Raw genomic sequence first — 288358 nt, 5'->3', positions numbered from 1 at the left:
GAGAGCAATTGGCATGCTGACTGCAGGAATGTCCACCAGAGCTGTTGCCAGAGAATTGAATGTTAATTTCTCTACCATCTGCCGCCTCCAATGTCATTTTAGATTATTTGGCAGTACATCCAACAGGGCTCACAACCGTAGACCACGTGTAACCACACTAGCCCAGGACCTCCACATCTGGCTTCTTCACCTGCAGGATTGTCAGAGACCAGCCAACCGGACAGCTGATGAAACTGTGGGTTTGCACAACCGAAGAATTTTTGCACAAACTGTCAGAAACCTTCTCAGGGAAGCTCATCTGCATGCTCGTCGTCCTCAACAGGGTCTTGACCTGAATGCAGGTCGGTGTCGTAACCGACTTCAGTTGGCAAATGCTCACCTTCGATGGCCACTGGCACGCTGGAGAAGTGTGCTCTTCACAGATGAAACCCGGTTTCAACTGTAGTGGGCAGATCACCAGGATGGAAGCTGAAAATGTCCCAGTTCTTCTATGGCCTGCATACTCACCAGACACGTCACCCATTGAACATGTTTGGGATGCTCTGGATCGAAGTGTACGACACTGTTTTCTAGTTCCTGCCAATATCCAGCAACTTCGCACAGCCATTGAAGAGGAGTGGAGCAACATTCTACAGGCCACAATCAACAGCCTGATCAACTCTACGCGAAGCAGATGTGTCGCGCTGCATGAGGCAAATTGTGGTCACGCCAGATACTGACTGGTTCTGATCGACGCCCCTACCGTTTTTTTGTTTTTAAAGGTATCTGTGACCAACAGATGGATATTTGTATTCCCAGGCACGTGAAATCCATAGATGTGGGTCTAATACATGATTATTATTATTATTTATTTATTATTATTATATTACATATTAAATGCATTTCAATTGACTGACGTTCTTATATTAACTGTAACTCAGTAAAAAAGATTTTCCAAATGCAAAATATACACTCAATGTGCACTGTTTTAACACAGTTGCAGCCAACAGTATATTTCAGTTACAACAGAGCTATATAGCTAATTAGAACAGCGGTGCGCCTCTCTCTTCCAAGCCATAGTCATGTTACCTTTTGTTTTTAGAAAATGATTTCTCAATGATATGAAAGTAAAGTTCCAAAGGTTTTCTAAACTGTAATGCAAGCTATGATTATTGTGCAGACAGAGCGTTGGGACTGTTGTAGGCTACACATTGGCTGTGCCCTCAGCAATGCTTCAATTGAGAACCCAATAATAGGCTTTTTGGGGTGGAGAGCTGCTGCTGCCCGGGAACGACGACTTGATTTATGCAATTAAATCGCAATCATTTGGAATGCTCGATTGCTGACACAGACATGGCCATTTACCACTTAATGCCCAATTATCAGTGTGGTTACAGCAGCATCAACGTAAAAACGGATTTGGGGTCTTTCAAGTTTAACTCCATTGTTTTTTGAGACGCAAATGATCTAAAAGGCCTCAGTTTATGTCAACATGTATTTAATGCAACCACCCTTATCTTATCTAGGAAGCCAATGCCCACTACCAATTATTAAAGTTACACTGTATCCTATGTGCACAACTAGATACGTTTAAATACAATAGCCTAGATAAGAAAATATATAGTTAATGCGCATGAATAATGTAGGGAAGGATAGTACTTTAATATTCATATAGCATGGATGTTAATATAGAATATTAGGTTTGTAAACAGGTTATCTACGATAGAAGATCAACATTTATCTGGTTTGAATATACTGTAGGTAATGGATCGAATGTCACCAGAATTTTCCAAAGAGGAATGATGGTAGATTACAAGAATATGACTACACATTTCCCAACTAACTCGGAAATACATTGAGCTGGAACTACTCATGACTTATCCAAAAACAAGAAGGAATTCTATTTCAGAATGCAATCACAGATCATTCAACCTGCGTCCCAATTCCCGTCGCAAATGAAGAGAGAGATATTAGACTGGAAGGAACGAAAAAGTAGACTACCCTAGACCTAGGAGACAAAATCTAGTTACCTTGCATGAGGTCGGCGATAGTGATGGAATCTCCGAGAGTCATCGGTCTGGCTTGAGTTCAGTCACAGATGAACCAACGGATTGCACTTTTACACCAGCAGCTGACTACAAGAGCCTAAAACGGTCGTCCTTTCTCTCTCACTGAAATACACTCGGAGCATCAGCCACTCTCATCACTAATTAATTCGAAGGAAGACATTAGCGAAACTGAGCCCCGGTTTTTTCAGAGCTTGTTTTGACTCCATCCCTCGAAACAGACATGCACACCCCACTCTATCCGAACGTGGTGAGATTTGTGCGGAGCGCTGCCTTGCGTAGCACTGTGGGAGGAGTCGTGTAAGGTGACCAGGTAAATTGCTGCGGTACTAATTCAAAGGTGCTATTTTTTTTATATTTCATAAATGAACCATTTAGTTTACTATTAGGAGCGCTTAATGTGAACTCATATATTATTGTAGACTACTTAATTATGGGCATCTACAGATTTTAGCTACGTTTCGCACTTCCAATTCAAGTGAATATGTATATTCCAAATTGTATACACTGCAGGTTAGTATGCCGGGAGCATCATTGATCGAATTGCATCTCTGATAAACAAAATGTGATTCTGAGAACAATTTTGAATGACTCGTCAAGCATACATTAAGTGCTGAGATGTTGAGGAAATGATTAATCCCTTCTCAGTTGATAGTGAACATGTCTCCTTTGAAAACATCTGTAAACTCTTTCAATAGAGGAGATCAAACAAGCCTCGAGGCTATCGCCTGCTATTATGCAAGCCTTTCCTCCAGTGCAGCGACTTCCAATTTGACAGCACGTTCACCATAGACACGGAAGGTGTATGCCACATTCATCTCCGTTCACTATAGGAACTTGAACCTACAAAAAAAACATGTGTCATAATAGTTGGCTAGCCCTGCTGCCTCCTCTGAGACAAATAGAGGGCAAACAGGGGACACATCTATATTTCAGCAGTCCTATATATGAGAGAGAGAGAGAGAGAGAGAGAGAGAGAGAGAGAGAGAGAGAGAGAGAGAGAGAGAGAGAGAGAGAGAGAGAGAGAAGAAAAAAAATCCACATGAGTATTTGATTTGTTAAAAATGCATGCTGTTTGTAAGGCTAAAGACAGGAGCTCCAGACAGACCTCTGAGCTCTGACACTGCAAAGGGAAACGACTGGTTGAAACCACTGGATAGTAGTGAGAGCAGTAAGCTATGTGCAGACTTTGATAAAGACATCAGGTGATATGTTCTTTTGAGCAGTGGTGATTTGCACAGACACCTCTCTGGGTCCATGGGATTCAGCTAAAAGGTGGCTTCCCGAGCTGTGATTTACAGAGGTGACACTTCTAAAGTATTTATTGCTCACTCCCATGGTGACATATTTCAAAGTGACCATCAAAAGAAAATTAGACTGATTTCAAAGATAATAATTGAAAAATAATTATCTTTGAAATCAGTCTAATTTCCTTCACGTAAGCTTTGAGTGTTAATCATTGTGTTATCGGATCGCATGAGTTTTTGTGTGTGTGTCTTTGTCGTGTGGTGGTGCTACTGTAATCACCTTCCGTAGCAGAGCAGGGCGACAGCAGGAGCGTTGGCCTGTCCTGGACTCCAGTTGATACATTTTTAATTGAGCAAAATAGTCAGGCAGTTTCAGAACACTCTTAGGAATACATACACTTATATTAATACTGTTCCATCGAAATACGGTATGAGAAGAAGGTAAAGATGCCCTGGTGGCTGAAAGAACCTCTTCAGGTCAGTGTTTAGGCTTTTAGGTGGACTATGATTTCCTGAACAGTTATTTTGGTTGTGACATGGCTGCATAACGCTACTGACTCCATGACAAACGTGACATTGTTGCACACCCGTTAATGTCAACAAGTGGGTAGGTACATGGTGACGAGGGTAATCAGTTTCATAGCGATGGCTGTGAACTCATCTGGTTCCATTGACAGTCTGCAGACGCACTTCAGCAGCCTGACCACTGACCCCCTTGGTTGCTGTTTAATCCTTGAGCTCAGTCATATTTTCTAAATGTATGTTTTTTTTAGTTTGTGAGTTGCCTTTAAGCCTCTGAAATCAAATTTGAGGTTAATAAAAAAAATGTACAGAGAACATTCTCATAGTATACTCTCACCACCATGTCTTGTCAAATAATGAGGGAAGTGTGCTTCATGTTTGTAGAACAGCAGATCCCATTTGGTCATCAGAGCTGATACTGTTAGTCAGAGTTGAGTTAGTTTGAATGTCTCCCAGGTTTTAAGAAATCGAAAATCCCAAATCACAAGAGAGGGACCCTCTTGGATTTGAGGGTTATCAGTTGAAAGTGAAAAGTAAAGATGGTTTATTTATTCCATATCTCCACACCATACTTACAGGGGAACTCAAGACTCCTTACTTGCTCTTTACCCCTTTTGCACAAATTGCAAGCAGGCTTACGTTTGAATTTCTTATCAGCCCAAACATGATTTAATGAGTGCTTAAACTTAAATTGGAGTCCTGGCTAAATATTAATTAATGTTTTAGAGATTAAACACATGTGGGAGGTGTTGTCCAAAATAAATCCTTATTGTGCTAACATTCGGATGTAGGATGTCTCATTCCTATCCAATGCAGGCACCTAATAAAATAGTATTTGCAGTTGCAGCTTCATCATAAAGTCTCATTATTGAGAATAGTCCTGGCCCTGAATCAGTCTTATCTACATTACATGTTTGTTGGAGACCATCCCAATGTTAAGACTGTTAAATAAGGGTTAAATAGGGTAAGCCTCCTCTCAACAAACATAGGACTAGTTCAGGGCTAGGGCAGGGCTATTCTCAAGAGTTTCAAGTGTCATTAGTCGTACGGGATATGCTTGGTATACATCATCCAACGAAATGCTTACTCAGAGGTTCCTTGTCGACAATGCAACAACAATAAGCATAGTAAAAAACAAGAATATGTACATAAAGTAAATGGCTCAGTAGAATAGAATAAGCATGTGACTTTATGATGAGACTTTGCAACTGCTAATACTAGTGCATTAGCTGTCTGCATTGAATAGAAATAGTCATCCCACTTCCCAATGTTAGTGTGATAAGAATTTTCTGGGTAAAAACAAAACAAGAATATCAATCAATCAATCAAATGCATTTTATAACGCCCCTTTACATCAGCAGTTGTCACAAGTGCTTTACAAATCAACTCAAAACAAGGGATTTTGACTTCATTATCTTAACCCTTTACATTTGTGGGAATGGGCTAAATTAAAATGTTTCTTACAGAAGAAATATGAAAATCATTAGCTTAAGCATCGTAGCAATTGAAAGGGAACAGTTTGGAGATTATGGGAAAAGGATTAGATCAACGTTGAGGACACAACAGTCCACCTGACACAAGACTGAATCCAAACATTACACTGTTGATTTTATGTGCATTTTACATTTACTGTACTTTTCGCCGCATTTGTTGCTAACGAAATCTGAAAATATTCTGGATACGTTCAGTAACATGTAATTATATTCCTGGAAATTGTGGGGTAGGTGCAACATAAGACAACAATATTACAAGGATTTGAGTGAGAGGACTAACTGGTGTCTCCAAGTCTCCACACACTTATCCAAGTGTGCACAGTTCCTAAGTCATTTCAATGCACTTTTATGACTCAAAAAAGAGTCTTCAACTATAAGGTTATTTCTTGAGCTCCCCTAGCTGTGCTGTTGCGGAACTAGAGCAAGTACACTTTTGGGGGGGGAATTACAACCCTGCACCCCCGCCATCACACAATCACTGTTGTTTACGCAATCAGAAAATAGCTCATTGTACTGTAAATTGAGATCTGGATTAGGTGGGCATCATTTGAAAGCGTGTTCTATTGCCAATATGACTAGCTAAGTTATAAAATATGATTTTACAGTGTTAGGCTTTCACAGGGCAGTTCAGAGAAAGAGATTGTAATTTTGGTGCTCATAGAAAGAAGTCATGCGTGCATTCAGATGTGTGTTCCGCGGCAAATTTTCTTCAGAATAGACAAACGTAGGGTAATTCTGTTCAGAACAACCCAGGGCACAATGCCACGTCATCTTGTAATTGTACATCAAACATAGTGATCATAAACTTTGACACTGTATAAATTATGAGATGAAGTGCATATTTGGACTTGCATGTACGACATCAAAGTGGTATTTATTATACTCCTCGACGTCTCATCTTTCAAAATACACAGAGTCCTCTTAATTTACAGGATTTCCCTCACTTAAGACAACAAAACAATTGCAAAAGTTGCGCAATTAGCGGGAGGGATGAGGGCAATTTATTGTTGCGTGCGGTGCTCAAATTCAGAAAGGCTGACAGTCAAAATCTATACAGCGCTGTGAAGCGCAGAGCCTAGACTCTGATGTCATTTAGAGCATGTTATTGTACAGACAGTGCGATTGTCAGTGCCCAAATCTGCCATTTTCAACTTGTATACGGTTTTGAGTGTAAAGGGTTATTACAAGATAAGCAATCTAGGTAAAAGTAGATTTTTTTTGTAGTGTGGCATTCTTTGCTGTGATTGGTAAGTGCCCAAAGGTCCTTTGCTGTGATTGGTTGCTGAGAGATGAAGAGAGAAGCGCTACCAGGGGGGCTGGTACATTATAATGACTCAATCGCCATGGTGACAAAGAGGCCATCTCATCAACCCCTCACATAGCGATGGAATACTTTTCCTTCCTAAAAGATGGGCTCAAGAGCTGTGACCCCTTGTTCCTCGCTCCCACTCCCTCTCCCAATTCTGCCTCTCTCGCCCCCAACACACAGTGAGGACTCATAATGGAAAGCTCTCTCCTGCTATCCTGTTAACAAAGCGCAATCACTCCATAATGTCAAAAGGTGACCTTTGAATGTTTGAGGCTTGCACTCCCTTCCAGTGTACTATCCTGGAGGGGCCGCAGAAGCTTCAAAAAAGTTTAGAGTGGTATCAGTCCAAATATTCTGCCTGTAGAGGAAAATCATCAGCCTTGGGTTGTACATAAGCACCCTGCTCAGTAATGTGTTTTGTAGGAGGCGGTGAATCACAGCAATATACTTCACCTTTCCAATGTTGGACGTTCATTTAGTGTTTGTATGATACTGATGGCAATCCACCATTTACAGTGACTTGAGAAAGTATTCACCCCCCTTGGCATTTTCCCTATTTTTTTTTGCCTTACAACCTGGAATTAAAATAGCTTTTTGGGGGGTTTGTATCATTTGATTTACACAACATACCTATCACTTTGAAGATGCAAAATATTTTTTATTGTGAAACAAACAAGAATAAGACAAAAAAACAGAACTTGAGCGGGCATAACTATTCACCCCCCAAAGTCAATACTTTGTAGAGCCACCTTTTGCAGCAATTACAGCTGCAAGTCTCTTGGGGTATGTCTCTATAAGCTTGGCATATCTAGCCACTGGGATTTTTGCCCGTTCTTCAAGGCAAAACTGCTCCAGCTCCTTCAAGTTGGATGGGTTCCGCTCGTGTACAGCAATATTTAAGTCATACCACAGATTCTCAAGTGGATTGAGGTCTAGGCCATTCCAAGACATTCAAATGTTTCCCCTTAAACCACTCGAGGTTTGCTTTAGCAGTATGCTTAGGGTCATTGTCCTGCTGGAAGGTGAACCTCTGCCCCAGTCTCAAATCTCTGGAAGACTGAAACGGGTATCCCTCAAGAATTTCCCTGTATTTAGCGCCATAGAGGTGAAATAATTACAATTTAGCATTAACACTGGAGTGATAGATGTGCAAGTAGAGATACTGGGGTGCAAAAGAGCAAGAAGATAAATAACAATATGCGGATGAGGTAGTTGGGTGTGCTATTTACAGATTGTGTCACGATCGTTATGAGATGAATGAGTGGACCAAGGCGCAGCGTGAAAGAAAGACATCTTCTTTTAATGAAGACAAACAAACACTTAATAAATGAACAAAACAACAAACGATCGTGAAGCTAAAACGAACTACGTGCACACATGCAACATAGACATAGACAATTACCCACGAAAGCCTACTGTCTATGGCTGCCTTAAATATGGCTCCCAATCAGAGACAATGAATGACAGCTGTCTCTGATTGAGAACCATTCCGGCAACCATAGACTTGCCTAGACAACTATACTAAACCCAACCCCATACACTCAACAAAACCCCCTATACAATACAACCACCCAAGACGAGACAAAACATACAAAACATCCCCCCTGTCACACCCTGACCTAACCAAAATATTACAGAAACAAAGAATACTAAGGCCAGGGTGTGACAGATTGGCTGTGTACATGTACAGTGATCGGTAAGCTGCTCTGACAGCTGATGCTTAAAGAGAGGGAGATATAAGTTTCCAGCTTAAGTGATTTTGCAAATCATTCCAGTCATTGGCAGCAGAGAACTGGTAGGCGGCCAAAGGAAGTGTTGGCTTTGGGGATGACCAGTGAAATATACCTGCTGGAGCGCGTGCTACGGGTGGGTGTTGCTATGGTGACCAGTGAGCTGAGATAAGTTTGGGGCTTTACCTAGCAAAGACTTGTAGATGACCTGGAGCCAGTGGGTTTGGCGGCGAATATGTAGCGAGGGCCAGCCAACGAGAGCATACAGGTGGGTAGTATATGGGGCTTTGGTAACAAAATGGATGGCACTGTGATAGACTACATCCAGTTTGCTGAGTAGAGTGTTGGAGACTATTTTTTAAATGACATCGCCGAAGTCAAGGATTGGTAGGATAGTCAGTTTTACAATGGTATGTTTGTCAGCATGAGTGAATGAGGCTTTATTGCGAAATAGGAAGCCGATTCTAAATTTAATTTTGGATTGGAGATGCTTAATGTGAGTCTGGAAGGAGAGTTTACAGTCTAACCAGACACCTAGGTATTTGTAGTTGTCCACATATTCTAAGTCAGAACCGTCCAGAGTAGTGATGCTAGTCGGGGGGGCCGGTACAGACAGCAATCGGTTGAAGAGCAAGCATTTCGTTTTACTAGCATTTAAAAGCAGTTGGAGGCCACGGAAGGAGTGTTGTATGGCATTGAAGCTCATTTGGGTGCTGATTCAGTAGTCGCTACTATGTTAGGCGAGCTGGAGACACAGCGATTCAGACAGCTAGCGGGCCGGGGCTAGCAGATGGGCCTTCGGAAACGTCACAACGTTAGAGCCTGTTGAAACCACCTCAGACAATTACGTCGGCAGACCAGTCGTGATGGATCGGCGGGGCTCCAAGTTGGCAGTAAAGGGTCAAGGCCAATTGGCAAAAGAGGTATTGTAGCCCAATAATTAGCTGGTGGACCTCTTCGGCTAGCCGGGAGATGGGCCTAGCTCGAGGCTCGCTCAATGCTAACTGGTGCTTGCTTTGGGACAGAGACGTTAGTCAGGAGTAGCTAGCTAGCTGCGATGATCAGGTGTAAAGGTTCAGAGCTTGCAGTAGGAATCCGGAAATGTGGTAGAGAAAAAGCAGTCCGATATGCTCTGGGTTAATATCGCGCTGTGAAGACTGGCAGGTATTGACCAAGCTGAGGCTGGTGAAGACTGCCAGCAGTGGCTAACTGACTACTAGCTTGTAGCTAGTTAGCTGGCTAGCTTCTGATGGGGGTTCCAGTTCTAAAGTATGTTGAAATCAGTCTGACATCAGCCCGGTACAGTTGAAACCGGGATTCATCCATCTACTTCTATAGCATGCCAGTGGCCATCGAAGGTGTGCATTTGCCTACCAAAGTCGGTTATGATGCCGAACGGCAGTCAGGTAAAGACCCTGGTGAGGACAATGATCTTCCCATAAAACGGTTTCTGACAGTTTGTACAGATATTCTTCGGTTGTGCAAACCCACAGTTTCATCAGCTGTCGGGGTGTCTGGTCTCAGACGATCCTGCAGGTGAAGAAGCCAGATGTGGCATTGTGTTGTGTGACAAAACTGCACATTTTAGAGTGGCCTTTTATTGTCCTAAGCATAAGGTGCACCTGTGTAATGATCATGCTGTTTAATCAGTTTCTTGATATGCCACACCTGTCAGGTGGATGGATTATCTAGGCAAAGGAGAAATGCTCACTAACAAGGATGTAAATACATTTTTGCACAAAAAGTGTAACCGGTGTGAAATGGCTATCTAAACTCAGCAAAAAAAGAAACGTCCTCTCACTGTCAACTGCATTTATTTAAAGCAAACTTAACATTGGTACATATTTGTATGAATATAACAAGATTCAACAACTGAGACATAAACTGAACAAGTTCCACAGACATGTGACTAACAGAAATTGAATTATGTGTCCCTGAACAAAGGGTGGGTGAAAATCAAAAGTAACAGTCAGTATCTGGTCTGGCCACCAGCTGCATTAAGTACTGCAGTGCATCTCCTCCTCATGGAATGCACCAGATTTGCCAGTTCTTGCTGTGAGATGTTACCCCACTCTTCCACTAAGGCACCTGCAAGTTCCCAGACATTTCTGGGGGGAATGGCCCTAGCCCTCACCCTCCGATCCAACAGGTCCCAGACGTGCTGAATGGGATTGAGATCCGGGCTCTTCGCTGGCCATGGCAGAACACTGACATTCCCGTCTTGCAGGAAATCACACACAGAACGAACAGTATGGCTGGTGGCATTGTCATGCTGGAGGGTCAGGTCAGGATGAGCCTGCAGGAAGGGTACCACATGAGGGAGGAGGATGTCTTCCCTGTAACACACAGCGTTGAGATTGCCTGCAATGACAACAAGCTCAGTCCGATGATGCTGTGACACACTGCCCCAGACCTTGACGGACCCTCCACCTCCAAATCGATCCCGCTCCAGAGTACAGGCCTCGGTGTAATGCTCATTCCTTGGACGATAAACGTGAATCCGACCTTCACCCCTGGTGAGACAAAACCATGACACGTCAGTGTAGAGCACTTCTTACGGAGTCCTGTCTGGTCCAGCGACGGTGGGTTTGTGCCCAAAGGCGACGTTGTTGCGGTGATGTCTGGTGAGGACTTGCCTTTCAACAGGTCTTCAAGCCCCCTAATTTTACGAATTATTTTTGAAAGACAGAATTCTGAAAAAGGGACGTTTCTTTTTTTGCTGAGTTTAGTTAGCGGTGCTCTATATTTGCTTTTCAATCTGTGACATCGCTCTGAGACCTTAAAGTAGTTGTTTTGTGGAGCAATATGTAACGATGCTTCGTGGGAGGCAGTTGTTTATGTGTTTAGATGGTCACTGGTTCAAGCCCAGGATGGAAGCGAAACTGTTACAGTTGATGTCGGAAGTTTACATACACTTAGGTTGGAGTTATTAAAACTCGTTTTTCAACCACTCCACAAATTTCTTGTTTACAAACTATAGTTTTGGCAAGTCGGTTAAGACATCTACTTTGTTCATGACACTTTGTCCAAGAATTGTTTACAGACAGATTATTTCACTTATAATTCACTGTATCACAATTCCAGTGGGTCAGAAGTTTACATACACTAAGTTGACTGTGCCTTTAAACAGCTTGGAAAATTACAGAAAATGTCACGGCTTCTGATAGGCTAATTGACATCATTTTTGTCAATTGGAGGTGTACATGTGGATGTATTTCAAGGCCTACCATCAAACTCAGTGCCTCATTTTGCTTGACATCATGAGAAAATCAAAAGAAATCAGACAAGACCTCAGAAAAAAAAATTATACCTCCACAAGTCTGGTTCATCCTTGGGAGCAATTTCCAAGCGCCTGAAGGTACCACATTCATCTGTACAAACAATAGTATGCAAGTATAAACACCATGGGACCACGCAGCTGTCATACCGCTCAGGAAGGAGATGTGTTCTGTCTCCTAGAGATGAACGTACTTTGGTCTGAAAAGTGCAAATCAATCCCAGAACAAAAGCATAGGACCTTGTAAAGATGCTGGAGGAAACACATACAAAAGTATCTATATCCACAGTAAAACAAGTCCTATATCGACATAACCTGAAAGGCCGCTCAGCAAGGAAGAAGCCACTGCTCCAAAACCGCCATAAAAAAAGCCAGACTACGGTTTGCAACTGCACATGGGGACAAAGATTTTACTTTTTGGAGAAATGTCCTCTGGTCTGATGAAACTAAAATAGAATTGTTTGGCCATGATGACCATCGTTATGCTTGGAGGAAAAAGGGGTATGCTTGCAAGCCCGAAGAACACCATCCCAACCGTGAAGCATGGGGTGGCAGCATCATGTTGTGGGGGTGCTTTTCTGCAGGAGGGACTGGTGCACTTCACAAAATAGATGGCATCATGAGGGAGGAAAAGTATGTGGATATATTGAAGCAACATCTCAAGACATCAGTCAGAAAGTTAAAGCTTGTTCGCAAATGGGTCTTCCAAATGGACAACGACCTCAAGCATACTTCCAAAGTTGTGGAAAAATGGCTTAGGGGCAACAAAGTCAAGGTATTGTAGTGGCCATCACAAAGTCCTGACCTCAATCCTGTCGAACATTTGTGGGAAGAACTGAAAAAGCCTGTGTGAGCAAGGAGGCCTACAAACTTGACTCAGTTACACCAGCTCTGTCAGGAGGAATGGGCCAAAATTCACCCAACTTATTGTGGGAAGCTTGTGGAAGACTCCCTGAAACGTTTGACCCAAGTTAATCAATTTAAATGAAATGCCACCAAATCCTAATTGAGTGTATGTAAACTTCTGACGAACTGGGAATGTGATGAATGAAATAAAAGCTGAAATAAATAATTCTCTCTACTACTATTCTGACATTTCACATTCTTAAAATAAAGTAGTGATCCTAACTAAAACAAGTTTTTTCTAGGATTAAATGTCAGGAATTGTGAAAAACTGAGTTGAAATGTGTTTGGCTAAGGTGTTTGTAAACTTCCGACTTCAACTGTACATGTGCATGTGCGTGCAAACGTGTGTTTACATTGGTATACTGTCGTCACCATCATAACATTTTTATGCAAGGCACGTTTAAATATTTAATGAGATGTAAGTGGTTTTGATATGCTACGTAAGCATATTTTCAGCTTTTTGTTGGTGAAACAAAACACAACGTTGATGGGACACTATAGATATATAAAATGTCATTATGCAATGGTACAAAGAATGTAAATGGTCTCATAACCTTATTGCTTATTGTAGTTGGTCCATGAGTCAGAATTTACATATCTCCAATGCTCTTGGCAAATTACACATATTTTGGGAGACTACTTGCTTGATATAGATTTGTTACAGGCCCTGTTGTACAGCAATGTCTCCCTAACACACAAAGCTATAGCACCATATTGATAATGCATTGCATATTACTGCTGGTATGCAAAATGATTCTCGCTGACAATTTGTTATCTTGTCAGTGCTGGGGGCTGTCCAGACTATAGCTTTAATCACCTCTGCAGTCATAATCACTGAGGCAACGCCACCAGATATCCTCCCAAAGATGGCCCCAACCTCCCATTTTCGGGTTCTGCCCTCAAACCATTTCCCACCTCTTTTTTGTCGCCTTTTTCCAGAGACCTTTGATGTTATTTGTGTCCTGAGGCGAACCAAAAGTACAGAGCAAGATGGCTTTTTATTCACTGTTAGATTTTGTTTTGTCTCGTTTCTCCTCCAAGTTTTTCAGCAACACAGCACATTTATGGCTGAGGGGATTGAGGCAGAGCCTCAGGGAGGTATCGCTATTGAAGTGTCTCTCTGCGCAAACCACTTGAAAGGCTCAGGTTTTAGTGGTGTGGATCAAATGCCATCTCCTCAAAAGTTGTTGAAATGGAATAAGACCGTTGCCAAAAAAATATTGTTTTTGCTTCAACGTTGCATTTCAACCAAAGGGATGAGTCACTTGTACGTTCTCGAAAACTATCTCTGCTCCGCTTTGAGTGAGCCATGCTTTGAGTGAGCCATGTCTGTAAGGGCCCTGATGTATGGCAGTAAGCCTGCGTCAACACAATCAATTTGACCTCTGTCTTCAAAAGTGTCTGTCTGTTGTTGAACGGTACAAAGGCAACTCTGCTGTTATATAGCTCTGCACTACGGCATCTACACTGTAATGGATTCACCAAGGCCACATCTTTGTTAGTGTTCCAATGCAATTCCAAGAAATTAGCTGAACCAGATAGACTATTGACAGGAACTGGGTTAATACCCAGTGCACAATATGCAACAAGACAAAGAGGGAGCTCGTGTGATGACACATGGATTCCTTCTGCTGTTTTAGAAGGTCATTTAACGTGATCAACCATGGTAAGCAACAATCTCTGCAATTCTCTCCATCCCCCACATGGTTCATAGAAACTGTAATAACCCACTGGGCACACACACTTGTTGAATCAACATGGTTTCCAAATCCTTTCAATGAAATTACATTGAACCAACGTGGAATAGATGTTGAATTGACGTCTGTGCTCATTGGAAAAGTACAACAGCAAACCACACGTATGCAAATGTGCCCAGTTGCACCCACACAAATAAACACAATGCAAATTATCACTTATACAAACACGTCAGAGGCTTACAGAAGTGTGTGCACACTGAGTTTTTCACAAGCAACACCCACACACCGGTATTCAAATGAACAGGTGCCAATTGCTTCTCTAGCCAGCCATGGGGGTTGGGTGTCCACTTGCGCAGAACGCTTGTTTTATGAACTCTCCATGACACCAATGTGTGAATGTGCTCGGCGGCATACAGCCTCAGTAATTTATGGCCTGGCAGCTGATTTAGGATAAATGCTCTTATAGCCCTTCAGTAGGGTGGCCCTGAGGGCAGATACAAGCTTCACCCGACACAACACAACGCAAAACGTTTTGTCACAAAATGGGCAGCTCCTTGTAGTATGCACTGACTCCGCCCAAGCCCACGTGCATGTGTACAACTATGCATGTTAAGTTTGTATCGGCCCTAATGTGCAAAGTAGCTTTCAAAGCTGCATCCTGATAAGCTCAAAGGAAATATTGTGAATTTTTCACCACATCTGGGCTTCACGATTAAACCGAAACAGGGTCACAAAGTGGCAGTTATACATGTACATGTGTTTAAAAGTTTTATAAGAGCCCAATTCAGTTTTTTTTTGTATCATGTCTTAAAGTAATGATGGATTGTCGTTTCTCTTTGCTTATTTGAGCTATACTTCCCATATTATGGACTTGGTATTTTACCAAATAGGGCTATCTTCTGTATACCTACCTTGTCACAACACAACTGATTGGCTCAAACGCATTAAGAAAATAAATTCCACAAATTAACTTTTATCAAGGCACACCTGTTAATTGAAATGCATTCCAGGTGACTACCTCATTAAGCTGGTTGAGAGAATGCCAAGAGTGTGCAAAGCTGTCACCAAGGCAAAGGGTGGCTATATTGAAGAATCTAAAATCTAAAATCTATTTTGATTTGTTTAACACTTTTTTGGTTACTTCATGATTCCATGTGTTATTTCATAGTTTTGATGTCTCCACTATTATTCTAGAATGTAGAATATAGTAAAAAAATCAAGAAAAACCCTTGAATGAGTAGGTGTGTCCAAACTTTTGACTGGTACTGTATATAAACCAAATGCATGCTTTTCAACCGTTCGCTGCCTGCACCCGCCCGCCCGACTAGCATCACCACCCTGGACGGTTCCGACCTAGAATATGTGGACATCTATAAATACCTAGGTGTCTGGCTAGACTGTAAACTCTCCTTCCAGACTCATATTAAACATATCCAATCCAAAATCAAATCAAGAATCGGCTTTCTATTTCGCAACAAAGCCTCCTTCACTCACGCCGCCAAACTTACCCTAGTAAAACTGACTATCCTACCGATCCTCGACTTCGGCGATGTCATCTACAAAATAGCTTCCAATACTCTACTCAGCAAACTAGATGCAGTTTATCATAGTGCCATCCGTTTTGTTACTAAAACACCTTATACCACCCACCACTGCGACCTGTATGCTCTAGTCGGCTGGCCCTCGCTACATATTCGTCGCCAGACCCACTGGCTCCAGGTCATCTATAAGTCCATGCTAGGTAAAGCTCCGCCTTATCTCAGTTCACTGGTCTCGATAACAACACCCACCCGTAGCACGCGCTCCAGCAGGTATATCTCACTGATCATCCCAAAAGCCAACACCTCATTTGGCCGCCTTTCCTTCCAGTTCTCTGCTGCCTGTGACTGGAACGAATTGCAAAAATCGCTGAAGTTGGAGACTTCTATTTCCCTCACCAACTTTAAACATCTGCTATCTGAGCAGCTAACCGATCGCTGCAGCTGTACATAGTCCATCTGTAAACAGCCCACCCAATTTACCTACCTCATCCCCTTACTGTTTTTATTTATTTACTTTTCTGCTCTTTTGCACACCAGTATCTCTACTTGCACATGATCATCTGATGATTTATCACTCCAGTGTTAATCTGCTAAATTGTAATTATTCGCTCCTATGGCCTATTTATTGCCTACCTCCTCATGCCTTTTGCACACAATGTACAGTATATAGACTCATTTTTTCCCCTACTGTGTTATTGACTTGTTTATTGTTTACTCCATGTGTAACTCTGTATTGTTGTCTGTTCACACTGCTATGCTTTATCTTGGCCAGGTCGCAGTTGTAAATGAGAACTTGTTCTCAACTAGCCTACCTGGTTAAATAAAGGTGAAATAAAAAAATATACATGGGGTCCTAAAATTCTAAATAAAATAGCTAAATGATCCTTGGTATGACCATCATAAAACATTTCCAAAGGTGAGGTTTTCGTGCATACTTTAAACCGAACTGAATGTAAATATTTTTTAATAATAATCAACAACAGAACAATTCTTAAAGTCACATTTGTTGATAGTACCCCATGTTACTGTCCCCACTACAACAAATAAATACTTAAATACATGGAATTTTGTCCTGGAAACATTTAACTGAAATACTGTAGAATTCCATTAATTCCAATGAAAAATCTTTATTTTCTCTGTCACATTATTATGGTGGAGTTGGCTGTCTCATGATGAGGTATAATTTTCCCACTCTGTACGCACCAGACTATAATCACAGACTCTTATCTCTCCCCACAATATATCACTAAGATGTAAAGCTCTCCGCTGATATGCTTTGTGATTTGTAACTCATTCATCTGTGGGAGTTCCTATTGCGGTAAGCGATGGGCCATGGATGACAGAGTAGGAACAATGGGGATATCAATTAGAGCAGAAGGACTCGCCCACCTGTCTCCCTCTATACTCCAAACTCTCCATACACTCCAACACATGGGCGGGTTAACAGTTGAGTGCTGCTCTGCCACCTCCATCCCAACGAGAGATCTTCAAATGATCCAAATCGAAAAGAGGAAAGACTGGCTTCACACCCCATTTATCCCAATGCAAACATAAATCATTGGAATTAACTCACATTGCCAGCCAGGAAGCTCCAGACTGTGGTTCTACAACTCTCTGCATCCTCCCACTTTCCTTCCCTGTAAGTGCTTTTATTCAGGGAATTATTATCTTTCTTCATAATTGCTAGTGTTCTCATTTTTAGAAACACATTTTCTCGGTTGGTCTGTACATTTTTGCTCTAAAAACGTTGTGATTACTACATGTGGCTGCCAATCATTGGTGGAACAATGGGGGTCAAACATGGTGGAGATGTTTGTGTAAAATTTTAACCCATAAGAGTCTAATCCCTGTCTAAGCCGGGGGGTTCCACTAAGCTAGATGGAATTGTTTTAAGAAGGTCATACAAAGGATCATTTAGCTATTTGTTTGAAAATTAAGGAAGTGGAAGGGTTTGTCCTATATCTGAGAGATATAAGAAAGATCAGGAAACACACATATATACACTGCTCAAAAAAATAAAGGGAACACTTAAACAACACAATGTAACTCCAAGTCAATCACACTTCTGTGAAATCAAACTGTCCACTTAGGAAGCAACACTGATTGACAATAAATTTCACATGCTGTTGTGCAAATGGAATAGACAAAAGGTGGAAATTATAGGCAATTAGCAAGACACCCCCAATAAAGGAGTGGTTCTGCAGGTGGTGACCACAGACCACTTCTCAGTTCCTATGCTTCCTGGCTGATTCCTGGCTGGTGCTTTCACTCTAGTGGTAGCATGAGACGGAGTCTACAACCCACACAAGTGGCTCAGGTAGTGCAGCTCATCCAGGATGGCACATCAATGCGAGCTGTGGCAAGAAGGTTTGCTGTGTCTGTCAGCGTAGTGTCCAGAGCATGGAGGCGCTACCAGGAGACAGGCCAGTACATCAGGAGACGTGGAGGAGGCCGTAGGAGGGCAACAACCCAGCAGCAGGACCGCTACCTCCGCCTTTGTGCAAGGAGGATTAGGAGGAGCACTGCCAGAGCCCTGCAAAATGACCTCCAGCAGGCCACAAATGTGCATGTGTCTGCTCAAACGGTCAGAAACAGACTCCATGAGGGTGGTATGAGGGCCCGACGTCCACAGGTGGGGGTTGTGCTTACAGCCCAACACCGTGCAGGACGTTTGGCATATGCCAGAGAACACCAAGATTGGCAAATTCTCCACTGGTGCCCTGTGCTCTTCAGAGATGAAAGCAGGTTCACACTGAGCACATGAGCACATGTGACAGACGTGACAGACGTGACAGAGTCTGGAGACGCCGTGGAGAACGTTCTGCTGCCTGCAACATCCTCCAGCATGACCGGTTTGGCGGTGGGTCAGTCATGGTGTGGGGTGGCATTTCTTTGTGGGGCCGCACAGCCCTCCATGTGCTCGCCAGAGGTAGCCTGACTGCCATTAGGTACCGAGATGAGATCCTCAGACCCCTTGTGAGACCATATGCTGACACATGCACATTTGTGGCCTGCTGGAGGTCATTTTGCAGGGCTCTGGCAGTGCTCCTCCTTGCACAAAGGCGGAGGTAGCGGTCCTGCTGCTGGGTTGTTGCCCTCCTACGGCCTCCTCCACGTCTCCTGATGTACTGGCCTGTCTCCTGGTAGCGCCTCCATGCTCTGGACACTACACTGACAGACACAGCAAACCTTCTTGCCACAGCTCGCATTGATGTGCCATCCTGGATGAGCTGCACTACCTGAGCCACTTGTGTGGGTTGTAGACTCCGTCTCATGCTACCACTAGAGTGAAAGCACCAGCCAGGAATCAGCCAGGAAGCATAGGAACTGAGAAGTGGTCTGTGGTCACCACCTGCAGAACCACTCCTTTATTGGGGGTGTCTTGCTAATTGCCTATAATTTCCACCTTTTGTCTATTCCATTTGCACAACAGCATGTGAAATTTATTGTCAATCAGTGTTGCTTCCTAAGTGGACAGTTTGATTTCACAGAAGTGTGATTGACTTGGAGTTACATTGTGTTGTTTAAGTGTTCCCTTTATTTTTTTGAGCAGGGTATATATATATATATATATATATATACACACATATATATTTTTTTACATGTATTTATCTTCTTATTTTTGGCACTAAACATTCTCCATATATACTTAGAATCATTTTTCAACTGGTACAGGGGGACCATCAGACAAGTCTTATGAGGCCTGTGTGTTGAGGCCTGTGCATAATAGTTTCTAGGCCAAACCATTCAGACAGACGTTTTTGTGAGAAGACCGATTTTTCGGGTTGTCTCATGGTCTGATAAACACCGCTCTAGCTCTGTCACCTTTCACCGCAGATGCAGAAGTGGAACATTGAGAAATATCTTTAATTTTTAATGGGGATTTTTTTATTATGCTAATTCAATTTCTGAGAGGCGCAGACAGGAGGTTAATCACTGCCCTTAATACTGGAGGTTAATAGGAGGTTAATCACTGCCCTTAGTACTGTCCTGACTTTCTCTCTGCAAAGTACTGGGAAATTACATTTATGGGCCTTTTTTATCTTGCCTAAGCGTTTACCCCACGTTTAGCGGAAAAATACATCAAAATATAGGGAGAATTACCTGACTCAAGCGATCAGCGTTGACCTAATCTTGGAAATCCCAGATCTAGGGCAACAGCACTAGGTCTGGGAAACATGAGAGATTTTCTCTGCAACTTCGAAAGGGGAGAAGAAAAAAATCGGGGTGGCTGTTCTGCAGACAGATAACTCTCCCAACAAATTACGAGTTTGGGTAGGTGAGTTTTAAATACGAGCGAGAATTGTGCTCTTGAGAAATAATCCCTTCGGAAACATGACAGAGGTGGACACAATGCGGACAATGATAGCTAGGCTAATTATAGCCACAGCGAGTCAGTGGATGTAAACTCATTACGCTAACGTTAGCTGTCGCGGAGCATGCAAACTACTGACTTTCGAAATACATTAATTGAAAATATCTTCCACGAGCTCCATATAAGCTAGCTACCAATTTTGTGTCCAGTGGGGATGTTAATGCCAGGACACAAACTGATAAGGCTCTGGATTTCCAGCACGTTCATTTCCGCCTAGACCAACCGACGCTAGTACCCGTGCAGACGTATAAAGCCATCCCCCGCCCCTACTTCGGCCAATCAGATCACGTCTCTCTGTTCCTACTCCCCACCTACAAGCAGCAACTCTAGAGGGAGTCACCAACATAGAGAATAGTGAGGCACTGGACAGAGGAGGCAGACTCAGTACTGCAGGATTGTTTTAAGAATACTGATTGGAATATATTCAAAGATTCATCCACCCAGGACTCATCCATCCAAATTGGGGAATATACATGGACAGTCACAGGCTTCATTAGGAAATGTGTTGATGATGTTGTACACACAATAACAATCCGGACATACCCCAACCAAAAACCCTGGATGAACGAAGATATCCATATAATTCTGAGAGCCCTTACAGCATCATTCAATGTCAGCAGAATGAACCCCGATGACTCGGTTGTGCGCAACGCGTACAAGGCAAGCAGATCCATTAGGCACGCAAAAAGACAATACAGACTCAAACTTTATATGATGTTTGACAACTTAGACTTGTGTCGCATGTGGCAAGGACTACAAACTATCCCAGACTACAAAGGCAAATCCAGCTGTGCAGTGCCCACCGAAGCCTCTCTCCCAGACGAGCTTAACACATTTAGCTTCGAGGCAGACAATACCAAGCCATTCAGGAAGACTCTTGCTGCTCCGGACGACCAGGTGACATGAGGAAAACTCTCCAAAGAGTGAATATTCACAAAGCCGCCGGCCCAGATGGCATCCCTGGCGCGTCCTCAGAGTGTGTACTGACCAGCGGGCGGGCGTCTTCTCTGACGTCTTCAACCTGTCCCTGTCCCAGGCTGTAGTCCCCATCTGCTTTAAGCAGACCACCATCGCCCTGTCATGCTCCACTCGGTCATCATGAAGTGCTTTGAGAGGCTGGTCATGGCCCAAATAAAGGTCAGTGTGCCAGGCACACTGGACACACTCCAATTTGCCTATCACTCTAACAGATCCACGGATGATGCCATTTCCTTCGCTACTCACACGGCTGCAACACATCTGGACAAAAGGAACACCTATGTGAGAATGCTGTTCATTGACTATAGTTCAGCATTCAACACTATTGTTCCCTCCAAGCTTGACAACAAGCTCAGAGTCTGGGTCTGGAACTGGATCCTGGTCTGCAACTGGATCCTGGAATTCCTGACGGGCAGACTACAGGCTGTGATGTGAGGATTGGCAACAACACCTCCTCCACACTCACTCTTAACACAGGGCCCTCCCCCTGTGTAAAGAAATTTGGCATGAAAATCGGCATGCCGCCCAGGTCCTCTCCAAATACTACCACTGCACCATTGAGAGCTGGTACGGGAATGGCTCCGTCCATTACCGCAATGCCCTCCATTGGGTAGTGAAGACCGTGCTCCCACCCATCAAGGACATCTACGCTAATACCAACAGGCTCAGAGACAGTTTCTATCTATAAGCCATCATTTTGCTGAACACTTGAACTGGACTGACCACCTGCTCCTATTCTCTGAACTTTAGCACAAATGCACAAACCTATACAAACATACACACACACATACAGTGCATTGGAAAGTATTCAGACCCCTTCCCTTTTCCCACATTTTGTTACATTACAGCCTTATTCTAAAATGTATTTAAAAAATATCTACACACAATACCCCATAATGACAAAGTGAAAACAGGTTTTTAGAAATGTTTGCAAATGTATCAAAAAACAAAAACACCTTATTTACATAAGTATTCAGACCCTTTGCTATGAGACTCAAAATTGAGCTCAGGTATATCCTGTTTCCATTGATCATCATGTTTCTACAACTTGATTGGAGTCCACCTGTAGTAAATTCAATTGATTGGACATGATTTGGAAAGGCACAGTTGACAGTGCGTCAGAGCAAAAACCAAGCCATGAGATTGAAGGAATTGTCCGTAGAGCTCCGAGACAGAATTGTGTTGATGCACAGATCTGAGGAAGGGTACTAAAACATTTCTGCAGCATTGAAGGTTCGCAAGAATAAAGTGGCCTCCATCATTCTTATATGGAAGAAGTTCGGAACCACCAAGACTCTTCTTAGAGCTGGTTGCCTGGCTAAACTGAGCAATCGGGGGAGAAGGGCCTTGGGCAGGGAGGTGACCAATAACCTGGTGGTGACTCTGACAGAGCTCCAGAGTTTCTCTGTGGAGATGGGAGAACCATCCAGAAGGACAACCATCTCTGCAGCACTCCACCAATCAGGCCTTTATGGTAGAGTGGCCAGACGGAAGCCACTCCTCAGTAAAAGGCACATGACAGCCTGCTTGGAGTTTGCCAAAAGGCACCTAAAGGACACAGACCATGAGAAACAAGATTCCCTGGTCTGATGAAACCAAGATTGAACTCTTTGGCCTGAATGCCAAGCATCACATCTGGATGAAACCTGGCACCATCCCTACGGTGAAGCGTGGCGGCAGCATCATGCTGTGGGGATGTTTTTCAGTGGCAGGGACTGGGAGACTAGTCAGGATCGAGGGAAAGATGAACAGAGCAAAGTAGAGAGTTCCTTGATGAAAATCTGTTCCAGAGCGCTCAGGACCTCAGACTGGGGCAAAGGTTCACCTTCCAACAGGACAACGACCCTAAGCACACAGGCAAGACAACACAGAAGTGGCTTGGGGACAAGTCTTTGAATGTCCTTGAGTGGCACCGCCAGAGACTGGACTTGAACCTGATTGAACATCTCTGGAGGGAGAGACCTGAAAATAGCTGTGCATCCATCCTGGCAGAGCTTGAGAGGATCTGCAGAGAAGAGAAACTCCCCAAATACCAAGCTTGTAGCTTTTTTATACATTTGAAAAAAAAACACATGAACTGTTTTTGCTTTGTCATTGTGGGGTATTTTTTTGTAGATTGATGAGGGAACGTTTTTTTCCTACATTTTAGAATAAGGCTGTAACGTAACACAATGTGGAAAAGGTCAAGGGGTCTGAATACTTTCTGCCACACACGCATCACAACTACTGCTAACAGATTCTTATTATTCTGCTCAATTTGTACACTTTCCCCCATCCCCCCTTCCCCAATACATGTGTAAATGTTGGGCTACGAATTGTGCCGTCCTGTCTTATACTTATGCTAAAATGTGTTATTCTAATCTTCTGCCATTTACTTTATGTTCGTATCTTATATTATGTCTTATTGTAGTAGTGTTGTCGAGAAGGAACCTGCAAGTAAGCATTTGGTTGGATGACGTGCAGTATAGCATGCGTATCCCGTACGGACGACTACTACAACTTTTCCTGACCAGGAAATAGGACAAAAGACCTCACTTGATTGTCAGAAATGCAGGCAAAGCTGGGGGGGGGGGGGGGGGGGGAAGCAACAATACACCCATGCTATGATGGCTTATGATGTCATTGTCACGTCTGCTCCCGCTCTTCCCTCCCCCTGGCGCTTGAGGGCGCCAGAATGCCTTGCATCGCTCACTCCTGCCATCCATCACGTACACCTGCCTTTCCTCGTCACGCGCATCAGCGTTATTGGACTCACCTGGACTCTCTTATTACGTGTTCATTTTCTCCCCTATATGTGTCAGTTCCCCAGCTCTGTTCCCCGCTTCTGCATTGATTGTTTTTTGTTTGCTAACGCTGTTTATGTCTCGTTCCATGTCCGTTATTTATTAAATGTTACTCCCCGTACCTGCTTCGTCTCTCCAGCGTCATCCTTGTGATAGATCGTGACAGAATGCAGAAGCCATCACACGAAGCATCGGGGAGTACTGGCGTTCTGGTTGGTATAGTGGCATCGGCTCTGGGTCACCACCGATGGAACCGGGGGTGCCTAGCCTGCTCGTCGGGCTTCCACGCCCTAGCAGGCTCGAGAGGTTTCCTTGCCCCGGTTGGCTCGGATGGCGCCCATCCCACGTCGGGCCTCAGCTGGATCGTCAGTTCTTGTCTGCCCAGCCGGTCCAGGAGTTTTTTGTTTGTTTGTTTTTTGTTTTGTCGGTGACGTCGGGGGTGGATTCTGCCGCCGATGGAACCGGGGGTGCCTAAGCCAGCCCGTCGAGCTTTCATGCCCTGGCTGGCTCGAGAGGTTTCATTGCCTCGGTTGGCTCGGTGGCTTCCCATCCCACGTCACACTCCACCGGATCATCGGGTTTCCTCAGCGGGATCGACAGGCGTCTTGACTCAGCCGGATCGTCAGGCTCCCATGCCTCAGCCGGCTCGCCAGGCTCTCACGCTCCTGCCGGTTCGTCGGGCTTCCACGCCTCAACCGGCTTGCCCAGCGCCCATGTCTCGGCCGGTTCGCCCAGGTGGGACGCCGGGTGGCGCCCCTAGAGGGGGGGTACTGTCACGTCTGCTCCCGCTCTTCCCTCCCCCTGGCGCTTGAGGGCGCCAGAATGCCTTGCATCGCTCACTCCTGCCATCCATCACGTACACCTGCCTTTCCTCGTCACGCGCATCAGCGTTATTGGACTCACCTGGACTCTCTTATCACCTGTTCATTTTCTCCCCTATATGTGTCAGTTCCCCAGCTCTGTTCCCCGCTTCTGCATTGATTGTTTTTTGTTTGCTAACGCTGTTTATGTCTCGTTCCATGTCCGTTATTTATTAAATGTTACTCCCCGTACCTGCTTCGTCTCTCCAGCGTCATCCTTGTGATAGATCGTGACAGTCATACTTCGTGACGGCTGGTGTTAATTGGAGCTTCATTCAATCAAGCTCCATTAAACAAATATCCTAACTCAGTCCAGAGAGAGAGAGAATTTTTATTCGATTTATTTAAGAACGACTGCCCCTAAAAAGCAACTTCTCATTTTGAAAACGGCGAGATGAGTCAGAAACATTTATTCTAGTTTCAAGCGTCAATACAAAGTGTAAATATGATAATTTTGGTAAAAAAAGATGATAGGAATAAATATGTAAAGGAACGAGGGGTACAGTAACAGTTTTCCTTGGTAGCACCCAAGTCATGCCCGGTTCAGTTTTTGTTTTATGTCCCTATATAAAAATAGCAAAAAAGTTAAGATGATTGAGTGACAGGTTGGTGCTCTATCTCCGCTGTGTCAGCATAATGGACAGTGCACACCGCGGTGTGTGTAGGGAGGCAAGGGGTGCTATGGAAAGCCACTAGGCAGTTACGTATGACTCCTTTGGGTTTCCCTAAAAAGCAGGGGAAAAACGCTTCTCATCTTTCATTTTTTGTGGTAGGCTAAGTGGATAACGTGATACGCCTCCACCTGTAATATTTGACTTTGTCGGTGTCAAGTTTACTGTTGAAGCTGTTTTACTCTTAGCTAGCTAGCTGTAAAAAGCATTAATGTTATTAGCCTTAGCCTATTTAGCTAGCTCGAACCAGCTAATCGGCCACGATGGAGATCAGAAATTGGCTTTGCCAAAGTACCCAAACTAAGGAGAAAGAGAGCGATGAGCAGCAGCAGCAGCATCAAACCACTGAGGCCGTGATGGTGTTGCCGAGCTCCAGCTAGCTCTGTGTGCATATCCTACACATTCTTCCACAAGAGCCACCAGGATAATTCTGGCTTCACAGTCGCCTCCACCTCCGACTGTTGCTGATGATATTGGAACAGAGAAGCCAGCCCTGGGTAGTATAGAATCATATCTTAACCGGTTTTCTGTCCAAAAATGCTTTTCTGTCCAAAAACATTTCTGTCCAATGGTTTTTTGTACAAAAACGATAATTTAATAGCAATTGGTTCGTAGGAAGAGAGTGGCTGGAATACTCAGTTACTCCAGATGCAGCATTTTGTTTCCCATAATAAAAGTTATGTGTTTTGTCCAATGCTAACGCAGACAAGGCCTTAACCCAAGCTGGGTATTCTAACTTGAAGAATGGTATTGATAGTACCAAATGATTTCCGAGGCCAGCACACCTCCCCATGGTGGAGCGTTGCAGACAGAGACAGCTGGGGCTCTGTCTCTATTGTGGTCAAGGAGGGCACCATATCCAGCAGTGTCCGATACGTCCCAACTCGGGATCCACGAGAGCCGAGGGATGGTCACGTGATCTTCCACCTCCTGGGGGGCAGGTGTGACTATCCCCTCTTCATCACTTTCTGACATACCCTTTTTGATGTCGATCACACGAGTTGACTGTCCCTAATGTACTGTTTCTACAGCGTTAGTGGATTCTAGTGCAGGGAACTTTATTGACCAGACCCTTGCTTCCTATCTTATCACTTCATACCCGCTCCCCTCTCCTTTCCCAGTTCAAGCCCTCGATAATTGACCATTAGGATCTGGGACCATCACACACATAACCAAACCACTCATCCTCACTGTGGAGTCTGTACATCAGGAGAACATTCTCTTCTTCATCACCAGTGCACCAGCTCACAAGATCATCCTCGGCCTCCCCTGGCTTCAACGCCATAACCCCACCATCTCATGGTCGAGGAGGAAAATCACAGACTGGGCACCCGAATATCAGAAGAACTGCTTTCCTGTTCCCTTTGGTTCCACATCGGTTGAGAGTCCTGTGGTTGCCCTTCAGCCCAACGCCAGGTGGTCTTGTGTATCAACGACATCCTGGTCCACTCGGCTACCTTGGAGGATCACATCGCTCATGTCCGAGTAGTCCTGGAACGCCTCCTGGCTAACCAACAGTTTTTTTAAGGCTGAGAAGTTTCATCAGGAGTCTGTCTCCTTCCTAGCTACCAAATCAGCCCGCAAGGAGTGAAGATGGAAATCAAGAAGGTTGATGCGGTCAAGTCATGGCCAGTCCCAACCACCATAAAGGGGTTACAATGGTTTTTGGGGTTTGCCAACTTCTACTGCTGTTGCATCAGGAACGTTAGCTCTATCAGCGCTCCTCTCACCTCTCCTCAAGGGTGGTCCCCATTGGTTGGTGTGGAGTCCAGCAGCTGACGAGGCCATACCCCACAATGCCACATCGATACAACTTCTCAAAAGGTAAGAAACAATCTAGCTGGTTGGTTTATCAAAATCTTGGTGATAGATACAGTGGTGTCATGTCATGGTATGGAATGGCAATATGACTTCCTTACCCAGCTGAAGTTTTCAACGGCCCTGCTTAGTGTGTAGGGCGCTGTCCATGGCGCTGATAGACCACAGCAGAGATTTTGCGCCAACCTGTCACTTCTTGGTCAAAAGCACTCAATGGTCTCAGCATTGAAACTTTAATGTTTATTGTGGTAGTGTGATATAAGCATAATTCAATATAATTCCAATGCATTACACAAATGAAGCCCCTGGGTATAGCTACATGTTGGTATAATTCATCATAGAAATAGATATTCTATTATGGTTTTCTTGGTAGCCTGTTGGTTTTCGTGGTTGTAAATGGAACTGTTTGTATTGGAACCGTGTTTATGGTAGGCTGGCATTGCTGAATTGGTTGCGTGGGTTGAAGTTATATACACAGAAGTGCACTTTGTCATTTCAGAAGATTTAGCTGAACTCATGAGCGGCATGATTTTCCATGTTTAAAGCAGGCCTATAGGCCTATTTACTTGACAAGACAGCAGTGCGTTGCTGCAGCTGTCACGGTCGTCAAAAGAAGTGGACCAAAGTGCAGCGTGGTGAACGTACATTTTCCTTTTATTTTACAAAACAACAAACGAAAAAACAACCGTGAAGCTTACAGGGCTATAGTGCCACTAACAAAGATAACTACCCACACTGAAAGGAGGGAAAAGGGGCTACCTAAGTATGATTCCCAATCAGAGACAATGATAGACAGCTGTCCCTGATTGAGAACCATACCCAGCCAAAACATAGAAATAAAGAAACATAGAAAACAAAGCATAGAATGCCCACCCCAAATCACACCCTGACCAAACCAAATAGAGACATAAAAAGGCTCTCTAAGGTCAGGGCGTGACAGCGTCTCAATGTTATTCACCTTTTGTTTACTGCATTTTGTTTACTGTTAATTTAACTAGCTGTAACAAGTGCGCTGAGAGTCGGGTAGCAAGTTCAGAGAGTGAGTGATTTAATAAATAAATGATACAAGAAACACAAATGCACCGCCATGAAAACAGAGTCAATAACACCTGAGGAAAGAACCAAGGGGAGTGACAGATATAGGGAAGATAATCAAGGTGATGGGAGTCCAGGTGAGTGTCATGAGGCGCTGGTGCGTGTGCCGATGGTGACAGGTGTGCGGGATAATCAGCAGCCTGATGACCTAGAGGCCGGAGATTGAGTATATGTGACACGAGCCTAAATAAAGATTGTGTCAAGGCTTTATCGATCTGATATTTTGTTTATAGACATATAGTATGCCTACCGCTGTTTTGTTCTGTTCACATTCATTCGTTCGCATTTCTATGCCAAACTGCTGTTCAGCATTTTTGTTTGCATGTATGAATAACCAAGCAAAAATATAATTTAGCTCTCATTTAGCTATTTGTGCCTTACGGATTGTGGTTGTTGTGGATGGCTGTTCACAAATCTAAATATATATTTGAACCCAATAATGGTTGAATTTAAGCTGCCTGTCAATCATTGTTTTTGAAACCAGAGGACAGCCAGTGAAAAATGCGCTCTGGCAAAAGATGCATAGTGCGGATCCCAGCCTATGAATTAAAAGTAGGGCTTTTATTACGCAATCTAAATCATGCTGATGAAAAACAAAAACACATCCACAGGCCTAATGGACACATGCTCAAACTCACACACTTTTTTGATAGACTTAAAGGGGTAATCTGTAGTTGCTACATCCATTTTTGGACTTATAAATATATAAATGTAAAGAATTTAATTGTATTAATATATGTAATAGAATATAAGGGCACAAGGCGAGACCCAAATGCAGACACAGGAGGCAGATGGTAGAGCTCCGATATTTATTATAACAAAGAGAGTAGGCAAAGGCAGGTCGGGGACAGGCGAGAGTTCATCAACCAGGTCAGAGTACAAACAGTACCAGACGATAGGCAGACTCGAGGTCAGGCCAGGCGGGTCAGAAACCAGATCCAAGTCCAAAACAGTACAAGGGGATAGGCAGGCTGGTAGTCAGAGCAGGCATAGTGGTCAGGCAGGTGGGTTCGGAGTCAGGACAGGCAAGGGATGAAACCAGGAGGACTAGAAACAAACAGAGACTGGGAAAAATAGAAGCAAGGAAAAACGATAGTTGACTTGGCAAACAAGACGAATTGGCACAGAGAGACAGGAAACACAGATATATATATATATATACACCGGGGATAATAAGTGACACCTGGAGGGGGGGGAGACAATCACAAGGACAGGTGAACCAGATCAGGGTGTCACAGTAGAAAGCAATGGTTTAGAAGAAGCCTATATAACCACCCCATAAAGTATAATTTTACATCTACAGTTGAAGTCGGAAGTTTACAGACACCTTAGCCAAATACATTTAAACTCAGTTTCACAATTCCTGACATTTAATCCTTTTAAAAAGTCCCTGTCTTAGGTCAGTTAGGATCACCACTTTATTTTAAGAATGTGAAATGTCAGAATAGTAGTAGATAGAATGATTTATTTCAGCTTTTATTTCATTCATCACATTCCCAGTGGGTCAGAAGTTTACATACACTCAATTAGTATTTGGTAGCATTGCCTTCAAATTGTTTAACTTGGGTCAAACGTTTCAGGTAGCCTTCCACAAGCTTCCCACAATAAGTTGGGTTAATTTTGGCCCATTCCTCCCGACAGAGCTGGTGTAACTGAGTCAGGTTTGTAGCCCTCCTTGCTCACACAGGCTTTTTCAGTTCTTCCCACAAATGTTCAACAGGATTGAGGTCAGGACTTTGTGATGGCCACTACAATACCTTGACTTTGTTGTCCCGAAGCCATTTTTCCACAACTTTGGAAGTATGCTTGGGGTCATTGTCCATTTGGAAGACCCATTTGCAACCAAGCTTTAGCTTCCTGACTGATGTCTTGAGATGATGCTTCAGTACATCCACATAATTTCCGTCTCATGATGCCATCTATTTTGTGAAGTGCACCAGCCCCTCCTGCAGCAAAGCACCCCCACAACATGATGCTGCCACCCCCATGCTTCACGGTTGGGATGGTGTTCTTCGGCTTGCAAGCCTCCCCCGTTTTCCTCCAAACATAACGATGGTCATTATAGCCAAACAGTTCTATTTTTGATTCATCAGACCAGAGGACATTTATCCAAAAAGTATGATCTTAGTCCCCATGTGCATTTGCAAACCGCAGTCTGGCTTTTTATGGCGGTTTTGGAGCAGTGGCTTCTTCCTTGCCGAGCGGCCTTTCAGGTTTTGTCGATATAGGACTCATTTTACTGTGGATATAGATACTTTTGTACCCATTTCCTCCAGCATGTTCACAAGGTCCTTTGCTGTTGTTCTGGGATTGATTTGCACTTTTCACACCAAAGTACATTCATCTCCAGGAGACAGAACGTGTCTCCCTACTGAGCGGTAAGACAGATGCATGGTCCCATGGTGTTTATACTTGCGTACTATTGTTTGTGCAGATGAACATGGTACATTCAGGCGTTTGGAAATTGCTTCCAAGGATAAACCAGACTTGTGGAGGTCTAAAATGTTTGATTTTCCCATGATGTCAAGCAAAAAGGCACTGAGTTTGAACATAGGCCTTGAAATACATCCACAGGTACACCTCCAATAGGCTCAAATGATGTCAATTAGTATACAGAAGATAGCCCTATTTGGTAAAAGACCAAGTCCATATTAAAAGGCAAGAACAGTTCAAATAAGCAAAGGGAAATGAGTCCATCAATATTAAAACATTTCAATAGCTCCAAATTTCAATGACAACCTCAAACCAAGTATAAATTGTAGAAATTCATATACAAATATTGAAAGCATTTAAGGTTGGGGGCAGTATTTTCACATCCGGATGAAAAGCATGCCCGGAGTAAACGGCCTGCTACAAAGCCATAAAAGCTAGAATATGCATATTATTAGTAGATTTGGATAGAAAACACTTTGAAGTTTCTAAAACTGTTTGAATGATGTCTGTGAGTATAACAGAACTGATATGGCAGGCAAAAACCTGAGAAAAAATCCAACCAGGAAGTGGGAAATCTGAGGTTGGTCGATTTTCAGCTCAGCTCCTATTGAAGATACAGTGGTATATTGGTAATGTTGCACTTCCTAAGGCTTCCACTAGATGTCAACAGTCTTTAGAACCTTGTCTGATGCTGTTACTGTAAAGTGGGGGCAAAGGAGAGGGGAATGAGTCAGAGGTCTGCCAGCAGCCACGAGCTGACCATGCGCTGACTACGCGCGTTCACATGAGAGGGAGCTCTGTTCCATCGCACTTCTGAAGACAATGGAATTCTCCAGTTGGAACATTATTGAAGAATTATGTTAAAAACATCCGAAAGATTGATTCAATACTTCGTTTGTCATGTTTTTACAGACTGTAATATCACTTTTTAAACTTTTCATCCGTACTTTCCGCTGGACTTGAACACGCGTCGTGAGTTTGGAAAGTGTACTGAACGCTAGAACAACAAGGAGGAATTTGGACATAAATGATGGACATTACCGAACAAAATGAACATTTCTTGTGGAAGTGGGAGTCCTGGGAGTGCATTCTGACGAAGATCAGCAAAGTGAAGATTTATAATGATATTCATGACTTTTGTTGACTGCATAATATGGCGGATATATTTGTGTCTTGATTGGGCTCTGAGCGCCGACTCAGATTATTGCATGGTTTGCTTTTTCCGTAAAACTATTTTGAAATCTGACACAGCAGTTGCATTAAGGAGAAGTGCTTCTAAAATTCCATGTGTAACACTTGTATCTTTTAGCAATGTTTATTATGCGTATTCCTGTAAATTGATGTGGCTCTCTGCAAAATCAAAGGATGTTTTGGAACTTCTGAACGTAAGGCGCCAATGTATACTCAGATTTTTGGATATAAATATGAACTTTACCAAACAAAAACATACATGTATTGTGTAACATGAAGTCCTATGAGTGTCATCTGTAGAAGATCAAAGGTTAGTGATTAATTTTATCAAAATTTCAGCTTTTTGTGACTCCTCTCTTTGGCTGGAAAAATGGCTGTGTTTTTCTGTGACTTGGCTCTGACCTAACATAATCGTTTGGTTTGCTTTCGTTGTAAAGCCTTTTTGAAATTGGACACTGTGGCTGTATTTACAACAAGTATATCTTTAAAATGGTGTAAAATACATGTATGTTTGAGGAATTCTAATTATGGGATTTCTGTTGTTTTGAATTTGGCGCCCTGCAGTTTCACTGGCTGTTGACGAGGTGAGACGCTACCGTCCCACATACCCTAGAGAGGTTAAGAACAGATAATTTTTTACAATGACGGCCTAGGAACAGTGGGTTAACTGCCTTGTTCAGGGGCAGAATGACAGATTTTTACCTAGTCAGCTGGGGATTCAATCTAGCAACCTTTCGGTTACTGGCCAAACGCTCTAACCACTAGGCTACCTAATGTGACAGATTATTGTCGTCATTACATGAAAGGACACTAAATAATATGAACACATTATTATTAAGACACGCATCCAGTGATACAGAAAGGTGCATGTTGGTAATGATTAGGGTGATGTATGAATCCCATGGTGTCCATTCTATATAGAGACAGGAAATGATCCTCAAATGCAGCTGTCTACACAAACAGACCTATTTATTTCGCATCATGGCCGTGCATTGTTATTGTAATTTCACTCGGTTCCCCCCCACACACACACATGCTCGGACATGCACACACTCCCACTCACAATCTAAATTACTACGTCAAGTTTTTGTCTCTGCAAATGCGTTGGATGCATTTGCAGTTTGTTTTTGTTATGTTTTGGGTTATTTTTTGAATGGTGAATGATGACTGTAGTAATTTTATTTCAAAGTGTTTCTGAACACTACTAAATTAATCCTGATAATGCCATGATTTATTCATGATTTTTCTTAATTAATCATGGGTATGATCTTTGTGCCTCTGTTGTTTTCGCATTCATCGTCATTCATGATTTGCAAGCGTATAACGATAGGACGCAATTGGAGACAGTCGCTCCGTTTTGTACCGTCAAAACTGTGATTATATGTAGAAGCCAGACAACATAGTTTAAATTGAGCCTTTAAGATAATCCTCAGAAACCGGGAGAGAGTAAGCGGTAAAGTGAGCGATCAGTTATACACAACCACGAACCAATCTGTGAGTAAAGCTACACTGAGACTCGAACCCAACAAGGCATAGCAGCTTCCCTTAGAGGAAAAGACAAAGTACAACTTGGAGATGCAAATGAGAGCAACAAAGAGCTAAAGGATATCCAGGTAAACCAAGCTAAAAATGCTGTCAATGCTCACCAAAACAAATGAACTGTTACAATCTGTTGTTAAAAAAGTAGATTTGCTCAAAAGGAAAGTAGAGTCGTGTCACATGCATATACAGGGTGGGTGCGTGGACAAACTAGACAACAAAATTGGCCTTTTGGAAGCAAAGGCGCAAACATTTAGAAGATTAACTGGATCAGTTAGAAAACAGATCGAGAAAAAATAACATGAGAATATTGTCCCTACCGATTACCGGAGGATCTGGAGGATGCCATCAGATCGATGTGAAGCAGAAGAATGCTAAATACCTTCGCAAGGGAATCTTTAAGCTGTGGAACTATCAGACCAAAGTCAACATTCTGAGGGCACAGGGAAAGGAGATCAAGATCCACGGCCAATCCATTCGATTCGTCCAGAACCTGTCTGCTAGACTGAGGAAAAAAACACAAGCAATTAGTTCTGATCAGACAGTCACTGGAGGAAAAAGGGGAAAAAAGGAAGTCTCAAGTCCGATTCCTGGTAGTGCTGTAGGTATGGAAGGGAACACAGAGAATGGAGTTCACAAGCGTCGATGAAGCCCTGAACGGGCTGCAAGAAACCTTTCCAGTTGAAAGAGAACGCAGTGCTCTGGGGAGAGGTAGAAGTGAGAAAAAATACTGATAGGCACACTAGGCTACATACAGTGATGCCCAAGACCAGCTTATTGTAAATTGAGAAAATGTTACTTCCCCCTCCCCCCAATAAAATCTAGACTCTATTATCCCCAAGTAATTGTTCTTCTCTAGGAAGTAACAATATAATTAACCGATGCCAATGAGATACAGTACATGGACACTGAAAATACAATATAAAAGAGGAAATATAGCATGTAAGTCGATAATTGTCAATTGTTCTATGGGTGGGTGTGTGTGTGGGTGTATGTGTCTGTGAATATGAATATGAGGGCGGGAGAGAGTGTGTGTGTGTGAATGAAGGAGAATGGATGAGTAAGTAGATGTATAGAGGGGTGTAAATGTGTTTGAGAAGAAGAGGGGGGGGAGACAGAGGTTGAGATAAACGTGGCCTGGGTGGTTAAGGAAGGGCAAGGAGGGGAGGTGGTGGTAAGCTTGGCTTGGGGGGGAAAGTGTGGGTAAGGATGGGAGAGTGGGACAAGCTTGGTTTGAGGGGGGGGGGCAAGGAAGAGTAAAGATGGGAAGTGGGGATAAGCTTGGCTTGGGTGGGGTAAAGGGGGGGGGTGTCAAGGCTGTGGGTAACTGGTGAAAGGAGTCAGGCGCAGGAGAGCTGAGATGCGTGGACAAGGTATTTAATTCAAGAAAACACCAGTATAAACACAATACTATGGTGCTGGAAAAATACCGGTACCACAAAATAAACGGGGGTAATAACAAAACCCGGTAACAATATATCAGCTGTCAGATACAGCCTTACAATAAAACAAACACACAAACATGGGGGAAACCAGAGGGTTAAATAATGAACATGTAATGGGGGAATTGAAACCAGGTGTGTAAAAAACAAAGACAAAACAAATGGAAAATGAAAAGTGGATCGGTGATGGCTAGAAGGCCGGTGACGTCGACCTGCGAACACCGCTCAAACAAGGAGAGGGACCGACTCCGGCGGAAGTTGTGACCGGGTGGAGGAAAGGGGTGGATTTGGTGGTTTGGGAGAGAGAGAGAGAGAGAGAGAGAGAGAGAGAGAAGGAAGGAAGGAAGGACTTAATTATACTACAATTTCAAATATATTGTTTTATGACTTAAACCAGTAGCAAAATTATTACGAGTTACGAGTTGACAGATTAGGAAAGGATGTCGAATCATAACTATTCCTTGTTTGTCATTACAAATAAGATTTAATGGCGGTTATTGGTGAGAATGGAGAGGTGCTATATCCGGGGGATTGGGATGGGGTGAATGGGAGGGCATCAGACACTTCTCTGAGGTGTGCGTGGGGCCTCCACTCATCCCATTTCAGTCTCTTGGAGGAAAATACAGCATGGTAGCAACACATGACAACATGGTAGCAACACAACCTGGCAGCAACACAACATGGTAGCAGCACAAAACATGGTACAAACATTATTGGGCACAGACAACAGCACAAAGGGCAAGAAGGTAGAGACAACAATACATCATGTAATTTATAAAGTAATACAAACCAACTACAGTACGACCTTTTATTGCAGTGGGCCAAATCAGGGTCACACAGTGTTTCTTGGTAGTCTTCAACAAATCTACTTTGAAACAAAAGTCTACACCTCACAGACATAGATATGGGCAAAAAAAAGAAGACACCTGTACCATTTCAGATATAGAGTTGAAATGTATTACATTTTGAGTTTGCATTCCAATATTCCACTTTACAGTGCATTCGGAAAGTATGCAGACGCCTTGACTTTTTCCCAAAATGTTTACGTTACAGCCAATTTCTAAAATTGATTAAATTAAATTGTTTTCCTCAATCTACACACAGTACCTCATAAATGTTTAAACATGTATAAAAAACATAAATACCTAATTTACATATGTATTCAGACCCTTTGCTATGAGACTCAAAATTGAGCTAGGTGCATCCTGTTTCCATTGATCATCCTTGAGATGTTTCTACAACTTACATTTAGCAGACGCTCTTATCCAGAGCGACTTACATTTTTAACCTTTATTTAACTAGGCAAGTCAGTTAAGAACAAACTCTTATTTTCAATGACGGCCTAGGAACAGTGGGTTAACTGCCTTGTTCAGGGGCAGAACGACAGATTTGTACCTTGTCAGCTCGGGGATTTGAACTTGCAACCTTTCGGTTACTAGCCCAACGCTCTAACCACTAGGCTACCCTGCCGCCCCAACTTGACTGGAGTCCACCTGTGATAAATTCAATTGATTGGACATGATTTGGAAAAGCACACATCTGTCTATATAAGGTCCCACTGTTGACAGAGCATTTCAGAGCAAAAACCAAACCAGGAGATCGAAGGAATTGTCCGTAGAGCTCAGAGACAGGATTGTGTTGAGGCACAGATCTGGGGAAGGGTGCGCAAAAAATGTCTGCAGCATTGAAGGTCACTAAGAACACAGTGGCCGCCATCATTCTTAGATGGAAGAAGTTGGGAACCACCAAGACTCTGAGTTGGCTGGCTGCCTGGCCAAACTGAGCAATCTGTGGAGAAGGGCCTTGGGTCAGGGAGGTGACCAAGAACCTGATAGTCACTCTGAGACAGCTCCAGAGCTCCTTTTTAGAGATGGAAGAACCTTCCAGAAGGACAACCATCTCTGCAGCACTCCACCAATCAGGCCTTTATGGAAGCCACTCCTCAGTAAAAGGCACATGACAGCCCTTTGTGAAGCATGGTGGGGGCAGCATCATGTTGTGGTGATGTTTTTCAGTGGCAAGGACTGGGAGACTAGTCAGGATCGAGGGGAAGATGAACGGAGCAAAGTACAGAGAGATCCTTGATAAAAACCTTCTCCAGAGTGCTCAGGACCTCAGACTGGGGCGAAGGTTCACATTCCAAAAGGACAACGACCCTAAGCACACAGCCAAGACAATGCAGGAGTGGCTTCGGAACAAGTCTCTGAATGTCCTTGAGTGGCCCAGCCAAAGCCTGGACTTAAACCTGATCGAACATCTCTGAAGAGACCTGAAAAAGTCAAGGAGTCTGAAGACTCTCCGTGTTTCGAAGGACGCGTGGCTCTCGACTTTCACCTCTCCCGAGTCCGTAGAGTTCCAGCAATGGGACAAGACTGTAACTACCGATTGGATGTCAGGAAGTTGGGGAGAAAAAGGGGTAAAAGTACAAAAAAATAAAAACACTAGTTGAGAACACAATATGGAACGAAACGTATTCTACAAGGACCACTTCCTAAATACATAACCTTATGGAACAACCCTTGGATAGCTTTTCAGAATTCACATAACTAATGACATGACCGTAAATTAAAATGAATGCTTTATCCAGTATAAACAAACGTATTATACAAGAGACAAAATTCAGAAACTCTACAGCACAATGGCGGAGTCATTTTATTTTTTTGTACTTTTACCCCTTTTTCTCCCCAATTTCCTGACATCCAATCGGTAGTTACAGTCTTGTCCCATTGCTGGAACTCTCCTACGGACTCGGGAGAGGTGAAAGTCGAGAGCCACGCGTCCTTCGAAACACGACCCTGCTAAGCCGCACTGCTTCTTGACAATGCTCGCTTAACCCGGAAGCCAGCCGCACCAATGTGTCGGAAGAAACACAGTCCAACTGGCAACCGAGGTCAACTTGCAGGCGCCCTGGCCACCACAAGGAGTCGTTAGAGCGCGATGGGACAAGAAAATCCTAGCCGGCCAAACCCTCCTGTAACCTGGACGACGCTGGGCCAATTGTGCACCACCTCATAGGTCTCCCGGCCACGGCAGGCTGAGACAGACTGGGATCGAACCCGGAGCTGTAGTGACGCCTCAAGAATGCAGTGCCTTAGACTGCTGTGCCACTCGGGATGCAATAGTGTTCTTAACTATGAAGTTGTGAATGTTCTTAGCTTAATACTTTTGAAAATAGACATGTAAAAACATTGTGAATGAGCATGCGCTTCTTCAGTATGTACCCATTGTTGTAAAACAAATAATTTCTGTATAATCCATGCTTTCTCGGAATTCTATGAAGTCCAGAAGTTGTGGGTTTTAGCGAGAAATTTGAAAGTATTACAATGTAAACTTACTTTTAACCTGTTTGGGGTGCAGCCCGACACCGGTACACTTATGACAACATCCAGCTCAAGTGCAGGGCGCGAAATTCAAAAGATATTTTTTTTAAATATTTAACTTTCACACATTAACAAGTCCAAGACACCAGATGAAAGGTACACATCTTGTGAATCAAGCCAACATGTCCGATTTTTAAAATGTTTTACAGGGAAGACACAATATGTAAATCTATTAGCTAACCACGTTAGCAAAAGACACCACTATTCTTACTCCATCAGTTTTTTACTCCATCAGTAGCTATCACAAATTCGACCAAATAAAGATATAAATAGCCACTAACCAAGAAACAACTTCATCAGATGACAGTCTGATAACATATTTATTGTATAGCATATGTTTTGTTCGAAAAAGTTGCATATTTCAGGTATAAATCATAGTTTACATTCAGCTACAATCAGAAATTGCACCGAAAGCAGCCATAATATTTACAGACACCAACGTCAAATACCTAATTACTCATCATAAAACATTTCTGAAAAATACATAGTGTACAGCAATTGAAAGACAGGCATCTTGTGATTCCAGACAATATTTCCGAATTATTAAATGTTTTACAGCGAAAACAAAATGTAGCGTTATATTAGCATAGCCACAATAGCCAGAAACACTTGGGCGCCGACGACCAGTTCACATGCACGACAGATATTAGAAATAGCATCATAAAATGTTTCTTACTTTTGGTGATCTTCCGTCAGAATGTTGGACAAGGTGTCCTTTGTCCAGAACAGTCGTTGTTTGGATCTGGAACGGCAAATTTCCCTCTTCATTTAGCATGGGCACTTGCCAAGTGCTACAGATCTCTCCAACGTCAACAAAGTCAGAGAACGGAACACGGCAAAACTCCCGAAAAAACAAACTATATTGAAAAAACATACGTTACGATGATATGGTCACATGTATCAAATAAAATCTAAGACGGAGATGTTAGTCGTCCATAACGAAGTCAAAACAGAAGGCAAATCCATGTCCTCTTTCGCGCGCTCCAGAAACAGGAAATGGACGGTCACGTCATACAAAGACCTTTAATTCCACCTCAGACCAAGATAAACACAATTTTTTTTCTCTCACCGCCTCTTGACAACCAGGGGAAGGTGTATGAAGTGTACGTAGACTCTTACGTATCAAGCCCATGTATAGGCAGGCAGTTGAACAGAGCATCGATTTCTGACATTCCACTTCCTGGTCAGGAAATGTGCTGCAGAATGAGTTCTGTTTCACTCAGAGAAATAATTCAAACGGTTTTAGAAACTAGAGAGTGTTTTCTATCCAATAGTAATAATAATATGCATATTGTACGAGCAAGAATTGAGTACGAGGCCGTTTGAAATGGGCACGATTTAACTGGCTACTCAATACTGCCCCTTGCAGCCATAACAGGTTAAATCTGTCTGTCTGTATATTTCAAGACATGGCATATGGGAGTGCAGTGAGATACCCGACAATTCTCTTCTCATCCCTCAACTTGAAAAAAACGTATACTAAAAACTTGGTAATCAATCCGCCATCATTAACACAATGGAAAAATCTAAATATTTATTGTTGAAATATTGCAAGTGCGTATGCTACGGAGAAAAACAAAATGGTTCAGTTTCAGGGCATGTGGCAGAAAGTGATGTGGGCACTGGAGAGGGGTGAAGGGGGGGTAATGGGTCTGGGCAGGTGTGATCTAGCTCATGTTTATGATGTTTTTGTTTGTATGTTTTGTATTGTTTATAAAAGACACATTAAAATCTTAAACCCCAAAAATCATGATTCATTCATGATTATCCATAATCATCGTAGCATTCACATGAATGTAGAAGGGTTCAGAAATATATTTTATTCTTAAAGTGACAAGACATGATTAAGTATTCAGTTCCTATTCGGCAAAACAAACTGAAAATACACCCAACAAGTTTGTAGACTCACAAGTTGTCATTGCATACAAGGAATATGGGACCAAATACTAAACATATGACTACTTTAATACACTACACTCTTAGGAAAGAAAGTGCTATCTAGAACCTTAAAGGGTTCTTTGGCTGTCCCCGTAGGAGAACCCTTTTGGTTGCAGGTAGAACCATTTTGGGTTCCATGTAGAACCCTTTTTACAAAGTTCTACATGGAACCTAAAATGGTTCTACCTGGAACCAAAAAGGGTTCTCCTATGTGGACAGCCGAAGAACCCTTTTGGAACCCTTATTTCTAAGAGTGTATATACTGTGGCAAAGAAGGGGGTCGAGTGATAAATGGCAGATATGTGAGAGCAGAACTAATAAACGGGCTCTGCCCGATCACTAAAATGGCCACCCCGATCAGAACTACAGATCACAAAATGGCCGACTGCCAAAACTACAAGTCCCAGAAGCAAGGGGGACCCTCAGAAGGTGGAGCCGACACACAGATAAAGGGTCAAGAAAAACCAGGAAGAGAGAGAGAGGGGTGGAAGGATCTATGAACTGTAGAGAAAGAGACAATAGATATTGGCTGGATTTACCGTGTATGAGCTGGACTGTTTTGGACTTACCTGTTGGCGTTTGGACCTGGACATACCGAGAACCCGATTCGTGTACCGAACCCTGCTATCCTTGACCTTGCCTACAACCTGGGTGGACCATGACGGAGAAACAAACACACAGGTACTGTCCTGTTCGAAAGAACTCTCATTCTGGGGTAATTTGGTGACAGTTTCCCACTTAATTTGTGACAAACGCTCATAACCTTGAAGAGGTTTGCCACACGTGGTGGAGAATGTGGGCATATGGACTAACCATTCCGCTGGTTAGGTAAAAAGAAAAAAAAAAAAAGTTCAGTTAGCACTCCAAAGGGGAGTCAGGTTTTTTTTTTTTTTTGTGGCTTTGTTTGGTTAGGACAGTTTCTCAGGAAAATGAGTATGGAGGGAGCCATACAAGCCCTGTTACAAGCGGCGGCCACCCAACAAGAGGCAACTAGAGCTCAACAAATAGCTCATCAGGATGCAATGCGAATGTACCAGGACACGTTACAGGTCCAGCACCACACCAACCAGCTGCTCAGAGAAGAGCATGGAGAGAGAGAGAAACACTAATGGTCACATACCCTACACACACTCAGGGGGCAGCCGAAGTAAATATTTCACCTACTCTGTCCCCAGCACAAGTACAGGAAGTAAAGACCCTGATCCAGAAAAACAGAGATGTGTTTTCAGAGGTACCCGGCCGAACTGAGGTTACGGCTCACGATATCGTTTCCCTACCAGGGAGAAAAGTGAATATGAGGCCATATCGGGTACCCGAGGCTCGACAGGCCGCGATTAGAGCAGAGACAGAGAAAATGTTGACAGCTGGAGTGATCGAGGAGTCACATAGTGAGTGGTCTAGCCCAATTGTGATGGTCTCCAAGCCCGATGGGTCTTTGCGGTTCTGTAACGACTTTCGGAAGGTAAATGAAATCTCCAAGTTTGATGCCTACCCCATGCCCCGAGTAGACGAACTACTGGAGAAAGTTGGTAAAGCTCGGTACATTACGACCCTGGACCTGACAAAAGGGTACTGGCAAATTCCTCTGACCCCCAGGGCCAAAGAAAAGACAGCCTTTGCAACCCCTGACGGTTTGTTTCAATACACCGTCATGCCATTCTGCTTACACGGGGCCCCAGCCACCTTTCAACGGCTCATGAACAAGGTCCTAAAACCGCACCAGGCATACGCCGCAGCTTATTTAGATGACGTGGGAATCTACAGCCCTGATTGGGAATCCCACTTACCCCGGGTACAGGCGGTGTTAGACGCCCTTAGAAAGGCAGGGCTCACGGCGAACCCTGCCAAGTGTTATGTGGGGTTAGGGGAAACAGAGTATCTGGGATACACCGTGGGAAGAGGGTTAATCAAACCCCAGCGTAAGAAGGTGGAGGCAATTAGAGAATGGCCGAAACCAGTAAATAAGAAGCAAGTTCGAGCGTTCCTAGGGCTGACCGGTTACTACCGGAAGTTCATCCCAAGTTATGCCACAGTGGCCGCCCCACTCACCGACATGACAAGAGCCAGAGGGCCAAACATGGTCAAATGGGATGAAAGGGCCACCAAAGCATTTAGGACATTACAGGAGGCTCTCTGCTGTAATCCAGTGCTGGTGGTACCAGACTTTGAGAAAGAGTTTGTGGTTCAGACGGATGCCTCAGAGGTCGGCTTGGGAGCAGTGCTATCCCAAGAGGTAGAAGGGGTGGAACACCCCATCCTGTTTTTAAGCAGGAAGCTGGAACCACGGGAAACCAACTACGCGGTCGTTGAGAAAGAGGCGCTGGCAGTAAAGTGGGCTCTAGAAAGCCTGAAATACTACCTGCTGGGGCGCCACTTCACCCTCATCAGTGACCATGCCCCACTCACCTGGATGCATAGGGCTAAAGAGAAGAACGCTCGGGTGATGCGGTGGTTTTTGAGTCTCCAACCGTTTCACTTTGACTTGAAACACAAAGCAGGGAAGGAAATGGGAAATGTGGATGGGTTATCCCGCATGCACGCATATTTTGCTGCGGTAGCCCGACCTAGGGGGTCGGATCTAGGGGGGGAGATGTGTGGCAAAGGGGGTCGAGTGATAAATGGCAGATGTGAGAGCAGAACTAATAAACGGGCTCTGCCCGATCACTAAAATGGCCACCCCGATCAGAACTACAGATCACAAAATGGCCGACTGCCAAAACTACAAGTCCCAGAAGCAAGGGGGACCCTCAGAAGGTGGAGCCGACACACAGATAAAGGGTCAAGAAAAACCAGGAAGAGAGAGAGAGGGGTGGAAGGATCTATGAACTGTAGAGAAAGAGACAATAGATATTGGCTGGATTTACCGTGTATGAGCTGGACTGTTTTGGACTTACCTGTTGGCGTTTGGACCTGGACATACCGAGAACCCGATTCGTGTACCGAACCCTGCTATCCTTGACCTTGCCTACAACCTGGGTGGACCATGACGGAGAAACAAACACACAGGTACTGTCCTGTTCGAAAGAACTCTCATTCTGGGGTAATTTGGTGACAGTTTCCCACTTAATTTGTGACAAACGCTCATAACCTTGAAGAGGTTTGCCACAATACACTACATGACCAAACACATGTGGACACATCTCATTCCAAAATCAAGGGCATCAATATGGAGTTAGTCCCCCCTTTGCTGCTATAACAGTCTCCAATCTTCTGGGAAGGCTTTCCACTAGATGTTGGAACATTGCTGCGGGGACTTGCTTCCATTCAGCCAGAAGTGCATTAGTGAGGTCGGGTCTGATGTTAGCCGATTAGGCCTGGCTAGCAGTCGGCGTTCCAATTCATCTCAAGCCTGTTTGATGGGGTTTAGGTCAGGGCTCTGTGCAGGCCAGTCAAGATATTCCACACCGATCTCAACAAACCATTTCTGTATGGACCTCGCTTTGTGCAGGGGAGCATTGTCAGGCCTTCCCCAAACTGTTGCCACAAAGTTGGAAGCACAGAATCATCTAGCATGTCATTGTATACTGTAGCGCTAAGATTTCCCTTCACTGGAACTAAAGGGCCCGAACCATGAAAAACAGCCCCAGACCATTATTCCTCCTCCACCAAACTTTACAGGTGGCACTATGCATTAGGGCAGGTAGCGTACTCCTGGCATCAGCCAAACCTAGATTCATCTGTCGGACAGCCAGATGGTGAAGTACAGTGGGGCAAAAAAAGTATTTAGTCAGCCACCAATTGTGCAAGTTCTCCCACTTAAAAAGATGAGAGAGGCCTGTAATTTTCATCATAGGTACACTTCAACTATGACAGACAAAATGAGAAAAAAAAATCCAGAAAATCACATTGTAGGATTTTTAATGAATTTATTTGCAAATTATGGTGGAAAATAAGTATTTGGTCACCTACAAACAAGCAAGATTTCTGGCTCTCACAGACCTGTAATTTCTTCTTTAAGAGGCTCCTCTGTCCTCCACTCGTTACCTGTATTAATGGCACCTGTTTGAACTTGTTATCAGTATAAAAGACACCTGTCCAAACCTCAAACAGTCACACTCCAAACTCCACTATGGCCAAGACCAAAGAGCTGTCAAAGGACACCAGAAACAAAATTGTAGACCTGCACCAGGCTGGGAAGACTGAATCTGCAATAGGTAAGCAGCTTGGTTTGAAGAAATCAACGGTGGGAGCAATTATTAGGAAATGGAAGACATACAAGACCACTGATAATCTCCCTCGATCTGGGGCTCCACGCAAGATCTCGCCCCGTGGGGTCAAAATGATCACAAGAACGGTGAGCAAAAATCCCAGAACCACACGGGGGGACCTAGTGAATGACCTGCAGAGAGCTGGGACCAAAGTAACAAAGCCTACCATCAGTAACACACTACGCCGCCAGGGACTCAAATCCTGCAGTGCCAGACGTGTCCCCCTGCTTAAGCCAGTACATGTCCAGGCCCGTCTGAAGTTTGCTAGAGAGCATTTGGATGATCCAGAAGAAGATTGGGAGAATGTCATATGGTCAGATGAAACCAAAATAGAACTTTTTGGTAAAAACTCAACTCGTCGTGTTTGGAGGACAAAGAATGCTGAGTTGCATCCAAAGAACACCATACCTACTGTGAAGCATGGGGGTGGAAACATCATGCTTTGAGGCTGTTTTTCTGCAAAGGGACCAGGACGACTGATCCGTGTAAAGGAAAGAATGAATGGGGCCATGTATTGTGAGATTTTGAGTGAAAACCTCCTTCCATCAGCAAGGGCATTGAAGATGAAACGTGGCTGGGTCTTTCAGCATGACAATGATCCCAAACACACCGCCCGGGCAACGAAGGAGTGGCTTCGTAAGAAGCATTGCAAGGTCCTGGAGTGGCCTAGCCAGTCTCCAGATCTCAACCCCATAGAAAATCTTTGGAGGGAGTTGAAAGTCCGTGTTGCCCAGCAACAGCCCCAAAACATCACTGCTCTAGCGGAGATCTGCATGGAGGAATGGGCCAAAATACCAGCAACAGTGTGTGAAAACCTTGTGAAGACTTACAGAAAACGTTTGACCTCTGTCATTGCCAACAAAGGGTATATAACAAAGTATTGAGATCAACTTTTGTTATTGACCAAATACTTATTTTCCACCATAATTTGCAAATAAATTCATTAAAAATCCTACAATGTGATTTTCTGGATTTTTTTTCTTCTCATTTTGTCTGTCATAGTTGAAGTGTACCTATGATGAAAATTACAGGCCTCTCTCATCTTTTTAAGTGGGAGAACTTGCACAATTGGTGGCTGACTAAATACTTTTTTGCCCCACTGTATGATTCATCACTCCAGAGAATGCGTTTCCACTGCTCCAGAGTCCAATGGTGGCGAGCTTTACACCACTCCAGCCGACACTTGGCATTGAGCATGGTGATCTTAGGCTTGTGTGCAGCTGCTCAGCCATGGAAACCCAATTCTTGTGCTGACATTGCTTCCGGAGGCATTTTCAAACTCGGTATTGAGTGTTGCAACCGAGAACAGACAATTTTTATGCACTACGCGCTTCAGCACTCAACGGTCACATTCTGTGAGCTTGTATGACATTTCCACTCCATAATAACAGCACTGACAGTTGACCGGGGCAGCTCTAGCAGGGCCGACATTTTACGAACTGACTTGTTGGAAAGGTGGCATCCTATGATGGTGCCACGTTGAAAGTCACTGAGCTTTTTAGAAAGGCCATTCTCGATTTTATAACTGTCAGCAGCAGGTTTGGCTGAAATAGCCGAATCCACTAATTTGAAGGGGGTCCACATCATTTTGTATACAGTGCCTTCAGAAAGTTTTCAGACCCCTTGACTTTTTCCTCGTCTTATTCTAAAATGGATGAAATCATTTTATTCCCCTCAATCTACACACAATACTCCATAAAGACAAAGCAAAACAGGATTAGACATTTTTGCAAATGTACAAAAACAAAAAAACTGAAATGTCGCATTAACATAAGTATTCAGACCCTTTACTCAGTACATTGTTGAAGCACCTTTGGCAGGGATTACAGCCTCAAGTCTTCTTGGGTATGACGCTACAAGCTTGGCACACCTGTATTTGGGGAGTTTCTCCCATTCTTCTCTGCAGATCCTCTCGAGCTCTGTCAGGTTGGATGGGTAGCGTTGCTGCACAGCTATTTTCAGGTCTCTTCAGAGATGTTCGATCAGGTTCAAGTCCGTGCTCTGGCTGGGCCACTCACAGACATTCAGAGACTTGTTCCGAAGCAACTCCTGTGTTGTCTTGGCTGTGTGCTTAGGGTTGTTGTCCTGTTGGAAGGAGAACCTTCGCCCCAGTCTGAGATCCTGAGCACTCTGGAGCAGGTTTTCATCAAGTATCTCTCTGTACATTGTTCTGTTCGTCTTTCCCTCAATCCTGACTAGTCTCCCAGTCCCTGCCACTGAAAACATCCCCGCAGCATGATCTATCACCACCGTGCTTCACCGTAGGGATGGTGCTAGGTTTCCTCCAGATGTGACGCTTGTCATTCAGGACAAAGGTCAATCTTGGTTTCATCAGACCAGAGAATATTGTCGTTGGGTGCCTTTTGGAAAATTCAAAGTGGGCTGTCGTGCCTTTTACTGGGGAGTGGCTTCCGTCTGGCCATTCTACCATTAAGGCCTGATTGGTGGAGTGCTGCAGAGATGGTTGTCTTTCTGGAAGATTCTCTCATCTCCACAGAGGAACTCTGGAGCTCTGTCAGAGTGATCGGGTACTTGGTCACCACCCTGACCAAGGCCCTTCTCCCCCGATTGCTCAGTTTTGCCGGGTGGCCAGCTCTAGGGTGGCCAGCTCTAGGAAGAGCCTTGGTGGTTCCCAACTTCTTCCATTTAAGAATGATGGATGCCAGTGTGTTCTTGGGGACCTTTAAAGCTGCATACATTTTTTGGTACCCTTCCCCAGATCTGTGCCTCGACACAATCCTGTCTCGGAACTCTACGGACAATTCCTTCAACCTCATGACTTGGTTTTTGCTCTGACGTGCACTGTTAACTGTGGGACCTTATATAGACAGGTGTGTGCCTTTCCAAATCATGTCCAATCAATTGAATTTATCTCAGGATGCACCTGAGCTCAATTTAGCAAAGGGTCTAAATACTTATGTAAACAAGGCATTTCTATTTAAAATTTGTTATAAATGTGCAAAAAAATCTAAACCTGTTTCGCTTTGTCATTATCACTAGATATATATCTTAGCAGTCACATTTGTGACCGATAGTTCAATGCAGTGGCTCTTATTGTACAGTGTATATATTTAATCATAGCAGGTTATACATTTTTTTCACTAGATTGAATTTGAGTTGGGTTATGGATATACTTCATCAGGCTGATCCTACAGATAATTTTACCATTATTCATATGCTTAAATCAATTATTCAGACTGTAAAACTTTTAAAACTAGTTTTTTCAGTGAATTTGCGATGTAAAGACACTTGAACTCAATTAGTACAATAACATAACAAATATTTAGTCAATAGTTTTGTTCAGTGTCTTTCCATCTATGGGAAAAATACTATGATTAATTCTCTAGTAATATCGCAGCATTCATATACTATATATTCATGGCACTACTAACTCCAGAATAACTTTTTAAAAGTAATTTGAGCAAAAAATTATCAAATTCATTTGGAATGGCAAACCAGATAAAGGGCTAAAATTGTTGAGTATTAAGGCAGTAAACCTCTCTTAACCCATTTCCAAATGTTTCCCAGACATGCCACTATGCAAATCGTATGCCATTAGTAACCATTACATGTAATCCATGTTGGTTTTTTAAATATAATCCTGAAAAGTATGTAAAAAAAGTGTTTAATTTTCACAATTGTGACCGATGGGAACATACACTGCTCTGTCTATAATAAAATTAACAGACATTTACCCCTATTCCTCAGCCCCAATATCAATATATCTCAGTCCACTTACCCACACACCTTAACCCAATTCACCACACACCCCAGCCCTGTTACCCCAATTCCCTAATCCTAACACCCACATGCCAATACCGTAATATTGTACATTCAAGATATACAGCCATATCCTCGCCCATATTAGCCCTATTTCTTACCCAGACTCCAGTTCCTTTGCCAAAACACCTCATCCCTGTTACTTGCCTATCTCAGCTCTGTTACACACTTTGCCAAGGCCTGTATTCCCCCAAGTCACCAAGATTGACCTATATCCAGCTATTCACTGTACCATGCCTTCACTACATGCATCTTCTTTGTATTTGTCAAGGTAGGCTATAGCCAGTGTTGTTGGAGTTACAGTACTATTGAAAAAAATTGAATACAAGCTGCTATAGCTAATGTTAGCCTAAATGTTTCACTGACTATTTCACCAGCGATGGTATTTTTCATCTCTGTATCACACAAAATAAGTTAGCTAGCTAACAAGTTAATGTTAATTCATAGTGAGGGAGAGAGACAAAGATAAGAGACATTCAAAGGTTTGAAGAGGAAGAGAGCCCCTCCTTTGTGTGTGTGTTTAAAAAAAATATTTGGGTCTTCATGACCATTTACTTTATTGTGGACCCAAATAAATCGCACTTGGTAAAGCACAGAAAAATGCTTTTTTCCCTCAGGGTAAGATCGTGAAGAGAAAGGGAATGGGCTCATGGATCTGGTGGCCAGCGTTGGATCCAAGGTGGTTGTCACCATGGAGCACTCAGCTAAGGTAAAAATGATGACCTAGTTTGTGTTTGTGTGTGTTTGAGATTTAAAAATTGTATGGTGGAGAGGAATGAGGCTAATTCATTCATTGAATCACTGATATTGCCAACTACTTTTAGTGATTCTTTTTCATTGGCAAGATTAGCAAATTTAGGCATGATATGCCAGCAATAAAGGCATCCAAGTATAACTGACCAAATTTTGAAAGACAAGTATTTTAAAAAAAATATTCCATAAAGTGAGTGTGGAAGAGGTGAAAGACAACAATATTTTTTATCAACAATGACAAGCCGCCTGGGTCTGATAACTTGGATGAAAAATTACTGAGGATAATAGCGGACGATATTGCCACTCTTACTTGCTTACTATACTTACTATATCTTCAATCTAAGCCTACAACAAAGTGTGTGTCCTCAGGCCTGGAGGGAAGCAAGTCATTCCACTACCCAAGAATAGTAAAGAATAGTATTTGAGCCCTTTACTGGCTCAAATAGCCGACCAATCAGCCTGTTACCAACCCTTAATAAACTTTTGGAAAAAATGGTGTTTGACCAGATACTATTTTACTGTAAACAAATTGACAACAGACTTTCAGCAAGCTTATAAGGAAGGCATTCAACATGCACAGCACTTAGCCAAATGACTGATGATTGGCTGAGAGAAATTAATGATAAAAAGATTGTGGGAGCTGTTTTGTTAGACTTCAGTGCAGCTTTTGACATGATCAATCATAGTCTGCTGCTGGAAAAATGTATATGTTATGCCTTTACATCCCATGCTATATTGTGAATAAAGAGTTACCTGTCTAACAGAACACAGAGGGTGTTTTTTAACTCTCCAACATAATCCAGGTAGAATCAGGCATTCCCCAGGGAAGCTGTCTAGACCTCTTCAATCTTTACTAATGACCTGCCACTGGCTTTGAGTAAAGTGTGTCTATGTATGTGGATGAATCAACACTATACATGTCAGTTAGTACAGCGAGTAAAATCACTGCAACGCTTAACAAAGAGCTGCAGTCAGTTTCAGAAGTAAGTAAGTTAGTCCTAAATATTTCAAAAACTAAAAGCATTGTATTCGGGACAAATCATTCACTAAACATCAACTAATTCTTGTAATGACATTTTTTGAAATTGAGCAAGTTGAAGTGACTAAACTGCTTGGGGTAACCCTGGATTGTAAACTGTCATAGCCAAAACATGTTGATGCAACAGTAGCTAAGCTGGGGAGAAGTCAGCTCTGCCTTCTTAACAACACTATCAACCAGGCAGGTTCTACAGGCCCTAAGTTTGTCGCACCTGGACTACTGTCCAGTCGTGTGGTCAGGTGCCACAAAGAGGGACTTAGAAAAATTGCAATTGGCTCAGAACAGGGCAGCACGGCTGGCCATTAAATGTACACGGAGAGCTAACATTAATAATACGCATGTCAAACTCATGGCTCAAAGTGTTTTTGTAAGAAGTATTGACATGTTGAATGCACCGAGCTGTCTGTTTAAACTACTAGCACACACACCTCAGACACCCATGCATACCTCACAAGACATGCCACCAGAGTTCTCTTCACAGTCCCCAAGTTCAGAACAGACCATGGGAGGAACACAGTACTACATAGAGCCATGGCCACATGGAGCTTTATTTCACATCAGGTGACTGATGCAAGCAATGGAATCAGATTTTTTAAAAACAGATAAAAATACACATGGAACAGCAGGGACTGTGAAGAGACACACACATGCACAGACACACGCACACACACACTCTACACACACACACACGTACGCATGGATTTTATATTGTACACTCACGTAATGTGTTGTGAAAAGTGTTATGAAATGCAATGTCATGTCATATTTTTTAATTGTATATAACTGCCTTAATGTTGCTGGACCCAGGAAGAGTAGCTGCCGACTTGGCAGCAGCTAATGGGGTTCATTAATACATACAAATACAAATCTCTATGTGTTTGTTTGTCAGAGAGAGAGAGAGTCAAATTAATTCATACCAATATGAATTAAATCCTTCTTGCCCACTACCATCTGGGCCTTCAACAACACCAGGTCGCATTCAACACATATTGTCACACTACACACTACCTATATTTGCTTTTGCACACTAGTACTGTACTGTTTTACTTGCTTTTCTATAGTTATATTTATGTTTCGTGTGATTGTCTTGTAGTGTTGTGAGCATTTGTATTGTTTTCAATTTACCTGTATGACAAACTAATTTCATCTTATATCTTGGCAGAAGAGATTGTTCCTCTTGGCAATGGCGACTTCGGTAACTTGGTCCCATTCCTGCAAGCTGAATTTAAATAATTATAATTACTTTTGCCATCTTTCATGCCATCCAGTGTTGTGTATATCAAATCAAATAGATCTTACTTTAATAAAGTCCCCTGTTTTGGGGAACTGCGTGGTTCTGGTACCGGTTCCGACCGACATTTTCACTTCCAGTGTATAAATCGATCTGTGGACACTTGAGATCAAAATGGCTTGCATTGAGTGGGGAGCCCTGTGTCTCACGGACACAGGAGTATATGTTTTTTGCCTGTGTGATGTAGGATGTGAAATCAGACATCACTTGAGCTGGGATCTCTCTCCTACCATTTCCTTCGCTCTTCCGACTGTCCATCAACTCCTGGCTGAACCCTATGTCACAGCCACTGACAAAGCACATGCCTGCAATGCTTACATGGTGGCGCAGCAGGAAAGAGTGGTTTTGTCACCCTAGCACAGTGATGGTAAACTCCAGTCCTTGGGGCCTGATTGGAGTCACACTTTTTCCCCTGCCCCAGCTAACACACCTTAATCCAATAAACTAATCATGATCTTCCGTTTAGAATGTAATTCGTTTAATCAGCTGTGTCTGCTAGCCCCCGAGGACTGGAGTTTACCGCCCCTGCCCTAGCACATTCAGAAATCAATTTATAGCCAACTTTATCAAATGAATCTAAAATAATTAATAGATTTTAAACAAACACTTTCTGTTTTTCAGACAAGATTAATATGAAATGAAAGGTGAGTTCCTACTGAGTTCAGGAAGCCAAGCTATCGCTCTATGTGATGTTCACAGCGGTGGGGGCAGATGTTTTGATCAAGAGAGACCTTTAGAAAATATGCGCATTTTCTCTCACACTAAACATACAAATATGTATTTTAGAGTTATAAGGAAGGTGAAATCTTATCAGTTGTTATTTTATAATTTGATTGTACTATATTTAGAAAGGTGATTTATGTGATTTCAAGCCTTATTCATACAGTTTTGTTGAACATCATATTCAATATTTTATATTCTTATCATATTTGTACTGTGTTCTTGAGCTTGTGTCCTCAAACGTGACAACAGCTCAGCAATTTAACAATTTTACCAGAAAGGTGAGAATTGAACCTCTTGGAGTATGCAGCATTACTACATAAGAATATACAGTATGTATAATTAGTTAAGAACATGTACCGTACATGTGAGCAAAAATTGCTGTAAGTACTGTAGCAGTAGAAGTATTGTTGTCCGTAAGTTTACTCCAATCAGGGGAGGTGTAGTAGGGTTGGGGGAAAAAAATAACAAAATAATTTGCGAAATGAATGGCTCTTTTTGAATGGCTGTTTTTGGTGAACATCGGGAACCGAATCGCATCGTGAAAGAGACAATAACTTGCTTCCCTGATTTGCATACTGCTACTACTGCTTTTTGAGCTCAAAACAACGATTATCTACAGAGAAGATAGAAAAACATTCTCTGAAGATGCTGAATCCTCACTGCTGAAACAATAAATAGCTGGGAGAGCGCATCATCCCGGTCCATGCCCATCTTTGTAGTGCGTTCAAAAAATAATGTATATTTTTTGCCGGCGAGCTAATAATTTGCCCATGTACATTTTGTTTTATACGCACATTTCCTGATCCAACATAATGTTTAACCACTTTTTTTGGCTTTACAGATGAGCATTTGTCTCATGGTTCTAAGTCAATTTTGAAACATAACTGAACAGAGCCTTTTGGAAACCAAATGAACTGACTCACAGAAAAATTCAAAATTGATATCTTCAAAATGTCTCTGTTTAAAAGTCATTCACCTACCAATAATGATGGCTTTTGTTTCTGGACAGTTAAACAATTATGTAAATGTGTATGTGAGGACTGTGTGTTTTTAAGAATGAATGTGACTTGGTCCTAGTTGTGGAATGTATAGGATGATCAGATATACCTATAAACCATTTCCAATAAAGTTGTACATGCATTCTGCCCCACATTAAATACATGCTCCTGAACTCTGAAGTCTTTTTAAACCTTCCACCTTTGGGCTGGATGTGTTAATGTGTAGTTCATACATGAATGAAAACATTAACGCAACATGTAAAGTGTTGGTCCCATGTTTCATGAGCTGAATTAAAAGATCACAGAAATCACATCCATATTAGTGAGCATTTCTTCTTTGCCAAGATAATTAATCTACCCGACAAGTGTGGCATATCAACAAGCTGATTAAACAGCATGATCATTACACAGGTGCACCTTGTGCTGGGGACAATAAGGCCACTCTAAAATGTGCAGATTTGTCACAACACAATGCCACCGATGTCAAGTTGAAGGAGCGTACAATTGGCATGCTGACTGCAGGAATGTACATCAGCGCTGTTACCAGAGACATTAACGTTCATTTCTTTACCATAAAGCATTTACCATAAAACGTTTTAGAGAATTTAGCAGTACGTCCAACCGGCCACACAACCCACATGTGTAGCGTCGTGTGGGCGAGCTGTTTGCTGATGTCAACGTTGTGAACAGAGTGCCCCATGGTGGCGGTGGGGTTATGGTATGGGCAGGCATAAGCTACAGACAACAAACAATTGCATTTTATTTATGGTAATTTGGATGCACAGAGATACCGTGACGAGATCCTGAGGATCTGTACACAATTCCTGCAAGCTGGTAATGTCCCTGTTCTTCCATGGTCTGCATACTCACCAGACATGTCACTCATTGAGCATGTTTGGGATGTTCTGGATTGACGTGTATGACAGTGTGTTCCAGTTACCACCAATATCCAGCAACTTCGCATAGCCATTGAAGAGGATTGGGACAACATTACACAGGCCACAATCAACAGTCTGACCAACTCCCTACTTTTCTTTAAAGCTATCTGTGATCAACAGATGCATACCTGTATTCCCAGTCATGTGAAATCCATAGATTAGGGGCTAATGAATTGTAACTCAGTAAAATCTTTGAAATTGTTGCATGCTGCATTTGTATTTTGACTCAGTATATGAGCAGATTTACTGTCTTACCTCTATTAGCCACAGAATCCCTAGTTTGAAATCGACTGTTTTTCTGAAAGTTGTGCTGCGCCATTTTCCATCATGTGGTGTCACATTCGTCGTAAAGGACGGACGCAGGAGACGCAGCATGAGTTGAGTTCCACATACTTTATTATAGAGTGACACTACCAAAACAATAAACAAACATAATGTGACCGCCGTAGTGCTAAACACACTAACACAAACAATATCCCACAATGCAGGTGGGAACGGGGATACCTTAAGTATGATCCCCAATTAGAGACAACGATAATCAGCTGCCTCTAATTGGGAACCATACTCAAACCCAAACATAGAAATATAATCGACTAGAACACCCCCTAGTCGCCTACAACACCATAGAGAACCCCGAGGGCTCTCTATGGTCACAGCGTGACATGTGGGCCAGCCCCCTAGCAATTCAAGTTTTAGCCAATGAGCTTCAGCCCCTTGCCATTTGAGTGACAGCTAGCAAGATGCACACTTTTATTATTTATTTTAATTTATTTCACCTTTATTTAACCAGGAAGGTCAGTTGAGAACAAGTTCGCACTTACAATTGCGACCTGGCCAAGATAAAGCAAAGCAGCGTGACAAAAACAGCAACACAGAGTTACACATAAACAAACGTACAGTCAATAACACAACACAGAGCAGATGCAGAGAGAAAGCAATGACGTGGTGCACATATCTGCACATACAGTATGTGATGTAGTATGCGATTTTCCGGGTCCACTTTTAGCTTGTGAGTTCTACTTTCAGAACTACTGGCTAAAAAGTATACAAAATTACTGGAGAATTACTTCAGGGCTTTTTAACAACTCCAGACAGAAATTTGATTAAGATTAATTCAAGCCAAGCAAACAATTGTGAGGAGGTTAGAAGCCATTTCTTGACTTATAAAGTCAGTTGTGAATATAACTACTGTTTCCCGAAGGGAACGAGGTATAACATACTATGGGGAGTCAATGACCATTCATATTCACCTGAACTGAAATCATGCCCAACGTGCCAATGGATGCCGAGCCCACCCTCGGAGGCCCCGCCTTCCTGGCAAAAATACCGGGGCTCGCAGCATTTTTTCACACCTGCCTAAAACTTTTTCACTGTACTGTGTGGGTGTGTGTGTGTGGGTGTGTGTGTGTATTCAGCCTTATTAAAAAAATGAATTAATCTACACACAATACCCCATAATGATAACCATCATCTCTGCCCATATTTTTTTTATTTTTTTTACAAATGTGTATATATATAAAAACGAACTGATTCCATTTACATAAGTATTCAGACCCTTTACTCAGTACTTTGTTGAAGCATCTTTGGCAGTGACTACAGCCTCGAGTGTTCTTGGGTATGACGCTACAAGCTTGGCACACCTGCATTTGGGGAGTTTCTCCCATTTGTCTCCGCATATTCTCTTAAGCTCTGTCAGATTGGATGTGGAGCGTCGCTGCACAGCTATTTTCAGGTCTCTCCAGAGATGTTTGATCGGGTTCAAGTCCGTGCTCTGGCTGGGCCACTCAAGAACATTCAAGACTTGTCCTGAAGCCACTCATACGTTGTCTTGGCTCTGTGCTTAGGGTGATTGTACTGTTGGAAGGTGAACCTTCACCCCAGTCTGAGGTCCTGAGCGCTATGGGGCAGGTTTTCATCAAGGATCTATGTACTTTGCTTCGTTCATCTTTCCCTCGATCCTGACTAGCATCCCTGTCCCTGCCGCTGAAAAACATCCCCACAGCATGAGGCTGCCACCACCATGCTTCACCGCAGGGATGGTATATGCCAGGTGATGAGCGCTGCCTGGTTTCCTCCAGACGTGAAGCTTGGCATTCAGGCAAAGAGTTCTATCTTGGTTTTAAAAGACCAGAGAATCTTGTTTCTTATGGTCTGGGAGTCTTTAGATGCCTTTTGGCAAACTCCAAGCGGGCTGTCATGTGCCTTTTTATCATAAAGGCCTGATTGGTGGAATACAGCACAGATGATTGTCCACAGAGGAACTCTAGAGCTCTGTCAGAATGACCATCGTGTTCTTGGTCACCTCCCTGAACGAGGCCCTTCTCCCCCGATTGCTCAGTTTTGCTGGGTGGCCAGCTCTAGGAAGAGTCTTGGTGGTTCCAAACTTCTTCCATTTAAGAATGATGGATGCCACTGTGTTCTTGGGGACCTTCATTGCTGCAGACATTTTTTGGTACCCTTCCCCAGATCTGTGCCTTGACACAATCCTGTCTCAGAGCTCTATAGACAATTCCTTCAACCGCATGACTTGGTTTTTGCTCTGACATGCACTGTCAATTGTGGGACCTTATATAAACAGGTGTGTGCCTTTCCAAATCATGTCCAATTAATTTAATTTACCACAGGTGGACTCCAATCAAGTTGTAGGAACGTCTCAAGGATGATCAATGGAAACAGGATGCACCTGAGCTCAATTTCGAGTCTCATAGCAGAGGGTCTGAATACTTATGTAAATAAGGTATTTCTGTTTTTTTTTTATTATAAATTTGCAAAAATGTATAAAAACCTGTTTTTGCTTTGTCTATGGGGTGTTGTGTGTAGATTGCTGAGACATTTTTTATTCAATCAATTTTAGAATAAAGCTATAACGTAACATGTTTTAATACTTTCTAAAGGCACTGTAATGTTATATTTGCTGCAAGAATTTTGTATAATTTAAATAGAAAAATTCAAATTTTTGAATCCAGCGACATTTTGCGTGTCAGTTAATTTGGTTTCAACAGGAGAGGTTAGAAAAAGTATGTAGAGCCTCTATAAGGCTGTGGATGGATCCAAATCATGTATTTAAAAGAAAACATGAATCATCAGCGTACACAGCGTATACACCTTTGTTTTTAAGCCCTGGATTTCTAACACCTTGCTTTTATTGTTGGATCTGATGTTAATAACTTACATTTTGATGGTCATAATAAATAGATATACCGATAGTGGACAACCTTGTTTTACTCCTATTGACAGTTTTATACTTTCTGAGAAGTAATTCAAATTCAATATTTTAGGCTTAGACCTTTTTAAACACTGCTCAGAGGAATCTGACTTATGTGCTCCATGATGATTTCATCTGCCTTCCTATAAATGCAGAGACACAGTCCTGAAAAGATGATCATCATCTCTGCCCGTACACACATTCCCAACTGCTGCATCTGATTTTGGAAAGGTCATCTCTCTGTAAAACGTATATGTCCTCTCGTAGAAATAGAATCACGATGTTTCATCCCGTGCCTTCAGATGGAATGATTTGATAGTGCTTGTTCTGAGCTCAAGACAAGCAGTAATAAGTTATGTTATCCGTATGCCAAATTGGCATATGAAGTATGTTATCCATGACGGTGCACTCATCTCTCAGAAAGCCCTGTTGTCTCCAATCATGTCCCATGACTATAAAAGATACTCTGAAGGTCCTGCCGCCTATTTCATGTATCTTTAGAGTGGATCAGAGACCTTCCTTGTGTCATGGACAGGACTGTCAGAGTTATATCGTCACTTAGGGTGACCTTGTCATGGCCCGCACAGTAATACTGAATCTCATATTTTTTCAATAGAGTGGGATCTTCTAGAACTTATCATGGTGGACCTATGACAAGGAAAAAAACTTAAAGGCTACATCCATTTGGTTGAGGAGTCAGGTTTGGCATGAGTACATGAGTGGGGAATACAGCTGATGTTAGAACTCCATTACCTTCCTGATTTCCTCCCCTTTATCTGTCACTCCCTCTGGTTCCTTCCTCGGTCGGTATTGTTCCCGCGTTCTTGCATTATCGCCGCTGTTATGTTGTCTCGTTTCATGTTTGTTGTTTTATTAAACGTTTCACCCGCACCTGCTTCTCGACTTACAGCGTCTCCGTTTACAACCACCCACACATTAGAAAATGTATGCACGCGTGACTGTAAATCGCTTTGGATAAAAGCGTCTGCTAAATGGCATATTTTAAGAATCAAATTATTGCCAGTGAATTTACAGCTAAGCATAGGAGAAATAGTTAGTCTGCTAGAGCATTAGCGCTAAATAATGAACTGCATGGTATTAGGTTTTGTCGACAGTCATATGAGTTGGCTGTTTGTCCACAGCATTGAACAAGCAGAGGTATTGCTGGTAAATATTTGTCTCGTCTGTGCAGCCACTATATAATCTGTCTTAAAAAGGAGGGGAAAACAAGCCATGTGAGTGGTCTAGTACCTCCCGGCTATCTTTATCGCTCTGTGTGTGCGTGCGTGTGTGTTTGTGTTTGCATGCGTGCATGCATAATGTACGTGTGTGTGTGCATGTGTTAATGGAAGACACAGGAAACCTTGGATTAACTCAACAGTAGCAGACATTCACAATTCATTACCACACGTTGCAACAATATTAATTGGATACAAGTCACCCCATGGAAATAATAATGTACAGTAATTGGTATGGTTTAATTTGATTTTCACTGGTGATAACAAGTCTTAACAATTACTTTTTAACCTCATAAGTCCTGGTTCGATTCACAGTCAGTCTGGGAGGCAATTCTTTCTGTTACTATTTTGGGTTGCAGTATCATGTGACAAATGATCATCATTATTGTCATCATTATCCGAGTATCCATGACGCTCAGTGTGGGATCATCTCAAAGCAAACCATACTGATAGAGTGTTACTGTACATCATGATTCAGGTATCAGTCAACACAGGTCTAATACATTATACGGTTGTATATTAATTACTACTTATGAGGATGAACAGATCACATTGAGATACATTTTTAATTTCTGTAATTTAATTACTAATTAAATCCATTACATCGAACACCACTAATATCTGGACGTAACAGTTTAGGAGTAATTGGATAAGCGTATATTTCATAGGGACAAACTAATGGATTGAGAAGCAAAGGAACAGAACAACTGAGTAAGGAAAAGGGAGTATTTTTCTCTGCTGGATACAGTAATAAGAAAATAAAATGTTTAATTCCATGCAGGTATGGGCTGTGTAGGCCTGTCTTCACATGACGATCAATAGCTCTGTATAAAGTCTGTTCCCATGCTCGTCTTAATAATGAGACCTGAACACAGCCAAATTCTCTCATTTTGTTTGGCTTTGAAGAATAACAAGGTTGTTAGTTGTAAAGGTTACATTGATTAATATCTCTTTTCTCCCAGCCGTAGATGAGTAATTCTCAGTAATGGAACTTGCTTTGCGGGAAGAATCGATTGGGATTCATGAGAATGATGAAAATCTATCTGAGTGGGATATGGGAGAAATTAACCAGGAGACCAACAGAGGAGGAGACCCAGGCAGAAAATACCTCTGCCCCTTTCTAACACTTTGCATGCTATATTGAGGAACATGCTGGGAGAAGGTGGTTTATTGTCTCACATTAACAGTATATAAAAACCGATTTATGGTCATGGGCATTGGCCGTACAGTATTTACTAAGATGCGGCCTCTGCAGGAGTCTAGGCATTCATATGTCTTGCGCTTCACGGAGCAAAGCAAAGCTGTTGTGAAAGAAGCTGTCAAGGATGTGAGTTTGTGTTTATATAGGATGTACCGCCCCCACTTACCGTCAACCAATCATGTCAATGCAGAGCTATACGGAACCCTCTGCATTGTTACAAAATTTGGGAGGAGCACCGGGATGTGGTACGGAGTTTGATTTGGCCTCCGAGGTTCCACAATTGCGTCACGGTGCCTCCGTACCGCAAATTCTCTGGATCAAGCAGAAATCTGCTTTAAGCCTAGGTGAGACACATTATGCTTGTTTTCCAAATAAAGTATATATTCAGAGCTATACAATAACTATTGTAAGCACACTAATAGAATCAGAGTAACAGTCGAACCATATGGTTAAGCTTATGAAGATGGTATTTGTAAAGATGAGGTCATGTTGAGTGTGTTTATAAGGATAAACCACGTTAACCCAAAAGACACATTTTGCTTGTGGGTTTCAGTGATGCAGCCAGTTTTCAATGAGAACAAAACCCTTGCTGCAGATTTATTTTGGCTCATACACGGCACTCCTCTTGAGTTAGAGGAGCAGAATCAGCATACCGTCTTGAGTGATGCCATCCATCGATCCACCCCCTTCGCTGCGTCTGAAGCGCCAGACACCGGTGGAGAGCCAGATGGTGTGTGTTACACTTGTTTTCTTGTCGTCGCGGTAACTGTTATTTATACGCTACCACAGCAATGACTGGGCCCTCCAGACTAGAGCTTTTGTTCTCCTCCGAGCTGGAGAGGAGTGGAGGAAAGGAAAGGAAGAGAGGAGCGAGAAACAAGTGGGAGACAAAAACAAATGTCCCTATTAGATTATCACCTCCTCAGCCCCCTGTGGAACAACTCATTTCTGGCTTTCTGTAACTCTGGCTGTGTGGGCGTGGGCCCTGCCAGGAAAGTAGAAAAAAAATCCTGATAACTCAATATCACTTCTATTAGCTGGGGGGTACAAGGCCATGGATCATTATCATGTCACCATGTACAGGAAGCTTAGGGTTGGAGATCAATGATAGATTTTACACCAAGATCTAGCACCCCAACCTTTACATTCGCTAACCCCCTTCTGTAAGCTCTGGGAAAAAGCAATATCACTCTTGAAGGCAGCGAAATATGATGAATTATTTTGCTTACACATAATCATCAGCAGTGAGCGAAATAAGGCAAAGTGAATTACCCGGCGCTGCCATAAGCTTTCTCCAGGGCTCTGGAACACAGTGTCAGGGGCCCGCTGTTCTAAATATCTATAATGTTCATAATAGTGATAGGGGATGGGAGGTGGAAGGAAACTTGTTTTGCTTTCCCAAGTAACATTCTAGCAATTGGTCATCCGTCTCAGCATGACAGGTCATACTGTTGTCATCATCTCTTCAGGAGGTTTACCCCACTCCGGCCATAAGGCTGTCTTCCAGTCTACATCCTGATATTAGAGCAAGGGACAAAATTTGTGAGAGGGCTTTAACACTTCTACTGTTATTGTTGGCAATGGCATGATTCTTTGCATGAGTTTGTCTGCGACACAAACAGGGACTACTAGGGATGAAAGTTTGGTATTTTGTTAACTCTGGCATATTTAAATTGATGTGGAAACGGAAATGTTGATTCATGCCATTCATGATTTGATTTGATGTGCACTGTCCCTGTCACATAAATGACAAAATAAGTAAATGTGCTGATTGTGGTTCAGAATGTCTGATGCAATGCCTTTGCTACTCAGCTCACTTAATTCTCGTCTCATGCAAGTGTCTGTGCCTCACACCTCCTGTGATTAGTCCGTGAGAACAGTGTTTTTGCGTGTTGATAAGAGAGAAATGGAAGGTCACAAGCTTAGTCAATTCAAAGATGCCATTTACTCAGTTAATCCCACACATTATTACATCTCCTGTTATTGTCAGAGAGCACTGTATGGCGGGGTGGGGTGGTGAGAAAGTTATACACACTGTCATTTTAAAAGCTTTAACCTTACTTATTGAAATGTCATGGGTTTTTGCAGTCCAACTGCAAACTAACACTATGGCTCAGAAGGAGGTTTGAGCTTCATGCCATTTATTTAGTTAATCCCACATATTCTGTTTTTTTTTTGCAGAGAGCACTGTATGGAGGGGTGGGGTGGTGAGAAAATCATACACACTGTCATTTCTAAAGCTTTACCCTTACTTATTGAAATGTCATGGGTTTTTGCAGTCCAACTGCAAAATAACACTGTGGCTCGGAAGGAAGCGTGAGCTTTCGCAAGCCCTACACAGTTGAGCAAATGAGAGATGCAAGGGAAGGTGATATGAGAGAGAGAGAGAGAGAGAGAGAGAGAGAGAGAGAGAGAGAGAGAGAGAGAGAGAGAGAGAGAGAGAGAGAGAGAGAGAGAGAGAGAGAGAGAGAGAGAGAGAGAGAGAGAGAGAGAGAGAGAGAGAGAGAGAGAGAGAGAGAGAGAGAGAGAGAGAGAGAGAGAGAGAGAGAGAGAGAGAGAGAGAGAGAGAGAGAGAGAGAGAGAGAGAGAGAGAGAGAGAGAGAGAGAGAGAGAGAGAGAGAGAGAGAGAGAGATATGCATGCATGCATGCATAGGCCTGTTTGTTTGTTTCTCTGCTTGCTTTGATCCTGGCTTTGGACAGTACATCTGAGCTTTGCTTTTTCAAAGTCCTTGACTAATGATGGGCACAATAACAGTACAGTCCTCCACACTAAAATTAGTCAAATCAAGAGGCAGCGTGAGTGCTAAGAATAGCGTGGGCACGAACCTATATAATGCCCATTCTCTTGATGAGCTCTCATGTGAATGAATGAGAAGTGTGTTGAAAAATGAAGCTATATGAATTAGGACAGGGACAGGCACAGCACTAGATTGACAATGAAGTTCCCTAGAGATCACATTTAGTGATTCAAGTCTTGGATATAATGGTGTTAATCAGGTGCCATCATTTCACATTAAAATGACAAGAATGACAGAATGAGTGCCTTAGATAATTTATTTTTACTTTGTGTGTGCAGGCTTTCCCTGATGCTGGTAACTGTCTTCTCTTGCCTAATTATCACCATCACCTTAAAAGTTAAAACCAAACTGACTTTGGGAGTATAGATGTCCTAACAAAATGGCTATTTTTTGTCACTTAGTGTTACAATCTTTACAATTGTTGCTAGCTTGTTTTATTTGAGTGTGTCTTGGCACAAGTGTCTCTGCTTAGGGGGTCAATCTGGTTGAGTTGTCAGGTCAATGGAACACAGGCAGAACAGAGGGAAATGGTCAATAGAGAATCTCCATAGAGAATCTCAGCCACTCACACGTTGGAATGAATTACCTGTGGAAAGAGGTTGACCCTAATGCAGGAGTTACTACTCATTGAACACATCACGGACATTGTTCGGCTGACAGAAACCTCCCAAAACTACCAGAGTATTTCTGATTCAGATATCCACCTTCTCTGATAGATAATATTGTCACGCCCTGACCTTAGAGAGCCTTTTTATTTCTCTATTTGGTTAGGTCGGGGTGTGATTTGGGTGGGCATTCTAGTTTTTCTATTTCTTTGTTGGCCGGGTATGGTTCCCAATCAGAGGCAGCTGTCTATCGTTGTCTCTGGTTGGGGATCATACTTAGGCAGCCTTTTTTCCACCTTTAGTTTGTGGGATCTTGTCTATGTCTAGTTGCTTTCTGCACTGCATGTAGCTTCACGTTCGGTTGTAGTTTATTGTTTTTTTTCGTGTTCATCAAAATAAATGATGTACGCTTACCACGCTGCACCTTGGTCTGATTCTTCCATCAACGAACGTGACAAATATGCACTTACTCACACAGACGCAGTCATGTAGCCTAAATGCACATTCGTAAATGTCCTCTTGTTCCAACATGCTAATGGCTCGATTGTCAAATGAATCTGAGGACTTCATTTTTCCAAAATCCACCCCGTCGAATTGTGGTCTTGCCCCTGACGTTCCTGATGAAGGTGTTTACCGTGGCGTGAAATGTGGCGATGTCTAAAAATACAACAGGTCAACAGGGGGGTTTGGGAGGGGTTAAACGATTGGCCCTCTATTCAAAGAGTGTCAAAATGACTATCTCGAGAAGGCGGTAGGCCTATCAGGTTATTTACATTTACATTTTAGTCATTTAGCAGACGCTCTTATCCAGAGCGACTTACAGTAGAGTGCATACATTTTATTACATTTTACATACTGAGACAAGGATATCCCTACCGGCCAAACTCTCCCTAACCCGGACGACGCTATGCCAATTGTGCGTCGCCCCACGGACCTCCCGGTTGCGGCCGGCTGCGACAGAGCCTGGGCGCGAACCCAGCCCAGCCTGGGCGCGAACCCAGAGACTCTGGTGGCGCAGCTAGCACTGCGATGCAGTGCCCTAGACCACTGCGCCACCCACCTGCGCCACCCATTATTCTTGGGGCGCGGCTGCCGGACCAGACAGTAGGCTGAGAGAGGGGTAGAGAAGTGTGGTCGAAGACAGCTTGAGGATGGGCAAGAAGGTCACCACAGCCCCTCTTTCAGACACAGCAGAAGGTAGAGGGCAGCGAGGTGACGCGCTGTGGAGCAGATGGCATAGCTCCTCTTTTCTTCCTCCATTTCCTCTTTCCATTCTGTCCTCTTCCACCTGTGGAGGCGGACACTTCCTGAGGCTCTGCCCAACCTCCCCAGGAATCCAGGATCCAGGTCATTTATCACTGAGATCTACACACACTGTGCAGTAGCTCCATGCAAGACTACTCCACAGCAAGCTCAGTATCATTGTCAGGTCAAGAGAGGAGTCCCTTTCTGAGCCCCGTTCACTTACCCTTTCATGAACAAGATAAGACTCCTAAAGAAACCATGAACCCTCTCCTTTGAGTCTATCATATATGTTTGTAATGAGACAATATGAATGGAGACAAATGGCATCTGTCCTAGAATGACAGTGTTGGCAATAGCCAACAACTTTGTTGGATTTCTTGAATGTCTGTTCAATAGTTGTAAATGGCAGAATGCAGATTTTTAAACCTATCTTCGTGAAAGAAAACTGGTGAACGGATCTGGGTGTTGTTTGGTGAGTATTTAGGGTATTTAGGGAATGTAGTTCTATGTGGATGTGCACAGTTTCATTCTGGAATACGGAGGATTGACAAAAAAAAGTCTTTTTAACACGCATTGCCCAATCAACACTATCGTCGCCATTATAATGATTGGTTAGAGTACAAATCAGATTGATTGACTGTTTTCCCCCAGTGAAAAACCATCCAACAGGCACCTGGAGACATTTACAGGGCTAAGAGTAGATCTCTCTCAAACGTCTGTTATTTTTTGTGTGGGTGACTCTAACCATGTGAGCTATGAAGCCAGGCACTCTTGAGTATTTCCCCCTTCTCTCCTCTCTTGTTCCACATAAACTGCAGCCATGTATCGGTTTCACTTCTCTCCGGGTGAGTTGACAGCCTGACAAGACTTGAGAGGCAAGGATACACAGTGTCCTTATTCTGTCACCCTCCTCCACTGGCTTTGACTGGCCCAGACACAATACATTCTAGCCTGTACAGCACATCTAATAAATCACTGTCCTCTGATACAATAACGAAGAGTTTACTCAAGGAGCTATGAAATTACCAGCCTTCAACCTGATCTATTTCTGTCTCCTCTCCTCTATTAGTTTAGGGGATGGCTGAGTTGAAAGAGAACTTTTGTCAGTACGTGAAAGCATGACAGTGATATTGTGACAGCGTTGCTGCATGCACAGTATTACGCCACATTGCAGTTGGAGTGGAAGCCCATACATTTATTGTTACAGCTATTCTCTAGGCTATAATACGATGCAAACCTATGTGATCTTGGGTAGTGTAGCGTAATACAAACATACACACATACCGTATGCCAATATTTTTTTTCAAGGATTTCAAACGTAGCACACAAAAGCATCCATGAATGTCAAGTTCATTTTCAGTGATAAAAGTGTAGTATCCCGTTTGCTGGTGCATGAGCTGAGGCTGATGCATGAGCCCCTGTGGATCCAGTGTCTTATTGAACGGGCCGGTCATCAATCTAACGGCCCCCACCTCAATCTCCCGCACCAGCTTTCAATGCAAACTGTCCTGATATCATCACCTCCCTCAATCACCCCCATAATCTGCATGCTGACACATTGATAGAGCTGTAGAATGACCTTACATCTTTTTATATGGAGGTTTATATTGGAATATTTCCGAGTGCAGAGGCTCTTTAAAAGGTCAGGGAAAAGGGTTGCAACTAAAATCACGCAGTGGGACCTGCCTACATGGTATACCCACCACCAATCTTCGATTTACATTTTCCCTTCCGTGCTGAGTAAATAGGATGGGTGCTAGTAGAATGTTGCTGAGAGTAAACTGCTGTTTAAAAAAAGATTGCATAGGGAGAAATGTAAGCTGTTTGGACTGCAAAACACATCCTTTTTTGCAGCAAATCAAGCTGGTTTTACTCACACACATCATTTAAGTCATGAATAAGCACACATGCACGTAATTGCCAAAATAAAGGAAACACCAACATGAGGGCGCTGGTCCACCCCGAGCTGCCAGAACAGCTTCAATGCGCCTTGGCATAGATTCTACAAGTGTCTGGAACTCTATTGGAGGGATGCGACCCCATTGTTCCATGAGAAATTCCATAATTTTGTTATTTGTTGATGGTGGTGGAAAACACTGTCTCAGGCACTGCTCCAGAATCTCCCATAAGTGTTCAATTGGTTTGAGATATGGTGACTGACACACACACACACACACACACACACACACACACACACACACACACACACACACACACACACACACACACGCACACAAACACTTTAAACCCCCTATGCTCCTTGTGAGACCCCTCTTTCAAAGTCACTGAGATCTCTTCTTCTAGCCATGGTAGCCAAAGTACTGGGCAACTGGATATTTTTATACATGACCCTGTGTGGAAGCACCTGCTTTCAAAATACTTTGTATCCCTCATTTACTCAACTGTTTCCTTTATTTTAGCAGTTACCTGTATGCTAATAACACAGAGGGGAAGTCTTTATTTTTATTTTTTTATGTTGAATTAAATTCATTATTTGAATTTTTTATTATCATATTAAATGATCTGAAACAGGTGCACAGAATGGTAGTATTGTCACGTTCTGACTGTTATTTTCCTTTGTTTTGTCTTTATTTAGTATGGTCAGGGCGTGAGTTGGGGTGGGCAGTCTATGTTATTTGTTTCTATGTTTAGGTTTGTTCATTTAGCCTAATATGGTTCTCAATCAGAGGCAGGTGTTTTGCATTGTCTCTGATTGGGAGCCATATTTAGGTTGCCTGTTTTCACTGTTGGTTTGTGGGTGTTTGTCTTCCGTGTCAGTGTTTGTCGCCACACGGTACTGTTTCAGTTCGTTCACATTTGTTATTTGTGTAGTGTTCAGTTTATATTATTAAAACATGGACACTTACCACTCTGCGTATTGGTCCTCCGATCCTTCTCGCCTCTCCTCGTCAGATGAGGAGGAAGAGATAGACAGCCGTTACAAGTATGTTGTATTGCTGCATTCACGTGCAAAGACCACCTGGTTGCTATTCTATTGTAATTATTTTAATCCAGATTTACTGAATCATTTTATTGAAGAGTTTATACTGCACTGTACCACTGTTTACTGACCACAACCTTACTTTGGTGAAGTCAACCAATGGGGACGCGTGTTCCATTCATTCTATTTCTATGGATTTCATTCTAAGCGATTGCCAAAATCTGATCAGATTACTTTTGAAGAACTGGGCCCTGGACAACATGCATTTTCAGGATTGGATAATTGGTTGATGCTCCCTTGTAATTTTGTTTATTGCGGTTCTGGACATAGTATAATAACAGTGAACTGTTTATTTCACTGGTGGTAGAATTGAGAGGCTGTTGATTGGTCTGTTGATTTATTGCAAGGCGGAGCAAACAAACACAACAATGTATGAATGAAATGTCCCGTTATACACTTCCATATAAAGTGGTGTCTGTCACACTTGTGTACTTTTAGTCAATTTATCACCTTGTATCACAGAATACACACTCTTAAATGTGTGTGCTATGTGGGAGCACTCCTCTTTAATTGTTAAGGCAGACAGGACCATTTCAGATCAGAATGAATGGGATTTAAATCCTAGAAAATTGCAAGATTGTGAAACTGTTAGGACTAATCCCATAGTAATTACTGAAGTCGTCACAGCTTAAAAGTATTTGTCCATGCAGTATTAGTTATGCTTCCTCAACTGGACAGTGAAAGGTTCATTGTTTTCATTGTTACATATCCCAATGACCCAGTCCCCCATAGAAAAACAGATAGTTCTTCACAGTGATGTTGAAACTGAGCTCAATCTCAGATCCAATGCATTTAGTGTGGCTCTCTGTTTGACCGACCAGCCTGGATAGGGGAGAGAGGGTAAAGGGAGTGAGAGCTAGGCCCTAGGGTCGACTCCTCAATGTGCCTGGGATGCTCTACTTAAAGATCTTTAAATAGGGTTCTCCACTAGGATGCGATATACTGTACGTCACTGGGGCTATCTGCACTTTCGGAGGTATCATGGGATGTGCTTTACCTGAGCATCATGGGAAACTGAGCTAGATTGTGGACAGCAGGCGATTACAGTATATCTCAAACAGATGAATCTGTATGTCCCAGCAAAGCTACCGTAGGAAGAATAATACCATGCTTCCGAACAAGAGGCCATTAAAACGGCTACGCTCACTAAGTTACTGTATATTGGGATAAATGTTTGCAAATGTCAACATCTATCTTAATAACCAACATTGCAATTTACAATGTGAACTGACTTGTCATATGAACCCTGGCCATTGCAGCTTGTCCAGTTCAGTTGATTGGCCTTAATCAGCACAATTCAGTCCTGTGGCCCGGGAAAGGGATTGATTGTGACAGTGGACTGAGCGGAGAAGGCTGTAGCTGTTGCGAGCGGTTGCTAAATGATCTCCAGTGGATGTGGAGGCTCAAACGGAGGCTAAACGGGGATGCTGAATGCTCCCCTATCTGCAGCTCATTACCCACCTCTCCATTCCCAGGAGGCTTGGCTCCGGTTCATGCTGAGCGCTCTCCTGCCAGGAGGAGGTTGATTACAACCATTTTTCTCGATGAGGCTTTCTCTCTCTCGCCCACGCTTATACCCCTCTCCTCTCTCCCTTTTTACCTCGCAGCCACCACAGGCAATTCATTTGTTGATTTAGCTTTGTATCAGTCACATAGATAAGAATGCTCAGAGAAAAGTGGGTTGTGAATGACAGAGCAGAATGTTTACTCGCTAAGAGGCTAACAGAAAGCAGCCAGGCATGATGAAAAGACTAAAATGATGAATCATACATCAGCATCTAGTCCAACAACAGAACACAAGTATAGAAATCAACCTAGATTAGGCTCTTTGAAATGAGATTGCAGTAGTGTGCAGCCGAGCGGGTAGACAGATGGGAGTGATGTACTGTATGTAGCCAAGGTGGCATTGTATGGGTGTCTGTGAGGGAAACATGCTTATGCGTTTCTCTGCCAGGGCTCCACATACTCCAAACCCAGATGGGCAAAGATATCCTCCTCTGAAGTTGCCGGTAGGAATAGTTTCTGGAGAAAGAACAAAGACAAAATTGATGGTTGGATTCAGAAACATTGTAGACATAAAATATAAACTACATGTCCAAAAGTATGTGGACACCCCTTCAAATTAGTGGATTTGGCTATTTCAGCAACACCCGTTTCACACCCGAGCACACAGCCATGCAATCTCCATAGACAAACATTGTCAGTGAAATGGCTCAGTGACTTTCAAAGTGGCAACGTCATAGGATGCCACCTTTCCAACAAGTCAGTTCATCAAATTTCTGCCCTGGTCAACTGTAAGTGCTGTTAATGTGAAGTAGAAACGTATAGGAGCAACAACGGCTCATCCGCAAAGTAGTAGGCCACACAAGCTCACAGAACGGGACCGCCGAGTGCAACACTCACTACCGAGTTCGAAACTGCATCTGAAAGCAACGTCAGCACAATAACTGTTCGTCGGGAGCTTCATGAAATGGGTTTCCATGGCCTAGCAGTTGGCTGGAGTGGCTCTCTGCCATTGGACTCTGGAGCAGTGGAAACGCGTTCTCTGGAGTTTTGAATCACGCTTCATCACCTTGCAGTCCTACGGACTAATCTGGGTTTGGCGGATGCCAGGAGAACGCTACCTGCCCTAATGCATAGTGCCAACTGTAATGTTTGGTGGAGGAAGAATAATGGTCTGGGGCTGTTTTTCATGGTTTGGGCTAGGCCCATTAGTTCCAGTGATGGGAAATCTTAACGCTACAGCATACAATGACATTCTAGATTATTCTGTGCTTCCAATTTTGTGGCAACAGTTTGGGGAAGGCCCTTTCCTGTTTCATCATGACAATGCCCCTGTGTACAAAGCGAGGTCCATACAGAAATGGTTTGTCGAGATCGGTGTGGAAAACTTGACTGGCCTGCACAGTGCCCTGACCTCAACCCCATCGAACACCTTTGGGATTATTTGGAACGCTGACTGCGAGCCAGGCCTAATCGCCCAACACCAGTGCCCGACCTCACTAATGCTCTTGTGGTTGAATGCTGCGGGGACTTGCTTCCAATCTTCCAACATTTAGTGGAAAGCCTTCCCAGAAAAGTGGAGACTTATAGCAGCAAAGGGGGGACCAACTTCATATTAATGCCCATGATTTTGGAATGAGATGTTCAACGAGCAGGTGTCTTCATGTACTGTAGTCTGCAACATCACACACACATAAATAGACTGTGAGAGTTGACATGGCTTGACGGCAAGAGGCCACGCACGCACTGAAAACATCTCAAGGGTCAAACCATAGAAGCACAAGTATGATTAGATCAGTAACTCAAGATGAGATCACTATATCAATGAGTCAACATGGTCAGTTACTAGACTTTTCTCTTCTGACTCACAACAGTACCCCTTGAACCAAAGAAAACACAGTTGCTAAGATTTGATGAAAATCTAACCTATCAAGATGTGCATTAACTCATATAAAGTAGAATGGAGGCCATCATTTGCTACTGAACAGTAAATGTGCCAACTCTGACCATAGCGTGAACACCCAGATTTATATCCGGCTACCTGCGTCCTCCTCAGAGTCATTAAAAAAAACTCTGACCTTGCTCTAAGTAACGCTATGTTTCAGTGGTGAGCCTGACTCACCTTGTGAGTGTGAGAGGCCCGGTGAAAAGCTTTAACCCTGACACATTCTGCCTTGAAGTGCTAAACGAGACCTGGCACACAGAAATGAGAAGAGATGAAAAAGTGTGGCCTTTCCTGCCAGCTAACGGCAGATGATAACCAAGCATAACTGGTAGGAGAGAGTGAAAAGCACTTCTAGGCATATATCCCGCCATGCCAACTCGTTATTTACAATGCAAATGACAAGGGGGATGTTAGAGGCCCTAAGTGCATGCTGGGTAAAAGCATTCAGGCCAGCCACGGTCCAGTCTGTTTAAACACTCTTTCAGTCTTCATTTGACTTCTATCGCTGTTGATAAAAATCTATCTTACAGACAGTCAAGGCTTGAATCTTGATCCTCTCAATTTGATTATGACCTGACTCTCAGCAAATGCAGCCATGCCCGCAAGGCACACACACACATGCGCACACACATACAAAACATATAGAAAACAAAGACTTTACTCAACAATACAACACAAAAAAATAGTAACACAAGAAGAATAAAATAAAATACACAAGAATGGAGCTACATACAGGGAGTACCAGTACCAGATCAACATGCAAAGGTACGAGGTATTTTAGGTGGGTATGTACATGAAGGCAGGTTAAAGTGACTAAGCATCAGGATAGATAGAGTAAAATCAAAAACAGAGTAGCAGCAGCAAATGATGAGTGTAAAAGTGTGTGTGAGTGTGCCTGCGTGCGTGTGTAATGTGTATGTATGTGTGTTTGTGTTGTATTGGTCTGCGTGTGTGGTGGTGTATGTGTGTGGGTTCTGTGTGGGAATGTCAATATGGGACTCACCAACTGGATTTTGTCTTATGTAGCAAAATTTGAAATTGTGTTTTTTACATTGGATAAAAGAAGAGACTCAGAGCTATAAAATTGCATTTCATACACTGCATTTTTGAGGAACAATGGGAAAGTAATTCTGCTTTGAAAGTTGATAAACTTGTAAACTCACTTTTGAGAAAATGGCTTTGAATGTTTTGGTATCTAGTGAAGAGCGCTTCTTTGTCTACACCCATTCAGCATCGTTCACACCCTCTTAAGCTTTAGCCCCACCCATTTCATTTCGCATGAAAACAGCCTAATCAGCACTGCTGTCAACAATTTCATTACGTTTGTTTTTTTGCCGATGTTTACTGACACCGGCCATATTCAAAGGGTGTTGTACACTTTAGCTTAAGACATGAAGCTAGCTAGCAAGGTAAACAACGTGTAAGGTCACACACGTCACATAACGTTAGCTAACGAGCCAGCCAGCTAAATAGCAAAGCAAATGGCTTTGGGATACGAATAATTACGTCATGCACGTTAGCTAGGGTGCCAGCCAGCTAACGTTAGCTAGTTAGCTAACATTACACTTTATCTTAAGACATGTAGCTAGCTAGCTAGGTAAACAATTAACCTAGCAAGGTAAACAATGAGTAAGATCACACACATCACGTAACGTTAGCTAACGAGTCAGCGAGCTATCATTACTACCCTGCATGAATCTGCTGGGAGCTAACCAACCAGGTTCAATGTTAGCTAGCTAACATTAGGCTCTAACTAGCAAAGCAAATGGTTCTGGGATACGAATAATAACATCATACACGTAGCGTTAGCTAGAGAGCCAGACAGCTAACATTAACTAGCTAGCTAGCTAACAGATTACCAACACAGACTGACCAGCTCAAATAGACAGAAGCCTTCTATATGGCAGACGAGGCCCGAACTCTCGGCATGTCCACCCCACTCAGTACCTCAGCCAATCATGGCTAGTGGGAAGGTTGCTGACTTTTTCTGTGGCTTAAAAAAAAGGCTAACAATTTTATTCGTATTTAAAGATGGCATACAAGTTTGTTATTAAGGCACAGGAAAGTTCACATGTTCCAGAAGGCATTTCAAGCCAAAAAAACACGTTTTGATAAAAAAAATCCCAAAAAATCAAAATGGCTCTCCTGTGAAGTCGTGACTTGCGACATACGCCTAGTTTCCTGAAATGGGTCACATATAGTGTGTGTGATTGAGTGTGTAAATGGTTTGTGTATACAGTTGAAGTTGTAAGTTTACATACACCTTAGCCAGATACATTTAAACTCAGTTTTTCACAAATCCTGACATTAGATCCAAGTAAAAATTCCCTGTCTTAGGTCAGTTAGGATCACCACTTTATTTTAAGAATGTGAAATGTCAGAATAATAATAGAGAGAATGATTTGTTTCAGATATTATTTTTTTCATCACATTCCCAGTGGGTCAGAAATTTACATACACTCAAATAGTATTTGGTAGCATTGCCCTTTGAATTGTTTAACCTGTTTGGCGTGCAAGCCCGACGTCGGTACACTTATGACAACAGCCAGCTCAAAGTGCAGGGCGCGAAATTCAAAATATATATTTTTTAAAATATTTAACTTTCACACATTAACAAGTCCAATACAGCATATGAAAGGTACACATCTTGTGAATCAAGCCAACATGTCCGATTTTTAAAATGTTTTACAGGGAAGACACAATATGTAAATCTATTAGCTAACCACGTTAGCAAAAGACACCACTTTTCTTACTCCATCAGTTTTTTACTCCATCAGTAGCTATCACAAATTCGACCAAATAAAGATATAAATAGCCACTAACCAAGAAACAACTTCATCAGATGACAGTCTGATAACATATTTATTGTATAGCATATGTTTTGTTAGAAAAATGTGCATATTTCAGGTATAAATCATAGTTTACATTGCAGCTACAGTCAGAAATTGCACCGAAAGCAGACAGAAAAATTACAGACACCAACGCCAAATAACTAAATACTCATCATAAAACATTTCTGAAAAATACATAGTGTACAGCAATTGAAAGACAGGCATCTTGTGATTCCAGACAATATTTCCGATTTATCAAGTGTTTTACAGCGAAAACACAATATAGCGTTATATTAGCTTAGCACAATAGCAAACATAACAACAGCATTGATTCAAGGCAAAAATAGCGATAACGTAGAAACCACCAAAATATATAAATTTTTTCACTAACCTTCTCAGAATTCTTCAGATGACAGTCCTGTAACATCATATTACACAATGCATATAGAGTTTGTTCGAAAATGTGCATATTTAGCGGCACAAATCGTGCTTATACAATGAAAATAGTGTCCAAATACTCAAGCAATCTGTCCGGCGCCATCTTGGAAAGGCCCCTATTCTTATCGAAAACTATTCATAAACTTGACTAAAAAAATACAGGTTGGACAGCAATTGAAAGACAAATTAGTTCTTAATGCAATCGCTGAATTACATTTTTAAAATTAACGTTACTGCGCAATGCAGGGTGCGATAAAGCAAGGCTACACTGCAAGTAATGGCGTCTTATGCATTTTACTTTTTCCAACAGAACAATGAATTATCAGCATAAATAGTTCTTACTTTTGGATGAACTCCCATCAGAATCTTGGGAAAGGTGTCCTTTGTCCAAAAGAATCGTTGCTAGGTTGGAGAACGTCGTCTTCAACGTTACAATTAGCAGTAAACAATAGCCATGTGGGCCAGAGATACCCAACTTCCTACAACGTCACGAAAATAAATACCCGAAAATCGCAATATACTGACATAAACTGATATAATTCGGTTTAAAATAACAACATTACGATGTCTTTAACACCTATCGAATAAAAACAGAGCCGGATATAACTAGGAGCTAAAACAAAAGCTTCTAACATGACATGCCAAGACCCTCCCTGCGTCAGAGCGAAGAGTGGAAAGATGGGACATTTCAGTTCCAAGCAATTTATAACCTTTGGGAACTACGTAGAAACTCCATTTCAAGTCTCCCTATTCGCTGACACCCAGGGGAAGGCGTATGCAGTGCATCTCAACCAATAGAGGACAGGCAAATTAATACACAGGTCTCAGAACAGCCAGCAAAATTCTGCATTCTGACATACACATAGGAAAATTGCTCTAAGTCGAGTTCTGTTTCACCCACAGATATAATTCAAACGGTTTTAGAAACTAGAGAGTGTTTTCTATCCAATAGTAATAATAATATGCATATTGTACGAGCAAGAATTGAGTACGAGGCCTTTTTGAAATGGGCACCTTTTATCTGGCTACTCAATACTGTCCCTTGAGCCCAAAGAGGTTAACTTGGGTCAAACGTTTAGTATAGCCTTCCACAAGCTTCCCATCATAAGTTGGGTGAATTTTGGCCCATTCCTCCTGACAGAGCTGGTGCAACTGAGTCAGGTATGTAGGACTCCTTGCTCGCCCACGCTTTTTCAGTTCTGCCCATAAATGTTCTATAGGATTGAGGTCAGGGCTTTGTGATGGCCACTCCAATACCTTGACTTTGTTGAAATTTTGCCACAACTTTGGAAGTATGCTTGGGGTCATTTGGAAGACCAATTTATGACCAAGATTTAACTTCCTGACTGATGTCTTGAGATGTTGCTTCAATATATCCACAATTTTCCTGCCTCATGATGCCATCTATTTTGTGAAGTGCACCAGTCCCTCCTGCAGCAAAGCACCCCCACAACATGATGCTGCCACCCCCGTGCTTCACAGTTGGGATGGTGATCTTCGGCTTGCAAGCCCCTTTTTCCTCCCAACATAACAATGGTCATTATGGCCAAAAAGTTTTATTTTAGTTTCATCAGACCAGAGGACATTTCTCCAAAAATGTCTATCTTTATCCCCATGTGCAGTTGCAAACCGTAGTCTGGCTTTTTATGGCGGTTTTGGAGAAGTGGCTTCTTCCTTGCTGAGCGTTATTTCAGGTTTTGTCGATATAGGACTCGTTTTACGGTGGATATAGATACTTTTTACCTGTTTCCTCCAGCATCTTCACAAGGTCCTTTGCTGTTGTTCTGGGATTGATTCGCACTTTTCGCACCAAAGTATGTTCATCTCTAGGAGACAGAATGCGTCTCCTTCCTGAGCTGTATGACGGCTGCGTGGTCCCATGGTGTTCATACTTGCTTACTATTGTTTGTACAGATGAACGTGGTTGTCACGATCCTCTTCCTGGAAATGACTGGACCAAAGTGCAGCGTTGTACGTGTTCATGATATTTTATTAAATCAGAAAACTAGAACAAAAATAACAAAGAGAAAAACGAACAGTTCTGTAAGGATACTAAACTATACAGAAAACAACTACCCACAAACCCAGGTGGGAAAAAGGCTGCCTAAGTATGATTCCCAATCAGAGACAACGATAGACAGCTGCCCTCTGATTGAGAACCACACCCGGCCAAACACAAAGAAATAAAAACATAGAAATAAAGAAACTAGAATGCCCACCCTAGTCACACCCTGGCCTAACCAACATAGAGAATAAAAGCCTCTCTATGGCCAGGGCGTGACAGTGGTACCTTCAGGCGTTTGGAAATTGCTCCCAAGGATGGACCAGACTTCTGGAGGTCTAAAATGTTTTTTCTGGCTGATGTCTTTTGATTTTCCCATGATGTCAAGCAAAGAGGCACTGAGTTTGTAGGTAGGCCTTGAAATACATCCACAGGTACACCTCCAATTGACTCAAATTATGTAAATTAGCCTATCAGAAGCTTCTAAAGCTATGACAATTTTCTGGAATTTTCCAAGCTGTTTAAAGGCAGTCAACTTAGTGTATGTAAACTTCTGACCCACTGGAATTGTGATACAGTGAATTATAAGTGAAATGATCTGTCTGTAAACAATTGTTGGAAAAATTACTTGTGTCATGCACAAAGTAGATGTCCTAATTGACTTGCCAAAACTATTGTTGGTTAACACGAAATTTGTGGAGTGGTTGAAAAACGAGTTTTAATGAAGTGTATGTAAACTTCCGACTTCAACTGTATATATTCTAACAAGCGTGCGTAGGGTCAGTGGAAGATAGAGTTACAGCATTAAAACCTTTCCACAGAGATGAGTGCTACTGGCTCTATTCTTCCCAACTCCATAGTTCCAGAGCAGACTGAGATTTCAGGAAGCAAATAAGTCAAAATACACACAGTGACGGGGAAACTGGTGGTTACATATAAGAGCTTTGGACAGTCAGTTCTAAAGTTGATTTAGCTCATAGTTCAGGCATCCGTAACAAGATGCATGCTAGCAGTTCAAAAGGCTCCACAGAAAGCTATGGTAAGGTCCAGCTAACAAAGGAAACAGTACAGACAAGGATCAGCTCCAACTACTGACCAATTTATCCATGGTCCTCGATCAAGTCGAAGCCTGGTCTGTGAAATGTGAGCTCTGTCCAATCCCCTCTGGGGATAACATTGCTTTACTTACTGGCCACCTGAAAGCTTTGACCAAGAACAAATTGTTGCTCTTCTGAGACTTGACGTAAACCCTTTTACTCCAATAAGGAGCATATGTCATCCACAAATGATCCTACCTTCCATGTACTACAATAAGTACTACTTTATTCTGCCATAACACAACTATAGTAAGCACTCCACTTCCAACAGAGTAAGTGTAGCAGTACCAGCTCAGGCCAGAGGGCAGAGGAGCTGGAGTTTGCGTTCCAGCATTCCAGTGTCCTTGCCTTCATTAATGAGCAGCTAATCAGCTGTGTATTTCTTCTGTCCACTGCGTAATTACAGATCTCATGGATGTGAACACAGACATCAGGCCCTCTAAACACCTGCCCCAGCTCTGCTCTATGTCACTGCCTCCCTGCCACGACACACAGCCTGATGGATGGGCCTGATGAAAATGGTTGGCTGCCACTCAAGAGGATGGGCCTGATGGAAATGGAAATGCTTGGCTGCCACCCAAAGAGCCATGCCCATCCACACACACACGCACACGGACACGGACACGGACACGCAAACACACACACACACACACACACACACACACACACACACACACACACACACACACACACACACACACACACACACACACACACACACACCTCTACACAATTGGGAAAAAACACACTACAAACACACCTGGTCAAACACTTTCAAACCCACCCCACAACCTCCCTCAGCATCACTGGTCTGGTGATGAAAGCCTCCTGGACCATAGCCCAGAGAAGAGCAGCTGCATCCGGGTGGATAGCCAAACTTAAACTTGTCTGGACTTCGCTTCAATGCTAAAGAATAATATACAGCCTTGACCTGTAGGAGTCAGTGGGGGCCCAATTAGGAGAGCCAGAGGGTCCACCAACACCAGGAGGAAGTTCAGAAAATAAAGTGTTTATTTGCCCTGTCTTGTTTTGTCTTTGGTTTTGCCCTTTGAATGTATTTCATTTTCTTATTTTCACCGCTTTAACATAGCACTTATTTGTGTAGCATAGAATCCCTCAATCCCTTTATCACTTGGTGTGATTTGTTTCTAAATGTATTGATCCAGTTGCATGATTTATTATGATAATACTTTTTTTCTACTTGATCACCCTCAGCACTTAATCAGCCCTCGTCTTCCTCTTATTGTCGTCTTCCTCTCGTTGAACTGTCGCAGGTGACCCCTCTGAGCTATCAACCTCCATTGATCCCTCAGGTAAAGAACCACCCCGTGTTCCCCCACCCTCTCCAGACCAGACTGACTTGCAATATGCGGACAGAGCAGGAAGTTGCAATAGGCACATGCAACCCAAGGTTTGATACCAGCACAAACAGAAACCCTCTTAAACTTAAACCTAACCCCTAAGCCTAAAATGTGCTCTTTTTTTTTTTTTTTTTTACTTTTGGGGACCGACGACACTTCTGGTACCCACAAGAATAGTAAAACCAAACACACACACACGCACACCGCACACACATACTGCAACAGACCTGCTGGCTTGTGGGTCCTTAGACACAGGGATATGCAAACGGTTGAATAATATGCAAATCCACTCACAAAAAGACAACTAATAGGAACATGTAAATTTACAAAGGCTACACAAATACGACAGACACACACAACAGGTGGCATGTCGGAGAGTAGGCTACTTTATGTTTTATTGTAATCTCAGTGTTGATATTCATCATCTAGAGTATAATACATTGGCAGAGATAAGTATGTCTGAAGGACATGGCAATTCAGGACTGTTGTGTTTGTTTTCCTCTGTTGGACAGCAAGCGATGCATTTTATGTATTGAAAGGAAAATAAGTATTTTGGAAAAAGTCACCTTTTCAAAATCAACCATTGACATTTGACACCTCTAAAAAGGTTTCCCCAGGACTGAAGAACATATTGTTTCAGTAAGGAAGACACACATTCACCTATAGCTTACTGTATCATATTTCTACTGTCCCCGTCATACTATTCCTGTGGGTCTCTCCATTAGAAATCTATAGATACTGTATCAAACCACATCAAGGCTATTACATAAGGCATACCAGCGTGGGCCACAGCCTTCCTCCCTCCCTTTGTTTAGATCGTTTTCTCCTTACTGTCACCACCTTGAACCAGGTTGTTATTGCCTAGAGATTGATGAATCGAAAATATTTGGATTGTCTCTAAATTAATCTATCTTTATTGCAGCTTACAGGAAAGGGCTGACAGTGGCGGAAAAGAGGGAGTCGATTTGGGCCTCTGCTGTCCTACTGAAAAGATCCGCCCACGATCAGAACACACACACACGCAAGCGCACACCCCCAGCCTTCTTCGGGCACCCTAGAGCAACAGAATAGCACCACAGAGAGAGGAGACAACTCAGACACCTAACTAATCAACCCAGCAATTAGTGTTAGCATCATAAACCACTCTGAACCATAAAAAGGCTATTGAGCTGAATGTGGTTTTCATTACCTAACTCTCTCAGCCTGCTAATCAGTCCAATGCACTGGGCAGTAAGGGAAAACAGTGCCAGATAATCAACCTTTTAATCATACACACAGAATGAGTTTATTTGGGCCACCATGGTTTCATACGTTTTGGTTTTCATTTGTGTTTATGTAGCCACATAAACATCCAGTAAATGACCATTGTTTGTTCATGAGTGTCCAAATGTAATGATCAGAGGAAGATAAAGGCATTACATCTCATTGCCTATTAAGTAATAATGCTCTATTTCTTTCCTCTGTAACACGTTCCTTCCGCACTCAGTCATAAGGCCGACATAACACATGACTGTCATATGACTGACGTAAGCCCAAATCACACGGAGGGACGTTCGTCAACGGCGTGAATTTGCGTGTGCAAGAGTATTGTTTTCAAACAGGCAGCCTATTTGTCAGATCAACCATAACCTATACAGACAAATGTTTTTTTTACCGTTCAACTTTAGCAAGGTAGGGGAAAATCATAAAAATTCCTCTAATTTCCTTTCTACAAATGACCCACTCAATCTCTAGACCAGATTGATTCATTTGAACCAAGGCACTCAATAACCATGCACTCTGTTTGAACTTTATTAATCAATCGTCTGTAATCAAAAACGGCGATACTGTCAAGAAATTCCATTGACAACGTGACATGTAGGGATTTGAACCAGGGCTCCCGAGTGGCGCAGCGGTCTAAGGCACTGCATCTCAGTGCTAGACGCATCACTACAGACACCCTGGTTTGAATCCAGGCTGTATCACATCCGGCAGTGATTGGGAGTCCCATAGGGCGGTGTAACGTCTGGGGTGTAGTGGGGAAGAAGTCAGGTGCAGGAAGCAGCGAGTTATGAGTAGCGTACTTTTATTTCCACCACAATAGTGAACAGACGCCACCCAAAACAAATGCCCCAAACACGGGGACTTAAACAGTCCAGCAAAAACCCAAGACACACACGGACAACCGTGACATACAGCCGTGTACAAACATGTACATCGAAAATAATCCCGCACAACCAGCAGACGGGCCCGCTGGTAAATAAAGCCCTACCAATCACCTAAACTACACACAGGTGCAACCAATAAACATAAAAGGGGAAAACAGGATCAGTGGCAACTAGTAGGCCGGTGACGACGACCGCCGAGCGCCACCCAAACAGGAAGGGGAACCACCTTCGGCAGGAGTCGTGACAGGCGGAGCACAATTGGCCCAGCATTTTGTGGATTTGGCCGGCGTAGGCCATCACTGTAAATAAGAATTTATTCTTAACTGACTTGCCAAGTTAAATAAAGGTTAAATAAAATAACATTTAAATAAATACATGTGTATATATATATATATATATATATATATATATATATATATATATATATATATGCAGTATATATTTCTGAAACACAACCCAGTTGAATGTTGTTGCATTCTAGTATTGATACACATTTTGTATTAAAGCACTATCCTATACATAATATTGGCTTGCAGTTAAACTTATCATCACTAAATAGACACTTCATAACAAAATAAAAGAATTCCAGAGGTAACAATGCACAAAAGTTATTTTTCTATGCATAAACATGAGCAAAATAAACTTGCTATCACGTTTCAGGTAAGACCCAAATGCAGACTGTGTTGAAGTAACAATGTTTATTACAGCAACAGGGGCAGGCAAACGACAGGTCAAGGCAGGCGGGAGTCGATAATCCAGAGTAGTGGCAAAGGCACAGGACGGCAGGCAGGCTCAGGGTCAGGGGCAGGCAGAGTGGTCAGGCAGGCCGGCTCAGAGTCAGGACGGGCAAAGGTCATAACCAGGAGAGCGAGAAAAAGAGAGACTGGGGAAAAGCAGGAGCTGAGACAAAACGCTGAATGACTTGACCAACAAGACGAACTGGCAACAGACAAACAGAGAACACAGGTATAAGTACCCGGGGGATAATGGGGGAGATGGGCGACACCTGGAGGAGGGTGGAGACAAGCACAAGGACAGGTGAAACAGACCGGGGCGTGACACTTGCTGCCTAATTGAACGCGCTATACGCTCAAGACGCCGTTGATGCTCGGGGCCCTTCCGTTTTCCCTGATTCACTCCCATGCATTCTATTTCCCATGTTAGCACGCTGGTTGACACGTGGATTTAAAAAAATCTACCTGTATGATTTGGGCTATAGACAACAGATGTCAGTATGAGATGAAAACGGCACCTCAAGTCTGTATCACACCCCTTGCATCGTGGATTATTTCCATAGAACGCCACAGCCGTTCCTTGATTATACCTGACTTATATGACACTGTCAAGTTGGAGAGTTTCAGAGTTCCCTCCTACAGTAAATCCATATTGTCAATTGGTATTGTTGATTAGGCTTTATTTTCCAATGTATTCCAATGCAGTAACAATAGAATGCTGAAGTTAGGAAATATCCATGAAGTTCTAGGAAGTATTCTAAACTGCTGCAGTGTTATGAAGTTCCCGGCTAACTAATGAGCCTTTTGCCCGGCTCTCTCTTGTACGGACCCAACCAGAACGCTCCTTTAATGATAACAATAAATTAAGTTTCTCTGCTCTACTGAAGCCTGTAAATAATTAATTGGTTTCTTCAAAAGGGGATGTTTTTTTGCATGACCAATTTACTTCTTCCTGCATTGTGATCTAATGCTGCTGTATCAGCACTAGGAGGATTCTGATGAATGAAAAAAGCATCTGCAAAATATGAGCTATTTTGAAGTTGTTGTTTTTTAACTGTGTTTTCATCTGATAACGAGATAAGATATGTAACTGATTTGAATGTGTATGGCTAATGTATTGGAACTGTTCATGTTGCAGTAACAAAATATTAAGCTAGTGGGCAGGCTACCTTTAACTCTCTCATACACACACATACGGTCATTGTTGCCTCTAGTTTTTTACTGTGGTCACAGTAAATGGTCATGCCATGGTTGCAGGAATAGCACACAATAGCAGGAAATAGGAGCTACGGATGGATGGTGCCTGTGTCACCGCAAGGGCCATGTCAATTCATGTTATATGACAGGCAGATAGATCCAACATCAGAGCCAGAGTGAAAACCTCTGCAATTCACTTTCATCAATAATGGAGCAAGATCCGTCTCTGGAGTTAGCCCGAGCGACGACACCGCACTCCTATCGTTACCCCCTTCCTTCCCCTGTCTCTTTCATCCTCCCCCTCCTATTCTCTTCTGAAATCTTCTGAGTTCGGAACTAATTTCTTTTCTTTATGATTCCATAAGAATAGATTGTAGGTTGTGGATTCAAGGATAATAGCTTGGCATTGAATTCCATTTTTGACAGAAAAACATTGACAGATCTATAAATACCACTCGTTTTCTCTCCCAGGAAAGACTGGTAATGGGCCTTGTGTGGGAGGAAGGGAGGATGGGAAGGGAGGGGGGAGGTGAGGAAATAAGGGACGATGGTGAGAGAAACTTTGGCATTATTCACATGGTATTATTCACCCTCGTGTGGGGACTGTTTTAATCAATGTTTTTTCCCCATATCTGTCTCTCCCTCTGTCTCGCTCTGTCTTATGTCTCTGTTCTCTCTTTTCTCTCACAAGGTTTCTTGACCTCTCCATCCATAGCTCAATCTCAGTTTCATTGCTTCCCTCAAAGGCATTGACCTTCAGAATAATTCATTTTGCCTAACATACACTGAGTGTACAAAACACTAGGAACACCTGCTCTTTCCCTGACAGACTGACCAAGTGAATCCAGGTGAAAGCTATGATCCCTTATTAATGTCACCTGTTAAATCCACTTCAATCAGTGTAGATGAAGGGCAGGAGACAGGTTATAGGATTGTTAAGCCTTGAGACAATAGAGACATGGATTGTGAATGTGTACCATTCAGAAGGTGAAGGGGCAAGACAAAATATTTAAGTGCCTTTTGAAAGGGGTATGGTAGATGGTGCCAGGCGTACCGGTTTGAGTGTGTCAAGAACTGCAACGCTGCTGGGTTTTACACGGTCAACAGTTTCCCTTGTGTATCAAGAATGGTCCATCACCCAAAGGACATCCAGCCAAGTTGACACAACTCTGGAAAGCATTGGAGTCAACATGGGCCAGCATCCCCGTGGAACGCTTTCGACACCTTGTAGAGTCCATGCCCTGGCGAATTGAGGTTGTTCTGAGGTTAAAAGGGGTTGCAACTCAATAATAGGAAGGTGTTCCTAATGCTTTGCACACTCAGTGTAAGGTCCCTCGATAGAATATGATCACACAACATACATTGCTTAGCGTGGCCTTACCAGGAACCATCTGTACAGATCTGGAAGTTAAATATCAACTCAATAAGTTAATGGTTTAATAAAGTTCCATGTATGACATTATCCATTTATTATTATTGTTATAACATATTTAACATGGACACTGTATACCTGTGGCTTCTGATCTTTCAGTAAAAGTGAAATCTCAACACAGGTAAAACATACAGTCATACACGCACGCACACATACCGCTTCCTGATAACTCAGTGCTGCCAGCATCATCACCCCCACCTGCCTTCAGCACTATGCCCACACGGAGACTCAGTAGTCTCCGTAATCTACCACCACAGGCCAACAGTTCAACACCCCGCTCCTGTCACTCTCTCATTGCACGCCATCAATTTCCCTGTAGCTCTCTCTCCCTGACTCTCCCCTATCACTCCTATTACACCGGCCTTAATTGTGTCCCTGACCTCCATGGAAAATGACCCAATCACATGGCAATTGTAGCCTGAAATGAGAGTCCATATTTGCATTGTTCCCCTGTCACTGGGGTTGGGATTTCTTTGGTGGATGGAGAGAAAAGGCTCCATGTTCAAGGAGAGGGAGATTGAGAGGCATTGTGAAGGGTTGGCTTTGAAGAGATCTCTGTGTAAAAAGCATGACAATCTCCTCACAATGGACATTGGCAGACTATATATAGTCATGGAAAATTTGAGTCCAAACGCTGGCTCGAGTTTTTATATTCTTTCATTGAGTTTGCTTACAGTAACTTTATTTAAATTTGAAATGCTTAAAGGACTTAAGTGAAGTATATTGCCACATTTGAAACTAAATCTACAGCAAATGTGAGCTTCATTATGTATATCAACCTAGTGTCATACCATCTCCACTAATACCTGACACTCTGCCCTCTCAAAGCCAGAGCTTTCAGACCTGTTCTTAACGTCAACACCCAGTGATAAACCAAAGAAAATGTCAAAAGAAAGTCCTTGAACTGCTCTTGACGGCCAGAATATTGTACATGTTTAAAGGTTTTAAGCTAAACTGCCTCTTGGTCTTTATTATCCAAAGCGGCCATTTTCTCCTGGTCAAGGAGAGTGAATGAGAGAGTTTTCATCTGGGTTGTATTCATTAGGGCACGCAGTAGAAAACATTTAAAAACGGAAATCAAAAATGAGCATTTATAGGCACAGTCCAGGCACATCAAGCTGGTCTCAGAGCACTTCATATTATTCTGTATGTAAATCCGAGATACTTCATTTAGTATGATATGTTACGTTTTGTATGGTATATATTCATTTGTGGATGTCCATCACCCATTTCGTATGATATGTCACGAATTACAATTCGTATTATATGTTACGAATTTGCAAAATGTACAATATGTTACGAACCTGCAAATGTATAATATGTCATTAATTCTAGCTAGGTGCCTAACGTTAGCTAGCTGGCTAACTTTAGCTAGGTTAGGGTTATGTTTAGGAGTTAGGTTAAACGGTTAAGGTTAGGGTTAGGGGAAGAGTTAGCTAAAAGGGTTTTAAGGTTAGGGTTAGGGGAAGGGTTAGCTAAAATGCTAAGTAGTTGCAAAGTTTCAAAAAAGTAGTAAGTAGTTGAATTTGCTAAAATGGTCCATAATGAAATTAAAACTCATAACCTTTGGGTTGCTAGATGTTTGTGTTAAACGCCCAACCAACCACCCTACTTCAGTGTTTGCCTTAGCCATCTGTCTTATGTAACCATACCAAACATAATACATCATACTAATTTGAGTGTCCTGGATTTACGTTTACTATGTTACATCTAATCTATGAGACCAGGCTGAATGAACATGACCCAGGCTGTAAGCAGAGAGACAGACCTGTTGCAGGGCTGCATCCAGATAAACTGACTGTGCCATAAAGGCTGGTCTGGTCCAAGCCAGAAGAGTAGGCCCTGATTACAGCAGCTGCACTCAGATTGAATTCAGGAGGCAGCAAAAAAGAATCAATCAGTGATGAAGACAAGGCGGCCTAAGTGGACTATAAGAGGACCCAACCAAGAAGAAGTTGTGTGTGTGTGTGTGTGTGTGTGTGTGTGTGTGTGTGTGTGTGTGTGTGTGTGTGTGTGTGTGTGTGTGTGTGTGTGTGTGTGTGTGTGTGTGTGTGTGTGTGTGTGTGTGTGTGTGTGTGTGTGTGTGTGTGTGTGTGTGTCAAAAAGATCCCAGGAATGGTTGAATACTGCTCTAGAGTGGCCAGCAATGAGTCCAGATCTGAATCCCATCAGAAACCTATGGTGAGATCTGAAAACAGCAGTTGTTGGAAGGCACCCCTCAAACTTTGAAGAATTGGAGTAGTGTGCAGCTGAAGTGTGGGACAAGTTGCCAGTGAAAGGTGCAGAAAGCTCCTGGGTGCCAAGAAGCTGACGGCTACAAAAAGCTTATTTTTGGAGTTATCTTCGCCAAAGGCTGTTTAACCCAAAGTTAGCTCCTAGGTGCCAATAATTGTGTCCATGCCATTCATTTGAATTTTCTTAATTAACATTGGAACGTAAGTCGTCCCCCCCCCCCCCACCCCCCCAAAAAAATGTGACAATCCAATAACAACGTGTGGAGACCATTTTTGTTTCATCTACATTTATGTTAAAAGAAATAGGGAAACATTTCAGAAAAGTGCATGGGTGTCAGTATATTGTATTTGTAATACAGAATGTGAAATCCACATTTTTACGAAGCTCACTCCTTACTCTCTATACTACGTAGTAGTTGTCCCTCGAGATTACAAGATCACAGAGGGCTTCGCACCTTTGGGGATGTATGGAGTTCATTCGGTGAGCTAAGGAAAAACTGGATCTAACACAGGTTTCAGTAACAATTTACTTTGACTACATATCCATAATTCATTCCTTACAAGCATTTCATGAATGTGTTATAACAGGTCCTAACCGCATTATTAAAAGTTAATGAAACTGTTTTATTAACACGCTTAAATGTCTTACTCACATCTCCCACAGAGAACGAGAACCCACAGTCCTTGGGAGCGGGCCGCGTCGGTGGCACTGTGTTATCCTCAAAGTGGGCTAAGAAGGTGTTTAGCTTGTCTGGGAGCAAGACGTCGGTGTCCGAGACGTGGCTGGTTTTCCCTTTGTAATACGTGACTTTCTGTAGACCTTGCCACATATGTCTCGTGTCTGAGCCGTTGAATTGCGACTCCACTTTGTCTCAGTACTGGCGTTTTGCCTATTTGATTGCCTTATGGAAGGAATACCTACACTATTTGTATTTGACCATATTCCCAGTCACCTTTCCATGGTTAAATGCGGTGGTTCAGCTTTCAGTTTTGCGCGAATGCTGCCATCTATCCTCGGTTTATGATTTGGGTAGGTTTTAATAGTCGCCGTTGGAACAACATCCCCTATACACTTCTTGAGGAACTCAGTCACCGTGCCAGTGTAAGCGTCAATTTTATTCTCAGAGGCTACCCGGAACGTATCCCAGTCTGCGTGATCAAAACAATCTTGAAGCATCCAATTGGTCAGACCAGCGTTGAATAGACCTTAGCACAGGTTCTTCCTGTTTGAGTTTCTGCCTATAGGAAGGGAAGAGCAAAATGGAGTCGTGATCTGATTTGCCGAAGGGAGGGTGGGGGAGGGCCTTGTTGGCATCTCGAAAAGGCAAGTAGCAGTGATCTAGTGTTTTCCCTAAATGAGTACTACAGTCAATGTTTTATAGAACTTCGGTAGCTTTTTCCTCAAATTTGCTTATTTAAAATCCACAGCTACAATAAATGCGGCCTCAGGATATGTAGTTTCCAGTTAAATAAAGTCCAGTGTAGTTCCTTGAGGGCCATCATGGTATCGGCTTGAGGGAAATATACACGTCTGTGACTCTAACCAAAGAGAATTCTCTTGGGAGGTAATACGGTCGGCAATTGATTGTGAGGTATTCTAGGTTGTGTGAACAAAATTACTTTCTGTATGTTATCACAATCACACCATGAGTAGCTAATCATGAAGCATACACCCCCGGCTTTCTTATTCCCGGAGAGTTCTTTATTCCTGTCTGCTCTGAGAACTCAGCTTGCTGTATGGATGGGGAAAGTATTTCCCAAGAGAGCCATGATTCCATGAAACAGAGTATGTTACAGTCCTTGATGTCTTTCTGGAAGGAGATCCTCGCAATTAGCTCATCTACTTTATTGTCCGACACTGAATATTAGTGAGTAATATACTCGGAAGTGGTGGATGGTGTGCCCATCTCCTGAGTCAGACTAGAAGTCCACCCTGAATACCTCTTCTCCGCCAGCGGCGACTTGGAGCAGCCTCTGGGATAAGTTCAATTGTCCTGTGGGGTATGAACAAAGGATCCAATTTGGGAAAGTCGTATTCCTGGTCGTAATGCTGGTGAGTTAACGCCACTCTGATATCCAAAAGTTATTTCCGGCTGTATGGAATAACACGAAAAACGTCCTGGGCTAATAATGTAAGAAATAATACTGCAAAAAAAAGGAAAACTGCAAAGTTGCTTAGGAGCTAGAGGTGCCATGTCTGTTGGCACGTCAGACTCATTAAATATATAAAAAATTTGTCCAATTCGAGGTGAGTAATCGCTATTCTAATATCCAGAGGCGCTTTTCGGTCATAAGAGACGGTAGTAGCAACATTATGTACAAAATAAAAAACACAAAATAGCACAAATGGCCCATCCCCTCTGGCGCCAATACTGTATGTATGAGTCTGAAAATGGGGAATTTCATTTAAAGCTTTGAACATGAATATTTGTGTAAATCTATTCAAGAAAAGTCAAACAGAAAAATGTCAATAGTAGGATTCTTTGGTGATGTCCTCAGCAATTGTTTTTTATGCTACATCTGGAAAATGTAGATAAAATGTTCCTATCTGTGTTGTGTCTGTATTAGTTTGATAAGTGAGGCATGTTTATATATGCTTTATGAATGCTGTTTGAGATCCCGGAATGCCCTGTCAGCAGCTGGGGAGAGGTGAGTGGAGACAGGGGGAAGCCAGTTTGCAGTAGCCCCGGATAAAGCGGCGATAAAAGTTAGCGAACCCCAGGAAATGTTGCAGCTGTACTCTGGACGTAGGCTGTGGCCAATATACCACCACTCTCACCATCTCAGGATCCATCTGTATACTCCCTGCAGCGATGATGTAACCCAGAAAGGGGATGGTGGAGCGATGTAATTCGCACTTCTCTGCTTTTACAAAAAGCTAGATCTCCAGGAGGCTTTGGAGAACCTGTCAGACGTGGATCACATGTTCTTGGGTGGAGTGGGAGAAGACAAGGATGTCATCAAGGTAGACGAAGACGAAACGGTTCAACATGTCATGGAGAACGTCATTAACCAGAGCCTGGAACACAGTAGGGGCGTTGGTAAGGCCAAATGGCATGACCAGATACTCGTAGCGACCACTGGACATGTTGAAGCCAGTCTTCCACTCGTCCCCTTCCCGAATCCGCTCCAGGTGGTAGGCGTTCCATAGGTCCAGCTTGGAGAACACGGTGGCCCCCTGAAGCGGCTCAAAGGCCAAGGAGATGAGAGGTAGCGGGTACCAGTTCTTCACCGTGATGTCGTTAAGACCCCGGTAGTCGTTGCACGGGCCCAGGGTTTTGTCCTTCTCCACTAAGAACCCTGCTCCGGTGGGGGAGGCAGAAGGACGGATGAACCCTGCAGCTAGGGAGTCCTCAATGTAGGTCTCCATAGCCTTGGTCTCCAGACCCGACAGAGAGTACAGTCATCCCCGGGGCGGAGTGGTGTCTGGGAAAAGGTCAATCCCGCAGTCATATGGTCGGTGCTGCGGCTGCGAAGTGGGCAGGGCCTTACTGAACACCTGCCGGAGGTCCTGGTACTCCTCGGGAATGGTGGAGAGGTCCTGGGCAACTTCCGAGCCCCCAGGAAGACGTCCCAGGGCAGGCTGCACTGACTTCAGGCAATGGGCGTGACAGAACGTGCTCCAGCCCATGATAGCACTGGCAGACCAGTCAATGAGGGGATTGTGTCATTGGAGCCATGAGAATCCCAATACCACGGGAACCTGAGGAGACATAATGAGCAGGAACTAGATCGTCTCACTGTGGTTCCCTGACAGATGTAGGTTGATGGGGGTGGTATTGTGGGTGACCCGGTCTATAGAACGCCCGTCCAGTGCTCTAACGTCCATGGGAATAGAGAGGGGCTGAGTGGGTATACCCAACTCGGAAGCGTCCATAAAGCTCGCATTGGCGCCAGAGTTGATAAGTACCCAGAGAGATTTTGACTGTTTCCCCCACAGCAATATGGCATGAAAAGGGATGCAAGTAAGGGGAGAAGAAAAGTTCACCATATGGCCCACCAGAGTACTCGCTCCTACCGGTGAGCCTGGTCTTTAGTGGACTGGTAGAGACGAAATGACCAGTAGTCCCGCAATACAGGCAGCTCTTAGCGTGAAGCCAGTATAGCCATTCAGCTGGAGACAGCTTAGCTCTGACTAGTTGCATGGGCTCGGGAAGAGGTGAATCGGCTGTCTTCAGAGGCTCTCAGGGGAACACGGGTAGCATCGGGTTCTCTCGGCAACGGAGCCGTCGGGAACTTCCGGGATACCTCGGAGGCGAGGTGGAATCCTTGGACGGGTGAGTGAAATCGAATCTCCTCTCCTTCCTTAGTTCCCCTAGTTGCCCATCGATCTGAATGGTCAAGGCGATGAGCGAGTTGAGATCCGTTGGTCGTTCCTGGGCTGCAAGCTCATCCTTTACTTTCTCCGATACTCTGTGTAGGAACATGTCGAACAGCGTTTCTGGGTTCCTCGCACTCTGAAATCCACCGTATAGTCTGCCACACTGCGGGAGTCTTGACGCAGCTGGAGCAGCTTGCGAGCAGCTTGCGAGCAGCCTCTCTCCCGGACAACAGAGAATCAAACACCTTCCGAACCACCTCCACAAAGTCCTCCAGACTGAGGCAGACGGCAGATTGTTGCTCCCACACCGCCGTAACCAAAGGTGAGTGCCCTCCCGGCCATCAGCGTTATGATGTACGCTATCCCCAAGCAGTCCGAGGGGAACGAAGAAGGCTGCAGCTCAAAAATGAGTGAGCATTGGGAGAGAAAAGCCCGACAGGTTCCGGAATCTCCAGCGTAGCACTCCGGAGGAGGTAAGCGGGGTTCTCGGGACACTAGGGTAGGCTGGGAGATTACGGGTGTGTCCCGCTGCCCAGTGGGGAATCTGAGGAATTGCTCCAGCAAGGTAACGAATGCCTGGTTATGGTGTTCTGTCACGGTATGGAGTCCCTCCATAAGACCTTGAAGTAACTCCTTTTGTTTTCCAAGGGTAGCTCCTTGCAGGGAGACAGCATTGTGGAGCTGGTTTGAGTCAGCTGGGTCAGATTATAGACATGCCTTCGGTGACAGGATTTTTTTCCCGGAAACAGGTAAACCAGAGGGCTTGCAAATATTTGGGTCTGGGGGAGACCAATGTGTCAGGTCTCCCTCGCGAAGAAGCTACTGTCCCAGAACACCATGTTATTGGCGGTATGCCCATTATTATATAATGGAGGAGCAAATGGGGATTTGCATCGAAAGTAGATCAACAAAATCGACACACTTCCAGTTTTATTTTATTTTTATCCAGGAGGCTTTTGCACCATGTTTGTTTAATTAATTTCAATGCTGTATGAGGAGGGGTCCGTCAAGTTTTTCCCAGCATTACATTGACTACTGCACACGCCAGAAAATCCCGCCAATTTAAGCACCGCCTTCACCCAAAGCTAATACATCCAAATAACCAGTGATGAAAAACCCAGGCACAAGAACTACTGGTGCTCGTTAGCGGTTGCATCCCATAGTCTCTTGACAGATCAAATCAAATCACATTTTATTTGTCACTTGCGCCGAATACAACAGGTGTAGACCTTACAGTGAAATGCTTACTTGCAAGCCCTCAACCAACAATGCTTTCAGAAGTTTTAAGGAAAAAAAGTGTTAAGTAAAAAATAGATAAGTAAATAAAAGTACCAAATCATTCAACAGCAACAGTAAAATAAACAGTAATGAGGCTATATACAGGGGGTACCGGTACAGAGTCAATGTGCGGGGACACAGGTTAGTCGAGGTAATTGAGGTAATATGTACATGTAGGTAGAGTTAGTGACAATGTGTATATAATAAACAGAGAGTGGCAGCAGCGTAAAAGAGGGGCCTGGGTATCCCTTTGATTAGCTGTTCAGGAGTCTTATGGCTTGAGGGTAGAAGCTGTTAAGAAGCCTTTTGGACCTAGACTTGGCGCTCCGGTACTCCGCCGCACAGAGAACAGTCTATGACTAGGGTGGCTGGAGTCTTTTACAATTTTTAGGACCTTCCTCTGATCAATGGTACCATTTATGTTTACGTAGTCTATCCACTAAATATTATGAAAATGTGAACGCTCAAAATCTCAAACTGCCTCTCCTGATGCGTAAAGACACTCTACCCTACTTTGTCTGTTCACCTGTCTGTATGTTTGTCTGTCACACCTCACAGGTGTCTGTGTGTCTCTCTGAGGGACGCAACATTAAACCCAGAGCATTTCCTCCCGATCCTCTCCTTTTTGAGAATGACCTCTTTCCAAGCAGTTTTTATCCTCTCTGCAAACAGTGCCTTTCAGCACCAGCTAGGGAGCATTCAAAAAACACCGCTCCCCAAAGCCCAGTGCAATTGCCCCGGTATTGTCCACACATCCACACATCCGCTGCTCTGAGAATGGAGGGAGAATGCAGGGAGGGGAGGAAGACGAGTTGTGAACACTCCACATGCTGCATCTGAAATATGACAGGCAGCTGTACACACAACTGACTGTAAACTAGAGTGTTTCCGGAGGATTTTTAAAAAACTGAATGTTACAAACTGCAACAGATGTGAACTTAACTGAGAGGGAATAAGATTGGATTGTGGTGTTGAGAATTTCCTCTAAATGTCTGACAACAGAGGTGGCATTGGGGAATTTTGTTCCCAAACACTTTCTTTTTACAGTGTGCAATGTCTATTAAATGGGTAAATTGTAAATTCAAATACTAGCTCTGCGTATTTGCAAGGCAAAATGTAGTGCTGAGTTTCAGACCCACCTCTAACCTTAAATGCAGTACACCAGGTTTTGAGCTCAGAAGCTGCCCTGCTCCACACTTGAAAACAGTGATTGTTTCATCGTGTTAAAATATTCTGATAAAGCCTAGTTCATCTTAGTTTTATCACTGTCCTTCCAACTCAATGACACTTCAAAAGCACAGTTTGGCTCCAGTTCCTGTTGTTTTCAGAGGAGAGGTGGATAGTGAGACTCCTAGGAGGTGATAGAATATACATGTCTCCTCTCATATCACCACACTGCTACAGCTAAAGCTAGGATATCAGACTCCAAAACGTCCTGACCACCACATCATTAATCACACTGTTACATTTGGCTTTGAGTAATTACCCTCTGTGAGATACTTCTTCACACACACGCACACGCACACACACTGCATGACAGCACAAACACACACACACACACACACACACACACACACACACACACACACACAAAGGGACTCACATACTGATATATAGTAATAATCACACATACATTACTTATGCAGCATACATTCATACTTACACACTAGCACATACAGTAGAGAAACACATTTGCATATGCATTTGTACCCGCAAATACTCATACTTTTCTTTACACTTACGCACTCTAGCTCACGCACACATAGTCTCACACGCAGGGAATTTCAAGGGTACACCGTGCAGTAGAGGGCTGTGTTTAGGAGGTGTTGGACAGGTCATGGAGCCCTCCTGCTCGGGGAAGGGGTCAGTAAGTCTGGGCCTGATGAAATCCTCCACCTGTCCTCATTCATCAAGCCCACAACACATATTAATTATCCCACACCTTCAGCCTAACAGCAGAGGACAGACGCTCACCCCAACTCCCCGCTCTCCGCTCCCATAGAGCACAGGCCCTCACTCACATACTGGGCTAATGTATGCTTTAAATAGAGCTGCAGTACCACTATATTGATCTGAGGCCTTGGGAGTATGTCTCTGTCCTAATATGGACACTGTTCAGAATGACTGTAATATGTATAATAATACGCCATTTAGAAGACACTTTTATTCAAAATGAATTACAGTCATGCGTGCATAATTTTTTTTGCATGGGTGGACCCAGCGGGAATCGAACCCACAATCCTTGGCGGTGCAAGCGCCATGCTCTACGAACTGAACCACACAGGACTGTAGTACTCTGTGATGTTTGTATAGTAAGTCAAACTGCAAGTTATTGCTACTGCCTTATGACAAGCTGTCTTGAAAGGCATTTACTCTCATTCTCCAGGTTATTCCCCTGAAACTCCTTCCTTAATTGGGAGTGGATCATTAGTGTGTTGAGACATATTTTTTTTAAACCATATTACATGTTACAGTGAGACAGAGAAAGTCGTGCATCCATGCAGCGAGGGCTCTTTGAAGCACATGACAAGATAAAAGTCCTCTAAATGACCGTGCTTGGGCTTCAATGGTTGGGCGGCGACAAGTAACCCCCCTCGCTCCGAAACCCCCCCTCCCTCCCAATCAGCCCATTCCCATATCTCCCATTTTGTCTTGCCACAAGTCAGATGCAGAGCACCGACTCACTGGGAAAAGATTGGTCAATTAGGACGGCCACAAAGATAAAAGTCCCATTATCTGAGCAGTGGCGGCCATACGTTGATCAAATTAATGAGGGCTTTTCAACAGTGACGAGGGCCGGACAGAGAGGGACCACTCCTCCCTGCCTGGCGCGAACAGAAGAACAGAAAGAATGATCAATTATCTATGGAGTTGGAGGCAGCACGGTGACTTAGACAGTTAATTGATCTTCATTACCTTAATTATGGCTGCAATGTGGAGCGGAGAGCTGAAAACCACTGTTGAATGATTCCGTCAGAACCTATACCCTTTTAAGTGATCTGCCGACCTTGAAACTAGCAGTGAAACTGCAGTCTGTGTCAAAGTGAGCCTAAATAAGTGAGGTGTGTGTGTGTGTGTGTGTGTGTGTGTGTGTGTGTGTGTGTGTGTGTGTGTGTGTGTGTGTGTGTGTGTGTGTGTGTGTGTGTGTGTGTATATATACTGTACATGCATACATACGTGCACACACATGTGCATGCACATAACAAAAACATCTCAATTTATCAAAATGTTCACAACGCTTTCCTCGTTAAACTCGAAAACTCAACCATACACTCCATCCCACCAGATCCCAGATCTCCTTGTGAGTGTAAATGTATGTGATCGGATCACTCATATCCTCCCAGCACACGGTTCACTGCACAGCCTGTGTGCTTCTCTCTGTCCTTGTGTTTGAATAAACAACATCTGAGATGGCAGCGTCTGTACAATATGTGTCATAAAGCTGCCACCCTGCTCTCTTTATGTCCTGACCCCTGTTCCCCAGGGAGGGGGTTATGGGAACGTTGTGGTGACAGGTCAGTGACATTCCTGGCACCCCTGTCCCGCTCCATTCACTCCTCAAGATGCCCCCCCCCCCCCCCCCCCCCCCCCCCCGGCCCTGTAAATGTACATGAGATGAGATGCATATCTTCAGGATACCATGCTTTTAGCAGGGCTAAGTGTATGCACAACCTGTCAGCTGAGACTGTGACACATTATCTTATGTTATATTTGTTCAGAGGGAATTTAGGGTAAGCTTTAGGATGACCCTTAAAGGGAAAGATATATTTTGAATACGTGTGTTTTATTGTTCAGCTACTTAAAGAGAAACTTCAAAATGTTTCAACTTCATATTCATCATCTCCAGCAGCACCCCAACATCAACATACGTGAAAATGGTTTCTAAGTTTTGTAGTAAAAAAATATGTTGAGAAAGATAAGTGTTTCCAATGACGTCAGTTGTGTGCATCATGTGGTTTTAACCAATCATGAGTAGGCATTGCCTACTAATTGCCTTCTAATTGTCTGCTCATTGGTTGACGATGTTGGGGTGGTGCCGGAGATGATGACTATGAATATGAAGTTGAAACATTTTGAAGTTTCCCTTTAAGTGGTTGAAAAATGAAGCACCCTGATTCAAAATGTATCTACCACAACTTCACACCGTAGTATGTAGCTTATAGTGCAGTAGTAACAGAGTAATAACAGTAACCCTCTGTGAGAAAAGGACTAATTACATCTTGAATCCAAACAAATGGGATATTGTCCTTAAACTGAGTGTAATAAGGTCTTGATGTGTGGGCAAGTGAGGGGTTAATGTGATTTGAAGTCTAGCGAGATGTAAACGGATATCAGATCAATCGGTTGGCTGAAACTGAGATGCAATTGAACACATTTGTAAATGTCTAAATGAACCTCGTGCTTCCCAGTGAAATTAACTTCACCTAACAAGCTTCTACCAGATATAATGAAACTGTTTAGATGGATTTTATTCACTTATAACGGCAAAGCGGATTATTTTAGATTGCTTCTTGTTTTAGTGTGTATTTTAGAATGGGTGTGTGTGTATTGCTGATGTGCGTGCGTGCATCTGTCTGCGTGTGCATTTGTACGCACGCGTGTTTGTGCATGTGTGTTTTTTTCTGTGTGCGTGCCTTCGTATGTACGTGTGCGTGCATGTGTGTGTGTGGCGCATCATGGCCCCTCACAGCAAGCAAAAGAAAATGTTTGTCCTCACGCCAATATTGAGTTTCTGCTCACTCAGAGGAGGCATCAAATAATTTAAGATAATGTGTCTGTGTATCCCCAGCCCACGTATTCTAACACCCAAGCCTAATCCCTCCAATAACCTTTGAGGACAAGGGATTTGCTGTAATTCACCACCTAAATTCATAAACACGCACTGTGTGCGGAGGCTAAACTTTTGTGCAAATCCCACCTGAAACTGCACTCTGCACAAAACCACAGATAGACGTTTTGACTCAGTACTATGCAGTGCAAGGACTGCTCTCTCTCTCTCTCACACTCTCTCTCTCTCTCTCTAAAGAATTTCTACCAGGATCAAGTGAGGGGAAATTTGAATGACTTCATGGAGTTGCTGCTCTCGTTCAGTTTACTCTCAGAATAAGCTCAAGCTTGGTTTCCACATGTTTTCAATATGTTTGCAAAAGCACACAGAAATACAGGCACAGCTGTTGTACTTGCACAACAGTAGGTGACTTAAAAAATAGGAAAGATATATTGAGCATCACCAAGGTTGGGACAGAACTGGTCTAAAACAAATGGCTGCACCTTGTATTCTAGTTGCAGTCTATCTGTCACGTTCCTGACCTATTTCTGTTAGTTTGTTGTATGTGTTAGTTGGTCAGGACGTGAGTTTGGGTGGGCATTCTATGTTTTCTGTTTCTATGTTGGTTTAAGGGTTGCCTGGTATGGCTCTTAATTAGAGGCAGGTGTTTTGCGTTCCTCTAATTGAGAGTCATATTTAGGTAGGTTGTTTCACAGTGTTCGTTGTGGGTGGTTGTCTCCTGTGTCAGTGTTTGTCGCACCATACGGGACTGTTCGGTTTGTTTGTAAGTTCGGTCTTTTGTGTAGTCATTTTCCTGTTCGTGAGTTCTGCGTTTTATGTATGTTCGCATGTCCAGGTTTGTCTACTCCGTTTTGTTGTTTTGTTAGTTTATAGTCAAGTTCGTATTTTCGTCTTTTCTGTAAATAAATATGTCATCACAACCCGCTGCGCCTTGGTTCAATCACTACTCCTCCTCTTCGGTTGAAGAGGAGGAGAACTACCATTACACTATCTGAGGGAACAAACAGTACCTTGGTTTTGTCATACAGGGCGTGGTTGTCAAGACACATCCCCCTCTCCTTCCTGGCAAACCTCCTCAGATCTCTCTCAAACTGCTGTGGAAGAATATAATCACAATTCATATCTCTTCTTATCCTTTTTCATTTAATTGATCTCCCTTTTCCGCCACCCTCGGTTTACTTTATTCCTCAACAGTAAGACGTCTGCCATATTAGATCAGTTCCTGGGATTTAGCTATGTATTCATTCATAGCTGCGGGAAGATGTTTGGGGGTGGGGGTGCTGCAATTTTTATAGCCGCTACAGACGGCTATATCAGTCCGCTCATGCAGGACTAGAAAAGGAACAGTACACAAATTTTGTGAATTTTTTATGCATTTTTATTATTACTTTTTTAAAACTAGATTTGTTTTTAATTCAGATTTTACAGGGGGTAATGCGGCACCCTCAGCACCCCTACTTCCCATTGCTATGTATGTATTTCTCATCATCAATGTTTTTTGGGGGGTTATTGACTACTCTGTCGAGCGCTACGTGAATTGGATCATTTTTTTCCCCAAATTGAATTTTTCCTTATTCAAACGTGTCCTGAGAGCAGCTCTGCCTCGAGAGCAGAAACTAATGTGAATCGTTGCCCTCAGAACAAGATTGAATAAGGAAATCTCCACCAAGCTTGTTTTTGTTATGGTTTTAGTCAATGGAGGAATGAATGTGGATGTCTTGGCATCCTCATGAATTTTACATGAATTTGATTCATGCCTACCCTGGAGCCGGTCCAGCCCAGGAGGGCAAAGGCATAGCGGTCAACAGGTGGGGCCACCAGGTCCACCCGTACGGCCCTCCAGCCCCTGCTCTCCCCTGGGTCCTTCTGCAGCCCTCCATCCCCCTCCATCTGTCCCTCCTCCAGTCTCAGGATCAGGAAGCACTTCTCGAAGTGGTCCATGGCCTCGAACCTGCGACTAGGCAGCTTGCTCATGTCAAAGGTGGAGCCCTGGTGCTCACAGTATAGCAGAATACCCTTGTGAGGAGATAATATTAATAACTGTGGACATAGAGGCACTGTTATATAATAAAATAAATATTGACATTATACATTTAATATAGGTATTGACATTGTACATTTTATGCTGCTACTGTACTTCAGTGCCTGATGTATTTTATTATGAATATTGAGTTGTGAATTTGCACATTTCTATATAGCCTCACGGTAGAAGCATATCATTATGCAAATATCAAAATAAAAATTGCCTGAAAATCAAGCAAGTTTAATCACAGGGCTGTTAGGTAAGCCAAGTAACATGAAACATCTGGAACCATTAGAAACAGATGTCTAGAACTGCCACCAGTTTATGGTCTGCAACTGAGTTAAATAAGCCAACTGTGAGATCCCAACTAAATAACAACCTTCAAAATCCCGAACAATAGGGGGCCAGTCTGACTCACTGGCACACGGTTCCACTTCATGGAAAATAAAATCACCCCCAAGTAAGACATTCCTTTTAAGCAGAAAGAAAGTAACGGAGACAAGAAGAGAGAGAGAGCGAGAGAGAACAAATTGGGTGAGAGATATTAGAAAAAGAGAGAGAGAGTGGGAGATATAAAAAGAAAGAGAAACATGGTTGAGGGATGACAACAGAGAAGAAAGAGATATATAGGGAGAGATACGGTTGGATAAGAGAAAAGGGAGAGCGGGAGCTGAGTAGATAAGATGAGATGGGGGACAGATAGTGGAGAGTAGGCAGTAGCAGGAAGAGGATTGATTTCCTCTGGGCTTTGGCCCGGGTGGTTATGTAGCTTCCCCAGTTCAGGAGCGCTAAGGAGATTAACATTACAAATTGTCAATTTAATTCCAGCACCCACAGTAATTGTGGGGATGCTGTGTTCCTCTTGCTGCCCATAAATCTGCCAGGCTCTTCTTAAAACGGCAATCAGCAGTAGAAATAATAACAAAGCAGCCTCCCCACCCCTTGTTTGGTAAAAATCTGAGGGATGAGGCTGGATAAATTGAACCACTCTCAAATTCATAGACAGAGCTATGAATTCAAGCATTGGCCATCCATGAAATCAAAATGATAGTTTTACCCATGTTTTGAGGCATATATCCTTGCTGTAGTGTTTGTTTACATTTTCTTTGATTACAAACATTAGAGTAATACAAGCTTATATTTTGGGTTCAGATGGGGAAGGACAGTTGAACTAAGCTCATGAGGCATTTATAAGCTATATTCTTTAAGATTCAATGGGTACATGTTATTGGATGTAGCAACTCCTGATTGCCCCTTTAAAGAGCAATAATGGCAGGAGAAAGTGCAGCTCTAACCACTCCTCCTGTCCAACCAAGACACTGAGGTCAATCAAGAGGCAAACACTACTGAGCCGGTACTTTCCGAACAGCATTTCCCAGAGGGCATTGGGAGAGGAGATGACGACTGAGTCATTAACTGATGACATTGGAGGGACATTAACATTTTGATCATTTAGCAGAGGCTCTTATCCAGAGAGACTTACAGTAGTGAGTGCATACATTTTTGTACTGGTCCACTGTGGGAATCGAACCCACAACCCTGGCATTGCAAGGGCCATGCTCTACCAACTGAGCAACACGGAGTAGAACCAAGAACCAACCATTCACTTCCCACTAGGATAGGAACAGATTAGAAATCCTCCAACTCTTTCACATACTGAATACATGATCGTTCACACTACCAACATCCTCACTACCTACATTCCACATAGATTATGAAGCAAAAGCAGCTGTAATATTGTCACGTTCCTGACCGGTTTTCTGTTATTTTGTATGTGTTTGACGGTCAGGGCGTGAGTTTGGGTGGGTAGTCTATGTTATGTGTTTCTATGTTGGTTAAAGGGTGACCTGATATGGCTCTCAATTAGAGGCAGGTGGTTTTAATTTCCTCTGATTGAGAGCCATATTAAGGTAGGTGTTTTCACATTGTTTGTTGTGGGTGGTTGTTTCCTGTGTCTGTGTTTGTTGCACCATACGGGACTGTATCGTTCGTTCGTTTTGTTTGTAGTCAGTACTTGTTCGTTCGTTCTTCGTTACGTGTAAGTTCGTAGTCCAGGTCTGTCTACTTCGTTTGTTGTTTTGTAAATTCTTCAAGTATATTTTCGTGTTTGTTTTCGTCCTTGTTTAATAAATATCATGTCTAATTACAACGCTGCATTTTGGTCATCTGATCCTTCTCTCCTCTCCTCATCTGAGGAGGAGGACGAAGTAGACGTTCGTTACAAATATGACTTAAATACGGATTAAAAACAATCTTGCATCAAAATGTATAGCCTAGGCAATTTCCTGTCACAAGTCGGTTGATGAAGAGAAACGTACATATTTTAAAACGCTTTAATGTAGGCCACTTATTCATACACCACGAGATATTTCTGTCCCTTTCTGGCTGTACATTTCCTTCCTTTTGAGCTTTGAATCAGTAAGGATGCCTTGAGCCAAAGGATTAATGAGTAGGCAACAGTTTTACAGACCATTAAGTGTCTGAACACGGGGGCCCTTCATTTAATGAAGCCTCCGGCCACACATGCACAAATCCACCGTTAAAAAAGGGGACGTCTTAAAAGTTTCCGTCTCGGCAGCGCTGAGGGCTGTTTAGCGCGACGCAGTGCTGTAATCATCTCCTACACAGCAGGTAATGTCAGCAAGCATCCCAAAGTAAGCTTATTTCACCATAACTGTTTACAGAGGGAATTACAGAGGCGGACGTGTTGCAGGGAGTTCATCTTTGAAGGAAGTTAAGCTGTGCCTTTCGGAGAGAAAAAACAACAACACAAACGCAATTGATGTAATTCTGTGGCTTGTCAAATGTGATCTAAAAGGTCAGCGTTTTTTCTTATTTATTTTGCTTTCGTACTTTTCAAGTGTGTGACAAACAGCTGACAAGCAGGCTGCCACCATGGCCACAGGACACGGGCTGCTGTGATCTAATGTCATATTGGCTCAGAGCGAGAGACTTCAAACCCTCCCTTCAAGCCCCAGATTAGCGTGTGTTAGTAGGCTGTGTTTGAACTGTGCTTTCCTTTGATTCAGAGCTTTACCGGAACGGTCCGGTCTGATTGCTGAAATTAAAGTGAATACTTTTTTTAAAGTCTGTATGTGTGTTTGTGGGGGTAGGGGGGATATAATGTGTGTGTGTGTGTGTGTGTGTGTGTGCGTGTGCGTGTGCGTGTGCGTGTGTGTGTGCGTGTGTGTTCATCCAATGTCAGTACAAGTAAAACAAACAGCTGCAGTTCTCTTTTTGGCAACACAACATCCATAGCAAATGGAGACATAAGGTTAGGTTTAAGGTTTGGGATAGGGTTAAAACAGAAAAACAAAAGTTACAAAATGATTAACTTTTGTACTGGGATTGAACCCTCAATGCTTGGAGCCCTAGCTTGCGGTTTAAGCCCATCCTCAACCTCATCCCCATTGCTCTAGCTTGTTGCGAGCCTACTAGATGGTAACAGGCACTCGTGGACATTTGGAAATCGTCATGGAAATAAAATGCCACGCCAAGCCATAACTTCACCATTCTAAATATAGCGGGACAGCGAATAAACGACTGCCGACTGGGCTGCATCGATTGTGATTTTATTCATCCCCAAAAAATGTCTCTGACTTTCCATTAACCCCAGTATCATGGTGATCGGTCATAGTCTCTCATTGAATGGGTTATTCAACCAGAAGGCAAATCTACCGTACATAAAGGTCCTAACCTCACAGCTTACAGTTTACGTGACTCAAATCCCACAACATAACTAATTCATGCAGCCCCTGGTCCAATATATCCAGAATCATATAATATCATTACATCAGTACTCAATTTAGCCAGTTAGCAACGAGCAAGCAGCAGGCAGGTGGCCTTCCGATACGATTCTGGTGTGCCGACAGCAGACTTGCTCACCGGCTTTACTGGTGGGGGGCCGCTTTTAGATGCAAATCAACCCACCAGAGATGCAAATCTCGTCATAAGCGGCAAACTTTGCTCACCCGCTGGTGGTAGGACATGATAGCCTTCTGTGTTAGGAAGGCAAAAAATAGCAAGCGTGTACTACCATGGCAATTCATCTACAACCACCACCCGGACAGTTAGAGCAGATGATTAGTGTATGGTGGATGAGGCATCGCTCTCTCACGTTCTCTGTTGCTACTACCAGGGCAAATAGCTGCATCTCATCCGTCTACTATAGAAAAGTCTGGCTGATCTTGCTCGTGCCCCCAAGTTATACTTTCATAACCAACAGAAAAAATGATGAAGCCCCCTTTTAACAAGGACATTTCCAGATAGATGTATTTTTGCCTCCCCCAGGCTAAAGTTGAAAAAATTGCCATGATATTCGGCCTCGGCAAAGACATGTGGCCCCCGGAGGACCAGATCACAGATGACAAGGTTACACGACTTAGAGTCGACCTCTGCTACCTCCACTTAATCACGGTCTCTGGTGTTCCCTTCCCCGTGGACTCGTCACATTCTTCCGCCGTGCCAAGGGACCCATTATGGGGAAGTTAGTTCCTTCCCACCCTCCACTCTCTTCTCCTCACCCAAGGGTGGGAAGAACCAGCAGTAACCATCAGCAAGTTTTGTAGACCTTAGACCTGTGTGTGTGTGTGTGTGTGTGTGTGTGTGTGTGTGTGTGTGTGTGTGTGTGTGTGTGTGTGTGTGTGTGTGTGTGTGTGTGTGTGTGTGTGTGTGTGTGTGTGTGTGTGTGTGTGTGTGTGTGTGTGTGTGTGTGTGGGCGGGCGGGCGTGCGTGCGTGCGTGCGTGCGTGCATAAGAGGGCACACATTAGTATAGGAGGTAATTATCAGCAGGATGGCCTTCTGAAGCAAATGAAGGCTGGGGGCGGATGGAAGGGGTGGAAGGAGGGAGGGAGATTTATTTTTAAACACAGGCAGCGATGACAAAGAGAGGCCTGCAGCAAGACCCGCAGCCCTGCTCTTCATCAAACACTCCTCTCTTTTTAGCCTCTCCAACGCGACATCCATTGAGGAGGGATGACTGTCTCAGCCCACCCCATCTCTTTCTCCCTCCCTCCCTCCCTCCCTCCCTCCCTCCCTCCCTCCCTCCCTCCCTCCCTCCCTCCCTCTCCCTCTCTCTCTCTCTCTCTCTCTCTCTCTCTCTCTCTCTCTCTCTCTCTCTCTCTCTCGCTGTCTCACTTCTCTCTCTCGCTGTCTCACTTCTCGCTGTCTCTCTCTCAAACTGTATAAACTAAGGCCAAATTGTAATAATTTTCCTTGAACAAGGCCCTCGATATTGGTGTGAATTTTATTTTATTGCCTCCTTACATGTCAACTCATATGCACTTGGCTCTGTAATCATCCTCTCCTCCAATCATTTTCTCCCTCTCCACACTGTAGGTCACTAACCCAATTCGCCTCGTCCCTCTCGTCTTCTCCTCTACTCTTATTACCTTCAACTCTACAAACAGGGGATAGACTTTCGTAATCTTTGTCTATTGTACTTGGTGATCATTATTTTCATAATTTTTCTGAAAATTCTGTGTCTGAATAGAATGATTTCACTTATGTTTAAGAGGGTTAGGCACATCATTCTCTGTCGCTGCGGTAGTTTGTGTGCACTAGGATGGTGGAGGGAGGAATCACAATTTCCATACCTTGTGGGAGACAAAACATTTGTTCTTTGTCAGCACTGAGTAAGCTGCTATCAAGGGTTTTACGCTCTTTTCAACTATTAGTTTGATGTCTTGACATTTCAAGGATGCAAGGAAGTAGAATTGACCTTTATAATAAAACAGACTCTAAGGTAGAGTCAACCTTTACCGTAACTCCACACTCCAACCTTTACTGAATTGAAACTCGAAACTCCACTCAATGTCTTAAAACCGTTGAGGATGCCATAATCCAAACATCACTGAGCTGCGCTTTTTTTTTTTACTATTGATCTTGGTAAAGAGTAAGTAACCAGTCTGTAACCTTCTATCTACCTTCTTCTTTCTGATATTTCTTTTTGTACTGTATATCGTGTATAATTGCAAAAAATGTTGGATTACATTGAGATTTTTATGTACGCCGTAGTACACAAACTTACCTGGTCTCTAAGTCTGTCGATCACACGAAGCAGTAGCCCCTCCTCTTTTCCCATCTCAGGCACGGTCAACAGGAAGTCCACATCGTGCCCGTACTCCTTCCCCCTGTGGGACAGAAAGTGACTTAAAGACGTCCTCCATCAATTTTAACCCTAACCCTAACCCCACAAACTAAAGGGTAAATAAAATATGTTTTGAGCAAATAGTGTTATTTAGGCACAACTGCAAGGGCATTCAAAGAGTTTTTCTATTTGGGATTGCGTGATGCCATCAGCCTCCCCTGTCCGTGATGTCATCAGCCCCCCCCTTCCTTGAGGAAAAATAGAGAACAAAAAGAGGAACGTTTTGTCTCCCAGTGTCTATTGGGAAGCAGACTGAACCAGTTTCCGCTAGGACTTTGCCTGTGCTTAACTATATTCTGTTTATTTTAATCATAAAGACACTCCGTTGTCCTTGACAATGACAAGCATACTCCTAACATGATGCAGCCACCACCATGCTTGAAAATATGAAGAGTGTCAGTGATGTGTTGTGTTGGATTTGCCCCAAATATAATGCTTTGTATTCAGGACATAAAGCAAATTTCTTCACCACATTTTTTTGCAGTTTTACTTTAGTGCCTTATTGCAAACAGGATGCATGTTTTGGAATATTTTATTTTTTGGTACAGTCTTCCTTCTTTTCATTGTAATTTATGTTAATATTGTGGAGTAACTACAATGTTGTTGATCCATCCTCTGCTATCACCTATCACAGTCGTTAAACTGTGTAACTGTTTACATTGGTCTCAGGCAACTGAGTTAAGAAGGACAACTGTATCTTTGTACTGCTGACTGGGGGTGAAAGGGATAGTCAATGTCTGCTTTTTTATTTTTTACTCATCTACCAACAGATACCCTTCTTTGTGAGGCACTGGAAAGCCTTCCTGGTCTTTGTGGTTGAATATGTGTCTGAAATTCAATGCTCGACTGAGACCTTACAGATAATTGTATGTGTGGGGTACAGACATGAAGTAGTCATTGCAGGCAATATCAACGCCGAACGTTACAGAGAAGACATCCTCCTCCCTCATGTGGTACCCTTCCTGCAGGCTCATCCTGACATGACCCTCCAGCATGACAATGCCACCAGCCGTACTGCTCAATCTGTGCGTGATTTCCTGCAAGACAGGAATGTCAGTGTTCTGATCTCAATCCAATTTGAGCACGTCTGGGACCTGTTGGATCGGAGGGTTCCCAGAAATGTCTGGGAACTTGCAGGTGCCTTGGTGGAAGAGTGGGGTAACATCTCACAGCAAGAACTGATAAATCTGGTGCAGTCCATGAGGAGGAGATGCACTGCAGTACTTAATGCAGCTGGTGGCCACAATTAGGTTATGACTGTTACTTATGATTTTGACCCCCCTCCCTTGTTCAGGGACACATTATTCCATTTATGTTTGTCACATGTCTGTGAAACTTGTTCATTTTATGTCTCAGTTGTTGAATGTTGTTATGTTCATACAAATATTTACACATGTTAAGTTTGCTGAAAATAAACGCAGTTGACAGCGAGAGGACGTTTCGTTTTTTGCTGAGTTTATGTACATGTAGGTAGAGTTATTAAAGTGACTATGCATAGATAATAACAGAGAGTAGCAGCAGTGTAAAGGGAGGGGGCAATTCAAATAGTCTGGGTAGCCATTTGATTAGATGTTCAGGAGTCGTATGGCTTGGGGGTAGGAGCTGTTTAAAAGCCTCTTGGTGTCACGGTTGTCGAAATAACATTCGGACCAAGGCGCAGCGTGATATGGGTTCCACATCTTTTTATTCGTGAAACGCAAAAAAACAATAAAGAGCAAATGACACGTGAAGCTATGGAGTGCTCACAGGCAACTACACATAAACAAGATCCTACAAAAAAACAGTGGGGAAAATGGCTGCCTAAGTATGATCCCCAATCAGAGACAACGCTAAACAGCTGCCTCTGATTGGGAACCATACCAGGCTAACAAAACAACCTAGATTACCCACCGTAGTCACACCCCAACCTAACCAAAATAGAGAATAAAAAGGCTCTCTATGGTCAGGGCGTGACACTTGGACCTAGACTTGGCGCTCCAGTACCACTTGCCGTGCGGTAGCAGAGAGAACGGTCTATGACTAGGGTGGCTGGAGTCTTTGACAATTTTTAGGGCCCTCCTCTGACACCGCCTGGAATAGAGGTCCTGGATGGCAGGATGCTTGGCCTTAGTGATGTACTGGGCCATACGCACTACCCTCTGTAGTGCCTTGCGGTCGGAGGCCGAGCAGTTGCCATACCAGGCAGTGATGGAACCAGTCAGGAGGCACTCGGTGGTGCAGCTGTAGAACCTTTTGAGGATCTGAGGACCCATGCCAAATCTCCTGAGTAGGTTTTGTTGTGCTCTCTTCATGACTGTCTTGGACCATGCTTGGACCATGTTAGTTTGTTGGTGATGTGGACACCAAGGAACTTGAAGCTCTCAACCTGCTCCACTACAGCCCATCGATGAGAATGGGGGCGTGCTCGGTCCTACTTTTCCTGTAGGTCACAATCATCTCCTTTGTCTTGATCATATTGAGGGAGAGATTGTTGTCCTTGCACCACACTGCCAGGTCTCTGACCTCCTCCCTATAGGCTGTCTCATTGTTGTCGGTGATCAGGCCTACCACTGTTGCGTCATCGGCAACCTTAATGATGGTGTTGGAGTCGTGCCTGGCCGTGCAGTCATGAGTAAAAAGGGAGTACAGAATGGGACTGAGCACGCACCCCTGAGGGGCCCCCATGTTGAGGATCAGCGTGGCAGATGTGTTGTTACCTACCCTTACCACCTGGGGGCGGCCCGTCAGGAAGTCAAGGATCCAATTGCAGAAGGAGGTGTTTAGTCCCAGGGTCCTTACCTTAGTGATGAGCTTTGAGGGCACTATGTTGTTGAACGCTGAGCTGTAGTCAATGAATAGCATTCTCACATAGGTGTTCCTTTTGTCCAGGTGGGAAAGGGCAGTGTGGAGTGCAATAAAGATTGCGTCATCTGTGGATCTGTTGGGGTGGTATGCAAATTAGGGTGGGTCTAGGGTTTCTTGGATAATGGTGTTGATGTGAGCCATGAACAGCCTTTCAAAGAACGTCATGGCTACAGACATGAGTGCTACGGGTCTGTAGTTATTTAGGCAGGTTACCTTAGTGGTCTTGGGCACAGGGACTATGGTGGTATGCTTGAAACATGTTGGTATTACAGACTCAGACATGGAGAGGTTGAAAATGTCAGTGAAGACACTTGCCAGTTGGTCAGCACATGCTCAGAGTACACGTCTTGGTAATCTGTCTGGCCCTGCGGTCTTGTGAATGTTGACCTGTTTAAAGGTATCTCGGCTGCGGAGTTCATGATCACACAGTCGTCCAGAACAACTGATCCTCTCATGCATGTTTCAGTGTTACTTGCCTCGAAGCGAGCATAGAAGTAATTTAGCTTGTCTGGTAGGCTCGTTACACTGGGCTGCTCTCGGCTGTGCTTCCCTTTGTAGTCTGTAATAGTTTGCAAGTCCTGCCACATCCGAGAAGCATCGGAGCCGGTGTAGTATGATTTGATCTTTGTCCTGAGTTGACGCTTTGCCTGTTTAATGGTTCATCAGAGGGAATAGCGGGATTTCTTATAAGCTTCCGGGTTAGAGTCACACTCCTTGAAAGCGGCAGCTCTACCCTTTAGCTCAGTGCGAATGTTGCCTGTAATCCATGGCTTATGGGTATGTACGTTCAGTCACTGTGGGGACGACATCATCGATGCGCTTATTGATTAAGCCAGTGACTGATGTGGTGTACTCCTCAATGTCATCGGAAGAATCCCAGAACATATTCCAGTCTGTACTTGCAAAACAGTCCTGTAGCTGCTTCATCTGACCACTTTTTTACTGACCGAGTCACTGGTGTTTCCTGCTTAAATGTTTGCTTGTACGCAGGAATCAGGAGGAAATAATTATGGTCAGATTTGCCAAATGGAGGGTGAGGGTGAGCATTGTATGCGTCTCTGTGTGTGGAGTAAAGGTGGTCTAGAGTTTTTTTCCTTGTGGTTGCACATTTAACATGCTGGTAGAAATGAGGTAGAATGGATTTCAGCCACTAGGAACACCGCCTCTTGATGAACATTTTCCTGTTTACTTATAGCCATATACAGCTCATTGAGTGTGGTCTTAGTGTCAGCATACGTTTGTGGTGGTAAATAGACAGCTATGAAGCATATGGATGAAAACTCTCTTGGTAGATAGTGTGGTCTACAGTTTATCATGAGATACTCTACCTCAGGCGAGTAAAACCTTGAGACTTCCTTCGATATCGTGCACCAGCTGTTGTTTACAAGTATACATGGACCATCACCCCTGGTCTTACCAGAGGCTGCTGTTCTATCCTGCCGGTACAGTGTATAACACGTCAGATGTATGCTATTGGTGTCGTCATTCAGCCACGGCTCTGTGAAACATAAGATATTAGTTTTCAATGTCCCGTGCTTTTAGGTTGTTCATTTTATTATCCAGCGATTGAACGTTGGCCAATAGTACCGATGGCAAAGGCAGATTAGCCACTCGTCGCCCGATCCTCACAAGGCACTCCAATCTCCTTCCGTGAAACCTCCGTCACTTTCTCCTGCGAATGACGGGGATGTGGGCCTGTTTGGGTGTCTGGAGTAAATCCCTCTCGTTCGACTCATTAAAGAAAAAATATTCATCCAATTCAAAGTGAGTAATCGCTGTTCTGATGTCCAGAAGCCATTTTCGGTCATAAGAGACGGTAGCAGCAACATTATGTACAAAATAAGTTACAAACAATATGAAAAAACAATCAAAATAACACGGTTGGTTAAGAGCCCATAAAATGTCAGCCATCCTCTCTGGCGCCATTATTACAAATCATATTAAACACTATTATTGCACACAGAGCGAGTCCATGCAACTTATTATGTACGGCCAAGACAAAGGAGTTGAATACTTACTGACTCAAAAGATTTCTGCTTTCATTTTTAATGAATAAACATTTCAAAAATCATGGTTCTACTTTGACATTATGGGGTATTGTGCATAGGCCAGTGACAAAACGTCTCAATTTAATCCATTCTAAATTCAGGCTGTAATACAACAACAAGTCAAGGGGTGTGAATACTTTCTGAAAGCACTATATGTCATGACATACCGGTAAATCAGTTGTTAAATGAGATGAAGAGGAGACTAGAGTGACACTTTAAGACTATTGTCACCAGTCAGCGAAAGCAGGAAATAATTAAAGGAGAAAATCTTTAGTAACACTGGATACCTGTTACATGGCAGCCATAGCATTAGGAGCAGGGAGCCTTTCAACAAGTTCTCACAGACTCACAGCAGAATTAGACGTTCATCCACGTTTCTCAAAATTTAGAATTTGCTCCAAACCTGAAATGTTGTAGTGTTTAAGGTTACATTTCGGCATTTACAAATTAAAATTAAGGTTAGGGTTAAGTTCAGGCATTAACTCTGAATTCCTATTGTTAGGAATTAACTTTGAATGATTATGGTAAGGGTTAAGGTTTGGGGTAGGCTTAAATCAAAAGCGTAAAAAACGACATTCTATCACTGGATTCAAACATGCAACCTCTCAAACCAGGGGCAGATGCTTTTGACCATCTGCCATTCCCATCCACAACCCCCTAGCTAAACCGAAACCTACTTGAAGGTAACAGCTCTCACTGTTGCCCTAGTGGTAGGTTTCTATGTCATCTTCCGACGTCCTCAGACATGGATGGATGTCGAATACTGACTTGTATCACTGGTGACCTGCCTTGCCTATTAATTGGCTTTGACTTTTTTTATTATTCAAACAAGCAATTTGTGCTGTGTAATGAAGTTCAAAAGCACTCTTTTTGTTGCCTCGGTTGTCAGCAAAGCCTTCACTTTTATGAGAATCATCATTTTCGACTTGTAATAAAGAGCACTCGTACTGAGCATGGCTGCCTCTCAACGTCAGCAGAAATGTGGGCAGTGAACAGATAGACAGACATAAGTGAATAGAAAAAATTTAATTGTAAGGCTATTTAATAGATTAATGGGTATACGTGTCGTGCTTATCTGACATGTACCGAAGCTTTGAGACGTATCTACCACAGATGTGCCCTTGAATGCCAGATGAGCTGAGTGAAATATGTCAATTCCTATCAGGGCAACCTCAGCAAACTGTTTCTGGACCACAAGGCCTGAAGACCTTATTCAACCAACCAATCAGAGAAGATATCTGGAGGCCTCTATTCTTCTGCTATGATTTGATTTTAATTGGAACCTTCTTCCCTGAGAGGATGATCTACGGAGCATATCCAAATCATGAAAATTTCCAAATCATGGGAACCCACCCGTTCGACTAGATTCTCAGGCTCAGATGACATCAACAGTGTGGCTTTTCCACTAGACATGAGAGGAGCAAAGAGTACACTGCGCTGTATCAGCACCATGGTCAGAGTGCACAACAGAGTGTGTGTTTGTGTGTAGAGGGGCTATGGAAAGCCACTGGGCGTTTAGGTATGACTCCTTTCCATAAAAAGCGGGGAGAAAACGCTGCTCATCTGTGGTTGGCTACGTGAGTAGCGTGCTAGGCTACGTGAAATACGAGATACACTTGCTAGGCTACATGAAATATGAGACACACTTCCGCATGTCATTTTTGATTTGTACGATTTATAAGTACGGGGTCAAGTTTACGGTTGAAGCTGCTTCACTCAACTCTGCTTGGCCCAACCACTAGTAGTTTACATAGCTTCTTAGCTAGCTGTAAAAGGCATTAGTGTTATTAGCCTATTTAGCTCTAACCAGTTAATCTGCCACTGCCACAATGGATATCACATGGATTTGCACATTTATTGAAAATGAAATATAGAAATATCTCATTTACATAAATATTCACACCCCTGAGTTACTACTTTGTATTAGCACCTTTGGCAGCGATTACAACTGTCTTCATGGGTAAATCTGTAAGAGCTTTTCACATCTGGATTGTGCAACATTTGCACATTATTCTTTTCAAAATGATATCTTGTGGCCTATATTCATTGCCAAATAGTCTTTGCTTTACTGTGTAGGGTGCTGTCCATTGTGCTGATACAGTGCAACGGAGATGGGTTACAGATTTCACGCCAGCGCCCAAGGTCTCAGAGTCTCTGCATTTGAACGTTATGTTTATTGTGGTATAGCGGGACATAAGCAGAATTCAATATAATTCCAATGCAGCACACGCCAAAATTGTGCCCCCCTCACCGATTTCAACTGCCCCTTTAGTCACTTTATTCTGGCGCCGGGTCTGGTTGGCCCTCAACGGTTATAGCAAAGTTATTCCTGATTGTGATCCCATAGGTATTGTACAGAGGAGCAGCCCCCTCAGAACCTAGGCTTAGGTGGCTATATAACCCTGCTGGTGTCAGCCCAGGGCACTGAAGCAAACCACAGGTTTCTTTCAGTTCCTGATTGCCCCGTTTTGATCAACAGGTGCCCAAAATCATGCAGTCATAAGTGCCCATCTCACAGTTAACAACGAGGCTGAACAAGAACAAAATGGCCCCTGTGTCTTAAGGCTCTGGTCGCGGCAAGGAACCTAGTTTGATCTTGTGCGCTGCCGCCACCTCCGCCGCCATCTGAATTTTCAGAGCGAAAAAGCAGCAGGGCAACAAAGGGAGAAAAAGGAGAGGAAAAACAGAGGGAGAAGTCTGCAGCAAAAGGTCATTGTTTCTAATTCAGTGGGCGAGGAATTAGACAACAGCCATTTAGAGCTCAACAGGGCATGCTAATGCTTCTCTAGCTCAGCTGTAGCACAGCGGGGAAGTATACCTTGCAGACACAATTTCTTGCTCACATGTTTAGTCTAACTGAAGAAAAAGTAGCAACGGTCATCGAAATTGTTAAAAGGTTTGAAAAACAATTGTAATTAATGCAAACTCTTATAATTTTTATAATCCATCAGATATTGACTGAATTACAGCACATAAAACATTTTCAGAGATATTGGTGGGAATTCAGGTGTTCAATGTATTGTCAAATTGCACTTTTATTTTCGTAGAATGCACTCATATACATGTTCTTATTGTATAAGGTATTTAATAAATATGTTTTGTGTTAAAATAAAGAAAAGTATGTGCCGAATTTGCATAAATACACAGGGTGTATTTGCATATACGAATATATTAATATTAAGGGATGGAACAGGTGCAACCACCAAACACTTGCTCGGTCTACCCTTCCAGGACTCACATGCGCTGTCTAGACTGCCTCATTAATTGTTGTCGCGTTCTCTTGCATAATTCAACAAGTGTATCATTAGCAGGGTACCCTTAAATAAAAAGTCTACATGCTTGGCTCTAGATTACATCTATCTAAACTTTATGTCTGCAAGATCAGACATAACGTCAACATAGAGAGTAATAGTAATGGCGTCTTTTTGTAGTCACTAACTCCGCCATGGATCGTTGGACAAAGCCTATGGAAAAATGAATGGAGTTCATCGGAGTTAAAAGCCAAAAATCAGGTCTGTGGTAAACACAGGCATAGATCTTTAGCGTTTTGTTCTATGAGGTCATCTTCATCAGCTAACATCACCTTTTGTGAATTTTAAAGCATTTATGTAATAAAAAAAGCACATAAAGCACATAATAGGCTTCATAATTCATAAAGGTCATGTTAACTGACTGATATTATCTCATAGAACAAAACAAGATCTCCTGTTTTAACCTCAGGCCTTATTTTCGGGGGTTATCCCAAAACTCTATTCTTTCGCCATTCGTTTTCCCCATAGGAATGGTTGAACCAACCACAGGTAAATTATTTCCGTTTTTTAGGACTACAAGAAGGCGAGTTGAATGATCTGAGTGTTCATTTTCGGGAAGTTGCTTTAATTTCAGTGCATCTAATTTGTAAACATTTGAACTGTGTTAAATTAATACTTTTTTCAATTCCACAAAACAATATCTCTTCTCTTTCTGTAAGTGTCGAGACGGTGCGTTAAGTCCCGACGAAGCTTTAGCTTATAAATGCAACGGAAAGCCAATGTATTCCTTTGAGCCCATTTCAGCTATTACCGGGGTGTGTTTGACAGGTCATTACAAAGATTTCCGTGGTCGTAACGTTAGCGTGGGAAAATGACAGGCAGAAGCAAGAGTATAAAAGAGTTGCAGGAGTAAAATGAAAGTAATCAATCCAGCAAGATTTAAGTGACGAGTGGATTTTGCACCCCTGAAAAACAGGAAATAGATTGCTGACAAAGACAGATCCTCAGGTGGGCGGGGCATTCACGTTGTTAGATAAAGTCACAGCTTTATTGTGAGAGATTGGTTCAGGGCGTGATGTGCTTTGAAATCGCTATGGCCACTTTGACACAGGCATACATAATCACTGCCAATCTCTTGCGCAAGCCGATTGAAAAACACTTCCCTCTAACGATTTACCAATATTATGACTTACAACTGAGTATACATATCATTATGTGCCAAATTGAAAAGTTAAAGTGAATTGCCATGGACTGAGGCCTATCTTTCTGAGTTCCACATTCTGATTCAATGAGAGACAGAAGCTGCAACGTGAGATAGATAGCTAGGATTCGTAGCCTTTTTGGAAACACACAGCACAGTACTATCTGCTGAATGGGCACTACTTTATTCAACGTCCTTAATTAGCAACGCAAAGATGCCACAACACAATTCTGCCTAATACTAAGGCAGTGTGGTTAAGTGAATCTCTGAGCTAGCCTCTGCTGTGCTAGCAAAATGTACTCGACTGCACCACGTAAGTGTGTGTCATGAATAGCAAAACTGGAGGGGGAAAATCATCAGCATAAATTCAGTTTACCTCCAATCAAGTCTCAAACACCAAGGGGTTTATCTAAGTGTGTGCTCCAGGAGCTAATTTAGGATGAGAGCTCCGATACCAAGGAGAAGCAGCTTTTACAGTCCAGTCAGCTCATCATGGCATCAGTTTAGAGGCTTTCTTTCGTCTACAGTAGGCAGATACTTCCTATGAATAAACCTCAGTCAGCAGAAAAAGAGATGACAGCATGTCAGAGTCTTTCTCTCCCGGCAAAGAGATTTTTTATGGTATGCCTTGACAACACTATATTCTTACTTAGTTTTAAGCATCCACTCCAACCCAACGGTACGGCTCTAAAAGTGCTCTTCTATGACTGCTTGGAAAGAAAGACGGATGGCCTTTTGAAAGGCTGTACTTAGAAACCCTGGCTGTGTTCCAGTTCTGCGACCTAAACAACAACAGTTGCTGATATAACTACATCTACTACAGTAAGCTGTATACCTGATGTGTAGTTACAGACAGTTTATAATGCTATTGAGTGAGGAAAAAGTGTAAAGAACATGTCAAATATACATGAATATTTACAAGTAGATGACAAGGGTGACCATATGAAAAAATTGAGTTGTCAGATGTGTTGCTGTGCTTATAATCGCATAAAAAAAAATGTTTAAGTTAGCTATAGTACGGCAGCTAGAAATACCTGTCAAGAGAACCAACCGCTGTGTTTTCCTGATTAATTTAATGTGGTGTCTTTAACAGCTCCTATCTCCTATTTTCCTGAGCATTTTGGGGAACAGTTGCTTTGTTGGCTAAGATGACACACCTGAACATACTGTAGTGGGCAAGTCCACATACTGTTACTATACTAAGTGATACGTGTAACTGCATCTAGCAATATGTTGTTTTCCAAAATTCCTAACAAAATTGTCTTTAAGTGATGGCTTATCATCAAAAACGTTCTTAACATGTCAGAGAGAACTCTATAAACACTATAAGTAATTCAAATACTCCCTATACGATTCCACAAATCAGAGACATTTTCAGATAAATGGAGCAAGTTGAGCTAATGCATTTTTTAAGTGCAAGTCAGACAAAAATGCAAAGTCATGGCTGTGATCTGTGATAACATCATTGCAAATAAAAACAGCACCTTATTGACACCTCAGTCTTTTCACACTGAAGTGGCAGAGACAGTTTTTCTCTTTATCTATTTATAATCCTCCCAACAAACCGCTCTGAGCCTTGTACCCGCCTTCCATAGCTGTCCTCTCAATAAGGCTAATGTCACAAGCATCAAATCACTAGCATCAACAAATCCTCAACACACATCTCCAACTGAAGTCTCATGACAGTTATAGGCTATAGAGTTCGCAGGAACACAAGGGCCTCAAGAAACGATTATATTATATATTACTGTATTGTCGACATAGCTCATTCTAATACTTCTACTACTGTACATTGCATTTTAGTTACACTCACTTCTGTCCTCATGAAGTGCTTTGAGAAGCTAGTTAACAATCATATCACCTCCACCTTACCTGACACCCTAGACCCAAATACATTTGCATACCCCAACAATAAATCGACAGATGATGCAATCGCCATCGCACTGCAAACTTCCCTATCCCATCTGGACAAGAGGAATACCTATGTAAGAATGCTGTTCATTGACTACAGCTCAGCATTCAACACCACAGTACCCTCCAAGCTCATCAATAAGCTTGGGGCCCTTGGTCTGAACTCCGCCCCGTGCAACTGGGTCCTGAACTTCCTGACGGGCCGCCCCCGGGTGGTGAAGGTAGTAAAAAAAAACTCCACTTCGCTGATCCTCAACACAGGGGCCCCACAAGGGTGCGTGCTCAGCCCCCTTGTGTAATCCCTGTTCACCCATGACTGCGTGGCATCCATCTCAAACATTAAGTTTGGAGACGACACAACAGTAGTAGGCCTGATTGCCAACAATGATGAGACAGCCTTCAGGGAGGAGGTGAGTGCCCTGGTGAAGTGGTGCCAGGAACAACGTCAACAAAACGAAGGAGCTGATCGTGAACTTCAGCGCAGAAGGTGAAAAGTGTCAAGTTCCTAGGTGTACACATCACTGACGATCTGAAATGATCTGAAACATCACCTCTTCAATCTCAGGAGGCTGAAGAAATTTGGCTTGACCCCTAAGACCCTCACAAACTTTTACAGACGCACAATTGAGAGCATCCTGTTGAGCTGTATCTCCGCCTGATACAGCAACTTCACCGCCCACAACCTCAGGGCTCTCCAGAGGGTGGTGTGGTCTGCCCAACGCATCATCGGGGGCACACTGCCTGCCCTCCAGGACACCTACAGTACCCGATGTCACAAGAAGGCCAAAAAGATAATCAAGGACATCAATCACCCGAGCCACGCCCTGTTCACCCCGCTGTCATCGAGAAGACGAGGTCAGTACAGGGGCATCAAAGCTGGGACCGAGAGACTGAAAACAGCTTCTATCTCAAAGCCATCAGACTGTTAAATAGCCATCACTAGCCGGCCTCCAGCCAGTAACCTGCCCTGAACTTAGTCACCACCACTAGCTGGCTACCACCCGGTTAATCAACCCTGCACCTTAGTGGCTGCTGCCCTATGTACATAGACATGGAATCACTGGTCACTTTAATAATGGAACACTGGTCACTTTAATAATGTTTACATACTGTTTTACTCATTTCATATGTATATATTGTATTCTACTGTATTCTAGTCAATGCTGCTCCAACATTGCATGTATTTTTTGTATGTATTGTTGTGAATTTTTAGATACTATTGCACTGTTGGAGCTAGGAACACAAGCATTTCGCTACACCCGCAATAACATCTGCTAAATATGTGTATGTGACAAAAAACATTTTATTTTATTTGACACTGATTATACACACCGCATATTTATTTTTATTTATTTATTTTTATTTATTTTTATTTTATTTTATTTCACCTTAATTTAACCAGGTAGGCCAGTTGAGAACAAGTTCTCATTTACAACTGCAACCTGGCAAAGATAAAGCAAAGCAATGCGACACAAACAACACAGAGTTACACATGGGATAAACAAACGTACAGTCAATAACACAATAGAAAAATATATATACAGTGTGTGCAAATGTAGTTAGATTAGGGAGGTAAGGCGATAAATAGGCCATAGTGGCGAAATAATTACAATAACATTTCTGTTGGAAAAAGCTAGCCTTTGCTTTCCTAACTGACTGTGTAGATTGGTTCCTAACTTCCCTGAAAAGTTGCATATCGCGGGGGCTATTCGATGCTAATGCAGTACACCACAGGATGTTTTTGTGCTGGTCAAGGGCAGTCAAGTCTGGAGTGAACCAAGGGCAATATCTGTTCTTAGTTCTACATTTTTTGAATGGAGCATGCTTATTTAAGATGGTGAGGAAAGCACTTTTAAATAATAGCTAGGCATCCTCTACTGACGGAATGAAGTCAATATCCTTCCAGGATACCCGGGCCAGGTCGATTAGAAAGGCCTGCTCGCTGAAATGTTTTAGGGAGCGTTTGACAGTGATGAGGGGTGGTCGTTTGACCGCAGACCCATTACAAACGTAGGCAATGAGGCAGTGATTGCTGAGATCCTGGTTGAAGACAGCAGAGGTGTATTTAGAGGGCAGGTTGGTCAGGATGATATCTATGAGGGTGCCTGTGTTTACGGATTTAGGGTTGTACCTGGTAGGTTCCTTGATAATTTGTGTGAGATTGAGGGCATCTAGCTTAGATTGTAGGACGGACGGGGTGTTAAGCATATCCCAGTTTAGGTCACCTAACAGTACAAACTCTGAAGATAAATGGGGGGAAATTAATTAACATATGGTGTCCAGGGCACAGCTGGGGGCTGAGGGGGGTCTATAACAAGCGGCAACATTGAGAGACTTATTTCTGGAAAGGTGGATTTTTAAAAGTAGAAGCTCGAACTGTTTGGGCACAGACCTGGATAGCATTCCAGAACTCTGCAGGCTATCTCTGCAGTAGATTGCAACTCCACCCCCTTTGGCAGTTCTATCTTGGCGGAAAATGTTGTTGTTGGGGATGGAAATTTCAGAATTTTTGGTGCCCTTCATAAGCCAGGATTCAGACACGGCTAGGACATCAGGGTTTGCGCAGTGTGCTGAAGAAGTGAATAAAACAAACTCAGGGAGGAGGCTTCTGATGTTAACATGCATGAAACCAAGGCTTTTACGGTTACAGAAGTCAAAAAATGATAGCACCTGGGGAATAAGAGTGGAACTGGGGGCTACAGGGCCTGGGTTAACTTTTACATCACCAGAGGAACCGAGGAGGAGTAGGATAAGGGTACGGCTAAAGGCTATAAGAACTGGTTGTCTAGTGCGTTGGGGACAGAGAATAAAAGGAGCAGATTTCTGGGTGTAGAATAGATTCAGAGCATAATGTACAGACAATGGTATGTTAGGATGTGAATACAGTGGAGGTAAACCTAGGCGTTGATTGACGATGAGAGAGGTTTCGTCTCTGGAGGCACCAGTTAAGCCAGGTGAGGTCTCCGCATGTGTGTGGGGTGGGACAAAAGAGCTATCTAAGGCATTTTGAGCGGGACTGAGGGTTCTACAGTGAAATACAACAGTAAGAACTAGCCAATACAGCAGTAGACATGGCATATTGACATTATAGAGAGGCATAAAGCAAACACAGGTGTTGATCAGTAGAGCTAAGACAACAATGGGTAAATGGCGACGAATGGGCAGAGCGGGTCAGGTAGGTACATACAGGACCTGAATTTTAGGCTGGGGCCGACAGGTAAACAAAATGATGTACCGTGTTATTGAAACAGTCCAGGGGGCATCAGCTGTGTAGCCGAGTGATCATAGGGTCAAAAGAGCAGCAATAGGTGAGTCAGGGTGCCATTCGGTAGTCACTACTACACTAGGGAAGCAGGGGACACAACATTCAGAAAAGCTAGTGGGCCGGGGCTAGTAGATGGTTCTTCGGCGACATCGTAACAGTATAGCCTGTTGAGACCACATCGGGCGATCACGTCGGCAGTCCAGTCGTGATGGATCAGCAGGGCTCCGTGTGGACAATAAAGGGTCCAGGCCAATTGGCAAACGAGGTATTGTAGCCCTAGAATTAGCTGGTATATGGGCCTAGCTCAAGGCTAGCTCAAGGCTAGCTGGTGCTTGCTTCGGAACAGAGGCGTTAGCTAACAGTAGCCACTCGTTTGCAGCTAGCTAGCTGCGATGATCTGGTGTAATGATCCAGAGCGGCAGGAATCCGGTGATGTGGTAGAGAGAAGCTGTCCCATATGCTCTGGGTTGATATCACGCTGTGCAGACAGGCAGGTGTTGTCCGAGCTAAGGCTGGCTGGCTGGTGACCGAGAAAAAGGTGAAGACCACTAGCCGTGGCTAACAAGACCAGTAGCTAGTTAGCTGGCTAGCTCCTGATGGAAGATCCAGTTATAAGGAAAAAAATAGTAGATCCGTACCACATTGGGTGAGGCGGGTTGCAGGAAAGTATATTTAGTTTGTAGCTAGATATATACGAAAAAGACCGGCTATTTACACGGGATAAGACACGGGATAAGACAAAGACAAACACACAGGTCCTACTGCTACGCCATCATGGATTCGATATACTGGATTGTTGACATAGCCCACTCTAATATATATTTTGCTGTACATACCATTCTTAAAATATTCTGTGTAAATTCATCTGGTGTAGATACGTATAGATTGCATTTGGGTTAATGTTACCATGCTATTATTTAACCCAATGAGTGTCACCGCGACGCTGCCGCGATTTAGGTTTCTAACCCCTTTTAACCCTTGTGTAGTCTAACATTCTGTATATTCCCCTTGTCCTAAGGGTAAAAAATGACCCGCCTCTACTAAACCCTCTACTAAATATATTTTGCATGAAGAAACAACCTGCCATTCATCACAAACTTTTTGAATATCTGTGTTTTCCCTCTTCACAATGCAGAAAGACTGCATTTAATCAGTGGACACCACTCGTTTTTATTACAACACACCTGTCATAATTGTTTTCTTTACTAAAGTAGAGGTTTATTATTATTATTATTATTATTATTGCTAAAGGTACTGCATAGGTGTAAACATTATTTTTTTAGCAAGAGATAGCAATTGTAAAGCCTAAAAAAGTAGCAGAAATGTGCAGAAAGTAGTTTTGAATGCATTTTATTAAAACAGTAACAGTCAAACCTTTTTGGCAAAATAGTGATATATTCGTATATACTGTACAATGAGGAATTCACCTACAAAATACTAGTCTTCGCCCATTTTTTAACCATTGCCCCCACCCACAAGGTGTATAAACCACAACAATAAATAAGAATAAAATAAGATAATAGATACAAAACAAAAACTTAAAGAACATAAATCAATCAACTCTAATTAGAACATATAGGACAGTATGCAAGTGTGTGTGCATGGACTTTGCAGATGTATTTCTCACATATGCAGCACATAGTATATGTTTTGCAGTCCTTCTTTGGGGGGCAGAATTGACATCTCCTCCTCTTGCCTGCCCCAGTGGCAGCTTCAGGTGGATCAGGACAAGATTCAGCCCCCTGAACAGCTTTCACAAGCACTGCAAAGGCTGCTGTGCGGGGCAGCGCTCCCTTCTTTGAATGTGTGGGGTTACAAGTGCATTTCCCAGCTGCTCCCGGAACACCCTACTCTTGCTCTGCTTATCAGGCATCCAGGTAGGATTGATCTTGTTCCATATCACAAAGGCATTGTATGACATCAATGATGTTATGGAAGATGACCAGGGTCCAGTGGGCTGTCATCCTCCTGCAGCTGTAAGTTCCAATCACCTTGTCCAGGTTGTCCACGCCTCCTTTGTTGTGGTTGTAGTCCAGGATGATGGCTGGCTTCCTGTCCTCACGATCACTGATCTCAGCTGTTTTATGCTGTGTGCTCAGGAGGACCACATTCTTGTTCCTCTTTGGGAGGTAAGAAACTAGAGTGGTGGTGGGAATGAAGGCAAACTTTGATGAGAAGGCCGCTCTCCCCCTTGTTGCGAGGAGTGCAGGGGGGAGCTCAGGCTTGTTCTTTCTAACTGTGCCAACCATGGTGATCTTTCTCTTCAGGAGCTGCTGGCTGAGTTCATAAGAAGTGAAGAAATTGTCACGTGACATTGTGCCCCCCCCAGTCCATCTGTCACATCAATCACAACCTGCATCCACAGGTTCTTATCCGGACCTTCACTGGTCGGCTTCCCTGTGTAGATTTGCATCTTCCAAGCGTAGCTGGATTGTGCGTCACAGGCCACCCATATATTGATGCCATACTTTGCTAGCATGCTGGGCCTATACTGCCGGAAAGGACAGCGACCTTTTGACAAAGAGATTACTATCAGTAATTAGTATCAGTGTCACAGAAAACAATCACATAAATCAATGATATTACAGCAATACATAATATAATTAACAGTGAAATTCACTTACATTACAGATATATATTTTTTTTTACCTCTGAAAGGAACCAGTTGCTCATCCAGTGTTACTTCAGGCCCAGGGTTGTAGAGGTATGGCAGACGCTCCACCCACTTCTCCCAGACCTCTCTCCAGTTTGTCTCTCACACGTCTTGCAGATCTTGACTCACGGTTATCAAATCGTAGCATTCTTGAGAAAGTGTGAAAGACTTTCAGTGGCATCGTGGCACGGAAAATCACCCTTCCACTCTCTGCATCCCAGAGACTACATGTAGCCTCGCCTCGGAACCTATACACACCCGCTAAGATTAGCAGCCCTATGTAGGCACGCAGGTCAATCTCATCCATCCTTTTCCAGTTGTCTCCATATTTACGGAAACCCTCCAAATTCGTCATCTCCAGGATGATGTTTTTTTGATGGCTGGTGTGATGAAGATGTGGAATGCTGAGGCGATGTCCTGGGCATGGGCATCTGTATGTCTTGTGGGCCCTGGGGTCATCCTTATGACATTTTGTGGTGCCATCCTGCCCTGGTTGTCATATGGTGACAAGGACCATGTTATTTTGCTGTTCTTTGACAAAAATGTCTCTTTCAGCCTGGGGTATTTCTTCTTCATCTGAAGATGATGCATCGTGCTCTGGGTTGTATTCTTCCCCATCTTCTCCTTCAGATACCTCCTCCTCTTTTAAATCATTGTTCTCTCGTTCCTCCTGGACATCTGAAAAAATCTGATCTACAACCTGTTGGGCACTGAAAAAGTGCACTCATGGCTTCAGTAAAGAGAACTGGGGGGGACTCATCTGCAGCACCTTTATAGCCTCTGACTGCATTCCCCATTAGTAAACCATGCTTTCAAGAAATGTTTATTTTGTTTGAGGGGAGATGCTGCACATGCACAAGAAAGTTTTAGTTCTATATCGTGGAGCTCCGCCCATAGGAGAGCTCTGCTTCTAGTGGTTTACCCTGCTGCCTAGGCAGCGAACAGCATGAGAGAGAATTATGCACACACCTGCAGCCAATAGGAGTACAGGTGTCCCTATATAAGGGGACGCGTCCCCTCAATCAGCCTCCCATTATCTTCAGCGACAGGTCTGGACTGAAGAAGCCGAGAAGAGAAGAGAAGAAATCGCAGGACGAACCCGCCGCCTTTGGTACCGACCATGCCCTCACTCGCTAAATATGTGGAGGGTGCATGGGAGACGCCTTTAACGGCCAGAGCGCCGGCGAAGGCGTATACCCCATTCACCAAAGTGGACAGAAAACGACTTCAGGAGATCCCTAGGCTCGAGGACGCACTAGCTGCGTACCTCGTCCCAGGTTCGAGCTCCTGGCCGTCGTCCAAGAAACCCACACTACCTACGACCAAGGACCGTCTCACAGCACAGATGCCGGAGAAGTCCTTCGCTCTAGGTGCACAAGATGTAGCAGCAGCTAATAATATTGCCCTCCTGGCAGCCTCTTTATCACGTCTCACCACGGGTAGGAATGAGCTGTCGAGAGAGGAGATAGAGGAAGCGTCAAGGATTTCCAGCGCCATCCTCCGTCTCACACAGGCGTCGGCTGCATTTGCGGGGTGGTCCACAGCCACTTCGGTGGTCGTGGAGCGACACCTCTGGCTGTCTTTGACGGCTATGACGGAAACCGACAAAGCCGCACTATTGAACTCCCCCATCTCTGACAACGGTCTCTTCAGAACCGCCGTCAAAGATGCGACGACACGTTTCGGGAACCTTGAGGAGGAGAGGAAGCAGCTGTCTAGACACCTGCCATTGGCAGGAGGGTCTAGAGCAGCTGCAAAGGAACCTCCTCACTCCACTGTCTCCAGTAGACCCGGGTCTATGGCCAGACGGAGAGCCCGTCAAGTAGCAGCACCTGGTGTACTAAGAGCGGGCCCTGCCCTTCCGGCAGCACCAGAGAAGACAGGGGCTCAACCGACAAGAAAGGTTTTCATTTTCTCGCCCTGGCAGCCGAGAGGCACTCAGAAGAGACACCGACCATGACGGGACGAGAGGCAGAGGACCGAAGAGAGCGCAGCACTTCTTGTGACAGCGCCCACTGTTCATCCCCCACCCTTGCAAAGGGATGGAGGAGTCATTCTGTCTTTGTTAATAAATAATGTGTTCCATCTGACTTCTTCACAAGATAACCTCTTTTCCATAAAAAACTTGGACCGCTCAGATTTCTTCTCTCTCTATCTCTCTCTCTTCCTCTAACCACTCTGCATGTAGCACAGCCCACTATGAGTGCGTAGCTGAGCACACACAGATGCACGTTGTGAGTGGGAATGACATAAGGAAAGCAAGACGGGCGCTATTAATGAGCCATATACCTCATAAAAACCCTACACTACACACTCGTAGGAGTGAAGAACAGTGCCTTGCAAAAGTATTCATGCACCTTGGCATTTTTCCTATTTTGTTGCATTATAACCTGTAATTTAAAACGATTTTTATTTGGATTTCATGTAATGGACATACACAAAATAGTCCAAATTGGTGAAGTGAAATGAAAAAAATGTCTTGTTTAAAAAAACATTTTTTTTAAATGAAAACTGAAAAATGGTTTGTGCATATGTATTTGCTATTGATATTAAGCCCCTAAATAATATCCTGTGCAACCAATTATCTTCAGAAGTCACATAATTAGTTAAATAAAGTCCACCTGTGTGCAATCTAAGTGTCACATGATCTGTCACATGATCTTAGTAAAAAAAGGCATGTGGGAGACTCCCCAAACATATGGAAGAAGGTACTCTGGTCAGATGAGACTCAAATTGAGATTTTTGTCCATCAAGGAAAACGCAATGTCTTGCGCAAACCCAACACCTCTCATCCGCCCGAGAACGCCATCCCCACAGTGAAGCATGGTGATGGCAGCATCATGCTTGGGGATGTTTTTCATCGGCAGGGACTGGGAAACTGGTCAGAATTGAAGGAATGATGGATGGTGCTAAATCTTCCAGAGATTTGAGACTGGGACGGAGATTCACTAAAGCAACACTCAAGTGGTTTAAGGAGAAACATTTAAATGTCTTGGAATGGCCTAGTCAAGGCCCAGACCTCAATCCAATTGAGAATCTATGGTTTGACTTAAATATTGCTGTACACCAGCAGAACCCATCCAACTTGAAGGAGCTGGAGCAGTTTTGTTTCAAAGAAGGGGCAAAAATCCCAGTGGCTAGATGTGCCAAGCTTTAGGGCTAGGAGTCCCGCTAGCAGGACAACTTCCGGTGAAACTGGAGGGCACGCAATTCAAATAAATAATCATTAAAATTATGTATATTAAACATTTAGGTACATATAAGTGTCTTATATGGGTTGAAAGCTTAAGAAAGAAAACTAAGAAATCTAAGGACATAGTATAATAAGTGTCTATAATATGATAATATATGGAAGACCAAACCTGCCATAATTTGAATTAAATAAATAAATGCACATATAAATAGATAAATAAATAGATAAATAAATCCACACATAATTAAAGATATTACCAAGAAAATAGAAAAATACTGACTATATATATGTATTTAATTATTTATGTATGTATTATATATTTATTCAAACTTTAATTAATTGTACTCATTTATATATTTGTTCATTTGTTTATTTCTGTATTTCTTCCTCCAATAGGACAATGTGGGGGTGTCAATCAAAGTCTGTGGGTGGTATCTAACACACCATTGGTTGATCAATGTCACGGCACTTTGCTTGACTGCTTTTGCCTGCTTTTGCACCACCTATGCGAAGCTAGTCACAATAACGATTAGCCACAATTGTCACGTTCCTGACCTGTTTTCTGTTGTTTTGTATGTGTTTAGTTGGTCAGGGCGTGAGTTGGGGTGGGTAGTCTATGTTATGTGTTTTCTATGTTGGGTTAATGTGTTGCCTGGTATGGTTCTCAATTAGAGGCAGGTGTTTGACGTTTCCTCTGATTGAGAACCATATTAAGGTAGGTTGTTCTCACTGTTTGTTTGTTCGTTCGTTTTAGGTAGTCTGTTCCTGTTCGTGCGTTCTTCGTGTTATTATGTAAGTTCGTTTGTTCAGGTCTGTTGACTTCGTTTATTGTTTTTGTAGTTTGTTCTAGTGTTCATAGTGTTTCGTCTTGTTAAAATAAATCAGTATGTATTCATCACCCGCTGCGCCTTGGTCCGCTCATTCACCACAAGACGACCGTTACAGCAATAGTAGAATTTGTGGTTCACATTGAAACTGCCGCAAACAGATACAAATAGTGGAATCATGGCATATTTGGACTAGATAATGCTTAACAAGTTTAGATTGTGATAGAAATTCAACAAAAGACAAACATTTGTTAATTTGACCAAAAACAGTCAAAGTTCGGCAATAAGAACTATGATGCTAATATGTGTACACTCTTCACAACTGTGTTTTCTGGGTGTCATTGAGTAGGCTGATACCCCATTTCATGGACCCAAGATCCATAGGTAAGGTTGTACAATACATTGCAATATGAATGTTCAATAAACCGTATGTTGACTGGTGAGCTAATGTGGCTCATTTCACTGTGGTGTCAAAGTCTTGCAATAAGAGGTATGACGCGGATACCCCATTTCATTGAACCAAAATCCATAGGTAAGGTTGTACAGTGAAATATGAGTATGCCCCAATGCAATTAGGAAGTCTAATACATCCACAGTGCAATTGTTAAGCATTATTTAGTCCAAATATGGCATGATTCCACTATTTGTATCTGTTTTGATGCGTGACCTTTATTTTAAAGGCAAACCAGAAATGTCATTATTGGGCTCATCTTTATTGTGGTTAGCTTCACATTCAGTGTGGGCGGCTGCTGAAAATTATGCATCTCCAGATTACCTGGCATGCATCAAAAACTTGGGTCAGCTAGCTGCTACAAGGGACACATAGGTGAACAAATATATTTGCTAGCTATTCATCTGATTGATGAAGTTGATAAAAATGTAATTAACTTGCCAGCTCTCTTGAAAGTGCTGGGGGACAAGCTAGCTAACGTTATCTTACCCCCATCAACAGAGTTTACCTTTGCTAGCTAACATTAGCTTACCCCCATCAACAGAGTTCATCTTAGCTAGCTAGCTAAGTGGACTCTAGCTAGGTTTCTAGAAAACAACAACTAGCTATATAATTGGTAGCTATATTGGTAGGTAGTTACTGACTATCTGAACAGTTTTTGTCGGACTACTTTGTTCCCCTGACTTTTTATTTATTCTTTTGTGACTGAAAGTCCCTCCTAATTTTACTGCTGTGTTATTTTCATACAATTTGTCTGATTAGGGGGCTTGTGCACATTTACATTAGTGTTTCATTAGCTAGTTAACTAAGTTCCTGACTGACAAAGCTAATTATTATTCATGTTTTGTTGTATTTCAGGTGGAGTGGCATTGCTGATAGGCCAGGGCCCATATTCACAAAGAATCTCAATGGTACTGATTTTAGGATAAGTTTTGCCTTCACACTGAGTACAATTACATTGACAAGGGGGAGGTTATCCTAGATCACTATCCCTACTCTGAGACGCTTTGTGAATATGGGCCCTGGAAGAAAGCTTTTGCCCAATACCTTGCACGGCAGTCTTATCACCACAGGACCCTAGAGGAGGGGTAGGCAACCCTGTTCCTGGAGTGCAGCAGGTACTGCAGGATTTAGTTTCAACTAGGCATCACACCAGGGGTGCATTCAGTTCACTTGAACGTTTGCTATGTTGCGGAACGGTTTGTACTGAACGCCATGTTTTCCCACAACATTCTTGTACGTTCTTAAACAGACAGATACGTTTGCTTCGTTCGGTGGGTGTGCCAAGGTGTGGCTTGAAGCAATGAGTATTTAAGTATTTAAAGGACAGCGGTGCATTCTGAACCCACAACCCAACCCCTCCCCGTCTTTCAACTAGTTGTTCAGTACAGTACCATTTCTGTTCAATTGAACATTCTATTATGTTTTTATGTACTGAACGCAGTCCTGACCAACTGAAATAATTCAACACACATGGTCTACCAGGTCGGTTAAATCAAAAACATGAAGTGCCCGCGGCACTCCAGGACCATGGTTGCCTACCCCTGCCCGAGAGGTACACTATATATACAAAATTATATGGACACCCATTCAAATTAGTGAATTTGGCGATTTCAGCCACACCCGTTGCTGCCCGGTGTATACAATCGAGCACACAGCCATGCAATCTCCATAGACAAACATTGGCAGTAGAATGGCCTTACTGAAGAGCTCAGTGGCTTTCAACGTGGCACCGTCAGTTTGTCAAATTTCTGCCCTGCTGGAGCTGCCCCGGTCAACTGTAAGTGCTGTTATTGTGAAGTAGTAACGTCTAGGAGCAACAACAGCTCAGCCACAAAGTGGTAGGTAACACAAGCACACAGAATGGGACCGCCAAGTGCTGAAGCGTGCAGCGCGTAAAAATCAATTGTCCTCTGTTGCAACACTCACTACCAAGTTCCAAACTGCCTCTGGAAGCAACGTCAGCACAATAACTGTTCGTCGGGAGCTTCATGAAATGGGTCTCCATGCCCAAGCAGCTGCACACGAGCCTAAGATCACCATGAGCAAAGCCAAGCGTTGGCTGGAGTGGTGTAAAGCTCACAGCCATTGGACTCGAGAGCAGTGGAAACACGTTCTCTGGAGTGATGGGTGTGGAATGACAAATCTGGGTTTGGTGAATGCCAGGAGAACGCTACCTGCACGAATGCATAATGCCAACTGTAAAGTTTGGTGGAGGAGAAATAATGGTCTGGGGTTGTTTTCCATGGTTCTAGCTAGGCTCCTTACTTCCGGTGAAGGGATATCTTAACGCTACAGCATACAATAACATTCTAGATGATTTTGTGCTTGAATTGGAACGTTGACTGCGAGCCAGGCCTAATCGCCCAACATCAGTACTCAACCTCAGTAATGCTCGTGGCTGAATGGAAGAAAGTCCCCGTAGCAATGTTCCAATATCTAGTGGAAAGCCTTCCCAGAGAAGAGTGGAGGCTGTTATAGCAGCAAAGGGTGGACCAACTCCATACTAATGCCCATGATTTTTGGCATGAGATGTTCGACGAGCAGATGTCCATATACTTTTAGTCATGTAGTGTATCAGTCAATGCTTTTGAACTGAAAATTGTATGTGCATTTTCATATATTAATGACACTAACAAAAGCAATGAATTGTTCAGCAACGTGCAGTAAATGCTAACACAGCTTTGGTGATGAAAGGTACATAATGGATTTATGGTCGTCTCCTATCGGGCCACTGCATGCTGTGACATTGGCCTCGATGGTGACACATCTTCAAGCTGTCTGACTGAAGACTGTGGCCTTCAGTGGTACCAGAAGCAAAGGGAGTAAAGCAACAGTCTCTCTCTGTCTCACAGCCATTCTGTCAGCATGCATTGTATGTAACCTAACCACTCAAATTCATACCAACAGCTACAGACACAAACACTAATTTATATTCACTTTGTCTACTTGTCCAATTCTTCAATCTTGTCCACTCAAATTCATACCAACAGCTACAGACACAAGCACTAATTTATATTCACTTTGTCTACTTGTCCAATTCTTCAATCTTGTCCACTCAAATTCATTCCAACAGCTACAGACACAAGCACTAATTTATATTCACTTTGTCTACTTGTCCAATTCTTCAATCTTGTCTGGGATATATATTTTAGTTGACACACCTGTGCATGAATAAAAGTGTATTCACCTTAGACATGGACTTTGCATTTACTTTAGACCTTTAGAATCATAAGCTCCAAAATGTGTTTAAATTACCACAGAAGTTGGTTATAGTTGTTTTGGTTAGTTGGTTATAGACTTTTACAGGAAGGAGAGAGTATGAGTTTTGGCTTGAGTGCAGTAAATCCAATCCAACCAGTGGCTCTGGATAATATGCCATGTCATCACACAGGCAGACTGCCACAGTGAATGAGGTTAACATGGTGCATCAAGTGTACTAATACACATTTGTTCATGTATATCAGACATCTCACAGTTTACCACGCTTTTCTGGACAACTGGACATTCCTCTCGCCCATCCGGTCGACTCCTTCTTACCTACTGTCGTCTCTTGGTCTTCTTCTAGGTTCAAACCTATATGCCTGTAGTCCAGTGCCTTACTGTCAAAAGCAACCCACTGGTAACACAGCCACCTTGTGCAGCTCAGTGTCCCAAAACTGTTCACCTGTTTCTACGTCAAGCAAGTAAAATGTTCCATTTGTTATTTTTGTGTGTTTTTATGGTGCACAGCAGCATATAATAGATGTTACCGTTCGAATCCCCATGACGACAAGGTGAAACATCTGTCGATGTGCTCTTGAGTAAGGCACTTAAACCTAATTATTGCAGGGTCGCTTCAGGGTCGCTGACCCTGGCCTGAGGGTGTCTTGGGGGAGTTGGGATATGCAAAAAACATATTTCCAATTCATAGGACAAATATAAGCACCCACCAAATAATAATAATTGTTAAAGGCATTTTTATTTTTATTTTTATTTTATTTATTTTTTTATCCCCTTTTCTCCCCAATTTTCGTGGTATCCAATCGCTAGTAATTACTATCTTGTCTCATCGCTACAACTCCCGTACGGGCTCGGGAGAGACGAAGGTCGAAAGCCATGCGTCCTCCGAAGCACAACCCAACCAAGCCGCACTGCTTCTTAACACAGCACGCCTCCAACCCGGAAGCCAGCCGCACCAATGTGTCGGAGGAAACACCGTGCACCCGCCCCCCTCGGTTAGCGCGCACTGCGCCCGGCCCGCCACAGGAGTCGCTGGAGCGCGATGAGACAAGGATATCCCTACCGGCCAAACCCTCCCTAACCCGGACGACGCTAAGCCAATTGTGCGTCGCCCCAAGGACCTCCCGGTCGCGGCCGGCTGCGACAGAGCCTGGGCGCGAACCCAGAGACTCTGGTGGCGCAGCTAGCACTGCGATGCAGTGCTCTAGACCACTGCGCCACCCGGGAGGCCCAAAGGCATTTATTTTTTACATTTATTGTCCAACAATAAATGTAAAAATGTGTTTAACCTCGAAGGAATCAGTGTTCCTAAACCGGGACAGTTGTTGCTCAATATGCAATAATGTCACTAGAAAACATTGTAAACAACAGCCAACTTTCCGGGACATAGACATGTCTTATATAGGCAGAAATCTTACATTAGTGTTAATCTAACTGCAGTGTCCAATTTACAGTAGCTATTACAGAATAAAAGACCATGCTATTGTTTGAGGAGAGTGCACAACAACAAAACACTTTTATCACTGCAACTGGTTTGATACATTCACCTCTGAAGGTAAATAATGTACTTACATTCAGTAATCTTTCCCTGATTTGTCATCAAAGTGTTTCCTATCAAATGATATCTAGAATATCCTTGCTTCAGGTCCTGTGCTACAGGCAGTTAGATTTGGGTATGTCATTTTAGGCGACAATTGAAAAAAAGGGTCCGATCCTTTCAAAGGACTTGATTGTTATAATATATAATGCTCCAGCATTCATTTGCATTTTGGCATGTTTTTCTAGTTTCAGAACACACAACAACATTTATGGAGCAAACATTATCCTAAGGTCTAGCTAAGAAAATACTTAAATACTTAAAACTTACAATGAGTGTACAAAACATCAAGAACACCTGCTCTTTCCATGACAGACTGACCAGGTGACTCCAGGTGAAACTATGATCCCTTATTGATGTCACTGTTACATCCACTTCAATCAGTGTAGATAAAGGGGAAGAGACAGGTTAAAACCTTTTCTCAATAGGGGGTGCTGTTTTCACTTCGTAAAAATTTCGTTCCCAAATTAAACTGCCTCGTACTCAATTCTTGCTCGTACAATATGCATATTATTATTACTATTGGATAGAAAACACTCTCTAGTTTCTAAAACCGTTTGAAATATATCTGTGAGTAAAACAGAACTCAAGTTGGAGCAAACTTCCTGTGAGGAAGTGAGAAATCTGAAATCAGGCAGGCTGTTCTAGGGTCAGTTTATTAATTTGCATGTCTTCTATTGGTCGACATGCATTGCATACGCCTTCCCCTAGATGTCAGCAAATAGTGAGAATTGGAATGGAGTTGCTAGGCAGATCTGAGGCCATATAAGGGCTCTTGGAACCGGGGGTGCACTCTTTTCAACATTCGCCATGACGCAAGACAGACCTCAGGATGGCGTTCTGGAAAGCTCCCGTTATAGGCCTTAGATATATCCGGCTCTGATTTTATTCGATATAGGTGTTAAGAACGTCATAATGTAGTTATTTTAAACCGAGTTATATCATTTTATATCAGTATATTGCGATTTTCTGAATTTTCTTTGTGCTGCGTTATAGTGAGTTGGGCACGTCTTCGCCACATGGCTAATGTTTACTGCTAATTCCAAAGTTGAAGGCGACAATCTACAACCGAGCAACGATTCTTCTGGACAAAGGACAACTTGCCCAAGATTCTGATGAAAGCTCATCAAAAAGTAAGAACTATTTATGATGTTAATTCGTTGTTCTGTTGAAAAATGTAAAACTCCTATTCCGCCATTAATTTCGGTGCGGTCTCGCTTTAACGCACGCTGTATGTCGTAGTAACGTTAATTTTAAAAATCTAACACAGCGGTTGCATTAAGAACTAATGTATCTTTCATTTGCTGTCCAACCTGTATTTTTTAGTCAAGTTTATGATTAGTTAATGATTAGATTAGGTGCCTCTCCCAAGATTTCTCCCGACATTTTGTTGGCAGCTTGGCTACTATTCTCATTGTATAACCACGATTTGTGCCGCTAAATATGCACATTTTCGAACAAACTCTATATGTATTGTGTAATATGATGTTATAGGACTGTCATCTGAAGAAGTTTGAGAAGGTTAGTGAAAAAATTAATATCTTTTGCTAGTTTATTCGTTATCGCTATTGTTGGCTTGAATCAATGCTGTTGTGTGGTTGGCTATTGTAGTAAGCTAATATAATGCTATATTGTGTTTTCGCTGTAAAACACTTAAAAAATCTGAAATATTGGCTGGATTCACAAGATCTTTGTCTTTCATTTGCTGTACGCTGTGTATTTTTCATAAATGTTTTATGATGAGTATTTAGGTAATTCACGTTGGTCTCTGTAGTTATTCTAGTTGCTTTGGTGAGAGTTGTGATGGTGGCTGCAATGTAAAACTATGATTTATACCTGAAATATGCACATTTTTCGAACAAAACATATGCTATACAATAAATATGTTATCAGACTGTCATCTGATGAAGTTGTTTCTTGGTTAGTGACTATTTATATCTTTATTTGGTCGAAATTGTGATAGCTACCTATTCAGGAAAAAAATGGTGGGGGAAAAAAAGTTGTGTCTTTTGCTATCGTGGTTAGCTAATAGAAATACATATTGTGTCTTCCCTGTAAAACATTTTAAAAATCAGAAATGATGGCTGGATTCACAAGATGTGTATCTTTCATCTGGTGTCTTGGACTTGTGATTTAATGATATTTAGATGCTAATATTTACTTGTGACGCTATGCTAGGCTATGCTAGTCAGCTTTTTTACTGATGGGGGTGCTCCCGGATCCGGGATTGTGTGCAAGTAGAAGTTAAAGAATAGTTTTTAAGCCTTGAGACACCTGAGACATGGATTGCGTATGTGTGCCATTAAGAGGGTAAATGGGCAAGACAAAAGATTGCAATGCCTTTGAACGGGGTATGGTAGTACAGTGTGTGTCACGACTTCCGCCGAAGTTGGCTCCCCTGCCTGTTCGGGCGGTGCTCGGCGGTCGTCGTCACCATCCTACTAGCCGCCACCGATCCTTTTTTCGTTTGTCTGTTTGTTTTGTCTTATTAGTTGCACCTGTGGTTTTGTTTTCGTAAATGAGCTTCCCTATATTTAGGAGTTTGACCCGCCCTTGTTTTGTGCGGGATTGTCTTTTGGTTACGTGTGTGTGTTTTGGGTATTCAAGTGTTTCTCTGCGCCCTGGATGTTTGGGCTTATCTATTTTTGTGAATAAGTAAAAAGGAATATTTTTTCCCAAGCGGCTCTCTCTCTGCGTCTGATTCTGTCACCCACCTAGTCCCGCGTGACAGTGTGGTAGTACAAGTGCAACGGTTTGTGTCAAGAACTTCAACGCTGCTGGGTTTTTCACGCTCAACAGTTTCCCGTGTGAATCAAGAAAGGCCCACCACCCAAAGGACATCCAGCCAACTTGCTTTAACTGTGGGAAGCATTGGAGTCAACATGAGTCAGTATCCCGGTGGAACGCTTCGACACCTTGTAGAGTCCATTTCCCCGAGGAATTTACGCTCGTCTGAGGTCAAAAGGGGGTGTGCAACTCAATATTAGGGTGTTCCTAATGTTTTGTATACCTAGTGTAAATTACAGAACAGTGATTAACATATTTCAGAATACTTACAAAAACATTATCTTAAAGGGAGATGTCACCCTTTTTCAACTTCATATTCATCATCACCAGCACCACCCTAAAATTAACATATGTGAAAATGGCACGTTTCTATGTTTTGTAGTAAAAAAGATAAAGGAAGATAAGTGTTTCCAATGACATCAGAAACCAATTAGTAGACAATTAGTAGGCAATTAGTAGGCAATTAGTATCAAATCAAATGTTATTTGTCACATACAGATGTTTAGCAGATATTATTGCGGCTGAAGCAAAATGCATGTGTTTCTCTCTCCAACAGTGCAGTAATATCTAACAATTCACAACAATACACACAACCTAAAAGTAAAAGAATGGAATTAAGGAATATATAGGATGAGCAATGTCGGGGTGGCAAAGATTAAATGCAGTAGAATAGAATACAGTATAAACTCATATATACAAGCAAAAATATGTAAACATTATTCAACTGACTAGTGTTCCATTATTAAAGTGGCCAGTGATTTCAATATTTATTTATTTATTTTATTTATCCGTTATTTTACCAGGTAAGTTGACTGAGAACACGTTCTCATTTGCAGCAACGACCTGGGGAATAGTTACAGGGGAGAGGAGGGGGATGAATGAGCCAATTGTAAACTGGGGATTATTAGGTAACAAAACAAAACAAAACAAAAAATAACAAAAGTTATTTCCGGCTGTATGTAATAACAGAAAAAATGCACTGGGCTAATAATGTAAGAAATAACACACAAAAAAACGAAATACTGCAGAGTTGCTTAGGAGCTAGAAGCAGAGCTACCCTATCTGTAAAGGTTCTCTTCCAGGGGTGAAGGAGAGGACCAAAATGCAGCGCGGCTAGTGTTAAACATGTTTAATACAAACACAAGAGAAACACTACAAACAACCTACAAAATAACAAATGTGCAAAACCGATACAGACCTATCTGGTGCAGAACACAAACACAGAGACAGGTAACAAACACCCACAAAATCCCAACACAAAACAAGCCTCCTATATATGAGTCTCAATCAGAGACAACGACTACCATCTGTCTCTGATTGAGAACCCACACTAGGCTGACATAGAAACAGACAAACTAGACACACAACATAGAATTCCCACCCAGCTCACGTCCTGACCAACTAAACACATACAAAACAACAGAAAACAGGTCAGGAACGTGACACTATCTGTCGGCGCCATCTTTCAATTGTTTAAAATCACATGATGCACACCAATGACGTCATTGGAAACATTTATCTTTCGCCATCTTTTTTCCCCACAAAACATAGAAATGCACAATTTTCACATATGTTGATGGTGGGGTAGACGCTGGAGATGAAAATGAAGTTTACAATTTTAGAAATGCCCCGATAAGTGTCACACCCTGATCTGTTTCACCTGTCTTTGTGCTTGTCTCCACCCCTCTCCAGGTGTCGCCCATCTTCCCCATTATCCCCTGTGTATTTATACCTGTGTTCACTGTTTGTCTGTTGCCAGTTTGTCTTGTCAGGTCTTACCAGCGTGTTTTCCCGTTTCCCTGCTTTCTCAAGTTTTGTTTCCTAGTTTCCCCATTCTGCCTGTCCTGACCCCGAGCCAGCCTGCTGTTCTGTACCTGCCTGATTCTGACCTATTTACGAACCTCTGCCTGTCCTGACCCCGAGCCAGCCTGCTGTTCTGTACCTGCCTGATTCTGACCTGTTTACGAACCTCTGCCTGTCCTGACCCCGAGCCAGCCTGCTGTTCTGTACCTGCCTGATTCTGACCTGTTTACGAACCTCTGCCTGTCCTGACCCCGAGCCAGCCTGCTGTTCTGTACCTGCCTGATTCTGACCTGTTTACGAACCTCTGCCTGTCCTGACCCCGAGCCAGCCTGCTGTTCTGTACCTGCCTGATTCTGACCTGTTTACGAACCTCTGCCTGTCCTGACCCCGAGCCAGCCTGCTGTTCTGTACCTGCCTGATTCTGACCTGTTTACGAACCTCTGCCTGTCCTGACCCCGAGCCAGCCTGCTGTTCTGTACCTGCCTGATTCTGACCTGTTTACGAACCTCTGCCTGTCCTGACCCCGAGCCAGCCTGCTGTTCTGTACCTGCCTGATTCTGACCTGTTTACGAACCTCTGCCTGTCCTGACCCCGAGCCAGCCTGCTGTTCTGTACCTGCCTGATTCTGACCTGTTTACGAACCTCTGCCTGTCCTGACCCCGAGCCTATCTGCCGTTCTGTACCTGCCTGATTCTGACCTGTTTACGAACCTCTGCCTGTCCTGACCCCGAGCCAGCCTGCTGTTCTGTACCTGCCTGATTCTGACCTGTTTACGAACCTCTGCCTGTCCTGACCCCGAGCCAGCCTGCTGTTCTGTACCTGCCTGATTCTGACCTGTTTACGAACCTCTGCCTGTCCTGACCCCGAGCCAGCCTGCTGTTCTGTACCTGCCTGATTCTGACCTGTTTACGAACCTCTGCCTGTCCTGACCCCGAGCCAGCCTGCTGTTCTGTACCTGTTGTAACTTTAATGTGTTACAGAGTTAATGTTTAAGTTAATTCATTGAGCTGTATCTAAAGATATTTCTTTACAGTTATTTACATATGTAATTGTATTGGTTAGTATTGAATTACGCTTTTGACTGCAAGTTCCAGAATGCCTTGCGACAGGAAGTAGAGAGTGAACGCGCTAGTTAAGTGCAATTAACAGATTATTATTTGTCTCCTTTGCGCTAGCATCTTACTGGCATTGCTCTGTAGAATCTAAAGTTGTTAAATGTAACGTGATCAAGAATTATTACTAAAAGAAGCTTTCATATCAAACCCGACGTCCCGAGTCATTACTTTGAAGATAGTTATTCTATATTTTGGTGCCAAAACCCGGGAAATGAGCTGCGACGAAGAAGCGGCTGAAATGGCTGAGGAGGAACATCGGCATGAAACCGAAAGAATGAGACGAAAGCGGGGTACCATTCGAGGTGCCACAACACGGATTTTGAATCAGATTGACGTGGAAATAACCCAGTCAAATCCGGATACCGATCACTTGAGTACATTGTTGGAATTGCTGTTAGCTAAGGAGAACAGTTTGTTTGAACTTGATCGTGGAATTGAACAGTTAACCCCATTGGACGGATTGGAGGCAGAGATTGCATGCACGGAGGATTACAAAGAGCGCGTTATCATGCTGAAGAGCCGTGCACAACGAGTGATAAAGAAAAACCAGGATCTCAATCCACTAGCAGCACGGGTGAGTGACGCTAACTCCAACAGATCACAGAGACAATCAGAAAGGCTACCAAAGTTGATTATTGAGAAATTCTATGGAGATGTCAGTATGTGGCAGGAGTTTTGGAGTCAGTATGAGACTGCTATTCACAACAATGATTCACTGTGTAATAAAGAGAAGTTTACCTATCTGAAAACATATCTCACTGGACCAGCTGCAAAGGCAGTAGCAGGACTGATGTTAACAGACAGTAACTATGATGATGCAATCGCTCTACTCAAGAGCAGATTTGGAAGGAAAGATCTTGTGATTAGTGCTCATATGTCAAAGCTGCTGAATCTCACCCCTGTGAAGAAATCCTCTGATCTAAATGCATTGAGGCAGCTATATGATGAATGTGAAATTCAGATTAGGAGCCTGGAATCACTGGGTGTAGTGTCAGAAACCTATGGAAGCCTACTATGCCCAATCTTACTGCAGATGATTCCAGAGGACATAGCTCTTGACTATAGTCGTCAGAGGGGAGTAGATGATGAATGGAAAGTGTCTGAGATTATCAGTTTCCTACAGAAGGAGGTTCAGAGCAGGGAGAGAGCGCTACAAATGACAAGATCATGCAACCAACAGAAAGAGAGCAAACCATGGAACAAGTCATGCTTCTCCAATGAAATGAAAACAAAAAGACCCAACATGCCCTCTGCTGCAGCACTGCATACAGCCAGCCAGAAGGAACAAAACTGTCTATTCTGTGACAGTGCAGACCACAAATCAGAAAACTGCCCTGACCACAATATTGCTGCACGCAAAGAGAAACTAAAGAAAATGGGAAGATGCTTTGTATGTTTAGGACAGAGACACATAGCAAAATTCTGTAAAGTCAAAGATGTGTCATGTGCAACATGTGGAAGCAGACATCACATTGCTGTGTGTACCGGTAAGAGGAGTGAGGTGCAACCCCCTACTGTTTCTGCAGATGCTGTTGTTTCCTCAGTTATTCCCCATTCAGTGAAGATGAAACCAGATGGACAGAACACTGTGTTGCTACAAACGGCAAAGGCATGGGTAGAAGGCCCATCGGGCAGGAAGATAGCTCGTTGCTTACTAGATGGAGGCAGTCAGAGAAGCTTCATACATGAAAACCTTGTGAAGGGCTTGAAGCTACCAGTAATCAGACAAGAGGCACTCACTCTTCACACGTTTGGCTCCTCTGCCCCAGCAACATCCCAACGCAACACAGTGAAAGTCATCTTGGAGAATGTCTGGGACAAACAGCAGAGAATAGAGATAGAGGCAATTGAAACCCCACAAGTGTGCACAGCTGTGATGAAGGTTCCTGGTGAACAGATTCGACATGAACTCAATAGAAAGGGACTGCAGCTCGCAGACTTTCCAGGAGATGACAATGATCCTGAACTCTCTGTCCTGATAGGAGCAGACTACTACTGGCAGATAGTATCAGGCAGAGTGGAGCGACTGACGGAGACGCTGGTTGCTTTAGAGAGCACCTTTGGATGGTCGGTGCAGGGACCCGTGTTCATGTCAAGTGTCGCCGAGGCAACTTGCATGTTCATCCCACTTGATGAAGACACACTAGTCTCCAAACAACTGCATGCATTCTGGGAGCTTGAGTCTCTGGGTATTATAAGCGAGAAAACACAGAACCCAGAGGAAACCGAGGCTCTACAGAGGTTCGAGGAAACAACCACCTTCAAAGATGGTCGATACCACGTGGAGTTGCCATGGAAACGAGAAATGCCAGAACTCAAAGACAACTATAGAATCGCCAAGAAACGGTTTGAAGGTCTGAAGAAAAGACTGAAGAAGGATGTGACGTTGTACAGCAGATACAATGAAGTGGTAGAGGACTACTTACAACAGGATATGGCAGAGGACGTGCCCAAGGACAACGCATCAAGTGCAGACAACGTAAAATACTACTTACCTCACCATGCAGTACTCCGAGAAGACAAGGTGACAACAAAACTGAGAGTGGTGTTTGATGCCTCGTCCCATGAAGATGGCTGTCCATCCCTCAATGACTGTCTACTCACAGGACCGAACCTGAATCCGGATCTGCTCAGCGTTCTGATAAAGTTCAGACTACATGAGATCGCATTCATGGCAGACATCAAGAAAGCTTTCCTGCAGATATCCCTAGCAGAGAGAGACAGAGACGCCGTGAGATTTCTATGGCTCACAGGCCCACCAAGGGGAGAAAATGAAGAGGAGCTGCGTGTGTTGAGGATGAAAAGAGTGGTATTTGGAGCTTCCCCAAGTCCATTTTTGCTGGCAGCTACAATCAGGAAGCACCTGAAACAATATGAAACAGAACAACCAGAAGTTGTAGAGATACTGAGAGAGTCACTCTATGTAGATGATTTCATTGCAAGTTCACGCAATGTTGAAGAGGCTTACCTTGTGACAACAATTGCAAAGCGAATGCTGTCGATTGCAGGCATGGACCTCTGCAAGTGGATGACCAATTCTCCTGAATTGAAAACAAAATGGGAGGAGAGTACGACAACTGAGCACCCGTTGACGCTAGAAACACAAGGAGTAGTGCTGAAGGTTTTAGGTGTAGTATGGAGACCGGAAACGGATGACTTTGTGTTTGATCTCAGGCCGCTACTGAGCATTCTAAAGCAAAAGGAAAACACAAAGAGAAGTGTTCTGCAGTCGTCTGCACGTATCTTCGACCCTCTTGGTTTCTTAACTCCCTTCACCATCAGGATCAAGTGCATGTTCCAGGAAATGTGGGAGAGGGGACTCAGCTGGGACGAAGAATTACCGCCTGATCTGACACGAGAATGGCAACAGTGGTGTTCAGAACTACCCCAGTTACACCAGCTCACCATACCAAGGTGGTACAGAACAGACATGCGGCCACAGAATAGCCACACTCTGAAACTACACGTGTTCTGTGATGCAAGTGAAAGGGCTTACAGTGCAGTAGCTTACTTGCAAGGTGAATCACAAGGCAGGGAAACAACAAGTCTAGTCGCATCCAAGTCCAGGGTAGCCCCACTCAAGAAAATGACGCTGCCACGCCTGGAGCTCATGGGAGCTGTGATTGGAGCGAGACTCGCAAACAACTTGATGACCACACTGAAATTGGAAGAAAAACAGATCCAAATGTGGACAGACTCGATGATCGTGCTGCATTGGATTTGCAGCTCAGCTCAGAAATGGAAACAGTTTGTTGCGAACAGAGTGACGGAGATCCAGTCCTTGACCAATCCAGAGTCATGGTCACATATTGAAGGGAAAACTAATCCAGCTGACCTCCCTACAAGAGGACAAACTGTTCGAAACTTGACACAGAGCGAGCTATGGTGGAATGGACCCAGAATTCTGATATCACCCAATCAGTCCGAAGAGACTGATGATAACAAGGTTCCGGAAGAGGTGAATATAGAACTCAAGTCCAGCGGCCAGGTTACTGTACAACTCGCAGCAAACAGCACAGCAATCACTGAACCTGTGTTGGAGCTAGAAAGGTACAGCAAACTGAAAAGAGTGTTCAGAGTCACCGCCTGGATAAAGAGATTCATAGCCAATGCTCGTACAACCATAAAGATGCAAGGTGAACTGACTGCTGACGAACTGTTCGATGCAGAAAGGTACTGGATTAAGGTAACACAACAACAGAGTTTTGGACAGGAGATCAAACTACTGAAGGCAGGAAAAAGCCTAAACAATGACTGTAAAATCAGAGAACTGAAACCGTTCCTGGACGAACACGAACTACTCAGTGTAGGAGGAAGACTGCAACAGTCCAGCTTCACATTCAGAGAGCAGCACCCATGGGTTCTGCCCAACAAGTACAGATACTCAGAAATGCTGATACAGTACCACCATGAGAAGGTGATGCATTCTGGAGCAAGAGACACTCTAGTACAAATCAGAGAGCGATACTGGATCTTGCGTGCTAGGCAGCTAGTCAAGAGCACAGTGGCAAGATGTATAGTGTGCAAAAGATTCAAGGCAAGAGCCGGACAGCAGGTCACTGCGCCTTTACCAAAAGACAGAATAACTGAATCGCCACCATTTGAAGTCACAGGTGTGGATTTTGCAGGACCGCTCTATGTGAAAGAAAATGGGTCTGTGAAGAAGTCATACATTGCACTGTTCACTTGTGCGGTAACCAGAGCAGTGCATTTGGAACTGGTCTCAGATCAGTCCACAGAGAAATTCCTGTTAGCTCTAAAAAGATTCATCTCAAGGAGAGGATTATGCAAGGTAATCTACTCAGACAATGCAAAAACGTTCAAGAGAGCTGATCAGGACTTGAAAGAGCTGTGGAAGGCAATCGAAGAGCCCCAACTTTTGGCTTTCTTCTCAGAAAGGGGCATCACCTGGAGGTTCATCGCCGAGCGAGCAGCCTGGTGGGGCGGATTCTGGGAAAGACTTGTCAGGTCAGTGAAAACATGCCTGCGAAAGGTTCTTGGGAGAGCTTCACTCAACTTTGAAGAGATGTGCACAGTCCTGACAGAGGTTGAAGCAATTCTAAATTCTAGGCCTCTGACCTTCGTGCACAATGAAGTGGATGAACCACAACCCCTGACCCCAGCACACTTCCTGGTGGGTAAACGACTAACCTCTTTGCCTCCAAAGCCATTTCCAGCTGACACTCAGCACCCAACGCTAAACAGGGAGGACATGACACGCAGATGGAAGTACAGGCAGAGACTTGTGACCAGCTTCTGGAACAGTTGGCGAAGAGACTACTTGCTGGATCTAAAGTCAGCACACCGCTGTGATACACCACAGCCCACCCCACTGAAAGCGGGTGACGTTGTACTCATTGGAGAAGATAACACACCCAGACAAACCTGGAAACTAGGAAAGATTGAGGAACTGTTTCCAGGCCGAGATGGCCTAGTTAGATCATGTTCAGTTCGTACTGCTTCAGGGACTTTGTTGAGGAGACCTATTCAGTTGATATACTGCCTAGAGATCTAGATGAACACAGTTGTTCATCGGGGGGGGAGGATGTTGTAACTTTAATGTGTTACAGAGTTAATGTTTAAGTTAATTCATTGAGCTGTATCTAAAGATATTTCTTTACAGTTATTTACATATGTAATTGTATTGGTTAGTATTGAATTACGCTTTTGACTGCAAGTTCCAGAATGCCTTGCGACAGGAAGTAGAGAGTGAACGCGCTAGTTAAGTGCAATTAACAGATTATTATTTGTCTCCTTTGCGCTAGCATCTTACTGGCATTGCTCTGTAGAATCTAAAGTTGTTAAATGTAACGTGATCAAGAATTATTACTAAAAGAAGCTTTCATATCAAACCCGACGTCCCGAGTCATTACTTTGAAGATAGTTATTCTATAGTACCTGCCTGATTCTGACCTGTTTACGAACCTCTGCCTGTCCTGACCCCGAGCCAGCCTGCTGTTCTGTACCTGCCTGATTCTGACCTGTTTACGAACCTCTGCCTGTCCTGACCCCGAGCCTATCTGCCGTTCTGTACCTGCCTGATTCTGACCTGTTTACGAACCTCTGCCTGTCCTGACCCCGAGCCAGCCTGCTGTTCTGTACCTGCCTGATTCTGACCTGTTTACGAACCTCTGCCTGTCCTGACCCCGAGCCAGCCTGCTGTTCTGTACCTTATTGACTCTGCCCTGGATTACAGACGTCTGCCTGACTTTGACCTGTCTTTTGCCTGCTCCCTGTTTGGGTCAATAAACATCTGTGACTCTAGCTGTCTGCATCTGGGTCTTATCCTGAGTTCTGATATTAAGAGGGTTGAATCCAAGTCTTGAGAGAAATATTCCTACAAGTCACAAAGGATCAGTTTTCATTTCTGTCTGTTTTTGCTCAGGACAAAGGGACTTCCTACATGGAAATTAATAATATGGAAAATATTTTTGAAAAATACAATCCTCCTAAATGTAATTTTTCAGTTCAAATAATGCCACAAAATCTATTATTTTCAACTATAAAATGTTTTCGTTTCCCTGCCGGACAAGGATTGTCCCGACTTTCAAGAATCCCTGAGGTACAATGGGTGTGTATGGTTATTCTCACTTTTAATAATGGCTAGAGAGTTTATATGAATTATACATCTAGGACAGTATGACTAGCATGGATGGATGGGTAGATAAAAAGGTCTACCAGGGTTTAGAATTAACATTCTGTACATTGAACTCCTTTATGTTATCTAGTGATGTAAAGGAGCATGAGTGGAAGGCGCCATACTGTTCGGAACATTTGAATTATTTATGTAATAACATTTATTTTTGGTCTAAAAGGTCTCCACTGCAGAGGTGTTTCATCAACCCCTGAGATTATCTCCATGGTGATGCACATGTTCTCTTTCCAGACAGTGCGATGTAAGGGTCAATGATGAACTTGATGGGGTCACCTGTCTCCAAGAACAATACCATAGCAACCAGTTCATGATGCAAATTAGATTATTTATGCCTCATAGATCCTTCAACATCAACACATCCTTCAACAAATACATCAAATATACTGAACAAATATATAAATGCAACATGCAACAATTTCATGAATTTTACTGAATTAAAGTTCATATGAGGGAATCAGTTAATTGAAATAAATTCAATAGGCCGTAATCTATGGATTTCACATGACTGGGAATATGCATATGTTGGTCACAGATACCTTTAAAAAATGGTCCTCACAATGGACCTCAGGATCTGGTCACAGTATTTTTGTGCGTTCATATTCCCGTCTATAAAATGCAATGTCCGTAGCTTATGCCTGCCTATACCATAACCCCACTGCCATCATAGGGCACTCTGTTCAGAATGTTGACATCAGCAAATCGCTCGCCCATACAACACCATACACGTGGTCTGCGGTTGTGTGGACGGTTGGATGTACTGCCAAATTCTCTAAAACGCCGTTGGAGGCGGCTTATGGTAGAGAAATTAACATTCAATTCTCTGGCAACAGCTCTGGTGGAAATTCCTGCAGTCATCATGCCAATTGCAAGCTCCCTCAACTTGAGACATCTGTGGCATTGTGTTGTGTGGGAAAACTGCACATTTTAGAGTGGTCTTTTATTATCGCCAGCACAAGTGGCACCTGTGTAATGATCATGCTGTTTAATCAGCTTCTTGATATGCCCCACCTCTCAGGTGGATGGATTATCTTGACAAAGGAGAAATGCTCACTAACAGGGATGTCAACAAATGTGTGCACAAAATTAGAGAGATATAAGATTTTTGTGTGCATGGAAAATATCTGGGATCTTTTATTTCATCTCATAAAACACGGGACCAATACTTTACATGTTGCGTTTATATTTTTGTTCAGTATAAATAATCTACGGTTTCATCCTCTCAACTCCAATCATAATGTTAGCCACCCATGATCATCACTTTTTCCTTCTCTTCCTCTTTCCCCCACGAAGACAATATTTACATAATCAAATATCATTCCAGCTGTCATCCCTCCTTAGGGTACAAGAGTAATGTGACATTGCCAGCTGTTTCCAGAAGAACAACCACACTGGAGTAGAGAGGTTATTGGCACACAGGCCACACAGTATGCTTGTGTGGCCGCCCAGAGCGTTACAAATAACTATACTTCCACAATTGTTTATAAATTGGGGTTTCCAAAATTAAGGTGACTGGAATCTTTTCAGAAATAACCTGAGTGGAGTGTGACTTTCCTAAAAATAGACAAATAAGAAAGATCATTTTATTTTATTTTTTTATCACCAAGTGTGTGTGGCTTTCCACTGATTTTACCTACATTATATACACTACCGTTCAAAGGTTTGGGGTCACTTAGGAATGCACGTTTTTTGTCCATTAAAATAAAATAAAATTGATCAGAAATACAGTGTAGACATGGTTAATGTTGTAAATTACTATTGTAGCTGGAAACGGCTGATTTTTAATAGAATATCTACACAGGCATACAGAGGCCCATTATCAGCTACCATCACTCCTGTGTTCCAATGGCACGCTGTGTAAGCTAATCCATGTTCATCGTTTTAAAAGGCTTTTTGATCATTTGAAATCCCTTTTGCAAATATGTTAGCACAGCTGAAAACTGTTGTGCTGATTAAAGAAGCAATAAAACGGGCCTTCTTTAGACTAGTTGAGTATCCGTAGCATCAGCATTTGTGGGTTCGATTACAGGCTCAAAATGGCCAGAAACAAATAACTTTCTTCTGAAACTCATCAGTCTATTCTCGTTCTGAGAAATGAAGGCTATTCCATGCGAGAAATTGCCAAGAAACTGAAGATGCACAACTGAGCAAGAGGACAAGTACATTAGTGTCTAGTTTGAGAAACAGACGCCTCACAAGTCCTCAACTGGCAGCTTCATTAAATAGTACCAGCAAAACACCAGTCTCAACGTCAACAGTGAAGAGGTGACTCCGGGATGTTGGCCTTCTAGGCAGAGTTGCAAAGAAAAAGTAATATCACAGACTGGCCAATAAAAATAAAATATTAATATGGGCAAAAGAACACAGACACTGGACAGAGGAACTCTGCCTAGAAGGCCAGCATCCCAGAGTCGCCTCTTCGCTGTTGACGTTGAGACTGGTGTTTTGTGGGTACTATTTAATGAAGCTGTCAGTTGAGGACTTTTGAGGCGTCTGTTTCTCAAACTAAATTTGCTTTTCTTTCAAAAACATGGACATTTCTAAGTGACCCAGAGAGAGAGAGAGAGAGAGAGAGAGAGAGAGAGAGAGAGAGAGAGAGAGAGAGAGAGAGAGAGAGAGAGAGAGAGAGAGAGAGAGAGAGAGAGAGAGAGAGAGAGAGAGAGAGAGAGAGAGAGAGAGAGAGAGAGAGAGAGAGAGAGAGAGAGAGAGAGAGAGAGAGAGAGAGAGAGAGAGAGAGAGAGAGAGAGAGAGTCATGCAGAAGAACGGCTCCTGACTTGTTATAACTTTTTGGTTGTTAAGAGCGAGATTGACACGGTTAAATTAGCAAAAAATGTATAGGTAATCAAATTGTACAACTGAAGATCGACACAGGAGGAAAAGATTAACAGAGAGTGAGTTAAAAGACCAATCTTAATCGTGCTAGCTAGCCAAATTCAAATCTGTCAGCTAGCTCACCGTCTAGCTCTAACTGTTTACTGGTGGTAAACAGACCACACTACTGCCTGGCATACAGCTGTAACCAGGAATTTCAGCTATACCACAAAAAAAGGCATCTGCAAGGGAAGGCAAATCCACATTTTTGAGGACAGCGATAAGGACCAAGAAAACAGGTTTCTGACGGTAAACATGTATCAGAACGGCACTGTCATGGTCCAGGGCCGTGAGGCTGCACTCAGCTCTGTTGTGCAGGACTTCCCCACCCTAACGAAGATAGCGGAAAGCAAAAAAGAAAAGGACAGCACCCCGACCTCTCCCCTCAGCTCAGGCACCCCAACAGCAGGACCATCCTCCCCCTGCCTGCCTACAACCACCAGAGCCAAGACCACACTACCATCAGCCTGTTGAGAGACAGGCTGGCTCTGTTAGAGGTATGGGTTACTGAGCTGAAGGAGCAGCCCCCCAGCTACACCACCACCAGCCCAGACACAGAGCTTATACAGGACCAGATCAACCAGTGCAGTACCCAGCTGAAGAACTCTGTCCAGGAGCTGAGAGAGAGCCTTACCACAGCGCTTGAGGAGGTAAAGGTCACCATGAGGAGAGAGCTGGTGCAGGTAAAGGAGGAGATGGAAAAAGAGTTGTCTGTCATCAAGACAGTGCTACAACACAGAGAACAGACTGTAGAGACTCCCAGAGAGAAGCTGCAGCCCCTCACCACCCCTAACAACCCCACTGACCCACCTTTACCCACAACCCCCCCCCCCCCCCCTCCCCCCCAAACCGGCAACACTTTACCCACACCCCCAGTCAACAAGGAGACTCACATTGGAACACCTACTACAGAGAGAAGCTCTCTGGCCCCCCCTGACACACCCCCACACACCCCTCCATGTACACAGACCCTGTGTACTCCAGCCCCAGACCGTAAACGCACTAATCTGGTAAAACCCACTGAGGTGTCCATCCTCATTGACTCAAACGGGAAATTCATCCAAGAAGATAAACTCTTCCCCCAACACAAGGTGTGGAAAATATGGTGCTCAAAAACACAGGATGCACTCCACATCCTGTCCCAGCCTGACTTTGGCACACCAGGCCACATTATTATTCACACCGGCACCAACAACCTGCGAGAGGAGCAGGAGAGAGTAGGCAGCCTGGTCAACAGAGTAGCAGAGAGGGCCTCTGAGCGGTTCCCCAACTCCCACATCACCATCTCCACTCTGCTGCCCCGCAAAGACTTTCATCCCCGTACCATTCAGAAAGTTAACGCTGACATCACCAGAGGGTGTGGCCTACTCCCGAACGTACACGTTGCTCACCACCCAACAATCACCCCAGAGCATCTGCACGACCACTCCCACCTGAGGAAGCAGACAGTAGGGATGTTTGCCAAGTCTCTAAAGGACGTGGCACTTGGTAGACAAACACCCCATGCCGCACTGGACAGAGGACCACCCAGAGACCCCTACCAGACCACTGCACCAACAAGGAGCCCCAGCCCCCTTCAACGCCCCACCAGACCCAGCGCACTCCACAGGCCCCACCCACCACCAGAGCATCACCACTTCCATCGGCTTAGCCAGACCGGACCGGGCCAAGCCTACTACCCCGCACCAGACCACCACCCCTACCAGACCAGAGAGGAAGCCCCACAGCCCAGAACTGGCCCTCCTCTACTCCACAGGGCCCAACAGCAGGACCAGCGCAGCTACGCAGAGGTCGTCAGAGGACAGGAGAACCCTGTAGGATTAAGTGAGATTTAACAGCTCCTCCAATACATCTGCACTAAACACACACGGACGCATGCACGCACACACACACACACACACACACACACACACACACACACACACACACACACACACACACACACACCTATTGTACTAGAATTTACTTGTTCAATGAATAGGAATATTTCTTTATACAACAGAAATAATGTTAGATGTTATCCTGTTTATCTCACTCTTAACAACTTATTAGTTAGTAGTTACTGTATTTCTGACTGCTATTCTTTCTTTTGGAACATGAAATCACTATCAGTTAGCATGTGGAACATTCAGGGCCTAAACTCATCAACCTTTGGACTGAAGAGTTTAGCACTGGAGTTCAACAAAAATCTTAAAGATGTTGACGTCATCATTCTGCAGGAGACATGGTGTAAGGCTGACGTTGTCACTCACTGTTCCTCAGGCTACAGAGAGGTCATTGTGCCATCACAAAAACACAGCTCTGTCAATAGAGGCAGAGACTCTGGAGGATTGATAATTTGGTACAAATCCGAACTACAAAATCTAATTGATCCCCTCAAAATTGGTAAATATCACATTTGGTTAAAACTGAAAAAAGAACTTGTACTGACAGAAAAAGATGTGTTCCTTTGCACAATATATATCCACCCCTCAGAATCCTCATATTACTCAGAGGAGATCTTCCACACCCTTGAGGAAGAGACGTGCCATTTCCAGGCCCAGGGAAATGTGCTCATCTGTGGGGACACAAATGCGCGCACAGGAACACTACCTGATCTAACGAGCACACGAGGGGACAGCTTTATTACAGGCCATACTGTTTCTAACTGTCTTAATCTCCCCCATAGAAACAACAATGACAGCACCGTCAACAAAACTGGAAGGGATCTTTTGCAGCTCTGTAGAAGCCTGGGTCTGTACTTTGTCAATGGTAGGTTACGGGGGGACTCTTTGGGGAGATTCACCTACTGCTCACCTCTTGGCCACAGTACAGTAGACTATATGATCACAGACATTGACCCTTTCTCTCTCAGCTCATTCACTGTCAAGCCACTAACACCTCTGTCTGATCACAGCCAAATGACGTTGTTCCTCAAAAGAGCAGACATGGAAACAACCACACATTCACAGCCCAGTAAGCTCTACAACATCAGAAATTCATACAGATGGGCCCAAAACAGCACAGAAGAATACCAGAAAGCAACCTGGAACCAAAATATCCAAACACTCTTAGATAACTTTCTGGATACCACATTCACTCACAGTAAAGAAGGCATCAATCTAGCAGTACAAAACATCAACTATATATTCAGGCAAACGGCAAAAGAAGCACAATTGAAATTGATAAAAAACAAAACAAAAAAGATCACAGATGACAACTGGTTTGATGCAGATTGTAAAATTATAAGGAAAAAAATGAGAACACTATCCAACCAAAAGCACAGAGACCCAAATAATGGTGAATTACGCCTTCATTACTGTGAGACTTTAAAACTCTATAAACGTACACTCAGAACCAAAAAAGCACAGTACAACAGCAAGCAGCTGACACTAATTGAGGAGTCCATAAACACAAACAACTTCTGGCAAAATTGGAAAAAACTAAAAAATCTAAACAACAGGAATTAGCGATACAAAATGGTGACATATGGACAACCCATTTTAAAACACTCTACAACACCATTCAAATTGACACAAAGCAGAACAACGCCAAATTCATGAGAAGTTGAATGGATTAGAAAAAGCAATAAAGGACAATCAAAATCCATTGGACTCCCCAATTACTGACCAGGAGCTCTATAAGAAACTTCAGGCTCTCAAATTTAAAAAAGCATGCGGACCTGATGGCATCCTAAATGAGATGCTCAAACTGACTAGTGCAAAATTTAAATTGGCTATATTAAAACTGTTTAATTTGATCCCGAGTGTAGGTTATTTCCCTGACATATGGAATCAAGGACTCATAACCCCAATCTTTAAAAACGGAGACAAATTTGACCCTAACAATTACAGAGGCATTTGTGTGAACAGTAACCTGGGGAAGGTTTTCTGTAGTATTATAAATGTAAGAGTTCTAAACTTCCTTAATAAGCACAATGTCTTGAGTAAAAGCCAAATTGGATTTATACCAAAACATCGCACAACTGATCATATTTACACCCTACACACCCTAATAGATAAACATGTCCACCAAAATAATACCAAAATATATGCTTGCTTTATCAACTTCCCAAAAGCATTTGATTTTATTTGGCATACAGGACTGTTCTACAAAGTTATTGAAAGTGGTGTAGGGGGTAAAACATATGACATAATTAAATCAATGTATACTGGCAATATGTGCAGCATTAAAATTGGCAAGAAAATAACAGAATTCTTTAACCAGGGGCGGGGCCTTCGTCAGGGTTGTAATCTGAGCCCTGCACTCTTCAATATTTACATCAACGAATTGGCCACTATTCTAGAAAAATCCTCAGCCCCTGGTGTTAGTCTCCACAATTCAGAGGTTAAATGCCTACTCATCGCAGATGACCTATGCCTGCGACCTATGCCTGCGACGAACCTGAGACGGAGCTGCATTTCCTCACAAAATGTAAAAAATATAAAACAATTAGAGTGTCATTTCCCCAAATTTGAAACCCTTATTCAAGGTTTCAAGAGTATGCTACCCATCCTGTTGGGGGAGGACACAGAGAGCTGTGGGTTGGCAGCGCACTACATTGCTGCCTGCCATAAGTTGAGGGACAGTGTCTGACAAACCAATCAACCTGCACATGTACTCTACTGTATGTTTATTGTTATTGTTGAATGTATGGTTATTTTGACACTTGGTTATTGTTGTTACTGTTGTCCTGTTGACAATTTTGATTCTCATTTTTTATTTTTATATTGTAAATATCCAAAATAAGCTTTGGCAATATGTACATTGTTACATGCCAATAAAGCAAATTGAATTGAAATTGAGAGAGAGAGAGAGAGAGAGAGAGAGAGAGAGAGAGAGAGAGAGAGAGAGAGAGAGAGAGAGCGAGAGAGAGAGAGAGAGAGAGAGAGAGAGAGAGAGAGAGAGAGAGAGAGAGAGAGAGAGAGAGAGATGGGCCAGCTGCAAGTCAAATCGTCTATATCATAAACATTTATGAAAACAAAAATTAGGGTCAGGCATTAGGGTTAGCAGTGTGGTTAAGGTTAGGGTTAAATGCCCATACCAGTAGAAACACCAGTTGAAATTCCACTTTTTGACTGAGATCCAAACAGTTATTCTCTGTAGCCAACACTTTGGTTTCCACCAGATAAAATAGCCAATTAGTAACAATTGGATACGTTGTGGCTGTTAACTTGTGACGACGCTACACTTGGCCACCTTGCCATGGAGCAAATTAAAATAGGGGGTGCAGCATTGGATAGTTTGTCAGGTTTCACTTATTTTTGAGCTAGTCTTCATAAAGCAAACACATTACCATTTTAGAAATGGTAAAATTGTGTGATATGGTTGTATTTTAGAATCCCGCTCCCCCCGTCACCCCAAGATTAATGGTTTTGACCACTAACGTTTTAGGCAAATTCGTTTTGCATGGCCCTGTGCCCAAGGTGTCAGAGCAGCTTACCAATCACTGTGCCTGTACACAGCCCATCTGTAAATAGCACACCCAACTACCTCATCCCCATATTGTTATTTTCTTTTATTTTGCACCCCAGTATCTCTACTTGCACATCATCATCTGCACATCTATCACTCCAGCGTTATTGCTAATTTGTAATTTAACCCCACTATGGCCTATTTATTGCCTTACCTCGCTAATCTTACTACATTTGCACACACTGTATATAGATTTTCCTATTGTGTTATTGACTGTACGTTTGCTTATCCCATGTGTAACTCTGTGTTGTTGTTTTTGTCGCATTGCTTTGCTTTATCTTGGCCAGGTCGCAGTTGTAAATGAGAAGTTCTTCTCAACATGCCTACCTGGTTAAATAAAGAGGAAATAAAACATTTAAAAAAAGGTTTGCAGGGTTTGCAAATTCCATTGATTCCATTGATTCTAACGAATCAGTGTAGCACGGTGTACTGGGCCTGCAAAACAAACTTGCCCATTGCTTCAATACACACTCCAAACCATTCAATAGTTAGGCTATCCATATTACCGGAGCTTATATTCATTCTATTTCTATGGCAGATTCCCTGCTTCAATTTAGATAATGCATTGATATACTGTATAGCTGCACAATTTAGATAATGCATTGATATATAGCTGCACAATTTAGATAATGCATTGATATACAGTATAGCTGTGCAATTTAGATAATACATTGATATATAGCTGCACAGTTTAGATAATGCACTGATATATAGCTGGCTAACTTGCTGAAATGATAACAGAGAACGAAGAATATAGCTATATGATCATGTCTGTGTGCGTTTCCAAATATGAATGACGTCTGGAATCCGACACTGTTTCAATGGAATTATAAAATGGCAGGAGTCAGACAAATCTCAACCCTCAACATGTCAACAGCTCGTATGCCTGTCTTAACTGAAATGGTGTTCACATAACTTTCATTAGCTTGCTAAGGTTAGCATGCTAGCTAGTTACACTGACAGCTGTCAGTCAGTGGCCTATTTATTGTTATTTCTCTGCTAAATGTGGAAATCACCACAACGTTCCCACACCCAATTCCTGAATATGTATTACCAGCCTGCGTCAGTCTTCGAGGTGAAACATAAACAAGATTTTTCGCTGTAGGACAGGAATTACTCAAAACATATTGCAGCAACTTCCTCTAAGGTGGGCCTTTAAGGTGAGGGTTAGGTTTAAAATCTGATTTTATGACTTTGTGACAGTGGCAGCTAATGACCACTCTGCAGAGCATGCCTCCAGTACACGAGTCAGGACAAGAAATGCCCCAACCTGCGATACAGAAAGAAAGAGAGAGATGGTTGTGAAACGAGGACAGATCAAAAAAGACCTATAAGAGATATACGTGGAACAGACTGTTGACTAAGCAGCAGAAGGCCTGTCACTCCTGTAGAGAGGAGAAGCGCCCGTCCTTATTGCCAGACTGCTCATGCATTATTTAACCACACACCGCCACCATTCACGGCAACATTTTTACAATACCATAGAGCCCAGTGCTTCGAGCTCACTGAAGCACACTGTGCCACACACAAATAGAGCACAAAGGAAACTGACATAAAGAGAAAGTGATGGCGCAGGATGTGAACTAACGGACCCACATTGTATCCGCCTAGCTGGCCTTTTAAGTTAATGTAGCCGTTCCTTGTGAACATGGTAATGTCATGTAAGTGACATTGGTTTAGATGCTGAATGTAATTACTGTAGTGTAACACACGATTGATGCCTCTTCTCTCTTGCGTGGCAGGAACAAAAGAACCATGTCTGTCATATGTAGACTGAAAACAACAAGAAACTAAGACTATTCCATACTGTACAGAAAGTGTTGCAATGGCTCACTATTTCAAACTCAATAAGGTACACAAATACATCCACACTGACAAGCTGAGATAAGAGTTGTACTGTACCTGCGAAAGCCACCTGTCAGAGCCAGTTTAGAATCGGGTGCGATCCAATGGGCAGTCTCTTCAATGATGCTTCTAAGAGCTTTGGCCTCGGCTTTACTGACAGCCTTGGAGATGTCCATGTAATACAGGAAGCCTGAGGGGAAAATATAAAAAGCACTATGAGCTGTCTATCTGAAGTGGACAATAGTTACAGTAGCATTAGCATTGTGGACTATATATAGGGTTGCAAAGGCAGGTAATATTCACAGTAACTTTCAAAATGTACCAGTAATTTACCTGTAAGTATTCATATGAAAACTAGAATCACAAATCTTTAAAACATTTTCCTAAGTATAACCCATAACCCATAAACTTTGTGAATATTGTAGCTTTTTAATATGAAGATTACAGCATGGACTATATTGTATATGTTTTAAACGTTCTGTTGCAAAACTGATTATGCTGCATGACACACTAATGTGCAAATAAAGTGTATCATGCATGCGGATGCATTTAACACTACACACTGAAGTGCTAAAGCTCTTTGAGCCCTAAAAAGAGTGGGACGATAAGCTAATTGGTGTTCAAGGAGTACACGCTAAAAAAAGTGTTGTTGGGGGGGTTCTTTGTCCGGGGTCAGGGTGACATAGTATGTGTAACAATTGTTTTTGCATTTCAGGAAGTGTTCTTTATTGCTGTGATGGTTGTGAAGAACCTTCCTGTTCTTTCCCTCTCCACCATGTTTTCCTTTATGCCATGAAATGCTACACTGTTAAAAAGTTCCTGTAATTTTACAGTACACTACAGTCTACCGGTTGCAGTGAAAGTACAGTAAACAACAACAAGTTACTGAATTTCGTGTATTTGTGCCAATCGTCAGTGGAAGTGTTGTACCAATTTAAGTGGTTGATGATTATTTTGTCAAAGGTTGAGCATGTCTTTTAACACTGTCAGTTCTGCTGTATTTGTAAGAGAATGTGATAAAGAGCCCCACTGTCCTTTTACTGCAGTGGGCTAAATCACACAGAGTGTTTCCTGGTCTTTAACAAATCTACTTTGAAACAAAAAATATACACCTCACACATATGGTTTTGGGCTTACAAAAAAGAAGACACCTGCGTCCCAATATTACACTTTAAATACTTCACAGAAGACTGAAATATAACAAAACAGTTTGACATGGAAACAACAGATTTTTGACAGGTTTAAAAAAAAAAAAATTTACCAAGACATTTTTAAAAATATGAATAACATTCCACCCATGAGGCCACTAGGTCATTTGACAGCAGGAAAGTACTACTAAGCATTATTTCTGGTGAGCACACTTGGGACAGCCTCACCTGGCCTCAACCTCTTGGCTGACAACCAACTGACCTTCCTGCCACACCGTCAGGTAAGTGAGCGTGCCAAAAATCAGCAACGGGAAGTTCCTGTGAATTTTAGAATCACTACAGTGCCTACAGAAAGTGTTCATACCCGTTGATTTATTCCACATTTTGTTGTGTTAGCCTGAATTCAAAATGGCTTAAATGCATGTTTTTCCTCGCCCATTTACACACAGTGATAAAATGTGTTTATGTATTTTTTACAAATGTATTGAATATCAAATACATAAGTAGTCACACCCCTGAGTCAATACATGTTAGAATCACATTTGGCAGCAATTACAGCTGTGAGTCTTTCTGGGTAAGTCTCTAAGCTTTATACACCTGGATTGTACAATATTTGCACATTATTCTTTTTTAAATTCTTCAAGCTCTGTCACGCTAGATGCTGATCATTACTAGAGAGCCATTTTCGAGTCTTGCCATAGATTTTCAAGCCGATTTAAGTCGAAACTGTAACTAGACCACTCAGGAACAATTCATGTCGTCTTGGTAAGCAAAACCAGGGTACATTTGGCCTTGTGTTTTAGGTTATTGTCCTGCTGAAAGGTATGTTTGTCTCCCAGTGTCTGTTGGAAAATGTTCCTCTATGATTTTGCCTTTGCTTAGCTTTCTTCCGTTTCTTTTTATAACCAAAAACTCCTTAGTCCTTGCCAAAAATCATGTTAAACAATATTATTGCACACAAAGTGAGTCCATGCAACTTTTATGTGACTTTTGAAGCACATTTTTACTCCTGAATTTATTTAAGCTTGCCATAACAAATACTTATTGACTCGAGACATTTCAGCTTTCATTTATTATTACATTGTAAATACTTCGAAAAACATAATTACACTTTGACATTATGGGGTATTGTGTGTAGGCCAGTGATCTCAATTTAATACATTTTAAATTCAGGCTGTAACTCAACAAAATGTGGAAAAAGTCAACATTGCAAAAATCTGACGCAGACTCGGTCTCGACCTTTACGTCTTTACTGAAAACTCATCTCTCCAGTAGATCCTATGATTGACTGTAGTCTGACCCAACGGTGTGAAGGTGACCGGCAAGCCACTGGGGTGACGAACCACCCTTGCTGTCTCTGCCTGGCCGGCTCCCCTTTCTCTACTGGGATTCTCTGCCTCTGACCCCACTACTGGGGAGTCACTGGCTTACTAGTGCTCTTCCATGCCGTCTCTAGGAGGGTTGCTTTTTTCGTTATACTTGACTTGAGTGGGTTGAGTCACTTACGTGATCTTCCTGTCTGGTTTTGCGTCCCCTCCAGCTTGTGCCGTGGAGGAGATCTTTGTGGGCTGTACTCAGCCTTGTCTCAGAGTAGTACTGTAAGTTGGTGTTCTGTTGATTTCCCTTTAGTGGTATGGGGGCTGTGCTTTGGCAGTATCTATGCTGCAGTAGTCTATATACCCGGGGGCTAGGATCAGTCTGTTCTATCTGGTGAAATTCTCCTGTCTTATCTGGTGTTCTGTGTGAACTTATGTATGCTCCCTCTAATTCTCCCATCTCTCTCTCTCACATCTCTCCCATCTCTTTCTGTCTTCCATCTCTCTCTCTCTCTCTCTCTCGCTCTCGCTGTCGCTGTCTCTCCCCACCCTGAGAACCTGAGCCCTAGGACCATGCCTCAGAACTACCTGGCCTGATGACTCCTTGCTGTCCCCGTCCCCAGTCCACCTGGTCGTGCTGCTGATCCAGTTTCTGCTGTTTTGCCGGCGGCTATGGAACCCTGACTTGTTCATCGGACGTGCTACCTTGTCCCGTACCTGCTGCTTTTGACCCTCTCGCTCCCTCTCTTTCTCTCTCTCTTCCTCTCTCTCTCCCTCTCTACCGCACCTGCTTTCTCAACCTCTGAATGCTCGGCTATGAAAAGCCAACTGACATTTGCTCCTGAGGTGCTGACCTGTTGTACCCTCTACAACCACTATGAGTATGATTTGACCATGCTGGTCATCTTTGAACAGTTGAACATCTTGAAGAACGATCTGGCCTTAATGGCCATGTACTCTTATAATCTCCAACCGGCACAGCCAGAATAGGATTGGCCACCCCTCGTGGCATGGTTCCTCTCTAGGTTTCTTCCTTGGTTCCTGCCTTTTATAGGGAGTTTTTCCTAGCCACCATGCTTCTACATCTGCATTGCTTGTTGTTTGAGGCTTTAGGCTGGGTTTACGTATAAGCACTTTGTGAGATCTGCTGATGTAAAAAGGGCTTATAAATAAATACATTTGATTGATGATTTATTGAATACTTTCTGAAGGTAGTGTACTTGCTGCAAACTCACAATAAATTATTCAAAAATAAACACAAACTTCCTTGTGACCAACTGCCATTAAGTTAATCGGAAAATGCAAACCTCAACCGCTTAAGGATCGTACCCTTTTTACCAATTTCCGCCTAAACTGATATACCCAAATCTAACTGCCTGTAGCTCAGGACCTGAAGCAAGGATATGCATGTTTTTGATACCATTTGAAAGGAAACACTTTGAAGTTTGTGGAAGAGGTTCAAACTGTAGAACCCAGTTCCTACATTTTAATATAAAAATGGAATTTTATCAAACAAAACTATGCTACATTTTATCTCGGGGACCCTCAGGATGACAAATCAGAGCAAGATTACTGAATGTAAGTACAGTATTTACCTTCAGCGGTGAATGTATCAAACCAGTTGCCGTGATAAAAGTGTTTTGTTGTTGTGCACTCTCCTCAAACAATAGCATGGTAATTTTTCAATGTAATAGCTACTGTAAATTGGAAACTGCAGTTAATTTAAGCTTTCTGCCCATATAAGACATGTCTATGTCCCGGACAGTTGGCTGTTTTTACAAAGTCATTCTAGTCACATTAGCGCACGTTAGCAACAACCGTCCTTGTTTCAGGGACACTGATCCTGTTGAGGTTCAGTGCAGCTCTTGATATTTATAAGCTATTACAAAGATTGCAGAACTGGAAGTAGACAAATGAGTTGCTCAACCTTTATCAATATAATGATGGAACCATTTTAACTCGTACAACACTTCCACTAATGGTTGGCACAAATACAACATATTTTAGACCATGCCTGCAAATATGCTAATGAGTGCAGTAATGATTGTACCTTATATTGAATATATTGGGTAGAAAAATGTCCCAATATATTAGATTTTGCGCACATTTACCAATAAAGATACCGACCTGTACCATGTGAGTACCTAACAGTGTGTGCCATAAGCGCATCTGAAGTATCCTATAAGTATAACTAGAGCCTGTTATTGGTTCTACCTGGAACCAGAGGGTTCTTCATGAGATAGTTCTAAATGGAACCCCATTGGGACAAATGACAGAAACTTTTGTCCCAATATTCTAGTATTTTTACAAATCTCCATTATACCTACAGACTCGGGGGTGTACAGGAAATTCAGGTCAATAGCAACTGAGAGGTTGTGAGTTCAAATCCCAAGTGAGGATCACTTCCAGGTTATCAGAATACAGAAGGATACTGTCCCTTACAGCAAAAATACCTTAATCCAACTTTGAAAATACAGCTGCTTTTTGAATATTTACCATATTTTCACTGCAACCAGTAGCCGGGAAATTTTCAACAGTGTAATAAAGAACCCTCTGGTTCTAACAATGTAATGAAGAACCATACAAATAGTTATACAAAGGGTTATTCAAAAAAACGAAATAAAAATATTCTCCACAGCCCAAAAAAGGGTTCCCCTACAGCGACAAAATGAAGAACCCATTCTTGGTACTAACTACCCTCTCTTCTGAGAGTATACAGGTATAACTCAAAATGCATGTGACACTAAGGAATATGCTATTTTATCTCGTCTGACCTGCCCTCCTGTACTCGCCTCTCTACCTTTCTCCTCCACTCTCCCAAGTTGGCAGTCATGGGTATTTCATATAAGAACTTTGAAGTCTTGCTAAGAAAAAGTTCCTATTCTAGGTTGCTCTTTCACATAAACTACTCAAAAGCGACAGAGAATGCTAAACCTCTCTTAAAGGCAGTTTTCCACTCATCTCCCTCCCTGATTCTCACCAGATTGTAAGTGTTGCGGAGGTCCAGTTTGGTGAAGAATTTGGCCCCTTGAGCCAAGTCCAAGGCGGCGGACATCAGGGGTAGGGGGTAACGATTCTAGATCGTAATCCGGTTCAGCCCTCTGAAATCGATACAAGGACACAGGCCTCCATCCTTCTTACCCATGAAGAAGAAGCCTGCACCAGCTGGGGATGTAGAGTGGCGAATGAAACCTGCCTCCAGCGACTCCCGGATGTAATTGTCTATGACTGCTGCTTAAGGGGTCGAGAGGGAGTATATACGGCCCGGGGAGGTGTGGAGCTGGGTAGGAGTTCTATGGCACAGTCGTATGGACAATGGGGGGGAAGGGTGGCAGCTTGCCTCTTACTGAAGGCCTCCCGGAGGTCGAAGTATTCGGGAGGGTGAGCAAAGAAGCCTTGGTCTTCAATGGATGCAGGAGGACATGGCAAGGCTTTTGGTGGGGGTCTTAGATACTTAGGCTGGCAGTCCTTACCCCAGTCTAGTAGGTGTCCCATGGACCAAAGGAATAGTGGGTTATGTAGCCCTAGACAGGGGTACCCTAGGATAAGGGGGTTTTCGGGCTTGGTCTGATATACCACCTGGCCGGAGCCAATGGGACGTCCATCGAGGGCTTGAATCTGCAGAGGGATGAGACATTTCAAGCAGGAGATTTGTAATTTCCTGGCGAAATATTGATTAATGAAATTAATGAGATCTGTGGCCCTGGAGTCCACTAAGGCTTGAATCTGGTGCTGACGGTTGTCCCAGTGGATGGTTGCGGGTAGTGTAGAGACAAATGGTGACTTGGTAGCCAGGGGGTAACTGCACAGCTCAACAGGGTCTCCCCTTGTCCTGGCGAGCCCTGGCATTTCCCGTCAGCTCTGGTCATGTAGCTCGGAGATGGCCGAGACCTCAGCAGGAAGAGGCAGCAGCCTTCACACATGTGCCTTTCACGCTCCTATGGGCTCAGATGTATGCGTCGCAGCTGCATGGGCCCCTCAATGCTGCGTTCGGGGGACTTGGGGTGCTCAGGAAACCAGGATACTGGGATGGTGTCAAAAAGGCGCTTTCTCATGCGTTTCGGAGGCGGTTGTTGATCCTGATTGCCAGCGCCATCAGGGACTCGAGGTCCTCTCCCAGTTCCCGAGAGGCCAGTTCATCCTTGATGGAGTTAGACAAACCCTGGTGGAAAGTGGTGACCAGGGCCTCCGTATTCCATCCACTCTCGGCGGTGAGGGTGCAGAACTCAATGGTGAAGTCAGCCACAGGCCAGGCCCCTTGGTGGATGTTGAACAGTTGGCTGGCCGCTTCTCGTCTGCCAACTGGGTGGTCGAAGACTCGTCGCAGCTCTGGATGGTGGCTACTGTTCCCACACCGCTGTTGCCCACGCCCTGCCCGAGAGTCAAGAGATGATGTGGGCCATCATTGTCCGATCGGTGTGAAACAAGGAGGACTGTAGCTCGAACACCAGAGAACACTGAGTGAGGAACCCCTTGCATCCTCCCGGGTGGCCGTCATACTGCTCGGGGGCTGGGATCTAGGCTTCCCAGGGCAGGATTGCTGGAGGAACTATGGTGACGCCTGTAGCACTGGGCGATTAGACTTGGGCATTGGCTCCTCCTGGGATGAGGTTGGACTGTGGTTGGAGGGAGTCGGTAAGTGTCCGGAGGGTCTCTGATATTTGGGAGAGTTGTCCTTGCTGCCGCCCCAGCAGTGCTCCATGGTGGGTTACAACATTCTTGATCTGGGTGATCTCTGCTGGGTCCATGTTTTGGCAGAAGCCTGCTGTGACGTGGTGAGGTGGGACCCAGGTGCAGAGAAGAGACTAGACGAGGAATCAGTGGTTAAGGATAAACGTAAATACTTTACTGATAAACAGTAGCCGCAGGATCACAGTACACTGGAAAAACAACAAACACTAAGTCTCGAAAACTCACTGATGAAACAAACGCACACGGTAAACAATTCACACTTCTGCAAAGGACACCAGAAAGCACACCTCTTTTAACAGGGAAATCATAACGAGTAGTAGGACACATTTGAGTGTCATTAATGTATTGAAAAACTGTATGGTTGAAAGAGATGGGGCAAAAGAAGTAGCTAATAAGTCTGGCTGCACATCTGACTGGCTGACTTAATGCAAATTGAGAAATTATGTGACTAAATTCAACAAAAAGAAGACAAAACTGTTTTAAATGCCAAGATTGATGATATTAAGAATGTTGATAATGGCGCTGGAGGAGATGGCTGACGTTTTACGGTCCTCATCTATTGTGTTTTTTTGCGTTTTTTGTCACTTATTTTGAACATAATGTTTCTGCCACCGTCTCTTATGACCCGAAAAGAGCTTCTAGATATCAGGACAGCGATTACCCACCCCGTACTGTAAGAATACTTTTTCTTTAACGAATCGTAAGCTAAGGATTTACTCCAGACACCCGACAAGGCCCTCACCCCAGTCATTCGCAGGAGAAAGAGACAGAGATATCAGCAACGTAGGTCTGGGTGCCTTGTAAGGATCCGACAGCGAGTGGGTAATCTGCCTTTACCACTGGTCCTATTAGCCAATGTACAATCATTAGATAATAAAACAGATGAGCTATGAGCACGTATATCCTACCAACGGGTTTTAAAAACTGTAATATTTCCTTATAGAAAACCAGAGTTTTATATTCTTTGTAACTGTCTATTTACCACCACTAACCGATGCTGGCACTAAGAACGCACTCAATGTGCTGTATTCGGCAATAAGCAAACAGGAAAGCAATCATCCAGAAGTGGCGTTCCTAGTGGCTGTGGACTTTAATGCAGGGAAACTTAAATTAGTTTTACCTCATTTCTACCAGCATGTTAAATGTGCAACCAGAAGGAAACAAACTGTAGGTCACCTTTACTCCACACACAGAGATGCGAACAAAGCTCCCCCTCACCCTCCATTTGGCAAATCTGACCATAATTATATCCTCCTGACTCCTGCTTACAAACAAAAACTAAAGCAGGATGCACCAGTGACTCGGTCAATACAAAAGTGGTCAGATGACGCAGATGCTAAACTACAGGACTGTTTTGCTAGCACAGACTGGAATATGTTCAGGGATTCTTCTGGTGGAATTGAGGAGCACACCACATCAGTCACTAGCTTCATCAATAAGTGCATCGATGACATCGTCCCCTCAGTGACTGTACATACATACCCCAACCAGAAGCCATGGATTACAGGCAACATCCGCACTGAGCTAAAGGGTAGAGCTGCCACTTTCAAGAAGTGTGACTCTAACCCAGAAGCTTATAAGAAATGTCACTATGCCCTCCGACGAACCATCAAACAGGCAAAGCATCAATACAGGACCAAGATTGAATCTTACTACACCGGCTCCATCACTCAACGGATGTGGCAGGGTTACAAAATATTACAGACTACAAAGGGAAGCACAGCCACGAGCTGTCCAGTGACACGAGCCTACCAGACGAGCTAAATTACATTTATGCTCGCTTCGAGGCAAGTAACACTGAAACATGCAATGAGAACATCAGCTGTTCCGGACAACTGTGTGATCACGCTCTCCGTAGACAATGTGAGTAAGACCTTTAAACAGGTCAACATTCACAAGGCCGCAGGGCCAGACAGATTACCAAGGACGTGTACTCCAAGCATGCGCTGACCAACTGGCAAGTGTCTTCACTGACATTTTCTACCTCTTCCTAGCCGAGTCATGTTTCAAACAGACCAGCATAGTCCCTTTTCCCAAGAAAGCGATGGTAACCTGCCTAAATGATTACCGCCCTGTAGAACCCACGTCAGTAACCGGGAAGTGCTTTGAAAGGTTGGTCATGGCTCACATCAACACCCTAATGCCAAAAACCCTAGACACACTCCAATTGGTATACCGTCCCAAACAGAGCCACAGATGACGCAATCTCAATTGCACTCCAAAACTGCCCTTTCCCACCTGGAAAAAAGGAACACCTATGTGAGAATGCTGTTTATTGACGACAGCACAGCGTTCAACACCATAGTGCCCTCAAAGCTCATCACTAAGCTAAGGACCCTGGGACTAAACACCTCCCTCTGCAACTGGATCCTGGACTTCCTGACGGGCCGCCCACAGGTGGTAAAGGTTGGAAACAACACATCCGCCACGCTGATCCTCAACAAGGAGGGCCTAATCACCGACAATGATGAGACAGCCAATATGGAGGAGGTCAGAGACCTGGCCGTGTGCTGCCAGGACAACAACTTCTCCCTCAACGTGATCAAGACAAAGGAGATGATTGTGGACTACAAGAAAATGAGGGCCGAGCACGCCCCCATTCTCATCGACGGGCTGTAGTGGAGTAGGTTGAGAGCTTCACGTTCCTTGGTGTCCACATCAACAACAAACTATCATGGTCCAAACACACCAAGACAGTCGTGAAGAGGGCACGACAAATCCTATTCCCCCTCAGGAGACTGAAAAGATTTGGCATGGTTCCTCAGATCCTCAAAAAGTTCTACAGCTGCACCATCGAGAGCATCCTGACTGGTTGCATCGCTGCCTGGTATGGCAATTGCTCGGCCTCCGACCGCAAGGCACTACAGAGAGTAGTGAGTACGACCCAGTACATCACTTCCTGCCAAGCTTCCTGCCATCCAAGACTTCTATACCAGGCGGTGTCAGAGGATGGCTCTAAAAATTGTCAAAGACTCCAGCCACCTTAGTCATAGACTGTTCTCTCTGCTACCGCACAGCAAGCGGTACCGGAGCGCCAAGTCTAGGTCCAAGAGTCTTCTTAACAGCTTTTTCCCCCAAGCCATAAGACTCCTGAACATCTAATAAAAGGGCTACGCAGACTATTTTCATTGCCCCCCCTCTTTTACACTGGTGCTACTCTCTGATTATTATCTGTGTATAGTCACTTTAACTCTACCTACATGTACATATTACCTCAATTACCTTGACTAACCGGTGCCCCCGCACATTGACTCTGTACCGGTACTCTCTACGGAGCCTAGAAGAAAGCCTTTGTCCTCAGTCCTGGGGGGAAGCCAAAGTCATTCAGCTACCCAAGAGGGGTAAAGCGGCCTTTACTGATTCTAACAGCAGACCTATCAGCTTGCTGCCAGCTCTTAGCAAACTGTTGGAAAAAATGGTGTTTGAGCAAATGCAATGGTATTTCTCTGTAAAGAAAATAACTGTCATGCTCGTCGTAATGAATAGACCAAGGCGATAGCGTGAGTAGAGTTCCACATATTTTTAATAAACCGAATCTCAACAAAACAAAACAAACAAGCACAAACAAAACGTGAAGCTACTGTTGTGCACTCAGGCAACTATCCGTAGACAAGATCCCACGAATAACCAAGGGGAAATGGCTACCTAAATATGATCCCCAATCAGAGACAATGATAAACAGCTCCCTCTGATTGGGAACCATATCAGGCCACCATAGACATACACATTCACCTAGATGACCCACCCAAGTCACTATCACGCCCCAACAAACACAGACAATAAACCGCTTACTATGGTCAGGGCGTGACAATAACAACATACTTTAAGCATGCTTATAGAGATGGCCACTCAACATGTACTGCACTGTCACAAATATCTGATGATTGTTTGAAAGAAATTGATAACAAGAAGATTGTGGGAGCTGTACTGTTAGATTTCAGTGCAGCCTTTGATATTATTGACCTTAACCTTTTGTTGAAAAAACGTATGTGTTATGGCTTCGCAACCTCTACCATATTGTGGATTCAGAGCAATTTATCTAATAGAACTAGAAGGGTTTTTCTTTAATGGCAGCTTCTATGATGTTATACATGAAAAACGTGGTGTATCGCAGGGCAGCTAAGAGCATTGTATTTGGTACAAATATTCCCTAAGTTCTAGACTTGGGCTGAATCTGGAAATTAATGGTGTGGCTGTTGAACAAGTTGAGGAGACTAAATTACTTGGTGTTACCTTAGATTATAAACTGTCATGGTCAGAACATACAGATTCAATGGTTGTAAAGATGGGGAGAGGTCTGTCTGTAATATAGAGATGCTCTGCTTTGTTGACACCACACTCCAAAAAGCAAGTACTGCAGGCTCTAGTTTTGTCTTATCTTGATTATTATCCAGTCGTGTTGTCGAGTGCTGCAAGGAAAGAACTAGTTACACTGCAGCTGGCCCAGAATTGAGAGGCACGTCTTGCTCCTCATTGTAATCAGAGGTCTGATATAAATACTATGCATGCCAGTCTCTCTTGGCTAAAAGTTGAGGAGAGACTGACTGCGTCACTTCTTGCTTTTATAAGAAACATTAAAATCCCAAAATGTTTGCATAGTCAACTTACACATAGCTCTGACACACACACACTTACCCCACCAGACATGTCACCAGGGGACATTTCACAGTCCCCAAATTCAAGAAAGCTTACAGTATTATATAGAGCCATTATTGCATAGTACTTCGTTCCATCTCATATTGCTCAAATAAGCAGCAAACCTGATTTTAAAAAACAGATAAAGCAACACCTCACGGCACAACACCTCTTCCCTATTTGAACTAGATCGTTTGTGTGTATGTATTGATACAGTTGAAGTCGGAAGTTTACATACACTTAGGTTGAAGTCATTAAAACTCGTTTTTCAACCACTCCACACACTTCTTGTTAACAAACTATAGTTTTGGCAAGTCGGTTAGGACATCTACTTTGTGCATGACACAAGTAAATTTTCCAACAATTTTTTACAGGCAGATTATTTCACTTATAATTCAATGTATCACAATTCCAGTGGGTCAGAAGTTTACATACACTAAGTTGACTGTACCTTTAAACAGCTTGGAAAATTCCAGAAAATGATGTCATGGCTTTAGAAGCTTCTGATATGCTAATTGACATGATTTGAGTCAATTGGAGGTGTACCTGTGGATGTATTTCAAGGCCTACCTTCAAACTCAGTGCCTCTTTGCTTGTGTCACGTTCCTGACCTGTTTTTCCTTTTTCCTGTATTTATTTAGTTGGTCAGGGCGTGAGTTGGGGTGGGTTGTCGATGTGTTATTTTCTGTGTTCGGCCGGGTATGATTCTCAATCAGAGACAGCTGTCAATCGTTGTCCCTGATTGAGAATCATACTTAGGCAGCCTGGGATTCACGTGTGTTTTGTGGGTGTTTGTATCTCGTGTCTGTATTTGTGCCACACGGGACTGTTTGTCGGTTCGTTTCTCTTTTGTCATTTTGTTTCATTAGTGTTCCGGTTATTTTTGTTAATAAATAATCATGGACACAAACCACTCCGCATATTGGTCTGATCCTTCTCGCCTCTCCTCCTCGTCCGAGGAGGAGGATTACGACGACCGTTACAGCTTGACATCATGGGAAAATCAAAAGAAATCAGCCAAGACCTCCGATTTTTTTGGGGGACCTCCACAAGTCTGGTTCATCCTTGGGAGCAATTTCCAAATGCCTGAAGGTACCACGTTCATCTGTACAAACAATAGTACACAAGTATAAACACCATGGGTGTGTTTATACCGCTCAGGAAGGAGAAGCGTTCTGTCTCCTAGAGATGAACGTACATTGGTGTGAAAAGTGCAAATCAATCCCAGAACAACAGCAAAGGATCCTGTGAAGATGCTGGAGGAAACAGGTACAAAAGTATCTATTTCCATAGTAAAACAAGTCCTATGTCGACATAACCTGAAAGGCCGCTCAGCAAGGATGAAGCCACTGCTCCAAAACCGCCATAAAAAAAGCCAGGGTTGCGACTGCACATGGGGACAAAGATTGTACTTTTTGGAGAAATGTCCTCTGGTCTGATGAAACAAAAATAGAACTGTTTGGCCATCATTATGTTTGGAGGAAAAAGGTGGAGGCATGCAAGCAGAAGAACACCATCCCAACCGTGAAACACAGGGGTGGCAGCATCATGTTGTGGTGGTGCTTTGCTGTAGGAGGGACTGGTGCACTTCACAAAATAGACGGCATCATGAGGTAGGAAAATGATGTGGATATATTGAAGCAACATCTCAAGACATCAGTCAGGAAGTTTAAGCTTGGTCGCAAATGGCTCTTCCAAATGGACAATGACCCCAAGCATACTTCCAAAGTTGTGGCAAAATGGCTTAAGGACAACAAAGTCAAGGTATTGGAGTGGCCATCACAAAGCCCTGACCTCAATCCTATAGAAAATTTGTGGGCAGAACTGAAAAAAGCGTGTGTGAGCAAGGAGGCCTATAAACCAGACTCAGTTACAGCAGCTCTGTCAGGAGGAATGGGCCAAAATACACCCAACTTAGGGTGGGAAGCTTGTGGAAGGCTACCTGAAACGTTTGAACCAAGTTAAACAATTTAAAGGAAATGCTACCAAATACTAATTGAGTGTATGTAAACTTCTGACCCACTGGGAATGTGGTGAAAGAAATAAAAGCTCAAATAAATAATTATCTCTACTATTATTCTCACATTTCACATTCTTAATATAAAGTGTTGATCCTAACTGACCTAAGACAGGGAATTTTTACTAGGATTAAATGTCAGGAAGTGTGAAAAACTGTGTTTAATTGTGTTTGGCTAAGGTGTATGTAAACTTCCGACTTCAACTGTATGTTACGTGTGCCTTTAAAAAAGATAGGTAGTTCTGTCTTCTCTATTAATGTTCTCTATTATGTCAAGTTTCATGTTTTATGTGGACCCCAGGAAGAATAGTTGGGGATCAGCTATCGGGGATCCTAATAAAATACCAAATTAACAAAAATAAGTACCAGCTTGTCAGGATGGGTTATGTACTATATAAGTACACATTAATTACAAGTAAGTACCCCTCAAGACACACTTAATTTTATGTAGCTAAATCCTGTGTAACACCTAGTCATTATGTTCTACTTATGTGGATATTACATGTACTCTGTGGTGTACTTGTGGGTTTATTGTAAACTCTACCAAGTTAACCCAGTTTGTACACTTTTTGTGGGCAAGTGCTAGCAACAACATTGAGTAGAGATTTTGAAGAGTGCGCACGGGTAGGTAATTAGAGCCCAGTGAGCCTCCAACCTTTGTAATCCCAGACACCCAGTGTATCCGTCCAATCTTGTGACAGAAGAAAGAAACTAAACACAAACACATTTGTGAATTTTGTGGTAACCTGCCCATTTGTAACAAGCTTGGTAACAAGCATTTGTTGTTACACCTCTATAATTACAGACTGCAATTACCATCAGTTACATGTTGTTATTACAGTGTAACTATGAGTTATTACAATTAACTACAATAGTTGTTATTGTAATTACACATGTAGTTACACTGTAATAAGGACCTCTTAAAATGAAGTGTTACCAAACTTTATACTCTTGCTAAGAAGAAGTCCCTGTGCTAGGTTTCTCTCTCACAAAAACTACTCAAGAGCAACTGAGAAAGAGGGCGCGTAAGTACAACGTAATAGCTCTCTAATACTCTACAATAAGTGGGAATATCACCTAATGGATGTTCAGGGACCCGTGCCTGGCCCTCCTCTACCCAAATCAAATGTATCACCTAATGGATGTTCAAGGACCCGTGCCTGGCCCTCCTCTACCCAAATCAAATGTCTTCTCTTCGCATCTCCTCAGCTCGGCTGTCCTCTCCTCGCCTCACCTCACTTTCAAATGACATCCTCGATTAGATGTTGTTGTTGTTGTTTTCATTAGGCTATTACATCTGGAACCATGTAGTCCATCTACTGGACACTCATCGACAATATGGACACATATATAAAATAATCTGAGGTAAAAGATAAAAGGTAGAATGTAAAAAAAATAAAGATAATTCAAGTGTACATTCTCAAAGTGTCCATAGAATCCCCAAATTACCTGTTAAGTACCATAGTTAAAAAAAAAATGCCCTTAAGTCTGTTGAGACACTTTGAAGTTGTTTCAACTATTATTCCCCCAACAAGGTTGCGCCACTTTGTATATGTGACATGCATCAATAAGGTTATGAAATAATCCATTCCCCTGTTGACAGTGAAAATTGAATCGATCTTTGTGGCTTTTCCCCACCAGTCTGACAAACACAGTTAATCCCGGCCTCCATCTTTCTGCTCCTACCTACGTCTACCCCCACACTGAAATGTTGACTCTCCCTCTCCTCTAAGATTAGGAAACGGTTCCATGTCAGCCAGTAATCTCACTGTACACCATCTTGATTTTGCTGGGATTTCACAACGGGAGAGATTTGGTTGTCATTACTGCTTAGTAACTGGATATTACTGTAGAACAGAAAATAAAATGGTTTATTATGACTTCGCGAAGCCAATGGTAGAATCCCAAAAATAAGCTATGTACTGTACAATACCATATACAGTGCCCTCAGAAAGTATTCACACCCTTTGACTTTTTCAAGATGTTGTTGTATTACAGCCTGCATTTTAAACGGATAAATTGAGATTTTGTGTCTTAGGACAAAAAGACACGGAATAGAGCTAAGCACAGGCAAAATCCAAAGAAAAACTTCCAACAGACACACAATACCACATAATGTTAAAGTGTAATTATGTTTTTAGAAATGTTTACATATTTATAAAAATGTAAAGCTGAAATGTATTGAGTCAATAAGTATTCAACCCTTTTGTTATGGCAAGCCTAAATAAGTTCAGGAGTACACATAACAAAGTTGTATGGATTCACTCTGTGTGCAATAATAGTGTTTAACAGGATTTTTTTAAACTAGCCCATCTCTTTACCCCACACATACAATTATCTGTAAGGTCTCTCAGTTGAGCAGTGAATTTCAAGCACAGATTCAACCCCAAAGACCAGGGATGTGTTCCAATAGTTCAACAAGAAGGGCACCTATTGGTAGATGGGTAAAACAAAGCAAACATTGAATATCCCTTAGAGTATGGTGCAGTTATTAATTACACTTTGGATGGTGTATCAATTCACCCAGTCACTACAAAGATGCAGGTGCCCTTACTAGCTCAGTTGCTGGAGAGGAAGGAAACCACTCAGGGATTTCACCATGTGGCTAATGGTGATTTTAAAACAGTTACAGAGTTAAATAGCTGTGATAGGAGATAACTGAGGATTGATCAACAACAATGAAGTTACAGCACAATACTTAAATTAATGACATAGTGAAAAGAAGGAAGCCTATACAGAATAAAGATATTCCAAAACGCATCCTGTTTGCGAAAAGGAACTAAAATAATACAAAAAATGTGTCAAACAAACAAAAAATTTGTCCGGAATACAAAGCGTTATGTTTGGGACAAATCCAACAAAACACATCACTGAGTACCACTCTTCATATTTTCAAGCATGGCATCATGTTAGGGGTATGCTTGTCATCGGCAAGGACTAGGGCGTTTCTTAGGACAAAAAGAAACGGAATAGAGCTAAGCACAGGCAAAATCCAAAACAAAACTTCCAACAGACACTGGGAGACAAATTCACCTTTCAACAGAAAATTACCTAAAACACAAGGCCAAATATACACCGGAGTTGCTTACCAAGACAACATTGAATGTTCCTGAGTGGCCTAGTTACAGTTTGAAAGTCTATGCCAAGACTTGAAAATGGCTATCTTGCAATGATCACCAACCACCTTGACAGAGCTTGAAGAATTTTTTAAAGAATAATGGGAAACTATTGTACAATCCAGATGTGCAATGCTCTTAGAGTCTTACTAAGGACATCTCACAGCTGTGATCTCTGCCAAAGGTGATTCTAACTTGTATTGACTCAGGGGGTTAAATACTTATCTAATCAAGATACATTTGTGTTTTATTTATCACCCAAAAAATGTCAATAAATCTTCCACTTTGACATTACAGAGTATTTTCTGTACATCGCTGACAATTTTTTTTACAAGTAAAGCCATTTTAATTGAATTATTGCAAGCTATAGAAGCATGCTGGAGTCTTTTTTTGTTGCTAGTCTTTAAAAAAAAACTTTTATTGGTATGTAACTGTTATGAAAGTTGTATTGCCAATTATGTTTTGTATTTAAACACCACTTTAAACATGTACATGACACTGCGACAACATTTCCCCATGGGGACAATAAAATCAAAGTAAGTCTGGTCAAGCGGTAGTGCCACTGACTCTGGTCCACATATCGCCCCATAGGCGCTGGTTCGATCTGCCACTTTCCTCTCTATGTCCCAGTCCCATCTGTCTCCACTGTAATGTATTTAATCTCTTAACCCCAAATGGCCGCTTGCCAAAGACTTCCAAACCTGGCTAATCAACTTAAAAAGATCCCCCAGTCAGCTGAAACCAATTCCCAAGCAAAGAAGTAGGGATAGAATATTCTGTCACATTTCACTCTGTTGCTGTGTTGCATCAATGATGTGACAAACAAATCATAGTCCTCATATTGAAAGTCAGGGAATGTTTTTGGTCTTTATGTTAATGAGGGCCTTCTCTCCCAAGCTGATTGATGAGTGTCCCATGACAAGGTTTACTCTTTATAACTACAACTCATTGATTTGCATTATGAATCCCCCTTGTTAGGTTTTCATTGTGTTACTTCACCTACGGTCTCAGCTTATCACTGTAAAGTGCCAACTGTCTGGGGGTCAACTGCTACTTTTAGAGCATCGGATATAGAACCTACTCTGGGACATTACCTTAACAGAATGAGAGACTGGGGCCTGTAAAAGCGTATCAGGTTAGAAGTGCTGATTTATGATCAGGTCCTCCCTATTCATAGAATCGTATTCCGCGACCTTTTGTGAATACAATCCCAGAGATAGAGAAACCACCAGAGTTGACTACTTTCTGCAATTAAGGCAATATCAAAAGTAAGATAATTTTAGATCAGCTACATATTAGTGTTCTGGTATCAAAACAAAGGGAGGAGGTCCTGTTCATACCAGCTCTCTGCATCCTGTTCAACTGGATGTTGGGCTCGGCCAGAATCTCCTTGAGTGAGCGCAGCCCTCTGCGGTACCACTTCTCAGCAGTTTTGGGTCCAACCCCGAACACACTGGTGAACAGCTGGCAAGAAAACATTGATGTACTCAAAATAACATGTTGTCAGATGGGATCTCTTTGGGGGGGAGGAATTACTGGTATAGGTTCTATTTAAGTCTTGCTGGCAGCATTTGTATGGTGTATAAAATAATAATTTGGCGGAAATGTACAGCAAATTAAACTATGGTATCTATAACTTCAAAATAATTTCACAAGAAAATTGAAAAGAGTTCCTTTTGATCCACTCACCTTAAGTGCTTGATATCGTTCATCACTCTGTACCTCTTCAACTTTAAAGGAGCGGCCAAATATAAGGATCTCCTGTAAAAAAAAATAATAAATAGACTATATTACTATTGTCACGCCCTGGCCTTAGTATTCTTTGTTTTCTTTATTATTTTAGTTAGGTCAGGGTGTGACATGGGTATTTATGTGGGTTTTGTAGTGTCCAGGGTGATTGTAAGGTTTAGGGGGTTTATTTAGAGTAGTTGGGTTTATGTTTAGTATAGTTGTCTAGCTGTGTCTATGTTGTGAGTAGTTGTCTAGGAAAGTCTATGGTTGCCTGAATGGGTTCCCAATTAGAGACAGCTGGTTTCTGTTGTCTCTGATTGGGAGCCATATTTAAGGTAGCCATGGGCTTTAGTTTGTTGTGGGGAATTGTCTATGTCTGAATGTTTGTAGCCTGTGTGTGTGCACTACGTTTATTAGCTTCACGGTCGTTTATTGTTTTGGTAGTTTGTAAGTGTTTTGTTTCGTTTTGCCTTCTTCAATAATAAAAGAAGATGGCTTATTTTCCACATGCTGCGTCTTGGTCCGTCTCTCCTCCACACGATCGTGACAGAATTCCCCACCAACATTGGATCAAGCAGCATGAGCGGAACCAACAACAGCGGCAAAGTAACCAGGACTCATGGACATGGGAGGAAATATTGGATGGAAAGGGACCATGGGCTCAACCAGGAGAATATCGCCGCCCTAAAGCTGAGCTGGAGGCAGCGAAGGCAGAGAGGCGGAGATATGAGGAGGCAGCAAGGAGACGTGGCTGGAAGCCTGAAAAGCCCGTGAGTACTACCCAAAAATTTCTTGGGGGGGGGCTAAGAGGTAGTGGGCCAAGGGCAGGTAGGAGACCTGCGCCCACTTCCCAGGCTAACCGTGGAGAGCGGGAGTACGGGCAGACGCCGTGTTACGCAGTAGAGCGCACGGTGTCTCCTGTACGGGTGCATAGCCCAGTGCGGGTTATTCCACCTCCCCGCACTGGTAGGGCTAGATTGGGCATTGAGCCAAATGTCATGAAGCCGGCCCTACATATCTGGCCACCAGTACGTCTCCTTGGGCCGGCTTACATGGCACCAGCCTTACGCATGGTGTCCCCGGTTCGCCTACATAGACCGGTGCGGGTTATTCCACCTCCCCGCACTGGTCGGGCGACGGGGAGCATTCAACCAGGTAAGGTTGGGCAGGCTCGGTGCTCAAGGGAGCCAGTACGCCTGCACGGTCCGGTATTTCCGGCGCCACCTCCTCGCCCCAGCCTAGTACCACCAGTGCCTACACCACGCACCAGGCTTCCAGTGCGTTTTCAGAGCCCTGTTCCTCCTCCACGCACTCTCCCTATGGTGCGTGTCTCCAGCCCAGTGCCTCCAGTTCCGGCACCACGCACTAAGCCACCTGTGCGTCTCCTGAGTCCTGTACACACTGTTATTTCTCCCCGCACTCGTCCTGAGGTGCGTGCCCTCAGTCCGGTACCACGCACCAGGCATATAGTGCGCCTTGAGAACTCAGTGTGCCCTGTTGTTGTTCCCCGCACTAGCCTGAAGGTGCGTGTCCTTAGCCCGGTACCTCCAGTTCCGGCACCACGCACCAGGCCTACAGTGCGTCTCAGCCGGCCAGAGTCTGCCGTCTGCCCAACGGCGCCTGAACTGTCCGTCTGCCAAGTGCCGCATGAACTGCCCGTCTGCCATGAGCCTACAGAGCCTTCCGCCAGACAGGAGCAGCCAAAGCCTTCCGCCAGACAGGATCAGTCTGAGCCATCCGTCTCCGCAGCGCCATCTGAGCCATCCGTCTCCGCAGCGCCATCTGAGCCATCCGTCTCCTCAGCGCCATCTGAGCCATCCGTCTCCCCAGCGCCATCTGAGCCATCCGTCTCCCCAGCGCCGTCTGAGCCATCCGTCTGTCCCGAGCCATTAGAGCCGCCCGTCTGTCCCGAGCCGTCAGAGCCGTTAGTCAGTCAGGAGCCGCTAGAGCCATTTGTCAGTCAGGATCTGCCAGAGCCGCCAACCAGACAGGATCTGCCAGAGCCGCCAACCAGACAGGATCTGCCAGGGCCGCCAACCAGACAGGATCTGCCAGGGCCGCCAACCAGACAGGATCTGCCAGAGCCGCCAACCAGACAGGATCTGCCAGAGCCGCCAACCAGACAGGATCTGCCAGAGCCGTCAGCCAGCCATGAGCGTCCGGAGCCGTCAGCCAGCCATGAGCGTCCGGAGCCGTCAGCCAGCCATGAGCGTCCAGAGCCGTCAGCCAGCCATGAGCGTCCAGAGCCGTCAGCCAGCCATGAGCGTCCAGAGCCGTCAGCCAGCCATGAGCGTCCAGAGCCGTCAGCCAGTCATGAGCTGTCCCTCAGCCCAGAGCGGTTATTTATTCAGAACTGCCCCTCAGTCCAGAGCTGTCTCTCTGTCCGGAGCTGCCTTTCAGTCCGGAGTTGCCCCTCTATCCTGAGCTACCTCTCTATCCTGAGCTACCTCTCTATCCTGAGCTATTCCTCTATCCCGGTGCTGCCCCTTGTGTCGATGTTACCCAAAAGATTAAGTGGGGGTAATATGAGGGTGGTCATTTGTAGGGGGAGATATAAGCTGGGATTGACTATGGTGGGGTGGGGACCACGCCCTGAGCCTGAGCCACCACCGTGGTCAGATGCCCACCCAGACCCTCCCCTAGACTTTGTGCTGGTGCGCCCGGAGTTCGCACCTTAAGGGGGGGGCTATGTCACGCCCTGGCCTTAGTATTCTTTGTTTTCTTTATTATTTTAGTTAGGTCAGGGTGTGACATGGGTATTTATGTGGGTTTTGTAGTGTCCAGGGTGATTGTAAGGTTTAGGGGGTTTATTTAGAGTAGTTGGGTTTATGTTTAGTATAGTTGTCTAGCTGTGTCTATGTTGTGAGTAGTTGTCTAGGAAAGTCTATGGTTGCCTGAATGGGTTCCCAATTAGAGACAGCTGGTTTCTGTTGTCTCTGATTGGGAGCCATATTTAAGGTAGCCATGGGCTTTAGTTTGTTGTGGGGAATTGTCTATGTCTGAACGTTTGTAGCCTGTGTGTGTGTGCACTACGTTTATTAGCTTCACGGTCGTTTATTGTTTTGGTAGTTTGTAAGTGTTTTGTTTCGTTTTGCCTTCTTCAATAATAAAAGAAGATGGCTTATTTTCCACATGCTGCGTTTTGGTCCGTCTCTCCTCCACACGATCGTGACAACTATGTTGATTTTTCCTTCCAAACTTCTGTTGAGTCCTTTGTGGTTTTTCCAAAAAAACACTTCTATAGCTTATTGCTCTTCATTTTAGAAAATATGTATTATTTATTTTTTATTATTTAACCTTTATTTTATCAGGGAGTCATTTTGAGACCAAGGTTTATTTTACAGATAAGACCTGAAGTACAGAAATTACAGAAAATATATGCATCGAAATATAAATACAAAACGCAAACAGAAAGAAAAACACAATCATAAAAAACAAGTGCATTCATCAGTAATAAGGTCCTCAATCAGCTTTCTGAATTGCCCTAGAGGCACCAAAACATCAAATTTAACAACATTTTGAAGATTTGTATGTAATTTGTGGAACAGAAAACTAAAAGCTGATTTCCTAAAAGGAATTTCCAGAGTTAGCCATCCCCGAGACCAGACAAGTCTAAAGTTTAGTAATCATTTAAGGTAGGTACAGTGAGAGTTTTTGTAAAAGGGCTTTAAACATGAAAACATAGCAATGTATCAACCTACGTGACATCAAAGAGGGCCAACCAACTTTCTGGTAGAGAATGCAGTGAAGAGTACTGAAATTGTCACCCGTAATAAATCGCAGTCCGTAATGATAAACTGCATCTAGCAGCTTTAATGAAGTGGCAGTTGCGTTCATATCGATGATGTCGCCATAGTCTAGGACCGATAGGAACATCGACTGAATAATCTGCTTTCTACTATCTAGTGAGAGGCAGGACCTATTTCTATAGAAGAAGCACATTTTTATTCTCAGCTTATTAACTAACTCATCAATATGCTTTTTAAAAGACAGCTTTTCATCTATCCAGATGCCCAGATATTTGTAAGCAAGGACATGATCAATATGAACACCATCCAAAGTTGTTTAAATCATCAGAGTTATTTATATGAGCTTCAGAGAACAACATATACAGTGCCTTCAGAAAGTATTCATACCCCTTGACGTATTCCACATTTTGTTGGTTTACAGCCTGAATGCCCACCCATCTATACACAATACCCCATAATGAGAAAATTAAAACATGTTTTTATAAATGTTAGCAAATGTATTGAAAATGAAATATAGAAATATTTCATTTACAGACTTATTCACACCTCTGAGTCAATACTTTAGAAAATCCCCTTTGGCAGCGATTACAAATGTGAGTCTTTCTGGGTAAGTCTCTAAGAGCTTTCCACACCTGGATTGTGCAACATTTGCCCATTATTATTTAAAAAATTATACAAGCTCTGTCAAATTGGTTGTTGATCATTCAGGACTTGCGATAGATTTTCAAGTAGATCCTTAAGAGTCTATTGACGCACCCCATCAAAATCTGTCCATCCTTAAGAGTCTATTGACGCACCTTCAGTTTAAGCGAGAGATATCAGTTTTTTTGCCTGCCTTCTGCATCTGCGGTGGAAAGTGACCGAGCTACATTGGTGTTTGTCAGATCATGGAACATCCCGAAAATCGGTCTTCTCACAAAAACGTCTGTAGCGTCCCAACGGTTTGGGCTACAAACTATTATGACCACTCTATGGAAAGGGGAGACAAGTGTCACAGGACTCATCTGAAGGTAACCCATACAAACAAATGGGAGTATGGAGGTAGTTGTGTGCCAACAAAAAAAAAGGGTTAAATATGTGTCCAAAAAAACACATATTTCCTGAGCTTTCTTATATCTCCTAGGTGTAGAATCAATCAAATGTATTTATAAAGCCCTTTTTACATCAGCAGATGTCACAAAGTGCTACACAGAAACCCATCATAAAACCCTAAACAGCAAGCAATGGAGGTGTAGAAGTACGGTGGCTAGGAAAAACTCCCTAGAAAGGCAGGAACCGAGGAAGAAACCTAGAGAGGAACCAGGCTCTGAGGGGTGACCATTCCTCTTCTGGCTGTGCCGGGTGGAGTGTACATGGCCATAAGAGTACATGGCCATTTAAAGCCAGATTGTTCTTCAAGATGTTCAGACATTCATAGATGACCAGCAGGGTCAAATAACGAAAACAGCAGTTGTAGAGGGTGCAACAGGTCAGTACCTCAGGAGTAAATGTCAGTTGGCTTTTCATAGCTGATCATTCAGAGGTCGACCCTTCAAAACCTTATTCCTTATGATTTATTTTTTGACTGTCTTTCTTTCTATTTATGAATGTGTTATCCAATGTGTTTCTATTGGCTATAGTAGTAAAGGCCAAATTCAAACATGTTTTTATATAGTGTTTTTATACCTGAAGGGGTCGTGAAATTCAAAATCAAAAAGCTAAATGATCCATGGTATGACCAACTTAAAGCAATTCCATATGTTAACTTAGTACCCCCTAGGTTTTCCTCTAGGATTTTGCCTGTGCTTAGCTCCATTCCGTTTCTTTTTAATCATGAAAAACTCCCTAGTCCTTAACAATTACAAGCATACCCATAACATTACGGCAGCCACCACTATGCTTGAAAATATAGAGAGTTCATTAGTGCCGTGTTGCAAACAGGATGCATGTTTTGAAATATTTTGTATTCTGTATTCTTTTCACACTGTCAATTAGGTTATTATTGTGCAGTAACTACAATGTTGTCGATCTATCCTCAGAGACGATGTAGTCATTCAAAAAACATATTAAACACCATTATTATACACAGAGTGAGTCCATGCAACATACTATGTGACTTTTTCAGCACATTTTTACTCCTTGCCATAAAAAAAGGGCTTGAATTCTCAAGACCTATCAGCTTTTCATTTGTAATTTATTTGTAAAAATGTCCACTTTGACATCATTGGGTATTGTGTGTAGTGACAAAACAACTAAATGTGATCCATTTTAAATTCAGGCTGTAACACAACAAAATGTGGAACAAGTCAAGGGGTGTGAATACTTTCTGAAGGCACTGTACTTAGTTTTACCTGCATTCAAAACTCATTTCAGGTCAATTACTTTTTTCTGTAATACAATTAAGGCATACTATAATCATACATAGCAGTATAATCGGCATACAAGAGCAGATTACGATTTTCCCATATTGGTATTGTAAACAGTAAAAAGTACAGGGCTCAGAATTGACCCCTGCAGGACACATTTTATTTTGTCAAAAAAAAAAAAGATTTAACACTATCAGTAGATACACATTGAATTCTATCTGTTAAGTCATTTTTAAACCAGTTACATGTAGCCGAGTCTACGCCAATGGAGGATACCCTCTGCATTTGCAATGAGTGATCAACTGTATTGAAGGCCTTTGACAGGTTCATTAAAAGGGCAGCGCAATGGTGCCTATTATCCATACAGTTAACCACATCATTTATACCTAGGGATGCAATCGAGATAGTCCCACGACCTGGTGTAAAACCCAACTGATGTACATTTAGAATATATTTCAAAAATAGGAACGATCTTAGCTGAGAATGATTCGAGGATTCTAATATTTTAGCTAGGCAACAAAGTTTAGAAATAGGCCAATAATTACTTAGGTCACAAGGGTCACCACCTCTGTGAAGAGGGAGTACATGGGCCACCTTCCAAACCTTGGGGATAGTACCAGATATAATTGTCAGATAAAAAGTATGGGTTAATGATACAGCAATCAGGGGGGGCAGAGAGCTGAAGCAAAAAATGGATCAAGCATATCAGCCCTAGCTGATTTTTTAAAACTTTAATCTTAAGCAAGGCATCTAGCACATCACAGGTAGTAAATTGTTGAAATGAAAACAAAGATTCACTAGAAGTTGGCGGGTTAACCGTCAAGTAAGCTAGAGACTGGCAGAGGGAAGAGCAATTGATTGACTGACCAGGGTCAATTAAACCACAGTCTCTCTCAAATAAAAAGGCTACCGAGATAAAATGATGATTAAAAGCATCACTTATCCCATTCTTCTCAGTTATGATGCCAAAGTCAGACAGAACTTGTATGCTTCAGTGCAATTACTGTCCAACATTTTGAAGGATCACAAGCAGAGTCAGAGATAGAGCTTAAAAGTAGCTTGATTTAGCTTTCTTAATCGAGATAGTAAATCTGTTTCTCAGTTGTCTGAAAGATTGCCAGTACAATTTTCCTTGCTTTGGCTCAGGCGAGATTTCTTATCTCAATGAGCTGAGATAGATCTAACCTTTGGTTTTCTTCAGAGCTATCTTTGACTCTGGTTAAGGGTGCCTTGAATTTTAAATACATCACAGACAGTGTCACCAGCAAAGCACCTCCACACCATCCCTCCTCCTCCATGCTTCACGGTGGGAACCACACATGTGGAGATCATCTGTTCACTTATTCTGCGTCTCACAAAGACACAGCGGTTGGAACCAAAAAGCTCACGTTTGGACTCATCAGACCAAAGGACAGATTTCCACTGGTCTAATGTCCATTGCTCATGTTTCTTGGTCCAGGCAAGTCTCTTCTTATTGGTGTCATTTAGTAGTGGTTTCTTTGCAGCAATTCGACCATGAAGGCCTGATTCACGCAGTCTCCTCTGAACAGTTGAAGTTGACATGTGTCTGTTACTCGAACTCTGTGAAGCATTTATTTGGGCTGCAATCTGAGGTGCAGTTAACTTTAATTAACTCATCCTCTGCAGCAGAGGTAACTCTGGGTCTTCCTTTCCTGTGGCGGTCCTCATGAGAGCCAGTTTCATCATAGCGCTTGATGGTTTGTGCAAATGCACTTGAAGAAACTTTCAAAGTTCTTGAAATTTTCCAGATTAAAATAATGATGGACTGTCATTTATTTTTGCTTATTTGAGCTGGTCTTGCCATAATATGGACTTGGTCTTTACTAATTCGTGATATCTTCTGTATACCACTACCTTGACACAACACAACTGATTGTCTCAAACTCATTAAGAAGGAAAGAAATTCCACAAATGTACTTTTAACAAGGCACACCTGTTAATTGAAATGCATTCCAGGTGACTACCTCATGAAGCTGGTTGTGAGAGAATGCCAAGAGTGTGCAAAGCTGTCATCAAGGCAAAGGGTGTCTACTTTGAAGAATCTCAAATATATAAATATATACTTTTTTGGTTACTACATGATTCCATATTTTTTATTCCATAGTTTTGATGTCTTCACTATCATTCTTTAATGTGGAAAATAGTCAAAGTAAAGAAAAACCCTGGAATGAGTAGGTGTGTCCAAACTTTTGACTGGTACTGTACTTCAATGTCTCTTTTAACCATGTTTCCAAAAGAACCAGAATGTCAATTGTGTCCATTGTAGCCCAAACCCCTAGGATATATACAGTCAGAGGGGGTATTCAGCTCATTCCCATAAGAGCTAACAGGCATAGAGGAGTTTTTGCTGCAGCTATTTATTGAGTGAGCTGAGACTTTGCCAAGGTCCAACCACGTGAGAGCAAAGCAGACTGAGCATTCGACAGACCTCCCCCAAGTTGCTGGATGCAGGGGATGGGGCGGGAACTGGGTGAGCAGCGTTGGCAGAGCTCAGTCCACCCTGATGAAGCTCCTGACAATTGAGTGGAGCTGCTGCAGGGGACCGGATTTTCTTCCAATGCTCCATTCTGAGCCTTGGTGTGGCTCCTGTTGCAGGGTTGGGACTGCCATTCGAGGCAGGAGTGTTCCAGGCCTATCCTGGGGGTGGGAGTAGGGAGGGTAACCAGAACTAGCCTGTGAGCGAGGTTGTGTGGGAATCGAGGACGGTGGTATGGAGGGTAGTGGCACTGGGAAAGCTCCAAACCCTCAGCATATGAGGGCTGATTATATGAATGATACATGTATCTCAGTTGGTAGAGCATGACGCTTGTAACGGCAGGGTAGTGGGTTCCATTCCCGGGACCACCCATACATAAGAATGTATCCAAGCTTGACTGTAAGTCGCTTTGGATAAAAGCATCTGCTAAATGACTATGTGACTGATACATGGTGTGGACTGCGTCGTGTGGTGCACTATCCTCAACAGTCTTTTGCCAGACCCTAGGTTGTGGTCGGTGCTGTATAGAGCTGGGCTGAGTTGAGGAGGGCCTGGTCTGGGGCAGTGTTGCTGGCTGTTCTCCAGTCTCTGTGAAGCACCACTGGAGGCATGTCTAAAGGAGTGTCCGACTTGTCTCAGGAAGTTGTTAGCTGGTCTGCTGCTCCTGTGGGGTGAGGTGGACTGGGCACCCAGAGAAGCAGACTATTTGAACAAGTGTGTATTATCATACAGTCAGTCGAGAAAAAGGGTGGGATGGTGGGCCAATTTTACATTTGGCCATTTAGCACAATCCCGGGAGAGGCTGGCATTTATACTTTCGATCGTGGCAGGGTGAAAATCTCTCCTCCGGAGAAGGGTTGACATTACAATCCTGGCATCTGGGAAGGTGGTAGAGGACCTCTCCATCACCCTTGAAAGTGATGTGGCCACCTTTTCCTGTTGAGCCTGCAAGTCATTGGTTCCAGTATGCACAATGAAAAGGCTCGGTGAGCCAAGCTGGGCCACTGTCAGGAGCTCCATGGGTATGTAAGATGTGGGGCACCACAACTTAGCCACCACCCTATTTAAAAAAAAGTTAATGCTCATTCATTCATTTTCCATTGGAGTCCATCGTCAAAACAATGTCAGGCTTCTTCTCGGGCCTGTGGAGGATGGCAGGAGTGGGAGCAATCACAGGCCGTGAGACTGGGGTGGATGGGCTCAGCTGGGTTGGTGGATAGGTTGATTGGGTTGGCTGAATGTTTGAGACGGTTGATGGGTCCTTGTTCAACAGTTTGCTAGGTTCTAGGTTTTTACTGGACTCTTTTAGGAGTGGATGTTTGTAGCTGACTAATTCCTGCCTTAGGTCCTGGAGATGGCTTATATTGACTGTGGTGGACAGTTCCGCTCGTTTTCTGCGTACTTCAATCCTGAGAGACTGGTTGCCCTCCTCAATGCACCTGATAGCATAATGCAACTAACGCAGATCTCCTCTTCTGAAATGCTGTGATACTGCAAGTGTCACATGTAAGAATGGCATGCTGAGGGCTATGTCTCCTGCAGGGAAGGAGAGGGACTCTGGGGACAACATCCTGGGACACAAAGGAGGTGTTGAGTTTGGTAAATGGACAAATGTATCCAGACTAGCCTCCGAGACTTGAACCATCACAGTGCCGTAATTACAATATTAATGTTACATTTGAGGGTGGAATCAATGTATAACTGCCTTATTGTCCTGTTTTCTGACATTTTAAGTGCATTATTGGCCTTGTGGAGAGCTGTGTGCCAAACATTGGGATCATCCGTGTAGAACGGAAGGCCTCCTTTGATTCCTTGTTCACTTTTAGGATGAAGTCTACCCTCAACTGGTCACATATAATAAAATAATAACAAATATAAAAAAATGCAATTTAAGGAGGAGCTCTTCTTAAGTCTTGCTGCTCATGGAATTTGTTTCTAGGAGTACTTAAAGTACCCCTCTGATACTCATTTCCATTCCTATTATAGAAATAATAGCTTTGGTATAGTAAAGCATCGGATTAATTCCGGTTTTATAGCTGTAATGAAAAGCTCAGGGTGTAATTTTACACAGCTCCGACTGTTTGTTTTGAACAGGCTTTGTTGCCGGGCCTAATAGCGTTCTCCTCTCCAGGGAGCACAACTCATTTGCTGGTCACATTTTAAGTGTCTCCATATCACATTTATCAAAGATGTAAAAGCAGTAGGCACCAAGGCGCTGCTTAGGGTGTAGGATAAAAAGTCCAAACAACATCACAGTTATGTAATAGTAGCATCATTGGACATCTCAGAGGACACAACTATCGGAGAAGCGTTTATTTAAAAAAAAGTGAGGTTCTGTTGTAATTTGCTGTCATCTGCTTCAACTGTGTTTCAACTGTGTGTGTGTGTGTGTGTGTGTGTGTGTGTGTGTGTGTGTGTGTGTGTGTGTGTGTGTGTGTGTGTGTGTGTGTGTGTGTGTGTGTGTGTGTGTGCATGAAAAAAGACTACAAAGCAGTATTTTGGTTTACTTTACTATTTTAACAAGGAACAGCAGCTAAAGCAGAGTAGACATTTCTGCCTTGAGTCCACTGCTCAACACAGGAGGTTGGTGGCACCTTAATTGGGGAGAACAGGCTCATGGTAATATCTGGAGCGGAATCAGTGGTACGGTATCAAATACATCTGAGGTGTTTGATACCATTCCATTTGCTCCGTTCCGGCCATTATTATGAGCCGTTCTCCCCTCAGCAGCCTCCACTGCTGCTCAATGATGCATCTCCCCACTGGTTTTCAACCCTCAAGCCAAGGCCAAACCTCCTCAAGCTCAGGGATACTGCTCTGATTTACTTTCTCATGGGGTTGCACACACACACACACACACACACACACACACACACACACACACACACACACACACACCAATTGTTCATCACTACCACGGCCTCAGTGCTCACTAAGCTACTATTTCATCTCAATGGGTCTTTAGATTTTTCCCCTCTGATGTTCACTCAACAATACTCTACTGAGCGGTTGCTTACTGAGTGTCACTCCAATGTCCACGCACATGTGAAACGTTTGGGCTTCACTCTGTTTATTTTACACTGGTGTGTGTGTGTGTGTGTGTGTGTGTGTGTGTGTGTGTGTGTGTGTGTGTGTGTGTGTGTGTGTGTGTGTGTGTGTGTGTGTGTGTGTGTGACTGAATTTATGCAGTGGAGCTGATGTTACCTCCATGACAGCCTTGGTGTGCTCACCCAGGCAGGGGAGGCCCTGGATGGCCCCCAGACAGTGCACTGCTGATGGCAGACTCTTCAGGACTGAGGCTGCTCGCCGGAATGCCAGACATGGACCCTTACTTTCATTGAACTCAGAATTCTCCGCCAGCTCCTCAAACACATCCTAAAGAGGAGGGGACGGGGGGAGGGAGAGAAAGAGACAGAAATAGAGAGAGAGAGGAGAGAAAGAGAGAGAGGCACAATGAAAGGAGAGGGAAATATAAATATGTAAATGCGAAACAACGATGGAAAAGGAAACACAAAATAATTATAGTATGAGGTCAGAGAAATATAGGGAAAGAAAATAAAAACAAATTGAGATATAGTGAGAGGAAAGAGAGAGCGAGAGAGAGAGAAAGAGAGAAAAACAGACAGAGAGAGAGAGAGCGAGAGAGATGTGTCAGGTGTGCAATCACACGTCAGATGCATTGACCTGTGGTGGCAGTTAGACAGGGATCGGAGCACACAATCCCCCTCTCCCTTTCTCCTTCCCCTCTACCTCTTCCCCCCATCCATCTCTCTCCCCGCCGCGGTAGACCCCGACACACAGGCCTCTTCCGTATGACCGCACAGCGATATTTGGGTCGGTGTGCGCCGGAGAGGAACCTGTCATTTTCCACTTGTTCACAACAGGCTCCCTAGGGGCCTGCGATGCTGCTGTGGACTTTCCTCTCTGAAGCAACATGGTGGTTCAACGAAAGGAAAGAACAACTGTCAGGAGTTTTCAATTTTGTTTTTTTCAACAGAAGGATATTGCCAGGAGGGAGAGAGTGGGGGTTTTATGCATGAGCAGTCCCAGAGGACACCATGTTCCGGGGAAGAGAAGCTTCCTTACTCACTGAGCAGTCTCAGAGGACACCGTGTTCAAGAGAAGAGAAGCTTCCTTCTGCTCTGCATTGATATACAGTACAGTAAAGTACAGACTAATGGTAAATGTAGGGATGTACAGTATATTAGGCATATTACACAGATAGAATAAACATACGTAGCTGATAAAAAAATATGTAGGCAATTAATGACTTGAAATACAGAATGCAATGCGTTTTGTAATAAAAATATAAAGAGCAGTGGCGGCTCATCCATTAGGGGCAGTGGCACACTTGTGTTTGGTCCAAAAAATAAGACAAAATATCGAAGAAAAAATTATATATAAAAAATCTACAAAATATATATTATATATACTGAACAAAAATATAAATGCAACATATAAAGTGCTGGTCCCATGTTTCATGAGTTCTCTCAAATTTTGTGCACAAATTTGTCTACATCCCTGTTAGTGAGCATTTCTCCTTTGCCAAGATAATCCATCCCCCTGACAGGTGTGGCATATCAAGAAGCTGATAAAACAGCACGATCACTACACAGGTGCACCTTGTACTGGGGACAATAAAAGGCCACTCTAAAATGTGCAGTTTCATCACACAACACAATGCCACAGATTGGAATGCTGACTGCAGGAATGTCCACCAAAGCTGTTGCCAGAGAATTTCATGTTCTTTTCTCTACCATAAGCCGGCTCCAACGTAGTTTTAGAGAATTTGGCAGTACATCCAACCGGCCTCACAACCGCAGACCATGTGTAACCACAACAGCCCAGGACCTCCACTACCCCCCTGGGTATTCACAAGGTGCCACTGATGAGGACGAGATCAGATGGGGTAAAATTGGGACAGTTTTACTGTAGAAAATCCGACCTTTAAAACAGTGATTCTCTTCAGTAGATCATATTAGCAGTCATGGCCAAGTTGGCAGGTTTCTTCTCTCCTGGTTTGGTTGAGTAGTGAGCTAGATCAGTGCAGTCACCCACAGCGTGGCCAGGCCATGGGTGATCTGTCCAGACATGCTGCTTCGGGTCAGCAGGCAAGACCTGAGCGCAGCCTGGCAGGAGACTCCACTGACCCATTTACAACACGTAGCGAAAGGATGACCTCAAACACACCGACAAGCGTGCGCACACACACACACAGGAAGTTCACACGCATGCATGCACACACACACAACATACCAACACATACACACACACACACACACACACACAGCTGGGCTCTGTTCACATAGGGAGATAATGAGAGGATTGAGGCCTTAATTGAGAGGGGTGAGAGTGCAGGCTCCTGCTGTGGTGGGATACTCTGTCTGCACTGTGGGTCTGCCTGGAGAAGCTAGCTAGCTGGCTACTGTAGCAGAGGGAGCCTTAGCCATAATTCACCTAGAACTACCATACAGTATGGGGCAACTTTCCACTGATTATGGGGGAAAATATCTCAGCTCCATTTGTCTAGTACAGGCATCTGCAACTTATGACATAGGTGCCACGGCTGGCATGCAAGGGTATTTGCCTTGGCACGCCAAGCAATTTTATAAAAATGTTGCATTAGTCCCGACACTGCATTCAATATATTATTACAGTCATTTACCATTCTCAATCTCGGAGTGGACAAGTTGTTTGCAGAGCTCACAACCCATGCTACACTTGTGAGAAACAAGTTTTGGTTTATTTCCTTTTTGTCTTGGAGCACTCCATGTGAACATGTGTCTGGTTCTTTGTTCTGCCATTGTTGAGTAAGCGAGCGTACCTGAGCACGCATAGAGGTACATGGCCTGCGCCCAATCTATAAAAGTGCTCATTTGGGAATGTCTGATAGTACTTCTGATTGTCTTAACTCACCACCACTAATGAGCTGCGGAGCTTCTCAAAGTAATTTTTAATTGATCTCACACAGAATTCTATGTTTCTATGTCAAATGGTTGTGTTAGATTTCAGTCTTCTGTGATGTACTGTATATAAAGTGTAATATTGGGATGCAAACTCAATATAGTATACATTTCAACTCTATATCTGACATGGTACAGGTATCTTATTTTTATAAGCCCATAACCATGTGTGTGAGGTGTATACTTTGTTTCAAAGTAGATTTGTTTAAGACTACCAAGAAACACTCTGTGTGATCCTGATTTAGCCCACAGCAGTAAAAAGTTAATGAAATTGGACTCAATTCCCATATGTTCCAAGACAGACCAGAGATATGACCATTCTAGTCTATCAAAAGCTTTTTCTGCATTGAGAGATAATACAGCCCAAGGAGATGTAGTTTCTGATGAAGAATTGAAGATATGTAATAGTCTACAGAGGTTATCTGAGGAGAAAGTTTTTTTAACAAACCTGCTTTGGTCCGTGTGGACCAATTTTGGTCTCGAGATGGGACACCAACTTTTTGGAAAACAGTTTAATATTTGTGTTTATCAAAGATAGGGGGTGATAGTGAGAACACTGGGTGGCATCCTTATCATTTCTAAATAAAAGCTAAATTAGTCATGTATTCACATCTCTCTCAAAGGAACCTTTGTGAACGGCTGTGTTAATCATTTCGAGCAATAGTGGACCTAATTGATTCCAAAACTTTAAATAGACCTCAGGAAAAATACCATCCCATCCAGGTTATTTCCATTTATTCATGATATCCAATACCCTTTTGAGTTCATTAAACCTCTTGACGCTAGGGGTCAGATTTTTTTTTTTTTTTTAAATAACGTTCCCAAGGTAAACGGACTATTTCTCAGGTCCAGATCGTAGAATATGCATATAATTTACAGATTAGGATAGAAAACACTCCAAAGTTTCCAAAACTGTCAAGATATTGTCTGTGAGTATAACAATACTTATTCTGCAAGCGAAAGCCTGAGAAAATGTAACCCGGAAGTGATATTTCAAATAAAAAAATCTGTGTTCCCTGGCCCGTCTAACCTCCATTTAAAGGGATATCAACCAGATTTCTTTCCCAATGGCTTCCTCAGGCTGTGACCAGGCTTTAGACATAGTTTCAGGCTTTTATTTTGAAAATTGAGCGAGTTTTCAAAAGTAGTCAGGTGTCCTCTGAATATTTCCTGCGTGCGAGAGAGGGGCACCCCATTTTCCGGTTGTCTCTTATTGAATAGGTTATGGTCCTGGTGAAATATTATCGATTATGTTTGTTAAAAACAACCTAAGGATTGATTATAAAAAACATTTGACATGTTTCTACGACCATTACGGATACTTTTTGGAATTTGTCGAACGGAACACGGCTTTCTCAACATAATGCGCAACCCAAATCGCGTTTTTTTGTGATAAAAGTAATATTTATCGAACAAAAAGAACATTTGTTGTGTAACTGGGAGTCTCGTGAGTGGAAACATCCGAAGATTATCAAAGGTAAGCGATTAATTTCATTGCTTTTCTGACTTTCGTGACCAAGCTAACCAAGCTAATATAAGGCTAGCTGTTGTAGCATTGAAAGCTACACTCACAAAAGCTTGGATTTCTTTCGCTGTAAAATATATTTTCAAAATCTGACACGATAGGTGGATTAACAACAAGCTAAACTGTGTTTTGGTATATTTCACTTGTGATTGCATGATTATAATTTTTTTTTGTAAGATTTTTTAATCTGATATGTTTGGACATTTTCATCTTCCTTTCAGGACCGGAACGAGGCTGTAGTTCTCAACATAACGCGCAACCCAAATGGCGTTTTTTTGTGATAAAAGTAATATTTATCGAACAAAAATAACATTTATTGTGTAACTGGGAGTCTCGTGAGTGCAAACATCCGAAGATTATCTAAGGTAAGCAATTCATTTTATTGCTTTTCTGACTTTCGTGAACATGCTAATTTGGGGCTAGCTGTTGTAGCATTGAAAGCTACACTCACAAAAGTTTGGATTTCTTTCGCTGTAAAATATATTTTCAAAATCTGACAAGATAGGTGGATTAACAACAAGCTAAGCTGTGTTTTGGTATATTTCACTTGTGATTGCATGATTATAAATATTTTTAGTAATATGTATGCATTTGGCGCCCTGCAATTCAGCGGTTGTTTAGGAAAATGATCCCGTAAAAGGGATCCGTAGCGCAGAGAAGTTAACTTGGCTTTGTATGCATCTATAAGTAGTCATAATATAACAATTACTATGTTGTGTATGTTTGCTGTCTCCTTTACTTGTAGCTCTGCTTTATGTAACTTACCGTCATGTAAATACAGTCCTTTCTTACACTGCCGTTGTTTATTCCTTGTTAGCAAACAATGCTAGTCATTAGCCTACTCTACTATGTAATATATGCTTAGATACAGTGCTTAGATACAGTCCTTGTTATCGAGTATTGCTCTGTAATAGCCTAGTGTTTATTGCTGCAGTGTATTATCATATAAAGTCCTTCAAATTTTGCTATTATAGTTCTATGCCATTACATGACATGGGTATAGCTCATTCATGTCCATTCACTACTCTGCTCTACCAACAACGAAGAGATTTGACCAACAACGAACATACAGCCTACAAGGAGGAGGCGAGGGCCCTGGCGGAGTGGTGCCAAGAAAATAACCTCTCCCTCAACGTCAACAAAACGAAGGAGTTGATCATGGACTTCAAGAGACAGCAGAGAGAGCACACCTCCATCCACATCGCCGTCGACGAGGCCGCAGTGGAGAAGGTGAAAAGTTTCAAGTTCTTTGGCGTACACATCACTGACGATCTGAAATGCTCCACCCACACAGTGTGGTGAAGAAGGCACAACAGCGCCTCTTCAACCTCAGGAGGCTGAAGAAATGTGTCTTATCCCTGCACCTTAGAGGCTGCTGCCCTGTCTACATAGACATGGAACACTGGTCACTTGAATAATGTTTACATACTGTTTTACCTATTGCATATGTCACGATCGTCGTAAGAACATTCGGACCAAAGCGCAGCGTGATATGGGTTCCACATATTTATTGAAGTGAAACGCACAAAACAATAAAGAACAAACGAAACGTGATGTCAATGAAGTGCTCACTAACGGCAGCCTTCCTCCTCTTCGTCTGAAGAGGAGGTATAGCAGGGATCGGACCAAGACGCAGCGTAGTTTGTGCTCAACATATTTAGTAATGACGATAAACGTGAACACTTAACAATTACAAAATAACAAAATGTGGCAAACCGATACAGTCCTAGCTGGTGCAGAGAAAACACAAAGACAGGGCAGCTCAGACGGCGCTGGGCAGACGGGCAGCTCAGACGGCGCTGGGTAGACGGACAGCGCAGACGGCGCTGGGCAGACGGCCAGCGCAGGCGGCGCTGGGCAGACGGCCGACTCTGACCTGCTGAGGCGCACAGTAGGCCTGGTGCGTGGTGCCGGAACTGGTGGTACCGGACTGGAGACACGCACCACTAGGCGAGTGCGGGGAGCAGGAACAGGGCACACAGGACTCTCAAGGCGCACTAAAGGCCTGGTGCGTGGTACCGGCACTCAGGGCGAGTGCGGGGAGAAGGAACAGTGCGTACAGGGCTCTGGAGACGCACAGGAGGCTTGGTGCGTGGTGCCGGAACTGCTGGTACCGGGCTGGAGACACGCACCACAGGGAGAGCGCGTGGAGGAGGAACAGAGTTCTGGAGACGCACAGGAAGTCTGGTGCGTGGTGTAGGCACTGGTGGTACTGGGCTGAGGGCACGCACCTCAAGGCGAGTGCGGGGTGCTGGAACTGGAGGCCTGGTACGTGGCGCCGGCACCGGAGAGCTGATGCCTGGGGCTGCCACAGGAGAGCTGGTGCATGGGGCTGCCACAGGAGAGCTGGTGCGCTGAGCTGGCACAGGACGTGCAGGGCTAGGGAGGCGCACAGGAGGCCTGGTGCGTGAGGCTGGCACAGTCTTCACCAGACGGCTAGCCCGCACCTCAGGACAAGTATGGAGAGCTGATTCAGGTGACATCAAATCCCCGACACGCTCCGTCGGGCGGATGTCGTGCCTCATGCACCAAACCAGCAAATCCCTCATTTCTCTCTCCTCCAATTTCCCCATTAGATCCTTCACAGTCTCTACTACGCTCACCTCCAATACCGCCCTCACCGGCTCTGGTTCCATCCTTGGCTCCTTACGGTAAGCAGGGGGAGTTGGCTCAAGTCTCCTACTTGACCCAGCTACACTCCCCTTTAGCCCCCCAAGAAATTTTTGGGGGAGCCTCTCGGGCTTCCAGCCGCTCTGCCTTGCTAGCGCCTCATAATGCCGCCTCTCTGCTTTTCCTGCCTCCAGCTCTGCTTTGGGGCGGCGACATTCCTCTGGCTCTGCCCAGGGTCCTTTACCGTCCAGCTCATCCTCCCATGTCCATTCCTGAACTCGCTGCTGCTGCTGTCGCTGCTGCCCGTTACTACGCTGCTTGGTCCGAGTTTGGTGGGTGATTCTGTAACGGCAGCCTTCCTCCTCTTCGTCTGAAGAGGAGGTATAGCAGGGATCGGACCAAGACGCAGCGTAGTTTGTGCTCAACATATTTAATAATGACGATAAACGTGAACACTTAACAATTACAAAATAACAAAATGTGGCAAACCGATACAGTCCTAGCTGGTGCAGAGAAAACACAAAGACAGGAAACAACCACCCACAATCCCCAACACAAAACAAGCCACCTAAATATGATTCCCAATCAGACAACACAAAACACCTGCCTCTGATTGGGAACCATATTAGGCCAAACGTAGAAACAGACAAACTAGACACACAACATAGAATGCCCACCCAGCTCACGTCCTGACCAACACTAAAACAAGCAAAACACACAAGAACTATGGTCAGAACGTGACACTCACAGGCAACTACACATAAACAAGATCCCACAAAACACAGTGGGGAAATGGCTGCCTAAATATGATCCCCAATCAGAGACAACGATAAACAGCTGCCTCTGATTGGGAACCATACCAGGCCAACATGGAAATAAACAACCTAGATTACCCACCCTAGTCACACCCCGACCTAACCAAAATAGTGAATAAAAAGGCTCTCTATGGTCAGGGCGTGACACCATATGTATACTGTATACTGTATTCTAGTCAATATTCTGTACATATGCTATTCTATCCATGTATTCTTCAGATATACTATGTACTGTATTCTATCCACATACTGTCCATATTGTCTATACATCACACCACATATTTATACTCCGGACTCCGACATTGCTAGTCCTAATATTTCTATTTTACTTTTAGATTTGTATGTATTGTTGTGTATTGTTAAATATTACTGCACTGTTGGAGCTAAGAACATAAACATTTTGCTACACCCACAATAACATCTGCTAAACATGTGAATGCGACCATAAAATTGTATTTGATTTGTAGCCTGTATGTGAATATTCATTATTCCTTTCTCTGTACCTTTGAGAAGCATCCCCATGTACATCCCCATTTCCATCCCAATATTCATTTTCTCCTCTGTGTGAATAACGTTTCTGTGTGTTAACTCTTGGGCTGCTTTATTCCCCTCTAACAGGGGGTGGTGTCATTGAGTCATAAACCAGTAAAATACGTGAAGCCAGGTCGTTATCTTTCACAGAAAATATGATATTCAGAGAATAACGGAGCGTACACATTAATAAAGGCAATTTTCTTTCCATTATGGATGCATTTAAGGAAAGTGATTCTGCCTTCTTGGTCTTAGTGCAAAAAAAGTGTCAATGCAGGTAGACCGGATAGCCATTTGATGAGCTATTTAGCTGTCTTGTTTAGCAGTCTTATGGCTTGGATGTAGAAGCTGTTCAGGGTCCTGTTGTTTCCCGACTTTGTGCACTGGTACAGCTTGCCATGTGGTAGCAGAGAGAACAATCTATGGCTTGGGTGGCTGGAGTCTGACAATTGTTTGGGCCTTCCTATAACACCGCCTGGTATAGAGGTACTGGACGGCACGGAGCTTGGCCCCAGTCATGTACTGGGCCGTATTCATCATTATCTGTAGCGTCTTGTGGTCGGGTGCCTTGCAGTTGCCATACCAGACGGTGTTACAACCAGTCAGGATGCTCTCAATGGTGCAGCTGTAAAAGTTCCTGCGGATCTAAGGAGTCATGTCAAATAGTTTTAGCCTCCTGAGGGAGAAGGGGCATTGCCGTGCCTTCTTCACGACAGTTCTGGTGTGAGAGGACCATGTTAAGTCCTCAGTGATGTGGACAGAGGAACTTGAAGCGCTTGGCCCTCTCCACTGCGGCCCCATCGATGTGGATGGGTTTGTGCACCCCCCTCTGTTTCCTGTAGCTCATGAAAGGCCCGAAAAATTGCCTAAGACTTCAGCCATAGGTCTCCACCCACTCAGACACAACCTACGCGGCTGCTAAAATGATTATTGATCAGATGTATTACTCCATTTCGTTGCTGTCAATTATTATTGATTGCCATTACCACTATTTATTTATACTACTACTGGTCACTATTACTCCTTTTTACATGTATACAGTATGTTACCATAAGTATTTATATATTCCTGCTACCAGTCACTTTTCAGCCCTGTTTACATGTATATTCTACTACGTCACATTTTATGTATAAACCCACCTCAACCACTCCAGTACCCCTGCACATTGAATAATGTACTGGCACTGACCTGGATATACTTCTCGTGTTTCTTTAACTCACATCTGTAACGGTCGTCTTGTGGTGAATGAGCGGACCAAGGCGCAGCGGGTGATGAATACATAATGAATTTAATAAAGAAAAGAATAACGATGACGAAGCACACTTTAGAAATTACAAAATAACAAAACAAACTAAACAGACCTGAACATGAGAACTACATGAAACGAAGAACGCACGAACAGGAAAAACGAATGCACGAACGAGACAGTACCGTGTGGTGCAACAAAACACAGACACAGCGACAATCACCCACAAACAAACAGTGAGAACAGCCTACCTTAATATGGTTCTCAATCAGAGGAAACGTCAAACACCTGCCTCTAATTGAGAACCATATCAGGCAACACATTTAACCCAACATAGAAACACATAACATAGAATGCCCACCCCAACTCACGCCCTGACCAACTAAACACATACAAAAACAATGGAAAACAGGTCAGGAACGTGACAACATCGTAGTTCTTGTGTGGTTTTTATTTTTATATTTTATTCTATTTTCTATTATTATCTATACTATTATTATCACTGCATTGTTGGCAAAGAGCTCTTAAGGTAAGAATTACACTGTACAGTTTTACACCTTGTCACATTGGTATGAAGGGTCGCGAGAAAGACGCAGGATTCCGTAATAGCTTTTTTTATTAATCCCAAATGACGGCGTGCCGTGTAAAGGCACGGGGACGAAGACCAAACAAACACGTAACAAAACACAGGGTAGAAACCCAAAACAAAAGAGCGAGGAGTACCTCGAATAAATAACACACGTGCACAATGATTAGCGCACGGGACGAGACCAGTAACCATCTGCGCAATCCACAAAGGCACGAAAGCCCAAAACACACAGCACAGGTACTCACAAGCACCAACGGACATTGTAACAATAATCGACCAGACCATGGTGAACAAGGGGCACATATATAAAAATACAATCCGTGGGAATACGGGCCAGGTGTGCGCAATGAAAGTTCCGGAGGGATCCGTGACACACCTGTTGTATCCTGTGTACATGGCGAATAAACTTTGTAACACTGGTCTAGTAGAATCACTTACAGGAATGTAGACCTACAGAGTGGTTTTCCCACCGGCTCATGCTAACGTATTTGCTCTGTTTGTCCACTAGAAGCACTGTACAGTAACATAGGACTACAGAGCAGCATTCTCACCAACTCATACTAACAGCTTACAGCAGGTCCTTTTGTCAGCCACACCTAATTGACATTTCACTGACATCTCACTGACGTCTCACCTTAGTCTCACCCAGAGCTCGAGGAGACAGATGGCTCGGTGCTGAGTCGCTACCAGCAGAGTCGTGCAGAGACTGTGCTGCAGTCAGCGGGCTCCTAAAGCGCCCGGCCTGCTCCTGGACCAACCTGTACAGATGAGCAGCACCAACACACCCTGGCCCTCTCATCTCCCTTGGAGGCCAGTCTGTCAGCTGTCAGGTTTCCTACCTCCAGCACAGAGCCAACGCTGGGGAGGACAGGCACATTTGCATTGGTCTAATTAATGAAAAGTAAAGGCTGGAGGGAGAGTTAGTTCATGCAGAGTTGATGTAGCATCCCAGTTTACCACCCAGCACTGTCTCCAATGTGTCTGAGAGGCCAAGATAGAAAGAGCCCATAGTGAGGACTGGTTGTATTCAGTCAGACTGCTGTTTGCTAGTTGCTATGGTTGTGTAAGTTGCACCTACACAGGGTGATGCAGTTGAAGATCAGTCAAGCACACAGACTGCCTTCATGCTGCTATCGACATGCTGGACAATCACCAGAGGCCATATGATGAAAGGAAACGAAATCAAAGACCTTTAGCCCTTTATCTCTTCCTCTCTCTACCTCTCTTCCTCTCCTCTCATTAGTGACAGAGGCCAGTGTGTGTGTGTGTGTGTGGGGGGGTGTGTGCGTGCGTGTGCGTACGTGTGTGTGTTTGTGTGTGTGTGGGGGGGGGTGTGCGTGCGTGCGTGCGTGTGCGTACGTGCGTGTGTTTGTGTGTGTGTAGCGATGTCCGTGTTGCCATCGGTTTGAAAGTCGTTAATGCAGCATGTCAATCAACCGGGACACACATATCAATATTTGGATCAGTGTGTGGCAGGCTGGGAGTAGAATTATGACTGAGGAAGATTGACTGCCACAAGAATGATGGAGAGGAGGGGTAGGCTAGACCTGAATGAACAGGAGAGGAGATTCTGTGTGTGGGCGTGTGTGCACAAGCGTGTATGTGTGTGTGTGAGAGAGTAAATTACAGTACAGCAACATAGGCAGTGAGAGAAATTTGACCCCAATAACTACCGTGGGATATGCATCAACAGAAACCTTGGGAAAATTTTCAGCATTATCATTAATATACGGGATCGGTGTCCCTATACCGGGACGGTTGTTGCTAATGTGCACTAATGTGACTATAATGACGTTGTAAGTAACAGCCAACTTTCCAGGACATAGACATGTCTTATATGTGCAGAAAGCTTACATTCGTGTTAATCTAACTGCACTGTACAATTTACACTCGCAATTACAGTGAAAAAATACCAAGCTATTGTTTGAGGAGAGTGCACAACAACAAAACACTTTTATCATGGCAACTGGTTTGATACATTCACCTCTGGTAAATAATGTACTTACATTCAGTAATCTGTGGGTCCCAGAGATAAAATTAAGCATACTTTTGTTTGATAAATTCATGTTATATTCAATTTTAGGAACTGGGTTCTACAGTTTGAACCCTTGCTGTTTCATGCTTTTTTGACTTCAAATAAGCTTTTGACTAAATTTGGCATGAGGGTCTGCTATACAAATTGATGGAAAGTGGTGTTAGGGGAAAAACATACGACATAATAAAATGCTTTAAGCCCCACCCTCTTCAATATATATATCAACGAATTGGAGAGGGCACTAGAACAGTCTGTAGCACCCGGCCTCACCCTACTAGAATCTGAAGTCAAAGGTCTACTGTGTGCTGATGATTTAGTGCTTCTGTCCCCAACCAAGGAGGGCCTTACAGCAGCACCTAGATCTTCTGCACAGATTCTGTCAGACCAGGGCCCGGACAGTAAATCTCAGTAAGACAAAAATAATGGCGTTCAAAAAAAGGTCCAGTTGCCAGGAACACAAATACAAATTCCATCTAGACACTGTTGTCCTAGAAGCACACAAAAAAACAATACATACCTCGGCCTAAACATCAGCGCCACAGGTAACTTCCACAAAGCTGTGAACGATATGAGAGACAAGTTGGGCCTTCTATGCCACCAAAGGAACATTACATTTGACATACCAATTAGGATCTGGCTAAAAATACTTGAATCAGTTATAGAACCCATGGCTTATGGCTATGAGGTCTGGGGTCCGCTCACCATCCAAGAATTCACAAAACGGGACAAACACCAAATTGAGACTCTGCATGAAGAATTATCCTAAGCAAGCTGGTCCTGGGGCTCTGTTCACAAACAGAAACAGACCCCACAGATCCCCAGGACCGCAACACAATTAGACCCAAACAAACAATGAGAAAACAAAAAGATAATTACTTCACACATTGGGAAGAATTAACAAAAAACGGAGCAAACTAGAATGCTATTTGGCACTAAACAGAGAGTACACAGTGGCAGAATACCTGACCAATATGACTGACGCAAAATTAAGGAACGCTTTGACTATGTACAGACTCAGTGAGCATAGCTTTGCCATTGAGAAAGGTCACTGTATGCAGACCTGGCTTAAGAGAAGACAGGCTATGTGCACACTGCCCACAAAATGAGGTGGGAACTGAGCTGCACTTCCTAACCTCCTGCCCAATGTATGACCATATTAGAGACACATGTTTCCCTCAGATTACACAGACCGACAAAGACTAGTGAACTAGAACAAACACCATTGTAAATACATCCCATATTTATTTATCGCACATAATATGACATTTTAAATGTCTTTTGGAATCTAAGCAAGACACAAGGTGAGAGAGAGAGAGAGAGAGAGAGAGAGAGAGAGAGAGAGAGAGAGAGAGAGAGAGAGAGAGAGAGAGAGAGAGAGAGAGAGAGAGAGAGAGAGAGAGAGAGAGAGAGAGAGAGAGAGAGAGAGAGAGAGAGAGAGAGAGAGAGAGAGAGAGAGAGAGAGAGAGAAAATATTAATGTGTGGCCCTGGGGAGGGGCTGCTGTCAGCTGATTGACAGCTGGCTGGGGTGCTGTTGGGTAGATCATACTCGTCCTCTTTTCCTGATCCTGACACCTCTTGGTTCCTAGTGCTTCCTCTTCCTACACCCTGTGGCTCCCCCCATGGCAGCATGAGCTGCTTCCTCTCACACTTCCTCTCAACCTGACGGATCTCCTACAGCAGTAGTTCTCAACTGGTTTTGCCTTGGGACCCAAATTGAACCAGGTTGAGGTTGTCTCAGTCGCAATCCAATATTCGCATTGCGTTTCTTTGTTGTTGCAAAAATGCTATCTGGAAAACAATTTTTAATGCTATATTGGTAGTAAATGTACCAAGGAAACAACAGTCCCATATTTTTCATTGTGCATTTTTACAATATTCTTGATGAAGAATGTCAAGCACACTGGTTTGAGACCACAAAATCAACCACATCTTCTAAATAGCACTGCTAATAACTCTATATTTTAAAAAAAAACGTGACTGAAGAAAAATATAGGTTTATTATAAAAATGTTAAATAAATAGGTTTATAATCATTTCTACACACTTTTTCTACCTGCTTTTAGTCGTTTAAGTTCAGACTGGAATATTTTTTATAAAATGAAATATATATTTTTTTTTTTACTCAGACATTCAAAACCTCCCACGACCTAAATTTGGGTCGTGACCCACCGGTTGAAAATAGCTGCCCTACAGTAGGTCTGACACATTTACACAGGCCTGATGACAGGTACACACACACACTCACCAGTTCTCTCTTATATGTTGAATGTTTGCAGGGATAATGTGCTTTTCATACTGTATACAATGAATTTACAGCAAATTAAACCGAATATTATCTCCACATTTTTAGATGTGTTGCTTCCTGTATAGAAACCTCTCAGGTGATGTTTTGTAGTTCATTCATGCTCTTTGATATTTCACCAGACCTCCCTGGTCTTAAACCCTACTGATCAAAGCCATAACAGCAGAATTGACATCTAAAAAGCTCGACATCTCTCGGGATATTAGGATTTAGTTTAATTACCTGTATCTCACCTCCGCAGCCACAGGTTGAACTGACATTTATTAGCACCAATAACACTGGTGAGTGATGTATGTTGAAGGGGAATAATGAGGGAATCATCAGCCAGGTGATTAGAGAGCTAATGCGGTGGAAAGGAACAGGAGAAGGGGAACCGAGCACCACTCCCAGTTGACGTACGTGTGTGTGTGTGTGTGTGTGCGTGTGCGTGTGTGTGTGTCACATGAATATGCCTGCGTTCTTACATGCATGTCTGCAAGTGTGAGAGTGTGCATGTGTAGTCAGTCAGGGAGAAGTGAAAGTCATTATGAAACAGATGTCTCCATAGGCTCCGAGTAAGCTCTGCTTTATAAGGCTTGGAGGAACTCATCATCACCAAGCCACCAACCTCCCACACACACAGCCCCACTGGAAGTTTGGAATCGTATCAGCGGTAGAGTCAGATACGATATGCTTCCATGCAATATCTCTCAAATGTATTCCCTAACTCCGACTATTCTTTAAAGGTGCTTTTGATCACCTTGGACTGTCAGCAAAACAGCCCTCACAGTGCACATAAAGACCATATTACACACTGGCAGCGAGTATTAAATACTGGCAGTGAGATTTATCGGGAAACTTCTTTTTTAATAATGTTTGTGAGAAGCGGCATTGTTGTTGTGTAGGAAAACATTACCGCACACAATGCAATGGCAAGCTGCAGTATTACCCTCTATCACAGCCAGTCTGAAAACGTGTGCTATCAACACCCCCCCATCCCCCGCACCACCCCCCGCACCCTGGCGTTGGCCAATAGCTGCCCGATGGCATAGAGAAAGATCCATCATTGTTGGTGAGAAGCGTCACATCCACTGCCCATATCAGTGTGGCATGCCCAGCCTAAGGGTCAGCCCTTTCCAGCCCTTGCGGGCACCTCAGCTGTTCTGCCTTCATCATGACATACCTGCAGATGCTTCTCATTTGTAGGTTAATGTATCTGATGGGGGGCAGAGTCAGTGCATTGGTATGTGAAGCAAGGCAGACCCACATAAAAAAAGACTAAATACTATAGTATTCACTGTAGTGTTTTTGTGGACTACCACTGTTAATGCGGACTAAAGTACAAAAACACTACAATGAATACTGATACTGTAGGATTTACTGTAGTATAATCTATTATACTGTAGTATTTATAGTTAACTATAGTATAAATAATATAGTAAAATATAGCTATATTATATACTGTAGTAATTAATGTTGTGTTTTTGCAGACTGTACTATAATGTAGTATTTAGTGTTTTTGCAGACAATACTGTAGCATTTAGTATAGCGTTCCTGTTTCATTATCTTTGACATAGAAGTGGAGGCTTTCACCTTCAAGAAACCTACTGGAAAAATACCAACAGAGCAAATTTTCCATAACCTGTAGGTAGGTAGGTAGGACTGGGGTCCGAACAAATTGTTCAAGCTTTCTCCTTTCATAAACTGAACTAATTGTTCAGAGCTTCTGCTCTTTTCTATAGCCTGTAGGGAACACAATACTATATGGTATATACTTGGCATGTAGGTTTCTCCCTTAATGGTGGCACAAATTGCGATATGGGGAGGGGAATGGGCAGGGTATATGCAAATAAGATACTGTAGTATTTACTAGGATATATGCTTTGTAGCAGCAATAAAGATAGAATAGCTTAACAAAGGTAGGGTAGGGACATGAAATTGAGTAAGGTGTGATTGTATATGTTGTTTTCCCTTACCGTGAATATCTTGTTGTGATTTTCCGTGGTTGTCCGTCTCAGACATGCGTATTGAGAAACGTTGGTTGCAGCAGTGGGTGGAGAACATTCTGTCGCAGTGGATGAAGTGGCCTGTATACAAAAACAAACGTACAGTAGATTTGAATTCATTGCAAAATGTTTGCAAGTGCAAGTATCAGTGGGAGTCATATTCACCAGCAATCAAATGAAAAATCACAGTTGAAGAAGAGATTCTGGATCATAGAAAATGTGACAAAAGTGGGTTTCAAAAGTTATGTGAAATTGTTCTGGGTTCTGAAAGCAGAACAGCAATAAAAGAGTTTGAGAATACACCAGTCCCCACATCACCAGGGCAACAGTCTGATGACACTCATCACACAGTCTGGTGGTATCCAAATCCATTACTCCAGCTAACCTGTAACACATCAAGAATTCTGCAAACCCATAATCCAATTTGCCATTTGTAAATTGCCTTTTCAGTCCCGCAGAAGAAATTGCTCATTTGTAATATATCAAAAGGATTACAGATGTAATGTTCATGTTCTCGTAGACAATTAGACATCTACAATGGAACATTGAGTCTGTGAAAATTACCCATGGTATTTTCAGGCAGTTTGGGTACACTGTGACACAGAAGAGAATTGTAGGGAGGTAATGACACCATGCCATGTTGACAGAGACTTTTAAAGAAGGAACAAGGAGTGTTAAGATGAAGATAATGAAAAAGTGCTCGGCATCTCTCCAGGTCTCCCACATTGGGAGGGCTAAATCAATCAAAATCTTTAAAAATCTAGAGCTTGGGACTATAAGGATCTATCTGCAAAAAGATCATTCTGAGATAATTGGCTTTAAAGTTCCGAACCGTTATTGGTTTGAATGGTGTCAGCAATTTTTATATTGTACTCTTGAACTTAACAAAATGAATTGGGGTATTTAGAGTACTATATACTGTAGGTAGAGAACATTGAACAGAACAAGGCTATGTCAATAACTCTCTAATAAGTCTCTAATGTTCTTAAAAAGTGTTGAATAGCTCTGAATATATTTCATGGCACCAGATTTTCTGCCGATCGAAAGTGAAACGTACCTTTTCCTCTCTTACACAGATCAGAATAGAACCTACTTTTTTGTCTTCTTTTTTTTCTTTTTACATCAGTATGCACAGGGAGTTGGAGGTAGGCATGATACAATTGGGTTTAGTTATTATACAGGCCTATAATGTATCCAGCTCTAACAGACTTCCATGTTGTATGCTCCCTTCTGCCTTTCTCTCCCCAAGGCTCACCTCCTGCTAAACTCAGAGAGGATTTATTGATTAAATGTCCACATATAAAAGTCTGCTGAATTTATAAAGTTGGACACCTATGCTCCACGGTCTCGACCCTTTCACAGACCCTTTCACAGACCCTTTCACATCTGCTGCTAGTGGGAGAGGGGAGTGATGCTGGACCCCAGATGCCCGCTCCTCAGACTAACTGTGTGTGTGTGTGTGTGTGTGTGTGTGTGTGTGTGTGTGTGTGTGTGTGTGTGTGTGTGTGTGTGTGTGTGTGTGTGTGTGTGTGTGTGTGTGTGTGTGTGTGTGTGTGTGTGTGTGTGTGTGTGTGGAATGAACACACCTCTCCGTCTGTGTGAATACAATTAACCTGAACAGACAGCCCCTGTCTGTGTCTGTAGACACACACACGAGCGTGCACAGGCCCGCCTGCTCGCCCGCACCCATGCAAGCAAGCGGGCAGGAACGCAAGCACATACGCATGCACGCATCAGGCACACTCGCATGCACATGTGTGTTCGTGCGTGCATGTCCGGTACGTGCGTGCGTTCCTGACTGCTTGCTTGCATGGGTGCGGGCGAGCAGGCGGGCCTGTGCACGCTTGTGTGTGTGTCTACAAACACAGACAGGGGCTGTCTGTTCAGGTTAATTGTATACACACAGACGGAGAGGTGTGTTCAGGCAGGTTAATGAATTCCTCACGGACTACCGAGCAGGGTTAGGGGTCACAGAGGCCGCACTAGCCCTTCTTAAGAGAAGATTGATGACAGCCACCGCACAGGGACAACACATGTCTGCGGCGGCCCATTGTATGCATGCCGGTAAGTAACCAATGGAAATATTACATTTCAATGGGTTTTCAAAACGTGTAATTCTCCATAGTAGCAGCATTTAGGGTACAAGGTGGAATATTTATGGTTGTAAAACACATAACGTTTTTAGAGTGGTAGGAAGAGCCTGAGGCGAATGTGTTAGCGAAGCTAGCTCGGAGAATATTGTGTCTCTTCCCAAGGCTCTTAAATAGATTTATAACTCATAAAAAACAATCTATTGGAAGTACGGCACACATAAATGCCACAGTGTATTGCCTTGTTGTATATAGAAAAGGGATACATCACAGGACAAGCAGTAAAAGAGCCCTGTGGTTACCTTAGGAGAAAGGCTGATAAATGTGAACATTGCATCATTAGCTCAGCTGCTTAAATGACATAGGCAAAATACATCTATTGATGGGCCACATTTTAACATGTCATATGGACTAGCACGAATGGGTGCTCAGGAATGGGAAATACGCATGTTCATATCTGTTGTTGTATAACTCAGGCACACGCTTGTTGTCATAACTCTGGCACAACGCTGTCAGAGAGCCATTCTTGTGAACACTGTTGTCCTTAGGTTGGTAGGAAGTGGACCTGGGTTTAAATACTATCTGAAATATTTCAAATATTTTTTGCGTTTGGTTTTGCCTGTCCCAGATGGTCGGGTTTGCACTTTTGGTACTTTTATATTAGTTGCATTGCGCCAGGCAATCTGAGTCAAGCCCAGCTAAAGTATTTGAAGTGATTTCAAATGTTATTTGAACCCCGGCATGGTGGGAAGAAGGGAAGAACGTCTGTCTCTGTTTCCCCCCACTGAGAGTAGAGAGATAGACTGTCCATCTAAACCAGGCAGCATATTTCTTTATTTTAGGCCCATATGTTGCGGAGGCTCCCACAGTGCCATCCAGGAGAAACAAATCTGTCTGTGTGTTGGTTAGCGGCGAGCTCCAAGCTGATGGGTCTATTTGGCACGCGAAAGCATTATGGGGGATCCTTCTGCTGCTGTCAAGCAAACTGAAATGTGATAATGTGAGCGTAGGCTATAAAAAGGTAAATGTGTTCTCGTCTACAATTCCTCTCTGGTAGGTATATTTGACAGACACACAAATGCACACACGCACGCACGCACGCACGCACACACACACACACACACACACACACAATAAAGCTCCCATTTGACAGGTGTTAGCATTTAATATTGATATAGCATTGAACCTTGGATAAAGGATTGATCTTGTATTACTCATTTGCTGAGCATCAACAATAGATTTGACATACTGACTAGTCAAGTCTTGCCATATGGTAATTAGTATTGCAAATGTCGTTGAGAAAATGGACTCAGTATGTTCAAGGTCACATTTTATTGTCCGCCTGTCCTTGTCATATCTATGATTCTGGTGCCCATCATTCTTTCATGGACTTATTCACACTATCTCTTAATTGTCTGCATCATTTACATATTTTTAAAGATTCCTTTGTCTTCTCAATTACTTTACAGGCCATTCATCTCTATATCTGCAGTCTACCATAAATGAACACTTTTGTTCTGTTGCATATTTAAAATCATAACTGATTAGTTCCCCTTATTATGTTCATTAATAAAACCTCCCTTTACAGTTTACAGCACCATCTATTGCTCAGTCCATGGCCATTGCACTCTCCTCACACACACACACACACACACACACACACACACACACACACACACACACACACACACACACACACACACACACACACACACACACACACACACCACACACACAATCACATTTACACGCACAGTCACACACACAGTCACACTCACTCCAAAAATTGCACATCACAGTAGGTATAGTTAAATTCAAATACATTTATTGATAGTATAATAATACTATTCATATTTAACTGTGTGTGTGCGTGTGCGTGTGTGTGTCTCTTTCTGTGTGTGTATGTGTCCAACTTACACTTATCGAACTCACCTGACCTACCAATTTGCTAGCCTCAATCATTGTGAGCTAGGTGACTAGTCTGAGAAAGACAGGAGGCCCGTGGCCTTAACCAGCGCCAACACCTCCTGGTCATCCGAGCTCACCCGCTGCCTGCCCTGTAGAGATTCCACTACCTCATCCTCAGTGTCCGCACACTCAACCCAAGCTGTTCTCTTCCACTGCTGGATGACTCATACGAGACTCTCTTAAGTTCTTGTAAAACTCGGCGATGCGCCTCATCTCCTTGAGGTAGCAGGTGGGAAGCTGGTTGTAGAAGCAGGTGAGGAGCTGGTTGTAATAACCAGATCTGAGTTACTGTATCTGTCTGCACCGGCCTTCCCAGTGCTTTTACAACTGGATATCTCAGAGAAAGACTGGGCCTCGCCTGCGCTGGTACATCACGCCAGGTAGAGGTAGCAGGCTGGAAAACATGAAGCCGTGACAAGATTTGAGGTTTTCTACTCAGATAATGAATAGGTTAACAGTGTAGATAGTAGGGTACAGTAGGTAGAGAGGCACTTACTGTGCACACCTGCCTCCCATCCCTGTAGCAGAGGATGCCTGAGAGAGTGGGCTTCTGTGGGGAGGAGACTTTCAGGCCAGGAAAATACTGTTGTCCCTGTCCCCTCCACGGTATATACTGGTCAATTCGCTCAATGTAGATGGCCATTTGTGACAAATGGATAATCTCAGATAGCAGAAACAAGTCGCATGCCTCGTCGTGAGGTTGTTGCCACAAAACTGAGTTCCAACCAACCAACCAAACATTCCAAATTCCGAATACTACATCATTTACTGTGTGTGCTTGTGTGATTTCATTCTAAATTGTCATGACAATGTAGAGGCCTGACAATGGCCAGGGCGGCAGGTAGCCTAGGGGTTAAGTGTTGCGCCAGTAACTGAAAGGCTGCTGATTTGTTTCCCCGAGCCGACTAGGTGAAACAATCTGATGATGTGCCCTTGAGCAGTGCACTTAACCCTAATTTCTCCTGTAAATCACTCTGGATTAGATCGTCTGCTAAATGACAAAAATGTAAACGCATTTAAATTTACAATGCAGGCCAGCCCGCAAAACAGCATTTGTTTCCAATAATGCAATTCTGCCGTATGCAGAGAGGTTTCCGCATTATGATGCATTTACATGACACTACAACATTCCATGGCAGCCATGGGGATTTGTAAGGGATAGTCATTATTTTCCATAGAACGCATAGCCCCTCGTTGATTATCCTTCTTTTTTTTTTACCTTGGCTATAATTTAACACATTTGCCACTAGAAATGTGTTCAACATCCACTGAAGTAGCTAGCAAGTGGTAACCAAACAAACTACTTGTTTCTGATTGGCTTGAAGGGCATTCTAGAGCATGCATTATTTCCCTCTAACTCACGGTACAATTCAATGGCTATAGTTAATTCTTACATTCTATGTTTGAGCTGCTTTTGAATGCAAAAGTCGAAATGAAAACATTATTGGCATTGTTAAATTCGATTTTCATAATGGCAAACTAGGACAGATTGTTATGTTAGCTACAGTGCATTCAGAAAAATATTCAGACCCCTTGACATTTTCTACATTTTATTTACGTTACAGCCTTATTCTAAAATGGATTAAATAAAATAAAAAATCCTCAGCAATCTACACACAATACCCCATAATGACAAAGTGAAAACAGTTTTTTTTAATGTTTGCAATTTAAAAAATAAAAACAGAAATACCTATTTACACAAGTACTCAGACCCTTTCCTATGAGACTCGAAATTGAGCTCAGGTGCATCCTGTTTCTATTGATCATCCTTGAGATGTTTCTACAGCTTGATTGGAATCCACCTGTGGTACATTCAATTGATTGGACATGATTTGGAAAGGTACACACCTGTCTATATAAGGCTTACAGTTGACAGTGCATGTCAGAGCAAAAATCAAGCCATGAGGTCGAAGAAATTGTCTGGAGATCTCCGAGACAGGATTGTGCCGAGGCACAGATCTGGGGAAGGGCACCCAAAAATTTCTGCAGCATTGAAAGTCTCCAAGAACACAGTGGCCATTCTTAAATGAAAGAAGTTTGGAATAACAAAGACTCTTCCTAGAGCTGGCTGCCCGGCCAAACTGAGCAATCGGGGGAGAAGTGCCTTGGTCAGGGAGGTGACCAAGAACCCAATGGTCACTCTGACAAAACTCCAGAGATCCTCTGTGGAGATGGGAAAACCTTCCAGAAGGACACCCATCTCTGTCGCGCTCCACCAAGCAGGTCTTTATGGTAGAGTGGCCAGACAAAAGCCACTCCTCAGTAAAAGGAACATGACAGCTCGCTTGGAGTTTGCCAAAAGGCACCTAAAGGACTCAGACTATGAAAAACAAGATTCTCTGGTCTGATGAAACCAAGATTGAACTCACATCTGTAGGAAACCTGGCACCATCCCTACGGTGAAGCATGGTGGTGGCAGCATCATGCTGTGGGGATGTTTTTCAGCAACAGGGACTGGGAGACTAGTCAGGATTGAGGGAAAATGAACAAAGCAAATTACAGAGAGATCCTTGATGAAAACCTTCTCTAGAGCACTCAGGACCTCAGAATGGATTCATCTTCCAACAGGACAACAACCCTAAGACAAGCCAAGACAACGCAGGAGTGGCTTCGGGACAAGCCTCGGTCTCTGAATGTCCTTGAGTGGCCCAGCCAGAGCCCGGGCTTGAACCCGATCTAACATCTCTGGAGAGACCTGAAAATAGCTGTGTAGCGACGCTCCCCATTCAACCTGACAGAGCTTGAAAGGATCTGCAGAGAAGAATGGGAGAAACTCTGCAAATACAGGTATGCCAAGCTTGTAGCATCATAGTAAAGGGTCTGAATACTTATGTCAATGTGATATTTTAGGTTTTTTTTGGTTTACATTTGAAAAAATAAATACATCTGGTTTTTGCTTTGTCATTATGGGGTATTGTGTGTAGATTGATGAGGGGGGGGGACAATGTAATACATTTTAGAATATGGCTGTAACGTAACAAAATATGAAAAAAGTCAAGGGGATTGAATACTTTTCGAATTCACTGTAAACTAGCTAGTCTGCTTGTTTGATTACCATGGCAACTACTGTAGCTATCTAGTAAACTTTCTAGCTAGCTACTTCAATTGAGGTTTCTAGTGGCAAATGAACACATTTCTAGTGGCAAATGTGTTCAATTATAGCCATGGTATAAAAAGGATAACTAACTTGGGTGTCTATGCGTTCTCTTGAAAATAATGCAACTCTGTGGAAGGTGAGTTCCACTTTGCTAACGCGCCGTGGAACACACCTTCCACATTGTTCCTTATTTTCCATAGAATACATAGCCCCTAGTTGATTATCTCTTAATTAATTACACTGTAGCGAGCATTGCAGTTAATAGTAATAACTCATAGTTACACTATTATTTCAACATGTAACTGCTAGTAATTGCAGTCTGTAATTAGAGGTGTAACAATGAATGCTTGTTGTTACCATGTTTGTTACAAATGAGCAACCCGTACAAAAAAAAGATTGCCGTTTTGAAACTGCAGTAAAAGTACAGTAACTGCAGTCGACTGTGGTATTTTGGACAGCAGCAAACTGCAGTTATACTGCCTTCCAACTTCTATCGTTTTTCCAAAAAAGGGAAGTTTGCACTAAATTCACCAATTTAGTGTTGTTTTTCTTCTCAGCTGCATCCAATTCAATAACAACTATCACAAGGTTGTAACCTCTTGTGTATAGATGCACTGGGTGTCCCAAGATCACATAGGCTATAATTACCTACCCGGGAATGCACACTCTTCAAATTTCCACAGAATTTTGTTGCTAGCATTTGCCCCCCAAAAACGTACCATCTGAGTTACAAAAACCTATTACATATAGGTCAACCGGCTTCCCGGGTGAAGCAGCAGTCTAAGGCACTGCATCGCAGTGCTAGAGGCGTCACTACAGACCCGGGTTCCATCCCAGGATGTATCACCACCGGCCGTGATCGGGAGTCCCATAAGGTGGCTCGCACAATAGGCCCAGTGTCGTCCGGATTAGGGGAGGGTTTGGCCGGGGGGGACTTTACTTGGCTTATCGAGCTCTAATGACTCCTTGTGGCGGTCCGGGCGCCTGCAGGCTGACCTCGGTAGTCAGGTGAACAGTGTTTCCTCCGACACATTGGTGCGGCTGGCTTCCGAGATAAGCGGGCGGGTATTAAGAAGCGTGGTTTGTTTCGGGGGATGCATGACTTGACCTTTGCCTCCCGAGCCCATTGGGGAGTTGCAGCGATGAGACAAGATCGAAATTTGGGAGAAAAAGGGGGTAAAATGCTAAAATCTTTAAAAAACTCAAAATGATTTAGGTCAACCTCACTGACTGGGGTCTAACATACTGGTGTCATCCTTAAGTGCGTGTCATCCTCAACTGGGATGATAAACACACAAGTGCACCACAGAGTACATGCAAAATCTGCATAATTACTAGTGTTACAAAGAATTTAGTTAAAATTAACTGTATCTTGAGGGGTACTTACAGTACTTGTCGTTAATGTGTACTTACTATAAATAGTACATTACCCATCGTGACAACCCTGGCCATTATTTTAATGCTTCTGGAAGCACCATCCAAGTGGGAGGATAAACACACTAGTACATCACAGAGTACATGTAATATCTGCATAAGTACAATGTAATTACTAGGCGTTACACAGCATTTTTCTAGATAAAATGAAGTGTATCTTGAAGGGTATTTACTTGTAATTATTGTGTACCCACAAAGTATGTTACCCATCCTGACAATCTAATATTCAGCTTCTGAAAGCGCCATCCAAGTGAGAAAATAAACACACTAATACACCAAAGAGTACATATCTGCAATATCTGCATAAGTACAAGGTCGTCACTTGTAACAGGATTTAGCTATTTAAATTTAAGTCTAATTTAACATTTTCCTATGACCAATTTTTATATAATTACTTACTACTCATGACCAAGTAAAAATACCTACAAACAAAAGATGAGCTTTTCCTTTAGTCAACTTTATTACAACGTAAAAATACCTTACATTTCTTATAAAATTGCAAGTATTTTTATAGTTAGATTAATAAATTGGTTAATTAGATTAAACAAAGATATATGCCTACTCAGTAACATAAAATAACTATTCTAGTGGTGGTGAGTAGTAGTCTAGATAGCTAATTTAGAAGGTTAAAAAACTAGTTAGCTAGCTAGCATGCTAGCTTATCCCAAAAAATCTCAACAGATGGCACGGAAAGTCTATTCTGTAGATGGTAACTAGTTAGCTAGCTAGCCCAGTTTGTAGGCCTAACAAAAACACCAGAGAAGCTAACATTAACTAGCTAGACAACACTAGGCTAGCTAGCTGCTAGCTAGCTACATCATTAACTACCTCAAATCAAATTTTATTGGTCACGTATACATATTTAGCAGATGTTATTGCGGTGTAGCGAAATCCTTGTGTTCCTAGCTCCAACAGTGCAGTAGATTCTAACAATTCACAACATTACACACAAATATACAATACCGTTCAAAAGTTTGGGGTCACTTAGAAATGTCGTTGTTTTTTAAATTAAAGCACATTTTTTGGCCATTAAAATAACATCAAATTGATCAGAAATACAGTGTAGACATTGTTAATGTTGTAAATGACTATTGTAGCTGGAAATGGCAGATTTTTCTATGGAATATCTACATAGGCGTACATAGGCCCATTATCAGCAACCATCCCTCCTGTGTTCCAATAGCACGTTGTGTTAGCTAATCCAGGTTTATCATTTTAAAAGGCTAATTGATCATTAGAAAACCCTTTTGCAATTATGTTAGCACAGCTGAAAACTGTTGTTCTGATTAAAGAAGCAATACAACTGGCCTTCTTTAGACTAGGAGAGGAGTTGGAGGCACCTGTGCACAACTGAGCAAGCAAGAGGACAATTACATTAGAGTGTCTAGTTTGAGAAACAGACACCTCACAAGTCCTCAACTGGCAGCTTCATTAAATAGTACCCGCAAAACACCAGTCTCAACGTCAACAGTGAAGAGGCGACTCCGGGAGGCTGGCCTTCTAGGCAGAGTTGCAAAGAAAAAGCCATATCTCAGACTGGCCAATCAAAAGAAAAGATTAAGATGGGCAAAAGAACACAGACACTGGACAAAGGAACTCTGCCTAGAAGGTCAGCATCCCGGAGTTGCCTCTTCACAGTTGACGTTGAGACTGGTGTTTTATGGGTACTATTTAATGAAGCTGCCAGTTGAGGACTTGTGAGGCGTCTGTTTCTCAAACTAGACACTAATGTACTTGTCATCTTGCTCAGTTGTGCACCGGGGCCTCCCACTCCTCTTTCTATTCTGGTTAGAGTCAGTTTGAGCTGTTCTGTGAAAGGAGTAGTACACAGCGTTGTACCAGATCTTCAGTTTCTTGACAATTTCTCGCATGGAATAGCCTTAATTTCTCAGAACAAGAATAGACTGACGAGTTTCAGAAGAAAGATCTTTGTTTCTGGCCATTTTGAGCCTGTAATCGAACCCACAACTGCTGATGTATGTTTTCAGAACTACAAAATACTATATCAGTATAACAGTATCTATACAGTATTTAAATTGTTTTCCAAAATAATCTCTCTATTGCACACTCACATGTACACACATACACACACACACACACACACACACACACACACACACACACACACACACACACACACACACACACACACACACACACACACACACACACACACACACACACACACACACACAGCGGAAAATGCCCACCAACACTCAAACTGACCACAGGTTCCCTCACCGGAATACAGTGCCTGGTCTCCACAGTGACAGGTCTCCCCTCTCTCATGCTGTCCGTGAACCAGGAGATGTCCAGCACCTGCAGTCTGGAGACATCCCTCAGACCACTCCCCCGTAGCCATGCCCACAATGCCCCGGCCTGGTTATCCTCTGCCACCACGTGAGTGACCTCATCACTGCACAGGGAACAAGAAGAAGGGGGTGACAGGTCAGTAAGTCTGCAGGTATAATGCATGATTATGTGGTTACAAGTGGCGGTACACATCGTTACTGTAGAAGAGGTTCAGTGGTTACATAGAGCTGAGGACCGAGAACAGCATCAGGAACGGCGAGCCAACTCTAGCACCAACATCACCATCATCAAACCACCAAGTCGGCTGTCAGCAGAATAGAGACCTTCACCAAGAGCAGACAACATCCATCCGAAGCTGTCAAGACTAGAATTTGTACTTTTTAAAAAATATAAACTTGTATCTTCTTTTTTCTTCTGTATACTGCATTTCAGCTTTAAGATGTACATTTGTACCAGACAGCCTAACTAATAAGAAATAAACAATGTATATGTATTGTAAGGCTTGTCATAAGCCGTGGTGTAAAGTACTTAAGTAAAAATACTTTAAAGTACAATGTAAGTAGTATTTTAGGGTATCTGTACTCCTAAAGAAAATATATACTTTTACTACCATTATTTTTCCCTGACCCTCAAAAGCACTCGTTACAATTCGAATGCTCTGGCAGGACAGCAGTATGGTCCAATTCACTCACCTAGCAATATAACGTGTTGCCTTCCCTACTGCCTCTGATCTGGTGGACTCACTTAACACAAATACTGCATTTGTAAATGATGTCTCAGTGTTGGAGTGTGCCACTGGCTGTCCATAAAAAAATATATAAAAAAATTGTGCTGTCTGGTTTGCTTAACATAAGTCATTTTATGTATAGCATTTACTTTGAACTTTTACTCAAGTATGACATTTGAGTACTCTTTCCACCACTGTAATTCAGTACATTTAAAACCAGATACTTTTAGACTTCTACTTAAGTAGTATTTTACTGGGTGACTTTCGCTTTTACTGGAGTCATATTCTATTAAGGTATCTTTACTTTTACTCAAGTATGACAAATTTGTACTTTTTCCACCACTGGTCATAAGCATGTATGACACCCTCATGATGCCTTATTATCACTTCTCTGGGTCAAAGGTCCCACTGAAGTGATTCAAATGTCTCAGAGCCATCTATATGGCTCTAAAATGTCCCTTTGCTTGGAACTTGCCTTGATTTGTAGACTGTGAATCTGGCTGATCAGTGGTTCCTTTTATCTCATGGAATTTAGTTGGAGTAGAAAGAGAACAACATCACTGTCTTTATTTGTATTGTTTTAGAGAGATATATAAAGGTTTCAGATCCAGTGTGAGTCTTGGCAGGGACTACTATAACATGCCTTATATGGACCAGCACAGACTGAACAACATGCACCACAGCCTCCTCAGCAGGACCTCTGAGCATCATTCAGATGTTTATGACTGAAAATACGCCCCTAAGAGTGGAGACATGCATTCACATAGTGTATCACACAGCTCCATAGGAATCCTCACAACAGACGTGTCTGGTTTTCCCCCAAAAGGAAACCCTCTCTGTTTAACTACCATACCAATGAGCCAATCAGAGCACCCGTGCGTGCATAATTATCCTCCCCATGCTCCTCCTTCTCCTCGCAGAGGTAAAACAGCATAACGGCTCCTACGGCCCTCCCAGGACATCCCAACAGTCTAACAAAGTGTCGCTTCAGGAGCCTAATCGGCCAAATCAGCGGTGAGACTAATCCTCTGTCTGACTGCTCTGTGCACTGGTTGGCTGGTTGGCCTGCCACTGAGACCAGGTTTAGAGAGGCTCCACAACAATAACAGCCCCAGAGTGAGGCTCATCAGATAACACAAACCGTATGAATGGGTAGAGCATGTGAGCACATTCAATGGCTTTGCGCAGGTGTGAATATGACTATATGATTACAAAAAAAGGAAAGTAATAATTCTGCACACTGCCAACACCAACTTTAGAAGTATATTGGGGTGAACTGAATCTTGATTTTTGCAGAAAAATAAATGGTATAACCCATCATCTTGGAAAAAGGAAAAAGAAAGTGTCCTTCAGACAGCCTTGTTGATTTTAACAAGACAGGAAGTCTTTCAGACGGTCACAATCGAATGTTGATTGATGTAGACATCCAACCCTGTGGTTAAATTGATAGGTACTGAATTTAGCCATGGCGGGTTTGTTCTTATAAACACGGGGTAAAGAAAATTGTGCTCTCTCTCTCACACATGCTCTTTTACACTCTGCCCTCCTTACAGAAACATAGCTCCTATAATCCAACCCTAATTTAGATATTTTTCCAACTTGTGACCAGCAGTGAATGTAAAATGGCACAGCAGATGCAAATGAGCTAGCACGAAGCACTGCACCCGAAGGGAGCTCCAGGAACAGCGGGACCCTGAGCCCCAGTGCAGTGAGCAAGGATATGCTATATTCAATGGGGTTCAGACAGGGAGAGATGACACTTGTGCTAAATGAAGTCTCTCAAACACTGCATCCCACTAGGAGAGCCAAGATCAAGATTACGGAAAGTGTGTATCGTATAACATAATTATCGACATGCCATTCATTTTACACCAGCTAAAGACAAAATCACAGACTAGCTCAGCACAAAGAATTCCTACAATAAGCTCACAATTCAGAAAACGTGATCATGTTGTTGTGTATTTGCATTTTAGAGTTGAAATTAGAAAGGTGAAACTAAACAGATGATACATGAGGGTTTGTGCCTCTCGTCCACCTCACAAACAGCCTTCACACCCACTAAACAATGTGTGTGCGCCTGCGTGCTCGTGTGTGTGTAACGTTCAAGAGAACACATATCTTGTTTGTGAAAGGCTGAATTAGGGAGGTGTTTATCAAAACTGCCCAATACAATTATTACATTTTTTTTTTTTTTGTACATTCTTTAGGATACAGTACCTTGCAAAATGATTCACCCCTCTTGGCATTTTTCCTATTTTGTTGCCTTACAACCGGGAATAAAATAGGTTTTTGGGGGGGTTGTATCATTTGATTTACACAACATGCCTACCACTTTGAAGATGCTAAATATTTTTCATTGTTAAACAAACAAGAAATACGACAAAAAAAACTGAAAACTTGAGCTTGCATAACTAAAAAGCTCAATTTTAGTCTCATCTGACCAGAGAACCTCCTTCCATATGTTTGGGGAGTCTCCCACGTGCCTTTTGGCGAACACCAAACGTGTTTGCTTATTTTTTTCTTTAAGCAATGGCGTTTTTCTGGCCACTCTTCCGTAAAGCCCAGCCCTGTGGAGTGTACGGCTTAAAGTGGACCTATGGACAGATACACCAATCTCCGCTGTGGAGCTTTGCAGCTCCTTCGGGGTTATCTTTGGTCTCTTTGTTGCCTCTCTGATTAATGCCTTCCTTGCCTGGTCCGTGAGTTTTGGTGGGCGGCCCTCTCTTGGCAAGATTGTTGTGGTGCCATATTCTTTGCATTTTTTAATAATGGATTTAATGGTGCTCCGTGGGATGTTCAACGTTTCTGATATTTTTTTATAACCCAACCCTGATCTGTACTTCAAACTGTAGAACTGGGTTCTACAGTTTGAACCCCTTCTGTCTCTGGCTCCACACCCACCCCGCCCGGCCATCTAGATGTGTGAAAGTCATTGTATAACATTTCTGGGAGTGTGTAAACTTACATTTTGTATTACCATATAATTTTTGTATGTATCTACTTGAAAATGTCTCAATTGACCAATTTGGCACATTTGGGCCGACTTGATAGAAAATATTGTGCAGTATTGCAGTGCTTCACTGGATCAATCTGACACTTTGCACACACACTGCTGCGTTCTAGTGGCCAAAATCTAAATTGCACCTAGACTCCTATATTATATTATGGCCTTTCTCTTGCATTCCAAAGATGATGGAACAAACTCCTACATTAATTTCACATTTCCACTAACTTCAAAGTGTTTACTTTAAAATGGTATCAAGAATATGCATATACTTGCCTCAAGTCCTGAGCTACAGGCAGTTAGATTTGGGTTTGTCACATTTGATTGTGTTACAAAGTGGGATTGAAATGTATTTAATTGTCATTGTTCTGTGAACAATATACACAAAATACTCTGTAATGTCAAAGTGGAAGAAGTATTCAGCCCCTTTTGTTTAGGCAAGCCTAAATTCATTCAGGAGTCAAATTTGGCTTAAAAAATAACATAAAAAGTTACATAGACTCACTTTGTGTGAAATAATAGGGCATGACATGATTATTAAATGAATAACCCTTCCTCTGTCCAGCATACATATAACATCTGGAAGGTCCCTCAGTCAATTATTGAATTCCAAGCACAGATTCAACTACAAAGTCCAGAGAGCTTTTTGAAAGCCTACAAAAAAAGGGCAGTGATTGGTAGATGGGTAACAATAACAAATCAGACAATGAATATCTTTTTAAGCATGGTCTAGTTCAGGGATCATCAACTAGATTCAGCCGCGGGCCAATTTTTTCTTGAGGGGATGGTCTGGGGCTGGAACATAATAAAACAACATTTTTACACAGCAACTGACCGCAAGAAGCCTAAACAGTTATAATATTTGACTAAAACATAATCATCTCGAACCTTGATTACATTTGGGAACATTGTCCTGTGTAGAGTGCCGTCTTTTTGGATTGGATGCTAAAATGAGTGTCCTGACTCTCTTTGGTCACTCAAAATCCCATGGCACTTATTGTAAGAGTAGGGGTGTTCACCCCAGTGTCATGGCTAAATTCCCAACCTGGCCACATTCCATCAAGGCCACCAAATCATCCCCCTCATTCCTAATTGTCATATATCACTCCTCACCTCTCCACCTGATAGCTGATATATGTGGAGAGTTCTGGCACAAAAATGGTCGCCGTGTATTATTGAGAATGATGTCCAACAATGAAAATTCAACAATTCTTTGTTTGATTTTATAATTTTTCCCAGGAAACTTGGGAGGCCAAATAAAACCACTCTGAGCAGCAGGACAGGAATGAAACTGCTCAGTGATGTTATAATGAGGACATTGGTGATTTTAAACATCTACAGAGTTAAATGGCTGTGATGGGAGAGAGTTGAGGATGGATCAACAACATTGTAGGGACTTCACAATAATGGCCTAAATGACAGAGTGAAAAGAAGAGCACAAATATACAAAATATTCCAAAACATGCAACAAGGCACTAAAGTAATACTGCAAAAAAACATGGCAAAGGAATACACTTTAGGCCTAAATGCAAAGTCCTATGTTCAGGGCTTTGGGGCACACATGGAGAATTCAATCATTCCGATTTTCAATATGAATAAAGACATATTCCGTGCACTCTCGGTGACTACTAAGAAGATTTTAACCCACTACCCCCCCCCCCCCCCCCCCCCAAAAAAAGAAATACTCCAAGTTTTCACCATCATTGTAAAGGCCTAGTTATTTCGTTGCTTTGACAAAGTTATTTCTGAAGATTATCATGGAATTCAAAACACAGCCCTGTGAAAACAATTAAGAAGTTTAAGTTTGGGAAACACTAAGATCCTATGCACAATGTAGCCTAATCTTATGTCTAATATTTGGCCTAACGTGGAAATGCAATGCATCAACGCAACGAATGCAATTTAAGGATCTAAAGATACTGCGTGTTTAAACTTCATTAAAGGGACAAAACTTATAATGGGATGAAATGTTGAAAACGCATCTAAAATACCGAACTTGCACATGTTCAATTCAAAATGGGTCAATTTGCTGAAATGGATCACTGTGTTTTAAAGCGTTAAAGGAGGTCTAAAGGGCCATTACGTTTAACAATCAAACAGGCTGAAGCTGAGCCACAAATGCTCATTGAACCACACGACAGCATTTCCAATGTGTCAAACACATCAAGTAAAACAAAGTATTCTAAGACTGCTTTCTCAGTGTCCTCTGCACGCCTAAAAGCTGAGACAGAACGAACAGCTCTACTAGCTCGCCAAGCATCATTACAGGACAAGCATGCATTGGAACTGGAGAAAGCTCAACTGGAACAACAGAAAGCTCAACTGGAACAACAGAAAGCTCAACTGAATATTAGGATGGAAAAAATGGCACTGGAAACGGACATAGCAGCATATAATGTCAAACTGAAGGTCCTGGAGAGTGTTGAGTCAATCCCATGCTGTGGCAGCCCACTTACTAAGCCAAGAAGATGGAATGAACTCTTATTTTGAGAACCCGGAACCCGAGGTCTATGAGGAACCTGAACCATCACCTGTTGAGTTTGCTGAGTTTTACAACAACTGACCACAAAGCCATCAAAACCTATACAGAAAACAGTCATAAACCACACCGTTCAGCAGCCAACAGCAAGGTCTAGCAATCAACACAGGATCAACACTGCGGGTATCAGCCATAATTCCAGCCATGATAACGTCTCTACTGTCATGCAAAGGCAGAATGAAATTGCTGACCTCCTTGTACTACAGCACAAAAAGGCCACACTCCCTGTTAGGGAGATACCTATGTTTGACGGTGATCCTCTAAACTTTAGGCCATTCATGTGTGCATTTGAGCATGGTATAGAAGATGAGACAAGCAGTCACCAGGATAGGCTCTATTACCTGGAACAGTACACCTCTGGTCAGCCCAAGGATCTGGTCCGTAGTTGTCTGCATATGGAAGCCAGAAGAGGCTATGCAGAGGCTAAGAGGTTGTTAAAGGAACACTTTGGCAATGAAATCAAAGTCACAACTGCTTACATGGAAAAAGCTTGGAACTGGACAAACATCAAACCGGATGATGGAAAGGGACTGGGTGGCTATGCACTCTATCTTAGAGGTTTCTGTAACGCTATGCAAGACCTATAGAACATGGAAGAGCTTAATTTTCCCTACAAACTAAGGGAAAAATGGAGGTCTACAGCATGTGATATTTTAGAGAGAAGCCACCTGAGGGCCCAGTTCGGTGACCTTGTGACGTTCATGGAAAAACAGGCCAAAATACTGCAGGATCCGTTGTATGGAGATCCCCTGTCCAAAAAAAAGTTTTTAAAAACCAAAACAGAAGCTGACTTTAAACATCAGTTCAAGTCCAAGAGTAGGGGAAGCAGCTTTGCCACTGCAGTAGCTGTAGTGGCAGATTGTGACTCTGAAAAACCTTTAAAAGAACAAACATTCCAAGTAAAGAGACCAGGCACCTACCCTTCTGATGCTCCCAGTATCTCATGTGTATTTTGTGCTGGTGAGCATTTATTGATCGACTGCCAACAGGTGAAGGCACAGCCACACGAATCCAAGGTTTAGTTTCTTAGATCAAAAGGCCTTTGTTTTGGCTGTTTGATGAGAGGACACTCAAAGAAAGCACCCCACTATCCTGCACATTGAAGGAAGAGGGAGATTTAGATCTCAAAAGGCAGATATGAGTGGTGTAGCAGTAAAGCAGGAGGAAACTGTCAGCAGTGCTCTTGTTTCACTGGAAGCTGGTGAAGATACCGGGGTCGGTACAGATTGTGCACTTGCAATTGTGCCAGTTCAAGTAAAGGTGGCAAATGGAAGCAAGTCTGTGTTAACCTATGCGTTTCTCGATTCTGGTAGCTCAGCAACATTTTGTACAGAGAGACTCATGAGGCAGCTGAAAGCTAAATGCAGTGAGACTGAAATTCTGCTACGAACAATGGGGCATGAGAGTCCTACCAAGAGCTTCGAGATATCTAGATTAGAGATTGGCAATGTGGAAGGCAACATATTTCTTGCATTACCAAAGGTCTACACCCAAAATAAGATCCCAGTGACAAGAGAGAACATTCCCACTCAGAAAAATCTCAAAAGGTGGCCATACCTGAAAGAGGTTCAGTTGAAGGAAATTGATGCCGACGTCGAACTCCTGATTGGCGTAAATGCGCCAAAGGCAATGGAACCCTGGCAAATCATAAATAGCCAAGGCAACGGACCGTATGCAGTGAAAACCCTCTTTGAATGGGTGATGAACGGTCCTCTTAACAATTGTACCATGGCAGAAGAATCTGGGTGTCCTACGGTGATGGCCAATCGTATCTCAATGGCCGACCTGGGGGTTCTTCTTGTAAATCAGTACAACCATGACTTCCCTGAGAGAGTGTATGAAGAGAAAAGTGAGATGTCAGCTGAGGATCGTAAGTTTATGGAGATAGTATCAAGCTCCATAACCCTCAAAGACCGCCACTACTACTTACCGTTGCCCTTTTGCAACAAAGATGTAGTCCTGCCAAACAATCGTGACATGGCAAAGCAGCGGGCTCTAAATGTTACCAGGAAGTTCAAGAAGGACAAAGGTTATGCTGCAGAGTACAAAGGCTTCATGGAAGAGATGATAACAAAAGGTTACGCCGAGAAGGTACCACAAGAACAGCTCCTCAGAGAGAAAGGCAAGGCATGGTACATACCACACCATGGCGTTCACCATACGCGCAAAGGAACAATACGAGTGGTGTTTGACTGTTCATCATCCTATAAAGCTACATCTCTTAACAGTGAACTCCTTCAAGGCCCTGACCTGGCAAACAAGCTTATAGGAGTCTTGCTAAGATTTCAGCAAGAGCACATTGCCGTGATGGTAGACATAGAAGGAATGTTCCATCAAGTACGTGTCCATGGAGATGACTTAGACTTCCTGCGATTCCTATGGTGGCCGGATGGTGATACTAACAAAACATTGGAGGAGTACAGAATGACGTTACATCTTTTCAGTGCTATATCCTCTCCAAGTTGTGCAAACTTTGCACTGCGAAAGACTGCAGAAGACAACTGTGAGAGGTACGATGAAGAGGTGATTCAAACAGTCAAGTCCAACTTCTATGTTGATGACTGCCTCAAGTCAGTGGCCACAGAAGAACAAGCCATAGCTCTCACAAAAAACCTCAGGCATGTGTGCTCTCAGGGTGGATTAAAATTGACCAAGTGGGTCAGCAACAGCCGCACTGTGCTGGCTTCTATCCCTGATGAACACAAAGCCAAGCAGATAAAAGAACTGGACCTGGACAGAGAAAAGCTGCCTGTTGAAAGAGCACTTGGAATCCGAATGAACATTGAAAGTGATGCGTTTACCTTCCGAGTCACTGTCAAGAACAGACCCCTTACAAGAAGAGGTATTCTCTCAACTGTCAGCTCTATTTATGATCCATTAGGTTTCCTCGCCCCATTCGTATTAAAGGCAAAGCAAATTCTTCAAGTGCTCTGCAAGCTAAAGTGTGGATGGGACGAAGTCATCCCTGAAGAACACTGTATTTCATGGAAGAGATGGCTCTCAGAGCTGGATCAGCTCTCCAGATTCCAGATAGACAGGTGTATGATGCCTGAGAACTTTGGTCAAGTCAAGACCGCACAGCTGCATCACTTCGGTGATGCAAGTGAACAAGGTTATGGTACGGCAAGCTACCTTAGGTTCACAAACGGTATGGAAAAGGTCCACATCGCATTCATACTGGGGAAATCAAGGGTGACTCCACTCAAGCAGATGACGATCCCCAGACTGGAACTTGCTGCAGCAACATTGGCAGTGCGAGTGGACAGGGTGTTAAGGTTGGAGCTCCAGATTGAACTTGAGGAGTCAACTTTCTGGACAGACAGCCAGTCTGTGCTAAAATACATCCGCAACGATACCAAGAGATTCAATACCTTTGTGGCTAATAGGGTTGCTATGATCTGTGACCTATCGAAAGCAAAACAGTGGAGGTATTTGAACTCCAAACACAACCCAGCCAATGATGCCTCAAGAGGATTACATGTTGAAACTTTCCTGAACTCAAAGAGATGGCGCAAAGGACCAGAATTCCTGGAGAAATCAGAAACGCAATGGCCGAAAGTCCCCGAGGAGCTTGGCTCCATCCCTCCGGATGATCCAGAGGTGAGAAAAGACGTAATCGTAAACAGTACAAGTGTAGAAGAAAAGAGTCCAACCAGCAAACTGATTGAGTACTATTCAACATGGAACAGCTTGAAGAAAGCAGTTGCCTGGATAGTGAAACTGAAGAGACTTCTTCTACAGTTAAGCCAGAAAAGGAAAGTTCTCACACAAACTGATCCAGGATCAGATCAGAGTTTAACAAACTCACTGAAGGAACAAATTGACAAGTTCAAACTGACGTTTGGAAAAGAACGTCTGTCTGTGGATGACCTAGATGAAGCAGAAAAGCGATTTTGGATACCCTGTGCCAACTCCTAAGCAAGGAAGATCCTTAAGAGCTGTGTCTTCTGCAGGCGGATGCAAGCTAGAGCTGGAGAACAGAAGATGGCCGACCTTCCACAAAGATCGGGTGTCACCTGATTTGCCGCCTTTCACCCATGTGGGCATAGATTACTTTGGCCCCATAGAGGTGAAGTGAGGCCGCGTTCATGTGAATCGGTATGGTGTGACCTTTACTTGCCTTGTGAGTCGAGCTGTCCATCTAGAAGTTGCTAGTTATCTGGATACTAATTCCTGCATCAATGCCCTGTGCAGGTTCATCTGTTGAAGGGGCCCAGTAACAAGTATCAGAACAGACAATGGCACCAACTTTGTTGGAACACACAGAGAGCTAGGAGAAGCTCTGAAAGAGCTGGATCACAACAAGATTCAAAATTAATTACTGGAGGAAGGAGTGACATGGTCATTCAATCCTCCCTCTGGAGCCCACCATGGGGGTTGATCCGACTGGAGAAAAAGATCCTCTATTCAGTCCTTAAAGAGCAAGTACTGGATGATGATGCTTTGCAGACAGCCTTGTGTGAAGTTGAGGCAATTATGAACAACAGACCAATCACAACTGTAACAAATGACCCTAATGATCTAGAACCCCTGACTCTGAACCATCTGCTTCATCTGAAAGCAAAGCCAGTCCTGCCACCAGGACTATTCCAGAGAAGCGACCTGTACTCACGAAGGAGATGGAAGCAAGTACAATATATCACTGACCTCTTCTGGAAGACATCAGGGAGTATCTTCCACTTAAGCAGGAGCGGAACAAGTGGAACAAAACTAAGAGAAACTTCAGTCCTGGTGACCTTGTGGTCATCGTCGATGACACCGCCCCAAGGAACTCTTGGCTAATGGGGCGTGTGGTGGAGGCCTTGCCAGGGGCCAAAGGTCTTGTCCGGAGCATCATAGTTAAGACCAAGACCAGTATCTTACAGAGGCCTATAAATAAACTTTGTCTGCTCCTTGAGGCGACGGAGTGAGATATATATACACATACATACATCACACACACACACACACACACACACACACACACACACACACACACACACACACACACACACACACACACACACACACACACACACACACACACACACACACACACACACAGTGCTCCATCTTTGAATCACGTGCACCTCTGATTCGCTGATGTCGTACTCTTACATTCTTTGTAGTAGTCATACATTTTTGGACGTCAAAATCTTGACATTTTTGGAAGTTGAACACCTGAACACTTCAAGTCAGACTGAGATCTATGGACTATTTTCCTATATGGGACCTTGTATATTTGTATATAACTGTGAACTGTAATAGTGCTCTGGTACAGAATGTTTTGTGTATTGGCTCTACGTTTGAATATTAAGTAATTATTGTGCATTCAGTGCAGTCAACATTTAGGGGCCGGTATGTTAGAGCCGATTTGGACATATTTGTATAAAAGACAGAACATACAGAGCTCCATGTACATTTGTGTAAATATATTACATATTAATGTATATGATGAAATATTAGGTACGTACCTTTATGATTTATATTTACCTGATTGAGATATATTAATTTGTTGTTAGTGTAACTTCGTTTTTGGCCCCCCCTCTTGCCCATTCATTGGTCTGTGGTAAGTGTGTTAGGATAAAGGTAGGAAGTTGGGCCTTCGGGGGGAGGAGTCCTTGCTAGACACGGGAGCGGTATAGTTTTTTGACTATACAGACATACAGACAGACAGACATACAAACAGGTCATATTATGTATTTTCCATGTCAAGTAATCTATGCTTTAAGTTGATTGGAGAATAATTTTTTTGTTAGATATAAGAAGAATAAACCTTTTTGTTGCACCATATCCCTGGATCTCATTGAATGTTTTGGCCGTTTGGAAACCTTGAGTGTGAACTGTATGCGTACGAAACAACCCCGCTTCAGGCTAGGGCAGTGGCAAAAGTAAGGTAAAGAGGAAAGGAAGCCACTACAATTAGTAATTCATTGACGTCCGTCCCTAATTTTAATGGTCAACTGCCCTTAGAACCAACTTCTCTGCTTTTAAAAACCCTAAGTTGCGTCGATTTGAGTCAGAAACATTAATTATAGTGTCAGATGTACTACAAAGTGTAAATAGATCAGTCTCGTCCAAAACTGAGATTTGTAAGTGAGTTCATCATGATTTATTGGAAGGTTGTCTATGGATTACGATCATGCCCACTTGCCCAGTCCCCACTAACATGAGAGAAGCAGCTGTGCTGATTGTGCTCTATCAGCTGTGCACACTCTATCCAAGCATAGCAGCCAGAAACTCCAGAGAGTGAGATAGACTTGCCCAATATGCAGTGCCTCAGACTTGTTTACATAAGACAACACATCGCAATGTTCTGCTGAAATAACCCTTTGCCATAAGCCCTTTATGGAATGGTCACTTGCTGATGTGTTTGACAGTGTCAATCACTCGAATCTGCCACTTTTTTGGTCAAAATGAGAATTGAGCTGATCAGAGCGCACTTGTATCCCAACTGCAACTTGTCCAAAACCCATTCGTGAACAATCTTGCGTGTGTCTCCCGCGCGAATGATTTTGTAACATGATTCCCTATTAAACACTGCCAGACAGACTCACACTCTGGTAATAGATAGTGAGAAAGTTGTAAAAAACGAAATGGCACGTCGCCACTCGCCAGTGACTTGATTAGGTGATTGTAGCCTGGCTGCTCAATGTGCCTGCTAGCTACTACTTGCTATCTTCATTGACAAACAGAGTTGGAACATAGCTAGCTAGCAAGTGATTTGGGGCACTGATAAACAGTGTTAAGCTTGTGCTTTATTTCAATAGTTTGACAGCTTGCAGATGATGAAGTTGTAGACATGTTATGTATCTCAGAAATCAGTCCTGAGTACGCAGCCAGACTTTCCCACACTTACTAGTTTTTCATGCACATTTTTTTACTAGAGAAATACTGCACCAAACAACTTAGCGAAATGTAAAATTGTACAACTAAAACCTCCTCGGCAAAAACGTCTAAATTAATTACAGATTTCATGATTTCTTGACTATTTTAAGGAAGTGGCTATGTTGTTGCTACAGTGACTCAAGAGGGACAAACAACAGTACCTACCAGGGTACAATATGCGAACATAACACACCCACATCAAACCACACCCCCAGGACAACTCTCGTTTGGCTTCAGTTATGGCCGCTAGCATTTCTTAATGAGCAATATTCAAAACTGCTTGAGGCGTTGCCTTCAACTAGCAGAGGATACTCTGCCACCAGTTGACTCAGCACACCAGCCCATTCAGCAACCCGCCCAGGTCAGCGATGCCCGTTTGTCCCTCCCGGATGAATATGACGGCACCCCATCTAAATGCTGTGGCTTCCTACTACAGTGCCCTCTACTTTGCGCACCAGATGGGAGCCCCCACCACCGAGAGGTCCAAGGTTGCCACGGTTATTTCTCTGCTGACTGGGAGAGCGTTGGAATGGCCGCGGCCGTCTGGGAGAAAGGAGAGGAGGAGCTGGATTCACATGAGGGGTTCATGGCTCTGTTCAGACGTATCTTCGATCATCCACCGGAGGGCAGAGAGGGGTTGAGCGCCTACGCCAACTACGGAAGTAGGACCAGACTGCTGCCGAGTACACACTCACTTTCCGGACAGTAGCAGCATCCAGAGGATGGAATGAGCAGGCGCTTCGTACGCTATTCAGAAGAGGACTGCGCAAGGAGGTCCAAACGGGAACTGGCTCACGCGAGACTCCAGCAAGCCGTCCACCATCAGAAGGAGAAGGCAGAGCGCCACCGCAGTAAGACTCCGTGTTCCATCCTGGGGGTTGTGTCTGGCTCTCTACCAGGAACCTCCCACTCACACCGCCCTGCAAGAAGCTGAGCCCCCGGTTTGTGGGGCCGTTCAAGGTTCTCCAGAGGGTCAACGAGGTGACGTATAGGTTACAGCTTCCCAGTGACTACCGTATCTCACCTTCTTTTCATGTCTCCCTTCTCAGGCCGGTGGTTCCTGGTCTCCTGGCTGATGCTGTCCCCCACGACACCCCTCCGCCCCCCCCTGGATGTCGAGGAAGGTCCCGCCTATGCCGTCAGATCCCTACTGGACTCCCGACATCGTGGCGGTCGGCTCCATTACCTGGTGGACTGGGAGGGGTACGGCCCAGAGCAGCAGAGTTGGGATCCGGTGGAGGACATTCTGGATCCCAACATAATCCGTTGGAGCTGTCACGTGGGGTACTGTCACGTCTACTCCTGCTCCTTCCCTCCGGCGTTTGACATCGCTGGTTTACTAACCACTGGTCCTGGTAACCATCATTATGCGTACCTGGCATCAATGATTACTCGCACCTGTGCTTCATTAGGAGTCACACCTGGACTCCATTACCTCACTTATTACCTCCCTTTATCTGGCACTCCCTCAGGTTCTCTCCCAAGTTTGAACTGTTTCTGTGTTTCATGTCAAGATGCTCATTCCATGTTCTTTGTTATATTAATCTTATCACCTGCCCCTGCCTCTCGACCCCCAGCGTCTACGTCACACGCTACAAGCTTGGCACACCTGTATTTGGGTAGTTTCTCCCATTCTTCTCTGTAGATCCTCTCAAGCTCTGTCAGGTTGGATGGGGATCGTCGCTGCACAGCTATTTTCAGGTCTCTCCAGAGATGTTTGATTGGGTTCTAGTACGGCTCTGGCTGGGCCACTCAAGGACATTCAGAGACTTGCCCCGAAGCCACTCCTGTGTTTTCTTGGCTGTGTACTTAGGGTCGTTGTCATGTTGGAATGTGAACCTTCACCCCAGTCTGAGGTCCTTGGCACTCTGGAGCAGGTTTTCATGAAGGATCTCTCTGTACTTTGCTCCGTTCATATTTCCCTCGATCCTGACTAGTCTCCCAGTCCCTGCCACTGAAAAACATCCCCACAGCATGATGCTGCCACCACCATGCTTCACCGTAGGGATGGTGCCAGGTTTCCTACAGATGTGACACTTGGCATTCAGGCCAAAGAGTTCACTCTTGGTTTCATCAGACCAGAGAATCTTGTTTCTCATGGTCTGAGAGTCCTTTAGGTGCCTTTTGGCAAACTCCAAGGGGGCTGTCATGTGCCTTTTACTGAGGAGTGGCTTCCATCTGGCCTCTCTACCATAAAGACATGATTGGTGGAGTGCTGCAGAGATGATTGTCCTTCTGGAAGGTTCTCCCATCTCCACAGAGGAACTCTTGAGCTCTGTCAGAGTGACCATCGGGTTCTAGGTCACCCCTCTAACCAACGCCCCCCGGTTGCTCAGTTTGGTCGGGCAGCCAGCTCTAGGAAGAGTCTTGGTGGTTCAAACTTCTTCCATTTAAGAATGATGGAGCCCACTGTGTTCTTGAGGACCTTCAATTCTGCATACATTTTTTGGTACCCTTCCCCAGATCTGTGCCTCGACACAATCCTGTCTCAGAGCTCTACTGACAATTCCTATGACCTCATGTCTTGGTTTTTGCTCTGACATGCACTGTAGGACCTTATATAGACAGGTGTGTTCCTTTCCAAATCATGTCCAATCAATTGAATTTACCACAGGTGGAATCCAATCAAGTTGTAGAAACATCTCAAGGATGATCAATGGAAACAGGATGCACCTGAGCTCAATTTCGAGTCTCATAGCAAAAGGTATGAATACTAATGTCAATAAGTTATTTCTCTTTTTTAAAATAAATGTATGGTTTATTGTGTGTAGATTGCCTAGGATTTTTTCTAAATCCATTTTAGATTAAGGCTGTAACGTAACAAAAGGTGGAAAAAGTCAAGGGGTCTGAATACTTTCCGAAGGCACAGTATATTTATCTCTGGAATACAGTTTAAAGTATTACATACATTTTAAAATGTATTTGAAATACATTTTACATGATGTTAAATATACTGAACAAATATATAAACTCAACATATAGAGTGTTGGTCCCATGTTTCATGAGCTGAAATAAAAGATCCCAGACATGTTCCATAAGAACAAAAAGCTTAATTCTCACATTTTGTGCAAACATTTGTTTACATCCCTGTTAGTGAGCATTTCTCCTTTGCCAAAATAATCCATCCACCTGACAGGTGGGGCATATCAAGAAGCTGATTAAACACATGATCATTCCACAGGTGCACCTCGAGCTGGTGACAATAAAAGGCCACTCTAAAATGTTCAGTTTTGTCATACAACAGAAAGCCACTGATGTCTCAAGTTTTGCCAGAGAATTTAATGTTTTTTCTCTCCAAAATCATTTTACAGAAATTGGCGTTACGTCCAACAAGCCTCACAACCGCAGACCACATGTAACTACGCCAGTCCAGGACCTCAACATCCGGCTTCTTCACCTGCGGGATCATCTGAGATCAGCCAACTGTACAGCTAATGACTCTGAGGAGTATTTCTGTCTGTAATAAAGCCCTTTTGTGGGGAAAACTAATTCTGATTGACTGGGCCGGCTCCCCAGTGGGTGGGCCTGGGTCACAAGTGGTTGGCCTACCACCCTTCCAGGCCCACCCATGACTGCTCTCCTGCCCAGTCATGTGAAACCCATAGATTAGGGCCTCATGAATTCATTTCAATTGACTGATTTCCTTATATGAACTGAAACTCAGTAAAATCGTTAAAATTGCTGCATGTTGCGTTTATATTTTTGTTCAGTATCTATATAAAAAAAATGTATGGTTGCAGCTGATATCAAATAGTCTGCTAGGTAGAATGTCAGTTTGAGGCATGCGCACACACACACACACACACACACACACACACACACACACACACACACACACACACACACACACACACTGTCTACTTCCTAGCTGTGGTTTGTTTCAAACAATTGTATCAAGCCAAGTGTAACCGTAGGAGCGTTCAAGCTGTGTTTCTGGGAATGCTGCCATCAGCCCCAGCCTGGCTCGATGCGGCGTTGGCAGCAGGTCTGTTCTACAGCCTCCCAGCTCAGCTACTCCCACCGGTGCCCCTCAGGCAGGCCCATACAGCTGGGTCTGCCTGGCTGAGCTCGATCAGCTCAGTTTTTCTCTGCCACCCAGCTATGGCACAATGGATCCTTATTAGCATGGAGAGGCGTATGGAGGAACCGTATAAGCAGCCTTAAATGAACGTGTGGCTAGGTGCTCTGTTATACAGGCTATGGTGTGGTAGCTGGTGGGCGATTCCGTCTGTGTGGGTTCTCTTGCATCGGAAGTCTTGTTAAACATATGTTATGCAAGTTATGGGATTATATGAGATCAAGTAATAATCTTTGCTCTCTGCTAAATGCACAATGTCCTCACTTTGAACCAAGAAACTTCTCACAATCAGACATAGAGCAGCAATACTATGACCAGGAACCTATGGCAAACAATCACATAGGGCCTACCATAACATGATCAATCCCTTTAGTTGATCACTAAGGAAAAACAATAAGAGACTCTATTTGACTTGAGAAAGAGAATGGGCTGGTTGGCCTACCTGAGGACGTATTCCACTCGAAAGCCTTTTGACCTGGCCAGGCTGGTCAGAAAGCTCCTTCTACTGCTGCCCATCTTCCTCTCCACCAGGTACACCGTCACCTCATTGAACTTGACCTCTTCCTGACCCCGAGCAACAGCCTCAACTGGCCTTGGCCTTTTCTTCACACGTGGTAGCATGCTAGCATGGATCATCTCTTTGGGATGAGCTTCAAAAAGTGTAGCACCTGAACATGGAACTTGTTTTTGCTACTTTCTAACGATAGTCTGTGTTGTGCCCCGCACTTCTTGCCTTGTTTTGGTGATGCCACAATTGTTGGGCTCTTATTTGTCGACACAAGCACAAACTGGCAGTTTGAAGGAGGTCTCTGAGAGGCTGGCTGACAGGAAACCTCTGGCAAAGCAACAGGTGTTTATGATTTGGGTTTTATTAGGCAGAGATCAACTGCCAACATCCAAAAATGACAGTGAACGGAGTTCAACCAAGGATACCTCAATGGTTAAAATGAATCAACAGATAAAACTTTCAGTATTAGAGAGACTTCATGAATCCACATTGAATGGATCGAAAGTTATAGTCCACATAGAATCCAGAGAGGAAAAGCAAAGCCATGTAATCAATATTAATGAAACTTTTGTGAAACATCACAGCACAGTTGAAAAATATATGGCAAATAGAAATCAAAAATGGATGGTGTTAAGAGACAGATGGGAGGGGTTGAGTGGAGCTGAAGGGTGGGATTAAAAACAACAAGATAACTAATGTCAAATATACTGTGTCCGTAAAATATATATAGGTTCAGAACTTTTGTGAAACAGCACAGTTAAAAATATATGGCAAAATAGAAATCAAACTGGATGGGCTTCAGAGATAGATGTGAGGGGTGTATGGAAGCTGAAGGGTGTGATTAAAAACAATCAAAAGTTAACTATTGTAAAATACATTGTCCATATAAGCTGGAAGTAGAGGCCTAAGTGTTGTTGTCCATTAGTTTACTCCAATTAGGAGAGGGGTGGTATATATATTTAAAAATATATATATGGGAGATTGGAGTCTACAGTCTATCTGCATAATTGAAGCTGATAAAAAATAATATTAATAATAATAATAATGAATCTGGGCCAGAAAAAGTTGCATTTAGATTATTGTTAATCAGGATTCTGGACTGCAGGTTAGAGAAAAACCTTGCTCCAGGGGACTGCTGGGATACTGGTCACCTCACAAGACCCCCACAGCTGTCCAACCACAACGTCCAGTCCACCTCCCCATCCCTGCATCTCATTATGTCCAGACCACGCTTCCACCATCTGCTCCAACACTTAATTAGCTGACAGCTTCACATGGGATTCCTGGTCAGCCATCCCCTTGAGATACCTTATACAGAAGATTTGCACTCGTGTAGGTAGGTATGCCATGGCCCATCGGTCAATGATTAGGACTATTTTGTCCAAATTGAGGGTGTAGAGAGAAGAATATGACTTTATTGATCCCAACTTGGAAAATGGTTTAATCACTCAGCATCGTCAATAAGGACAAGACACGTATCAATGACAAACACATGATAAGAAACATATGAAGGCACCCACGTCTTAGTAGTAGAGTCTGATTAAAAGGAGGTAAGAAATGTTGTTGTCTATCCTACCTTGGGGAAACGAGCAACAGCAACATTCATATTAAGAATACATAAATCAGTTAATAATTACACATTAAAAAGCCTCATGGCTGTGGGTAAGCTCTCTGTGCAGCTTCTGGGCGGGATGAGCCTGCTAACTGAAGCTAACTGAAGCTCCATGACAGTGCTGTGGGTGTGGGTGTGTGTCATTGTCCATGATCACGTGTGCCTTTGCTCTCAGCCTTTTTATGAACATGTTCTGCATTGATTCCAGACTGCAGCCAATTGTAGCACTTGCTTTCTTGATGATTTTGTCAAGCTTATTTAAGTCCTCCTTGGCTAAGTTCCCTTTCCAGAATACAATGGCATAGCTCACCACGCTAGCCACGACGCTGCTCTAGAACACGCACAGGATTTTGTCACATAGATTAAAATATCCAAACTTCCTTCAAGAGTGCAATCCAAACTTGCTTCAAAAGTGTAGTCTGGATTGAGCTTTTTTTGTAGACACCAGCTAGGATTCCATCCAATTGGGGACAGATTTCCATGCAAATATTTGAAAATCCGCACAAAGAAAATATGCAAGTTTTTCCACCTTTCCATCAAACGGACTCAATGACGTAGTGCACACAAAATGTACTTTTTTGCTCAAGTTTGCATGTCCCAAATAAAAATCTAAAGTTCAATGTTTTTCCATCGCATTTTCAACTACTCTGGTCTTGGCACGAGCACTCTAGCCAACAGCTCGCAGATACTAATATATGCCATTTAGCAGATGCTTTTATCCAAAGCGATTGACAGTCACGCGTGTATACATTTTACCTACTGGTGGTCCCAGGAATCTAACACACTATCCTGGCGTTGCAAGCACCATGCTCAACCAACGGAGCTACAGAGGACCAGGCTGTGTGGGTAGGCTAGTCTACATGAGATTATTATGGATCATTTGTCAAATATTATTATGTTTATTTTACAAACGGCAGTCAAGCATTGTGTCCACAGAACAAGACCATCAATATTTATTGGAAAGGAGCATCAAGATCACCCTACACTTTCACCACCTTGTGAAGTTCATCATAATTGATTTCATCTGCAGCCTAGTAAACTGCATGGTCTCCCGAGTTGTAGTGGGACTCCACACCATATCATCGCGACTCCAAGTTTACTTTGAACGTTATTATATTAATATTTGTGCATAAAGGCATTTCCACCGCCATTTCTCGCATAATTCATTTTACGGACACAAAAAGATCCCACCATGTCAAATGAACAAATGATCTGTCAGCATTTACAAAATTGTACCCGAAACTTCCTGTTTCCATCACACCTGTCGTGATTCTTTTGTTGAATGGTATGACTCTCATAAAAACTGTGGAGATAAACTCCTCTCTGGGAAGAGGAAGAGCGGGGGTGTATGCTTCATGATTAACGACTCATGGTGTAATCATAACAACATACAGGAACTCAAGTCCTTCTGCTCACTAGAATGTCTTACAATCAAATGCCGGCCATATTATCTCCCAAGAGAATTTAGTTATCGTCACTTCTGTGTACATTCCCTCTCAAGCAGACACCAAGACGGCCCTCAAGGAACTTCACTGGACTCTATGTAAACTGGAAACCATATATCCTGAGGCTGCATTTATTGCAGCTGGGGATTTTAACAAAGCTATCAGGGCACAAGGCGAGACACAGATGCAGACACAGGAGGCAGATGGTTAGAGTATTTTATATTTATTAACAATCCAAAAGGGGTAGGCAAGAGAATGGTCGTGGACAGGCAAAAGGTCAAAACCAGTTCAGAGTCCAGGAGGTACAGAGGCAGGCTCGAGGTCAGGGCAGGCAGAATGGTCAGGCAGGCGAGTCCAGAAAACAGGTAAGGGTCAAAACCGGGAGGACTAGCAAAAGAGAAAAAGAAAGCAGGAGCACAGGAAAACACGCTGGTTGACTTACAAACATACAACACGAACTGGCACAGAGAGACAGGAAACACAGGGATAAATACACTGGGGAAAATAAGCGACACCTGGAGGGGGTGGAGACAAACACAAGAAACAGGTGAAACATATCAGAGCGTGACAAAAGCAAATTTGAGAACAAGGCTACCTAAATTCTATCAGCATATTGATTGAACTACGCGCGGGTGTAATACACTTGATCACTGCTACTCTAACTTCCTCGATGCATACAAAGCCCTCCCCCGCCCTCCCTTCAGCAAATCCGATGTCATTTAGTGGCCCTCTTTAGGGATAGCGAGTACCATCCCCCTCTCTCTGCACCATCCCCCTCTGTCTCTCACCACCTCTCTCTTCCCCCTACACCCAGGCTCTGTTATCGCAGTTCATAAATTCCTAGAGGAGTCTCTCTCCTCATGGCCAGGCAGTATAGAGAGAAGGTTTCACAGGAGAACAAAGGAACCTCTTCTCTATCATAGAACTTGAGAACTGAACAATGTCCATGTTTTGGAGAATGTGTACACGGTCAGGGGAGAATCCAGCTACGACCGGTCCATTTCGTTTAATGTTTGTGAAAATCATGAGAGACAATACAGCCACATTAGCATAACTCTGTTTATACAAGAGTCTCAGTTGTGAGGCTTGCATCTAATTGTTGTATAAAATGAATGAGTAAAGATTAAACTATTTGTGAAATTATGTAATGTGATTTTAAACTGTTTAACCTCTCTAGGGTACGTGAGATGGTAGCGTCCCACCTCTTCAACAGCCAGTGAAACTGCAGGGCGCCAAATTCAAAACAACAGAAATCCCATAATTAAAATTCCTCAAACATACATGTATTATACAGTATTTTAAAGATACACTTGTTGTAAATCCAGCCACAGTGTCCGATTTAAAAAAGGCTTTACGACGAAAGCAAAACAAAAAACAATTATGTTAGGTGAGTGCCTATTCACAGAATAACACAGCCATTTTTCAGGGGGGGATTCACAAAAAGCAGAAATATAGATAAAATTAATCACTAACCTTTGATGATCTTCATCAGATGACACTCATAGGACTTCATGTTACACAATACATGTATGTTTTGTTCGGTAAAGTTCATATTTATATCCAAAAATCTGAGTTTACATTGGCGCGTTACGTTCAGAAGTTCCAAAACATCCTTTGATTTTGCAGAGAGCCACATCAATTTACAGGAATACTCATAATAAACATTGCTAAAAGATACAAGTGTTATGCATGGAATTTTAGATGCACTTCTCCTTCATGCAACCGCTGTCAGATTTCAAAAAAGCTTTACGGAAAAAGCAAACCATGCAATAATCTGAGTCGGCGCTCAGAGCCCAATCAAGACACAAATATATGCGCCATATTGTGCAGTCAACATAAGTCATAAATAACATTATAAACATTCACTTACCTTTGATGATCTTCATCAGAATGCACTCCCAGGAATCCCAGTTCCACAATAAATGTTTGTTTTGTTCGATAATGTCCATCATTTATGTCCAAATTCCTCCTTGTTGTTCTAGCGTTCAGTACACTTTCCAAATAACGACGCGCGGGCAAGTCCAGCGGAAAGTACAGACGAAAAGTTAATAAAGTTATATTACAGTCCGTATAAACATGACAAACGAAGTATTGAATCAATCTTTAGGATGTTTTAACATAATTCTTCAATAATGTTCCAACCGGAGAATTTCTTTGTCTTTAGAAGTGCGATGGAACAGAGCTCGCTCTCACATGAACGCGCATGGTCAGCGCATGTACAGGTCATGATAGACATTACTCAATCCCCTCTCCTTTGGCCCCACTTCACAGTAGAAGCATCAGACAAGGTTCTAAAGACTGTTGACATCTAGTGGAAGCCTTAGGAAGTGCAACATTACCAATATCCCACTGTATCTTCAATAGGAGCTGAGTTGAAAATCGACCAACCTCAGATTTCCCACTTCCTGGTTGGATTTTTTTCTCAGGTTTTTGCCTGCCACATGAGTTCTGTTATACTCACAGACATCATTCAAACCGTTTTAGAAACTGCAGAGTGTTTTCTATCCAAATATACTAATAATATGCATATTCTATGGCTTTGTAGCAGGCTGTTTACTCTGGGCATGCTTTTCATCCGGACGTGAAAATACTGCCCCCTACCCCAAAGAAGTTAATGAAGGAAACTCCAATTCCCTTCGGAGTTTAACTAAGTCATAGGCCCGCCCCATGAACACAGACATTGATCTGGCGTCATGGGACAGCCCTTTCGTACTGTTCTGGGTATAACCCCCACCTTGGGAATTTCCCAGTAGACCAGTACCTCGATCACAGAGGGAGCTAAGTTTGTAATGGTTGCTGAATCTTTTAACCATACCACATGGTTAAACTCTGAGACTATCGATCCGACAGAATAAGAGCAACTCCCCGATACTAATTACTAGTCTGCAGCTAGAAATTATTTACCCGTGAATGCGAGGACCGACAACCGCCAAAACATCTATTCTATAAGAACATTTCTGAATGGGACTCTGAAGTATCCATTCTAACAACGGAAGAGAGAGAGAGGGCAGACAAACTTTCCAACAGAAAGACAGACGATTATACAGTGCCACCGTCACGGCCAACTAACAAGGACTGCGCCCCCCCCCCCCCCCCCCCCCCCCACTTCTCCGTGGCCAACGTGAGTAAAACATTTAAATGTGTTAACCCTCGTAGGCTGCTGGCACAGACAGCATCTTTAGCTGCGTCCTCAGAGCATGCGCAGACCAGCTGGCTAGTGTGTTTACGGACATATTCAATTGCTCCCTATCCCAGTCTGCTGTCCCCACATGCTTCAAGATGGCCACCATTGTTTGTGTACCCAAGAATGCAAAGATAACTGAACTAAATGACTATCGCCACGTAGCACTCACTTCTGTCATCATGAAGTGCTTTGAGAGACTAGTCAAGGATCATATCACCTACACCTTACCAGCCACCCTAGACCCACTTCAGTTTTCATACTGCCCCAACAAGTCCACAGACGATGCTGTGCATTGACTACAGCTCAGCATTTAACACCATAGTACCCTCCAACCTCATCATCAAGCTGGAGGCCCTAGGTCTCAACCCTGCCCTGTGCAACTGGGTCCTGGACTTTCTGACGGGCCGCCCCCATGTGATTAAGGTAGGAAACAACATCTCCACAACCCTGACCCTCAACACTGGGGCCCCACAAGGGAGTGTGCTCAGCCCTCTCCTGTACTCCCTGTTCACCCACGACTGCGTGGCCATGCACGCCTCCAACTCAATCATCAAGTTTGCAGACGACACAACAGTAGTGGGCTTGATCACCAACAACTCGGAGTGTGGTGTCAGGAAAACAACCTCTCACTCAATGCCAACAAAACAAAGGGGATGATCGTGGACTTCAGGAAACAGCAGAGGGAGCACCCCCCTATCCACATCGACGGGACAGCAGTGGAGAAGGTGGAACGTTTTAAGTTCCTCTGCGTACACATCACAGACAAACTGAAATGGTCCACCCACACAGACAGTGTGGTGAAGAAGGCTGAATAAATTTGGCGTGTCACCCAAAACCTTGACAAACTTTTACAGAGGCACAATCGAGAGCATCCTGTCAGGCTGTACCACCCTCAACCGCAAAGCTCTCCAGAGGGTGGTGAGGTCTGCACAACGCATCACCGGGGGCAAACTACCTGCCCTCCATGACACCTACAGCACCCGATGTCACAGGAAGGCCAAAAAGATCATCAAGGACAACAACCATCCAAGCCACTGCCTGGTGCATCAAAGCTGGGACCGAGAGACTGAAAAACAGATTCTATCTCAAGGCCATCAGACTGCTAAACAGCAATCATTAACTCAGAGAGGCTGCTGCCTACATGAGACCCAATCACTAGCAACTTGAATAAATAGATCACTAGTCACTTTAAACAATGCCATTTTAAATAATGCCACTTTAAAAATGTTTACATATCTTACATTACTCATATTATATGTATATACTTTATTATATACCATCTATTGCACCTTGCCTATGCCGTTCGGCCATCGCTCATCCATATATTTAAAATCAAATCAAAATGTATTAGTCCCATGCGCCGAATACAACAGGTTACACCTTACAGTGAAATGCTTACTTATTAACCCCTAACTAACAATGCAGTTTAAAAAAAAATACAGATAAGAATAAGAGATAAAAGTAACAAGTAATTAAAGAGCAGCAGTGAAGCAACAATAGCAAGACTATATACAGGGTACCGATACAGAGTCAATGTGCGGGGCACCGGTTATTTGAGGTAGTATGTATATGTAGGTAGAGTCTCACCCCCTCTTTACACCACTGCTACTCTCTGTTGTCATCTATGCATAGTCACTTTAATAACTCTGCCTACATGTACATACTACCTCAACTAACCGGTGCCCCTGCACATTGACTCTGTATCGGTACCCCCCTGTATAGTCTTGCTATTGTTATTTTACTGCTGCTTTTTAATTACTTGTTACTTTTATCTCTTATTCTTATCTGTATTTTTTTTTAAACTGCATTGTTGGTTAGGGGCTCGTAAATAAGCATATCACTGTAAGGTCTACACCTGTTGTATTCGGCGCTTGTGACTAATACAATGTGATTTGATTTGATTTGCACCTTAATTGGGGAGAACGGGCTCGTGGTAATGGCTGGAGCGGAATCGGTGGAATGGTATCAAATACATCAAACACATGGTTTTCATGTGTTTGATGCTATTCCATTGGCTCCGTTCCGGACATTATTATGAATTATGAGCCGTCCTCTCTGCAGCCTCCTGTGGTTTTCACACTGTGAGGTTGGAATAATACTCTGAAATTGTGAAAATGATGATAATGCCCTTTTAGTGTAAGAGCTGTTTGAAAAGACCGCCTGAAATTTCAGCCTGTTTTGGTGGGATGGAGTTTTGGTCTGCGACATCACCAGGCGGTAAATGAGTTAATAGACCAATAAGAAAGAGAGTTCCACACCTCTCTGACAATAACAGCTAGTTTTCAGTTGTCCCCTCCCCACTCAGACTATTCCCAGACAGTCCTAGCAAAATTCTTGCACGTGAAATTGCTCTTTCCTAAAAAACAAATGTTTTCTTCTTTTTGACCATTTTATTAACAGATAACAATCACGGTAAGGTATTTAATTGTTACCCATAAATTATTTGATATTGAGATAAAAACAGGGAAAAACACATAGTTTCATCATTTATTTTAGGGGCAATGTTTAATTTCGTTTTCATATCAAATGTTCACGGTAATGCGTTACGTACTTTACTGATTTGCAATATTGTAAATACACTACATTACCAAAAGTATGTGGACACCTGCTAGTCGAAGATCTCATTCCAAAATCATGAGAATTAATATGGAGTTGGTCCTCCCTTTGTTGCTATAACAGCCTCCACTCTTCTTGGAAGGCTTTCCACTAGGTTTTGGAACATTGCTGCGGGGACTTTCAGCCAGAAGAGCATTAGTGAGGTCAGTCACTGATGTTTGGCGATTAGGCCTGGCTCGCAGTCGGCATTCCAATTCATCCCAAAGGTGTTCGATGGGGTTGAGGTCAGGGCTCTGTGCAGGCCAGTCAAGTTCTTCCACACCGACCTCCACAAACTATTCCTGTATGGACCTCGCTTTGTGCACGGGGGAATTGTCATGCTGAAACAGGAAAGGGCCTTCCCCAAACTGTTTCCACGAAGTTGGAAGGACAGAATTGTCTAGAACGTCATTGTATGCTGTAGCGTAAACATTTCTAAGGGGAACTAAGGGGCCTAGCCCGACCCATGAAAAATAGCCCCAGACCATTATTCCTCCTCCACCAAACTTTACAGTTGGCACTATGCATTCTGGCAGATAGCATTCTCATGGCATCCGCCAAAACCAGATTCGTCTGTCGGATTGCCAGATAGTGAAGCATTACTCATCACGCCAGACAATGCGTTTCCACTGCTCCAGAATCCAATGGCGGCGAGCTTTACACCACTCCAGCTGATGCTTGGCATTGCATATGGTGATCTTAGGCTTGTGTGAGGCTGCTCAGACATGGAAACACATTTTATGAAGCTCCCGATGAACAGTTCTTGTGCTGATGTGTGATGGTGATTGCATCAAATGTGGACCTGTTGGGGCGGTATGGAAACTGAAGTGGTTCTAGGGTGGCCTGTAAGGTGGCGGTGATATGATCCTTGACTAGCCTGTCAAAGCACTTAACGGTGACATAAGTGAGTGTTACGGGGCGATAGTTATCTTTGCCTTCTTGGGTACAGGAACAATGGTGCGGCGCCGTTGTTTTAGGTCGGCTACTGGGATTAGATCCATTGTCCTGGGTGGTGGACGGAACAGAGGATCCGCTTCGGGAAAGTTGTATTCCTGGTCGTGAAGGGGTGTCCACATACTTTTGTATATATAGTGTTTGTGCAATAGCATATATTACTGTATCTGTTACCACCAGTGCTGGAAAAAGTACACAATTGTCATTTTTGAGTAAAAGTATAGATTCCTTAATAGAAAGTTACTCAAGTAAAAGTGAAAGTCACCCAGAAAAAAACTACTTGAGTAAAAGTCTAAAAGTATTTGGTTTTAAATATACTTAAGTATCAAAAGTAAATTTAATTGCTAAAATATACTTAAGTATCAAAAGTCGAAGTCAAAGTATAAATAATTTCAAATTCCTCATATTAAGAAAAGCGGACGGCACCATGTTCTTGATTTTAAAATGTACGGATAGCCAGGGGCACACTCCAACACTCAGACATTGTTTACAAAAGATGCATGTGTGTTTAGTAAGTCCACCAGAACATAGGCAGTAGGGATGACCACTAGATAAATTAGTGAATTTCACAATTGTTCTGTTCTGCTAAGCATTGAAAATGTAAGGAGTACTTTGGGTTGTAAGGACAAATGTATAAGTGGTCATAAATGTAAATAGTAAAGTAAAGTGCAGATACCCAAAAAAAACACTTAAGTAGTACTTTCAAGTATTTTTACTTAAGTACTTTACACCACTGGTTACCACATAATAATATCTGACTGTAAGAGCTCTAAACAAAATACATGAAACACACCAGCGGATGTCAAGGCATGTGGTGAACCACCAGTGCCTAACGTTTCCCTTAAGCAAGCATGCCTTGATCAGAGTGAACCCACCGATGGGGCCTGTATGCCTGACGGAATGTATTCAGCCACATTACAACTCTCATTAGCCTGATGCTTGAGGGTTAAGTAGTGTCACAGGCCAGGCTTTGTGTAATTGTCTGCCCGCTTCCCTCCTGATCACTCAGCTGTGTGCCGTGCTGGCCCAAGTCCAACAGTGTGATCTATGAAACACACACACACACACACGCAAAGACTCTGAAGATGTTGGTTATTCAATTATATGACCTGAATCAATTATTTCATTTCATTTTTATGTGTATTATATATTGGAGATGTTACAACAATACGCCCCCCCCCTCCCTACATAATTGTCTCACTAAAAGTTTTTTTCCAGCTGTATTAAAAGTGACTGATTGTTGAGCAAAAAACAGCAAGGTTGTTGTCAAATGTAATGGAGATTGGAGAGTGCTTTGTCTTTTGGTGACAAGGGCTGTGGTGTCAGACACGGAGTGGGCTGTCATTATCAAGTTTCTGTTGAAGTGAAACATGACACTTTTAGACACGTACAGGTTGACTGAATATAAATGAGGTCAGCCTCATCCGTAAAAAGGAGAACGTTGTCATGCAAAGGTGTCATGTAGCCAATAAAAGTCCCCTTTCAAATGTAATATCTCACTTCGACTTTGAGGAAGTTTTTATTTCCCATTTTCTCCCTGCAGATTAAGGGAAATTTGTTTCAGAAATATGACTTTTTTTAGAGCACGAGAGAGAGAAAGAGGGAGAGATAGCGAGTGAGAGAGAGAATGGCCTGCCCAAGTGAGAGATGACCTCCCCTCCTCCCCCTAGTCCACTTCCTGATGTGGGACTTGAGTGCTGTAGTGTAGTCATGGTGCGAGAGAGAGACCTCAGTCCATCACTTTCTATTAGAGCCTGGACTTCCCTTTGGTGGTGACAGTGATGAACCTGCCGACCAGGGAGCAGTGTGAGGACTGGAGTTCAGCTCAGGTGGCAAACTTACTGCGCCAGGTGAGTGGGAGGAGAAATCCTCTCCGTGGTATCTCCAAGGAACTGTGTGTGTTTATTTTGGGAAGGTACTGCTAGTTTCACCAATGAGCAAAGAACAACTACATTATTGTATGCCACTGAATGAATTCACCAAACCACAGCAAATGATGTGTTAATCATTAGGATGTATGTCATACCGCTTTCAGAATCAAATGCAAGAATGTGCTGCAACTGTTGAAAGAATGAGGATTAATGGACAGAGGTTTATGGTAAGTTATTTTGTTATACTCTCTCTCCCTTGACATCTCAATACTACCGGAATACTACTTCCAATACTACCACAACATTTTATCACCAAACCACAACAAACCCACATAATTCGATATCAACAGGTACATAATAACATTTGGCTTTTGGCCAGATTTAGTTTGGTGTTCTAATGATGTAAGAGTAGACAATAGACTTGGACTCTAAATTCCCTTCAAATTCCGACAGCAATTATGGCCTTGAAAGGAGTGCAATAATTAAAATGTCCTAATGCTACTTTCAGCCATAGATTGCTGAAATTAGTGGACATTATTTATCCATTCTCACTAAATCCTTGTTAATTAACTGGTATTGTTAATTTAGGGGAGACAAAATCTGACAGGTTTGCAACATTGTTGGTAAACATGAGATTTGTAAAACCAAAACTTCCAATCCTTTCAAAATGCATAATGGACATAATGGATTTTCCAGCAGTATGCTAAGCGTATGAGACAGGGTAAAGCAACAGTCAAGTTGACAGAGTCTGGTGAAAGTTTACAGGAAGTGACCAATTATTAGTTTTTAAAAAATCTCCACCTTTACTTCCCAGAATGACATAAATAGTGAGGCATCAAAATCAACTTCCGCTTTGAGAATACCACAGCTCTACAGGAAGTAGTAACATTGTGGGACATTTCCCTCCATTTCTCCCCACATTAACAGACGATTGTTTTGTACAAACATTTCTTGCTATATGCTATCGCTAGTCCCTACATTGAGTGAACACCAATGCCAGAGTCTGGTTACCATTATCATTTAGCTATAAATAAATATTTACCATTTGGTCTTTTGTTTGGTATCACCAACTAGGCCTACTCACCACCGCTGTTGAACAAGCTTCTAGGTAGGCCTCTTTATTTGGTTTCTCCTGTGTTTTCATTTTATATGAGAAACGCTAATGTTTATACAAATGATGCCTTTGTTTTCATCAACAAGTTAAGTATTGGCTATTGTAATGTAAAGTGTGCAATACCGTTAAGGTGTAGCCTATAAAGGATTTACCTGTTCGAAGGTGTAAATGGTTTATTCACTTGTTCTGCATTCTGGGTGAACTGCTTGTCTAGGTGGTGGGCCTGATCTAGGTAACATGCTGACAAGTCATTCGTCATGGCAATGACTAAGGAGCTCTTGTCATCTAAGGATTTTATTATGTGAGCTTTGCTACTGTATCTAGTTTTCTATGCACTATTCAGTGACCCTGCACAGCTTTCATTTGGAGGTAGGATACCACAGCAATACTACGTACGAGGGATTTTGATAAACTGAACATTTACTTTCAAGTTGTCCGTCTATGCCTCCAAGCTAGTTTTAACTCCCCCAAATAAGGTCAATGGGGATTTCAAGGTGAATCAATCAAAGTCATTAATGTTTCAAAGGATTCGCTTTTGATGTGGGGGTTACCAGGCCAGATCTGAAGCATGCACATAGGCCTACATGTATTGATTGATCTGGCATTTATTGATCTAGTCAGAACACCTGGGTCCAGCTAAGACTCATGTAGCCCCATTTTTTTTCAAGCTTCATAGTTTGCAGCACTCTCTGTAATGCCAACTTGCCATATTCAAGCTCTGGAGCTTTGAGGATTAAACTCAAAATGTGACAGACAAATTCTTCCCAGTCACTGCCGTAGTATCCGTTCTCCCATTCAGTTTACAGACTAAAAACGCTAAACTAGCTTTGGAAGTAGATCGTGTTCAAGATGATTCTCTACTGCTATTATGACAACGCTTCACCCTGTTATTGTAAACAGTGCAAGTCACGGCCGCGACCAGGAGAACCATGAGGTGGTGCACAATTGGCCCAGCGTCGTCTGGGTTAAGGGGTGGGTTTGGCCGGCTGGGATGTCCTTGTCCCATCGCGCTCTAGTGACTCCTTGTGGCAGTCGGGCGCATGCACGCTGACTTCAGGTCGACAGCTGTACGGTATTTCCCCCACGATCAGCTACTTGGTTTTGCTGACATTGAGGGAGTGGCTGTTTTCCTGGTACCATTCTACCAGGGTTCTTACCTCATTGCCGTAGGCGATCAGGCCCACCACAGTCATGGGTGTACAGGGAGTACGGGGGGGGGGGGGGGGGGGGGGGGCTGAGCACGCACACCTGGGGGAACACTTTTAGGGTCAGCATGGCAGTGTTGTTGTCTACCCTCACCACCTGGGGTCTGGCTGTCAGGAAGTCCAGGATCCAGTTGCAGAGGTTCATACCCAGGGCCTTGCTTAGTGTCGAGCTTGGAGTGGACTATTGTGTTGAACGCCGAGCTGTAGTCGATGAACAGCATTCTCACATAGGTGTTTCTCTTGTCCAGGTGGGATAGGGCAGTGTGTAGAGCTAGGTTACAAACTAGGTTACCAGTGAGGATTTCCTACACTGGACAACATGTTACAGCTGTTGATAAATCATTGATAATAATCTGAACAAAAAAACGTGTGCGTCATTACATTAAGATATGAAGGGGGATCGTAGCTATATTCAATCAAATTCACGAGTTGATTTAAAACGTTGATTTAAACTTATGTTTATCATGGTTGGTGTCTTGACGGATTTGTCCGAAATCGTATGACATAAAACATGACTTGTCTGTCGTAAAATGTATGACAGTGTAATTTGTATTATCATATTATTAAGCGTTAATCAGTTAAGATAAACATGACCCCTGTAAGAATCCTGGTTCTGTTGGACAGGTTGTTGTGTATAGAGAGCTCAGAAATGCAGTGTAACTATCTAACATTTTGTCTCCTTGTGTTTTTTATTTAACTAGTCAGTTAAGAACAAAGTCTTATTTTCAATGACGGCCTAGGAACAGTGGGTTAACTGCCTTGTTCACAGGTAGAACGACAGATTTTCACCTTGTCAGCTCGGGGATTCGATCTTGCAACCCGTTCCGTTACTAGTCCAATGCTCTAACCACTAGGCTACCTGCTGCCCCAGTGAAAAGTGGTGAAAACGTTTTTTTCATAGGCACAGAAATCCAAAATAATAAATCAGATTGAAAAAGCAATGCTGAAAACTTTTTAAATCTACTAATACATGCCTAGCAAAGGCACAGTGCACAAATTTTGTGGATTTTTAAAATTCTAAATAAAATTAAAAAAGTCATACTTGCTTAACTTTCTCATTGTAAAACAATGGTGAGATTAATGCTACTGCTATTCATGGGTTTATTATCTGTTGTCTGCATGTATCCAATCTATTTAGTCAGGCAATGTCCACATTATTCTCACATATTTTAGAATGTCATAATAATTGAATTATTTTTAAAGTGGTAATGGCCTACTTTTTCTTGTATACTTTTTGCATGATGTTTTGGGGGAGGGGGGTTCTATATTAGGCCCTGTATGTTTCAATTCTATAAATTCTATTTAAACAATTGTATAACATTGAGGTCCTTGAAAATTACAATTAAGTGCATGAAAGGTTCCCTGAAAGTCCTTGAATTTGACTTGCCAATGTCTGTATGAACCCTGCTTAAAGGATGTATAGTCCTAGGCCTATGTTGCTGTATAGGTGGAGTTATGGGCCAATTTTCATATATTCACTTTTATTCCTCAAAAGTACACATGTGGAACTGCATAAAAATCATTTTTGTTTCAAACCATTTTGAAATGTGTATCCCAATGTCACACATTGGCCCCATTATTTATAGAAAGACCCGCGTCCATGTAGCTAGCGTACACACTTAAAAGTGTGTAGCAACTTTTAAGTAAAAAGTGTTCTATATAGTTCCAAATAAGGGTTCTTTGGCTCATATTGACAGCCTATCCCTTTTTGGTGCTATATAGAAACCATTGTTTTAGATTATATAATGAACCATGCTCATGGGGTTCTAAATGGTGTCTTTATGGTGCTCTGGATAACATTTTCCTAAGGTTCTTTAAAGAACCATTAAAAAAGGTTCTATAAAGCACCAATAAGGGTTCCAATATCGTTACAAATACAGCACTTTTTGGTTTTGCATAGAAGGGCAGAGAGGACCTGCGCTTGCCGTGCTGCATGACCTCTGTATGTCAGCCTGTGTAGGTGCTGCGGGTGCCTTTAGATGGATTTGCATATTCATGTGGTATTTATAGCCTTAAACATAATATGACATATTGACATATTATGGTTGGCTGTGCATGCAGCTCTCAGAAAGTGAGCAGGTCTTTTCTCTCATGTTTCCCATATGACATATCATCATATCTCCACAGGCACAACAGAGGGCAGGACAGCAGAGGGTCAGTCTTTCCACATCATGTGTGGGTAGTAGCAAGTCCTGGATGGTATTTGAAGCTGTAGCAGTTCAAAGTTCCTCCATGTACTTTATATGGTGATGATGTGGAGTGCCTTACTTCACTCAGCAGAGGGGTATTTTAGTATGTGAGGCATGGGAGATGTGGTTGGAGAGAAGGCAAGTGTCTTGTAACAGAGGGAGTTAACAACAGTATCATTGAGGTCTGAGATCCTCCCGTATTTCCTTGGCAGAGTGCTAAATGAAAAAAGTTGAGTTGCTATGTTGATTTTAGGTGGAGGGCAGGCTGGGTCAGACTGTGTTTCCACCTCTCTCTCTTTCCCCAAGCTGATTTAGATTTCAAACAAAGTCTTCAAAACCTAGTTAGAATATGAGCTTTGAGGTCCTGCGGAGTGAAGAAGCTCTAGTGTCTTCTGTAGTGGGGACTGCTGGTCTTCAATATGCAGGAGTGGTTTCAGGGCATAGGGCCTATTGTGTTTCATTCAAACACCGGGAGAAACTTGCCATAAATAATTCAATCTGGGAGCAGCATATGCGAAGGCACTCAGGCAAAATATTTGATATTTTATTCAATGTCAAAAAGTTAAGCCTGAATTTAGGTGGAGACGCTTTTCCTCCTATAAGTGAGTGAAATGATCAAGTGTGCACCTTGATGTGTGTGGGGGTCTGTTTCTCTGTGAGGAAGGTGATGCCTCTCATATTAAGGAATCTGACTGATTTGCAGATGATTCAATCGGGAACCTGCGTACTAAAGTTCATTATGCTGAAAATCAATTCAACCTAATACAAGCAAGGGATAACAAGAAAGGAGAGCAAGTGAGACCAAAGGAGGACCCTGAAGCAATCAATTATGAATGAAGAGAGAAATACATAATTTAGCATGATTTAGAGTACATTTTATTTTTTGTGTAATTTTACTCTGGAATTCAGGGCAACTGCTTCCCTTCAAAGAGAACCATGAAAATACAATTTATTGAGGGATGTGAGTAGACATTCAGAGACATCATTGTAATTTTTTCAAAGGTAATGTCACAGGGCACTGGAATGATATATTTAGTAATCAAATTAGAGACAAAATAAGATTGAGTGTAATCTGCACCGGATCAAGGGTACACAAGTAGGGCCATAAAGTAACAATCATTTTCTTATTAAAAGCAGGCATGCTTCAAAGGCTTTTGGCTGTTTTAGCATCATGCTGCCATCTGGTGTAAGCTACGAAGTGATACATTTCATAACCGGCGCACCATGTTGTGTAAAACTGAATTACAGATTGTAATGTTATTTTGCAAAACCCAACATAAGAACCAGTCAGTTACAGTACACACAGATTTGTAAAAAAACGTATAATTATCTTGTATTTTTCGGCTTCTTTTACTTTAACAGAATCTGTCTGACAGTGATTTGAGCAGGTTCAGCCTCATCCACCAGCCGTGAGTAACCCTCTCTTCTATTTCTCTCTGTTCTCTCTTCCCTCACACTCTCTCTGTCCTCCTCTCTTGTGTTCTTCCCTCATGTGAAGACAGCAGATAGCTGAGGCCTTTGAGGAGAGTACCAAGAGAGCACTGCAAAGCAGGTGTGTGTGTGGGTGTGTGTGTGCGTGCGTGCGTGTGTGTGTGTGCATGTGCGAGTGCATGTGTAGGTGTGTAGGTGCGCCCTCTGAGGGGAAAATGTTCCGTCTATTTTAGTAGGCTGATAGATTTATTGTGAACTCTTTCCTTATGAGTTCCCGTTTTCATGTAGTTAATCATAAACTTTTGCAAATAGGAAGTTGCATAAGCAATTCCAGAATTGAGCCTCACACGTGCTCATGATTTCCTTGCCTTGTTTCAGTGTTTCTGTTGTTTGGTTTGTTTGATATCTGAAGAAGAAACATATGGATTATTAGGGAGCCAGAGCTTTAGAGGGAAATGTAAAATGGGCTCCCCTTCTGATCAGGTCTGCTAGTGTTAAAATACTGTAGTTACTATTGTCAATACACTTTCTGGCAAACTAACCACAGCTCCAGATATAGCTACTCTACTGAATAAGCGACATGAGTCAACTGACAAGGTATGTGAACCATAAACAGAACCGGTACTTGCTTAGGAGTAGCAATAGTGTACTATAGCCTATGTCTAATTTCTGCTCATATGGGTAGGCTTGAGGCTAGTGGGTAGAAGTTCAAAGAGTTCCCAGACAGGTTCAATGTTCATGTTATCACATTTGTGTTGCCTTGCAAGTTGACAGAACACATTACCCCACAAATAGAAACAAGAACAGTCTAACAATTCAAACCCCTGAAAATAGGAACATGACGTATTTGACTTTGATCATTGATACAGTAGCCTACAGTGCACTGTAGGCTTTCAAGTGATATCCTCTGGGTCCATATTGTGCATTTTGTTGTATGTCTGTTGGCCAAAATAAATTCAATTCAATTCAATTCAACCCATGTAATTTGCAAGTTCAATCGCACATATGTTCCACTGCAAATTAAGCCTAATAACAATGCTTGATCCCAGACTAGAACCCTTATTGAAAATATTCCCTAATACCCAACAGACTGAGCCTGTACATTGCACAGTGAAAGCATCAGGCAATCTGTTCAACTTTTGAACAGTGGCTTTGGAGAATGTTTACTCAGTGTTTTAGCAACCATTGGGTGTTTCCATCTATTGAGCAATTGCAGTTGGTTCACCACAGTTCCTTAGATAATTCAAAAGACTCATGTCAGTGAAGGCTACCCTCTCTGTTTACTGTGCCGGCTGATCAGAGGCTGTTCACAGCAGGGGGCGATATTTCCCTTTATAAACTGCCAAGTTATGTGGTGGGAATGTTATTGTGTCAGTCCCAATGACACAGAAAACAGAATTGTCATCATATTCACTCCCTCCTATTGATAACTCTGTGGGCCCTTGTGGTACTTTTTCACGCAAGCCCCCCTTCCAGCATTGGGGAGCTCCTGCAATTCTATACATTTTGCCATTTTTTTATTTTTTTATTTATTTCACTTTTATTTGTCATGTCTAATGTTTCTTCATGTAATATTTGAGTGACTCAGACATGACAACAAAATATATGGGCTAAAAAACCTAGCTAATAAAAATGTTAGCTGACATGGGCTAGTTGACCTGGACCTTTCCGACAAGTTATAAATAGCTCTCTAAGGAATTCAATGACTGACATGACAAGAGGAAAACGGATGATGCACCACCTACCCAATTTCGAAATCGCACCCCGTGCATTCTACTATTACAACTTTCAAGAGTAAGTTGAAAGCCAGCCCTTACAAGTTACAAACTCCCTCCCACACCAGCCTCTAAATCAGACCAATTCAGCCCGCGGTGGTTTGATTACATTTTAGGGGGGCAATCCAAATCTCACTTAGGACCCCCAAAAGGTTAGGGCCGGCCCTGGGTTATGCGAAACTCATTTGGAAGCATTACGGGAAATAGCGTTCTGTTCAAATTGATCATCAAGGAGAAAGACATTTCAAGGAGAGTTTCACCCACAACAAAATACTTCAAAATAGTGTGTTCAAACTTGTGGAATGGAAAGGAGAAGTGATTGTTCTTGTTCTTGTTGTTTTTTCACCTCCGCTATGATCACTGATTGCTGCATGACTTGTTCAGTAGAGTAATTTTAGGCAGGCAGCCAATGCCAGTGAATTCATTCACAACGCAAACATTGAGCTGGATAGTAGCTAGACGCAGAAGGTGGCCTCTCTGGTCAATTGCCTCATTAATATATGGATACATTTAACAAGTTCAGAGCTCCTGCAACTGTAAAACTTCGGTAAGAGATACCCATATTTCTATGTTGGGCAATGTATTTGTAAAACTGGGAAAGATGTTTAATGGTTTAACCTTTGTGATCAGAACAACCTAAATTCTGACTATGTTTCAATGGTTATGATGACGTAGTGGCAACTGGCAAGTAAAGAAATGCCTACAGTAAATATATAGTATAATTATATGCACAAAGTGCCAACCATTTATAATACTGTACATATGTTCAATTGTTTTCTGCCATGCCCACAAGAATAGATTTACCCAACAATAGCTTATTGTAGGCGACAATTATTTTTTTTTATCAAATGTTGCATCTAGATGAAGTTAAACAGTAAAAATGGGTTTATTGTATAGTATTTTCTTTATGAAGGAGCTGGGTGGCTGTTACATACATTTTTAAAAGGTGCTAGTGATGCAACATTTGAAAGGGAGAGGGAATGTGGTAAGAGAAGGCTGACTAATGTGGATGTTACTGGTAATTACACGTCTCACACCTGTCTCCCTCATGCTCTCAATCTGTAATTGCATGTAGGCTACAGTGAGTAAGTAAGTTCCAGTGTGTATGGGTGTGTACTTGACTCAGAACTACAGTTAACCTTCACCTCCAAGTGCTAGCCAACATGGAAAGTTGACCCTGAAAAGTTTTATTCCATGCTGAAGTTTACATATTTTCAGTGTTCCGCAGCCTGCAATAAACTCGGCCAGGGCCATATATTTAGGCTACGCCATATTCTAGTATTAACATACATTAACATTTGTCAAGCACCTGTTATTACTTCCAAATTGTATTAATAGTTATGTCCTGTATTACGTTCATGAACATTACATGGTTTTTGTTGAATATATTAGGATAACTTTAATGAGACGCTTTAAACGTGTCTTCCAGCCAGCTTCAGAAGATGGTCCAGGATATCAAGAAGAATGATGGCAGTATCCTGAACAGGCTAAGAAGGTCAGTCTATTCAAATAAATGTTTGACATTTAAGACAAGGGGTGGCGGTGTGTGTATATTTTGTAAATAACAGCTGGTGCACAAAATCTAATAGTAAGGACGTCTCGAGGTTTTGCTCACCTGAGGTAGAGTATCTCATGATAAGCTGTAGACCACACTATTTACCAGTTTACCAATATATTCTTCGTAGCTGTCTATTTACCACCACAAACCGATGCCGGCACTAAGACCGCACTCAATGAGCTGTATATGGCCATAAGCAAACAGGAAAACGCTCATCCAGAGGCGGCGCTCCTAGTGGCCGGGACTTTAATGCAGGGAAACTGTTTTACCTAATTTCTATTAGCATGTGAAATGTGCAACCAGAGGAAAAAAAACACTAGACCACTTTTACTCCACACACAGAGACGTGTACAAAGCTCTGCCTCGCCCTCCATTTGGCAAATCTGACCATAATTCTATCCTCCTTATTCCTGCTTACAACCTAAAACTTACGCAGGAAGCACCAGTGACTCGGTCAATAAAGAAGTGGTCAGATGACGCAGATGCTAAGCTACAGGACAGTTTTGCTAGCACAGACTGGAATATGTTCTGGGATTCTTCCGATGACATTGAGGAGTACACCACATCAGTCACTGGCTTCGTCAATAAGTGCATTGATGACGTCGTCCCCACAGTCACTGTACATACCCCAACCAGAAGCCATGGATTACAGGCAACATCCGCACTGAGCTAAAGGGTAGAGCTGCTGCTTTCAAGGAGCGGAGCTCATAAAAAATCCTGCTATGTCCTCTTACGAACAATCAAAAAGGCAATTCGTCAATACAGGACTAAGATTGAATCGTACTACACCGGCTCCGACGCTCGTCAGATGTGGCAGGGCTTGCAAACTATTACAGACTACAAAGGGAAGCACAGCCATGACACAGTGACAGCCATGACACACTGCCCATTGACACGAGTCTACTAGACAAGCTAAATTACTTCTATGCTCGCTTCGAGGCAAGCAACACTGAAGCATGCATGAGCGCATCAGCTGTTCTGGACGACTGTGTGATGACGCTCTCTGTAGCCGATGTGAGTAAGACCTTTAAACAGGTCAACATTCACAAAGCCGCAGGGCCAGACGAATTACCAGGACGTGTACTCCGAGCATGCGCTGACCAACTAGCAAGTGTCATCACTGACATTTTCAACCTGTCTGTAATACCAACATGTTTCAAGCAGACCACCATAGTCCCTGTGCCCAAGGATACTAAGGTAACTTTCCTAAATGACTACCGACCCGTAGCACTCATGTCTGTTGCCATGAAGTGCTTTGAAAGGCTGGTCATGACTCACATCAACACCATTATCCCAGAAACCCTAGACCCACTCCAATTGGCATAGCGCCCAACAGATCCACAGATGATGCAATCTCTATTGCATTCCACTGCCCTTTCCCACCTGGACAAAGGGAACACTTATGTGAGAATGCTATTCATTGACTACAGCTCAGCATTCAACACCATTGTGCCCTTGAAAGCTCATTACTAAGCTAAGGACCCTGGGACTAAACACCTCCCTCTGCAACTGGATCCTGGACTTCCTGACGTGCCAGACCCCAGGTGGTAAGGGTGGGTAACATGTCCGGCACGCTGATCCTCAACACGGGGGCCCCTCAGGGGTGCGTGCTCAGTCCCCTCCTGTACTCCCTGTTCACTCATGACTGCATGGCCAGGCACAACTCCAACACCATCATTAAGTTTGCCAACGACACAACCGACAACGATGAGACAGCCAATAGGGAGGAGGTCAGAGACCTGGCCGTGTGGGGCCAGGATAACAACCTCTCCCTCAACGTGATCAAGACAAAGGAGATGATTGTGGACTACAGGAAAAGAAGGACCAAGCATGCCCCCATTCTCATCGACAGGGCTGTAGTGGAGCACGTTGAGAGCTTCACGTTCCTTGGTGTCCATTTCACCAACAAACTATCATGGTCCAAACACACCAAGACGGTCGTGAAGAGGGTACGACAAAGCCTATTCCCCCTCGGGAGACTGAAAAGATTTGGCATGGGTCCTCAGATCCTCAAAAGGTTATACAGCTGCACCATCATTAGCATCCTGACTAGTTGCATTACTGTCTGGTATGGCAACTGCTCGGCCTCCGACCGCAAGGCACTACAGAGGATAGTGCGTTACCCAATACATCACTGGGGCCAAGCTTCCTGCCATCCAGGACCTCTATACCAGGCGATGTCAGAGGAAGGCCCTAAAAATTGTCAAAGACTCCAGCCACCCTAGTCATAGACTGTTCTCTCTGCTACCGCACAGCAAGATGTACCGGAGCGTCAAATCTAGCAAATCTAGCTAATCAAATGGCTACCCAGACTATTTGCATTTGCATTATATGCTGCTGCTACTCTGTTTATTATCTATGCGTAGTCACTTTAACTCTACATACATATTACATATTACCTCAATTACCTCGACTAACCTGTGTCCCCGCACATTGACTCTGTACCAGTACCCCCTGTATATAGCCTCGTTACTGTTTATTTTACTGCAGTCTTTAATTTATTTGAATTTTATTTTACTTACTTTTTTCACTTATTTTTCTTTAAACTGCATTGGTGGTAAAGGGCTTGTGAGTAAGCATTTCACTGTAAGGTCTACACCTGTTACATTCGGTGCATGTGACGAATACAATTTGATCTGACTTTGAATTTGGTATTGATATCTCAAAAAACAAGGGAACAACTATTAACAACTCATATTTAACACCAATGCACGAAATCATCTTCTTCTCGTGAACCAGAGTCAATCCAGATGTTGTACTTATGACTCGTGATTGCACATAAGGGTAGATGGTTCCTACATGATTGAGTTCGAACTGATCTTGTGTCAGTTTCTGTCATCCTGTGAACCTTGTTCATTGCTGCTCGCAGTTATATTTTCTTCAATGTTTTTTTTTGTGGTGAAAGTTGGTTATTCCTCTTTCTTCAACTATTAGAAAAACATAAGTAGTCCTTCAAGCTGAAAATAGACAAGCAGAAGGACAGATGGCTCTTCTCTCACTTTCCTTTCTTGAAAGGGGACCATCCACTGGGACAACACATTTAGTGTGATAGATGATGAAAAAAAAAGTACATAGGTTTCAGAATGAGCAGGTTGTGCGATACTACACATAACTGAGTGGGGTACCTTTGACGTGTACAATCCCTCTTCGGGCCCAAAGTGTAAGGTCTAAAAGAAGTTACACTCTTGGTCAAGTCCATTCTTGTTTCTAACACTTTTGACTCCTAACTGGTCTTTCTGTACTGCAGATTTAAAAACAAATCAGCTCCAAAAGTACCAGTAAGAGACTATCAAGGTAAGACCTTTCTTCTAGTCTCACAATGTGGCCCTTGAAGAACTGTATATAATAGTGAGATTGGCCAGCAGTATTTCCGGGCAATATATTCAGTATATGATTCGGAAGCCATCATGCATGTCTTCCCAATATTGTAATTTACAATGACTTTGCATCATGCGGGGCCCTTATTTGATACTTCTCTATGCAGGTGATGACTTGGATGTTGAACAGTGGTCTGAAAATGAGTTTGTGAGTTCAATCCACATGCTTTGCTGATTCCTAAACACTACAATATTATAATGTTTCTCAAAGAATCTTGCAACCGACATTGTTTTCCAGTCATTTGACTTCTGTCAGAAGCTTTCCATCACACCAAGCTGTTGGGCTGAGCGTCTTAACAATATCATGATGTTGCAGGATAGTGACACTTATGAGGAACCTCAAGGGGAGCAGGATGATAGCTATGAGCCTCCTCCCAGTCAGAGCGTCTTCACCCCCACCTCATCTGCCTGCTTCTCCAGGGGGGACTATGTAGGTGAGGACTCTTCCACTCTGCCACACACATGCGTGCGCATCCATGCGGGCGTGCACGCACACACATCCTCACTCACACTTGGCTTGTTGAGACACCACTCATAGATCGTTGTGTTGATGAAAGCGACTAGTCAGTGGACTGTGACAGACACAGAGTGCCACAAAGACAGTGTGTTGTTGCGTTATGCAAATACTGACGTCCTGTTTGTGATTTTGATTCTTTTTTTTTTTTCAGACAGCTGCCGTGACAGGCCAAACCACCCACCCAGGAAGCCCATCTGCCTACCAAAACCCACCAGACCATCACCATCACTTCCCCCCAAACCCAACCAGCAGGACGACAATGAAGTACTGTGTAGTTGTTAGGCAAAATAATAATTATTCTTGTTGGTTTCTGTTGTCATGACAAAAAGTTATCTGTCATACATTTATGACAGCATATTGACAGATTCTTTGCCTCATATTTTTCTTGACACATTGTATGATCTGCTCTCTTTAGGAAGACTACGTCATCCCAAAAAGTGATGATGAAGACAACTATGTAGACCCCACAGAGGAACCTCCTGCTAGTAAGTTATTCCAATAAACAAATCCCTTTAGTTCCACCTCCCACACATGCGGTCACCTCATCTGGTTTAAATTATGTTTCTAGAGACAATATCTCTCTCATCGTCACTCAATGCATAGGTTTACCTTCACTGTATTCACATCCTACCATACCTTTGTCTGTACATTATGCTTTGAATCTATTCTACCGTGCCCAGAAACCTGCTCCTTTTACTCTCTATTCCGAACGTACTAGACGACCAGTTCTTATAGCCTTTAGCCGTACCCTTACCCTACTCCTCCTCTGTTCCTCTGGTGATGTAGAGGTTAATCCAGGCCCTGCAGTGCCTAGCTCCACTCCCATTACCCAGGCGCTCTCATTTGTTGACTTCTGTAACCGTAAAAGCCTTGGTTTCATGCATGTTTACATTAGAAGCCTCCTCCCTAAGTTTGTTTTATTCACTGCTTTAGCACACTCTGTCAACCCGGATGTCCTAGCCGTGTCTGAATCCTGGCTTAGGAAGACCATCAAAAAGCCAGAAATTTCCATTCCTAACTATAACATTTTCCGACAAGATAGAACTGCCAAAGGGGGCGGAGTTGCAATCTACTGCAGAGTTCTGTTTTACTATCCAGGTCTGTGCCCAAACAATTTGAGCTTTCCAGAAACAAGTCTCTCACCGTTGCCACTTGCTATAGACCACCTTCAGCCCCCTGGACACCATATGTGAATTGATTGCCCCCCATCTATCTTCAGAGCTCGTGCTGTTAGGTGACCTAAACTGGGATATGCTTAACACCCCGGCCATCCTACAATCTAAGCTTGATGCCCTCAATCTCACACAAATTATCAATGCACCTACCAGGTACAACCCCAAATACGTAAACACGGGCACCCTCATAGATATCATCCTATCCAACCTGCCCTCCAAATACACCTCTGCTGTCTTCAACCAGGATCTCAGCGATCACTGCCTCATTGCCTGCGCCCGTAATGGGTCTGCGGTCAAACGACCACCCCTCATCACTGTCAAACGCACCTAAAACACTTCAACGAGCAGGCCTTTCTAATCGACCTGGCCCGGGTATCCTGGAAGGATATTGACCTCATTCCGTCAGTAGAGGATGCCTGGTTATTCTTTAAAAGTGCTTTCCTCACCATCTTAAATAGGCATGCCCCATTCAAAAAATGTAGAACCAGGAACATCTATAGCCCTTGGTTCACTCACAACCTGACTGCCCTTGACCAGCACAAACACATCCTGTGGCGTACTGCATTACCATCAAATAGCCCCCGCGGTATGCAACTTTTCAGGGAAGTTAGGAACAAATATACACAGGCAGTTAGGAAAGCAAAGGCTAGATTTTTCAAACAGAAATTTGCATCCTGTAGCACAAACTCCAAAAAGTTCTGGGACACTGTAAACTCCATGGAGAATAAGAGCAACTCCTCCCAGCTGCCCACTGCACTGAGGCTAGGAAACACTGTCACCACCGATAAATCCACGATAATTGAGAATTTCAATAAGCATTTTTCTACAGCTGGCCATGCTTTCCACCTGGCTACCCCTACCCCGGTCAACAGCCCTGCAACCCCACAGCAACTTGCCCAAGCCTCCCCCATGTCTCCTTCACCCAAATCCAGATAGCTGATGTTCTGAAAGAGCTGCAAAATCTGGACCCCTACAAATCAGCAGGGCTAGACAATCTGGACCCTCTCTTTCTAAAATTATCCGCTGAAATTGTTGCAACCCCTATTACTAGCTTGTTCAACCTCTCTTTCGTATCGTCTGAGATCCCCAAAGATTGGAAAGCTGCCGCGGTCATCCCCCTCTTCAAAGGGGGAGACACTCTAGACCCAAACTGCTACAGACCTATATCTATCCTACCCTGCCTTTCTAAGGCGTTCGAAAGCCATGTTAACAAACAGATCACCGACCATTTCGAATCCCACCGTACCTTCTCCGCTATGCAATCTGGTTTCCGAGCTGGTCATGGGTGCAGCTCAGCCACGCTCAAGGTCCTAAACGATATCATAACCGCCATCGATAAGAGACAATACTGTGCAGCTGTATTCCTCGACCTGGCCAAGGATTTCGACTCTGTCAATCACCACATTCTTATCGGCAGACTCAATAGCCTTGGTTTCTCAAATGACTGCCTCGCCTGATTCACCAACTACTTCTCAGATAGACTTCAGTGTGTCAAATCGGAGGGTCTGTTGTCCGGACCTCTGGAAGTCTCTATGGGGGTGCCACAGGGTTCAATTCTCGGGCCGACTCTCTTCTCTGTATACATCAATGATGTCGCTCTTGCTGCTAGTGATTCTCTGATCCACCTCTAGACGGTTCTGACCTAGAATATGTGGACAACTACAAATACCTAGGTGTCTGGTTAGACCATAAACTCTCCTTCCAGACTCACATTAAGCATCTCCAATCCAAAATTAAATCTAGAATCGGCTTCCTATTTTGCAACAAAGCATCCTTCACTCATGCTGCCAAACATACCGTCGTATAAATGACTATCCTACCGATCCTTAACTTTGGCAATGTCATTTACAAAATAGCCTCCAACACTACTCAGCAAATTGGATGCAGTCTATCACAGTGCCATCGGTTTTGTCACCAAAGCCCCATATACTACCCACCACTGCGACCTGTATGCTCTCGTTGGCTGACCCTAGCTTCATATTCACCGCCAAACCCACTGGCTCCAGGTCATCTATAAGTCTTTGCTAGGTAATGCCCCGCCTTATCTCAGCTCACTGGTCACCATAGCAGCACCCACCCGTAGCACGCGCTCCAGCAGGTATATTTCACTGGTCACCCCCAAAGCCAATTCCTCCTTTGGCCGCCTTTCCTTCCAGTTCTCTGCTGCCAATGACTGGAACGAACTGCAAAAATCACTGAAGCTGGACACTCATATCTCCCTCATTAACTTTAAGCACCAGCTGTCAGAGCAGCTCACAGATCACTGCACCTGTACATAGCCCATCTGTAAATAGCCCATCCAACTACCTCATCCCCATACTGTTTTTAATTTGATCTATTTTTCCCCTTTGCACCCCAGTATCTCTACTTGCACATTCATCTTCTGCACATCTATCACTCCAGTGTTTAATTGCCATATTGTAATTATTTCACCACTATGGCCTATTTATTGCCTTACCTCCCTTATCCTACCTCATTTGCACACACTGTATATATACTTTTTCTATTGTATTATTGACTGTATGTTTGTTTATTCCATGTGTAACTCTGTGTTGTTGTTTGTGACACACTGCTTTGCTTTATCTTGGCCAGGTCGCAGTTGTAAATGAGAACTTGTTCTCAACTAGCCTACCTGGTTAAATAAAGGTGAAATAAAAAAAATTAAAATGTAAAACATTGGAAATAAGACCAAGTGCACTATGTGCGTCAATTATATTGTCTTCAACATACAGGTGTCATGAAACCCACTGCACATGTTCATCTGTTGCCAATCACTGTCAGACAAACCTTACCAAGACACCCCAATGTCAACATACAATATAAATGTAAACTTCCTTCAGACCGTCCAATGCACGGAAGAGGCAAACCAGTAAAGAGCAGTCCTTCAATGTCTAAGACAGTGCCAGAGCGCTCAAATAGCCCAGGTATGTAACTGCATCTCAGCAGGAGCACTGAACATACAGTTGCAAGAAAACGTATGTGACCCTTTGGAATTACCTGGATTTCTGATCTTCATCTAAGTACTTATACTCATACTCTTCATACTTATTGAAAACACTGTTGTAACCATTCACAGTGCAGGGTGGGAAAAGTATGTGAACCCTTGGATTTAATAACTGGCTGACCTTCCTGGAGGAAACATTGCAGTAATAACCTCAACCAAACATTTTCTGTAGTTGTGGATCAGACCTGCACACTGGTCAGGAGGAATTTTGGACCATTCCTCTTTAAAAAACTGTATCAGTTCAGCAATATTCTTGGGATGTCTGGTGTGAACCGCTCTTTTGAGGTCATGCCACAGAATCTCAATCGGGGTGAGGTCAGGACTGGGCCACTCCAGAAGGCGTATTTTCTTCTGTTGTAGCCATTCTGTTGTTGATCTACTTCTGTGTTTTTTGTTGTTGTCCTGTTGCATCACCCAACTTCTGTTGAGCTTCAATTGGCTGACAGATAGCCTTGCAAAATGTCTAGATAACGCCTCCTGAGTGGCGCAGTGGTCTAAGGCACTGCATCGCAGTGCAAGCTGTGCCACTAGAGATTCTGGGTTCGTGTCCAGGCTCTGTCGCAGTCGGCCGCGACCGGGAGACCCATGGGGCAGCACACAACAACATCCGGGTTAGGGGTGGGTTGGCCGGCAGGTATGTACTTGTCCTATCGTGCACTAGCGACTCCTGTGGCGGGTTGGGTGCAGTGCACACTGACACGATCACCAGGTGTACGGTGTTTCCTCCGACACATTGGTGCGGCTGGCTTCCAGGTTAAGTGGGCATTGTGTCAAGAAGCAGTACGGCTTGGCTGGGTTGTGCACGGCTCTCGACCCTCGCCTCTCCCGAGTCCGTACGGGAGTTGCAGTGATGAGACAAGACTGTAACTACCAATTGGATACCATGAAATTGGGGAGAAAAAGGGGTTTAAAAAAATGATGTCTTGATAAACTTGGGTATTTATTTTTCCATCGACAATAGCAAGCTGTCCCTGAGACAGCAAAGCAGCCCCTAACCATGATGCTCCCTCCACCATACTATACAGTGGGGATGAGGTTTTGATGTTGGTGTGCTGTGCCCTTTTTTCTCCACACATAGTTTCTCCACACATAGTGTTGTGTGTTGCTTCCTTCCAAACAACTCAACTTTAGTTTAATCTATCCAGAGAATATTTTGCCAGTAGCGCTGTGGAACATCCAGGTGCTCTTTTGCGAACTTCAGACGTGCAGCAATGTTTTTTTTAACACCATTCTTGTTTAGTGTTTTACATATCGTAGACTTTTCAACAGAGATGTTAGCATGTCCCAGAGATTTCTGAAAGTCTTTCACTGACATTCTAGGATTCTTCTTAACCTCATTGAGCATTCTGCACTGTGTTCTTGTAATCATCTTTGCAGGACGGCCACTCCTAGAGAGAGTAGCAACAGTGCTGAACTTTCTCCATTTATAGACAATATGTCTTACCGTGGACTGATGAACATCAAGGCTTTTAGAAATACTTTTGTAACTATTTCCTGCATTATGCAAGTCAACAATTCTTAATCTTAGATCTTTTGAGATCTCTTTTCTTCGAGGCATGGTTCACATCAGGCAATGCTTCTTGTGAATAGCAAACTAACATTTTGTGAGTGTTGTTTATAGGGCAGGGCAGCTCTAACCAACATCTCCAATCTCATCTCATTGATTGGACTCAAGGTTAGCTGACTCCTGACTCCAATTAGCTTTTGGAGAAGTCATTAGCCAAGGGGTTCACATACTTTTTCCAACCTACACTGTGAAAGTTGAAATTATGTATTCAATATAGACAAGAAAAATACAATAGTTTGTGTGTTATTAGTTTATGCACACTGTGTTTGTCTATTGTGGTGACTTAGACGAAGATCAGATAAAATTCTATGTCAAACAGAAATCCGGGTAATTCCAAAGGGTTCACATACTTTTTCTTGTCACTGTATGTCATTGTTTTGGGGGGGTTAATAAATGTATTGTGCTTAATGTGAACGACTGGGTTAGAACCCGGCTCTCCTGTATTCCTAACTTTGAGGCTTAGTCTTTTTTCTTTTTTTTAGATGTGTATGAAGTTCCTGACATTGAGGTGGGTTTGATAACTAATACGTTGCAATTAATAGTATAGTTAATGACTATGCAATGACTGTAGGATTATGCTTGATGTGTCCTATTTTCTCTTTTATCTTAAGGAAAACTCTCCTCCCCCAGTGAGCAGGTCAGTTCTGGTTCAGGGATCATAGCACTTTTCAGACAGGGTCAAATGCGATCAACATTTCCTCTAAGGGAAATATCTAAAGATACACTGAGTATACCAAACATTAGGAACACCTTCCTAATATTGAGTTGCACTCCCCCTTTTGCCCACATAACAGCCTCAATTTGACGGGGCATGGACTCTACAAGGTGTCCAAAGCGTTCCACAGGAATGCCGGCCCATGTTGACTCCAATGCTCCCCACAGTTGTGTCATGATGGCTGGATGTCCTTTGAGTGGTGGACCATTCTTGATACACAGGGGAATTGTTGAGCGTGACAAACCCAGCAGCATTGCAGTTCTTGACAAACTGGATCTCCTCCCCTTCATCTACACTGACTGAAGTGGATTTAACAAGTGACATCAATAAGGGATCATAGCTTTCAGCTGGATTCACCTGATCCGTCTATGTCATGGCAAGAGCAGTGTTTTGTAAACTCAGTGTATATTAATTGCTTAAAATGATGGATGAGATACCAAAATGACTGTTTTTTCGAACATATTTTTTTCAACAGACCTTCCACACTCAAAGTCCCTCCACAGGGTTTCCCCCCTAGAGCCAGCCCAAGGTGCTAATAACGACTACAACTTATTCAAGAGACCGGGAAAATGATTTTCTGCATGATAACCATTTAAAGATAAACTATTCGCTAAACACAAGGTTGTCTCCTTCAGTTTCATTGTCACACATGAATCATTTATATTTCATCTTCTCTCTGTAGAATGCACCTAAAGACATGTCCACCCATCCCAGTAAGTGCTACTTTACCAAAGAGAATCTAGGCTTTGTACCTGACCCCAAATAGTTTATTTGATGAGATAATAATAGAAAAGTAAAGAAAACCTTGAATCTTATCAACACGGGAATCATATACGTTTATATGTATTGTTGTTATCATCCAGGTCCAGGAGTCCATAGATGATGAATATGAAGTCTGCGATCCAGATCAAAGTATGTATTTCATCCATATTACTACCATCAGCCCAAATGAAAAACCAGAATATGCCACTAACAAGTTCCAAAAGACTACAAGCAACTATTGACAAAGAACACTGTTCCAGATCCTCTAAATATTTGAAGTACTGTATTGGTAGTTACTTCACTTGGCTTATCATGCCATCTAGTGGATTGCCAACGTTTGTATTTAACGCAAAACGGAACCATCTCATTCCCGTTGCCAACACTACTCTGCTATTTCCATGATTATTTATTTATTTATTTATTTATTCATCTTTTATTTAACCTGATAATTTACATTGAGATTGACATGTATTTTTTTTAAAGTGAGCCCTGAAAGCAGCATACATACAGTTACACATACATGAGACATAACACAACATACAGTGCAGAACAATGAATACACGTTAAAACAGTGCAAAGAGCGGAAAATATCTTAAAAGAGCATAAGAGAACTCCCCAGTGTAAGATACTATGAGTGCTGTGTATGTGTGCACATTTTGTATGTCATCTCTGTTCTTCTAGGTGGCAGTACAAAGTCTGCTGAGAAGGCCCTGCCTGTGCGTCCCAAACCATTGCCCAGAGAGATGTACGTGTCGTGTAAAATCATATATAACTTATTTTCTGTTAATTGCTGGCCGCTCGTTCAATTAGGAGTGGCAGAAAGGTTTGGTTCCAGGTATAACTTAACTCACATAAACCTCTCTATTTTAGGAAGCCATTGAAGCCACCTTTAATGCCGGTAGGACACCTGTAAAATATTCTTTGGGGGAAAAAAACAAGTGGAATTCAAAATGTTATGGGCAATTATGGAGAATGATCATGTTTGTATTTTTTCAGAGGCAAGATATTGCATCCAGGGAAAATGAAGGTAACTACTACTGAAATATTAGAGTGCTCAATTGGATCAAAGCTTCATTTGTTTTCATTGGATGTTCAAAGATGTAATGCATTTACCAAAATCCATTACAAGTTGTAAAGTTGTAAATCTTTTATGCAGTCTTCCACTTACATAATAGTAGGCTACTGTAACACACACTCTTGCTATGTCTGCTTTTCGACAGGCCCAGCACTGGCCATGAGGCACAGTACCCAGAAACCCACGACCACACCCCAGCCCTCTGAATACAAACGTACCAAGTAAGAAACATCATGACCTCATAAGAAGTCACTATTTTGCACGCACATATCTCTTTTCCAGCCTGGTCCCAGATCTGTTTGCAAGACAGCACAAACAGACCAGGGACAAGGCCAATATCAATTATCTTGGAATGAAGGAATGCTGTTTGTAACCACAGCACTGTATGTTTACTCAAACCGCAGTGTCCTGGCAAATTACAGTATATTCTTGTTTTCTCTACTGCAGGATTCCTCTGCCACAGCTGTTTACCTCTCAAAGTAAGTACAGGTCTGAGAGACTTGTGTCCATATCCGCGGGAAGTAGGGGTGCTAAGGTGCTGCAGCACCAGAACAGAGCAGCACGTTTTGCTCTTCATTGTAATCAGAGGGCTGATATAAATACTATGCATGCCAGTCTCTCTTGGCTAAGAGTTGAGGAGAGACTGACTGCCTCACTTCTTCTTTTATTTAAGAAACATTAATGTGTTGAAAATCCCAAATTGTTTGCACAGTCAACTTACACACAGCTCTGACACACACACTTATCCCACCAGACATGCCATGTCTTTTCACAGTCCCCAAATCCAGAACAAATTCAAGAAAGTGTACAGTATTATATAGAGACCTAATTGCAGAGAACTTCCTTCCATCTCATATTGCTCAAATAAACAGCAAACCTGGTTTCAAAAAACACCTCGCGGCTATTTAACCTAGATAGTTTGTGTGTATGCATTGATATGTAGGCTACGTGTGCCTTTTCAAAAAATGTATGTAATTCTGTCTTTGAGCTGTTCTTGTCTATTGATGTTCTGTATTATGTCATTCTGTATTATGTTTCATGTTTGTGTGGACCCCAGGAAGACTAGCTGCTGCTTTTGCAACAGATAATGGGGATCCTAATAAAATACCAAACACCAAAGATGACCATAACTTTGACACTGAAAGTGAAACAACCAGTGGAGGCTACTAGGAGGAGGAAGGCTGGAATGCAGTTAATGGAATGGTATCAAACATATGGTTTCCATGTGGTTGATACCGTTCCATTGACTCCATTCCAGCCGTTACTATGAGCCGTCTTCCTCTAAGCAGCCTCCACTGGAAACAACATAGCAAACAATGTATTATGTAAATGGTTCTGCTGTGTCGATACAACATTCAATTATTATTTCACTTTTGAATTTTTCCCTTCACTGTTCTCTAATTCTCAGAACCTGACAGAGGAACTGTACCCACAGCTGAAAACAAGTTAACGGATGCTGAAGAGGTGATAAAGACCTGACCTGAATTTCACCATTTTATATACTATATAACATAGCTCAGAATACTGGTACACGATGCATGGATGAATACACTATTACGTTTGTGGAGACTGTAAAGGCTGTATTTTAATAGCCACATGGACTTGACTTTAAACCCACTTTCTTGTTGCTGCATTTTTGTTGTTGTTGTTAGGGGGCAGATGTCTTGAAGAAACCTTGGTATGCCAGCACCTGTGACCGTAAGACAGCTGAGGATACTTTGGTTCGCTCAAATAAGGCGAGTCACACTCACATGATTACGGACAAATTAACATACTCTTATTATTACATAGTCTTAAGACAGTGGTTCCCAAAATGTGGGACGGGTCGGCAGGGGTGGCGCAGGGCCCCACCCCCTTTTTGGAACTCGGTCCGGCTTTCAACTTACTCTTGAAAGTTGTAATAGTAGAATGCACAAGATGCACATTCGAAACTGGATAGTTTTCCTCTTGACATGTCAGTCAAAGCATGTTTATAACTTGTCAGAAATGTCCAGATCAATGAGCCCATGTCACCTAACGTTTTTAGCTATGTTTTTTAGCCTTTAGATTTTGTGTGTTTGAGTTACTCAAATATCAAAATAAAATATAACGTTATTGCTCGCGTACACATATTTAGCAGATGTTATTGCGGGTGTAGCAAAACACTTGTGTTCCCAGCTCCAACAGTGCAGTAATATATCTAACAATACACACAAATCTAAAAAGTAAAATAACGGAATTAAGAAATATAGAAATAGTAAGACGAGGAATGTAAGAGTCCAGAGTATATATGTGCATTCGGAAAGTATTCAGACCCCTTGACTTACGTTACATCCTTATTCTAAAATGGATTAAAAAAATTAAACATCCTCATTAATTTACACACAATACCCCATAATGACAAATCAAAAATACGTTTTTAAGAATTTTTGCAAATTTTTGAAAAATAAAACACTGAAATATCACATTTACATAAGTATTCAGATCCTTTACTCAGTACTTTGTTGAAGCACCTTTGGCAGTGATTACAGCCTTGAGTCTTCTTGCGTATGACGCTACAAGTTTGGCACACCTGCATTTGGGCAGTTTCCCCACAGCATGATGCTGCCACCACCATTCCTCACCGTAGGGATGGTGCTAGGTTTCCTCCAGACGTGACGCTTGGCATTCAGGCCAAAGAGTTCAATCTTGGTTTCATCAGACCAGAAAATCTTGTTTCTCATGGTCTGAGAGTCCTTTAAGTGCGTTTTGGCAAATTCCAAGCGGGCTGTCATGTGCCTTTTACTGAAGAGTGGCTTCTGTCTGGCCACTCTACCATAACGTAACATAAAGTGGAAAAAGTCAAGGTGTCTGAATGCACTGAATGCACTGCATATATACATTATACAGTTGAAGTGGAAAGTTTACATTAATGCATTTAATGCATTAAAACTCTCAAAACATTAAATACATGACACAAAATCAACTACCTACAGTTGAAGTCGTGAAGTTTACATACATTTAGGTTGGAGTCATTCAAACTCGTTTTTCAACCACTCCACAAATTTCTTGTTAACAAACTATAGTTTTGGCAAGTCGGTTAGGACATATACTTTGTGCATGACACAAGTAATTTTCCCAAAAATTGTTTACAGACAGAATATTTCACATATAATTCACTGTATCACAATTCCAGTGGGTCAGAAGTTTATATACACTAAGTTGACTGTGCCTTTAAACAGCTTGGAAAATTCCAGAAAATTATGTCATGGCTTTAGAAGCTTCTGATAGCCTAATTGACATAATTTGAGTCAATTGGAGGTGTACCTTTGGATGTATTTCAAGGCCTACCTTCAAACTCAGTGCCTCTTTGCTTGACATCATGGGAAAATCAAAATAAATCAGCCAAGACCTCAGAAAATAAATTGTAGACCTCCACAAGTCTGGTTCATCCTTGGGAGCAATTTCCAAACGCCTGAAGGTACCACGTTCATCTGTACAAACAATAGTACGCAAGTATAAACACCATGGGACCACGCAGCGGTCATACCACTCTGGAAGGGGACGCGTTCTGTCTCCTAGAGATGAACGTACTTTGGTGCGAAAAGTGCAAATCAATCCCAGAACAACAGCAAAGGACCTTGTGAAGATGCTGGAGGAAACAGGTACAAAAGTATCTATATCCACAGTAAAACGAGTCCTATATCGACATAACCTGAAAGGCCTCTCAGCAAGGAAGAAGTAATTACTCCTAATCCGCCATAAAAAAAAGCCAGACTACGGTTTGCAACTGCACATCTTTTCACCAAAGATCGTACTTTTTGGAGAAATGTCCTCTGGTCTGATGAAACAAAAATAGAACTGGTTGGCCATAATGACCATCTTTATGTTTGGAGGAAAAAGGGGGAGGCTTGCAAGCCGAAGAAAACCATCCCAACTGTGAAGGACGGGTGGGAAGGGTACTGGGCGGAGGCCGGCTAGTGGTAACTATTTAACAGTCTGACGGCTTTGAGATAAAAGCTGTTTTTCAGTCTCTCGTCCCAGCTTTGATGCACCTGTACTGACCTCGCCTTCTGGATGGTAGTGGGATGAACAGGCCGTGGGTCGGGTGGCTGAGGTCCTTGATGATCTTCTTGGGCTTCCTTCCTGTGACACCCTGTGACACATTGTCCTGGAGGGCAGACAGTGTGCCCCCGGTGATGCATTGGGCAAACCGCAACACCCTCTGGAGAGCCCTGCGGTTGCGGACGGTGCAGTTGCCGTACCAGGCGTTGATACAGCCCGACAGGATGCTCTCAATGGTGCATCTGTAAAGGTTTGTGAGGGTCTTAGGGGCCAAGCTGAATTTCTCCAGCCTCCTTAGGTTGAAAAGGCACTGTTGTTCCTTCTTCACCACACTGTCTGTGTGGGTGGACCATTTCAGATTGTCAGTGGAAAAAAAGGGTTCCAAAAGGTTTCTTCGGCTGTCCCCATAGGAGAACCCTTTTTGGTTCCAGGTAAAACCCTTTGTGGATAGGGTTCTATATGGAACACAAGACAGTTCTACTTGGAACCAAAAGGGTTCTACCTAGAACAAACAAGGATTCTTCAAAGGGCTCTCCTGTGGGGACAGCTGAAGAACCATTTTAAGATCTAGATAGCACCTTTTTTTCAAAGTGTACACCGAGGAACTTGACGCTTTTCACCTTTTCCACTGCGGCCCCATCGATGTAGATAAATAAACATTGAAAATGGCAAAATGTATGGAATTGCAACAAAATTAGTTTTAAAACTGCTAAATGTTCTCTGCACCCCATGACAAAATGTGTACAATCGCAGGAAATAAGCCTTATCCCAGCAAAATGTTCTCTCCGCCAACAAGAAAGGTGTGAACAGTTTGTGTCATGAACAGTGCTGGTGCCCATAGAAATAGACATGGTACGCATGCACGCGCAGGGTGGGCGCGGAATGTTCCCCAATGCTGGAGGAGGGCCTGAATGAAAACGTTTGGGAACCCCTGTCTTAAAATATACTTGTATTTCTTCATAAACTAAAATGATGGGGATTTGATTAAAAAGAGACCGATGCTCCAGCTGACTGTATTGTGTGTCTTCTCTATGTCAGGATGGGGCATTTCTAATAAGGAAGAGCTCTGGTCAAGACAGACATCAGCCATACACTTTAGTGGTGTATTACAACAGTAGAGTCTACAACATCCCAGTACGCTACATCCAAGCATCGCAGCAGTACACTCTTGGAAGGGAGAAGAAAGGAGAGGAGGTAGACAGCGTCTCATCTTGCTCTATAACAATATTCTGATATGAATGTAATATTGATGGTCTGATTGCTAACCTATAGGCCTAACACCTCTTAATGTATTCCCTCAGCGTTTCACCAGTGTTTCCCACATCATTGAGAACCATCAGAGGAACCCCCTGGTACTGATTGACAGCCAGAGGAACACCAAGGACTTCACCAAACTGTGCTATGCTGTGAAGCCTTAGGCCTCGCTAGACCCTCACTAGTACTATGGACCATCCCAAATCAGTGTGTCTAGTGTTAGACCTGTGTGCAAATCAACAGGCAATTTGATGCTGCACTCAAGTCTGATCTTACAGAGCATCTGTTCAGGGTTTGTGAACAACAGTTAGATTAGTTTAGTCACATTCACTAGCCATGGCTATCCAAGCAAGACCAGCATGACATGTACTTAATGTACTGTGTTAGCTCAGTAAAATTGTTAATGTGTGTGAATATTCAAACTTGTGTTGAACATTTTGCATTCTATGGGGTCTTTTCCAACAAGCATGATCCCTTGGACAGTGCCATTATGTATTCTTAAAGAATAACAGATTATAGAAATGTTATGAATAGAATGTAATGTAGTATATATACACTGAACGAAAATATAAAGGCAACATGCAACAATTTTGAAATGTTACTGAGTTACAGTTCATATAAGGAAATCTGTCAATTGAAATGAATGTATTAGGCCCTAACTTGTGGATTTCACATGACTGGGAATAAAGATATGCATCTGTTGGTCACAGATACCTTAAACGTGTTCCTTGTCCATACCATAACCCCACCGCCACCACGGTGTCACGATCGTCGTTACGTGAAAGAGAGGAGGACCAAGGCGCAGCGTGAAATGAACACATATTTAATTGACGAAGAACACTTACAAACTCAACAAAACGACGAATGTGAAGCTATATAATGACAAGTGCAGACACAGGCAACTTACACATAGACATAGACAATCACCCACAAACTACCTAATGACTATGGCTGTCTAAATATGGCTCCCAATCAGAGACAACAATAGACAGCTGTCTCTAATTGAGAACCTATCTAGGCAACCATAGACATACAAACACCTAGACTGAACACTGCCCCATAAACATACAAAAAACCATAGACAATACAAAACACATACATCCCCCATGTCACACCCTGACCTAACTAAAATAATAAAGAAAACAAAGATAACTAAGGCCAGGGTGTGACACACGGGGCACTCTGTTCCCAACGTTGACATCAGCGAACCTCTCGCACACACACCGCCATACTTGCCGTCTGCCATCTGCCCATTACAGTTGAAACTGGGATTCATCTGTGAAGAACACAGTTTGCCAGTGGCCATCGAAGGTAAGCCTTTGCCCACTGAAGTCGGTTACGACGCCGAACTGCAGTCAGGACAAGACCCTGGTGAGGAGGACGAGCATGCAGATGAGCTTCCCTGAGACGGTTTCTGACAGTTTGTGCAGAAATACTTTGGTTGTGCAAACACAAAGTTTCGTCAGCTGTCCGGGTGGCTGGTTTCAGACGATCCTGCAGGTTAAGAAGCCAAATGTGGAGGTCCCAACGTCTAAAATGACGTTGGAGGCGGTTGATGGTAGAGAAATTAACATTAAATTGTCTGGCAACAGCTTTGGTGGACATTCCTGTGTTGTGTAACAAAACTGCACATTTTAGAGTGGCCTTTTATTGTCCCCAGCACAAGGTGCACCTGTGTAATGATCATTCTGTTTAATCAGCTTCTTGATATGCCACACCTGTCAGGTGGATGGATTATCTTGGCAAAGGAGAAATGCTCAGTAACAGGGATGTATACAAATTTCTGCCCCAAATTTTAAAGAAATAACCTTTTGTGAGTATGGAAAATTTCTGGGATCTTTTATTTCAGCTCATGAAACTTTGGACCAACACTTTACATGTTACATTTTTATTTTTGTTCAGTGTAGTAGTATATATACAGCAAGTATGAATGGTATATGAGGATAGAAAACCTTACTGAAAACAGATCAACTTTGTGATTTACATAAATTCAATGAAAACCTACTTTAACACACGGTTATACACTGACTCTACTAAAAATTAGAAACCCCTGCTTATTCCATGACACAGACTGACCAGGTGTATCCAGGTGAAAGCTATGATCCCTTATTTATGTCACCTGTTAAATCCACGTCAATCAGTGTAGATGAAGGGAAGGAGACAATGAGACATTGATTGTGTATTTGTGCCATTCAGATGGTGAATGGGAAAGACAAAAGATTCAAGTGCCTTTGAACGTGGTAGGGAAGTAGGTGCCAGGCGCACCAGTTTGAATGTGTGAAAAACTGCAACGCTGCTGGGTTTTTCATGTTCAACAGTTTCCCGTGTGTATCAGGAATAGCCCACCACCCAAAGGACATCCAGCCAACTTGACACAACTATGACAACCATTGTAGTCAACCTTGTAGAGTCCATGCCTAATGTTTTGTACACAGTGTATTAACAGTATTGCACTTTTCATGTAGTCTAATTTTGGCCAGCTGATAGCTTAACTACCAATCAAGCAACATTATGGACTAAACGCTTAAATCCTGTTGCTGCAGGATTATTTTGCTGTGAAAATACAGGTCAAATGACATTTTCTCAATTGCTTGAGCACATTTGTTCAAACATAATTCACTTTTTCAAAAGAATTAACACGCAGGCCCAAACTCAAACCCTTTTGCCAAAATGACACATTTAATTTGCAAAATGCATTAAAACTCTCAAAACATGAACTACATGACACAAAATCAACAACCTACAGTTGAAGTCGGAAGTTTACATACATTTAGGTTGGAGTCATTAAAACTCATTTTTCGACTCCACAAATTTCTTGTTAATAACAAACTAGAGTTTTGGCAAGTTGGTTAGGACATCTACTTTGTGCATGACACAAGTAATTTTTCCAACAATTGTTCAGACAGATTATTTCACTTATAACTCACTGTATCACAATTCCAATGGATCATAAAATTCCAACTAAGTTGACTGTGCCTTTAAACAGCTTGGAAAATTCCAGAAAATTATGTCATGGCTTTAGAAGCTTCTGATAGGCTAACTAACATAATTTGAGTCAATTGGAGGTGTACTTGTGGATGTATTTCAAGGCCTACCTTCAAACGCAGTGCCTCTTTGCTTGACATCATGGGAAAATCAAAAGAAATCAGCCAAGACCTCAGAAAATAAATTGTAGACCTCCACAAGTCTGGTTCATCCTTGGGAGCAATTTCCAAACGCCTGAAGGTACCATGTTCATCTGTACAAACAATAGTACGCAAGTATAAACACCATGGGACCACACAGCCGTCATACCGCTCAGGAAGGAGACGTGTTCTGTCTCCTAGAGATGAACGTACTTTGGTGCGAAAAGTGCACATCAATCCCAGAACAACAGCAAAGGACCTTGTAAAGATGCTGGAGGAAACAGGTACAAAAGTATCTATATCCACTGTAAAACGAGTCCTATATCGACATAACCTGAAAGGCCGCTCAGCAAGGAAGAAGCCACTGCTCCAAAACCGCCATACAAAGATCATACTTTTTGGAGAAATGTCCTGTGGTCTGATGAAACAAAAATAGAACTGTTTGGCCATAATGACCATCGTTACGTTTGGAGGAAAAAGGGAGAGGCTTGCAAGGCTTGCAAGCCAAAAAACACCATCCCAACCGTGAAGCATGGGGGTGACAGCATCATGTTGTGGGGGTGCTTTGCTGCAGGAGGGACTGGTGCACTTCACAAAATAGATGGCATCATGAGAAGGAAAATTATGTGGATATATTGAAGTAACATCGCAAGACATCAGTCAGGAAGTTAAAGCTTGGTTGCAAATGGGTCTTCCAAATGGACAATGACCCCCAAGCACACTTCCAAAGTTGTGGCAAAATGGCTTAAGGACAACAAAGTCAAGGTATTGGAGTGGCCATCACAAAGCCACCACTGACCTCAATCCTATAGTAAATTGTGGGCAGAACTGAACTGAAAAAGTGTGCACGAGCAAGGAGGCCGACAAACCTGACTCAGTAACACCAGCTCGTCAGGAGGAATGGGCCAAAATTCACCCAACTTATTGTGGGAAGCTTGTGGAAGGCTACCCGAAACGTTTGACCCAAGTTAAACAATTTAAAGGCAATGCTACCAAATACTAATTGAGTGTATGTAAACTTCTGACCCACTGGGAATGTGATGAAAGACAACAAAAGCTGAAATAAATCATTCTCTCTACTATTATTCTGACATTTCACATTCTTAAAATAAAGTGGTGATCCTAACTGACCTAAAACAGGGAATCTTTACTCTGATTAAATGTCAGGAATTGTGAAAAACTGAGTTGAAATGTATTTGGCTGAGGTGTATGTAAATTTCCGACTTCAACTGTACATCAAAACATACAACTTGTCATCTAATGAAAAGTTATATCAATCAATCATTGCACAACATCCCAATAAATTCTTTCAAACAGGTGGACTCTTTTAGTCATGAATAAGGCCTGATTGCTGATTGAACAATTTAGCAAATATGTTTTGCACACAGGTTCACATTCATGTGAGTAATTTGTATCAGCTGTGACCAAATGTTTAATTTTGTTTGTCATCATTTACTCAACTGAGTTTAGAGTATTTTGTAAAGAGTTGTGTTTACTGCTTTGCAAAAATGTGCTTAGCATTTGCATTGTGTGTGAAAGCAATGAGAAATGACTTACAGTTTTACACCAAATAATACTGTTGTTCTCATTAGGTTGATGGAGATCAAGTGGACCCCAGTTTAATTAAAAGTGTCTTATCAATAGAGAAAAACTAAGATCCTACACCTGTATATGTTCAATAATCACACATATATTTTCAAACTATTCGTATTTATTGATCTGTTGAACACATAATTCTACCAGGTGTGTCAAGATAAATACATATTCATCGTGGAACAGAAAAGGTCAGGCACTTGGTGAAAAACAAATGTTTTCTAGGTGAGAATTGTACTTCTTTCTCCGACTTCTCAATACTACTACAAACCAGTTATTTTCTGTTGATCTGAAGAAATAAATGATGGGTGACTAGAAGAAAGGGTATGCTCAGAAAGATGTGCTACATGTATTTGTGATTTGGGCCTTGACCTGGGCTGACTAACTACAGTAAAAGTATCCCTTGCCATGGATACTGTGAGATCATCAGAACATAAGGATACATGCAAGAACATGCATATCAAGACTGTCATAAGATTCATAAAGTGAAGTAATGGAAAGAAATATTCACTGTCAGTTCATAGTGCAATTAAAAAACAGATTGTAATTTCAATTATATGCACAAATGCCATCAGTCAGCCATCCTATACAATATTATACAAATTATAAAAAGGTATATTCTTTGGACTACTCCTGCTACTAGCTCAGACTAACGTAACAAAATTACTAGATTTGAAACCATTCATATTTTTGGTAAGTACTATGTGCATACAAACAAAACAAACACATTCACTCTTTTCTATGGCCAATCACAGAAAAAAAAGAAAGCAGTGTACATCTGCAAATCAGAAATAAACATAAAATAGCTTTTTAAACAATGTTGGTATAGCCTAGTAACAAAGGAAACCTGCCATCCCCTCCCAAATGAATCATCTTAGCACACACACTATGCATACCCGTATAACATTACATTTTCATGTTTAGAGCTTCTGAGTGTGCCTAATTTGTGTCCTAATTACAGTGTTCTGTGAAATGCCTTATGACAGTGTACTTTGGTCAACTTAAATAGCATTGCATCTTGGCTAGACATAACTGAAACGACAAATAGATTGCATCCAATCTAAAACAATGATAGCACTGAAACAGAAGTGGGTTTCAAATTAAATACTTCGATTTGAGCAACGGAAAATGCAAAAATGACTAGAGCCCTATTATTAGAGGCCTGTACTTTGGAAGAACTCACATTAAGTTATATTGATTTTGGACACTTATTAAGTCCTTATTAGCAACATATTTCTCTAATAAATTAAGATCATTTCCATCTAGCATCTTTTCTGTCCATTGCTTTTGTACAGGAGCACCTTTCTCAACTTTGTATCCAGTGTAGGTGACATTTATGACTTTTCACTTTCCAGCTTCCCCCACTCTCTAGTAGATTCCATCAGATGGCGCTGGCCATGACCAATCCAGACCTCCTGATCACTGAAGACTCGGCCACAAAACCAGCAGCTAAATCTTAATAAAGGCTCAGTGCTGCGCGGGATTGCGTTCACCACTTTGTACTTCTTTCTGCTCATCTTTTTCAGCTTCATTTTCAAGATGAATCTCTCTTTCACTCTGCACACACGTTCAATCGCTGGGGCATTTGCCCTAAACATATCACAACCCATGGCTGCAAGGGCCTTCAATGTTTTTCGAGACAGCACTACTTTTTGGACCTCTCCTTTGTACCTGTGGACTGTTTCCATTATATTTGTGACCTCGGGAATGTCTGTGTCTGGGTGATTTAGCACTACAACAGGCTGGTCTCCTCTTGGACGTGTAATGAGTTGAGTGGGACTTAATGGCAATAGCTTCAGGGTCCTCTCCACATCTCGAGGGCCTGGCTCCCAGTGATGCACGGCTGCTGGTGAGGCCTCTTCTTCTCCCACAACTTTCCTGAAGGCTTTTGAGAGGGGCTCGGGAGAGTCTTCTGTGGACGGCTCGCTCTTCCTCTTTCCTTTAACTGTCTGTTCATTTGTCTGTGGTGAGAGGCAAATCCTGTAAGAGCCCTCCTGTTGTCCTACATCTCTTAGCATGGTATTGGGAGGAACGTCCTGAAAACAAATGTCTGGAGTTTCGACCGGATTCTCTGACAAGTCTGTTATACCTGTTGAAATATTCAACACGAGAACAAAGCACAATTAGTCCAGTAAAAAAAGGAAGTAAAACTGCTACAAGAATGTTGACTCAAGTTATTGTCTATCAATAAAGCATAGAGTGGCATGGACAGAGTCATGCACGACAGGTAATGAGAAGTAAATATTTGGAAATACATTTAACAAATCATGTTTTATACATTTCAGTAAGATAGTTTTGATTACCTTGTGGGGAAGTAAGGAAATGGAGTATGGGGGAGGGAGACATCATGATGACCTGAGCTTCTGTAGTTCCAAGCCCTTCCTGGTTAGGCTGGTTATAGTTCACAGCCTCCAACTTCTCCTCCGTCATCTGGCCCAAATCATTTCCAGCTGATTTGGCTCCATTAGATACATGAGGTAAGCCTACCCTTGGACAATCTTGGCCATCCAGGACATGAGAATTCATGCCATTGTTCATCCCTTCTGTGTTTTCAGAACTGACATCAGTGTTTGGAAGCTCCGCATTTTCGAAATTATATTCTAGGCTACTGTTTGTTGAGGTGCTCGGAGCGATTTTCAAATTTGGCTGGCTTTTATCAACAACGACTAAACTGTTCTGGCTCGTAGTGCAAGTTTTAGATGTGGTGTTGTCTTCCTTAGTCTCAATGGAATGTAAGGATGCCTTTGTTTTGTCAGAGGTCTCTTGCATTGCTGATGGTATAACCTTAAGAACCAAATGTTTTTTGCCGTCCACCATTTTTAAACCCATGGCCTCTGTAGTGCAATTGGGAGGAACTAAAATCTTATTTTTTACCATGAGGGCACTAAGGTTGTTACCTCTGGGGCTGAAATGCCCAGGGTTTGGAATTAGGCCTCCCTCTGACTTTGACGACCTAGTGACCACTTTGGAGTTCTGTTTCTGGTCAGTCTTGGGACATTTGGACTGTTTCTTTTTGCCATTTTCAGCTGACAGTGCTCTTTTAAGAAATTGCTGCGTCTTCTCCAAAGTTTTCTGTGGGTGCTCTAGTCTGTGGTAATCATTCAGCAAACCTCGTCCCGACAGGGGAAGAGCACCTTGTGGCATCCACTGCATTTCCTTAACTGGGTTCTTCTTCAGGAGGAGCTTTAATGTTGGTGATGATTTTTTCTCCACAGTTTTAGGGCCGACCACTTTCTTTCTCACCCTTTTTTTGTCCCCCATAGTCTTGGAAGAGCACAGAGCTTCAGGAAAGGATTGTTGCTCTTTTTTACTTTTCTCCTTTGGCAACTTCGACATCTTGATTTCCTCTGCCGTATCTTCACAGTGATTCACATCTTTGGGTTCTGCATCATTTCTGTGCACTTGGCCAACCCTTGTTTCCTGGTTCTCTCTATTTTCTTGAGTTTGATCATATTTTACTAGCTCGTTTAGGGTTGAAATAGTGGCAACATCATTTGGTGTCAAGAATGATCCTGGACAACTGGGTGGCTTGGTCTTTGGAGGAATACTTGAATTTGATTGGCATCCATTTGCATCGGAGTCCCCAGCACTAGTTTGAGAAGCAATATTCTCTGATTCCTGCTCAGTGACACACAATGACGCCTTTGTTGTGTCAGAGGTCTCTTGCTTTGCTGATGGTGTAACCTTGAGAACCAAATCTTTTTTGCCTTCCACCATTTTGAAAGCAATTGCTTCAGTAGTGCCTTTCGGAGGAACTGAAATCTTGTTTTTGAGCATGAGGACAGTGAGGTCCTTGCCTGTGTTTGGGAATCCAGGGTTGGATATCATGCAGTTGTCAGAGTTTGAAAAGGAAGTGATGGCTTTGGGTACATTTGAAAGTACAGTCTTAAGAGCTTCAGCAGGCACAGACTTCTCTAAAAATTGCTGGGTCTCCTCCAAAGCCCTCTCTGGATTTGACAGTCTGCAATATTTATCCAGGAATCCTTCCCCCGACAGAGAAAGACAGCCTTGTGACATCCAGTTATTTTCCCTCACTGTACTCCTTGTCACCACGTGCTTCAGTCTTGATGATGAATTACCTACTGTTTTAGGACCAACCTCTTTCATTTTCAGCTTGTTTTTTTGGCTAGTCGCTTTACCATGGATGGTGGCCATGTGCTTAGTGATGATATCTTTTCGATGCGCTATATAGTCACAGAACTGACAACTGAAGGGGAATTGTGCTGTTTTGGCCATGAAATGTCTCTGCAAATCTTGGTCAGCAGGATTTGAATGATCAGCCATGCCACCTGCTTGCGGCACCATGTTATGTAGATACATATGCTCCAAAAATGCTCCTACATCTCTTGTGGAGAACTTGCACTTCTCGCAAGAGTAGTGGCCATTCAAGCTGTGGTGCGTGTTTAAATGTGTGGTGAGCTGCAAGAGAGTGTGCTGGACATTGTCATTGCATATGTTGCAGCTGACAAAAGTGTCTCTGTGACCTAATTGGTGAACTTGAAGGTGGGAGAATTCCTGTGTAATAAAACTGCACATGTCACAAGGAAAGATTGGTTGGCTTCCTGGGTGAGTTTCCTGAAAGTGCCTCAGTAAGTCATTAGGGCTGAATTCTGTACTGCCGTTGCATTCAAAACATCTAAACCTAAGTATATTTCCATAAACCTTTGTCACATGTTGACTCTTTTGTGTTTTAAGGGGTATCTTCTTCAAATACCTCTGCTCTGTGCTTTTCTCCTTGTCCTCTATCTTCTTCGGCCCATGCTTATCTTCTCTTTGCATAGTTGGGGGCTGAACAGCAGCTTTCCTGAGACGGAGTCGTTTGTGCCAATTTTTGTCCTCATCATCGAGAACTTTAATATTACCTCCAGCAGGGACATCTACTTCAGCATGTGCTGGATCCATGTCAATTCAGGCCCCTGTAACAGATGTAAAATAAACAATCGACAATTGATTTGCAAGCCAGCAATTCATTATAGACAATGAACCTGTGACCTCATTGTAAAAACCTTTTCACATTTCCAGTCAACAATATTGATTTAACTTGGCTTCATCTTTTTGAAAGAAGATGACTAAATAGCACAGCACAAAACATTTTCACCAAACTCAACAATCTCCTGGTCTGTAAACTGGCAACCGTCAAAGACCATATGCAAATGTCCCCTCAGAATCTACAGTCTACAGCCCACATAGAGACCAGATCTGAGAAAATAACATATTAGGATGCATGTTTGAAATGGTCATCAAATTATCCTGATCTGTAATCAAGTATATCAACTAGAATGGTGTTGTGTTTGCCTTTGTTCTTACCACAGACAATACATGAAAAATCTGTAGTGCAGTAGTCTTCACTGTAAGGCTAGTAACTAGCACTATTCTCAATTCAAAACTGCTCTGTAGCCTACCTGTGTGACTAATTGCCAGTGTAGTGCATGATCTCACAACCCACATCATGGATAAACCTGATCCACCTGTTGCAGATTCAATGTAGCCTATTTACATTTGAGACTTCAGGCTATTGTTTACTCAAATGATGTGCCATGCAAGTTTCTCAATGTGACTGACCAAAGGACTTGCTACAATTCACAAAATCTGACCAAACTTGCATTTAAAACAGGTAAACAAGCCCACCTGTTACCTATGGGTCTCAATAGAAGAAAATATTAAACGCTAAATTGATTGCTTGCCGCTAAAGAAAGGTTATTACGGAATGTTACTGTTAACTTTGCATTAGACCAAAGCTGTCAGCCATTTCTGTTGTGCTGTTTGGCTTGACCAAAACAAACTGACTGAGAAGCTTCATTAACATGTTACAAACAAACGCGTTAATTTGTTTTAAAGCAATTCATATTTTGCTTCGACGATCACTCATCATCACCTTTGCCTCACTGCCTGGTAAAACATTTACTGTGAAGTATGAGCTTTTGGACGGCTGGCTGACGTGCCAGTTGATTGATTTGAATGAAATATTCATAAACAGCTCATGTGAGAAAGTAGGAAGAAAAAATGCACGACAAAAAGTTTATACAATCAATGTATGTGAACCGAAATATATTTACCGCAGAGTAAAGCTCCGATACAATTGGACTACGTCGATGTATAATTCGAGACTTCGTTTGGTTTTTTCTTTTGTAGACTTGACAGCTCAGCGAATGGCAGCCATGACAGCTTCATCCGGGGATTACGCACAGGAAAGCTCTTTAGCTGAGTACCAGAACGGATGAATAATGGCTCATGTACCGCTTTTAGCCGACATGACAGAGATACGTCCGAAGTCGACTATCCACGCGTGTTTTATTATATGGCGAGTCGATATAGTATTTTTTTAACTTTAACTTTGAGACACGTGCCCTCCATTAGTTTATACCAGTGTTATTACTGTTCGAGGGAGTCATAACAAGATTAAGCTACACTTCCTTTGTCTCTCCAAATAGCCTACTGTTCACTGAACAGGATGATATGGCCCATCTCTTCCTGGTGTTTTGTGCTGTCAGTGAAAATATTATTATGCAAAGCAAAAAAAAATGGGAGATTGCACCCATTAAAATAATAATAATACAATTTGAGGTCATTAATGCTCGGTAAATGTTCACTTGTATGTGATAGTATTTTTGGGTAATATATTTGTTAGTAAACAAGGAATTGCATAATTCCCTTTTGACCACCTTAAAGGGGCAATCTGCATTTCAAATAATAACAAAGTGGGCACTTTTGTGGGGGGTTGGAGAAATGTAACCACTCTCAAATTCATAGATAGAGCTATGGATGCAAGGACAGATCATGCAGGATATCAAAATGATAGTGTTAACCGTGTTTTGAGGCTATACAGTGTTTGTTTACAATTTCATTGTTTACAGACAATGGAGTAAAATAAGCTTATATTTCAGGTTCTGATGGGGTACGACAGTTTAACTAAGGTCATGAGGCATTTATAAGTCATATTCTACAAGAATCAATGGGCTGGTATTATTCATTTAATATTCAAAAAACGGATGGAGCAGTCACAGATTGCCTCTTTAAACTTTGCTACACAGGTGTCAGGGGTGGGATGGTGCCTCAATCAGACCATAGAAGCCTGCTGATAAAGTTACATGAGAGACCAGAGGTTCTGGATAGAGGAAGCAGGAGGGTACATGCCCATGTCCTTTGCTGCTATGGGCAATGGAAAGGGTGTTGGACTAACAGATCAGGGATTTGGGTTAAAGACATGTTTGGGATACAGCGCTAATTGAAATATTTTCAAAAGTCTTCTTTTGAAATCTGTGAAGACATTCATTTAGCTGCTTGAAATTATGGTAATACTTTACCTAAATCCTATAGTAATGCTTTATTATTTGTCACATACATGTATGAGGAGTTATAATATCTTATAATACCCTAAGGTTTATAATAAGTTGTCTCTATGTAGGACATTTTAAACTGAGGATAATTATGAAATTATAATAAGCCATTATAAGACAAGTCTTACAGTGCATAATAACCACATCATGATGCATTATATGTGCAGGTGTTACCAAAATGACTCAGTAGGTTTTCAAAAAGTCTTATAGTCTGTGCTGGGTTTTCGGCTGTAACATTGTTGTCCCTCTCTTTTTAATTCAGCTGACCAGCTTGGAGCGATCTTTCGCCTATTCTGTATTTGCTATGCCCGGATAAAAGTCAGTACAGAGAGGGCCATGAAGACTAGTAAACCTTTATATCTACAGAAAGATGGTATTTGTGTGAGACTTACTCAATTGGCACAGACTAAAATACATCATAGAAATAGGTTTATTTCAAAAAATAATATTGAGTGTCAAATAAATGTAAATTAACTTGTCTTTTCACCCTTTGAATCCTTTCCATATATTGTTTCAAACACATGGTGCAAGAAAGTACATGAAGGACCCCCCCCCCCCCTCTGTCGGACACGGACAACCAATAGGCATATACCAACCGATGCATATTGAGCAGCCCATTTGTTTGGTATAATCTGTGTCCAAATCAGACAAACACATGCATATTTATTGAAAATGTTCTCGTATTTTTTGCTGTAAGGAGGTCTGGGGGGCTGATATCAAGTCTGATAGCTACAAAATGTAATTGAACTCTTAAAGAGATGGGTGGGGATGAGGCTAAAGAGGGTGTGAACAATGCTGAAATATTGAAAGCATTTTATTTTTTTTATTTCAACTTTATTTAACCAGGTAGGCCAGTTGAGAACAAGTTCTAATTTACAACTGCGACCTGGCCAAGATAAAGCAAAGCAGTGCGACAAAAACAACAGCACAGAGTTACACATGGGATAAACAAACGTACAGTCAATAACACAATAGAAAAATATATAAATACAGTGTGTGCAAATGTAGAAGAGTAGGGAGGTAAGGCAATAAATAGGCCATAGAGGCAAAATAATTACAATTTAGCATTAACACTGGAGTGATAGATGTGCGGGCGGGTGCGGGCAGCAATCGGTTGAAAAGCATGCACTTAAAAGCAGTTGGAGGCCACGGAAGGAGTGTTGCATGGCATTGAAGCTCATTTGGAGGTTTGTTAGCGTGTCCAAAGAAGGGCCAGATGTATACAGAATGGTGTCGTCTGCGTAGAGGTGAATCAGAGAATCACCAGCAGTAAGAGCGACTTCATTGATATACGTATATAATGAGAAAAGAAAAAGTAGGGCAACATGAAAATATTGTCCCATTTACATTGTGTAATTTATTAATGTTCCCTAACTATCCCCAGAGATAGACTATCCAAAGTCGAACCAACTTTGCCACGTGTGCACAGGAGCCGGCTGAAGCTTATTGGCGAAATAATTTTGCTAACTCTTCCCACCTGCGAACACACACAAGCGACACGCACATCAAACCACACCCCCAAGCCAACTCACGTTTTAATTCAGTCATGGCCGCTAGCATTTCTTAATGAACCAAATCTAAAATGAGACCAAATCAGGAAGTGCAGTCGCCCTTTAAATCTCATGAGCCACTGCATGTCATGAATTCCCTGTGACTCTATCAACATTTCACACACTGCACCAAATACCCTAGTTTTGTACTCCTAATTATCAGTACACGTATGAATGCTCTTGTCACTCCGTTGCCACTCAGAAGATCTACAGCCTTTGATCTGTCAACACTCAAAAGCAGATTTTTCTCCCAAATGTTTGATAATGGGAACACGGGTGAACACCAGTCAATGGGGACTAATGAACCAGACAACCACTGTGTCCAGCCTTAGACATGCTCTCTACATGCAGGTAAGTGGCAGCACTAAAGAGATTTATAGATGTTGGAAAATACCCTGACACTCACACCTTACCATTGCACTTGCACATGTCAATCTACAGCCCTCTCAGAGACTTTCTGACTCTTCAGTAGGTGTCCCTCCACCGGCAGGAGCCTAGCAGGCTAGGGGGTTGTACATTGGCCCTTCACATCTATGACATTGGCCCCTGGTTGGTCGCTAGGGGGACAGACATCAGCCCATCCTTCTGGCTCTGCAGGTCACACTCATAGAATTAGGAATTAGAATTGTAGAATGGACATGAACCTTCTTATAATGGTATGAAGGTCAGCCATTTTGATCAGGGAATTGGTCAACCATGGTTTGCCAGTGCTGTGATGAGATATTGTGTAAAATAATGAATTTGAAGAATGTATAGTGCTGTGAAAAATGATTTGCTCCCTTTCACATTTTCTACACTTTTGTATATTTTTGATACTGAATGTTATTAGATCTTCTACCAAAACCTAATATTAGATAAAGGGAACATGAATGAACAAATAACACAACAATTACATACTTATTTCATTTATTTTATAAACAAAGTTATGCAATACCCAATGCCCCCGTGTGATAAAGCAATTGTCCCCTTACAATCAATAACTGGTTGTGCCACCTTTAGCTGCAATGACTCCAGCCAAACACATCCAGTAGTTGTTGATCAGTCTCTCATGTCGCTGTGGAGGAATTTTGGCCCACTCTTCTATGCAGAACTGCTGTAACTCCGCGACATTTGTGGGTTTTCAAGCATGAACTGCTCGTTTCAAGTCCTGCCACAACATATCAATTGGGATTTTTTTGCTTTTTAGACATTTTCATGTTGACTTGATTATGTGTTTTGGATCATTGTCTTGCTGCATGACCCAGCTGTGCTTCTGCTTCTGCTTCAGCTCACAGACGGGTGGCCTGACATTCTCCTGTAGAATTCTCTGATACAGAGCAGAATTCATGGTTCCTTCTATTAGGCAAGTCGTCCAGGTCCTGAGGCAGTAAAGCATCCCCAAACCATCACACTACCACCACCATGCTTGACCGTTGGTATGAAGTTCTTATTGTTGAATGCAGTGTTTAGTTTCTACCAGGCATAATGTGACCCATTTGTACTTTTGAATCATCTGTCCATAGAACATTCTTCCAAGACTCTTGATGATCATCCAGGTGCTTCCAGGTGCTTTTTGGCAAACTTGAGTCATCTTTTTGCACGACATAGATCCCATTATGCCTGGTGAAAACCAAACACTGCATTCCACAGTAAGAACCTCATACCAACGGAACGTGGAACGAGGGAGAACTTGGTTTGTTGTTTTGAAAAGTTTATTGTTTTGGAATGTTTTGAAAGTCTTTTGAAAAAGTTTGGTGACTAACTAACTACTTTTGGAGTTTGGATCCCGCGATGCGGTTGGTATCAGTTGCTGGGACCCCTACTATCTTTCCAGTGATCCTGCTGACCAAGGCCGGATCTGAGGAGCTGCTTGGCATAGCAGCTAGCCTTGCTGCTAGCTAGTTGCCTATCAAGCTGCCTGTCAAGCTAGCAGGGTTTTCTTGAGGGCTTGAACGAAGCCCGCGGCGCGGTTAGCCGTTGTGGTTGGGGCCGCGGATTATCCCGGGCTTGTGGCTGTCTAGATCCCTTCTGTTTTGTTATTTCCAATATTCCCTGCGACCTGCCCAGTCTGGAACTGCGAGGAGTAACAGCGTAACCTATGTTGCTGCCATGATAAAACCCAAAATCTTTTAAACCTGGATCTTTTAAATTAACAAAAAGAGTTCTACAAGCAGTTGTTAGAACAACAAGAAAATAGCCTCAAGTTTTGTGTCCAAATACTGTCGGCATCAACTGATAAAAGAATGGACGACCTGACCAGAGAGGTCCAGGACCTGAAGAACAGTTTGCAGTTCTCCCATGGTCAGCTCAATGAGTTTAAAATGGAGAATGGCAAGATGACAGCAACCTGTAAGTTATTGAGAGGACATCAGTACTGTATGTGAATCGATGATAACAATGATGGAGAAATCAGATTATCTCGATGGACAATCAAGGTGGAACAACATGGTTGTGGATGGAATTGCAGAATCTCCACATGAGACCTGGACGTAGTCTGAGGAGAAAGTGAGGTAAATGATCTCGGAGAAACTGAAGATGGACCACAAGAAGATTGAGGTTGAGCGTGCCCACAGGACTGGAAAACCCACCACCGGCCAGGGTAACATGCCCAGGCCAATAGTAGTCAAGTTCCTGAGGTTCAAGGACAAGGTAGCTGTTCTGGAAAGAGCTAAGAACTTGAGAGGAATGTACATCTTCCTCAACGAGGACTATCCTGAAGCTGTGCCCCAGAAGAGGAAAGAACTCCCTGCCATGAAAGATGCCAGAGCGCGTGGGGACATTGAGCCTGTCATAGCGAATGTAAGCATTGTCCACCCTCCCTCCCAAAAGCCTGGAAGGGATGAGAGAGCCAAGTCTATGGGTTCGGAGCATCAACCCCACAGCACACACATATACTTACAAACACCAACTGATTAATGGACTGCTGAGTGTATATTTTTTTATCTTGCTTTGTTTGCTGTTTTCCATATTATGTCTATCTCTGATCAGCTACCCAGGAAAGGGCTGGAAATAGCCCATATTAATATTCGTAGCCTTAGAAATAAGGTTCAGGAAATCAATAACTTGCTAACATCAGATAACATTCATATATTAGCCATTTCTGAGACTCACTTAGATAATTAATTTGATGATACAGCAGTAGCCATACAAGGATATAACATCTATAGAAGAGACAGGAATGCTTATGGGGGAGATGTTGCTGCATATATTCAGAACCATGTAATTCTTAGAGAAGATCTTATGTCGAGTGTTATTGAAGAGTTGTGGTTGCAGGTTCACCTGGCACATCTAAAGCTTTTTCTTTAGGGGTGTTGCTATAGGCCAGTAAGTGTTAACAGTCAGTATCTAAATAATACATGTGAAATACTTGATAGTGTATGTGATGTAAACAGAGAGGTCTACTTTCTTGGGGACCTGAATATTGACTGGTTTTCATCAAGCTTTCCGCTCAAGAGGAAGCGTCTCACTGTATCCAGTGCCTGTACTCTGGTTTAGGTTATTAATCAACGAACCAGGGTGTTTACAAACACTACAAGAACAAGATAATCTACATGTATATCACATTTTTACTAATACTGTAGAACTTTGTTCTAAAGCTGTATCCATACCCATTGGATGCAGTGATCACAATATAGTGACTATATCCAGGAAAGCCAAAGTTCCAAAAGCTGGGCCTAAAATACTATATAAGAGGTTATACAAAATATGTTGCTGGGATTTATGTGGATGATGTTAAAAATATTTGTTGGCCTGATGTGATTCAATCAATCAATCAAATGTATTTATAAAGCCCTTACATCAGCTGATGTCACAAAGTGCTGTACAGAAACCCAGCCTAAAACCCCAAACAGCAAGCAATGCAGGTGTAGAAGCACGGTGGCTAGGAAAAACTCCCTAGAAAGGCCAGAACCTAGGAAGAAACCTAGAGAGGAACCAGGCTATGAGGGGCTGCCAGTCCTCTTCTGGCTGTGCCGGGTGGAGATTATAACAGAACATGGCCAAAATGTTCAAATGTTCATAGATGACCAGCAGGGTCAAATAATAATAATCACAGTGGTTGTCGAGGGTGCAATAGGTCAGCACCTCAGAAGTAAATGTCAGTTGGCTTTTCATAGCCAATCATTCAGAGTATCTCTACCGCTCCTGCTGTCTAGAGAGTTGAAAACAGCAGGTCTAGGACAGGTAGCACGTCCGGTGAACAGGTCGGGGTTCCATAGCCGAAAGAGAGAGAATTAGAGAGAGCATACTTAAATTCACACAGGACACCAGATAAGACAGGAGAAATACTCCAGATATAACAGACTGACCCTAGCCCCCTGACACATAAACTACTGGAGCATAAATACTGGAGGCTAAGACAGAGGGGTCGGGAGACACTGTGGCCCCATCCGACAATACCCCCGGACAGGGCCAAACAGGCAGGATATAAGCCCACCCATTTTGCCAAAGCACAGCCCCCACACCATTAGAGGGATATCTTCAACCACCAACGTATCATCCTGAGACAAGGCCGAGTATAGCCCATTGATTAATAAGGAGCATCCAGACGCTGCACTTAATGCATTTATGAAATTGTTTCTTCCAATTTTTGATAAACGTGCACCTGTTAAGAAACTGATTGTTAAGGCTTCATGGGTTGATGAGGAATTGAAAAACTGTATGGTTGAAAGAGATGAGGCAAAAGGAGTGGCTAATAAGTCTAGCTGCACATCTGACTGGCTGACTTACTGCAAATTGAGAAATTATGTGAATAAACTAACCAAAAAGAAAAAGAAACTGTATTATGAAGCCAAGATCAATGATACCGTATAAAGAATGAAAGGTAAAAAAAAACTTTCGAGTACTTTAAATGAAATTATGGGCAGAAAGACAAATTCAACTCAATCTTTCATTGAATCAGATGGCTTATTCATCACAAAACCATTTGATGTTGCCAATTATTTTAATGATTACTTAATTGGCAAAGTTGGCAAACTTAGGCAGGAAATGCCAACATTGAGCCATCGTTCCCATGCATAAAAAAAAGAAATAATAAAAGAAAAGCATTATAAGTTTGAATTCTGTAAAGTTAGTGTGGGAGAAGCAGTGGGGGAAAAACTACCCAATTTGTCATACTTGAGTAAAAGTAAAGATACCTTAAAAGAAAATTACTCAAGTGAAAGTGAAAGTCACCCAGTAAAATACTACTTGAGAAAAAGTATAAAAGTATTTGGTTTTAAATATACTTAAGTATCAAAAGTAAATGTCATCGCTAAAATATACTTAAGTATCAAAAGTAAAAGTATAAATCATTTCAAATTCCTTACATTCATTTACGGATAGCCAGGGGTACACTTCAACAGTCAGACATAATTTACGAACAAAGCATTTGTGTGAGTCTGCCAGATCAAAGGCAGAAGGGATGACCAGGGATGTTCTCTTGATGAGTGTGTGAATTAGACCATTTTCCTGTCCCGCTAAGCATAAAAAATGTGTGTCAGGGAAAATATAAGGGAAAATGTGTCGGAAAATTTAAGGAAATGTAAGGAGTGTCTGGGAAAATGTAAGGAGTAAAAAGTACATTCTTTTCTTTAGGAATGTAGTGGAGTATAAGTAAAAGTTGTCAAAAATATAAAAAGTAAAGTACAGATACCCCAAACACTACTTAAGTAATACTTTAAAGTATTTTTTAAAATATATATTTTTAATTATTGTCATCAATAAATAATAACAAACCTCCTGGTATTGACAACTTAGATGGAAAGCTTCTGAGGATGGTAGCTGACTCTATAGCCAATCCTATCTGTCATATCTTTAATCTGAGCCTAAAGGACAGTCTTTGTCCTCAGGCCTGGAGGGAAGCCAAAATCATGCCGCTACACGAGAGTGTTAAAGCGTCCTTTACTGGTTCGAAAAGCAGTCCTATCAGCTTGCTGACAGCTCTAAGTAAACTATTGGAAAACATTGTGTTTGACCAAATGCAATGCTATTTCTCTGTAAACAAATTAACAACAGACTTTCATCATGCTTATAGAGAAGGGCCCTCAACATGTATTGCACTGACACAAATCACCAATGATTTTTCAACAGGCTCCTCCGTCGCGACGTCCCCTGAATGCCCATCTGCTAGCCTGCTAGCCGCGGCCCGCTAGCTGTCTAGAGCATATCGGACTGTTAGCTGAAGAGGTCCATCAGCCAATTTCTTGGGCCACTATACCTATTTTGCCAATTGGCCTGGCCCCTTTTACTACATGGTGCCCTGCTGATCCATCACGACTGGTCTGCCGACGTAACCGCACGAGGGGGCTACAACAGACTTCTTCCGTTGCGACGTCCCTCTAAGGCCCTTCTGCTAGCCTGCTAGCCCCGGCCCGCTAGCTGTCTGAATCGATGTGTCTCCAGCTCGCCTAGATACTCACTGGACCTCTATGATCACTCGGCTACGCATCCCTCTCACAAATGTCAATATGCCTTGTTCATTGCTGTTTTGGCTACTGATTATTGTCTTATTTCACTGTAGAGCCTCCAGCCCTGCTCAATATGCCTTAGCTAACCCTTTTGTTCCACCTCCCACACATGTGGTGACCTCACCTGGTTTAAATGGTGTCTCTAGAGACAATACCTCTCTCATCATCACTCAATGCCTAGGTTCACCTCCACTATATTCACATCCTACCATACATTTGTCTGTACATTATGCCTTGAATCTATTCTACCGTGCCCAGAAACCTGCTCCTTTTACTCTCTGTTCCAAACGTACTAGACGACCAGTTCTTATAGCCTTTAGCCTTTAGCCGTACCCTTATCCTACTCCTCCTCTGTTCCTTTGGTGATGTAGAGGTTAATCCAGGCCCTGCAGTGCCTAGCTCCACTCCCATTCCCCAGGCGCTCTCATTTGTTGACTTCTGTAACCGTAAAAGCCTTGGTTTCATGCATGTTAACATTAGAAGCCTACTCCCTAAGTTTGTTTTATTCACTGCTTTAGCACACTCTGCCAACCTGGATGTCCTAGCTGTGTCTGAATCGTGGCTTAGGAAGGCAACCAAAAACCCTGAAATTTCCAGCCCTAACTATAACATTTTCCGACAAGATAGAACTGCCAAAGGGGGCGGAGTTGTAATCTACTGCAGAGATAGCCTGCAGAGTTCTGTATTA

The 288358-nt window shown here is 42.9% G+C and overlaps 3 protein-coding genes and 1 long non-coding RNA gene across 6 annotated transcripts; 2 read left to right on the top strand and 2 right to left on the bottom strand.

Moving 5' to 3' along the window:
- Positions 1 to 69229: 69229 nt before the first annotated feature.
- On the bottom strand, positions 69230 to 229366 carry LOC120017546 (DNA nucleotidylexotransferase-like). Its single transcript, XM_038960384.1, has 11 exons — positions 229173 to 229366; positions 211444 to 211618; positions 200584 to 200694; positions 184217 to 184387; positions 172380 to 172451; positions 172031 to 172154; positions 153824 to 153956; positions 104656 to 104758; positions 98365 to 98619; positions 97614 to 97697; positions 69230 to 69316 (listed from the first exon to the last, which is right to left on the bottom strand). Exons 1-11 carry the CDS (start codon positions 229364 to 229366, stop codon positions 69230 to 69232), a joined length of 1509 nt encoding a protein of 502 aa, XP_038816312.1.
- An 11442-nt stretch (positions 229367 to 240808) lies between these two features.
- Positions 240809 to 246796, top strand: LOC120017902. The gene is made up of 3 exons (XR_005472158.1): positions 240809 to 240878; positions 241064 to 241126; positions 246770 to 246796. It is a non-coding gene; the product is annotated as an uncharacterized LOC120017902 (long non-coding RNA).
- A 378-nt stretch (positions 246797 to 247174) lies between these two features.
- On the top strand, positions 247175 to 268287 carry blnk (B cell linker). Of its 3 annotated transcripts, none has more exons than XM_038960381.1 (22): positions 247175 to 247435; positions 250043 to 250108; positions 253419 to 253465; positions 253656 to 253696; positions 253865 to 253982; positions 254217 to 254329; positions 254481 to 254550; positions 258081 to 258164; positions 260294 to 260319; positions 260423 to 260448; positions 261002 to 261055; positions 261209 to 261239; positions 261390 to 261438; positions 261970 to 262033; positions 262159 to 262186; positions 262285 to 262315; positions 262509 to 262584; positions 262811 to 262842; positions 263772 to 263827; positions 264016 to 264099; positions 267425 to 267580; positions 267688 to 268287. In XM_038960381.1, the coding sequence occupies exons 1-22, from the start codon at positions 247419 to 247421 to the stop codon at positions 267802 to 267804; spliced, it is 1386 nt and encodes a 461-aa protein (XP_038816309.1). In that variant the 5' UTR covers positions 247175 to 247418; the 3' UTR covers positions 267805 to 268287. The 3 variants fall into 3 exon arrangements, with proteins under 3 accessions (XP_038816309.1, XP_038816310.1, XP_038816308.1); XM_038960380.1 differs by lacking the exon at positions 247175 to 247435 and adding an exon at positions 248979 to 249160; XM_038960382.1 differs by lacking the exons at positions 247175 to 247435; positions 261002 to 261055 and adding an exon at positions 248978 to 249160.
- A 5304-nt stretch (positions 268288 to 273591) lies between these two features.
- LOC120017543 (zinc finger protein 518A-like) lies at positions 273592 to 278785 on the bottom strand. Its single transcript, XM_038960379.1, has 3 exons — positions 278415 to 278785; positions 274662 to 277274; positions 273592 to 274447 (listed from the first exon to the last, which is right to left on the bottom strand). The coding sequence occupies exons 2-3, from the start codon at positions 277258 to 277260 to the stop codon at positions 273693 to 273695; spliced, it is 3354 nt and encodes a 1117-aa protein (XP_038816307.1). The 5' UTR covers positions 277261 to 277274; positions 278415 to 278785; the 3' UTR covers positions 273592 to 273692.
- Between the last annotated feature and the right edge of the window lie 9573 nt (positions 278786 to 288358).

This window comes from Salvelinus namaycush, chromosome 22 (assembly GCF_016432855.1).
Source record: "Salvelinus namaycush isolate Seneca chromosome 22, SaNama_1.0, whole genome shotgun sequence".
Lineage (NCBI taxonomy): Eukaryota > Metazoa > Chordata > Actinopteri > Salmoniformes > Salmonidae > Salvelinus > Salvelinus namaycush.
The sequence above is the reverse complement of the archived record's forward strand: the minus strand, read 5'-3'. Positions and strand labels throughout refer to the sequence as shown.

What these genes read in the sequence shown, in the direction of transcription:
- LOC120017543 (XM_038960379.1), bottom strand. Translation starts at nt 277,260, where the DNA reads ATGGATCCAGCACATGCTGAAGTAGATGTCCCTGCTGGAGGTAATATT. An exon ending in TTTCCTTACTTCCCCACAAG is followed by an intron (nt 274,448 to 274,661) that starts GTAATCAAAACT and finishes ATATTTCAACAG; the next exon opens with GTATAACAGACTTGTCAGAG.
- blnk (XM_038960380.1), top strand. Translation starts at nt 249,114, where the DNA reads ATGGATACATTTAACAAGTTCAGAGCTCCTGCAACTGTAAAACTTCG. An exon ending in ATGAAGTTCCTGACATTGAG is followed by an intron (nt 260,320 to 260,422) that starts GTGGGTTTGATA and finishes TTTTATCTTAAG; the next exon opens with GAAAACTCTCCTCCCCCAGT. An exon ending in CTTTGGTTCGCTCAAATAAG is followed by an intron (nt 264,100 to 267,424) that starts GCGAGTCACACT and finishes TCTCTATGTCAG; the next exon opens with GATGGGGCATTTCTAATAAG.
- LOC120017546 (XM_038960384.1), bottom strand. Translation starts at nt 229,366, where the DNA reads ATGATCCATGCTAGCATGCTACCACGTGTGAAGAAAAGGCCAAGGCCA. An exon ending in AGACCAGGCACTGTATTCCG is followed by an intron (nt 200,695 to 211,443) that starts GTGAGGGAACCT and finishes TTTTGTATACAG; the next exon opens with GCCACTTCATCCACTGCGAC. An exon ending in ACACCAAGGCTGTCATGGAG is followed by an intron (nt 172,452 to 184,216) that starts GTAACATCAGCT and finishes TTTTTTTTACAG; the next exon opens with GAGATCCTTATATTTGGCCG.